This window comes from Indicator indicator, chromosome 2 (assembly GCF_027791375.1).
Source record: "Indicator indicator isolate 239-I01 chromosome 2, UM_Iind_1.1, whole genome shotgun sequence".
NCBI lineage: Eukaryota > Metazoa > Chordata > Aves > Piciformes > Indicatoridae > Indicator > Indicator indicator.
In genome coordinates, this window is record NC_072011.1 from 18,276,804 (window position 1) to 18,565,161 (window position 288,358).

The 288,358-nt window shown below is 39.6% G+C and overlaps 4 protein-coding genes across 7 annotated transcripts; 2 read left to right on the forward strand and 2 right to left on the reverse strand.

Moving 5' to 3' along the window:
* Window positions 1-52,685: 52,685 nt before the first annotated feature.
* On the forward strand, window positions 52,686-90,680 carry NOX3 (NADPH oxidase 3). Its single transcript, XM_054395142.1, has 13 exons — window positions 52,686-52,730; window positions 53,367-53,462; window positions 53,670-53,780; window positions 55,642-55,726; window positions 64,223-64,368; window positions 67,446-67,627; window positions 69,900-70,029; window positions 73,095-73,187; window positions 74,305-74,558; window positions 78,296-78,458; window positions 85,090-85,236; window positions 88,335-88,459; window positions 90,554-90,680. Exons 1-13 carry the CDS (start codon window positions 52,686-52,688, stop codon window positions 90,678-90,680), a joined length of 1,704 nt encoding a protein of 567 aa, XP_054251117.1.
* A 22,057-nt stretch (window positions 90,681-112,737) lies between these two features.
* Window positions 112,738-139,394, forward strand: TFB1M (transcription factor B1, mitochondrial). 2 transcript variants are annotated; one of them, XM_054394775.1, is made up of 8 exons: window positions 112,738-112,745; window positions 113,925-114,082; window positions 115,587-115,738; window positions 118,405-118,513; window positions 120,250-120,401; window positions 125,619-125,738; window positions 135,976-136,103; window positions 138,410-139,394. In XM_054394775.1, the coding sequence occupies exons 2-8, from the start codon at window positions 113,950-113,952 to the stop codon at window positions 138,672-138,674; spliced, it is 1,059 nt and encodes a 352-aa protein (XP_054250750.1). In that variant the 5' UTR covers window positions 112,738-112,745; window positions 113,925-113,949; the 3' UTR covers window positions 138,675-139,394. The 2 variants fall into 2 exon arrangements, with proteins under 2 accessions (XP_054250750.1, XP_054250739.1); XM_054394764.1 differs by lacking the exon at window positions 112,738-112,745 and having other exon boundaries at window positions 113,950-114,082; window positions 138,584-139,394.
* CLDN20 (claudin 20) lies at window positions 129,497-130,153 on the reverse strand. The gene has a single exon (XM_054394786.1). It carries the CDS (start codon window positions 130,151-130,153, stop codon window positions 129,497-129,499), a length of 657 nt encoding a protein of 218 aa, XP_054250761.1.
* A 568-nt stretch (window positions 139,395-139,962) lies between the features above and the next one.
* On the reverse strand, window positions 139,963-230,777 carry TIAM2 (TIAM Rac1 associated GEF 2). 3 transcript variants are annotated; one of them, XM_054396220.1, is made up of 25 exons: window positions 229,581-230,777; window positions 223,128-223,560; window positions 217,823-217,995; window positions 216,570-216,794; window positions 207,209-207,394; window positions 205,894-206,040; window positions 202,582-202,644; window positions 198,307-198,474; window positions 195,546-195,656; window positions 195,007-195,085; window positions 193,975-194,067; window positions 192,682-192,942; window positions 174,290-174,393; window positions 152,792-152,971; window positions 151,282-151,350; window positions 150,794-150,919; window positions 149,549-149,657; window positions 148,821-149,000; window positions 147,371-147,489; window positions 146,101-146,209; window positions 144,393-144,451; window positions 142,927-143,032; window positions 142,063-142,150; window positions 141,385-141,539; window positions 139,963-140,609 (listed from the first exon to the last, which is right to left on the reverse strand). In XM_054396220.1, the coding sequence occupies exons 1-25, from the start codon at window positions 230,775-230,777 to the stop codon at window positions 139,963-139,965; spliced, it is 5,187 nt and encodes a 1,728-aa protein (XP_054252195.1). The 3 variants fall into 3 exon arrangements, with proteins under 3 accessions (XP_054252195.1, XP_054252203.1, XP_054252211.1); XM_054396228.1 differs by lacking the exon at window positions 202,582-202,644 and having other exon boundaries at window positions 198,307-198,471; XM_054396236.1 differs by lacking the exon at window positions 202,582-202,644 and having other exon boundaries at window positions 198,307-198,459; window positions 205,885-206,040.
* Window positions 230,778-288,358: the final 57,581 nt, after the last annotated feature.

Genomic DNA, 288,358 nt, shown 5'->3' on the forward strand with positions numbered 1-288,358 from the left:
GTCCAGGTCACACATTTGCAGTCTAACAGCCTAGTCCATAACCTGCAATTTTTCATCTCTTTTTGAATTTGTATGTGTAGTACCTCTTAGCAATGTGTATTAGGAATGTCAGGCAAAATCCATTTAAGTTTTATATCCATAACTACAGTGTGAATTTTGGTAAACTGTCTTCTGTGTACATGTGCAAACTGCATGTGCAGTATCTGTATTCTTAGAGAAACCAATGAAAATATTTGAAATATCACAACGGGGGTGGGAAAAATTCAACAAGCTGTGGTTTTTAAAGATTTGTATATTTGTTTAGGTAGAGGTGGTCTGTAAAGGAACTAACTGATAAAGGAAGAAAAAGTTAAAGATTATTCAAACCTACAGTCAGTATCGGCATAGTGCTAGAAAATCTCAGTTCTAAGGAAGTAAGTTGCTGATGTTGATCATGCTCAGTGTATTCATAGACCAGAAGCTTTGGCCTCAGGAGAGTTCATCAGCAAGAGCTGCTGCTTACTGAAAGGTATGTCACAGATCAGACCTTAAACACGACAAGGCAGAAGAGAGGAAGCGTGGGATGAGAGATTTATGTGTATCCTTCCCTACGCTGATTTACAACATCTAGCTCTAGGAGCACATTCTGACCCCTAGCTTCTGATGCTCTATGAAGTAATCACTCTCAAGTTTTCTAATAAAGCTGTTTTACTGTATGTAGGGGACAGAAATATTTACTAAGGGAGGATATATAATTAGTATCTCCCTAAAAAGCACACAGTCTAGCAACGAAGCCATTTTTGCCTTCTCCCTAGCCAAAGGAGGAGGACTGTAATTCTTGCAGACATGTACACCTGTAGTACTCTATATCTGATATTATGCAATACAGAACTTATTTTTAAAAGCAGCACATTTCCCCTTCACTGCCATCTAAGCAGTATTTGTTTTAAAACATCTCAAGTGCAGGATTTATAGATGAGTAATTGTTGCATTTTATTTTATTTTATTTTATTTTATTTTATTTTATTTTATTTTATTTTATTTTATTTTATTTTATTTTATTTTATTATTTTATTTTGTTATTTTATTTATTTTATTTTATTTTATTTATTTTCTTTTGTTTTGCTTTATTTTGTTTTGTTTTGTTTTGTTTTGTTAAAAAAATAATAATCCAGAAGTTTTATTCTTGCAGAATGCTGTTTTATTTCAAGAGAACAAAATATGCCTGGTGCTATTTCATTCAATAATGATCTGCGTGCTTTCAGCTTCTGATGGCTGGCCACGTGGTTAGTCCTTCCAGACAAATAGGATTGTTTCTCCACTCCTGTAATTGATTCTGATGTGCAGGTCTGGACATTGTTTCTGTGTTGTGCCACTTTGATTCGCCTATTTAATTGAAAATGTGTTATGTTTACAGAACATCAGGGGGAGGATACAAACCGTTGGTAAAAGTCTGTTGAAGCAACTTTAAGCCACAAGATGGCAATGGTGTTTACAGTTTTTATTAGCCCTTAGATTATGTTCTCTTATGTAACCTACACTTTGGGGGTTTTTTGTTAAAAAGTAATTAAGATTTCACTGTGGCATCTTTAAATCTCTAGCCATATATCTAAAACTTTAGCCATGACCTTCACACCACCAGGGAACACACAGTAAGTAAGACTATGGAAGCCTTCTCACTACCATTGTAAGTCACCTTTCCCAAGCCAAAGGAAAGCACGATGACACTGTGGTGCAGAAAGGCAATACAATGCTGACTCATTGCAAGACAGCTTTTGTCCAAGGGCCACAATTCATTCACTTTGAACTACATTCAAGGTGCTACAGATCTACTGGTCTGCTTCATACTGGGCTTTGCCATGTGGATGACATTGTGTACTGTGTGCACACATAAAGCAGATCTATACCTCACTGCAGAAAGCCAAGCAAAGCCAAGAAACTTCCTTGTCCTTTACATTTGCTGGTAAACTAGCTGACTTGATTGGTTAGTTAGATTTTCTGTCTCGAGGTGCCTGCCTCATTCTTTTGAGACACGGTTAAAAGCCTATTGAAAGGAGCAGAATTACTATGTGATTTCAGCAGGATTTGAAGCTCATGACATTTAGTTTCTTCGTTGTGCCATTACTGCCAACCCATCCTTACCCCACTGCATACTAAAGCCCACAACAGGAAAATGAAATAATGTAAAAACACTAGAGCATCAAAGCAGACTTCTAACCCTGCAATTGTAACTGCGTTGCATCCCTCAGCATGGAGCTGAAGAGTTAGTTTATTTAATGGTGTACTTCAATTTAGAGTATAAGATTTAGGCCAGAGTGTATTTGCCTAAAACATGCCTACAGTACAGAAGTAGACAAAAATGAGTGATATAGTACAGAAACACTACAAAATTATAAGCAGCCTCATGATAATCAACACTGATGAACATTGTCCTGTCTATTATAATCTCAAGTGTAGTAAGTAATGATTTCTGACTGAGAACGCACCCGCAGGGTGACTTGGAAACATGTAAACACTCTTCACAAAGGAAAGCAAAGAAAACAAAATGAGGTCTTAAGGAAGAAGGCCTAGTTAAATTGTGGTTATTATAAGAGTAAATCAGTAAAGGATACTCACAAAGATGCATGAGTAATCTGTCTCTGAAATCTGCGTTGGGAAGAGGGTAGCAGAGTGGGAGCAGAGAAATTTCTTAAAGATGAAATACTGACAGATATTGTGCAGAACAATGAACTAATGATCCCAATGGCAAGAATAGTGAATAGGAACATCCAAACAGCTGCTTGGGCTCTGGGTCAGAAAAGCATCTTTATTCAATACATTATTTAAGCATATGAGCATACAATTTATTGTTGCCCCCAATAGAAATGCTTTTAGTTTGTTTTCTGAACAGAGATCTAAATAAATATTGAGACATAGGAGACAAGACAGTAGAGGACTGAACTGTGAAAACAAAGAGAAGATAGTATTTCAAGGCAGTTGCCATAATGCTGAAATCCAAGGAGAATTCAAGGACGATGAAGGTGGCATTTGACTATGATGACATCGTTAGTTACTTAAGTACAACCAGTTTTAGCACAGTGGAAAAGATCTCAAGAAGAACTTCAAAGAAGTAAGAGAACAGAGGGCAGCAACAGCTCAGGGAGAGGTAGGTGTCAAACAGGGAACTGGGAACAACGCTGTCAGGGAACACAGCCTGTTCGTTGTAAAGTGATGGGTTGCGATGGGACCAAGGCGACAAAAAAAGAGGGTAAGAGGAGACAGAAGGCATTGGAAATTGAGCTGTTGGGGAGGGGAAGAAGAAGATGTGATGGGATAATGTGCAGCTCGGCCAGTAGGAAGTAATGTCAATCTGGGCCATGATTTCATTCTGGCTCATCAGTGTTTCTCAGAGGATGAGGAGTAGGAAGATGACACCCTGTGCCTGTGCTCCTACAAAAGGCAGTACTTTCCCTCTGCCTGTTGCTGTCAAAATTGATGATGCAGAGGGACAGTGATTGCAGGTGGAGATCAGGCTTCCAGACGTCTGTTGTCCCTTCTTGCTTCCTACTGAGCTGCCTCACTCCGTATATGGAGCATCAGCTTGGTCTCCTGCTGCTTTTTGTGTTCTCCACTATGCTCCTGCAAGGAAAAAGATTCAGTGAGTTTTGGAATAAGTTGACTTATAGCTTAAGCATGATTGTGCTTTAAGACTATTCATCAGAAAGCTTCTTGTGTCACCCAAAGATAGGAAGAGATGGAAGCATTCTACAATGCCTGCCCATGTATACTCAGTCAAAGGCAGACAGCATTTTGCCTCAATACAGATTGTAGAATCTATCTACATGAAAGAAAGATTTCAGTATCTCACTGTCAGCTTGAAAAATCAAAACTGGATTTTCAATCCTATTTCTCACCCCAGCTACTTCCGTAATCAAGGGTAGTACATTTTATACCACAGTTTTCCAAAATGGCTGGTAGTTTTAGTGCCACACAGCCTGATCTTCAGACTTGCTCAGCTTCAATTTCCAGCTTAAATATTGAAGACTATATTTGAAAATGTTGGTATTGCCTCTGGACTAATATCCCTGTTTGTAATAAGGAGTTAGCTTATTTCCCCAAGAATGCTGAGAATTTAATTACATAATGTCTCTAAAGCAATTGGAGGAAAAGCACTATGTAAGTGTTAAGCATTGTAATTGTATTAAATGTGTATGCCCAGTATTGCAGGGAAGGACATGATTATCTAATAAGCAATGACCTCTTATCACCAGCAATAAAGGACTTTGTGAAGACCACAATGTTGTGCTGGCATAGGCTGAATTAAATGTCAAGAATATCAAGCAGTGTTTTTTAAGTTTTCATTGCACAGAAGGTTAAAAGAATTTTTGTTAAAACATGCACAGCCCAATCAGAATAGTCTCAGCACTAATGGCTTTTGCAGATACTGGTACAGATATTAACTGGAAGAGCTAATTTGAGGCTATCTACTGTCACCAGTGCAGCTTTAGATGAATGAATTTTAATCTGACCCTCAAGAGTCAGTCTAGCCGAATAATAACAATGAAAAATGCATGAGAATAGCAATTTCAACATGGCTATTTCACAGACAAGCTTATTTTATGCATCAATAGCAAATAAATCAAGAAATTGGATGGACTTTCTAAATGTCTTTCACTGTTCTAAGTAAATCCATCTAGCCAGTGTAACCATCAGTTCTAAAGATTGGAGAGTAAACAGAGGAGGAATATTGATTGATTGCTTTATTTGGAATGGAATTCCTAATGTCACCTTTGCCAGGAATTTAGCTTAGAGAGGTGAAACTTCCTATCTTGCTGCTATAGATACCCTAATTGTTGGATTTCACCAATTATCTAAACAGAAATGGCAGTAAAAATATACTTCTGCAAATTTACATAAATCCTATGGAATGACAACCAATGGCTAGCAACAAGTTGTCTATTGCTCTGATAGAAGTAGCTAATGAAGTGTTCTTAAAAGACTTCCACAAAAGATACTAAAAGGTGTGTGGCCTGATGAGTAACAATGGTCACAGAAAAACAGACTAGCTGGTTCCAATTTAGATGCCTATTCTGGCATAGTGTTGTGATGTATCTTTTTGCTCTAAACCAGTTTCCCAGTGAGTATATGCAGTGTACCACTATTAGACAAACAAACAAAGGTATTGATTTTGATGTGTCATTTATCTCCTAATACTAGATACTCAGGTTTAAATTTCAAGTCCAATTCCCAGGATATATTTCATTTGATTTGGAAGATGGCCCAGATATTTGTGTTAACACAAAGCAGAAAAGTTTTTATAATAGGGTTTACTGGTGGTTTCAAGTGGTTCAGTCAGCCAAAGTTTCATTAAAACCATCAAGACCTAAGGAGAAGTTTACAAAAAGTTTTTTAAGGTAAGTTGGAGTCAAGTGTTCAATTTTGCCACAAGAGAACTAATGGAGCCTCATGGAGAATAATATTTTTTAACATAAATTCTTGTATACATTTCTGGATCTGGAACTCTGTAAAATAAGACTTAAAATATGATTTTCACTGACATCCTCAAGCATGCACATATGCATTCAGCTTCGTGAAGATTCCCCTTCTGTTGAACAAGAGGTTGTAGCTGTTCTATCAAGCTCAGGCGAGTTTGATAATTGATGTATTTTTATACCTTAACAGATGCACAGGAAATTACTCTTGGCTGTTACCATTTTGCATGAATGTGTGCCTGCACACGTGTGGCCTGGAACAGCTGGGACTGAATATTATGTTTGGGAAGTCTTTTTAAAAAGCCTTGTTTCATTTACCCTGCCCTGTGTGGATCTCTGTTCATGTGGGCAGCTAAAAAATCGTATCAGAATTACAAAGGAAATAAATTACTGTCCGTGGACTTAAAATTACATTGCTGAGAACTAAGCAAATATTAATGAAATTGTTCTTTTCCAAAGCCTCAGCAGAAAAGTGATACAAAGCCCTTCTAGGCTTTCATCTCCAATATCCTTCTCTTCTGGCCTGATATCTCCAGATTGATACAGATGAGAAAGAAATCCTTGCTAGCTATTGGAGATAACTGAGTGTATTGTTTTCTAGGCAACTTCCTCTGTGAAATTCACATTGTGTGTGATAAACCATGAATCCACCTGGAGAATGAATCCACTAAAATAGGTACCCAAGGAAAGTTGACAACTAAATCTCATTTCAAAGACACCGATAACATAGATAACTAGATGACCTTTGGAGGTCCCTTGCAGCCCAGACCATTCTATGATTATATATATACAGAGAGGTTTGTACTTATCAAGCAAAACTAAAACTAAATATGTAATGTTTCAACTGCAACACAGACATTATAGAAAGCCTGACTTCACAGTTTCAGAAACAAGCCACAATAAAATTCTACGAAACTCATGTCCATACCAATGAAGCATCTCAGAGAAAATATAAAGTTCTATGTCCTATGTTTTTACAATGTCATTAACATCACATTCATGAGAGAGACTAGGAGACAATATAAGATCTCCACTCCACAGACTGGAGGAAAGAAATACTAAGCACAAAAAGTCTTCTACTAAAATTCTTGCACCAGTGTGTTAGCAAAAAATATTATCATCTATAAAAAAAATGAAGTTTGTAAAAAATCTACTGCTAGCTGTGCATTTATTACATAATTCAGAAACATACCTAGGGTTTGTCTAGGATAACATCTGTTTTCAAACACAGTACCATGGCATGTGAACCAGGATGACTGCTATCAACAGGAAGATCCACAATTTTGGAAAAGAGGAGGTCATGGAGAAAAGGAATACAGAGACACAACAAAGGATTCTGGTCTAATATAGAGAGAGACACAACACTTTTGGTGGTATTATTAAAATGATTTTCCCATTTAACAAGTATATTCAGCAAGCATATCCAGCATAGCAGATCTTTAGTCCTACATCAGCAGATCAGTTGCAATGATTACAATGAGTTAATGCACCTGGAAAAGGTGTCCTGAAAGTATGACACCTATGTAAAAAGCATCTCAATTAGAAAATGGCAAGGAAATTAAACCAGAAAGAAAAAGGTTTTTTTTAGTTGATATTTTCCTACAAGTTTTATTTGTGTATGAGATTTTCTGAAAAGTAGAGGAAGACTTTGAGAGGAAGAGTGTCACATGATACTGAAAAATATTTGTCCATACACAAACTGGGAGCATAAATGATGGAATCAGAAAGAAATAAAAAAATCAAGAAGAAAAATATATATTGAATCTTTTTGAAGAAAAAAAGAAAAGGTTTGCATAACACACTTCTCTGCCCTCAAACAGGTTCTCTCAGCATTTAAAACCTGTTTAAAACAAGCAAACAAACAGACCCAGATTTACTGTATAAAAAACACCTGCAAGATGAAACAACGATCCCAAAAATTAATGCCTTTAAATCTCTGTGCATGCTTCTAGGTAAAAGCTGGACAAGACAAACATCTTAATGACAATGTGAATGGACAGTCAGGATTGAATAGTCAGAAGAACTAACCATAAACTAATCTGTGCAAAATATCAGGGCAATGCTGCAAGGCACCTTAGTTTGTGAGTGATACAGCAGAGGCCAGCAATAACTGACCATAGATTGACCTGTATTAACTAAGGGAAGATAATATTACTGCTACTTTGTCACTGAAAATTCATCTTTTAAGTAATTCAAGCATGTTATTCAGCACGGGGATTAATCATACCATGTCAATGTGCATCAGAATTGCTCTTCATGATGAGCTTCTTTCAGCTAATGGTTCACCATCTATAATCAAGAAACTCTGTTGGATTGCAAAGAATTGGGATTTCATGCCTGTGACTTATAGTCTAGACTATAAATCTACATCCAAAGCAAATGAGAATAGTTAAAAACCTTATAGAATTTCAGGAGTTGAGAGTCTACAAAACCAAAGGCTTCACCTACACAGATACATAAGCAGAAGACGTAAATCAGCAAACCTCATCAAATAGTTTGCATAATGCTCTAGGCTATGCAAACCATGACAAAACAAACAAACAAATCCTGAATACATAGAAATGGATAGAAATGCTGCTACACCATAAATGTTCAAACACTGAAGTTCTTCAGAAGACACTCCAACACAGTAGCAAAAATGTAACTTGGTAACTGAACTAGCCCTATCCTAGAACAGCCACAGCCTATTAGACTTATAGCTTAGTGAACTTTCCTATTACTGATAGATGAAAGAAGCCTTGGCATATAGTAGGATGACCATGATCTCAGCAGCCTTTCACAGCAATTTATTACTAACAGTTAAGAATTTTCTTCTTTAATGCATGTTAATCTCGACAGGGAACAATAAAAAGTTAAAATGGGAGGCAAAGGGGGTGGGGAGGAAAGAGGAAGGAAATATAAACAGTGATAGAAATAGTACCAACACATTTCAGAACATTAGGCATGTGGAAATGTGATAGCAGAATGAATACTTTTTCAAACAGCTCTTTGGCTTCCCTTACTTGGGGAGAAGATCATCCTGCTAGCTGGGAATAGTCATGGCGTAGAATTGCTCTTGTACCTCCCTTGTTGAGAAGCCAGACCCTCTGTCTAACTTTAAATAAAGTTGTTGTAAACACTCTGCCAGTGTATTTATGAAGGATGTCTGAACTTGTGGAACAAGTGCACTGTGCGGTTCACAGAAACACTAGTTGAAAGAACATAAGGTGGTGCCTACACATATTCACCAGAACAGTAATTTCTCCCCCTCCTTTAGAGCACACAGATAAAAAAAGCTGCCTCATTTAATGCAGATGGTTTGTTATAAAGCAATATAATTTGGTGAACTGCAACAATACTAGGAAAATAATAAAAGTTGAACAGTTTCTTCCCACTTATTACTGAATCTTTACATTTAAGGCAAATGCATCTCACCAAATTGACAATTTTGAAGCATCATGAGCTAGTCACCATTTGTTCTCTTTACAGCTGATGGAGAGAAAGAAGCTTGGAAGTCTGCCCTAGAAGAGTCATATTTTAGAAGTACCTTTTAATATGTTGAATGTAAAAGGATCTAGATGGTCTGCTTCTAAGTAGACTAACATTGTTACGTGTGTAAGAATTCACTAAAGTTCTTATTTTTTTTGTAATTGTTTATACATGACTTACATCGTGTTTCTATTAAGCCATGGTTGTGAGGAGAATCTGAGTATTTTGTTCTTACTACTTTGATTTTTTGTGATAAGGATTTTTTAACTAACACTTTTCTTTTTGCTGTGCAATTTCTTCACTTTCCCTGCTGGTTAAATACATCCAACAAGTCTAGGATGCAGGTCAGGTATTTAGAAGCCAACTTTGGAAATACTTCCAAAGAACTGTTATCTTTATCTCCAAATCAGGTAGATGATCTCTTCATCAGTTAAGTATGTATCATTGTGTCGGTGTGAGCTGAAATTCCCCCCCACCAACAATAACCAGGCTAGCCCAGTCTGGAAGCAAATGAAAAGCTGTATTTACAAGCAGAGTCTAAAATCTACAATGAAATGCAATGAATATGTACAAATATACAAAATTCACAACATTCACAAATATATATACAATCAACAGAAAAAGCACAACCGATCTCCCTTTGCTTCCCCCCAAGGGGACCCTCCCAAAGGGGCCTCCCTCTCCCAGGAGCTTCCCCCCCAGACCCCCCTGGACAGAGAAGCACAGTTAGTTAAGCAGAAAGTTGTTAACTTAGCTGCCAAGGTCAGTGTGTTATCTTCAGCCAGAAGAGAAGAAGAAACAGCAGCCAGACAGCCCAGCAACTGCCCCCACTGCCGAACGCAGAATGTGCCGAATGCCTACTTTGTTTTGGGTAATAGTTCTTAAACATTTCTATCTATCCAATGGAAGTGTTTAGAACAATCGTTATTTTGCTTTCTTACACCCAATAGTGACTTATTTACATTCTTTCACTTTCTCTGTTCTGAACTTTGCAAGGAAAAATTAAAAAGACAGTTTCAAACCATCACAGTCCACCCCTTCTAAACAATTCCATTGGCTGCTACTATCATTTATCTAATCTAAAATAATATCTACAACAATAGGTGAATAAAGACCATAGTCCATTCCGGCTATCTCAGATGTAGATGATTCAAAAGAGTCAAATCACAGGAAAAACAGCAAACAGCTTGTTTCCTCGCAGATGGAGCGAAGAAAGGAACAGGGACTCTCAGGTGACTCAGGGCTCTCAGGGTTCGTGCACCGTAGATCTCATGAACTCTCCTCTTGGGCGCGATGCTGTATCTGCACAACACTCTGAATTTAACCTCTCTCAGCCAAAGTTAGATTTCTTTGTGGAATACACTGAATTTCACCATTTTCTTGCATCACCCAATAGGTGTGACCAGGACCTTCAGCAGAAACCACCCCTCGGACAGGTTTGGCCTCTCCTGAAGGAGAAAATACCCAAACAGTTTTGCCTAACAGATTCTTTTCTCTGATAACAGGAACTCTATCACCTTCTTCCTTTTGCAACAAATCTGATTGGGCAGGTCCAGCTCGATTCACTGAACCTCTACTATTCACCAACCAGGTTGCTTGTGCTAAATGTTTCTCCCAGTTTTTCAAAGATCCACCCCCCATGGCTTTGAGAGTGGTTTTCAGCAAACCGTTGTAGCGTTCGATCTTCCCTGCAGCTGGTGCATAGTAGGGAATGTGGAATATCCACTCGATGCCGTGCTCTTTGGCCCAGTTTTTTACAAGATTGTTCTTGAAGTGAGTTCCGTTGTCCGACTCAATCCTCTCTGGAGTTCCGTGTCTCCACAGGATTTGTCTTTCCAGACCAAGAATGGTGTTACGTGCAGTTGCATGAGGAACTGGATAAGTTTCCAGCCATCCAGTGCTCGCCTCTACCATAGTCAGCACATACTGCTTACCAGATCGAGAACGAGGTAGAGTGATGTAGTCAATCTGCCAGGCTTCACCATACTTGTACTTGGACCATCGGTCACCGTACCACAAGGGCTTGATCCGCTTTGCCTGCTTAATAGCAGCACAAATGTCACAGTCATGGATGACTTGTGTGATAGCATCCATGGAAATGTCAATGGATCTGTCACGAGCCCATCGGTAGGTTGCATCTCTGCCTTGATGTCCTGACGAGTCATGGGCCCACCGAGCTAAGAACAGCTCACCTCGGTGTTTCCAGTCAAGATCAGGATCAGGATCAGAGTTTGTGTCCACCTGGGAAACTCTTGCAGCTAGATCTGCCTGATGGTTGTGTTGTTGTTCCTCAGTAGCTTTGCTCTTAGGAATGTGAGCATCGATGTGTCTCACTTTCACTGGGATTCTCTCAATGCGAGCAGCAATGTCTTGCCACAGATCTGCAGCCCAGATTGGCTTTCCTTTCCTCTGCCAGCCATTCTTCTTCCAGTCTTTCAGCCAACCCCACAAGGCATTGGCTACCATCCACGAGTCGGTGTAGAGATAAAGCTTTGGCCATCTCTCACGTTCAGCTATGTTAAGAGCTAGCTGGACAGCTTTTACCTCTGCGAATTGACTGGATTCTCCTTCTCCATCTCTCGCTTCTGCAACTCTGCGCGTTGGACTCCACACTGCAGATTTCCATCTCCGCTTGTTCCCAACCAGACGACAGGAACCGTCTGTGAACAAAGCATATCTCTTTTCATCATCAGACAGATCACTGTAAGGAGGAGCTTCCTCTGCACGAGTTACTCTCTCCTCTGGAGGTTTAGCACAGCTTGTGCCTTCTGGCCAGTTTGTGATCACCTCCACCAAACCAGGCCTTTCGAGATTTCCCATTCGAGCTCGCTGTGTTATCAGAGCCATCCACTTAGACCAGGTAGCATCTGTTGCATGATGTGGTGAAGAACCTTTGCCTTTGAACATCCAATTCAGAACTGGCAATCTAGGAGCTAGAAGAAGTTGTGACTCAGTTCCAATCACTTCAGAAGCAGCTTTCACTCCTTCATAAGCAGCTAAAATCTCTTTCTCTGTTGGAGTGTAGTTTGCCTCTGAGCCTCTGTAGCCACGACCCCAGAAACCAAGAGGACGTCCTCGTGTCTCCCCTGGAGCTCTTTGCCATAAGCACCAGGTTGGACCATTGTCACTCGCGGCCGTGTACAGAATGTTCTTAATGTCTGGACCAGTTCGGACAGGTCCCAGACCCATCGCTTGGACTACCTCTCGCTTGATCTGGTCAAAGGCTGCTTGTTGCTCAGGACCCCATTGGAAACTGTTTCTCTTTCGAGTCACATCATAGAGAGGTTTCACAATCTGACTGTATCCAGGAATGTGCAGTCTCCAAAATCCCACTATGCCTAAGAAACGCAGAGTTTCTTTCTTGTTGGTGGGATTTGCCATGGTGGAGACTCTGTTTATCACATCCATTGGGATGTGACGGCGACCGTCTTGCCACCGCACTCCCAGAAACTGGATTTCTCTGGCAGGTCCTTTCACCTTGTCTCGCTTGATAGCGAAACCAGCTTGCAAGAGAATGTCAAGGATTTTATTACCTTTCTCGAAGACTTCTTCAGCAGTCTCACCCCAGACGATGATGTCATCGATGAACTGAATGTGTTCTGGAGCTCCACCTTTCTCCAAAGCATCATGGATCACTGCATGGCAGATGGTTGAACTGTGAATCCACCCCTGGGGCAAACGATTGAATGTGTACTGAATGCCTCTCCAGGTGAAAGCAAACTGAGGCCTGCATTCCTCTGCTATGGGAATAGAGAAGAAAGCATTAGCAATGTCTATGGTAGCATACCATTTGGCCTGCTTGGATTCCAGCTCATATTGGAGTTCCATCATGTCTGGTACAGCTGCACTCATGGGTGGAGTTACTTCATTCAAGGCACGGAAATCAACTGTCAGACGCCACTCTCCATTCTGCTTTCTCACAGGCCAGACTGGACTGTTGAAAGGTGAATGAGTTTTGCTGATGACCTTCTGACTCTCCAACTGACGAATCAAGTTTTGAATGGGCACCAAAGAGTCACGGTTGGTTCTGTATTGTCTGTGATGCACAGTTTGAGAAGCAACCGGCAGCTTTACATCCTCTATCTCATGTTGTCCCACAACTGCAGATTCATCTGAAAGCTCAGGTCTAATGGACAACTTCAATTTTCCTCCATCAATTTCTACAGTTGCTATTCCAAAAGCCCATTTGTAACCCTTAGGGTCTTTAAAACGCCCTTCTCTCAGAAAATCAATTCCCAAAATACAAGGTGCATTAGGACCTGTTACAATAGTATGTTTCTTCCACTGCTTTCCCAGTTAAACTTATATCAACCTCTATCTTAAACAACTCTTGAGATCCACCAGTGACTCCCTGAATAGTTATAGATTCTCCCCCTTGATAATTTGATGGTATTATGGTGCACTGAGCTCCTGTGTCAACCAAGGCCCTGTACTTCTGAAATTTTGAAGTGCCAGGCCACTGGATGTACACATCCCAATAGATTCTGTTATCTCCATTATCCCTTACCTCCCCCTGGCGGAAGGCAGGGCACCCCTAAGGGTGGGGATTACATCCACATGTACCGCTGGCACAACGTCCAGCACCAGAATTAGGATCACTGTTGGAGCTATCAGAGTTGTTCTGGGAAACTGAGGAAGCGACAGCTACCCTCCTGGTATTGCTACCTCGGGATCTGCCCCTCTGCAGCTCCCGTAACCTCCTGAAAAGATCAGAAGTTGGTTGACCATCCCATCTGTTCATGTTCTCACCAAACTGATCACGCAGAGTTATCCAGATACTGCCACGTGATTGCCTCTGCTGTCTGTTTTGGTTTGACCTATTCTGGAATGGCCTTCTTGGAGCACGTCTGTTTCTAACAGCTGAAACTTGTATCCATCTGGAGGAAGAGGAATTAGAATCATCCCCCTTCATCAAGTTGGATATGGAGGTTTTAAGTTCCTCCTTCAGCTCTTTCATGCAATTCTCCATCTTTCCAGACAGAGTTTCAATGGCTGAAACCAAAGAAGTACGTGCAAGACTATCCTCCAATTGCCTCATCTGGTCAGTGAAATGGCCAACAGTAGGAGGTGCTCCACCATAATTTCTTGCCACAATCCTGCTTGCCAGAATAGTAGCATAATTAGGAGGAGCAAGTTTAATGAGCTTTTTGGCAAGGCCTGTTCCAACAGGAATTTCATCAGGATTCAGAGTCTTATGATCTCCATACATTACTTCTCTCACAGCAAACTCTCTCAGACGCTTGATTCCCTCAGCTATTGTGGTCCAAGGCTTAGGGTTCCATGGTAAATCATCTCTGCTGGGGTACCGCAGCGAGACTGCCAGTAGGAGGCGTGCCCACAGAGAAACTTTACCAATGCACTTGCCTAGGTGCCTGTCTATGCCTGTATCCTTTGAGAGCATCCCCAACTGAGAGGCCGACTTGTCACCTACCACCAATGCTGGGGCTCCCATATCAAAACACCTGGCTAGCCAAGACAGGACTGGCTCATTATCTCCTCTGATGTAATCCTTCCTCACATGTCTAATTTCCTGTCTGGGTGCATTAGCTGACTGTATGTCATCCTCATCATCATCATCATCATCATCATCCTGAGGTCGCTGTCCCCATAATCCTATTTTAATCCTCCGTTGAATTTCTTTGAGTTCAGAGGCACTACCAGCAGTTGCTAATCTACCAGGGTCTACATCCTGACCTACATCTCCATCATCCATGTGGGGTCTCAAGAGGTCTACCAGAGTTTTAAGGCTAACCCTCTCTTCCTCATCAGAAGGATCTTTCTTAAGAGAGGGACCCTGAGTAGAAGGACCCTCATCTCCATCTGCACCATCTCCTGCAGCATCTGCATCTCCTTTACGCTTTCTGGTTACAGTGGCCACCAAATTTACTGGCTTGGTTTTCACATTCACAGCAGAGTTGGAAGAGCAAGTAGCCTTATGTCTTTCTTGACACAGTGCTATCAGTAGCCATATGATTATTCCAAGAAGCAACAAAATTAAGATTAAGGCTAGTACAAGATATCTAGGGTACCACTGGTTCCAAAGACCCTCTGTAGTTGTAAGAGGAGCAACAAACTCATATGTGTCTGCTAGCAGATCCATAGTTGAGTTACCATAGCTTCTTAGCCCAATAAGACCATAACAGAATTCACCAACATTCAGTAACTTGTTCTTAACCCAAAGAAACGACTTATATGCCACATATCTCACAATCTTGTCTATCATGCAGGAAACAGCCCATCTGTAGACAATCACACTGATAATAGATGAAATAGAATGACTCAGAATCCAAAACAGCTTCATTTTGCTTCCTAATCTGAGCAGGAATAAATCAAACAAGCAATCGAGCCCCGAGTTGGAGCGCCAAAAATAAAAAGTGTGTCGGTGTGAGCTGAAATTCCCTCCCACCAACAATAACCAGGCTAGCCCAGTCTGGAAGCAAATGAAAAGCTGTATTTACAAGCAGAGTCTAAAATCTACAATGAAATGCAATGAATATGTACAAATATACAAAATTCACAACATTCACAAATATATATACAATCAACAGAAAAAGCACAACCGATCTCCCTTTGCTTCCCCCCAAGGGGACCCTCCCAAAGGGGCCTCCCTCTCCCAGGAGCTTCCCCCCCAGACCCCCCTGGACAGAGAAGCACAGTTAGTTAAGCAGAAAGTTGTTAACTTAGCTGCCAAGGTCAGTGTGTTATCTTCAGCCAGAAGAGAAGAAGAAAACAGCAGCCAGACAGCCCAGCAACTGCCCCCACTGCCGAACGCAGAATGTGCCGAATGCCTACTTTGTTTTGGGTAATAGTTCTTAAACATTTCTATCTATCCAATGGAAGTGTTTAGAACAATCGTTATTTTGCTTTCTTACACCCAATAGTGACTTATTTACATTCTTTCACTTTCTCTGTTCTGAACTTTGCAAGGAAAAATTAAAAAGACAGTTTCAAACCATCACAATCATATGCATGACTCCATGATAAACTGAGTTACAGTATTGTATTGGCAAGGCACACCTTCGTTTTGCACTTTCAGTATGGAAACATCAAAATCATTGTGTTATCTTTCTTGTAACTATATATCAAACATATTAGATTCAAAAGAGTTTAGATCACATTTTATCACTGTCAAAACTATATTTCTCTTGACAAGCACATTCCAGTCCTAAAAAATAAACACTTCATAAGGTTTACTACTCTAAGGAACAAGAGAAGGTGGCTTTTGTGTCAAAGGTAAATCATCTGTATTGTATTTATCCCACACAGCCCTTAAAGATTTTAGTTTGACAAATAAAAAATACCCAGTCTTTGTCTTTCTGGAGGAATCTTCTCTTACTAACTTTCATAAAACAACTAAAACCAAAAACTTTATACAGAAATTAATCTCACCCAAGAAGAAAGGCACCCTTCAAAAACAATAGTGTGTGTTCATGCATATAAATAAGACAGTAGAGTTAAGACTGTGTGGAGCATCTTGACTTACAATTTCACACTCTTGAATGCTTTGATCTATTACCGTTTAATGCAGGTATTTGCTAATATAATTAGGGAAAAGCCATAAACAATTTCATCAAACAGAGAAGCTCAAAGATTTATTTTCAGGATCCTACAGCAAGCCTACCATTGTGATAACTTATGCAACAAAATGTGCAATACAGATTTAACTCAAACATAGGCATTATTTGCTTGTCTGGATCTGATTTATCTTTCTAGTCCTAGGTCATGCTTATTTAGCCTACTGTCCACCCTCCTACTGCATAGGCTGTGGTGGAAACTGAAGAAAGGTCCTTTTAATGAATTAAAGCAGGGTAAAGGTGTTCACCTTCAATTACATCAGCTGTAGCTTACCTTTTCTAACACTGTACTGACTTGAGCTATGAAAGAATGTATTTTTAGGTAGTAGAATAAACTCAGTGGAAAAGGAGCCTTGATGATCTACAATTATTATATTTTGTGGCTATTTATATAGGACAAATAAGGAATAAATCAAGTCCCATTCAGCCTGCAAACAATGCTGTAAAATATAAAAATATAACAGAACACAAAAGCCAGAAGAGAAGGGAGCTTATACTATTCAGTAATGGAGAAGTAAGGAAAGCATTTAACAGATGAGTGGACAGGCATGTTGCACGTGAACCTGCTAGTCATAGGTGCTCTATGTTAAAGGGCTTGGTTGTTGGGGTGAGAAGGGGAGAGAATGGGAAGATTACCATCTTTCATGGAAAGGTTTATACCAGCCAAAATTATTATTTCAATCTTATGAAATGAGCTAAACTTCTAAGTTCACCTATCAGAAGACAGAGAGGGAAGAAAGAGGAAACCATCATGCTTGCTATCAGAATTGCTCTATGACTGATACTGAGCAATTTTACTGTGTTTCCATATATGAATAAAGATTCTCTGTGGTCTAGGCAGTGAATATCTGATTAGCAAACCTCAAAAAGATGTTCATAGTTTAATACAAGTGACAATTATTTGCCTACAGCCATTTTTCTAGTAAGTGAAATAACTTAATGAATAATTGAAACATTGCTATTTGATACCTGCTCAATTATTCAATGGTAAAAGAGAGAATATAAATTTTTAGGTAAACATTGCTATTCTGAATTTGTTTAGGTGTGGTGCTAAGATCACAGTGGCAGCTTTACCCACAGTGACAGTGAAGAAGTCAAACTATTTTCTGACAGTTATTCTGTGTTCTACCAGACTGGAAGCATTATTTTCAGAGGTGTTAATGCTGAAGGCTTTCACAATGCTTGTGTATTTGGGTTACATACAAGAACTCAGAAGAGAGGTCAGAGATTTTTGCATTGTGTAGAAAGATTTATTTTTCTTTTCAATTTGCCTGTTATTTCTTACAGAAGATTCCTAATTCATCACAGAGCACTGGTGTTGAGCATTCTGCACACTTATTGGCAACTGGATTAAATTTCTGATGGGAAAAAAAAAGTCAGAAAGGTAAAATACAACATTTAGACTGTGGATCTGAATCAAGGATCAACATACAGCATTGAAGAAAAAAATGTTTGCAGTCTCTGAGTTACACCTACAGGAATTATTTACAGATAAAGTATACACAAGATATTTAGACAACAGGATAAAGAGATTCCAGCCAAAACTGAACAGCCCACATTTCACATCAGATATTTAAAAATCAGACTAGCAAAATATAGCCACATAAGAAATCTAATTTTCAGCAGCCAGAAGTTCAGATAATCTCAGAGAGACATCTTATTATTTGTACAGGGGCTCACAAGAACATCTGAGCACCTGCCTCCAGACAGGCAGTCTGAAAGAGGTTTGGAATAGTCATGGTTATCACCTGCTACAAGTTGACTTTCTCAGAGACACTCAGAGGAAAATGTGAAAAACCATCACTCAAAGAGATGAACACCAAACTTAGCGCTGCAACAGTTACAGTATCCCAGGGAGTGTTTCAAATCACCATGTGACATTCTTAACAAAGGAATACAACTTTTTCAAAGGCATATATTTAAAATGTTCTGTCTGCATTTTCTGGACTGATGTTTTCTAACTCCACCAAGAATCAACCAGGACTTCAGACTTGTGTACCAGGTCAATTAAATGTTCTGAACTTTGTGTATGGAAATCACACTCCAATTCTGAAGTCCCAATTGCTTTGTTTCTACAAACCTTTTCAAGGAGCTTCTATTTCTGATCACCAAGTGTTCCCCTCTGAGCAATATTTCCTGGTAATATTTGTTCTCTGATAGATGGATGTTAGGTATGCACAGTTTGAATGTCCTTAAGAGACACAAAATTTTGATATCAATAACCTCAATTACTACAGGATTATCATCCGGGTTAGCTCCAAGAACCTGAGGTCCTAGCAAAGCTTTGCTCCCTCTTGAATAGAAGATACAGTTTGAATGTCTAGATTTCTTGCAAAGGGTACTGACTAGTCCTTTCATTGCTCATTCTAAAAAGGACAATATATTGCAGGGAGAAGCATAATGGCATGATTTCCTCAAGTAATTTAATTGTCCCTGATGTTTTCCCAAGTTTGACAGCAGTATCAGAAGAAACAAGGTACTGTTTCCACAACTTAATGATAATGCCTTCATCCAGGACAGCAATAATTGAGTTTTAATGTCCTGCACTGTTGCTTGTCATAAATCCTCTCTATGTGAAACTCTAACCTCTGCTAGGCAAGATTAATGGTTAACAGTGTATATAATATTTATTAAACCTCTTTTTATACTGCTTGGCAATCTGTGCTGCCATCAAACAACTTGAAGTAATTGACATTTAGCGCATCAACCTTCTTTTGACTAAGAAGCATGACATTCATGTAGATAGTAAACATTCAGCAATTGCTGTAAATGTCTCCAAATTTAACACTATGACCTTTTCTCAGGTAAATGTTTTGGGATAAAATGTAAATAGTGATTTGCTGTATGTCAAATACCATGCAATGTCAAGTTTACTGTCTTATTATTCTTGAGAGGTTTGCAACTTGATTTTGACCTGTTGCTTTATCATTTAAACTTCTGTACAAAATACATGTGTGTATTTTCCTCAGGCTTTTTTTTATGACTCGAAGGCTGGGAGAAGTTAATTGGATTTTTTTGTTTTGGTTTGGGGTTTTTGTGGGTTTGTTTGGGTTTCTTTTATTTGTTTTATTTTGGTGGGGCTGTGGTTTGTTTGTTTGTTTGTAGCTTTACAGTTCTATTGAAAAAAAGAAAAGGAAAACCCTACTAAAATAAATTAGATGATTCAACCAGCATGGCTTTACTAGGGGCAAATTCTGCCTGAACAAAGTGACTATCTCTGTAGATAAGTGAGGACCTATGGATGTGATCTATCTGGACTTCTGCAAGGCCTTTGACATAGTCCCCCACAACATCCTACTCGCCAAGTTGAAGAGAGATGGATTTGATGAGTTGACTGTTCAGCGAATAAGGAATTGGCTGGATGGTCTCATGCAGATGGTATTGCTCAATGGCTTGAAGCCCAGATGGAGAGCAGTGACAAGGGACAGGGTTCTGCACCTGGGCCCGAACAATCCTCACAATCAATACAGACTAGGGGATGAGGTGATAGAAAGCAACCCTGTGGAAAAGGACTTGGGAGTGCTGATGGATGAGAATCTGGACATGAGCAGACAGTGTGTGCTTGCAGCCCAGAAGACCAAACACATCCTGGGCTGCATCAAAAGATGCGTTGCCAGCAGATCCAGAGAGGTGATTCTGCCACTTTGCTCTGGTGAGACCTCACCTGGAGTACTGTGTACAGGCCTAGAGCCCTCAATACAGGGAGGACATGGACCTGATGGAGAGGGTTCAGAGGAGGGCCACAAAAATGATCAGGGGATTGGAGCACCTCTGCTATGAGGACAGGCTGAGGGATCTGGGGTTGTTCAGCCTGGAGAAGAGGAGGCTCCAGGGAAACCTAATATCAGCCTTCCAGTACCTGAAAGGGACTACAGGAAGGATGGAAAGAGACTGTTTACAAAGGCCTGCATTGACAGGACGAGGGGCAATGGCTTCAAACTAGAGAAGAGCAGATTTAGATTGGATGTTAGGAACCAGTTCTTTACTACTGGAACAGGTTGCTCAGGGAGGTGATTGAGGCCTCTTCCCTGGGGATATTCAAGGTGAGGCTTGACAGGGCTCTGGGCAGTTTGGTCTAGATGAGGATGTCCCTGCTGACTGCGAGGAGGGTTGGACTAGATGACCTTTGGAGGTCCATTCCAGCCCAGACCATTCTATGTTTCTATGATTTTATGATCTGCTTTGGTCAACAGTGAGTATGTTATGAGAGTTAAGAAACATGTGTGTCTGAAGCCCATGAGTTATCTTTGTGCTATTGTACCCCATTGCTATTTGGGTCAGCTTCACATATTCCTACCAAGCCTTGATAAGCTTACAAGGCCCACGGAGGTGGAAGTAACAATTCCTGAGCCAGGAGGAGCCTCAGGTATCTGAAGGAAACTGAAATCCTCTGATACCTCTGTTAACTGTCGTTTCAGCCACAAATCTGGAAACGTTTTCTGATATGGAGGTCTTTTAAGGATATCCACAGAGCAGAGCACACACTTGTTGTGACTCCTTTGTCATTGCCTACTGCTATCATCACTGGTCTATTGTCATCACCTTTCTCTTCTGCTGCTTTCAGAATATCAGTTTACACAGGAAATTGCTAATAAGGTACATAAAGCCTTGGTAAGTACTGCTCACGTGAAACTACTGCTGCTGTGACTGTTTTAAATTCCTTACCGCCATACCTCCACAAAGAGTTATAGAATGCACAAAAATCTTGAGTTGACATTGAACAGCAAAATATTCTGCAGAAAACTCCAAGCAAGACCTGATAGAGATATTTTCTGTTCACCCCAGTCTGGGAGTGTTAAATTTGTGAGAGACCAGCAGTCTCTTTCCCTAATCCTTCACCCTACAGAACATCAAAGAAAAGACTCCTCTCCAAGCAACATATTTCTCTACCAGTAGTTACTAAAGCTTCCTTCTCTGTCTCTGTGGGCCAGCAAAATCCTCTTCATGAGTAACCAGATGTGTTTGTTGTGATAATTAAGCTTTCAGGCATCTATTCACCCTTTTATGTCAATGTGGTATTAATGGACCTTCTTACAAATGACCATACTGTATCAAGTAAAAATAAACCAAGCAGCTGAAATGAACAGAGGAAATAAAATGCAGAGAACGGACTACCAAGATTCACTCAGCTGGGAATGTATTTGGATTTGTGTTGATAAAAAGCGCATGAAAAATGCCATCAGAGTGAGGGAAGCACTCAGCAGACACCATTCAAACTAAGCATGATAACATTTCAAACAGTTGGCAAATCGGAGAACATGTGATTGAAGTTAGAGGTGGTCATTAGTGTGGTTGTGAATGACAGCATAACCTGGGAACAATAGCAGTCACCCAGAAGAAAGTCAGACACATCTGCAGAGTAACAAGGAACAAAACCCTGCATCCTAAGACATCTACAGCTACAAAGGTAGGGTGCAGGAAGCTGTATTGTTGTTTGGCTTCCGTTGTTGCAGAAGAAGTAACATGGATGAAACACATCAGACCATCAAATAATAGGTGCAGATAACATCTTTTAAACAGTAAGAAATGATCTTTTTATTTACAGTGACACATTCAGTGACCAAAGATGTCTAGCCATTAACTACATATTTGCAGAACAGGTGGTATAGAACTCATTATCTCTTGACTCATATAACAAGTAAAGATATTGATGAGCAAAAGAGTTAACTCCATCAAGTCATCAGTAGCTATAATCAATAACCAGAGCAATAGGTCTGGCCATCAAACTGTAAGTGGCAAAAGAAGTTAAAGGCAGATATTTGTTACAGTAATAATGACTCTATAGTCATAATGATGTCTCGAATATATAAAACTTGAGTTGGATTTCACCAGCCTCTAACTTCCTTAGATACTTTGTTTCCAGATCACATTTAGAAATTTTGACCTTCCCTATTGATTAAATGGCAATTTCATATAGCCAATGATTAGATAATCCGATTTTATCTGCCAAAAGTGATCAACCATATATGAAATAAAGGGCAGAAGTTGTGTAATTTACAATACAAATGAGCTGGTTTCTGTGGCTGTGATTAAATAAAACAAAAAATCAAATTAAACAGTGATCAAATTATAGGGGTGGCACTGTAACAATTTTAATTTTTCATGATTCATTTAATTTAGGACAGCACTTAGCTAAAAAATAAATAAAAAAAGAAAATCCTTTTTACTCCTTCCTTCTTTGATGTTAATTAACTTTACTTAAAATTATTTCTTGAAATACCATGGTGCAAAATATTGAGAGCTATTTTCAAAGTCATCCAAATATTATTTCTGCACAAGACATAAAAGCACTGACAACATCCTCAGTGAAAAATTTAACTTGCGAATAATGCTTCCAATTTTAAAAAGAGTTTCCCCAATCTGTTTCTGTCCATTCCAGGGAAGTTGCTTCTGCTACAATACTGAAAAGGTATATTCAAATTATCAGCTCAATTTGGGTCCTAAAATTCAGCAGGCGATTCAGCCTGGAGAACTTAGGCAACTTTTCCTGAGCATCCACCTGATCTCCATACCCCTATGCAGGAATATGTGGAGAGGCAAGTGGCTCCTCCAGGACACCCTCCTCTTGGAGAGAGGAGAATGAAAAGTGTCTATGGTCATTGACCTGCATCAGGCAATAGGGGTAGCAGACATAGATACAGGTGGGTATGTCAAGTATCAGGAGAGTTATGCTTACACTGTCAGAGCTGTTGTTGGAGATGGACAGACTACAACTGTTCCTGTCAAAGCAGGAGAGGGAAATATTATGCATGCTCTGAGAAGCATGCACCATTGCAGAGTTTTCTGTGGTATAGCTGTTTTCCAGTAATATGCGGATGAAGTTCTTTGGAGTATTTGTATTGAGCTCCTGCCCAAAATGACATGTGGAGTACACTGTCCATTTTTAATAAAGAACTTAAGGCCAATAAAGTAATAAGATTGTCACTGTGCCTCTAATATGCAGAAAAATAGGTCAAATATACATAAGAATGCACTTGGTGGTCATTTTATGGCAATACAGATTCAGAAATAAAACAAATGCTTTAAGTATGGCATCAAAAATATATCGTGGACAAAATGGAAAGCAGATTCTTTCTGGAAATAATGTAAGTGAAAGTTTGAAAGTGGATAAAATAAAATGAGAGTAATTGAAGTATATTTGGTGCTTTGTTTATTGATATTACTTAGATATTAAAAAAACGCAGAGCTACACAGCGGTTTAAAAGCAGCTGCTTTCAAAAGAAAGCTAAATGGAGGTGGTGAAAGTATGACAATCTGCTTTAATAACTGCTTTTTATTGATAAAAAACATACTGGTTAGATATAAGCAATGCAAGATTTTGAGAGATTACTTTGTATCTTTGTTATTTTACTAGCACTGTTCTGTGTTTTAATGATTAAAATAATTACTTAACACTAAAGAAGAAAGTGTAACTTTGCCTTATTTATAACTTTTCTTTGCTAGATGAGCTACAAAAATTCTGTGCGGAGCATGCCATTGAAATTCTGTAAGGAGATACTTCTCAGGTGACCGGACAGATTTTGAGGTGATATCTACAAGCTATGTAGAATTAATCAACTTCCAAACTTGTGAAGTTCCAAAGGCTCCCAAGCTCCATGAAAGTAGGTGGCCAGAGTTAATCAGGTAGTGATCTATGTGGTTTTAATACAGCATATGACAGAATTTGGTTTTATAATCACTCTAAATAACACACAACAAGAAGAAAATTGTGGTTGCAAATTCAAGCACATCAAAGGTGATCCACTCTTAAATCAGCTTCCATTTATTATATGTTGATACAGTCTTTAATGACAGGATAACATACCCTTACCTCATTAAGTGTGCAGAATGTACTGTGATTAAAGGAACAATGTCTTACAGTAGGGAAAAAAGCACCTTCTGTTACAGCACAGCATGAAAGCCCAGGAAAGCTTGATGCATCTATGGTTCTATCACAGAATGCTTATGAAATGGCTATCAGAAGACAGATAAAAAAAGATTTGGAATATGATTGCATGGCCAGACTTGTCCTTGTTAATTTCAGAAAACTACTTTTTCAGAGGTAACTTTCTCTTAAGACCATTCTCTGCATGAAATATGAGTTACATGCAAGCAAACTAGAGCAAAGGCCTGAGTCTTCTACGGGTGATAATTTTTTATTTTAATGGCATTTAAATAAATAACAGTTCTTAGGAACACTAATCTAAGAAGAATAATTTTCAGCACAGTGAAAATTAAGTTCTGTACAGGAGTCCAAACTGCTGAGGAAATTAAAACAATCTTGCCCTTTCACCTCATTTGATACAGATTTATACATTGAGTCATGTAATAATGGAAGCTTACAGTACTGAGAATACAAATGCACTTAAATACTTAATCTATTCTGTTAATGCTTTTTTTTCTACAAAGCATCTTGTCGGCAGACAGTCCTATGATACAGAATACATTCAAATTCTACACTTAAAATGATTTCAGTTCAAAGTAAGCAGTAGCTTCCATAGCTAAGACATTGTAGATATTTCCCAACCAATTTTTCATTAAAATACTTCCTTTCATATTTGTTCTCAAAGTATCACAGAACCTGTTTCTGAAATCCAAGCAGGAGAAGGCAATGTTTCAGTTGTTAAACATACTTCTTACACAGAAGAGGCAAGATAAAGAAAATGTTAAGAACAATTAATATACTGAATAATTCACAGTTGTATGTTAAAATGTACAGAAACTTACAGATTTATATTCTCTGACTCACTACTGTCTCATTTTATGCAGGAACATGTTATACATTTTTCAGAATGTTAGCTGAATTGTAATTGGCACTTGAAACAAAAGTTTAGTGATATTAAAAACCTTCAACTGTTAGTGCAGCTTAAATGAGAGTTACTATAGAAAATGCTTTTAAACAGTACAAGGCTATGAATTGAGAAATTATGAACCAGGAAAACCTGGGTTTATAAGAATTAAGTTTCTCCAAAAGTCTCTTGTTGCTTCCTGAAATGTAATGCTAGTTCTTAAAGTCACCTCTGTTTTTTCTGCAAGCCAAGGTTTACATAAGTACTCACAAACACTGTTTATGAATCTGAAAAATAGATACTTTCAAAACCACAGTACTGGGGCTTTTGAATGCTGAAGAATTCTTTTTAGTAATGCTGCCTAAAGCAAAAAAAATCATCATAGATGAAAATTAGGAAAAAACATAGGCTCTCATTTCGGACTTGTCAACTATTTTGGAGTCATGTGATACACAACCTGTGACCTGAAATTGCTAATGCCCTGATAAACTGCTCCACGAGTAAGTACTTTTTATTCCACTTAAACGTCCTGGCTTTTGTTGAGTTCAATATCAGCTTCTAAAACTCATTTTAGAACACTGTTGTATATTTATTACTGATTTATATCCCTATATACATATGATTTTCTTACTATTATAGTTCTGTGTAAGTTAACAATTTCAGCCAACAGAAAGGAGTGCCTGTGCTTGGCTTTGTACTCAGCAAGTCTATCTGTCAGTCGTTAATCTTAGTTAATGTGGACTTAACAGGGTTAGCAATTGTAACTTGAAGGTTCAGGTTTCAGCGTTACTGTGAAACGTAAGAAAGATTTAGCACATCTTGGAATATGGAGTTTAATACAGGAAGTGCAGACAAGATATTCAGGCACAATTTATGGAAGATTCTAAGGTTAAAAAAAAAAAAGAATAATTAGGTTATCATTTCCACAGAACAAGTTGTTTCCCTGCTTTAAAATGTTAGGTAGAACAGACCAGATTCTTTGCTGTCACTCTAGTAGCACACTGATTTAACTCTTTTTTCTTCCTGGTTTATAGCAAGTTCAAATTAAACTTCATCAGTTGTACTATCCTAAGCTCTTTGAATCAAGCTCTTTGATTTTATACTTCCTGTGAAATCAATATTCAAGACACATTTGGACTTGAAGATTGCCTATTAGAAGACAATGGAAGTCTTTTAATTTCTTAGGACAGCTGTAAAGAGATGAAAACAACAATAACCCACAAAAAAAAAAAAAACACATGGCAAACAAACAACAACAAAAAAACACACCAGAAAAGAAACCCACACCCAAAACAAAACCTGAGGGGACCAGTTCATGTTAAGTATTTTTAATTTATGGATCAGAAAATGGGCCCCACAGACCATTTCTAGCATGGAACCATTTCTGGCACTTGTTCTAGCTGCCTGCCCTGTTCATATAGAAAGCTGTAGCTAGCAACTATGAGAGCTCTTTCTGCAATCCCCTGCAGTGGATGTTTCTAGGAGAAAGCTCCTAGATGGATGAAGCAATGCAGTGACAGCTTGTTTCAGGGTTATGGGCACAGCAGGAAAGGGATATTTGCATCCTCCACCCTCCTCTCTTTATTGAATGCAGCTGAACCATGTATTGAATGCAGCTGAACATCAGCAATGTTGCAACACAAGGAGCAAAAGTAGTACAGATAAATATTGAGGCTTTAAATGTCACATATTAAGACTTCGGGAACTCTGTTAACATTAAAAATGCTTTCAATAAGGGGTTTGCAGCATATATTTTTTTTTTTTAGTTAGAGAGCCCAAACCACTTCTTAAAAGATGGAGAGTGGGACATCATTCTTGTCCCTACCTCTGGGGTACATTCTCTGCCTCAAGGAGCTTTTTACTTTGCTTGTAGAAAGTTAAACAGCAAAAACTACACAGTGTTAGGGAGGTGTGTGGGATGCTGATATTATTTTCTTTCTCAGGCTTACTCTGGTACTGAGCTGAATGTCTGCCAATGCTTGGATGAGCACCTGCATGACAGAATGTTTCTGAAGGCTGAAACTATTCTTAGACAGTGTTTGTTTAAATCTTCCCTTTTTAGTAGACTTGCTGATTGCTATTGATTGCTAAATATGTCTATACATTGAATTGCCACCCAGTTTATTTCCAAAACTTCTAACTCTTAAGAGTTTGGAATCACGAATTTTTACTAAATTTGTTTAATTTAAGTTCTGGAGAAAACCAAATCTAAATCTTGAAACAATCTTCAATTCATGCACCTGTCCAACTTAAAATTAAGAATTGCAGGAGTCCTGATATCCAGAAGTTAACTCATTATATTTCCTTGAAATATGTCAAAATACACAGCAATGCCCTTCACTAAATAAGCTGGAATGAAGAAATTTTCATACCACTTTTCATTTAAAGTCACAAAAGTTTTTGCTCATATCCACAGTCTCTGAAAATGCTGGAATATATATATATATAAATTTGTAGTCAAAGGCCATTCAGGTATAAACTGATCCCTAGATCTTCAAATATCTTCAGATATCAAGTTCCTGACCTTCTACTGACTCCCAAATTCTTTAGTAACCTGAATAGCTTTGGAGATATGGTTAGTGACACCACTGGGTATTACTGATCAATGCACAGAAAGGGGATTCTCGAGCATAAAATTTCATCTCTTAAGGAAAAAAAGGAAGAAGAAACCTGAACAAGGTGTCCCAAGCCCAAATTTGTCTCTGACTCCTCACAGCCACAATGGAGAGTGTTGCAGCAAAGCCAACACTTGATCTTTCCTGCACATGTGACTTTAGTGGCATTTTGCCTCTCCTTGTTCAAGTGACACTAGGAGACCTCAAGTATATGCACATTTGAAGTTACTGAGATATGAGTATTTCCTTATTAAAGTAAAAATGTCCAGAATAGAGAATGGACATGGTTGCCTAACAGAGCGCCATATGTAACCAAACAAGTCCACTTTTAACCAGTGTTCTATTCAAAAAGTAATTCCCTATGAAACAGAGAAAAGTAGAGAAATCAATCTGCTGCAGAAATAATATTCTATCATATCTAGCATGTAGTACTCAATAGAATTAAACATACATTTCATATAGACAGACTATAAAAATACTAGTTATCATCAGCTCACTAGCAGAGATAAATGAGTATTTCTCTATTTTTTCCAAGTAGATGCATGAACTTACCTTACTTTGAGGTACCAGGAACTTCCTGGGACTAAGTAGCACCAGAACACACAGAACTGAATGCTCAGACAAAATGCCATACTTCAGAAATTGCTAGGAAAAAAGATATAATGAATAAATAAAAAAGTTATGAAGCTGCAACTATAAATAGAGCTTAGAGCATTTTACTTTTAGCTCCTTTTCAGCGATCAAGCAAAGCAGTTATTAAGTGCAAAGAAATTACTAGTTTTCAAATGTGGTTATTTTGAGTACACTTACCCAGTAATAGCTGTACTATTTAAGTTAAAATGCATGCTAGCAAAATGGCTATGAATTGCTAATAATTAACAGGAAAAATATAAAATTAATCTTTTACCTTTGTTAGTGAGCTGATGATAATTATTTTTTATGGCATTCCTAATACTTGCATCTAGAAACAAACGTGAAGCCAGTGTTAGATAAACAGGATTACAGAAAAAAATGTCAAGAATCAGAAATAAGCACAAGTTGAATCCTCTACTTTTTCACTGCACCGATACAGGCATTTCTTTTCATGTTAAACATTTTACCATGTCCTGCACAGAAGAATATAGAAGATTAAATGCCAAAAGACTGTCACCAATGATTTAACTTCTATGATGTAATCTGCATTTGACAAAATTAGCAGCATCATTAGCAGCTTTAGAAGAACAAAAATCAGACTGCTAGCTACCAGAATCAGATTTCTTCCAGCTGCCAGGAAAATCAAAGTCTTAGAAACACTCATCTAAATTGGCTGAAATCTACAAAGTGCAAGTCCTAGCTACGAGGTGCCTCCTTAGACAGGTGCATAAAACTTGGTTGCAAGCATAGAATTATTTCCCAGGTCTCAAACTTCTTGTTGCAGTAGAATTAGTACTGAACAAATGTGGGAGCTCTGAAAATTTAAACTGATGAGCCCATTCTGGAGCAGAAAAGTTCAGTAGCGTATCTCAGCTTCCATGAAACAAAGTCAGTGTAAACAATGGGGAAGAAAAACTTCCTTTTCCCCAACAAAAGTAATATGCAAGGCATTTAGCAGTACTATCAGGGAAGCCTGAATACCTCCCTTCTGTAAGAAAATACATTTTATTATTTCAAAGACTTCTCAAGAATAATGCCCTCCTTAAAAACTCTAGTAGACACCCTAGTATCTTTTCTGCCAAAGGAAACACTGACACTTACTAGTCCCCCAGTAGACTGGTTTAGTAAACCAAATGATTTTACCCTTTGTGTTGCTTATATAGTTAATTACTACATTATTTAAGTACTTTAATTATTTTCCCCATTGGAGCAATAAAATAGAGTTAAATTACTACTGCTCAACTACTTCAGTGATCTGCTTCCTGGGTTTGATTCCAATATCCCTCTGCCCTCTTCACTGAGCAATCTGTTTTTAGAAGTACGAAGATTTTTGATTGAAGATATTTGTCCTTTTTTTTTTTCCACACAGAATATTTACAGAAATGTAGGATTCCAGCTTGCATTTCTTGCACCTAAATATCTTGCTGTGAATCTGTGGTCAATACATGAATTTGACCTATGACTGAAAGCATCTGAAATGATGGTATGATAATGTTGTTATGGAAATGCCTAACATGCAAAGCCATATGACACAGTAGTTTTAAACATACCTTGTCTGAGAACTAAGGATGAATTCTCAGTTACATCACCAACAGACATATGGTCTGAAATCTGCTCTGTGAATGTGAAATTTTTGCCAATGGAATTTATAATTATTTTACAGACTGAATTAGTTGTTAAGGCATTGTATATGATTTGTTCATATTGACTTTAAATCCTTATAAAGAAAACAGTACCACTTAGATTATAAAGAAGTTGTGATACTTTCACGAGTCATCCAAAAGGTGAGTTAAAGGTACACTGTAACCTCAGTTTAAGCAAATGAGTTATTATCAAGAGGCTGTAAATGCAGTTACTGATGTCAATGAAACTCTAGGACAGAGAATGATCATTACTGAGGCAGAAGCCACCAAGTGAAAGCCAAGATGAGTTATTTAAGTAGTGAAATATGCGTAGGTCATTAGCAAGATTACATATATATATTTTCTTTTTAAATAGAGAGAGATATGCTCTTTAATGAGGGTGAAGTTAGCAGGAGAGGAGGCAGAGGCTGTGACTCAATTTAAAAGTATCATGGATTAATTTTTAATGCCCACTCATCTATTGTCCAGAAGTGCTTTAAAAAAGTAAGAAGTCAGAATCTCAGTCAAAACCTGGTGACAGAGAGGACCTACTTCTGAAATGGGAGATCCAGATGAAATAATTTCTCTCCTTTGAAACCCTCTTCATAGAGCTTCTGGTCTTTACCTTTTGTTCTCAAGACACGAGAGGTAAAATGTTTATTTCTAAAGGACTGCATGTGTATATATATATATATATATATATATATATGAAACCCTAAAGACAGATTTTTCTTCAGACAGCAAGAAGTCTCAAGCTTATTCACAAAAGTGCTCTTTTCCAACCAAGTTAAACTGCATATACCACAGTCTTTTTTTTTTTTCCTTAGGTATCAGTGATACAAAAATTCAAAAAATTCACTTCTCATTATATGGTCACTGATTTTGTTCTTAATTTTAAGCACGTGGTGCAAGCCAGAGATGTCCTTCTGTGATCAATTGCCCTTTAAACCAATAGACTTAAAGCTTATAGCTGACACTGTATCAGCAAAATTAACCATTTAATTCCATTTCACACAGACTTACTTCTAGGAACAACTTATCATAGTAAATGCGAACTTTTCCAGTTAGTGAAAGTGTGCATCTTGCAGCAACGCTTGTATGCCCTCTGGATTCCTTCTCCTTTGGGCATGCTGTAACAGGTAGCTGCTACCATCACAGGCTATACATTACAACTCAGAAGAAGCACAAGCTTGGCAAAATGTTGCTAGATACTTTTATTTTCCTGATCTGCATCTTTCAAAGAATCTGTAATGGTTCTTTTTAATTTCTGAGAAACTCTGAGCAGTATTACCAGTCAATGAGGCATCTGCAAATTATTGTATATTTGTACTTTTCTCACATCATATTGAGCATGACAAATGGACTCTGGCATTGCTAATAATTTCTTAAAAGCATTGATGTCACTTAGAGTGAAGAGCTAAAGGCAGTGAGGCTGATGAAAAACAAAGATGTCTCTCAGTGTCTTGCATCTTCTTTCATCAGTGAGGCTTTCAGTGGGTTTGTTTTCATGAGGGAAAAGGTCTCAGAGGCTCCCACATAAAACATTTACTTCCAGATCTCAAATATGTTGTGGCAACTGACTTGCAACCTCAGGCTGAGTAAGCCTGGTTTCATAGAATCATAGAATAGCTTGTGTTGGAAGGCACCTATAAAGGTCATCTAGTTCAACCCCCTCACTTACTTTACAGTAAAGCCTCAGTCTGGAAATATTTTCATCTCAAACTGGTGAATACTGTTCTGCCAGCAACAGTCCTAACTTCTTTCCTTCCTTCTCTTTTCCTTCCACAAGATGGGAAACCTCTCCTAACATCATTTTAGCATCCCCAAGCCTTTCCAGACAACACAGTCTGATCATTTCTCAAGCGCCACACAATCTTGCTATTTCTGAGACAGAGTTGTGTCCCCCTGAAAATACCCAAAGTACTTTTACTGCTAGAAAACGTTTGCTCTTATCACATTTCTACACTCTGGGGAAAAAAAGTAAGCCTGCCTAGACAAATTCTATCAAGTTCCCGCTGCTTAATTCATGTGGTATCAAGACAGTGTGTGTGAACATTTAGTAAAATAGCACACAGAGAATTAATTTTAAACTAAACATTTGAATATTATCATAACTGGTTTACATCTAGTTAGATGCTTATACAGATTAACATTTCCATAATATTAATATTAAACAAAAAAAACATATAAAATACAAAAGTATTCAGGAATAAGATTAGTAGTTGTACAATAAAAGTCTCCACATTGCATTAAAGACAGTATTATAGGGGGACACATAGGGTTTATTGCTATGGGTTACTTAACTAATAGTTTTCTACTTTATCTCAGGGACACATAATTTGATCTAAAGATGTATTACCTTTTGGAGTGAAAACTCATTGATTAGACTTGTAGTTTTAAGCTATATAATTTAATTTATGTATTTGTGCCATCCTTAGCTCCAAATCTTTCCCTGACCACTTCAAAAGGAAGTTGTGAAGTAAAAGGTATCCCTCTGTGCTTCAAGAATCCACAAGTTTGAAGCTAACACAATGACATAAGTTTGGGGTAAAAGTAGTGTGACTGGAAAGCAGGGTGCTAAACTGTACAAATGGTACTAAAAAGCAGAGTGTATTTGCAGCTTGGCATTGCACCTTCTGTAATGTTAACTCATGAGAGAATTTACTGTGTGTTGTCTATCACTGTGCAAGACTAAGAGATCCTTCAATGATTACAAAATCATACTTAGTCACTGGCCAGAAGACTCTGTTACATGTATAACAGCAAAAAACTATAGGTGTGTTCTTTCCCATCTGATTTCAGCCATCAAAGCATTATGTGTTAGTTTCATGAAGAAGGAGAAACATCTTTGTATTTCTAAATTTGTGAATTTATATTAGGTACTTGAAGAGATTAAAAAAACACTCAAGTCCTGTGCCTAGTGTATGACTGATTGCAGAGCTGAAACCAAAACCAAAACCAAAACCCCGGGGCAAAAGATGTCTTGTAGACATCTTATGTCCACAGTTGTAGTCTCCTGTTTTGTGGAGTACCAAAAAGTTCCATAAATTGTCTTGCCGAATTACAGTATTCCAGGTTTTGTTTGTTTGTTTGTTTGGGTTTTGGTTTTTTTTTTTGAACTGCCATAAAGTATAAAAACTGCCTCAGGAACACCAGATAGTCTCCAATTTGAAGACTACGTAGTCGATGTGCATTTTCTAGAATCGTGGAAAATTTGATTTAATTATTTATTATACTAAATCACCAAACATACCATGTTGAGATTCTGTTCTGATAAAAATAATACATAAGTTCATATATTACCTAGATACTGTCAGCTGAGGTACAGAGATACCCATTATTACACACTTGAATAGAAAAGGTTACTTATTGTCCTTTTAGAGAAATTCACCAAATTAAGATTTTCTTATTACTATATCTAATTGCAAAATGTAATTACACTCTGTTTTAGATATAATTCATAATCACATAAAAACATTCTGGATAACTTGATAGTAAGTGGAACTCAAAGAATCAATGTTCCTACTAGAATTAATTGAAAATAACAGTTCCTGTATTGTTCTCAAGTGTTATGAGTTCTATAATTTTTCCTGTAAAATAGAAAAGTTCATTTAATAGTCTTAAATGAGCTTTTAAAAAGTTGTATCAGTATACTAATTAAAGAATTACTTTGATACCTTTCCATCTTCTACTGTACAGCTGCTTCCTTGCAAGGAAATTATTTCAACCTCTTGATGCTCTCAGCTGAATTGTACACCGAGCAGCATCCACAGGTTGATTTTTCCTTCAGAGACACATGTTTAGAGGGTAAACAAGTGGTGCAACAGTAATTTTTAGCAGTTCAAGGAGCTGATGTAGTTTGATTTCATCAGCTGCAATATAGCTGGGGGACTGAATCATCATCCCCCTTGGTCTGTGCTTCTGTACAAAGTCTGGACAAATTTTCTTTTGTCTTTCTTCGCTTAACTTTTTACTCTGCACATCACACAATTGGAAGTAGAATAACACTGTGAAGCAGAGATGAACTGAATATGAACATCACCATTCTAGAGCAAACTCAAGTTATGGTGCAGGTTCTGCTAGAAGAAACACACTCCAGAGCAACTGTCCCTTACTAGGACAACTCTCCTTGTTTCCTCACTTTGCAGGAGCCTGTTTTCAAAGACAATCAGCGAATAAGCCCCCACCTACACACCTCTACCCTATGCTCGTTGAATCTCTGGTGTCATACATGCTCAGTCTTTGCAAGAAGCTTCTTGATTTGTCTGTTAGTATCCAAATCAAATAAATAAATTGCACATTTCAAACAAATTAAGAACTTACTCTTTTAAACTTAACATAATAAATTGCCAACAGTAAATACTATTAGAGGTTTATTTTTTAAGCAAAAATTTCACACTGATATATAAACCATTCAAGATGCCACCTGGCAGTATGTAGCTCTTACTTCAGAATTCTGGAGCCTAGAAATAAACTCAAAGAGAGCTCACTTGTCATTACTATTCCTTTTGGGTTTTTTCAGTAAAAAGACATTTCTTAGGATATTTACTTTGTGGTGTGCTCTAGTCTTTAGAATTTCCTAAAGACACCTGAAATTTCTGCTAAGATCAGAACTTCACTGTGTCTGTGGTAGTTAGGGAGTGTTTTATTGATTCAGCTTTCATTTCTAATCAATGGAAGTTCACTGGAGAAGTTGTGCCAAACCAGTGTTAATTCCCCCATCAGGCAAACTGTCAGAAGGCGACATTTACACTTTGTCCTCTAATTGTGCCTACAGGCTGGCCCTGAAGCAGCCCTGAGGGTGGGCTGGCAGGGAAATCACACAGGAGACTGGGTGGAGAGAAGGAACAGCTCTTATAACTGTCATCACTGAACATACCAAGCAAGCAGAATCCTTGCCTGCAAAAAGTCAGGCAGGTTACATGAAGCAAGATGTAATCCATTGTCTAGATATCTTTTTAAAGTCTTAGGTAATATCAAGGTGGAATGTTTTAAGAATTTTTTTTCCCCCCTGTTTGTCTAGGAGCATGAATAAGAATCATGCTGTTTAGGATAGAAGAAAACCAAACAGACAAAAACCCAAAAAACTCAAACAACAAAAAACCCCACAAACAAAAAAACAAACAACCCCAAACCAACCAACCAAATGAAACCAACCAACAAACAAACTAACCCCGAAGATCTGTAACATGAAACAAGGGGAAGGTATTTGAAAATTCCTTGGCTGGTTAGGAATCTCCTATTGTGCTAGTCATCATTAGAGGAAAAAAAATAATAAAATATCTAGAAAGAACTGGGGCTTTGCATATGAACTTAATGACTTTCCTTTATGGATTACATAAACATAATAAAGATACATCATGGGAAAATATTCACAAAACATAACTCCATTTTTCCACTCAGCATGGGCAGTATTGTAAAAAAACCAAACAAAACAAAAAAACCCACCCAAAAACCAAACAACTTCCCCCCCAAAAAAAAAAGGTAAGACAAAAAATTAATTTCAAAAGCATCTTGGCAAGTAGAGCAAGATTTCCATAAGAGACCACAACAATACTAATGTGCGACAGCCTATCAATTTTTCTGCATTAAACTATACTGGTTACAACTGAATTAGAAGAGAGCTTTGAAAGCGCGTTTATTGTATTAAGAGCTTTGTGAAAGCCATTAGTAAAAACTGTTTTCCAAAAGTAGTAAGTAATATTTTCAGGGAGTCTTTTTCTCTGCTTGTTTTTATTTAAAAAGTAATACTCATGTGAAAATTCCTCTTGCTTAGGAGTACATTTGTTCCACAGGGATTTTATTTTCAAGTCAAGAAAAAGCAGCAGCAGCTAATAAATTCCTATGTGTGTATTTTTATGCAAATATCTCTAGTAATCAATAGGGAAAAGTTATAAAAAACCATATATACAGAATTACTTCCATATAAAATGTTTTCAGAATTTCCCATGAGAAGACAGTAGTTTTAAAAAGCAAGTTGTGAATGCCATCTTTTATTTGAAAAAAAAAAAAAATCAATATATGGCATGGACTAAACATGAAAATCTAGCAGATTAGTGCCTGGATGTGGGAATGGTGTCAACAGCAGGTTTTTGGATTCTTTGATCACAGGTTACTTAACAAGACTCCAGGCCTGCTGACTGTAGAAAAAACCTGCTTGTCTCTAAGAGGAAAAAGAATCCTGGGACAAGAACTGGCTGGGCTGATTGATAGGCCTTTAAACTAATTTCGAAGGGGGAAGAGGGAAAAACGAGCCTCACTGAGGACATTCCTGGGACAATTGTGAGGCAGGGTACCAGCTCCACTGCTACCCCAGGGGCTGTAGGGGACAGCGGATTATGCAACACCCACAATGGTAACAGATACTCCTCTGCTAAGTCCAGAAGTGTCTGTATACCAATGCAAGAAGCATGGGGAATAAGCAGGATGAACTGGAAATCTGGGTGCAGTCAGAGGTCTATGATCTCGTTGCAATTACAGAGACATGGTAGGACAGCTCCCATGACTGGAATGTGGTTATGGATGGCTATGTTCTTTTCAGGAAGGACAGGATGACAAGGCAAGGTGGTGGAGTTGCTCTCTATGTGAATAAGCAACTAGAATGTGTTGAGCTCAACCCAAGGGGAGATGATAAAAGTGTTGAAAGCTTATGGGAAAGAGTGAAGGGACGTACAAACATGGATGAGATGGTTGTGGGGGGTTATTACACATCACTGAACCTGGAAGAAGCTACTGAGGAGGCCTTTTACAGGCAGCTGGAAGTAGCCTCAAGATCAAGTGCCCTGGTGCTCATGGGCAACTTCAACCACTCGGATATTAGTTGGAAAGATCACACAGCCAAGCACAAACAGTCCAAAAGGTTCCTGCAGTGCATTGATGACAACTTTCTCCTGCAAGTGATGTCAAAGTTGGGGGTAATCTTGTGACCATCACATGTTAGATATCAACAGACAAAGAAGCAGGGTGATAAGTAAAATTTCAACCCTGGACTTTAAAAGTCCAAACTTTCCCCTCTTCACGACTCTACTTAGAAATACCCAGTGGACTAGGGCTCTGGAAGGAAGAGAGGCCCAAGAGAACTGGCTAATATTCAAACATTACCTCCTCCAAGCTCAAGGGAAATGTATTCCCTTGAAAAAAAAAAATCAAGTAAGGCAAGCAGAAGACCTGCATGGATAAGCAAGGAAATCTTAGTAACACTAAAAAAGGAGGTTTACAATATGTGGAAAAAAGGATTGGTCAGTTGGGAGGATTATAGAGAGATAGCCAGAGAATGCAGAGATGCAACAAGGAAAGCCAAGGCCCTTCTGGAACTGAATCTCGTCAGAGGGGTGAAAGAGAACAAGAAGAGTTTTTTCAAATACATCAATGATAAAAGGAAGAGCAGGCAAAAGGTGGGGCCACTGCTGAATGAGATGGGAGATACAGTAACTGATGATGCAGAGATGGCAGAGTTGCTGAGTGCCTTCTTTGCCTCAGTCTTTACTCCTAAAACCAGCCCTGAGGAACCTCAGCCTCTAGAAGCAAAGGAGCAGAACTGGAGAGATGTGGACATTCTGCTGGTCAGTCAGGAAAGGGTTAGAGATCTCTTATACCATCTCAAGACACACAAATCCATGGGCCCCAAAGGGATGCATCCACGAGTGTTGAGAGATCTGCTGATACAGTTTCTGAACCTCTCTCCATCATCTTTGAAAAGTCCTGGAGAACAGGAGAGGTGCCTGATGACTGGAAGAAAGGAAATGTCACTCCAGTCTTCAAAAAAGTCAAGAAGGAAGACCCAAGCAACTACAGACCAGTCAGCCTCACCTCCATCCCTGGAAAGATGATGGAGCAGCTCGTCCCGGATGTCATCTCTAACCACGTGGAAGATAAGAAGGTTACCAGGAGTAGCCAACATGGATTTACCATTAGTCAACATGTCTAACTAATCTGTTAGCCTTCTATGAAGTTATGACCAAGTGGGTAGATGAGGGAAGAGCAGTGGATGTCATATATCCTGACTTCAGTAAAGCTTTTGATACTGTCTCCCATAACATCCTCATAGAAAAGCTCAGGAGATGTGGCATAGATGGTTGGTCAGTGAGGTGGATTGACAACTGGCTCCACAGCAGAGTTCAGAGGGTCATCATCAGTGGCACAGAGTCAACTTGGAGGCCTCTGGCAAGTGGTGTCCTCCAGGGATCAGTACTGGGTCCAGTTTTGTTCAATATCTTCATCAACAACCTGGATGAGGGCACTGAGAGTACCCTCAGCAAGTTCCTGATGATACAAAAGTGGGGGGGTTGGCTGACACCTGTCAGGCTGTGCAGCCATCCAACGTGACCTGGACAGGCTGGAGAGCTGGGTGCAGGCAAACCTCATGAAGTTTAATAAGGACAAGTGCAGGGTCCTACATCTGGGGAGGAATAACAACAGGCACCAGGACAGGTTAGGGGCTGCCCTGCTGGAAAGCAGCTCCACAGAGAAAGACCTTGGAGTGCTGGTGGACAGCAAGTTCTCCGCAGAATAACAATGTGCTCTTGTGGCCAAGAGAGCCAATGGGATCCTAGGGTGCATCAAGAAAGGTGTGTCCAGCAGGTCTAGGGAAGTTCTACCTCTCTACTCTGCCCTGGTGAGACACCTGGAATACTGTGTCCAGTTTTGGGTTCCCCAGTTCAAGAGAGACAGAGACCTGCTGGAGAGAATCCAACAGAGAGCCATGAGGATGATTAGGGGACTTGAGCATCTCACCTATGAAGAGAGACTGAGATCCCTGGGGCTGTTTAGTCTTGAGAAGACTGAGAGGGGATCTCATCAATGTGTATAAATATTTGAGGGGTGGGTGTAAAACAGAGGAGGCCAGGCTCTTTTTGGTGGTTCACAGTGATAAGACAAGGAACAATGGGTTCAGACTTGAACATAAAAGATTTCAGCTCAACATGAGGAGAAACTTCTTTACAGTGAGAGTGAGGGAGAACTGGAACAGGCTGCCCAGGGTGGGTTGTGGAGTCTCCTTCTCTGGAGACTTTCAAAACCTTCAAAACCCACCTGGATGCATTCCTGTGTGGATCATGCTAAGTGATCCTGCTCTGGCAGGGCGGTTGGACCCAATGATCTCTTGAGGTCCCTTCCCACCTCTGATATACTGTGATACTGTGATGTTTTTCATAATATTTTTATGAAAGGCATAGAAGATTAACGGGTGCATGCACTGTCAACCTTGGAAATAGTTCCCATCAATTATACATATACACAATTCCAGCTGTTACATTGGAAATATCTCTCTGTGAGAGCATCTGGCTTAGCACCCCCTGACATCTAGTCACCAGGTTACTGTAAGGGATACTAGCTACTCCATCATTCAAATATTTTAAGCTTCAAGAAATTCTACAGAGCCCAAATACCATCCATGTTTTATTGATCCTGCTCACACAGAGGATGATGTGCTGATTAGGATCCTTCTGTGAGTCTCTTCTCATGAGGCACTTTACCTTCCTATCTTCTTCTAAACATTTAGTTGTTTTTATCATTCTTCCATCACACTACAAATTTGTTCTTTCCCACTATTCCTGACAGACCTGTGAGCTACCTCATTTCCACTTTAGCTCACCAAAGGCATATTATAAACATGCAGCAAACAGGGAAATGAAGCTAAAGGTAATACAGATGCACTATGGATTGCTGTAACAGATTATATTTGCTCGCATCATTACTTTTTACTCAGAAAGATAAAGTTGCCAAGTCATTTATACACAAACTTCCAGGAAACTATGTCACTTAGGCTATTTCAGCCTTCTCAATTCAATCATTCATATCCAGGAATACATGCAAGAAATTCATGGCTTGCCTGTCTTTGAAGAGACCTGGTGTTTAAGAAACACACATAAAAGAAAGGTCAAACTCTTCTTCTATATGCTGGGGAATAAGTTCTGCAACTTCCTTCACACACACACATGTCTGGCACCTGGCATTAGTTCTGTTTTTCAATCCAGTCACTTTGAATCACTTACACTGGATGCAAAACACCTTCTTCTGTTGCAGGAAGCTGATGAGATATACCCAGCTTTGCTTGAGATGTGATAGAGCACTTCCAGCTCATGCTGAATGTGCAAATAAGGGTATTGATCAGCACAATAACTTTAAGCCTATTAACTGCATACTATTCTGTGCAAATACAAGGCAATCTTGAATCTTTGTCAGACATCACGGAATCTTTATCAGGCATCATGGAATCTTTATCAAGAATGTAACTGTAGGTGCCATACAGTTTTAGGGACATGTGTCACATTTATCAAACATATCAAATGACCATTTGTTCTTTGGATATAAAGAATATTGTTATTCAGGAAAAAAAAAGCATTTCTTATTCAATGAAAAGTCCAGATTGCAAATTGCTTTCTATTCAAAACTGAGTGAGGGAACAATTTTAATGATATTTATCTCCAAAGCTGCTTAGGACAGTTAAACTACTTTGATTATATAAAATATAGGCAGCTTAGACTGACTATTTTAATATATTTTATGACAATTTTCCTTTTCAAAGAGAAAATTAAAATTTGAAAATGCCAAAAATATTAAATGTTGGTTTAACATGGGTTTGAGTATAAAACTCCAGGGTAAACAGACACTGCCCAGTTTAATATCATAATTCTGACCAATAAAAATGGGACCAAATAGTGTTTTCTGGTGGAAAAATGAATATCAACAAATTTGCTAATGGCTTTGAGGATAAGAAATTGGATGAAAGAGAATGAAAGGAGAAAAAAATGGCACATATTGTTATTCAGTGGATGTTCAGACAGTGTATTTTACATGTATAGGAGACAGAAGGAAGTCATTAAAGGAAAAGCAAATTATGAGATAGTGTAAGTCAAGATCTGTTCCTTTAGAACTTTAATTAATCACTCTCATCCTTGCTTTCCTCTTAAAGGTACTTTTTTGCCCCATCTCATTCAATTGACACCAGTCTAGCACAGCACCTAAATTCATGGATAAATCGCATGTTTTAATAAATACACCCATTCCCTGACAGGCTCAGTCTATAGCCTTTCACCCTTTATGTTAGGCCAGCTTTGATGGAAGATTTGCTCACTTACCACAGCCCTGATTTATCTGTCTTGGAAGCATGATCCGAAGCAAGCTCCTTATGTTTTGTGGAACTGCAGTGGAAATTTTATGGCGGCAAATATTTATTTTTAAGGATTATCTTATTTGATTAAATACAGAAATGTGGCTCACAAAATCATTTACATGGTCTGTCTGATATAACATTTATTTAACACTGTCCATGCCATTTCAACTTTCAATGTACCATAGGCTGTTATTTGCAAGTTTGAGTTAACAATTCATTCATATGTGTAGGAAACTTCCTGTTCCTCAGGAATCATCCTGTGATGTCTTTAAGGTTTGAAAAGAATCAGGAGATCAGTTTACACTTGGTTTATATTTTCAGGGCTGTCACCACCACAACAAGGTCTAGGATTTTGTTTATTTATTCTTCATCTGAATGCTATGATTCTTAAAGCACTGCTCCTGGGCAAGGGGTGAAAAATATTTGCAACTGACAGCATTTTCTTCAGCCCTGATCTTTGTGGCCATCTTCCCTATCATTATCAATTTTTCTACATAATTTTTGACTACCAGCTCTGGATGCATTTTCTTATACTGATTTTACAAACGCTATAAAGCATGTCATGTTCCCACTCCTACTCAGGACTCCCACAGCCATATAGCCATTGTCTCATCGAGTCAACTCACTGCAATAGGAATTCAGAACATGTCAGTTTTGTGTTCAAAACCATGAAACATTCTGAAGTTACTGCTTGCCAGCAAACAAAGATTTATCCTGTGCACACAATTTTATTCGCAAATATATACAGGCTGGTATTCAAAGTCCATTTTGATTGAAACAGCCAAGGGTGTGGGAGGAATCACTGTGCAAGTGTGGGTGGAGAGTCCTCCCCAAGGCTGGGGAGGGGATGGAGCTGCTCCTAAGCAGTAGACTCTGAACAGAGTTAGGTCCCAGTCACCAAGCCAGCATCAGCCACGTCAGGACAGAGGTGCTGGAGTAGGTCTCACAAGGTATCGCAGCAGTTTCCCATTTAGCAAGTATTAATAATACATGGGGGGGAAAGACTTGGTGGGGCAGATAATGAATTAAGCAGTAAATCTCTTTTCGTCTTTCTTTTTGCTACTTGCTGCTTTTCTCTTAGGTAATTTATCAAACCACAGTAAAAACATCTAGATCTAGTCATCACACATTATAATTTTCTCCACTATAATCACAATTAACAGTGCAATTGTAATGTTTTCAATATACAACAGAACAAATAGTCAAAGTCTTGGGAAATGCTTATGAGACAACCTGTTACCAGTTGTGTTACTGTTTGGCAAATTACTTAATCTCCCTTTCTGATTTTCTTTTTTAAAATAACTTATCTTCATCTTACAGAGTCTGATGATGTAAAGACTAAGTAGAAATGTTTGTACAGTACTTTAAGTATGGCAAGCACTACTAAAAAAAAGACTGTATTTTAAAAATATAATAAAATTATATGATTATGTAGTAAAATGCAGATAATACAAATGCCATAAACTGAGCATTGAAATAAATGAAACTAATTTTTTTAACTGAATTTCTGTTCAAACAAAATTAGAATGAATTTTAAATAGGCTTCCCTCCAGTTTTTATTTCAAAAATTGAAATTTAAAAAATATTTATCAACTTTTCAATTGATAGCTTTTTACAAATAATCCTTTAAGTGTCTTTTAGTTTCTTTATTCTTAAGCCACAGGCAGCTGTTAGAACTTTTATGAGATCTGAAATGAGCAGTATTTGAATATAAGCCAATTTTAATCTTTTAAAGCACTATACTGGGAAAATCTTTAACAAAACTGAATTCATTAGCTTAAGTTGTAACTATAATATAAACAGGCATACATTAAACACTATAATCACCACATCCTTGCAGTTATCTTTGTGTCCATACTTACAATAAGGTAAATTTAAAGCTCCGCAGAAGAGGCAGGCAGCTCAAAGCCTTGAAACACTTACAGTATTAATCTAAGTTTAGTGCAAAATGGTATATAAGTTGATTCCCTATAGCCCTGGTTAGGGGTGGTGCCTGTGGAGAACAGGTGAGGCTGGGGTGAGGTTACAGGGCCAGGGCAATGGCAATGGCAATGGCAATGGCAATGGCAATGAGGTGGTGCTTGTGGTGTTGACACATCCATAGGAACATTGCTGGTCACTGCTTGCCTTGAGAGGATGCATTCTGACTGCTCTGCTTGTGTTGCTTTCTCAAGAAAGCACCATGGCAGGAGACCAGCCTGCATACAGTGGGGAGAAGAGACAGAAGTCTTTTTGCTTTGCCCAAAGGAGAGCAGAGGTGAGAAAAGAGCATGAGCTGCTCTGCTGCTTTTTTCTCCATGATCAAGCCTCAGAATGCCATTGATTGGGAATTGCTCCACCACAGGTGAGAATGAATGAAATCAGGATCTCGTTAGAAAGGAATCACTCAGAATTTAATTTTGCCTGAGAGGACCAAATTGTGAGATGTGTTTTAACACATGTAAACACTTGGCCCTTTGAGACAGATTCAATGTCCTAAAACTTCATAGGTTTATCCACAGCATTTTAAATCATATATGCCACACACTTTAAGTAAAGGACTTTTTATCTGTGCACACAGTTGCCATGACATGTTGAAGTCTGACACAGTACTAATTATTTTTAAGTGATAAAATTTTCAGGGCTTTTAGAAAAAGTTTAAGGGAGAGGATAAAGATGTGGGGAGAAAATGTTGAAAGGAGTAGACAGAATTAGGCATCATTTGGAAACCTTGGATCACAATGGTATTATTGCTTAAACTAAGAAAATACCATTTAAGTGACTGTCCTCCCATTTTGTCTTTATTCATTGTTTCTTCACCTCTTCTTGCTGTATTTGTTCTGCCAATGCCTCTTCATAGCATCTTCTCACAACAGAGAGATACTTTATGGGCAGTGCCACTGGCTTATTTGAATTTAAGGTAATGGAAGCAAATAACATTTTAGTGCCAGAGAAATGAGTCCAGAACACTTACAGCTTATGCTTTTATATATTCCCATACTGCAGTGTTAAAAATTATGGCCTGTAATTACTTTAAAGTACAATTTCCTCTTTGAACATGTTAGAAAATACTTTCTACCAGGTGAACTCTTAGCTCTTGACCTCTCTTCTTGTTCAGAGTTGTGAACAGAAAGGGTGTACATATTGCTACTCTTCTTGCATGTGCATATGATTACTGACTCCAAGGAGTACATATAACTGAACTTTTAATGCCCCTGTGCTGGGTAAACTCTATTTCAGTTTTAATTTCATATGGAATACAATTTAATAATAACCTCAGAATGAATTCAGAAGGAATATAAAGCCCAAATGAGGAGAACTTATTCACTGAAAACCATTCAGATAACATACACTTTTATCAACTCTGGTCATTTTACTACTATGCAGATGAGAAATTTGCATGGTGATGTGTTTTTTTTGGAAAAATTATTTGTATCACATAGCCTTAAAAACATACCTATGTACAAGTCCTTATACTAATTTAATGAAAATCTTTATTCATCTCATTGTTACTCATTTTAAGGGTATATGATGTAACTGATACACTATTTTTCCTTATTCTCATTGTTTTTGGTGTATCCAGTGAAAGAATTCAAGACAGGATCAACCACAATTTCTATAAAAAATTCCACTGGAATTATTCAGTCTAACACTCCAAAACATTTCATTCTCATAAAAACAGGCTGTTAATGGGATCAAGAAGTTCTGTAGAAGAGCCAGAAATAAAATCAGACTAATCTAATAACTTCTTCATGAAAATTTTAACAAAAGACAAATTAATTTAGTTAAATTAAGTTTGCTCATGTTCTAGGGTAAGAAACTTCAGGAAGCTTCATTCACTTTTTTTCTAGTAAACTAACTGGAAATCACAGACATCACAAAATGTCTGAGATGGAAAAAGGTCACTGGAGATCACCCAGTCCAACCATCCTGCTCAGAGCTGGATCACCTCCATCAAGCTGCTTGGGGCTGTGTCCAGATGCATTTTGGCTATCTCCAAGAAGGCAGATTCCAGATTCCATACTCTCTTTAAGCAACCTGTGCCAGTTACCCTCACAGTAAGAAAATGTTTTCTCATGTTCACACAGAACCTCCTGCATTTCAGTTTGTGTCCATTGCCTCTGGACCTGTAACTGGGCATCCCTGGGAAGAGTCTAGCTCCATCCTCTTTGGATCTTCCCATTAGGTATTTATACAGATTAATATGCCCTTGACTCTCTTCTTCTCCAGGCTGAAGAGTCCATCAGTTTGTCCCCTTATGAAAGATCCTCTAGCCCCACAGTCATTTTCGTGGCCCTCACTGGACTCATTCCAGGAAGATAGTGTGTTTTATGTACAGCATAGCTCAGCAGTGGACCCAGGACTTCAGATGTGTCTCACCAGCACCGAGTGGAGGGGAAGGATCACATTCCTTGACCTGGTGGCAACATACTCCCCTAATGAAGCTTGGGATGCTGTTGGCCTTCTTTGCCTTGACGGTGCATTGCTGCCTCATGGTTAGCCTGATATCCACCATGAGTCCCAGGTTCTTCTCTGTCAAGTTGTTTTCCAGTAACCAGTACCCGGTTTGTACTGGTGTCTGGGTGTATTCCTCCCCAGTTGTAGCCCTTGGCATTTCACCTTGTTGAACTTAATGAATTCCTGTCAGCTCATTATTTCCACCTGCTCAACACCACACCTAGCATCTCACCAAAATTTCCTCTTTGTAAAGCCATGCTGGCTGCTCCCAATAACCTTCTTATCTTTCAGGTGTCAGGCTTCCAGGAAGATTAGGTTCATCACCTTCCAAGAGACTGAGCTAAAGCTGACCAGGTACCCCAGATCCTCCTTATTGCCCTTCTTGAAGACTGGAATGACACTTGTTTTCTTCTAGTCCTCAGGAAGCTTCTCCATGGCCTTTCAAAGATGATTGAGAGTGGCCTCACCATGACACCAGACAGATCAGCACTTGTGGGCATGTCCCATGGATATGTGTATGTCCAGTTTGTTTAAATGTTCCCTAATTAGATCCTCCTCCACCAAGAACACATCTTTCTTGCTCCACACTTTCCCAACTTGCCTCAGGAGCCTGGAATAACTGAAGAACAGGCTTGCTAGTAAAGATTGAGGTGAAAAAGGGATTGAATACCCCAGCTTTGCCATGTCCTTTGCCACCAGGTCCCATCCCTGCTCTAGTCAGCCCTGGAGAGCATGGAGAGGATTATGCACGTGCGGTAGTGTAGGGAAGTTGGTTGTGTACTGATGTGGGACCTGAACAACCATAAGATCCATAGTGTGAGCACACTTCTGCAACAGACTGTCGCAGATTGCAGATTGGTGGACTTAGTAGTGGCATAGAAGATACAGAGCTGGAGGGAGGCCCTCTGATGCACAATTTGTCTGTGCTGTATTAGTGTTGCAGTTCAAACTTTTCCCAGAGTCCATGAGCCCAAATGGAACAGATTTAGATTGCCTCCCCTCTCCCTTTTTTCCCAGTAGGGTAAAAGCAAATTAGGCAGGATAAAAGAGAGGTAAAAATCATGAAATGGTCTGGAATTGGTTTGGAAGTAAAAAGTTAAGTTTAATAAAATAGATATAACATTTGAGTAACAGGGAAAGTTACAAAGGTATAAGGAAAAGGGTAAATAGAAAAATATACAAAACCAGGCCCAGCTGGCATTGGATTCCCTTGATGCAAATGTGGATTCTGTTTGGATGCAGTTCTTAGAAGTGTGGAGGCAACATGGAGGCAAGCCACACGGTAACTCAGGAAGCAGGAGGGCAGCAGAGATGCCTGCCAAGCAGGCGAGGCAGGGAAAAAGAGAGAGAACCAAGGAAGTGGCTCCCCTTAAACAGGCTTGCTGGACAGGAAGGGGGAGTGGAATAGACCTTGACTGGGGACATAATCTTTCTCTGCCCACCTGGATCAGGTTTTCTTTGTCCACTGGGGGCTGGGTTCTTTTCAGCCCCCTCCAGGGATGCATGTAACCTGACACAATTAGGAACATAAGAGAGAGCCAGATGAAAAATCTCATCTACTATTGTGGGTTTTTTCAGATTTGGCAACACAGAATAAACACCATGGATGCCACAGTCATCCCTTTTTCCTCCTGCTCCTTGTTCTTCCCATTTCTCAGCTCATCTTTAATGTGATAGCTTTCTACTTATAAAACAGCTAAAAGAAAAAATCATCTGGGTAAGCTCTGGACACATCTATTTTTACAAGACTGCAATGGCTTCGAGGAGTTGTTCTATTAAGCTGGAAAACAATGGGAAAACTGGCATTACGTACATATGATTAGGAAGGTAGGATACTCTATTTCTGGAGATGCACGGTCAAGAGCTGGGAGATTTTAGCACTTAATGAAACAAATAGCTTTTGAACATCTGAAATTGCTCCCAAATATATTTTGATTACAGTGTATGCATGGTAATAAAGGAGTCCCTTGAGAGAGTAAAGATCTGGATTCAAATATTAATATTGTGTGTCTGGGAACTGATTATCTCCCAAGCTGTTCAGTTTGTTGTTAAAACTTTCCACTGGCTTTTGGAAAGAGTTGGAGCTGGGTTTGCCCTCTACAAAAAGAGCACCAAGCCCTGCTTTGGGCAGAAAAAGCAGTTATTCCCAAACTGGTAAGTGACAATCTCCCTTTTGTCCTCCAACATGACTTTTTATTTTAATCCCAGATCCTTTGCATTTTGATAATGGTATGACCTTTTCTTTTTTTTTTCTGTTGTTCAAGCCCACTTCTGGGGCCAAGATTTTCAATATTTTGTTAAAAAAAAAGTTATTTAAAGAAACTGCAGATAAGAAGCCAAATGCGCTTGAATTCTCAAAACTCAAGTCACTATTCTCCCCCAAAACTGCACACTCTGTTTTTTAAAATTTCATAAATCTTAGAATAATCTGATGATTTTTGAGTCTTTGGCACTGACAAGGCTGATATTACATTAGTCTCTTAGAGCTTTAGGGATTTTTTTAAATGTTCTCAAACTGCAAAACATTCCCTCATGCGTAATGTGAGTACAGTTCATTTAAAAACAAACAAAACTCCCCACCAAAACTTATTAACATTAATGAGGCAATGAAATAAAAAACCACACTATATCTCTAAAAAACTATATAGCTGCATTTCTGCCATTGTTTCTAGAAATTCAGTAAGTTTCTTTTACAAAGCTAGAATTAGAGCACTGAAAACCAACCAAAGTCAAACCCGGGTCTCTGTTCCTTCAGAACTGTCTTTGAAAGAAAAAAAAATGGAAGGAGAGGGGGGAAAAAAAGGAAAGAAAGATTGTCTGCCAATCATCTTCAGCAGCTTCTCTCTCCACGAAAATTGAATGATTTATCAAATATGTTGCACATCTTCTTAATTCTTTCAATAGAGATAAATATGCCCCTTACTTCTTAAATATTATTGGGAAACATTCTGTACAAATAAGACAAAAAGTAGAGAACACAGCAGTACCACCATTTTGTATGGTTTAATACAAAGTATATGCTTTGATATGGTCAGCTACTAAAAGGCTGTTAGACGGTCTTCAAAACTAAAGCACTCTGATCCTCTAGAACACTTTTTAACCTCTATCTCTATATGTAGCATTGTGAAGCTTATTGAGTTCATCCAGGTTGCTTACAGACATAAAGTCAAACATAGAGGAAAACTATGAAAGGGCTAGGGCAGCATTTATAGTCAACAGAAATGGTTTTGTCTTTGAGAAACAAGGCATGCATATCTAACCAGGGTACTGGTTGACAGTAGGCTGAACACGAACCAGCAGTGTGCTCAGGTGGCCAAGAAAGCAAATGGCATCCTGACCTGGATCAGGAATAGTGTGGCCAGCAGGAGCAGGGAAGTCATTCTGCCCTGGTCACTCAGCACTGGTGAGGCCACACCTTGAGTACTGTGTCCAGTTTTGGGCCCCTCAGTTTAAGAAAGATGTTGAGTTTCTCAAACGTGTCCAGAGAAGGGCAACAAAGATGATGAGAAGTCTGGAGCACAAGCCCTATAAGGAGTGGCTGAGGGACCTGGGGTTGCTTAGCCTGGAGAAGAGGAGGCTCAGGGGAGACCTTATTGCCATCTACAACTACATGAAGAGAGGTTGTAGCCAGGTGGGGGTTGGTCTCTTCTCCCAGGCAACCATTGACAGAAAGAGAGGACACAGTCTCAAGATGCACCAGGGGAAGTTTAGGCTGGATGTTAGGGATAAATTCTTCACAGTAAGAGTGATTGGCCATTGGAATGCGCTGCCCAGGGAAGTGGTGGAGTCACCATCCCTGGAAGTGTTTAAAATAAGACTGGATGAGGCACTTAGTGCCATGGTTTAGTTGATTTGATGGTGTTGTGTGATAGGTTGAACTTGATGGTCTCAAAGGTCTTTTCCAACCTGGTTTATTCTGTGATTCTGTTAAAGTGACATTCAGAAAGCTTAGTAAAATTAAATTTATAGAGGTATATGAATACAGTCTCATGCTAATAATTAATTAGTCTTGGAAAGGGCAAGCACCGTTGAAAGTGCTTTAAAAAAATTACTAACAGCATCAGATTGGAGATTGCTATCAAATAGAATACAACTAACTTTAACTGAGATCTGTAGCAGTAATTGATATATGCATTGACATTAATGCTGAGATACTTACACAGAAGAATTCAGCACCTCATAAACCTCTTTCCATGCAAAAACTGACCTTTTAAGCTAATGTCCCTTGCATGGGAATTCAGCATGCCCATCACTGCTTTTTCCCCAACTGCCAGAAATCCATTTTTGATCATTTTTATTTATCCTTATTATTTATCCTTATTATTTATCCTTATTAAGACAGTTGCAGTTTATTACAATGATAACTGAATGCAGTTAGTAATAATGAAACTGAACACAATTAGTTCTTTAATCAACAAAATATTCTTTCCTATGTCCTGTCTGCATAGTTTGTGCTACAAATGGAGTGAGATCACTGGAAATCAGTATAATAAAATGACAATAACCAGTTCCTTTGTAGAAAATTAAGCAATAAAGAGCTTTCGTGTTAGCTTTATGTTTTTATTGATAGATACCATACTTGAGACCACACACATTATTGTTATATATAGGAAAAAACCCTAGCTGTTTCAACAGACAAAAAATAAAGTGCAGTTGATTCATCAGCTTCTTTAAGAGGACTGGCATCTGGACCACATACACTTCAAAGTCAAATTCTGTACTGAGATGTGCTGCTTTGAAGTACAGCTGCTGATCCAGACAAATTTTGGAGCCTAAACCAGCATATGAATCTGCTGTACTCTGAAAAAAAAAAATCTATTTCAGATGCCAGTTTTGACTCATTTTAGAAAATTGCTGTCTGGATCGTCTGAACTTCAAAGCAGAACATCGCAATGCAGCATTTCCCTTTGAAGTGCAGCTAATCCAGATAGTGGGTTTTCTCTCCCCTCTTTTTTTTCTTTTTTTTTTTTTTTGATGAAGTAGTTAAAATTGGCATCTGACCTTACCAGTATTTCTCTTCACCCACTACACATTCTTCTTCCCTTCTCCCTTATTTCCTCTTCTTCTGACCTCTGTGAAAAAAGCAGCAACGCTTACTGTCGTGTTAGCTTCCAGATTATCAAAGCTATTATAAAGAGGGTGACTGTGAGAACAGCCTGTACCAAGTGTCACAAATGGACAGTGGTCAATTACTGCACGTGGTTTGTCATAAAGTTTGTTAATAAATATTGCTTAATTTTACCATCCAAAAAATATTGAAATTTTAAAATATCCCTTGTAAATGCTTGTGTTCAGAGTATTCATAATCACATTTCCATGGTTCTGCTAACTCATATTAATGGTCGTTAGCACTGGTTTAAAAAGTAGCTGAGCTTAATAACATTTCAACTGTAAGAAATTTCAAGCTATTTTGTCACAGAAAGGTCTCCATTGCAGCCAAATCAGGAAGGTCTGAAGAAAACGGTTTTACTGGGGAAGCAAAAAGAATGCCACAGGCAGAGTTTGCACATCTTCTGGAAAGGTGAGACAAGGGTAAATGCAGAGCACTCACTAGCACAAGACAAAAGAGAAGCTAGGATAACCTTATTGGAGTGGAGTGGACCAGGATTCAAACTAATCTGTTCCTTACACAAAATGCTGCCTGTTCCGTGATGCAAGCATGGCCAAGAGGGAGGGATTTCCCTCTGGAAAAGTGGAGAAAAATCTATAAATTATTCTCCTCTCTTAATAAAGGCAAATCAGAAAATGTGTTCTTCATATTGAATACAATCATGGGGCTGGCTCCTCAAATAACTACCTGCTAAAGAAAAAACTTGAACAGACGAACAGCATTCTTTATTATAGTGGCCAGTCAAAAAGTTATGATCTTCCTGAGAGGTACTGAATACTGTTAACTCATTTTTGCAGATGGCTTGTTAGATCCTTACATGAGTAAACCTCTGAGGAGAAGGGAGTAGGCTAAACAGTCCTCAGGTCAAACTGGGAGGAATATAAACATCTGGTTTTATAAATGAAAACAATTCCTGAAACAGAATGGATAATTTCCAGCCCTGGACAGTGTTTGAGAATTATATTTGGAAGAGGCTTATACTTACTGAGTACCTTAAGTCCTGCTAAAGCAGCATCATTTTGCTGACAAAACATGGGAGCAGAGTTCAGAGCACATGGAAAGCCACAGAACTTCCCAGTCTGCTCAAGACCTATGTAGAAGTAATAGACAGGGTTTTTCCTAATCCCTCTAAGCTCAGACCTCTGAAATAGGCACCTTTTCTTCATGATCTGCAGGTCATGAGTGAAAATAGCCAGCCAGTGACTTGATAGAGAAGTCCAGGAGGAAATTAATTGTTACTTCTCTCTAACTAGCAGAGAGGGAAGGAAGCAGGATTTGTGTCTCTTCGAAGAGAAGAGAAAATAACTCCTTATTTATAACTGCAACCAACTGGATGAAAAACTGCTGTGTGTTTTAACATTGCCATATTCTATATTCACATGAAATCCAGACTAGTGTTAGAGGGGCACCCTTTACTCTGACAGTTCCCAAGTTCTGACTTTGCCACTCCCAAGATCTTTTAGCAATACTTCCATCTTATAGACACAAAAAGGATGCTTCCATTTGCTAGTAAATTAAAAGATAAACCATGAAGAAATGTTGCACTCTCTTCAAAGCGCAGAGACAAAGCAAAATGCTCCACCCAAATAAGTGCAGGAGGACAATTTCATGACAGCACCTCTCATTTGCTAAGAAATAACTTTGGTGAGAGAACAGACTGGACAATGACCAGCATTTTATTTACAGAGGTCATGAGACATGTCACTAGGGTGATCTGTTCTTGTCAAGCAGTCTTTAATTAGAAAATTCCTACAGAGAGTTCCTGCTCCCACTAGGTGCCTATTAAATCTAAAACAAAAAGGAGTTAGTAGAAAAGGCTGAGGAATGGACAAAGAAGTCAGGTTACACTGGAAGGCAAGAGTCAGCTGCTGCTAGCATTGGGAGAAGCACTCAGGATGGGATGCTGGATTTTGAATGAAAAACTCTCAGTTCTATTATTAGTGAGTATTTTCAGCATTTAAAAAAAAAACAACTAATTGGAGATATATAAATATTTTAAGCTTGTTTAAAAGACATTTTATGGTTTGCTTACAGTAATACTCCCAAGCTTGATGTAAAACTTGCTATAAAATATTCAACAGCTTTTTTATAACCAGTGTTAAAACCAATTTAAAGTCTTACTGTTTTATTTTTAATTATTTTTATGTCTACATACTACACATAGGGAACACAAGTTTGAAATTGTAATTGAAATTATATTCCGAATTAGTTTTCAGAGGCTCTGGTGAATGGAGTATGGGAGGCACAGAAAGGAATTTCCTCAGCTGGAATTCTTTCATTTTAACTTTTATTGCTTTTTAGAAATCAGGCTAAGCCCTGTGTTTATGATGAAGTTTACCATCACACAGCCTATTACATCCTCTTCTGGGGAGATGGGGATAGGATTGTAATCCTGTGTTTGCCAAAAGACAACCTCATTCCAGCAGGCATTAGTAATTTCTGTCATTTGTGATGAAGAACTGTATTGCACTCTGATTTTGAAGGGTCTCACAGATACAGTTAAAACTATAACCATAGCCAGTTTTATATGCATTTAAAATACCGTGCCACTAATCCGTAGCCTGTCTGCTTTGTAGATGGTGTGGCTGGGACTAAATTTCTATTTGTTTATCGAGACCTTTCACTGGTATGAAGATGATGATGCTTACACTTATACAAGGATTATGCTAGGAGTAAGTACAAGTTTGACTGTTAAAAGACTCAATAAGAAGAATGAACGCATAGTTTGATTTTATTTACATCCTTCATAAAGCTACTTTTGATGCTTCAACAGTAGTTTTCCCATATAAGTATCTGTATAAGTACTCTAATATTTTCTTTCTTTTGCTCCTCCAATGTCAAGCTTGTAATTAAATTTCTTTATGCTGTTTTATGTACAGTCAACCCTGGCTTGGGCGAGAGCTTCTGCAATGTGCCTTAATTTTAACTGCATGCTAATCCTGTTACCAGTCAGTAGAAACTTTCTTTCATTCTTAAGAGGAGCAAGCACTGTAAGTACCATTTCTCAAACAGCCATATTAACCTCCCTTTCTTTTTTTCCCCTTATAGTTCATCAGTATCATCCATATCAAACATTTTCCAAGGAATTTAATTTTTTTATAGAGAATTCTGTACATTATTACCTAGTTATTATCATTTAAATTGTTAGTATTCATGATTGAAGAGGAACAAATGGCTTGTTTAACACAGTGCTTTAAAAGCAAAACTGATTTTTGGCAGCATGCTGTCATGAAGTGAAAAGTGAGGAGCTACAAAAAAGGGACATGAGAATGCAGCTTGCCCAAATGGAGAAAATAGATATCTCTCACGTGTATCCTGTGTCACTGTAAAGTGAAAATTGGAAAGAGAAAATGCACAGATAGATAAAAGTGTCATAAGGGCAATAAAGAATATGTCTAAACCCTTTTGCCTGAGTAGCCACCGTTCAGATCTTTCTTTTTTGTAACCGTGTGTTCTTAATGGAATGGTCATCTGCTAAGAGGGTCTTAAGTTAACCTCTGCATCCCACATAGAAAGTACTGAAGACTTTAGCTCACTAGCTGTATTTACAACTCACAGTGAATTAACATGGTCAGAGCAATCCTAATCCCACGTTTGGATAAAAAAATCACTCATCCCTTCATGCCTCCAAGAGCAATAGGGATTTAGAAACCATAACATTAATTTATTTTACAGTAAGCTGGTTCTTATTTCATTTCAGCCTTTGTTTTTCTTTTTTTTTTTTTTCTTTTTTCCCCCCTTTTTTCAGAGTTAGAGTAACATTTCAACCAATCTTTAGGCTCAAATCAGCATTGTCTTCTGACTGGTTGAGTCCATGAGCTGAGTGTTTAAGCAAGCACCAAAAAAGTCTTCATAGACTTCTGAATCAGTTTGTGAATTAACAAAATGTATGCATACCCAGTTAGATGCTGAGTAAGAACTCAGAAACATGGAACTCTTCTCACAGATGATCAGCATTTTACTTTTCAGGAAAATATCATGTTCTTAAGGAGCATGATACAGAGAAAATTTACTTGCTCCTGCACACTCAGTGCAGGGCTGGATACAGTGACTCTCTGAGGAGGTGCTGTGTCTTGGCATTGCACCCCCTGAAGCTCCAGGTTTTTGGAAGATTTATTAGCTGGGAACGACGTGGATAAATGCCAAGATCTTTGGCATGGCACTGTGCCAGGTCAAGTGAGCAATCCAGACACCCACAACACCATTCAAAGACAGAATTAGGTCCGTAAGGACTGTCTGGCTTCCAGCAGAGTGTGTTAGCTTTTGCTGATTGCCGCCCGGCCCAGCCCCAGGCTGGCTCTGCGCAGAGGCACCCAGCTGGCCATCAGCACACCACCATTGAGCATTTCCAATAATGGGAAGACAGCTCAGTAACAAATAAGCGTGCAACCACCTGAGGTCTAGACAGCCTCACCCTCCTGGGGTCTGCATTACATGAAAGCAGTGAAAATCTTTTCATTGAAAGCTGGCTTTGCCAGCAGTTCAGCTGTGTTTATGCAGCTAAACCTTAGCTTGCAAAGCAATGGTGTCCCAGCCTGGTGTCCTTATCCCAGCAAATTACTTAGTCACCAGTCCAGATAGGCCACTCACAAATCACAGCTAAATTTAGCAAAGTGTCATCAAGCCTGATTTTGAGACCCTGCATAGGCTGAATATATTAAGAAATACTGGAGCTTCCCTACACCAAAACCAGTTTTCTGAGCCCAAAAGTTAAGGCTAACCCAAAACTTCTACTGAGTTCCTCCAATACTCCATTTTTAAACATGTTGAACTCCTCTCTTTTCCTCTCCAAAATGTGCACTGTAAATAGTAATAGGATTGATATAAAACAAGGTCTGCTTTTTCATCAAGTGCTGTGGAGGAACACTGAGAAGACAGCTTGACAAAAACATCTCATTTCACAAGATGGTTGCCTGTGGAATAGCCGTAAATGCAAGTAAGCTTTAATTTATTTATTTTTCTTCTTTGCCATTGCAGTGTTTTGCATACCACAATGACTCTGTCTAATGCTTTAATCCCATCAACTCTGAGATGTCCTGTTTTCGTGCAATCATTTGGTGATTGCAGCTTTAAATAGGTGCAGGAGACCACCTGTAACCTTTCTTTTTTTTTTTTTTTTTTTTTTTTTGCTTGAGAGAAGTTTGTTACATCAATAACTTTAAATTAGTAAACTAGAGTAACTACTAATTGTCATTTAGTTAATGTGACCAACTTGTGTGCTCTTAACATTTAGTGTAAACAGCTTGTATTAACTCCCTAAGAGTAGATGTCTGGGAGATGAGTCAGCATTACAGTCTGATTTCCTAAGGAAATTAAGTTTACGAGTCACACTGCTGTTCTGTCCACCACTAAATTTTCACTTATTGATTTAATCTGAATTTGAGACAAGTAGCTCTCTCATAAAAATTAAATTCCTAAGTACTTTTTTTAAAGCAGGTGATGGGTACATGGAACCAATTGCTCTCTTTCAGGAAAAAATGTATCTTGTGATCAAAAGCTATCTGTTCTGCTGCTCCTAGTGACTTACTGAGCTATAGACGTTCGTTCGTCTGGCTAGGAAGAAGACAGCACCTTCCTGTTCCCCAAGCCATTAAAAGACCTGGAGAAAGCTGAAGTTTGTAGGAATTCAGAGGCCATGAGAGGAACAGCAGATAAAGTGGGGGAAAGGGATGTGCAAAGGAGGAGGAACGAAAAGCAACATGTAGAAGGACACAAGTATATAGAGATGGAGAGCTATCTAGGGCAGGTCGTTCTCTTAGAAAATGTGAAAGAGATGCAGGAGTGTCACTTGCAATCATAAGACATTGCAAGGTAGCAGTGCTATCCCTGGGCTGTCAGGTGGATCCTGATCCCAATATTATTTTTCTGGTCTGCATGAGGGATTTGGTTTTTCACATGTATAGACTGTGAATGTCCCCATGCAGTGAAACAATAATATGAAGTCAAGACTGCCATCAGGAATCAATAGGTAAAATCTGTCCTTTGTATTTAGTGTTAAAGAGTTCAGAGGAGAAAACTGGGGGATGAGAACATGCATTTTAGAGAGTATTATGATGATTTACTTATCTGTCATGTCCATTCATTTGTCAGAATTCAGTTTCAGCATAAAGCAGATTCTTACCAAACGCAACATTGCTTCTTTAATTAACAAATCAGCCCAGGAACAGAAATTAACCATCTTCTACTCAGAGTATAATTTGTCATGCTCCAAAAAGAAAGAGAAAATGCATAGTCAAAGCTTTTGTGTTTTTGGTTTTTACATTAATATAAAAATGTTTGCTAGTGCATTGAGGTGGACAGTTTGGGAAGTGCAAGTCTATCAGAAAAGTGATTGCTTTATTGCTTCAGTGATTCCAAGGAAAAAGACACAGGAGCTGGTGGGAAATGACAGAAAGCACCATTATTTAATTCTGTCACTCTGTGGGGAGAAAATGAAGGTTCGATGTTGGGTTGTTATTTGGGTTGGGTTTGGGGTTTTTTGTTTGTTTGGGGTTTGTAGTTTGTTTGTTGTTTGGATGGTTTGTTTGTTTGAGGGTTTGTTTGGTTGGTTTGGGTTGGGGTTTTTTGTTTGTTTGTTTTTTCCAAAATGGTTGATGAGATATCTAAGGAAGAAAACAAAATACAGGGAATTCTACTGAACAGAACATGACAACTTATTTACTCATGTTTCCCTAACAATTAAGTGAGAAACACTGGGAAAACACTGTGTAGTCTGACTTGGATAAGGAATGGCCAGAAACTTAGTTGCCTGAAATTAAATTTCAAATTCATATTAAAAATACAATCTACAGCACATATTGTGACAGAAGAGCAATGTTTCAGAGTAAAGAGATATCCAGAAGTATATTGAGTCCCTTTTAACAAAATCTAAGTGTTAAAACAATGTGTAAATAGATACCATTTTCCTCTCAATTGACACATTATTTATCCAAGTACTACCTATATTGCTTTTTGCTACACAAAAGCATAGTCAACTCCTACTAGTCTATTGCAATTTAGTAATTTTTAGTTAAATGAATGCTCTCCCTTGTATGATCAATAGCCTAAATGTAGCAGTAAGAAGTTAAACCAATTTGCAGATCTTGCAGATCAGATCAGTAAGCTCAGCCTCACAATATAAAACTGCAGACTCCTTTATTATTCAAGCAACATGTATTCATCTCAGCTTGCCAGGTGGTGTTATTCCAGCATATTTATTTAATAGCTTGCTAAAAATAGTCAGGGCAACATTAGTATTGTCTGGCTTTTAACAGGCAGGCAGCTCAGCTGAGGTGCGTGTGGCCTTGGCAAAATTATGTCTGTACCTTTAATTTTTCAGCAGCTCTAACAAAAATTCAAGAGCAGACTTTAATTGGTCAGGTCATAAAGAGATATAATTAGAGACTAGTGGAAGAGGGAAGTTGGAGGAAAGAGAGAGAGTAAACAATGCTATCTATAATCAAGAGCATCATTGAAAATTCAGTAAAAGGGAATTCTACTTAGTTTGTCTTCCTGTGCTCTGCATGCCTGTCTCTGATAAGAGTTGGGAGTTATTCACCCACTAATAAATCTTCCTTACAGACCCATAACTGCTGGAATAAAATCATAGTTTCATGCTCTCTCAGTTTGATCAGTGAAAATCATTTTATCCTTTCTAATGCAGAACAGACTTTTCAGTTACGAGGCAGTTGTCTGAAACCTAAAGTAATCTAGAAGAGAGAGTAAATAATGTTTTGTACAACTGCTCCCTCTTACTGTATTGTTTTTAGTCTTAAGTACATTCATACATTTTCTGAAGTGGGGAGTCTTGGGGAGGATATATATATATTGTGGTTTTTTACTTTGACATACAGTGCATACTTTAAAGAACAAAATGCTTCTTGTCTTGTTTTGATGTTTGCAAAAAGGTTATATAGACATATTGCTCCAACAATTTTTTAATTATGATATGAATCAAGATTAATCAATTAAGGGAAAGCAGGGGAAGGGCAGAGAGACTCTTTGTAATTAAGCTGTGTGAAATGGTGGTTCCTTCTTAAAAACACTCACAGTTGATTTTCTTTAAAAGCAAACGAAATGCAGACAGAAGTGTAGTGAAGCCAGGTGTGTTTGGCCTCTGACACACACTGGAAAATCTGTACCTACAAATACAGAACAAACATTTCATTTTCAACCACATTTTGGTAGTGGTGGCTAGGTGAAGGGCTTTGGTGATCTGAGTCACATTTTTGTGTAAGCAATGAAGTGTTCAGAGAAGCAGATGCTTATCTTCAAAAGAAATTTTGCTGGTATCTTAGTATTGTACTTCCAGAAACTGCAGAAAATCAAATTTACATTAAATTGGTTTGGGGTTTGGGTTTGGGTTTTTTTGTTGTTTTGTTTTTTTTTTTTTTCAGTCAGACTGTTTGAATTTTAACTTAGTGCAAGTACTAGGAAAGAAGCTGCATCAGATGAAAGATTATAAGCTTCCAGCTAGGATAAAAAATTGTAGGAGTCATGTTCTTCTTTGATGTTTACAACCATTAAAAAAATATAAAACTCCAATGTAAGTATGCGTGTGGTCACTATTGTAATTTTTACACAGCCTGCACTTTCTTAGGCCACAATACAGCATGAAGCTAAATCAAGGATTCTGTGGAAACAGAAGAGGCACAAGACAGTGGGTGTCAAAAGACTATGGGCTTGGCCGGGGACAGAATTCCCCATGCCTGGGTTAGCTGCTCACGAAGCCATTGCCTTCACTGTGGGCAGGAAGGCCAGGATTTGACTCTTTGATTTTCTCATGAACATTTAACTGCTAGCAGAAAGCTCCAATTTGATTATTATCCTGTACAGGCATGCAGAAAAAGAGAGCGAAATCTTGTCCTCAGAAAAACATATGCAGCTCCTGTTTATTTCAATAAGAGTTATGCATGCTTCACTGAAGGCACAATTGGCTGATTTAGACTCGCTAAATTGACCACACTTTCAAGATAATTTAATTATATCTCTTTGTATTTAAGAACATGTACAGTAAACAGCATGCTCAAACAGCAACCCTTTTCCTCCCTCCCTCCTTCCAATAAAACCTTTTATCTGATCTCAGAGGTGGACTAGACAGAACATTTTGAGGTCAAACACAAATTAATCTATGTGAAATGCTTCAGAGGTTCCAGATGTTGCTAAGAACAATCAAAATGCTTCAGTCTTCATTCACAGTTATAAAAAGAACTTTGTTTAAAAGATCACATGATTTACTCTATACTGTATATCTGGTCATGTAGAATGAAGAAAAACTTAGAACTGAAAATCCTGTGATATAGTGCTTTAAACTTTGGCCTCACTGTTAACTTATCTAAGTGGTACAGGAAAAAAAAATCAAAATTTTTGTAAGCTCAGATTTCAGAATTTGCATATTATTTTTTAAATTACTTGGTAGATGCAAAGGACCTTCACAAAATGCACTTCAGACATGTAAAATATTTTAGCTAATGACAACGTATCCAGTGCCAGACCTTTTAGTCTGCTACAACTATCATACACTGAAAATGGAATTAGATCTTTGTATTACTCTTACCATCCAACCACAATTCACTTTTAGATTACATCATTTTTTCCTAGCAGCACGCAAAGAAATCATTGGAAGTATTAATCTAATAACACTCTAAGCAATATTTAAGATCATGGGAGATTCAGGTAAACCCACATATTCAGTACATCATTAGTGTGAATGTTAATATTTTCCAATATATCATTATACTCTGTACATTAACAGCTACCACAGAACAGCTTGCAGAAAAGATCTCTCCTGCACATGCTGGGAGAATTGCTACAGTTGTAAAATCCTCTGCTTGTTAGATGAAAGTTGAAGGGAATGTCACCCAAAAGGGAAGATATGCAGTAAAGCAAACCAATATACAGGTGGACAAAACAGTGTCCTTTAATAGCCTGCAGAAAAACATTGCTAAGTTAAGCTGCAGAAAGCTAATCTCTTCCAGAGAGTGGTTGCAAGACCATAACCCTTCATTATACCTTAGGCTTGAGATCTTCTTGCTGAGCTATGCCTACTCAACTTACAGGGTTGGGCTTTTTTTCTGTGCAAGATTTCAAATACTCTGTTAGGAAACACAGACTTCTGTCTGGAAGAAACCACCACTTCATTTCATTCTCAAGACTTGGCATATAGCAGATAGCACTAGTTTTCCTGTCACTGCTGACATGACTAGAATTTGTACAAATCATGTACAATCCTGCACTTTGAGGAAAGTGCAAGATCTAATAGCATTTTAAACAACAGAAATGTCATCATTTCACATAAAGATTTCACAGCCTGTGGTATCATTTTTTAAAAAAACCTATGTGTTTTAAAGGTAAAAGAGAAACTCTGTCATGTTCTGAACACAGATCCAAACTGCCACCTTTAGTGAATGTTGCTATTTTTAAGTGAGTAAGAACAGTTCAAAACTTGCAGTTTATATGCTGCAGGGAACCCTTGGTGAAACAACTCTATGAATCACGACTGTGTGAATCTCACCCAGTCCCAAGGCAATGGTAACTATTATATCATATCAGAGTTAGACCAGGTTATCAGGTGTAGAGGACAAGGGGCCCAAGTACCATTACTGATTGCACCACTAATAACTAGCAGATGCTGAGATGCAACTGTTCAGTAGATGTCCATGCAGAAATTGCTTGTCAGGGTTTTTCATCCTTTGAAAGTTTTCTCTCCTCTTTCCCTTAGGCCAGTACTGGACTATATGCAGCATGTTACTCCACAACCTACCGCAGGCAGCGGTTCATTATCCCACGCTTCAGTCCTCCAAGTGAGCTCTTTCAGATGACAGAGAAATCAGGTCCTCATCAAGCAATGACTTGGTTCTCTTCCAGCTGGATCTGATAATAGCCTTAGCAGGCCAAAACATCTGTTTTGAAAAGAGGCCCTTGTAGGAACAGCTCCCCGACCTTCCCACTCAGCACTTAAAAGTGCTGTTACACTCAAATACATGAACAGTGTTTATAAACTGCGTATACATCAGTTGTGTGCTGGGGAACAGATTGCCACAGCCCCCACACAGCTGTCACCTAAACCCTGCATCTCAGAGCCTCTCAGACTTTTATGTTTTGACAGTGAATCCATACACCTCAGTCACTGCTTGTGGCCTTGTGCAACCTTTACTTCCAGTGTCCCATCACTGCCTAGGTGCTGGGAACACTCCCTCATGCACAGGCTTCTGGAAGCATCTCCTGCCTGATGCTGGCCAGGTTGTTTCACATGCAGCACCTAATCCATAATAATGTACACAGGACATGCTGGGTCACTGAGTCCAATACCTTCTAATGCTCACAGTCACGTCATATATGCTATTTCATAAAATGACCAACCTTCTGCTGAAAGCTGCTTAGGTTACTTGATCCCATTATCCCATTTATTGAAAGGTTACTTTAGAGTCTCGTTCCTTTGATGGCTGGAATCTGTCTTCTAATTTCCCAGCTCATTTTATCTCTGTGCAGTTCATACCCATTTGGATTCAGTCTCCATTCTGCTGAGGCTATTCCAGGTTGTATAAATAATTTATTATTCATCAGGCCAAAGATTCAGAAAAAACGGGAGCTTGATTTTGCAGTTTGGGTGCTCAGGATATTCACTTGAGATGCTTGTGTCAATAAATATTTGATTATTTTTATTAAGGGTTTCATCAGGTGATAGCTCACAAGATAATAACCAGTCAACCCAGTGACTAGAACATGTGGTTCAGTTTAAAGCCCTCCTTTAAATTTTATATAACAAGGATTTAAAATAGGTCTTTCATCTCCCAGCGAGTATCTAAGCATGGGGCAATGAGGTGAAGCAGGTGTTAAGAAGTGGCAGCAGGGAATCCCTAAACTAAACATTCTGTTTTGAATGAAGTGCAACCTGACGGTCAGCCAACCGCAGCACAACTACTGCACTAGGAGGATCATCTCAGCAGAACAGAGTGAAAATATCTCTCTTCAGCCTGGACACATGGGCTAACCTACTGCTGGTGGGAAGAGTGTGATTTACTACCTTCTTGCACTGGTTGCTTTAAGTACTCCCATGGCCAGCATGCTCTCTTAAATCTAATTCCCATGCTTGCATCTTTCTTCAGGTGATGCATAGGAGCTGCTTCAGGCGCACACAGTGAAATTAGCTCGCTACATAGACAGGTGTCTAAATACTTAGCAATACTAAAGTATTTATGTATTTGCATTTAATCCTCTGTTTTCATCTATGATTAGACAGTGACTAGCACAGTAAAACATTGTTTTTGTGCAAATAATTACAATTATGAAAACAAAAAAAAAAGGAAAGAAGAAAGAGGAAGGAAGAAAGGAAGAAGAGGAAAAAAGAAAGAATGACAAAGAAGAGAGAAGGAAGAATAGAGAAGAAAGAAGGGAGGGGAAAGAAAAAGAAAAAGCTGGGAAAGAGGGGAAAAAATATTCTTTTAAGATAATATTGTTCAGGGAAGCAGATCATATTTTGTGTATTACAAATACTAGTTTTTAGAAAGGGACAAAACCAGATAAACACTGAAGGAGAGATGATAACAGGGAGCTAATTATAAAAACTAGAAGTAGTATATCCTAATAGTTCTCCTGTAAACATATAGTTGTTTTTAATTGTCATTTTTTTAATCCTTTGGTATGTGATATAATTTGAAAACTGATACTCTGCACCTAGCATGATTATGTTTTTATCTGTGTCAGCCAACAGTAAAACAAAATTGTTCCTTTTCCCATCCTCTGAAATTATAATCTTTCCACTCAGGAAACAGAATTACAGAGGAGTTCAAACTTCACTGTAAGGCATTTTTCTAAACTGACCATTTCATACAGCTTCTAGAAGCAGGCCAGAAGTAGAGGTGATATATGATGCTCAGGACAAATCATATCTGACACTGTGATTCAGACTTCTTCATTAAAATCATAGTTTCTATGGCTTCCCCAGGCTCCAAGTGCATAAAGTAATGCTATAGCTACTTGTTAATAGGCAACAGATTTTGGATGTATTTCGGAAATTTCCCTTGTGCAAGCTGCAAATTGGTCTATGCCTAAAATGGACAAGTTATTATCGTGCATGGCAATATTAGGCCACAGCACATCCTAGTACACTAGTAAAAAAGTAGGGACATAAATCAGTTTACTTTATTTGGATCAATTTAAAATCATCTCTCAAGAGGTCCTCCTCTGATGACACTGAAGACTGCAGGGCACTTTTCTGTAAACATGGGAGATAATCCTGGAGCTGTTCTTCTCCTCTCCAATGTGAAGGACTTTCTTCAGATTAGACATGTATTTGATAAAAGATTTCTTTTATTGTCATCTTATCAGTGTAGAGGTCTCAGTTTATATCTGAACTTTTCAAATGATTTGTAGTGTGCTTAATGAAGTTTCTTCTGGCATTGAGGACACGTACAAGTGTGTCTGTAATTTCACACCACTTTCTCTTATGCAGCCGTCCATATAGTTGCCCACTTGATCAACATCGAGCGGTATCATGCCAGCCAGTCGAAGGAAGCTGGGGAGTTACGGAATAAACTTTCTGTTCTTGGCAAGAGCCCAAATGAAAGCTACTTGAATCCAATCAGGACCTATGAAACAGTAAGCTGTCACTTTTTGGTTTTCCTCATCAAAAAGTTTTCCTCTGAGGATTCTGTTGTCACTAAAACTATATTTCAAAGCCTTTTTACCAGAGTAAGAAGGATCTGTTGAAGGTTAACCTCAATTTCAGCTCAACACACTTACTAAGACATGCAATTTTCAGGTTACTAAGCTCAAAGACATGTCTACTGTATTTTAATTAGTTTATCAGGAGACAGCTTGGGGTGGGGGGTGGGCACAGTGAGAATAAAGTGTTGTGAATAGCAGACAATGAAATGGACCTGTAAAGAATTAAGCCCCCCTAGACTAAACTACCAATTCATGGAACAAATACACTTCCTTCCAGAGAGGAAAAAATCCCAACCAAACAGCAATACCACTTAACCATATTTCTTTCACAGTTGCTATTTTCCCTCTCCATGGTTGTGCAGTATCGTCCCAATCAGGGGGGTTGATTCTGCCCTTTTACTTGTTGAGTGTGGCTGCCCAGGGAAGAGGACATGCAAAACCACCTGGTGGCTTGCTGCATACAGGAAGCAGTGTATGGGGAAGCTATCATGCTCGCTGCTCTTCAGAGCCAAGGACAGCTATGGGCACCTAAGCCCAGCAAATAAATGGTTCTACTTGCTTTGGGGAAAAAAGCAACTGTCTCCCTTGCCCACTTCATCGGCTATCTCACAACAGCATTACAAGGTCTTCTGTATAACAGAATAAAAAGCAGACCTTTTCTGCAAGGCATGCATGTAAAATATGCAAAAGTTAATCAGCTTTTTTCCTTATTCCATTATACTATACACCACATTTATGTTATGTTTGCATGTGTATAGTGTGGTATGCTGTTATATATTCCAGGATTAAAATGGCCTAGGTGAGGCTCCCACACACGTCGTTTCTGCTCTTTAGAAAATTCCCCACATAGCCAGCATGCAATAAGATTGTTTGAACATAATGGAATGAAGCTCTTTTGATCAGTGAGGTGCTCCACTGTAACAAGAAACAAAGTGAGATGACAGTTGGACAACCACCAGTTGGATTCAATTGTACTTGTCAGTTGCAAGACATTTAGTCCTGCTTTTTCTCAATTCCTTTACAGTTTAGATTGTGTGAATTTTGCATCTTTCAAAACAAACAAGTAAAAAATTCTCAAGTTTGAAGAAAATCAAGCAAAGCAATACTCTCAATGGTATGAATACAAAAGTCTTCATGTTAGTCTTGACAAAGTAGTCAGGTTTATAAGAACAGGACAGTAAGCCAAGGACTCAGCTACATGGTCTTTCAGTTCAGCCAGCACTCTCACTTCATGCATGTAAGACTTTACCCAGCAGCAGAGCAAAGCCCAGAGCTCTGAACAGGAACCTACCACCTTTCAGTATGTTTTTCTTTCTCTACTAAGCCTTCTCATGGTAATGTAATTGTGAGTTAAGCCTCTAATTAGCTTTAAGATCCTAAAAACCCTTGAGGAGGAAGGCTAGCATTTTTTGAGATCCTTTCCTAGGATCTCGCAATTGTGCCCCACAGTTGCCTTCCAATGTACTGCATAGATTTAACTCTAACCTCTCATATTTGTATTTCTTTTATCACTTACTTGTGTGTCTCAGAATTAATAAATTATGAAGGAATGCAAATAAAAGATTGCTTCTAACTTCAGAGAAGAAAGCTCTGAGAGTAACAATTCAGGCTTTCTTTTCAGTTTCCTGCTACCCCTGTAGTAGTAATGTACTAAGCGTCTTTGACATTTTTCCTTGTTCAATCTCAACACTCAAACTAGCCACTGTAGTGGAAATGTTCAAAATACCACCTAGACCAATCCTGTTAATATGTAATAGCATCTGAACACACTCTTCACAGGCACCAATTTGAAAATGTATCATGTGCTGTCAGGAGTGAACATTTGAAAGAATGATTTTACTGTAGAAAGCGACTATAAAAATTGCATTGTGGAATTTTATCACTTTTAGGATTTCCATATCAAATGAGGGCACTTTACAAGTACAATATAGGGGTATTTTTCTCCTAGTGTATTAATCTGTAGAATCAGCTCAGGATCCAGAAGGCATGCTGAGCTCCTTCATTCCCATACATCAGCATCAGGGGAAAAAAAAGATATACACGCTTTGCAGGCCAAATGGGGATTTCACTTATGCTCTACTGACATATTTAGCTTGAGCCTCATCTTGCATGTGAGATTTTTACTGCTGTTCTTCATGATTTGCATTTTATAACTGAGATCACAATCTGACTACTGCATTCAAAATACATCTTCCTGCTCACTTAAATTTGTTTTGGTGAGTTTAGACAGATGCAACAGACCTGTGCTGATGTCTGTGAGTCATGAACAAGAGGGAACATGTTCTAGCCCAGCATGTTAATGTTTCACCACTAACAAGCATAAAAATGTAAATATAAATATTTCTTCTAAAAATATAAATCTAAGTATTTTCCAATGTATCTCCAAGTAAATGTAAGGAACAGATAAATGAGATATGCTGTTTAGGTAAATGACAGCATGACTTTTTTATAAACCATTTCAGGGCTGCTGAAACCCCACAAACTTGGAAGTAAAATAAGCACAGAAAAGCCCCACACCTTTACGGTTGCAGATGTCTTAGCACCTTATTTTATCACCCATACATGAATAAGCTGGTTTCTAGTGCCATTTTCCTTATTACATGTCTAGGTTTAATCTTCTTTCTCTAGTAGTTTTCCTTTATTTCTGAGATGCTTTTGCATAAGCAAAATATATAAAATTAAACTAATGAAACTGTCTGGCTTTCTCCTTTCAATTCCTAAAACAAGTAAGTGGCAGCAAACATTTACACATCTGTCTAGGATAATCCTGAGTGGAAGCAGACCAAAGGGATGTTTTTCCATTCTCTGCTGTTCTAAAATGGAGGTTTCCCTTGCTTCCTTATCTTGTATCGTGTCCTGGTTTTGTTTCTGTGCTGAAAATACATTTTTAGATTTTGTCTTCATATGAAATAGCAGCAAGAGTAACAATAGTAACAGTAACAGAAGTCATAAGAATAATAATTATAAAAACAATACCTGTTAATACTAATAATGTATTCTTATTCTAGAACACAACAGGAGAGGTACTAACCACCATAGCTGGAATAACTGGAGTTGTAATAACTGTGGCTTTAATTCTGATTATGACATCATCCACTGAGGTCATCAGAAGGTCATGCTATGAGGTGTTCTGGTATACCCATCACCTCTTTGTGATTTTCTTCATTGGTTTAATAATCCATGGTATGGGGTAAGTGTCTGCATGAAGTCTATGGGGTATATATAAACAGTTTGAGATGAGATGCAATTCAAACCTATAATCCCATTAATAATCTGCTAGGATCTTTGCTTGGAGACAGACTGCAAAATGGAAGCAGTTTGAAACACACCACTTTTCTGAGGATTAAAAGTGTGGTTTTGTTCTTTCAATTACTCTTCTACCACCTTACAACCTGCATTTTATCAATGCTTCAGTCTGAATGAACTTTCATTACTAGAAACTGGAGGCCTTACAGATCAGGACACAAATCTTTGTGGGTTCAAATGAATAAGAGATAGACCTCATGCTCACAGATCTTGCAAGGCACTTTGCAAGAGACCTTGTACAAGTCTGACAAGCTTTCAGCACATCAGCTGTCCTAGGGTGGATATTACTGTGCCCATTCTTTTCTGAATCCATGACTGTAAAGTGGTTTTGATCTCTGTGAGGAAAAGAAACACAAATCAATTGTTCTCACCATAGAGAAACACTGTGCAATAGCAGTAGGCATTATATGACAAATCAGGTTGAAGTGACTACAGTAGCAAACATTGGCATCTTCTGCTGCTTCTTCCTTCTGTGCTTTTCCCCATTTCCTTTTCTTATTTCCTTGCAGTACTGTTCATGTGAACCTACAGTGGAGCATCTATACTCAAATTTTAATTCAGATAGTGAGTGCAGCTTGAGTGATCTGTTCACAGGACCATGCCAGACCTAGTCCTAAGTCCTTGGCAGCCCTCAGTGCGAGGATCTCATCAGAGACAGTTTTGCTCCCTAGATCTTTTCCTGTGGACTATCTAGGACACATGTGGCCTCAAACTGTAGCAAAGATTTTCAGATCTAAGGACAGAGTCACTTGGAGTTATCATAATCTACTTTTTATGCCTGTTTTGTTAAACATTCAGATGATATTGACCACCATTGAGGTACCTACAAAGAAACTTCCTAGCCCAGAGCAGCATGTGTGTGTGCCTATTCTCTGGAGGTACATGGCATCATCATGGGGCAGGAAACAGGCCTAGTAAAATGTTTCCCAGTTTGTTACTTTTCTTATCTCTTTCCTTGTGATTTGAGAGCTGCCACATGCAGTTTGGCTCTGAGGCTTCCTGAAATTGGCCCAACTAATTATTGCCAAGTTTCAGAGACACAGCTGCAAACAAACGCTGTAAACTGTATCCTGGCCTGATTAAAATGAGCCCCTCCCCTCTCTCTCTGGCACATCGTAGAATTCAATTGCAAACAAGTACAGTGAACCCTTTAAACCTTCAGCTTTGTAAGCTTCCTCTGCCTAGCCAGGTGATCAACACTCCTCAGCAAGAGACTTCCCCCCAAAAGGAGACATTTAACAGCTCTATCAATAGCATTCAACGAACACACTTGCTCAAGGTGGGAGCTCACTGCAACAGAGCAGCTCCCTGATGCCCTACCACTACCCCATTTAAGAAGTCAAACCCCTGAGGTTTCTTTCACTTCCCACCTCTTTCTCCTTCCCAGGTGACTGGATAAAATTCACTTGAGCCTCTCACTTGAGCCTATCTTCTTTTCTGTCTTTCTGTCTAAAGTGGTGGCAGTCAATGACACTGCCATGTAGAAGAAAGTAGTACCCATCTCCATGCCTTTTATTAGACTAGTGGGCAGGACAAGCTAACATTGTAGAGCCAAAGTAACTATGGAAGGGAAAATTCACAGAAGCAATATGAAACAAACAGGGTCTCCCCCCCAAAAATCCTTTTCTACCCATAATCAACACCAGCTGAAATCCATTTAAAGTGAACAGTCAGGATTAATATGTCCGGGAAAATTCAAATCATTAACATCCTCTGAAGTAAAGAAGCTAGAATCTAACATTTAGAGAGTGTACTTCTAATTACAATCCTCCCATTATAGTTGCAGCTTTTTAAAATGCATTGAGAAATGATGATCATATACAGAGAACATCAAAATGTCTGCTCCAGAGAATTTGGAAATCTATCTAATTTTGCCACAAACAGCAAAATGTACATTTTCTATGCAAGGACTCTCCACACTTCAGCTGCATTGGTGTATACCAATACTTTAACACACATTTTTGCATTTGGGCAAAAAGTCATGGCAAAGATAATGGAAAGGTAAATTGAACAGATAAGAACAAGGAAGGCTTGAAATGTCCATTTCTTGAACTTCCACTTTTCTCTGAATCTCCATTCAATCACTAGTACAAAACCTACAGATTCACAGGAACCTTGCAAAGAAGCTTATCACTGATGAACATTTCTGTTTTAAGTCAGCTTGTTCGAGGTCAGACACCTCAAAGTTTGCTGCTTCACAATGTCACTTACTGTAAGGATCACTACTTGGAATGGGAGAACACCACTCAGTGCCCTTTGCCACAGTTCTCTGGCAACAAACCTGTGGTAAGAGTGATGTCTGTTTTCTGTTTTTAATTTTATGTCCTTCTTGGGAGGTCAAATGCCTTAGGTAGTACGGGGCTTGAGTGTATGCTAGTGACTAGTACTTAGTGTCATATTGAGAGTACTTGCCTTCGCGTGCATTGAGACGGTGATCCAGACCTCCTCTATAATCAATATAGACAGATACAGATGAAGAGTGATATATAAAAATTTGATGTCATTCATACTAAGTTTTATTTCTGCAAGATCCTTTAGTTAGGCAACACTCCCCATGAAAGATATGTATTTCAGAATTGTACTCTATTCAAATCTATTTTGTTTGTTTGTTTGTTTGAATTATGCACTATCACCAAAATCCTTGATGCATGAACATAGCCTCCAAGTAAAAACCTTATGAGGGTAGAGATAGAGAAAATACAATTGAACAGTAAAGCTAGGGATGCAAATTAATATTATTATTTTAACTAATAAGGTTTAATATGGATAGTCTAAACACCAAGGGAGAATAAGCTGGAAATAAAATTACATCCTTGCTTTGGGGCACATGCTTCATATCACTCAGCACTGCTGTCTCAAGTTAGGTAAAAAGGAAAGAATTTTAAACAATAAATTATGAAAGGGAAAGGCAAAAGGTAGGAAAAATATCCCACGGATGAGTGGTTTTGCTGCAACAAGATTGCAAATCCACAGGGGGTAATTAAGTAGCAGACTTGTACAGTATGTCAGATGTCTAGGATCCAAACAAAATCATTTAACATTTACAGCTCAAAATTTAGCTTGCTCATATGCAAGTTCTTGTTGTTTCTTCCAAAAAGAGAAAATATACCAAAGGAAATCCTAAAGTAAAGGAGAAAAAATAGCCTTCCGTGTCCTGTAGTTCTTGTAATGGCTGACATAGATTTTTCTGAAACTATTGTTAGCCACTACCCAACCTGCATATTAATGAGAAAATGAATGCCTCTCTAAAAATTTCAGCTACAATGTGACCACAAAAATCAATACATGGCCACACACCATGAATACAGATGCAAGCTTGCCTCCAATTGCATGTCTTGACGTTCATTATTATGGAACTGGAAAGAGCTTCCACTTTGTGTCAAACCAAATTTCTCCATACTTTCCTGCATACCCAAGGCCATACTTGCAAGTCATATTACTTTAAATGAATTGTGGTGATACCATATGTCATATAGATCATCTATAAGAACAATGATTTCCTAGATGGATAAAGTGCTATGGTGTGATACCCACTAGACACCATAGATAGATAGCAGGAAGTCATTCAGAGGCTAAAAAGCCATGGTGAAGCTTGCACAGCATGGGCAGGGGCAGATGGAACTGAACAAGGAGAGGACAGCCTTGTGCACAGTTGGATTGTATGGGGTGACACTGGAGTGCATGCATTGCTGGCCACAGCTCCCAGGAGAGGCTACCACAGCAGTGTCACTCTGTCATGCCACATCTCCTCCCCTGCCCTGTATTTCAGCAGGTACAAGTCTGCTCTGTATACCACTGAGGACAATGAAGCACTTCCATTGCACCTGGGGCATTTGTACTTTTATCCTCCCTACCTCTCATGAGCCATCACTGCCCTCTCTCAGTTCACTCTCATTACAGGAGGAAACATTACTTGGGCACGAATACCAACACCCTGATTTTCTGGCCAGAAGCTACATGACCAAGCAGCCTACCCCTTCTGGCAGATGCCCTGTTGTCCCAGCCCAGACAAAAGATATTTTAGACTGAATACTATGTTGCACTGGAGTGATGTCACATTTGAAAACTCAGATGAGCTCTTGAACAGGGTATCCTGCAATGTTAACATTCCTGTCACATCCTTTTATTTACAGGTAGCACAAATGGAAGGGAGGAAAAACAGGTCTCATCATTATTGTGGCTTCATCTATGCAAATATATTCAAGATGTGAGATTACCCACTGTGCAGAGACACCTGTAGTATTTAGGGACAACAAATGTATTGAGTTTCTGCTATAACCAAGAATTTTCTAGCTTATGCTGGTTTCTTCCCATTATTAAATCAGGCATTTTTTTAAATTTAATTTTCAAGACTCAACCTTGGGAAATTGCCACTCCATCCTCTTAGCACATTCTAAGGAAGCCACATAATTTTATGGCTTGCTTCTCATAAAAGATATTTTATAACCCCTGTTAGTCAGCTTGTGGAGCACAGTCAATGTTTCAGCAAGCGAAGTTACTCTTTGGAGATTTTAAAAGCCACATGATTGTGGAGTCTTTGGTTTGCTGGAACGAGCTGTGTAATTAACAAACACTGGAAATAAAATAGTATCTCTTCTAGGAAAAAAATGCATTTATTTTTAAATAATGATGATGAAATTACCTCTAATTGTCTTAGCTATCAGTGCAACTCAACCCAATCATCACGCAAGTATCTTTGATTGTTACAATGATTGGTACACACGATTAGCAAGTACCAGCACAGGAGTCTTCTGCAGTATTTAAAGTATGACCAGTTAGTATCCAATCAGAAAACCACATTTATCAATATAGAGTCAAATCATGGATTAAATGGAAATGTATGGAATTCCTCTAGTTGAATATTTGAGACTTAACATTTTTCCGTGTATAATCAGGAAACTCACAGCTGACAGTTAGACCTACTCCTATCTGACCCTTCTGAAATATTTTGGATTTTGAGGAGCAAAAATAAAAGTAATGCTATGGGCAATATTGTATAAATGTATGCATCTTTATGTCTTCAGGACCAGTGACATCTATATTAACACCTAAATAGATTACTCGTTTTGCCTTTTAGCAGGAAAAGATTCTAAAGGACTGTTCTTGGCCAGAATCCAGATAGATATTAGCACTGCTTTTGGAGGGCATCTGTGAAGGAGTCCCATATGTCTGCTCCACAAGAAAGCCAGGAATGCTACAGTAGCAACAGAAATACCGTCTAGAGAAAGGCAAACTGAAAAGCACAAATGAGAAATCAAAGAATTTCACTTTAGACTACCTGCTGATTTAAACCAGAAATATAAAATATTTTTGTAGACATTCAAGAACTGTTAATATGCAACTTTCTACAGGCTTGGAAGTGGGTTTCAAGTCCTATGGTGTTGTACATCTGTGAAAGAATTGTTAGATTTTGGAGATTTCACCAGGAGGTGGTCATTACTAAGGTATGTAACATATCTGGCATGTCTGCATAAAAGATACATTACGTCAATGATTTTTTAATCTTTTGTAGGTAACTTCTCTACATTATGACCTCATTTCTCACTCCTAGCTTCAGCAGCTCTTCCATCATTACCATGGTTTCAGCCAAGTATTGATTTTAGGTTTTGCACTTATTCCAACAGCAAGTCAATAAGAATATTCCATACAGGACCAAACCTGGTTAAAGACATATCAGACTTTACCATAACACAGACATCTGTGCAGAGTGTCTCTTTCTAAATAACAGAAACCAAGTTACACTGCAGTAGTTGCCAGAGATGCCCTTGGCTTCAGCAGGATGTGGTTTTTACTTTCAAATCTGGATTCTTCCAAGGAGGTTAAGGGTTATATTATCAGTTAGCATAAATAGTCAAAGCTTCATTAATACCACTGCAATGCTTTATCCCAGCTGTAAATATCTGTGTGCTAAGAGCCTATTTAAGTCACAGCAGAAGAGATGGGGAACACCACAACTGAAGCAGCCAAGCCCATACATATCAAGCCAGAGATCAAAAACAGGCTTATCTTGTGTGAAGGGAAAAGCATGTCAGGTAAGTCTTGCTGCTGATTTCACACAGTGGCTCTCATCTGTAAATCTAAGTATACTATGTGTGATATAGAAAATTGGCTGCTTAACTGAGATTTACTTTTAATAAAATTACATTAGAATTGAGCTCAGTGGGCTTTTTCTTCTGCTTGTCAAACCAACAATAATCCCATACACGTTAATTGTGTTACAAGAGAGTAAAACTGAGAAATTGTTCCAATCTATTAAGGAATACTTTTGCATGGACTCTACTCAGATAGAAAGCTGAAAAACTGTTGCCTCTTACTGCCAGGAAGCAAGATCCCCCCCAATACACACTCTATGTGTTCTCAAGCTATTGGGCAGCAACAAAACCGCAACATGAAGTTTAGGACATAATCTACAAGCAATATAACAATTACTGTGCATCCCAATTTGCATTAACTTGTGGTTGAACTCAGGTAGAAATGATCGCAAAGTCACCTGTACCCTAATGGAAATAAACAGCTATGCTTCTGAAGTAAAATAAAACTGTTCTTTTTATGATTGTTTAGGTGGTGACACATTCCTCTGGAGTCCTTGAGCTTCATATGAAGAAAGATGGCTTTAAAATGGGACCTGGTCAATACATCTTTCTACAGTGCCCATCAGTCTCACAGCTAGAGTGGCACCCTTTCACCCTCACTTCAGCACCCGAGGAGGATTTCTTCAGCGTTCACATACGGGTTGTCGGGGATTGGACTGCAGCACTCTTCAAGGCCTTTGGAGCAGAGGAAAAAGCTTTCAGGGAATTGTGGATGTTACCAAGGTTTGAATAATTCATTCTACATTGTAAAACAAATGTTAACTTTTTGCATTTAATTAATTTTGTGTGTGTTCTTTATGATACAGTATTGGATTGCAGTTCTGGATCCATAAATATGCTATTATGCTATTAAAAAAAACACAAATATTGACAATCACGAACTTAGGCCAACCACTACCAAGATGTGATGACTAATCCACGATTTTAAGTCTATGTCAATATCTACATTGCTATCATTATTATCTCCATCTCCAAAATCTATACCTACAACTAAAGATAGCAATGTTTATGAATAGGTGATTAAGAACTCAACTAAAATGAAGCTGGAAGCTATCTGCTAGTTTTGTGCCTGGATATTTATGCTCCAATGGCACTCCCCACCTGCCATGCAAAATTCCAGCTTTTCCCTTTCAGTTACTTTGGTGTTTTGTGGCCCAAGAAAATTCTGCCTGAACCTTCTTACCAGCAGTCTCCCTCAACTCTGTCTCCAGTTTCCAAACCCTGTTCCACTTTATAAGTTATTGGCATTCAAATCCTGTATCTGTGGCATCTTCATGCAAGCCAAAGGCTGATGCTCTGTTGTTTCAAGTCAGCAGGACTCCACTGAAGTTAATGGAGCCACACTGACCTACACCAGCTAATCATCTATATGTAATGAATTCAAACCATGTAGTTCCTTGCAGCCATAGTGGGGATTTCCAGCAAAGAAGATCCCACCACAGGATCATTTCCATTCTGGTGGAGTGTGTAGGGCCTGGGACCAAAGGGGCTATTTTCCACCTGGAAAATTTCTTTTGATGAGGGAGTTCTAGTAAAGATGAACACTCAAAGGCCCTTGTTTAACTACATCTATATAATTCAATGGGACTTGGATGCTAAAGAACATTCACCTAAAAATCTTATAGACAACACTGAGCTACAGAGGCATAGCTGAAGTTGGGGGCAGAGAAGAAAATCTGGTCCACCCCTTGCATTATGTAAATTAGTAAGAATTAGAAATGAAAGCTCTGCCTTTGTTAAAGGCAACTGGAATGAGAAGCATGCCATTTCAGCAGAACTGGAGAAAAAAATGTCCTAAGTGATTGACAGCCAGTGTAAAGAATGAGAAAGAGGAAAATGTTATCAAATGTTGCTTGCCACAATCCAGGGTTGAAATTAACAGCACTGTCATATACAAAGATCCTTCTTTCTAATCTTGTTAAGGTGCCTAATGCCATAATTCAATTGCTTTCTTCCAATATATTAAAAGGGCTGTCTCAGTAGTTAAGCTATCAATAAAGTAGAAAACAAGTCTTTTTCAGAGGTTTCAATATCTAAAGATAAACACTGAATTGGCCACTATATTAAAAAACTACATATAGCAGGAACTGAGCAGAAGACAGGAGTCATGGAGCAACTGAATCACAGAATCACTGAATGACAGAATGTTAGGTGCTGGAAGGGACCTCAAAAGATCATCTAGTCCAACTCCCACTGCCAGAGCAGGGTCACACTGGAATGCATCCAGGTGGGTTTTGAATATCTCCAGAGAGGGAGACTCCATAACCCCCCTGGGCAGTCTGTTTCTGATCTGGTCAGGTTCTAAAAATAAAATATGTATATTGCAATTAGTAAAAGAAGACTAAAATGAAATGTATGTTCATTCATACAGACAGCAAAGACAGTTAGTTGTGATTTCTGGCCAGTTCGAGAGGTAAGACCATAGATTAGACTATTAGACTATTTATGTGAAAACACCGAAGTTCCATGTTATGCCTCTTCGGGATTTTGGCTCAATTACTGTTTTAGTGCATTGTCTCCAAATTTAACCTCTCTTAAAGCTAGGAGTACTATGCAATCATACTGACCAGCAAATGTTTAAATTCTAAAAATAATACAAGAATTGTTAATTCTGCTTTTCCAGAATTAAATGTTTTCCTTGCTTTCCCTAAAAGTATAATGCTTCTTTCTAATGAAATTATGTAGATTAACACAAAGAACATGGACAATCCACAGCTACACAGTCTATAGCCCTGTTTTCTGCTCCTCCCCTGGCAGTTTGTCACTTTATTTACTATCTTCCTACCTTCCCTCACCATTTCTAGATCAAATGAACAGGTTGTATAGCTCATTTTCTCTGCTTTCTCCTCCCTACTTCTCTGAGTTTTTCAATTTGGCTAAGCTCTGTAGCTACAGCTGAGGAAGGCATTCAAACCACTGATGCAATCTGTCGCCTGAGGATTCAGGAGCACACTGACAAGACTAATTTCTGTAAGGAATGATTCAGAGATCATTGATCCTGTCTTGTAGCACACAGACAGGTTAAACAAACTCCTGAAATTCCTTCCAGATCAATTTTTACTCAGTCTACTAACAATAATGAGAATTGCTCCGAAGACCACACTGAACTTAGAAAGCTTACCTGCAAGTCACTTTTCACACATACTCTAAATTATCCTTATTTTACAGGAAGTTTTGAGCACTCAAAAAGTACAAGCCTGGGCAATAATCTGAATAACAATGCTTACTAAAATATATATACATATATCTCTATATATATGTCTATATAGATATATATAGATTTTTTTTTTGTTTATATCAGAGGCCAGAGTTCCAAAACTTATCCCTGTGTAGTTGTTTCATTTGCTACCACATTTGGAGAGCATTTGGAATATCGAAACAAAATTGAGAAGCACAACTGAAAGGACAAATATTTGCTAGGGCTTCAGGTACACTTTAAGAAAGCAACAACAGGGTTTCAGATACATTCTGCCCCTATATTTGTGTGTACCTTCGTTTAGTGGTCCCCCTCTCTTTTGCTGTTAAAACATTCAATTCTTTCTACATTTGAATATGTGTTTGTGGTATTTAAGCTGAATTTTAAAGATGATTAATGCAGTAAGGAGCACAAAACAAGAGAAAATATGGCAGAAGGAAAAAAAAATCATTTTTCCGAAGGACTTGGTGCTAGCTAAACCAACTTCCAGAGCACTTATGTTATTTAAAGACAGACTGGACAGAGTATTCCTAAGTATTGTATGTATTTACATATCGTGTTGCTAGAGAAATGAATCTGATTATTTAATAACATTTTTTATCTCTAATTTTGACCAGAATGAATGCCTCAGCACCAGCAACACTGATTACAGGAAATAGTAACATAAACAAGTGTTTCTCCTTATGTCAGATACTAAGTACAGTATTATTGCCAAAAATGTATTTCTGAAATATTTTTTCATGAAGAGCTGAAAAAATAGTATTTTTCCTTGCATATGATGGCCTCTTTCTTGTTTTATTATTTTACCACACATAGAGAACTTTTCAGAATTATTAATATATCTGTTCCTCTTTACTTTGAGATATATAATACAGAAACTAAAGCTCTAAAACAGGATGCTTTTCAGTAATTTGTAATCAAATATGCAAATCCCACAGCTAATTTTGGACATGCAATTATATGACTAATCACATTTCAGAAAGCCAAAAATTTGCAATTGCATGCTTAAATAGATGGCCAGGCCCCAAACCCACGTGGGTATTTTTGTTCTCTCACTTCAGAAAAAAACAGTTGCTTTGCTATAAAATGGCACCCAGTGAAAATTAAATGTGTTTGTACAGGTAGTTTGTGTGTCAGCTTACACACATCTCTTCTCTTGTATTTTAACAGCAGTTCCGTTTTGAAAATATGTAGCCCAACAAATTTTAAGCTTTCTGTCATTTTATATGTTGCTAACCTTTGACTAAATGTCCTGTTGTGGTAGACTGGCTGTAGATGGGCCATATGGATCTGCAACCACAGATGTCTTCCACTATCGAGTGAGCGTGTGCATTGCAGCAGGAATTGGAGTCACACCATTTGCCTCAGTTTTGAAATCCATTTGGTACCAATGCTGCAATTCTAACACAGTACTGGCGCTGCAAAAGGTAGGTGGGAAAGTTTGTTGCTCCATCAAAAAGTTCCACAAATGAGCTGATGTTGAAAGGTAAGAGAAGCAGTCCAAGGGTACAGACTCACTGAGTGCTTTAACTCAGTCTCAGAAGCAGTTGCTCACTTTCCAGGAGCCTCAGGAACTGTTCTGGGCTGCAGTCTCCCAAATTCACTGTCATTCCCTGATGAAGAAGGTAGACCTAGATGCAGGTTTTTGTAGTAAAATCTGAAAAATCAGATTTTCAGTAACAATGATATAAATGTGGAACGTCTTTCATAGCTAGACAGAGAATTACAGAGCTAAAAGAGAAATTTTTCCTCTTTTCTACCAAAAATAAACCCTACAAGGTCATCTGAGACAGAAGTGAAGGGCAGCGCTTGCTCCTCGTTCAACTCCATCTTTCCTGAGGGTCTTTTGGCTGCATGTCCTGGTCCAGAATGCTGCATTCAGCATTTCAGAACGCTGCATTTCAGCCTTTCTCACCTTGCAGTCAGGATATTAGGCAGCATAGAAGGAATAGAGCTGCATATATCAAGGTACATATTACTGCCTCAAACAATCTAAATTATTTTGTTAAAAAATATGTTGAGGTCTGTAAGGCACGGATGGCACCAATTAACATACTCTTGAACTGCTAACCTTCTGCTATGGATATGTCAGATTGCACTGAGGAAGACAGGTGAAGAAGAGATAATGGGTGCAGTAGGGTGAGGCATAAGAAGGTAACAGAGAAAAAAAATAGGCATTAACCATTCTCTTCCCTATCCATCACGTTAAGTGGTAGCTTGTGGACCTTACAGATTTTTTTTACCTTATTTTCCAGTGTAAAAGCAGAATCAGGAACTGTTCAACGTTTCACATTTAAGGACAAATGTTGAAATTGCATTGGAACGGACAGATCTCTGAGAAGAGCTCAGAGCTGATTGCAGGACAAAGGGACTTATCTTTTTAAATGAAAGAGTGTTAAAACTGGCATCTTAATGACAAGCTGCCACTGAAAAAGCATCTGGGATTTTAGTAACTGAGGAGTTGAGGACAGGTTCAAATTGCCAGGGGGGATCTTTGAGGCAGAAAAAGCACTGAGAGAGGAGGGAAATAAAAATGAATATATGTGCTAGATGTGAAAAGATGTGTATCTGCAAACACTATTGTACCAGATTGATCTGATTGTACCAGAATGATCTTTTCCGCTGGGAAGGAGAGCTACATATATGTATATACACATTATATAAGCATATTATGAATAATCTATATGTATACAAGTAAAATTTGCCATTGCTGTTGTTATCTTCAGGGGAAAAGAGAAGAATTTAACTATGCATAGAGAGTATGGTATACCTCATGGTGTTCATCCATAGTTTAGGGAGAATCTTGGGTAAGTGTGCCTGCAAAGATAAATATATGGTACATTCTGCCACTGTTTTCTGCTATAGAGTTTGTTTTTTTTTCTGAATTCCTGTGAAATACAAATGTATCATGACTTCTAGATGTTCTTTCTCTGTATCTTGGCTTCCTTACTGGTTAAGTGGGAATACTGATACTTATTTTTCACAGGTGTTATGAAGCTAAGCTTCTTTGATGCTTCTAAAATATGTTGAAAGCCTGGATGAAAGGTCCTGGGGAAGTTCACAGCATTACTTTTAAAATTTAGTAGCAGTGAGAACGATTAAACTCAGGGTTGCTCCACACTTTTTTTTCCAATGGTTAAATGCTTCCACTTGTGGTGTAATTACAAATAATTTAATCTTCCTCAAAGTATTCAGCACTCTCTTTCTGCTATGATGAGTACCATAGAAATGTCTATTAAGGAAATAAATAAGAGGTTTTTCTTTTTTTAACAGCTTCGTCTTGATTTGAGTACAGCTATCATTACGCTTATTGAACTGATATTTCTCAGTGTTGCCCACATATGGCTGAGATATAAATACTCATAGTATCTATAATGTCTGCAGCTGTATAATTTAAAAAATCCAGCAAATCAAAAGGACTACACATTTATCAACTGATTCTTCACAATTAGATAGCCTTAGAGCCTTCATTTCTCTATTATTTTTTTGCTGTGAGGAAGGGCACCACTACTAGTCATGTCTGGAAAGTTTGTACTGGCTTTACTTATGTGTAAAATGATCTTCACATCAGTGGTCCTCATTTTTCAGATCAATTGCTGATGAAATTGGTACAATTGTACTGATCCATCAAATGCTAGTATTTGCAAACATCCACTTTCTCTTTTACCCTATATAGGGACTTAAGAAAGGTCCTATTGAGTGTCACTAAAGATCCACCTAGCCCAATATGCTGTACCCCACACCTAGGGAAAAGTACATAGACCAGAAAATTGTAGGATGATAATTCTTTAGTGATAATTAATGATAATTCTTTCTTACCCTTGAGCATCTTGCAGTTCAATAATGTCTTGATACAAGGGCAGTATCTCTGTGTTTAATATTCTTAAGTAGATTTTTCTTCCATGAATTTGTCTAATTGCACTTTAGACCCATGCAGACCTTAGACAACCACAGGATGTTGTGGCAGTAAGTTCAGCTACATACTGTGAGAACAAAACCAACTTCCCTTTGCTTTGAGGTTGACCATTCCTACCTGAGCTAACCTTCTGCTTCAAGCTCTACATCAGCCCTCAGCCTTCTCCAGAAAACAACTTTCCTGAAAAATTTAAAGCCTAGGAACTTTTAGTTGTCAAATACAACCATCATTCTGATGTGTTTGAGAACAGTTTAGGCCTCTTGCTTCATACTTAGAGGTGAGAATTAGACCCTGTCCTGCATTTATATGAAAGGCTGCTTGCTACCACCCTAGCTCTACAACAGTGCCTCATGCTGGCTGTCAAACCCCCCATCTGCTGCATGCCACAGGCACTGTTGCACCTTGCATGTAGTGGCTAACTGGAACAATTAGCTAGGCTGAGGAAGAGCTCTAAGAGCTTTTATAGTAGGCTGCAGCCCACAGGTGGTGTGGTGTACTCAGGAGTAGGAAGGACTGAGGTTTTGCAAAGCAGTGCCCAGATGCAAATATAAGAGGATTTTGCAGGGGCTAGTTATGTCTAAGAGGGAGAAAGCAAGAGTCAGGGATGAAAGTACCTCCCTGGGCATTCCATGCTTCATCATTTTTTACATCCTTTTAGTGAAAAGCTGGCTTTACCTAGTGCTGAAGCTCCACCTATGTCTTCAGGGAGTGGGAAGAAACAGATGGATGGTGATCAGCAGATAATTGTTAATGACTTTCCATATGATGGACACTGATTTACAAAGTATATTTTCACCTTATAGGAAAGAGATATTGAAACCCTCACTCATCTGCTGTACAAAATTCAGGATGTGGGAAAATGAATGATTAACATGCAGGCATTGCAAGGGAGCAGAGTATTACAGAAATATAAGTGACTGATCAAACTCCTGCATTACAGATCTGACTAACAGCAACACTGCATCTAACTCCATTTGCAAAAACAGCACTTGGAAAATTTAAAACAGTTTACTTGGGCAAGCCATCAAGGTGATGAATGTAGTCAATGGGGGTAGGATGAGTGGAGGTTAATGAAACAAATATAAACCAGATTTTAAAGGATCCTAAATATAGGATTCGTAATAATTGTTTCACTGATGCTGGCTTTATTCTACAGCTTTGATAAGGATTACTTTTGTTATGCATTTATTGTCTTTCAATTACACTTGTAATACATGGTGTTATGCTATGGGCAGTCAGTGTAAAGAAAGACTTTTTTGTAAACATCATTTATGTTAACATATTATACTAGGAGTTGTCTTTAATGAAAATGGGGACCTTTTACTGATAGGCTATCCTTATTCACTGCTTTTTTTCTTTCTAAGATTATAATTGTGGCCAAAAAACCTTCCTATGATGATAGTCTTTCCTCATTACCAAATGCCCTCCACCTCTAACATGAAAATTAGAGGTAGTACAATGGGTACTGCTGCAGAGGAAGCAAGCCAGAGATTAATTTAAAGAATTTCTTCAGCTTCAGAAAGCTACATCCTTTCTTGGGAGGACTCTGCCAGAGGCAGCTTGACCCATTTCAGCTGGACTGGCTGTTACCATGACAGCTGGGTCTGCAACCAGCTAAAAGAACTCCTTTGAGTTCCACAGCCTGATAAACTGGATAAACTGGTCCCCCATTTTGAAGACCACATTGTCTCAGCTCATTGGCTAGCTTTCTTTCCTCCTTCCCTGAATGTGCTTGGCTCCCAGTCTTTCCCACATGCTCCCAGTTGCTACTCCATGCACAATTTATTATTCCTTTAGAAGCACGTGCCTCCTCTCCACATGTGTACTAAACACAGTTTATGCTGAAAAGAAATCAGATGATCGAGCAGAGGCTGGGGGGAGACATTCCTCCATACAAAAAACAGCCAAGGTGTGACACAGACTGACAGCACTCGGCGTCCTGATTTTTAAGGTGCTGAGGAAACAAGCAGAAACTTCAGGACTCATACACAAAAAAACTACATAAAGGTTAAGGGTATAAATCTCATCTGGTTTTAGTAATTTTAAATAATGGTGTCATTGGGCACAAAAATTAAATACTATAAAGTAAGTGGACTTGCCTTTTCCTTGTAACCTGTTCCACTGTAAACCAGCAGCAACTTTCCTTGCAGAGCAATGATGCTATACTTAGGGCAAAACATTGAAACAGCAAGGGGAAAAGCAAAGAGCCAAGATGGCTGGTACTAAAGTTCTTCAGCCGTTCCTATTCCTGGGCTGTAAAACTACCCTACTTAACCCTGAAAACTTTATCTCTGTTTCCTGGGATCATATTTCATTTCTATTTCTTGCAGAAAACCACAGATGGTCCCTTGCAGTACACTCAGATCTAGGAAACATCAGAAATTACCGTTAGTTTCCTTTACCAAATTTCCTGTGAAGCACGGCATGGCCACATTTTTTCTCCCATCACCTTACTAGAAGTCTGACAACCTAGTACATTAAATCTTCAGGAAATCTCTTTATAGCTATCTGCTTTATTCTCTGATTTTTCACTTCAGAAGTGTCTAATATGGATCTTTATCTCATTGATCCTACAGAAAAGGGCTACAATTTCCAGATCAGAGCTCCCACAATGATTGTCTTTGGGACAGACCTTCCGGATTACCTTTGATATAATGGTATAATAAAAGACAGGGGAGCAGGTGTGTGTAAAGAGGGATGAGCAGGAGGAAGTCAAGGGAAATCGAGTCACAATAAAATGAGTTCCAAATACCCACTTCTTATAAGCTTAAGCATTGTATTCTGTGCTGTTCTTTTTTCATCTGAAATTGTGTCTTTGGAGGTACTACAAAAATAATTACACTCACAATTGACCTTGCCCATAGAGGCCCAAAAGTAATGTTCAAAAGTAATGATGGATTGTGTGGCGAGAGCTACAGAATTTGAGTTATAATAATTGCAGTCTGGCCCCAGGGAGGTGCCCAGGCAGATGTCCAGGCAACTACAGACATGCATCCTTTCGGTGGTAAAGTCTAGTCATCTACAACAGCTGGACTGGCTTGAGACAAGTGACTAAGCTAAAATCAGGGAATGGACTGTACTCCTAACCCCCTTCACAGCACAGCATTGATGGAAGAGGTTTCCAGGTGGAAAATCCTGACTGTCCTGAAGACCCCCTCACATAGCTCCTTCTTGGCCTAGGACAACTGTGTGTCTCAGTGTGCTGACTAAGATCCTGAGAGGACAATTTCACCAGTCCTCAGACTCAGCAGGCAGTTCTTGCTGCAAAACTGATTCACTTGTACACAGACAAAACATTTGCAAATGGTCAGCAGACTGTGGTAGAAGAAAAACAGGCAGAAATAAGCCATAGAAATTATTAAAGGATGGTAAATGAGCTTCTGGGTGACAGATGCTTTCATTGAGAGGATTTGATCCCAGTCTCTAGTTTTTACCTGGGTAACAAAACTTTAATAAAAGGCTTTCCAATCCAATAGACAACTAAAGCAAGATGGAAGGTGAAGCTAGAGAAACCTGGATGAGAGAAGATGTAATTTTTAATTAGAGAGGAGGCTTTCAACCAATAGAAAACCAATCATGGGATAGTGATTCATTTTAGCCCTTTGGCAACTTTGAAAGAGTATATTCCAATCTAAGCAATAAATACATTATGAGAACTAGGGGCATTCTGTAGCTTGTTTTATACAAGGTATATGTCTCAAAGAACATCACTGTATCTTTGATCACATCAACTGTTGACCTATGGCACAAGGTGAAACAGAAATTCCCTGCTTCAGCAGTGAACAAAACCAAAATTCTGTTTTAAATGCTACTGAAAATAAATCTATAATTTCAAGAAATAACCCATATTTGCAAGAAATGCAGTGTTAGGTATTATAAGTCAGAGTTCAGATTCACTGGCATGGAGAGATGGGAAATGTTTACACTACTATCTTAATATACATTAATATTTTCACTCAATGTTTAAGATTAAAATGAAATTTTTAAAAGATAGAAACCACATAATCCAAATTATGTGCAATTATTCTTTAATTTACAATGGAGAAGTGTCACACACTCTGTGGTTAATGAGTTGAGCCAACCTATAGGAAGTTTTATTGAAAGCTTGATGCTTGTTAAATCTCTTTACTTTTATCTGACAGGTTTATTTTTACTGGATTTGTCGAGACCCATCAGCATTTGAGTGGTTTGCTGATCTTCTGTTCCATTTGGAAACAAAAATGGCTGAAAAAGGGAAAAATTATTTTCTGAGTTATCATATATTTCTTACTGGCTGGGATGAAAGTCAGGTAATAATGAAACTCTTACAATTTTGAGTTAATGCACCTTGCTTTTCTAGTATGGTAACATATGGAAGAGGAACAGCTGAATAAATGATGGATGAAGCAGAGAGACAAAGAACTGTAAACATGAAGACACGAAGCCATTTGTTTCCATTTCATACTTAGGAAAATAGGAGTGGAGAAATTAGACAAGTGATGCTTCCAGTACTATATTTTGGGTTGGACAGTGCTGATTACCAGGTGCCTCACAGAAAAGTGTAGAGAGCATTTTAGCACCTGTGAAGGGACATTTTGTGCATATCTTTCAAATGGTCTTTGAACAGATTCTGGCATTTTTGTACTGAAACATGGAGGTGTACATAAAAAGCGTTGTTTTAGTTTACTCTTGTTATTTACTATAATTTCTGTTGTTCATACATATGCCCAGGTCACTTTTGAAACCTGCTGTGATTGGAATATTTTTGCAACAAAAATCTATGGTCTAATTCATGTTGTTTGAAAAATGTTTTCTCTGACTGATTTTAAATATGCCATCTCATAGTCTCATTCAATGAGATTTCATAGGATGCCACCTCAAGGCACTTAATCCTTAGACTGGGTCAGTATTATTCAACCTCTTTAGTCTTTACCTAGACTCAAAGGAGATGATTTTCTTTTTTAATGGATCAGTCAGCTCACAGTGCAATCAGAGTTAGGCACCTGCCAGAAAAAATCTCACAGCAAAGTCTTTGCTGTACTGTTTTATTTCCTGCTGTCTCCTTTGAATGAAGGACTGTCTAGTAGAGATTAAAAAAAAAAAAAATATTTCCTAAGACTTTTACCTTCTTGCTTCTGCTGCCACAAACCCCATATTGTTTCTTTATTCTTTCCCTAGGCTTTCTGTCAAGTAATGAGGTATGTGCATAATGCTGTGTTCAGAAAAATATACTCCCATTGTGTACTATATGGTAGTTATAGAAACTACCAGTCTGCATTAGCACTATCACAGGGTATTCCCTAAAACCTGCTTTGAAAGAAGCTATTGAGGAATCTAACAAAACCAAGTTGCCCTCATCTCTCAACTGTCATCATCCCACTTTCTTGGGCAAACATCAGGCTAGAAATCAGACAGGAAGACAGCTATACTTGCTGGTATGTCTGACTCTCTTCATTCCTGTGCCCTCCACTTTTCCAAAGTGCCTCCTTCTTCTCTTCAAACCCTATTTTCCCGTATCCTGTCAGCACTGTCTCATTACCCTGTGCTGCTGGCTAGGTGATACAAGAACATCCCTGACACTGGCCTGCCTCCCTGCCTACACTTGCTCCTGGAGTCCTGCAGCTGTGGAGAAAGAGGAATGCTTTTCAGTGGCTGCTTCTATTCTGATCAAGTACAGGGAACTGTGCTTGGTAACAGTTTCACCTTATTTCATATATCCACAAAGTTCTCTCATCTTATAGGTGTTAATTTAGTAAATTCCAGTTCATTACTCCTCAAAATTTGAGCTTCACTATGAGTAATACTTGGATGATGCTTTACATTACCTCTCCCTTAGCAAACAACAAAAGCAACATTCTTCCCATTCTCTCCCTGTCACCATGTAGATGACCAATAGCTGGGTGAAGCTGAGCCCCAGTAGGATGGACAATTCACACCTTCTAGGGCACCTTTCACTACTGGCAGGTGTTTACTTCTCAGATATAAATGTTTGTTCAATGCTTCAAGCTCTTTGTAGATTCCATGTTGGCAACAGATGGTCAAACAGATAAGGCACATGCCTGCCTCTGCCTGGACAAGAAATCACATTTCAGACTACTGTTCCCTGCAACGCCCCTGAGATTCCTAGGCAGCTTTAATGCTGTGAGCTATAGCAAGGGCTAACACAAACAATCTTGGAAAAGTTCCACTTAATGCGAACAGAAATAGCCCATCTGCTCAGTGGCATAATTTTGCTGTAAACAATTAAAAAATCCTACATTTCCTCATCTCCAACTCCCACCAAACACTTTTAAGTTTTTTCTTAGACTATTCCAAGTCTGCCATGACATTGGCTGAAATTAACAGGAACCTTTTTGGGAACATGACCTTTTGTGTCAGCTGTGCTTGACCAGAGTAATTGAGTTCTTAAGAAATGTGGAAGACTTGTTAGCACAAGAAATATACAATACTCCCAGGAAACAGATCTAAATTTTGTCAACCACTTCTGCAACAGATGATAATGATGTTTCATTCATGCTAGGGTATGAACTATATGTAAAGCCCACTTTTTAACTTAGCTTTGCTCTGGTAGTTTCTTGACAGTGATAGTAATGATGATAGTCTGTAGTGAAAACAAGCGTATTACTCCTACACAACAGCAGCACAATTAGGAGAGATGGTGATTTTAATTTTTTTTTACTGCAGCTCAGAAGTACTCAGCATGGTATTAAGTATAGCACAAGATGTGAGAGACAGTAAACAGCCACGAAAATCAGATTTTTTTTTCTTGGCACTAGGAGCTATGCAGTTCACTTAGTTGAGTGCTTCATCTGAGCTGATCCACTTTCTGCACCTGCCTCCACCTGATGACAAGAGTAAAAACACTCAGGCTTTTATCTCTGCCAAGCTGGTGTATTCACTGTCTTTTCCATCAGTGGTAGAATGCTCTGGACCTCCTTAAGATGCATGTAATTGACAATATTTATTGTCAAATGCTGTTATAGTACACTTTGCTACCTTTCCTAAACTTCAACTTGGCCTTGGCATTGTAACTGTCACTTTAGGATCTGCAATGAAGGAAAAGCAGGGTGACACAGAAGCCAAGAGGTTCAGGAATCTAAGACCTTTCTGTAAAAGTGACTGAGGCACTTAGGCCCAGGCCAGTGAAGACAAGTATTTAATCTCAACTCATTGCAAACATTCCATCTCAAGAAGCAGCTCCTTTGAAGTTCTGAGAACATTTGGAACTGCTTTTTATGATTCTAGTAATACTGTAAACTCTTGAGTATTCCTCTCTGATAATTACACCATTTCCTTTCCCCCATTAATATTTCTGTCTTTCACAGTGAACCAGAATTATTGCTTTCTCCCCTTACTTGGAAAACATGTTGTTCACTATAAAATTATTACCTTGTAAATTTGCCTTTAGGCTACTCACATAGCCCTACATTATGATGACAAGGTGGATGTAATTACTGGTTTGAGACAGAAGACCCTCTATGGAAGGCCAAACTGGGACAAAGAATTCAAGCAACTAGCTGAAAACCACCCTAGGTAAGGCATGTTGGCTCCTAACCTTGTTAGGTAGCTCTTCTCTCAGCATAAACACTGGGAGAAGAGGAGGGCAAAACATTCTAAATGACCCTTTTAAAATAATTCAGGGTTTTTTTTGCTGCGTGGAAAGAAGATTTATGCTTAATGAAGCTTTTAATGAAGAAATCTCGGAAAGAGAATGCCAATAAAATCTAATTTTTGGACAAGAAAATCTAATATTTAGAAGTATTTCAATATCCTGGCCTTTGTCCAGATATAATTGAAACACACAATCCAATTACTGTTCTGCACAAAGGACAAAGTAGCATTAATTTCCCTTGAAGATGGTTATTAAAGAGATAAACTGTGATTTTTTTTTCTTATGATGTCAAGGATATGTTTGTTCCCTTAACATATTTGGCTACTCTTGCAAGACTATGCTCTTCTGTTATTAGTTCATCTCTGCTGGCAAAGACAGTTCATTTGAACTTGGTGGATTCGTTAGTGGTCTGAGAAAAGCTTCTTTGTTCCTGAAAGCCTTTGAAGCAAGAATTTGAAATATTTTGTGTTCAGCAGTAGAAAATTCCAGAATCTTTGTGACTCTTTATGATTTTCAAACATTTACCTACTAATGCAAAATAAAGCTTGCACTTGGGAGACAGAGATACAAAAAGATGAAAACTTTTTCTTTTTTTTAAAGATGAAAAAGACCCAAGAAAAAGTTGAAATGGAAGAGATCAAAGAGAATGTAGCAAGCTATGAGAATACCATAAAATTGCAAAAATAACAGTAATAGAGAAACCACTTGATGGAGGTCAAAATACAATCAGGAAACATTAAAATAGAAAAAGGCCAAGAGTAGAAAATATTATTTTTTGAAAGACCTTTTATAGGGATTCCACTGCATAAACAGAGCTTTTCAAGTTATAGTTGAATTACTACTTTTTTGTCACTTTCATCAAGTACAAATGAGTAAAATCTGTTTTCCTGATGCTCAGGGAAAGAGATAGGCATTAACTTTCTATGCTGGATCTTGGGGCAGTTTCTTAGAAAACCAGTGCTGAAGTGTCAGAAAAGAAATCTTTGCACAAAACAGGGATTCCTTACGAGAAAAAAAAATACCCTACCTTTTCTTGCTCTGAGTTACAGAAGGTTCAAAAGGCAAAGAAACTCAAGAGTATCTATTTTGTGATGGAACAATCAGCTTTTTACAAACTGACTAAATTTTGGGGTCCCTGTACCTAGGTTCATGTAGTTTCCTTTGGCTGCAGCAGTGTCTCTTAGTAGATTAGTAGATTAGGAAGATTATACCACTCCAGGTTAAACCTAGTGCAGTTGAGCACCTGAGCAATGTGGGCACTACTTCTGGGGACTATGGCTTGGGCACCAATATCATATCTGCAACCTCTCCTTTACAGGAGCATACTTTTTGAAACTCATGCTGTCACTTGTCACTTGCATTGCTTTTAGGTAGATTGATCTCTCTCTGTTAGCACAACACATGTTTATTTGTTTCAATGCAATATGTGATGTGTACTTAGAAGCAAATCCTGTAAGGTATTTTGCAGCAAGCAGCCAGGATTCCAGCTCCCTGTAACAGATATGTGCTTACAAAATTGTTGCATTAGTCATATTCTTATTTTATGAGAACTACCTACTTACAAATGTAGTTATTAATGCAAACATTTGACAAGTGTCTATAGGCAGAAAACAGTTAAAAAGAAAAGAAAGAAAGAAAAAAAGAAAACTCAGAACTGAGAATTTTGTGTATTTGTTAGAAAAAAAATAATTAGTTCAACTGAAGAAAGCACTGAAAAATTTCAGTGTTTTGTTCTCTGATCAAGAAATGCTATGAAGGTCAAAACCAAAGCACTGACATTTAAAATAGCTTGTGACCTCTAACATAGCCATTTAAATAAATAATGAAAAAAATTAACAAACAGTAAAGTATTAAAATAATTATATTGTATTTTGTGACAGCAATACAATTTTTTTCTAATTTATTTCTCAAAAAATAAACACATTTCAAAGGCTGCAAAGCCAAAGGCAAACAAAAGGTACAATTTATCCATTTACTCTGTTACTCTCATATTTTCATTGTTATTGTGATTACAGCAACAGTATTGGAGTATTCTTCTGTGGACCCAAGACTCTCTCCAAGATCCTTCAAAAGACATGCAACTCATATTCATCAGTTGATCCACGAGGAGTTCACTTTCACTATAACAAAGAAAGTTTCTAGGCTGCAATTCTTATTAATATAATAATTTTTTTTCCTCAGCTTCTCCTCTAATCATTTTGAAGCATTTGGGCCAAATATTGTGAATTGTAAATTGAAGTAGATGTGTTAACTTCAGTAGGAAAATGCCATTCTATGCCAGCTAAAGATTCTGACCCTATCCTTAGCCTTTCCTTCAGAGCACTGAAGGGGCAATTCTCCATTGCTTACCTGATGCTGTGACTCCATCTACATACCTGTGTGAAGACAAGCACAAACCACTAACTTTAGAAGAAAGAGACATGAGTAAAATGGACATTTAGAACTGTACCTCACTATTGTGTATGATCAAACTACTACCACAGGTGATACTCACATTCCTGCTGTTTAAATTGTACCCAAGCATTTAAAGCATTCTCCTTCCTAGTGTTCTGATTTTGCACTGATTTAGAGCTTCCCACTGCACACATCCACACCCACATAAAATTTTGTGCCGCAGAAATACTGTTTATACACAAGTTGTTCAATAAATTCTTTTTGCTTTACCTAACTATACACCTTTTAGAACTCCCATTTCCATAGCTAATATGTTCTCAGGGTTAATATGTTAACGAGGCTCCAGAAACTTTTACGCTCAGCAAATTAATCTCCTGAGATAGATAGGCAGCTGACGCAGCAGAAAAAAAGTTTCAAGCGTCTTCTAAATGTCACATGGCTTCATGGGCACTGAATAATGGACTTTAAAAGATAGAGAATCACCAATAAATGACAGGGTGACTGAGGTAGTGAGGCAGTCTGGGAGATCATCTACTCTATCACCCTTGCTCAGGGCTCATTCTGTGAAGACAAAAGCAACACTTGCATTCTTCTAGACCTCAGGAACCTCCTCCCATACCATGACCACTCAAAGACAATGAAGAATGGCCAGCACTTTTGGGTCCGTCCCATCAGTTCCCATAGAACTACTTAAAAGTTCCCTAACCTGATCCTCCTTCACTGAGGGTAAGTCTGAATTGCTCCAGATTTTCCCACTTTCCTCAATGGTCTAGTATCTCTGAAGGTCATCCCTACTTGTAAAGACTGAGGGAAAAAAGGCAGTGCTTACCTCTCCCTTCTCCATGTCCTTGGACCCCATGTCCCCTATCCCATTCAACAGCAGACCAGTATTTTCTTAATCTTCCTTTTGCTATTCATGCACGCATAGTAGTCCTGCTTGTTGCTCTTCACTTCTCTCACCAGATTCAGTTCCCATTTGGCTTTGGATTCCCTTAACCTCATCACTGCACACAGTGTCTCTGTATTTTTCCTGCATCCCCTCTTGAACTTATTGTATATTTCCTTTTCTGATTGAGTTTTGTCAGGAAGGATTTGTTCATCCATGCAGACCTCTACTGCTTTTGCTTAGCTTACTCTACAGCAAGAGGGATAAGAGGGATCGTTTTTCAGTTTAGAGGAGGTAATTCCTGAAAATCATCCAGTTCTCCTGGACCCTTCTTCTCCCTAAAACCATATATCCTCCCCATATCACGTGTGTTACTGTACAGGCACTTCAGAGAGGCATCCAGTCATGTGTTTTTTCCAGAAGAGGTGCTAGAGCTGTGCTGTAGGATTTTGCTTGTTTTTGTGTATACCCTTGGGATGGGATCCCTTCTGTTGTCTTTTGCTGATTGTGATGTCTCTGCTGTTTACATAATCCTGAATGCTTTTCTTGTTGCCTCAATTCACCACTTCCTCACTTGATTGTTGGTGATCTGCCCCCTTTCCATCATTCCTAATTAGAAGTTCTAGTCACAGGCCGGCCAGCCTTTGCCCTATTGCAGTGGACCTTATCTCTTCGTAACAGTCTTTGATCCTCAGAGCAGGTCTCATGGTTGCAAAAGCCTGTTGTAAACACTAGCTGTGCAACCAGTTGTTCACTTGCAAGATCCATGCCCACCAAGTTTTCCGATATACTAAAAAGTCTATTGTTTGGATGGTTGCTCAATAATCTCTGTTGATGTGGGAGGAACCCTGCCATTTTGCTATGTGCCATGCTGACAGCCTTCAGAATGGTTTGTGGTTGTAAAATGCACCCATACATATACTGCTGCTTTAGTCTGTTTAATGAAGTCTAATTCACATCTGCATTTCTTGGTATTAATCTGCCTTGCAACTGATCCAGCCTTTCCTCATAGGTTATAGACTATGTTACTGATATTAGTTATCTGTTCTCTGCTCTATGCTCACACAGCATTGATAGGCAATTACAAAACATTAAGTTATCTTTTCACCTCTGCAATCCTTCTCAGACAGCTGCTAATAGTCCTGAAATACAACGAATGCCAGCTGCAGAGCTGCTGGAAACACTGTTGTCAGAGAACTGTTTTGAGCGACCCATACAGGGCCCTTGAAGCATTCCGTGGAGCCACATCTTCTCACATGCTGAGACTAACATAAAGCTATGCATGCCATCTGTACAATCACTGAAGCTTTCGTCCAAGAGAGGACTGTCTCCAGCTGGCTAGGTAGCCAGCCTTGCAGCAGCTTGTATTATCAGAGCAATGAAACAATGGCCTTCATGCAACTTGACTCTTGACTCATCTTCCTGTAAGCTCTCACTGACACTAGAGCTGCCATGGCTGTTGGTCCTATCCCCTAAAGTGTTCCTTCCCTCGTAGCTTTGTATGGCTTGTCTTGACATTTGAGTATATCATTGCCACCTTCTTAGACCTGATGTTGTTTTCTACCTTTAAATATTATTTGTACTCAGCACAGCTATCCTGTGGAGCACAGGATAATTCCAGAGTGGGAGAAAAACAAAATATAAAATATGAGAATGTTGTAACATTCACATAAGCTAGAGAAGTGAGAAAAATACCTCCTTATTATTCCCCAGGATAGATAGTTCAAGTGTATTTGAGTGGAACTGAGGTGTTACAGAGCTCACCAGGATCACATAATGCATTTACCCAGCCATACCAAAAAAATGGAAGGTAGGAAACATCCTGTCTATGTCAGCCCTTGGATATCAAAAATGACATATATATATACACACACACACACACATATACACACACACACACACATATATATATACACACACACACAATTTACACACACAAAAATGCCCATTAGGGTACATAGCTGTGCAGATGAAATAGAATAATAAGAAATTATCTCATGAAGAGTCCAGTATTATTTTACACCTCTTCTATTAGGGAACACAATACATATGAAGTGAGGTTGTTATTAAGTTTAGGGCAATGCATCTTTGTTTTAAAATTCCTGAAGTTTTTTTAAATGCCTGCCTATGAGAAATGATTAATGTGGTGCATACTGTGTAGCAGTAGAGTGAGTAGAGAATTAGAGCCTCTGCCAGTTCACCTAGAGGCATTTATCTTTTTTTTTTTTTTTTTCCCCTGGTGCCCATGCTGAGCCTCAGGGTAAGCTGACACATTTTTTAATATAAATTACGCTTTTCTTTTTTTTTTTTTTTAATGTGTGTTGAAAATCTTGAAGGAAATGAGAAATGTGTGTAGGCACCAATACCAGCTGCCATTGCATGAAAGAAAGAGGTGACAATTTCCTGCAGATTCTGAATGATTGTTTTAATGGGATTGGATCGGAGGTAACAAGCACAAAGATATTGTGCTGCCAGAAAAACAGGATCTGTTCTCCCCCTAGCCTCATGCAACAAGATGTAACATTTAGCTTCTGGCTCAACATGGCATCTCTTCACGGCTTTGATTTATTCCCACGTTTGCAAATCACTGTGGTATGCTACAGGAGATGCATTTAGAGCCCTTGTTATAGTTCACTGAGTAGCACTGCTGTTATCACCACCAGAGGAGAATTTCACTTCTCTCAGGACTGAGTGACCTAGAATAAAGGAAAAATAATAATAATAAAAAAAGAAGTGGGGAGGTTTGTTGGACTAGGATGAAATTGCATTTAGGTTGAATGAAAATCCCTTTATTACAAATACAATTGAAATCAAAATGGGAACTAGGAAGATTTGGCTTCCTGCCTTGTTTTGAATAACACTGAGCACACAACAGCTATGATAATGTGAGTGCATATGTGATGACTCTATTATTATGTTTATATATGGAAACATCATTCACTGTCAGGGAAAATGAAAGATATCTTCATGGATTTGTCAATTCAGCATCTTCAGCAGGAAGTATTCAGCACCATATAGGAAAATATCATTAAATAAAATACAGTTATAACAGCACAGTCTCACCACATCCTGTGACAGAAAACTAATCATAGACAAATTAATTAGTTTGGCTCATACAATAAAAAGAGTAGCATTATAATGACTGAAGTTGTGTTATGATAATTTAGTTTATTTACTATTAAGTGTAAATTTAAATACATGGGAGTTTGTGCTCTGGGTTTCTCTCCTCTCATCCTCCTCCCAAGTTATGCATGTAGTAGAAACTATTTAAGCAGGTTTGCTTCTTAATTCACACTGAAAGTTTAAACAGAAACTGTGACTCCTAACAGAAAGTCTGTCATATGAATGCCTGTATCAAGTCTTCACTGTTATAAGGACTTTTCTGCCTTCAGATGTAATTAAATGGTTTAAGAGGAAACGCTGTTAATTACAAAAAGTGACTAACTTTTCACTGGTTTGAGTAACCCTGATGACGGGGAGATTCTATAAGAACTGCCTTAAAGGCAGATCAGCCACTCTGGAGAAGTAATAAACTAAATGACATTGTAGGTTTATAATCTCAAGTGGTCAACAATTTCAGTGGGTTTTTTGTTTGGTTGGTTGGGGGTTTTTTTTAGGAAAAATCATACATATTCTTCAGGAACAGAGAAAAGAAAAACAAAAATGTGACAGTGCTTCCATGCAGCTTTCCCTGTGAATAGCAAAAGCTCAAATGAAACATGTGTCATCAGTCAAGTAATGAGGAATGCAAACATGTCATGATCAAAGCAGCATAGCAGGTGATGGACTGGAAGGTGCAGTATTGTGTGCAGCAGAGGCAAATTGTTTCTAGGCCTTCGTCTCTTCTCCTGAGGCTTCTGAGTCAACAAATTACCAGATCCAAAGTCACCTTGGTGACCACCTCAAGAGTGGAGGGCACTTTACTAAGGACTGGTTGACATAAACCTTCCTAGTGCTAGAAACCAGCTGAGCTGAGGCTTTCTTACCTTAGTCAGGTTATCTGTTCTGCAGCAGGAACTCCAGCTCTTTGTAAGTGATCATTTGATTGTCTGTCTATGGAATAAAATCAGGTGCCCATTTCACTAAAGCTGCAGCCATAAAAAGAATATTTTTTTCAGGAATGTCTAATTATGTGTTACTGAATATGTCTAAATGAGAGTTGACTGATGATTTGCATTTAAAAACTCTAACCAGTTAAGTCTATATAACAGGAGTCTTCTTGACCTTCAATAAATTATATCTCACACTGAAAAAAATCTCAGTTACACAGTGGTCTTAATATATGTGAACACACTTTTTCTCCTTTCAAAAGTAAGAAAGGACAGAAAGGTTTAAAAGTCTTTAAAAGATATATTAATATCCTTTCAGAATACACAGAAACAAACAGAAGTTGTATAGTATAATGAGCCACTCAAACCAGCCTGTTTCAAAGGCTATCTGCTTCAAATATTTGCAACTATTATTTCTAAACAATAATGACTTCTAATGCGGTAAGACATTTGTATTCATTGAGGATAAAAGCCCTGAGCCTGCCAACACTTACACATGTGCTTTACTAACTTCAAACAATCTTTTTACTGTCCTAGAGGACTAAATATGGTTTCCTTTGAAGCTCATGCATAGAAGACTGATGTCAGGCTCAAAGCTGGGTGCTGAAGGTTGATCTGTCCTGAAGGCTGATCTGTATTATTCAGCTATTAAACTAGTGGACTGTCCTGATTCTTATCTAGAGACCATTTCTCTGGTACAGTAATTCTGAATATGAAAGACAATTTATAGTCACACTCGCCTTAAGGTACACAGATAAGATTGCACTTTAATAAAAGGGCTGGTTTCAGTGGTCTCACAGCTTCTATTATGCAAAAAAAAAAAAAAATGGTTTGGGAATTTTCAGTCTGTCTTTATTTTGGCCATATGATGAATATGCAGATCTGAAAGTTTTATTCCATGGATATACTCAAATAAGCAGGAGACAGGGCAGACACAAGCCTATCCTCTGAGACAGAAGTCCTGGTCTCCAGCCTACTGCTGACCATTCCCCAGCACTGCTGCCTTGAACGCTGAATCTCCTACCCCACACAAAGGCTTACACTCTTGCTTGAGATGGGTTTTCTGCATAAAAGCTGTCCAAGTCTGCAAAAACCCTCACAGAAATCACTACTGTAAGAAACCCAACCTAAGTGGGACTTTGTGAGCAGAGATAAGGAAGTTGTGGCATGGATGCACACAGGAAATTTGCAGAAGCTTATCCGCTTTGGATCTCACAAAAGCTGATGCCCATAATTCCCCTTTGCTGTAACAAGCACAATGTACTTATTCTCAGGTTTCCATGAACTGATCAAGGTTAAAAAAAAAAAAATTAAACTTTGAATTCAAAAGGCCATAGGAAGGTTCCTGCAACATCACACTCATCAATTACATATTATGATACACTTACATTTAGATAAAAATGTTTAGTCTAAAGAATGTCCATCATTTTCTCATTAATATCAGTAAAATATCCATGCAATTTTCCAAGTTAGTGTGGTGCCAAGGAAATTCAGAGGGCTACACAGAATGCATACCAATGCAGGGTTAGCCATTTAAGATTGCTCTTTTAGATTCCTTACCATGCTGGCAAAAGGAAGACAGTTAGAGACACAGTTGGACAACTTTGAATGTAATATCAAAGGTTTGATGATGAAACAAACAAATGTATGCTGTGATACTGGTCAACACAGAACTTCTTTCAAATAGAAATCCTGTGGAGAACAGCCAGATTTGACTGAGCTGGACTTTGTATAATACAAATATGCCAAGTACAGTTTCTGACAGGAATTGCACATCAACTGTTTTATTGTTTAATGGAAGCTGTGGCCATCATTACAAAGATGTACCAATAGTAAGAAACATCAAGAATAATTGCAAATGCTGGCCTCCCTATGTCTATTACAGCAAGTATATCATCTTTCTACAACATTGTGCCTTCATAAAGGAGCTTAAAAACACTTTAAAAATGGTCTGATGCTTGGATGTGCTGAGCTGCAAGAGCTTTCAGAAACCAAAAGAAACTGTATCTGCTTGGCATTCTGCTGAACCAGGACTTTGGAGTCCAGACAATGAAATTAACTGGAGTTTTGCCAAAATGTAGAGACAGAATCTGGCTCAGTTAGTCAATGTCAGTGCAGAATGATGTATTGCAAATATTGAACACTGAACTTTAAAGGGGGAAAAAAAAGTCACTTGAAATTGTCTGACTTGTTTATAATGAAATAATCAGTGCTTTGCTACATACTGATTGTCTTATTACTATACACGTAGATAGCCATCCACAATGAAGTCTGTAAGTGGGGAGACACCTTTTGGGGGATGGGTGCAATGATATCCATATACATAATATACACTATACTATTATCATTAAGACACCAGGCTCACAGACAACTGAGAAACTGAGTATCTTATGGCAAGGGAAGTATGCCAAACTCAGAGCACACTGCTGGACCTTGGAAATTAGCGACACCGAAGAGGAAAAAGAGGTTCTACTAGACGAACACCACACACACTCAATAAAATAATGCAGCAAAAGAGAGAGTTTTTCCTTTGTACATGGGAGGAATGAGCATAAGACTGGTATACTACAAATTGTACATTTTAGGATGTTAAGAAATTAGAGTAAAGAGCCACAAATGTATTCAAGGACTTCAGAAGATACCTTGCAATTAAAGGGCTCAATCATCCTAGCATATCAAAAATTAGATTAAAAGATGACTCTAATATCATACAAGTATCTTCGTGTGGAAAAAATCTAGGCACTAGCAGGCTTTTTAATCTAGCATATTAAAGCACAACAAGACCCATTTCAAATAAGAAATAATGCACTCAGTTTTAACAGAGGGGGTGATTAGCTAAGGGAAGGGCTTATGGACATGGCAAAATCTGTATCTTTTGCTGTTATTCAGTCAAGCCTCGGTGCTACTCTGGAAGATCCATGCTAACTATACCCAAGTCAGGCTTGGTTAAGTGAAAGTTATTGGTGCAGCTCAGTAACTGGGTTCAAATTATTGGCTGCTGCTACTTAAGCATCAAGAGTAAAAGGTGCAGTGGTGCCTTTGGGGTTCCAAATGCTTTGAATGTATGTTTTCTCATAATATCCTTGTCAGGTGGAAAATGTATTACTTCCAGTTTTAGATGGGGAACTGAGACATAGAAATGCTAAGTGGTTTGCCTCAAGCTCTCAAAGGAATGGCAGAACAAGGATTAAACCACAGCCTTTCAAGACCAAGACTATTATTTGAACTGCCACAGCAATCCTCCTCTGCCATAAACTGTATGACATATATTTAACATGGCCCTTAAAAATATCTGTGAGCTTTCGGAATGAACATAAAACTGAACTGAATTATTTTCTTTTTAGTGCCAATAGTTAATATTATTAGACAGCATAGTTTGATTCCCAGTAACAGTGTGATACATGCTTGCTCACTCTTAGAATTATATGTATATTTACATGAAAAGTAGGCCCTTTGGTATAGAATGAGTAATTTTTGTGATAAAATAGGTTTAAAATAACAATTAAAAAAAAAAAAAAGGTCTCAGAAAAGAAACAAGATTCAGGGTTTTCTACTAAGTGGCGTTATCCAAATATATGAGTACAAATTTTGATCCTGGACTCAATCATGGTCCTTCTTTAAGCAAAGAGCACAGGAAAATGCTTGTTGCCTCAAGTAGTAACAGAAATCCAGCTGAACACCACATACCACAGCAATGTGCTGTCAGGAAAGGTGAGATTTCATTTTTATGTGTGATACAAAAATTTTCAAGTGCACTAAAGCATCTCTTTAAATATTTCATGTAAAGAATATATAATAAGAAATAATAAAGCCAGATAAATAAATAACATTCTGCTTCAGTTTCCTGGGATGCACTTATCCTATTTATGACCATTTGAGGCTACACTGCACTTGTTTGCTTTCTGGTTTCTGCCACCTTTCTTGTACTTACAGAATGTTCCAAGATTGCAAAGGTGGATCCATTTTTTTCCTACATCTATCCTCTATTAAGAGCTTAAAATAAATTCTAAGAGAACCTGACATGAAGTCTTCATCTTGACTCATTATCACCTCTGTTATTGGCTCCATAGTAATCCAGACGAATGGTATTTAGTTATTGCCCTGCTTAAAGGTAAATTAAAGCTGTGTCTGCAATAATAATATTTAAAAGAATAAATTCATTCTTTCTCATTCTATTCACTAATATTTTCTATTAAATTAGTGCTAGGGGAGGAAGGATTTAGTACACTTTACCTCCTGCAGAAGTGATCAGAAAACATTTATGAACGTTTGCAGTTGTGATGGGAGGAATAGAATAGAAGGCATTTTATTATGCTCACTGGAGAAAGGAGATTTATAAATCTTCAAAATTCCCTATTTATATCCCTAAAATAAATTCGAGGAGGGAAAATGCAATTCATACCTTACCGTGTAAGTTCAACTCCACTAGTTGCCAACACCACAAAGCACTGGGACACACTGTTAAGCAGAGGAATGAAAACTGCTCTGAAAGACAATATCAATCTAGAAATTCAGTCACTGAGAGCTTGCTTCATGAACTGAAGCTAATTAATGCTCTCATGTAGGGTTGAACCCAAACCATCAGAATGATAGCAGCTCCACAGCTGAATTACTTTTTTAGTATGCTGCCACTTAAAATTCCACCCAGTCACTTCAAAAAGATGGAGCACACAATTAAATTGTGCTATGGGAAGGGAAAAGATGAACAATTAAAGTGAAAACCTCCTAGAAAAACAAAGATGACCTAAGATATTTAAATACAGAATGACTTTATATTGCAAAACCACTTTCTGCAAAAAGCATCCTTTAATTGTTTGAACAGTTACTCCTTCCACAGTTCTGTTTCAAAGCTCTAGAAAAGGTACTTTTGTCAGCTCAATCTTACAAAGCTGCTTCAGTAAAGGAATTGAATATCCTACTATCAAAGCACAATGACATTGACAGTGTGAACTATGCAATTTTAAAAATCACAATAATTTGTCTGTGCAAGTGTCTGGAGGAATATGAAAATAAAAACTGAGGATAGATTGAGCAGGTCCTTTATCTTAAGAGTGGGAAACAGCAGATTGTTCCTGCAAAGGGTATGAGTCTACAATATTTACAAGTGACTGTCACACTTTGCAAAATGATTTTAACTTGGGACATTGTCCATGACAATACTTTCAGGCCCTTCCAGTTTATTTGCATTCCTAGCTGCTCTTGTTTGGATATTTTCAGAAACAGACAAGAATGAGTTTTCAATGTGTTTTCAACATTTTTATGCTAGGAGAGGATGATCAGATGTATAGGGCTATAAAACGACATCTGCTAATGTCTCTAGATGATGCCACAGCTGCTGAAAATCATAACATTTACTTGCCTAGGTTATCAACTAAATCAAAATTATATTTACAACTGGATTTTTCATCAAATATGTGGGATTATCAAAGGTAACATTTCAAAAGAAATTCAGTTAGGAGTCTAAATCACATTGACTTTCAGCACAACGCAGGCATCTATGTGACATAAATATATGACATACATAGATTAGTATTTTCAATATTAGCCTATGTCAAAGGTATGAGGTCTTTTGCTGAGTTTAGAAACAGCACATTGTAATCGGGAAGAGGCCAAGGGAAAGGAAGCTAACAAAGGGCACAGCATTTGTTGAGAGCATTTTTCAGTGAAGCAGAGTTTTGGCCTCAACCAGGAATAGCTAGAAGGCTTCCTCATGCTGCCCTAGTGTCTTCTTCTGCCTAGTGTTTAGATTTGTTTCATTTATACAAATTAAGCCAGTTTGTCAGATTTAAACTAACATGGATTTGGCAAGCCTTTGTCATATGAAGGTAAGTCCCACAGTGGAGCAAACACGCAATATGAGACAACAGTCAGTGTCAGAATGGGTGGTAGGGCAGCAAGAGCCACAGGGAGGCTGTAAAGCATGTGAAATCCTAGCAACAATTGCTTTTCTAGCTGTTTGACTGGGCTCAGATGTGTCACAGAAGGTAGTGGATGCAAGGAGAGAGAATGCTAATAGGGCATATGGCAGCACTGCTTTACAGATGTTTAAAGTCATCTGTGAAGCCTATAAATGCCCTGGGTGTGTATGGACTGTCTTCTTGTGATTGGCACAGTGCATGGCATAGGCACCATACAAAAAAAAGCTTTGCTTCTAGCAATGTCTCCAGCTAACCCTGAGGAAAATGACATAACCTGCAGAAAACTAACAGGAATTTTGACTTGGGCTTTAGACAACAAAAAGAGCCAAAAGCCCAAGGTCTTAAGCTCTCAAGCTTACCATCTACTGAATTCCTAGGCTGCACCCATTCTGATCTGGGTCTTGTTTTGTTTGCCTACATACACTGGGAATCAAGATAGCTAACAAGAGTGATTTAGGAGAGGTGAGCACCTCAGCAGAAAGAAGAGGTCCTTCATTTATTTCACAGCGAAGAAGTTACAAACTGAACCTCTATTGTTCCATCACGTTGAGCACCTGTCACTGTATCTCAAAGGCTGCTAGAGAGTTTCCAGAGATACAATGGGAAGTACATAAGTAGCAGACAATTGAGATCTCCCAAAGATGAGTAACAGGTTCAAGGCATGTTTATGGAATACAGGTGGGGACCCCAACACATACTGGAAACAGGTAAGTTGATGATAGCAAATGACCATGACACTGCTGCATATAGACTTAGGCTTGAGACCAGGACCTAAGAGAATGATTTCTGTTATAGATCATTAATCAAGTTCTGTACATTTGTATTACTGCCTAAAAGAAACTGTCCTTTACTTGTGTCATTTGAAAACAACGAATATCATGTCAAGAACAGTGGATCACTGGTCAACAGCAGTACAGCCCAGATAAACAGTCTCTGCAGGCTGACTTGAAACTACCTGTGTTTCCAACAGAGATGACCAGGTTGTTCAGTTCACTTGCAAGTGAGATACTGGTTTATCCCACATAGGATTCCCAGTACTATAGGTAGACATCCTGATGAGGGTAGCACAGAATGGAGGGATCAGGGCTTCCCAATGCCAAGACCTGCATTCCTTGTAAGATGATTCCCTGTAAGAGCATTCCATAGCAACAGCATCCTGGGCTGCATTAGGAAGAACAGCTTGAGGAAGATGATTGGTTCCCTCTAGTTGGTGGTTCCCTCTAGTCAGTGCTGGCAAGATACACCTGGAGTGCTGGGTCCACTGCTGGGCTACTTAACATAAGAAAGATATGGACTTACAGCAGTGAGTCCATCAAAGGGCCACATAAACAATATTAGAGCACCTTTAATGAGGGGGCAGATTGACAGAGTGTGGACAAGAAAAGGCTGAGGGACCTTGTTAAGAAGTTGTCAGCTGTGTTTACAACCAGGTCAGCAGAGCACCTCCTAAATATATGGAATCACTGCCTAAGTGTAAGAAAACATTTCACAAAGAGACAACCAAGACATAGCTGCAGAAAATAATTCATTTAAGATGTAGAATGGTATTAAAAACAGAGCAGCTAAATTTGACCCAATCTGATGCTGATGAACTGATGAAATACAAGAGACATGGCTGACAGACCAAGGTTTTCTGAACTCCATATATGCCCACAAGCAGCTATCCTGAGAATTTTGTAAAAATTCTCTGTTCCTATGGTCTTGATCTGAAATGACAGATTTTACAAACACAAATTGGCCAGTCTGCAGTACCTGGCTGTTAGATATTTTCTGCTTTTGCATAATAAAGTGCTCTTATTTTAATTAGTTACTAGTTAACAGGGAACTCAAAGGAGAAGGTACACTTTCTCTTCCTCCTCCCTGCAAGAGTTAAACAGGAGATTCACTGAGATTGGCATCAGTATCCCCACATTCCACATGTGTGAAGCTGAAGTGAGTGGCCAGCAAGAAATCCTCCATCCCATTATCCTCACAGTTGTGAAGGACAGCATCCCCAAACTGCAACAAGCTGCTGTCTTGAGGCCAGTGTAGTCCTCGGTGTCAGAGGGTTGTGTGGGTGGGGTGTTCAGTGCTCTTGTTGGTTGGTACTCCAAGTCCTCCTCTTTTTCCTTGCCTTGTTCTGCAACTGAGAAGAGATAGTGATTAGGCTCAGCAAAAGTGGAAGGGAAAGGGGGGAGAAAGGAAAGGGAAAATCTATAAAATATTTCTACTTTGGAAATACTTCATTACTTGAAGCAGGGAAAGTTTAGATTGGATATTAGAAGAAACTACCTCACTGAAAGGGTTCTCAAACACTGAAATAGGCTGCCCATGAAGGTGATTGAATCACCATCCTTGGATATGATTAAAAGATGCAAAGGTGTGATGCTAAGAGATGTGGTTTAGCACCAGACTTAGATGGTGAGAGTTTGAGAATGGTTGACCTCAATGATCTGAAAGTTCTTTTCCAACCAAAACAATTCTTGATTCTATGGCTTGAGGAATAGCCACAGAAAAAAAAAGAATCTTGAGTCAATGAATGGATATTGGCAAGCTATGTTACTCCTAAAAAACAAGTCACATTAACCACCTTTCTAGTCCCTGTATCAGCTGTATCTGTTCCACATCCTGTTGCTAGGTCTAGATGGAATGGCTTGATAACTTGCAGATAAGACACTATGGATATTCAGATATATATCTTGATACACCACCTTGCAAACCAAGTCCTTGCATAGGCAGGTCAAGTCTCTAAAGACCTTTATGTGACACTCCAACAATGTCACATAATTGACTGCTCACTTTAGCAGTAACTAGTAAGTTGCTTTTATCCTGTACAGCCTAGTTACTGTGGGTTTAACCAAAGAAAGTCTCCATTTCTCTCATGTCATATAAGCCACTTTTCTTCACCCCAAAGTGCCCCAACATCCTATTTCTATTCTTTTCGTGATCTCTTGTTCACTAGTGTGACTCAACAAGTCTCTGAGCTACTGATCCAGGTGAAGCCACACTTTGGATTCCTGCTGATTCTAATTCCTGTTTTCACGTCTTTTATTTAACATAGAAATAAAGTTTCAAGGGTCCTTAGAATAACAAACCTTCAGAGTCTTGGTTAGATCTTGTTCTCCAAGGCTCAGCATTTTGGAAGTGTTTTGTGATCCTGATATTCTCACTACACTCAGCATGTGCTGAGAAGAGTGCAAGAGCTAAAGCTTCCAGCATTCTTCCTGGAGATTCCTAGCAACACTTTTTCTGTTTGCTGTCAACAATATTACCACTGTGCTCCCATCTACTCATATAATCATTGGACCGCTAACTGGGCCCCATTTCCTGCCTATTTCTTGCAAATCTTTCTGTACAGCATCTGTAAGATACTTTTTCACTCACATAGTTAAAATTCCCATCCTATTCTCAACTCTTCATACCCTGCAAATTGAAACCGTGTTCTCTCTGGTCCTTAAAAGTACTCTCTTGTCCCACTTGTCATATCTATCATTCATCAGATCCCTCCTCTCTTTACATCTTCCACTGCTTCACCATTTAGATTGCAACATATGCCACAAATTTCCATGTTCACTTCCCTCTATACAAAGATTTCTGATTTGACTTTCTGGAAACCTACTCATAGCTGAAAAGTCAGTTGGTTCATGAGAGCAGCCCACATTTCAAAGCAGCACCCTGATGTTCTTTTCCCCTCTGCCCTCCCTGTAAACATCTGCAAAGTTCCTTTATTATACCTTTCAGATCCTTTCTTTGTGATGTTATAGGAAAAATACTACCTTGCTGAGACTACAGCTTGTCATGCTGACCAGTACTAATTCAGTGTCTCCTTACTCTCCTCAACTGTCAGTATCCACTTTTCCCTATTCTTTTGGACTCACACAGAAAGGTTTTCCTGACAGGCATATCTTCCACTGTGTTAGTACAATTTCTTGTATTCTGGAGTTCTGTTGGGGGCCTCTAGGAGCAACTTAACCCCCACTCCCCCTTGTAAGTTTTGAATACAACACTGAATAGTGTTTATTTAATAAATAGGGCTAAACAGACACATTGATTAACAGTCTGAGCAGAGGTGTGGCTCCAAATCAAGTTCAACCAAGAGTGAAGAGCCAGAAACAAATCAGTGTATCCCTCACCTCCATTTTCAGATCACAGCATGAAAGAATATATTTGGAATTGAACAGATAACTGTTGTATTTTCAAAAGTGTTATAATATTTTGGTTTAAAATTGTATCAAACTAAGACTTAAAAGTATTTGCACTAAGACTTAAAAGTATTTGCATCTGTTAGAATCAACTGCAGTCACCATGACTTTAAGAGAACTGTAGCAATGTATCCCAGGTAAAGCCTCAGCACATGATATTTAGAAAAAACTCCCTGTGTTCATTAGCAATTCAGAAGCAATTTCTTGCTGATTATTTTTCTCTTCAGTTTAGCACTTCCCTTAGTTTGGACAGAGAAATCACTCCAGTTATCTTTACTCTCCCATACTCTTCACTACAGCAGTGGTGGTTGTTGCCACCTCATAAATGCCTGGTCAGAATGCTGCAGTAGCCACAGCATCCTAATGATATAAACAGGGCATGGGTTTAACAGGGGCACTACGTTTTGTTGTTCCAGCTGCATTAGATGCAAAAAGCTAATTAAAAAATTAACAGTTTGTGAAATGGTTTATTTTCAAAATAGATTTTTGAATTGGTCTTCTTACTCTTTTCTTAGCAAAGCACAAATTCTAACCTAGCCTACTTAATTGCTCCCGAGAACCAGGGCAACTATGAGCAACAGCCTATTCTTTAATGTGGCATGTTCAGCAAACCTGAACCTCCAGGTTTTGCAGCTTGGATCTTGCTTGCTAAATCTTCCTTTCTTTTTTACTGTAAGCGCCTATCATTGACCTTCTGCTTTTTATTTCTGCTAGGCGGACCATACAGCATTCGTATTCTGGCAGCCTGGCTCGACATAAGGACGTACCGCGCAGTCAGGAAACTTTTTGTTCCTTGCCAGACGGTGTCGTTCACTTGCTGTGGAACAAGAGCGGCACCCAGTGGCCAGACAGCTTCGTCTAACACTCACGCCCTGAAGTTTCTGCCTTTTGTATTTTACAAATCCCCTTCCAGCATTTTGAAGACAGAAATCCTTCCATGCTCAATCTCACAGACCCCTCTCCCACCTCTGTAACTGAGACAGAAGCTAGAGAAGAGAAGCTTAAGGGTTTCCTCTCTGTAGTACTTTTGAACATCGCTTTTCAGAGAGCGTAAACAACTGATCACAGGTGTAAGGTACTGCTGCTTTCTGAGGGCCCACAGTGACTGACTTCCCCGACAAACACAGGAGTTCAAGGACCTCATCCAACTCTAACATAATGTCTATAAAGTCCAGATGAGGTAAACAGATTTTTTAAAAACCCCTCAAAAAATGCAGCAGCAAGAAAAGAAAACCTGTTGTGGGGAACTTACAGTGCTGCTCCCAGTCTGTGGCTGGGCTTTACAAGACTGTAAATGAGACTGGTGCAAAGGAGGCATAAATGGTGACAGCGTGGTGAAAAACAGTTACCTGTGTGATAGTACACACCCCACGTGCTTCTCAGAACTTCACATTATTTTGTACTCACTCTTCATGGCACACAGTCAGAGTATAAAAGTCTCTTTCAGTTGATGCACTATGCTGCACTTTGTGGGAGATGTTGCAAGTACTGAGAATGCTTTTACTTGCCTCTTTTTTTTTTTTTTTTTTTTACCTTAAGGATACTTAAACTGTTATATTAATTCTGAAAGTATTCCAGAGAGCCTAATTAAGATACAAACAACTATTACCCTCATGGAAGATTCTCTGAGATGGAGACCTGGGTCTGGTGAACAAAACCAAGCTCACCAGAACATCAACGTTTCACAATGCTGTAAAATTGACAATGACAAACGGGTGATAATGGTGCAGCAGCTTGCTGTGCTGAGACCTAGAGTTTGTGGGTTTGAGTCCTACTTGCAGTGTGAAAATCCCCATTTCTGCAGAGGCCATTTCTATATGAGAATAGCCTGGCTTCTCCTAAGTCCTGGCATCCCTAAAATTTTACCCTAAACTTTGCATTAACTGATATTTCTTCTAAATGCCATAGCACCTAGATGGTATGATTGAGTGGAAATCAAAATTGTCAGCTGAAAATAAACTTTCTAGTGTGGCTACAGCTAGAGCTTGACAGTAGATGAAATGGCCCACAAATCAAAAAAGCACATCAGAAAAATCAAGTATTAAAAGAAATTTCAATGTTTTAAAATAAATAGAGTGATTTTTAGACATCTGCTGTGGCAATACAGAGAGCCAAGGATCTCTGTACTTCCTGAGTTATGTTAGGAAAGAATTCAGCAGTCTGGACAGAAATTTCTGCCAGATTTTTATGTTAACAGGAAGTCTTTGTTCCTTGAGTGTTTAGGGTTTGCTGCACAACATTATTGAAGTAGTAATAAGGACAACACTGTTCTTAATCACAATGTGGTCTGATGAATCCACAGTTGTAGACTGAAAAAAGTAGGAAGATTTTCCCTGTCTCCTGTCTCTTTTGCTCTAGGGAAAGAAATGTAGTACTGTTCTGGTTTATTTCACACTGAACACAACCATTGCAGAGCAGAACATTCAATTCAATAAAGTTATTGTCAAATTCATTCCCTCCACCATCAAAGAGCAAGAAACCATCTTACAGTTCCTATAGAGTCAATACTGAAGATGTTTCACAACAGTTTGTGACAATGCAAATGTACATCTCTCTGCTGTTATCTTACCTACATGCTCCCCACTAGCTAATTTATTTTCTTCAGTGTTTTAGCTGGTCACAGAACTTTTTTTGAGAGAGGGCAGCCACTGTATTGTTGGTGCCTGGTGCAATACACTCCTAAAATCTATTTAGGATCCTTATGAGGTAGTGCAATAGAAATAATACATATTTTATTTTAATAGAAAACAGTTAGTTTTGAGACCTAGTTGAAGAATAGAGGCCTTGTGGCATGAAAATACTTCCAGCAGGGTAGAAAATAAAATATTTTCTGTATGTAACCTCTTTTGGGTTTACATTTCCTTATCATCTTTCACTGCAATCTGGCCTTTTACAACTTTTCCTTCTCTTTACATCTTATTCACACCAAGGTGATGTAAAATAATCGTCAAATTCTGTCTCAGAATTTCAGTGTGGCATTTCACAAACATGGTGTTGCATGAAACACTACCTTCCATAGCACCACGGTGTAAGACAAAATTAGCAACTCTCAAGCAATACAATCAATTTTAGGCCAGTTATGTTGTACCTCCTTTTAAACGGAGTTATTTTTAAGTTGTAACAACCTGAACACAGAACAAGTGAATAATTAGTATCTATGAATGGGCTCAGCAAGTATGTAAAATTAAGAACTAAAATTGCCACTGAAATTCCATAATTACTGTGGAAAGTTTCCAAAGTTGCACATGCTTTTTCAAAATCATGGCTGTGACTTTGTGGTTTCAGCCCTTGCAATGCTTGCAGGTGAACCTGAAGCTGCAATTAAATAAAGGAACTCCAAATGATCCTTTAAGGGTGCTGCTGTACAACTATCTCAGCACCTGAATCTGAGCTCCTTCAGATGCCAAATTTTGTCTTTCCTTGGCATTTATCTTATCTGTGAAAAACGTGCTGAATGTTTCAGCAATGACCAAATGATGAAACAAGGGAGATGATGGATTCCTGCTGTTCTCAAAAATTAAGTATTTCACCAGCATTCTAAAATTCTGTATTATTTTGTTTATATTCTGTCAGCTGCTCTCACCTTGAAGAAAGGAAAGAAATTAAGACTACAATGTTCTTCAATAGATTATTCTTGGGCTCATCTCCAGCTCAAAATGTAATTGCCCGAAGTTGAACTTGAGGGGTCAGTAAAGTTTTATTATTGCTATTTACACTTATGCTCTCCAGATTCCATATCTGTATTCTACACAGTTAAGGACTGTCCTGACTGTGGTGTTCATAATCATTTGTTGTTACACAACAACCAGAAAGTCGGCCCCATCAACAAAGACCTCACGTCCAGAGCAGATCAGGCACCTCTAAGGCTCTGAACATACAGAACCATGCACAGTATCTCCAACCAATCACACAGATCACCACGACAGCTGGGAACAAAATTGCAATGTCACTTAAGTCACTGCCTTTTCTGTGGTACCACAATGACTCCTCAAGGTTCTCCTCGGGACAGTGAATCCTGGAAAACAAGCCTTTCATATTTAGTGAGCAGACCATTGGAAGGCCACCTTCTTCAAAATGGCAGAGCTTGAGATGTGACATGAAAGCTAAGAGAAATACAGAAGACAATCCAGTAGCTTCTTGTTCTTGCAGACTTTGAGGCATCTAATCAAAAACACCTTCCAGTGACAACTCCAACACATGAACGGAGAAAGCTGGAGAGTCACAGGGTGCCAGACATTTGCAGGAATGGAAAAATTCCTTCCAGAGCCCTTTTCTCACTTCTTCTGCAACCTTTGTTAGGATCATAAGAAGCAACTGCTCTTCCTGCAAGCCCTACATAACTTACAAAGGAGTGGAAGGGCTGGAATAAGCAGAATTAACAGATGGAAATTGGGAAGGCCAACTTTTCCTCTTGCAGACTATGTAAGACTTACTTGGAGACATCTAGAAATAACCAGATGATGTGATGAGTTATGGCTTAACTCATCTGCTTTTCCTTCATGAGTTTTAAGAGGCACCTTGACTCTCCAGCCCATACACTACTACCCCTATACCAAATTCAGGAATTCTGAAAACACTTCAACTATTAATTGAAATTACTTTTCTACCAAGACTTTTCCACAAGTAGACCTATTAGCACAGATGGCTATATTTGTATTACACAGACTGAGTTGTGAAATGAAAAAGCTCAGCTTTGGTGACAATTTAGGTCTGAAATGCATTATTAAAATAATGCTCTGACATAATATTTTATGTACTCAGAAAAACTGTTAATGTGGCATCTTTTTAGCTTTAGAGTTAAAATAGCCTCCATGTCTCAGGTCATCAAGTTGGTTCATTCCGTTCCACATTCACACTCACTCCTTCTAAGATCCAGTCCATATTCCATCAAATGTCTTAAAATTTTAAGTAGAAAAATCGCTATTATATTATTTTCTTGTGAAGGCCTTTTGGAACTGGGCACAGTGAAAAGTATCATTTGAAATCCTACTTTTTTTCACCAGCAGGTGTAGCTTATGAATTATATTGTACTTACAATGACTTTAAATTCATTTAATATATATTGAGACACACAATTTTGCACCTCACAAAATTGAGACTGCAGACTTTAAGATTAGGACCATGACATTTTATTCTAATATTCCAGTGTATGTAAACAATAAAGCCTAGACCAGCTCCTTTTCTTACTGACACTAATTGCAAACTTCCTTGTTTTTAATTACAGTGTAATCACAATAATTCATTTTAAATATGCCCCCTTTGCATTATATTTTTTCTGTTGACTCCACTAATGTTGACATACTTATTTCACGTAAGTTTCAACTCTGATAAGCTTGACTGATCTCAGAACATGACTGAACCCACATGTACAAAGAGATTCTGATGCAGATACTCTGTATCAACCTTCTTCCACTTAATTCTTCACAATACTAAAATTACAGCATCTGTTATTATTATTTAACTAGAACAGGCTATTGATGGCAGAAGCTGTGTACTGCATAAAGCTATTTACAATTACACTCATTATTTATCCTAAGTGAGAAATTATATTTTAAAAGTTCTTCAATGTTTTCATCTTCTTGCATCTCCTTAAGAATATTCTTTACTATGTGGGGCTTTTTAATAACTGTTTAGCTTTCTGGAAACATCTTAGCATTCACTTACACTGTCATAATAATCATCAAGCACAAATACAAAGACAAAACGGAAAAAGAAGCTTCAAAATATAACAACTGTTCAAAAGTTCAGTGGAGCAGGGAACTTCCTTAATCCACCATGGTAAAAGATACTGCAAAAATACTCTGATTCACTCTACCAGTGAATTTTAATATGAGTAAAGCAGGGTAATGTTTTAAGAATAGGCACAAAGCTATAAATACAAGTGAGCATGTTCATACATACATGTATGTATATACTGGTACAGCATATTGTAGCTAAGATTCTATTGCAAAATGCAGTTGGACAGTTTATCTAATTACTCATAAGCACAGTTATAAAATCAGTTTCTTCAATGCTAACCTCCTAGTCAGATCAAGATATCTATGTTCTATGGTTCCAACAGAAACACAGCATACGTATTTTCAAACGAAAAGAACTGAAGGTTCTAATCACACTCCAAGTCTCAGTACACAGAAATTAGTCAGATTCGTGCAGTATCCAGAGTAACTGAAATACAGCCTAGCAACTGAATCACTGAAGTTAAAAAAAAACAATCCTCCACTGTAAATACGTAACTCCAAAATTCCAGAATTATCTACAAATGTGCGTGCATTCCCATTCGACTTCCATGTCTTTTGAAAACATACCATCAAAACCCACATGCTTGTTTCTGGAGCCTGCAGAGCAGTTCCGCCTGTTTCAAAGGGTGCCAGAAAAATGCAGCTACTACATAAATTGGTGAACTGCGCTTTAACCCACAACACACACCCAGAGCCACTGCCACTTCATGCCCACCCCTGCAAACAGAGTTCCCAGGGGGTCGTGCTCCGGGGCCCTCCGCGTGGAACAGCAGCAACCGTCCCCGGCAGCCACCGGAACAGCAGGCATTCGCATTCACATTCTGCGGGTGCGGTAACGTCACCGACCGCGACCCGTAACCCACAGGAGCGCTGCAAGCCCCGCCTCCAGCAGCCGAACTGCGACCCTGGGGCATGCGCACACGGGACAGCTCCGGGGCACCACCCGCCCAATTCAGAGGCTGAGCAGGCGCCTGCGCGTGCTGGGAGACGTGCGTGCAGTGGCGGTGTAGTTCCTGTTCCGGGTTACCTCCGCTCCACAGCGTAAGGCACCGCTGCTTAGAGCGGCAGGGGGAAAAGGAGTGTGTGTGGCTGAGTGGTGGACTGGTCCCCCCGCCTGGTCCCTCAGTCTGGTCCCCGCAGCGGCCCGCTCCGCTTTTCCCCCGGACCTTGCGCTCCCCCATTGCTCGAGCCACGCTGACGGCTTTGCGGCTGCGCACTCGGCGACTGTGCTACCCTTTACAGGCGCCGTCTGTGGGAGTAGGCACTCTGCGCCGCTGATCTTCGGGCAGAGGGGGAGATGAGCGGTCTGGGTGGGACACGGGGCGAGGCCTACCCTCCTGCTGCAGGAGGGGGGACAGTCACGGGGGGAGCCCCCGGGCAGGGCAGTGGGGTTTCTGTCATGCAGTCGCCCTGGGGATGGCTGGGTCGTCTCGGCCGTCTGGGTGAGGAGTGGCTGGTGACACATCTCCCCGTTGGCAGCGGGGCGTGTACTGCCCCCGCCCCGCTGTCCGCGTTGAAGAGTCACCTCCGCCTCCTGGTCTCGCCGGGCCGCGAATTTACCCCTATCAGTCCCTGTCTGGAGGCGACTAAGATCTGGAGTGCAGATGGTGCCTCTACCCACCGAATCGGTTGCCTGTCGGGCTGTGTCTCAGAAAGCAGCAGCGCTGTGTGGCAGGCGGTGAGCACTCCGTGCTGGAAATTGTTAGCCTCGAGGTGTAATGGTGAGGCAGGGCTGGCAGATGCGAGCAAAGAGAGGCAAAATATTTTGCCGTACTGAAAGTGAAAAGTATTATTCTATTATCTAGTGCTGTTGTTTACACTTGGGATTCTTAGATTTATGCCTGCTTAAGAAAAGTGATTCAATAATGAAAAAAAAATAAAACGTCTTTTAATTATTCTTCAGGTACACTTTGAATATATATTGGCTTTATGTGATGCCATGAATTCACGCAGATTATAAAATAATGAAAGACTGATATTGAACAATCGTGAGAGGGTTTTGTTTTACCTGATGTTTTGGCAAACCTGCAAAATGAGACTTCCGCAAATACATGCTGCACATAAGCACTGACAGTAGTCAAAATACTGATGGTTAAACTTTAGCACTTGTATAATGATTGGTAAATCAAGTCTTGGCTTGTAAACGTAGTAACATTTTTAAAGTTAAGTATCTTAGAATTTATTACATGCACTAGAATTGTGTTTTCAATCTCCCTCTAGGAGGAAGGAACAAGAGTTTTGTCTTATGGCTGCTCCAGGAAAGGCAGCAGCTTTCCGTTTGCCTCCCCTGCCAACTGTTGGAGAGATTATTAAACTCTTTAAACTTAAAGCACAGAAACAACTTTCCCAGAACTTTCTACTGGATTTGCGGCTGACAGGTTAAATATTTTATTCTAATAATCTTAGCTACTATAAAATATGTATCCCAGCTTTCTTCAGAATCCAGATTCTAGCTAAGGAGATGGTATTTGCGTGATGACATCTGTCTAACAGTAACTCAGTGATAAACTTTTGAAGACTTCTTTTAAAAATAGTTTATCTGAGATTATAAGTAGATTTTATTATCTGTTCCTAGAAAGTGTGTGTCTTTTATAAATAATAGAATAATGTTTAGGTAGAAATCATATTCCTGTGTAAACTATGGGTTATTAATTGAAGGGTGAAAATCCAAGCCTTGGTAGTACTTTCATCATTCCAGTTTCTAAATTAAATTCAAAAATTAGCATTTTTTCAGATTATTATATATCACAGAAAGTGCTGTAACTCATTGTGTAGTTTAATTTACTATATACTGTGTTTAGGAAGGTAGTTTGTCTCAGTTCATCAGAAATGTGCTAGCTTTTTTGAACCAGTTACGTTCTTCTCAGTAATTCAGTTTTCTCCATATTTATGTCAACAATGGGTGACAAAGCTGGCGCTGTTCAGTCAGTGGTGAGTTTCTTTACTGTCCTAATGGTGGTGGCTGGCTTTTGCAGTAATAAATGCAGTTCAGCTTCCTGTAGCTGATGATAATGTTGAAGGTTCAGGCTGATAAAGATTTAGGATATGAACATGAAACTCGGTTCCATTTCCTGAACAACTGGACTCCTACCCTGGAATAAAAACGTCTCCATGCATTTAGTAAAACTTTAAAGTAGAGAAGTCTTCAAATATTTCTTAATCCATACTTAAGAAGTTATGTACTGAGCAGCATAATTTCTCTCAGCATCTCATCATGCTTCCTAAGGATACCTTTGATTCATTTGCGATGTTTTAAATTCTTATTTTAATCCTTATTTTACTCCTTAATCTTTTTTCTTCCCTGAATATAATCCCTTTGGGTGTTATATCTGCCCACTTAGGTATAGGTATTCTTTCCTCACCTTTCAGCTGCTCTGCTTTCTATAGCTACCGGTTGCTTGTAGTCCAGCTTTTGCTTTTCTCCAGCTACTCCCTCATGAAATCATAATCTTTGTGAAGCTTCACTGTATCTTTTTTTGCTTCTTAAATTTCCTTGAAACAGAGGTGCATAATTAAATAGGGAAATAAGGATAAGTAGTGAGACTTCAGGATATTGAACACAACTGCTTACTTGCAGAACAGTACTGCTAGCTTACAGATGAGAATATTCTCTTTATTTGGTTCTGCAATGAGCAGCAATGTGTATTACAGGAATTAAACTGAAAACTGGTTTGGTTTTTTTTCATAGTTAAGCATATCTTGTACTATGAAACAAACCTGAATTCTGTGTAGTCTAGCAGGTGTGTAATCATTTAACTAGATGTGTCACTGGGTCTGTTGAAAGATAAGCACGCTTGTGCTTTAACAATAAACAATGAGTTTATCTATGTGAGCTGGGTCTTCTGGAGAATAAAGGCTTAGTATGTGCTTTGTGTCTTGCAGACAAGATAGTGAAACAAGCTGGCGTCCTCAGAAATGCCTACGTTTGCGAAGTGGGCCCTGGTCCAGGAGGAATTACCAGATCCATTCTCAGTGCTGGTGTTGAACAACTCCTTTTAATTGAAAAAGATTCTCGATTTATTCCAGGATTGCAGGTACCAGCTGGAAAGCAATTAGTATAAATGTATGCACAACATGGCATAAGAACGTTTTAAGAACACAGAAAGTTTCCAAGTGTCATGTTGAGATCTCAGCATTGAAACAGATTTGCTTCTTTGCCTTCAACAAGCCTTATCATTTGCTTGAGGATGAAAATATGCAGTATAGCAATTAAGTGTGCCTGCTTTCTCACAGGCTCTCCAGGACATGATCTGCAACTGCATTAATGCTGAGGCATGTTTTTTTCAGGTCAAGGTGTTTCAGGTGCATTTCACCATGCAGATGAAATAATAGTTTGAAGGTTCAATGTAATGTCTTTTGGCCTCATGTTTCATTTGAATCCTAATAATTGCGCTTTAAAGTTTATAAAATTGTGAAAGCATAGCTCGAATAAGTACAGTTTAAAGTAGATTAACATCCACACAGAAGAATAATGCAAGAATTTTAGCATACATTTTTAAGAAAAACATACCTATAACAGAATGAATCTGGATTTTGTGATAATGTGTTGTAATACCAATTATTTTTTCTGTTTTCTCATTAAAAGCTCTATCAAAACAAAATTCTCATGAAAGGGTTGAGATTTGAAAACAGAAAATGCCTGAAATTAAAATAACAGCTGGGGATTATACTTAAAAATGTCTCTTAAGATAGTTCAAAAATCACTGATGCAAAGCGTATAGCATTTAAGTTTTTTCAGGCTGTGGTCTCTATCAGAAATCTGAAATTTGGGTCCTCTTTACTGCAAAACAAATACAGTGCAGAACATACATGTGCAGAGTAAAGGTTTACACAAGCTGTCAGTTCTGTCTTGCTCTTAAAAAATCGTAACCTTCCTATGCCATATGCCCTATGCTAGGCTGGAAAGATTTATGTGGAGAAAATGGATGTTTTTAGCCAGAGAGTGGATTGAATATAGTATTCTTCCAGGAATGCCATTTCATTTTTCATAGTATGCCCTTTATGTTTTCTGTGTGGCCTTTTGTTGTGTGTGACGAATGAGAGGATCTATGTGATGGTGAATCGCTTAGCTCACATGCCTCATGCACAAATACTGCTGGAACTCTATCAGCTGCACACACTGGGGACAGTTTCAATGGGTTTCTGAGCCTTTGTTTTGAATCAGAAATATACAGCTATGATTTTCTGCTCACAAGTTAAATCCGGTTCTCATTTATGTGAGTGCAATACTCAAAAACCCCACATGAAGACCATTATTAAAAAAAATGTGTTAATCCATTGTTGTGTAGGCAACTCTGCTGTTTTCTGACTTCATTGATCTTAACTTATCTTTCATCCTGTCATAGCATTTGTAACAGCTTCAAAGAAAGATTTGACAAATCATGGCAGATTAGTGAATTTCTATGCCATATAATTGCTAGTGTAATGCTTAAAAGTCCTTTAAGTGGTTTAGAGTTGAGCTTAGATTTATTCTTTTGATTTGGAAGTAATTGCACTTATGTAGGAACATTGAGTTTTTAGTTAGGCTTTTTTTTTAGTGCATTACACACAATGTAGCTATTTTGATGGTTAAAAAGAACTACTCAAATTTAAAAAATCACACAAAACATTTTGTGGACAGTGAGAGAAGGTAGCACTTTTCCTTTGGCTCAGAGACTTGTGAAAGCTGTTTATGCACCTGAGCATACAAACATGATTCAGACTGTAAGATGGAGCTAACAATGGTGAGCAATTTATTTCATCAGTTAAGCCACTATCACTTAACTCTGTATGGGTTTGGATTACTGTGCTGAAGCAAAATTTTCCTATAAGCTTTTTTTTTTGTTGTTCTGACTTGAGTGCTGTGAAGATGACGTTTGATATTTAAAAGCTGACCTTGCTTTTAAATAGCAGGGACGTTTTGTGCCTAGTTTCATACTGTAAGATAAAAGATTAGTGTTGTATTAACACTAAAAAACTAATTTTGATTGTGTAAACTGACATCAGAAATGAAAGAATTGGTTATCAAACCACAGCTGGTGCAGAGTTTGCATTTCAGCCTTTATTAATACTAGATAAGCTCCTGAAGTGGGTTAGATATGTTGACAATAGAGTGGGGTTTGTAACATCTGAAAATAGAGAAATGTGTGAGATTTTTCTCTGCTGCTAGGTACTTGTATCCTCGTATTTGGAAACTCCTTGGTTTTTAATGCTGTAAGTTCATATTACTACAGGGAATATTAAGAGGATCTTTCCCCTTCCTTTTTTATGTAGAAGAAAAATGACTGAGTATTTTTGCATCTTAAATTGGATAATAGACCCTGTAGCTGCAGGGGAGACAAAATACACAATGTGAACCTTGTTTCCATAGGTAATGGATCTGAAAGCTTTTCAAAACCTGCTGTTTGCATTATTACTTTCATCAGGTGGGGCCCTGTTAGTGGCCCATGGTTTGTTGTTCTAGTTGAAGAGGCTCTTGGCAGTCTTTTCAAGTTTCAGCTGAGAATAGTAAGAGTTTACTGAACCACACTTAAAAATTTTTCATTAGCATTTGCTTTTTGATAGTAAATACTTAGTAAGAGTGTGCTCATTGCTCTTATGCTTTTTTTGTCTGTTGAAGACCGATGTACAGCAATAATTTTTGTTCCTGCTGTGGCTGAAACTGGAAATCAGTTTGGTCAATACTCACTGAATTCTGCTTGCTTTTCTTGCTTACAAACAGATGTTGTCTGAAGCAGCTCCAGGAAAAGTGCGCATTGTTCATGGTGATATCCTGACATATAAGATGGAGAATGCTTTTCCAAAGCTCTTAAAAAAGAACTGGGAGGATGGTTAGTATTTGGATTTCATTTTTTAAGGCTTCTGAGTTAGCCCAAACTGTGATGATACAGTTGGAGTTCACTCAGTGCAGGGCTTACTCTCTTCTGGTATGTTTTGAAGGTAAGGAGAGACTATCTAACTGTATTTTTTTATAGAAGGAGACAGAAAAAATGTGGAATTTGTGTGACATTCACTTCAGTAAACAGTGAAGAACTTTTCAATTAGAGTGTGTTGACTGTACTGTAATGGCTCTTGGAAAGTGTAAAATCAAATGGTATACTTCTTTCCCATTTTTTTTCCTCATTTTGAAGAAAGCCACAGGCATGTTGTTCCACTAACATTTCTGTAATTTGCTTTGAAACCTTTAGGAAATTTGTTCCCAGATATTTAATTTTAGCATTGCCTTGGAGTCAGAGGGATACCTTTGCCAAAATTAGAATCTGCTCACGTTTTTTTTGTGTGAGTTTTTCGTTTGTTTGGCTGTTGGGTTTTTTTTTGTGAGTTTATTTGGTTGGTTGGTTTAGGGTATTTTTGTGAGGTTCTCATAGGATTCCATTTCATCTTTCTTTTTACACGTGTATTGTTAAATAAATGAGAAATGACCTCTCATTCCCATTTCCGAGATTTCTGAATTTAAGATAGGGTCACTGTCTGCAATATCCAAAGAACAGTAAACTGCTTTCTGACTTCAGACATAAAAGACCATGCCACATTATGTTCACCTTGAAAAAATCCATGCTGTGTTTGCCTCATTGCAAAACTAAGCTGAGCAAATGCATGTGTAAAGGTGTAGTGCAATTTTGATATCTCTTTCTTGAACATAGATGAAAATCATTGTCTTTGGAGCTACCTAGTTAGAGGTAAGAGATACGTTTTTCTGTATTACTGTCATAGGAAAATCTGAAAGGCCAATGGTTTTAAAATAATACTTGGCCATCTCTGATCTATGTGTACTATGGCGAATACACTGGAAATACAGCAGCCTAAAAAATGCATAATAAGTAAAGCACGCCAGAAAACTGACATGATTTTTATATTATGATCTCTTATTCATGTTATCAAATGCTGTAGTATCTAAGAAACAAAGCACTTGCTTTTGTTTTGTCCACTTCTGTTGCCCTCCTGCTTAGACATAATCATCCCCACTAATGAAACACTTTCTTGGTGTTGTACAACATACATAGGCTGATATGATCTGTAACTGAAAAATACATACCACTTCTTATGGCTAAGTCATAAGACCTTTCAATTTCAGAGGACTCTGTACAGAAGGGGAGTTCTGTCCAGTTTGAGTTAGGTAATAGTTCTGGAGATTATGAAGACTCAGGTTCCTGGAAGAATGTGTTTGACAGACGAATGTGCGTGGCTATTTACTCTGTATCCCTAGACGTAGTCTAAATCATGGAAACACTGTTGTAATTTTGCTTTTCTTATAGTTTTGCTCTTCTGGAGTAGCTCAGCTGCAATCTCCTGATTAACTGAACGCTACTGATTTATTCAAATGTAAATGAGAACCAGATTTAACCACTTTTTTTCCAACTAATTACTGAGAATAGTAACACAGTTTTGTCAGTGTAAGACAAGTGTAAATGGAAGGGCATAAATTTGGCATGGCATGATAAAAATTGGTTTTGTATTTTAAGTCTGTGTTGATATGAACACATCTTTCCTAGTTATATGTTATTTCATGGCAAAATCTCACCCAAAACTTTTTGACAGTTGCTTTTCTTCCATCAAACATTAACAGAGCCACCAGATATCCATATCATTGGGAATCTGCCCTTCAGTGTTTCAACTCCTCTAATTGTCAAATGGCTTGAAAATGTTTCCAAAAAGGACGGACCTTTTATTTATGGCAGGACACAGATGACATTGACTTTTCAGAAGGAAGTTGCAGAGGTAAGACGATAGTGTTTTCCAAAATTTTACAGATGGTAAATTAGACAAAAAGTTCTTTACATGCAACCTTCTTTTTTTATAATACAAACCCAATCTTAATTGGCTTAAAGAGGAAAGAGTCGGTTCAATTTCTAGTCTGTGTGGCTGTAAATGATGAATTTTAATGTTGACTTATTTGCTTGCATCCTTTCACAGCACATAAATATTATTTCTTTAAAAATTCCTTATGGATGGCTATATTTCCTTGAGGTGTTTAATCAGTTTTTTTCTGAAGTCTAATTTCATTGATATTAAAAGATTCTACAGCACTTTCCTGTAGAAAGTTTTACATATCTTTTCTCTCAGTCATTCATGCACAGTTTCATCAATCTGTTTTTCCTTACCTTTCAGGCATCTCAAGAAACACATTAATTAAAAACAACTTTTTTGGAAGGACACCTTCCTTGAAATAAGGAAAAATGAAAATTTAGCATTATTTCCAGTTGTGATTAAACACTTAAAAGAAAGGCAGTGTTTGTCAACACTGTGGAAACTGACTCTGCCTTTTTGGAACAAGACTTGAAATCAGAATTAATGGGTTGTTGACAGCTGTTGTTTGTGAAAGGGCATTTGAGTTCTGTTACAGCAAATCCAAGAGCAGATTAAGAATCTTAGATTCTCAAAGAAGGCCAAACTGGTCTGTTACTGTTCATTCTAGATGAGGTGATATTCTAGATCAATTGATACTAAGTTGGCTTATTCCACAATGCTTTCATACTTAATAATTTGTTTCTGTTGCCATTGCATGAAATGTATCATAACACAGAAGCTGGAAGAGTTCTTGCTTTGTACTTATGAAAGCTGTATGGCTTCCTACAAGCATCTCACTTGCTTTAAAAATAAATTTTAAAAGCTGGATTTCCATCTAATTACTTCAGTGTTTGTGCATAACTGTTTTTATTTGCATGACCTAAATATATTTGCTGTCTTAGCTTTCATCTTTCAAAGTAAAATTCTAATAGGAAAATTTTGCTGTGGGGTTTTTTTTGGGGTATGTTAAATTTGTAAGACTTCTACACGCCAGTGGCATGTCTGCTGTCATTTTTGGGAGTCACAGAAAACCATATTGAGCTGTTTTACTGTAGCCCTGAAGTCAAGATTCAAGACAATTGCTGAGGTATTTCCAGTAGGTGGCTCTAGAGAACAGCAGGGACAGTCACCTGACTAGAAATATGCTAGATTTCTTAATTTGATGCTGAGCTCATGTGTTTTCAGGCATTAAAACATCCAGATCCTTTTTTCCACAAGGACTTTGTATAATTTGAGATTAGACCCTTGTTGCAAAACAGGGGTGATGGACTATGATGTAAAATGCAAATTGGTGATGATTCAAAGTTTTGTGACAGCAGTGAAAAAACTGGCTTAGTGCTGAGTGAGAGTGTAAATGCACTCTGTTCTTTATATAGCTGTAACCAGCTGCATATGCCATTGGTGACATGCAGATTATAGTGCTTCTGCACTCAGCATAGTGCAATGAGATGCAAAATACCATGAACTCCTAAGTTTCTTCGTACTTAGAATGCTGAGAAATTAGAAACACTAGGAAATTGATTATCTTACTCAAGGCCATGCAGTGAATCAGTGTTAATTGTTGTTAAGTTCACATTTTGGGCTCTCTTGATTCCTGTTCAAATATCTATTTAAACACAGATCTGCCACTGAAGACAAAATGGCTCATAGTTTCTGATTTGTGTTTCCATAATTGATTTGACATTATGAAAAACTCATTTAAGAGAGACTTTTATGTTTTATGATTAGGAGAAAGGATGGTAATTAAAATCTACGTCTTTTTGTTCTAGCCCTCTGGAACTGCTAAAAGTTATCTATTACGGTTTGGCCCTATCCCTGGAGGTGTTTAAGGCCAGGCTGGATGAGGCTCTGGCCAGCCTGATGTAGTGTGAGGTGTCCCTGCCCATGGCAGGGGGGTTGGAACTAGATGATCCTTGTGGTCCCTTCCAACCCTGACTGATTCTATGATTCTATGATATTCAATACCAGGAAATAAGAGACCAGTGTACTTCAGATACAATAAATAAGTTGCTGGTGATGTTTTATGTCTGTGAATTTGTGTTCCTGAAAGGAAAATGTCTTGTACTCAAAAGTTTGATGTCTTTACTGTATATTTCTAAGCTAAGAGCCTCAGGGTATATGCCATAAGCTCAGCAGAATGGTAAGATGCTGCCACGGAATGGAGCCATGTGCTTTATAATCGGTTAGGATAACTTTACCTTTCTTGCTGATAGTAGTTTCCTGCTTTTCTGTTTCTTTGTAACACAGCTACATTGGCATGAGTTATGTTAGTATAGACCTGTTACTACAGACCACTCTATTTTGATATGATTTCATTAAACTGTTGATAAGAACCAGTAGTTAACCGTATATACTGAGCTCTGAGGCCTGTTAAGGAGGATGAGGTCAGATGTCCACAGCAGTAACAATGGCACTTTTAAGTGTTGGACAGATCATTTTGTCTGGCTGTGGTTTGTAACATTGCTTCACCTCAAATTTGCCACCTAGGCTGGCCCACTTCCACTAAAATGAGTCGTATTTCATTTTAAATAGATCTTTGTCAGTCTCTAATTTTGAGTAAAACTGGGCAGAGAGTAGTTTGCCTGAACTGCTCTGCCAACATGATCTGCAGGCTGGGAGGTGGGGTGCTAAACTGTTAAGAGACATATTTAAGACAGGCATGTTAGAAGAGCAGAACACTTAGAAATTTTGTATATAACACTGCTGTCTATTTAGAACACTAGGCAAAAGGTGCTAATAAAATGGAAAATAATTCAGATTTTTTAGTAGCAAACAGAAGAAAAATTACCATTATGTTTTCATAACTGGTATAGGTTAAATATAAATACTTATGTTCTAAAAAAAAAAAAAAAGTTGTATTGCAGATAGCAGCTTGTGCACTAAAATGTGTTTAAGATTCCTTTATGTGGTCAGCTTTGCCAGTTTAATTCTTCATGTGGGTTAATTTCTGTGATAGATTTTGCTGATTCGTTGATAATGGGGGATTATTATGCATTTATGAAAATCATAATTATATGGTATAGCTTACTGAAGAAAATAATAAGGAGTTGTTCCTAAGGTAGTCATTGAGAGTGGCTGATAATGAGCAGTATTAGAAGAGATGTCAAGTGCCACCTTGATTGTATTTCAGGCTAGGCTTCAGAATCTGTGTTTTGTTTTATGCCTTTCTAGAATTGTAATGCCAGGTGCAAAAACGTTAGCAGAACTCCAGCGTGGTTTACTTGGGACAGTTTCAGAAAATCTGTATTTTAAAAGTAGGAACAAAAAAGCTTTTGAGAACTGAGGGGGAAAACCCTACAACAGTAGGTCAAGTTACAGCAGTATGGGACAAACCTTTAGCAGGACCTATTGTAATAGGATAAGGGACAGTGGTTTTAAACTAAAAGCAGGCAGATTTAAACTAGATAGAAGGAAGAAAATTTTTACAGTTAGGGTGGTGAAACTTTGGAACAGGTTGCCCAGAGAGATGGTAGATGCCCCATCCCTGGAAGCATTAAAGGTCAGGCTGGATGAGGTTCTGGTCTAGTTAAACATGTTCCTGTTAACGGCAGAAGGGGGTTGGATTAGATGACCTTTAAAGGCCCCATCCAGCCCAAAACTGTTCCATCATAGCATGAGTATATTTTCAGTCTTTTTGTGTTCCTTCAGCAGTGCCATACTCAGGTAATGTTCCTACTGATGTGATTGAAGTGGTTTGAGATGTTACTGCCCAGAGGTGGATGTTGTTGGTTTGCATGCCTGCTGTGGGTGAGAAGCAGGAACTAACTGCATGGGACTTGTGAGATTGTTTTTGTGGGAAGTAGAGACTGGCTTGTTTGAATTGGCATTGGAAGGACTGAAAGTGTGGTCATTAGACCTGTTTCATTTCCACTGCAGAGGTTAAGGAAGTGCCTATCTGATTGCATTGTTAGACTTTTCAGCCTGTTTGTTTTTTTTTTTTTCTAAGAACAATAACAATAATGGTTAGTTGGTTTTATTTTGATAGGTTTCCTCTGAAACAATAATGAAAGTAGTTTTAAATTCTGATGTAGGTAAAAAGAATCACTGAGCGTTCTTTCTGAAAAGTCATTGAAAAGTATTTTATTTTCTCTGTGTTGATTCTTGAACTAACTTTCAGGAGAGTTGGTTTTGAAAAAAACCAAAAACTACCACCACCAAAATTAAAAAAAAAAAAACAAGCTGACAAAACTTCAGCACTGCATTTAATTCTATTTTTCTGGGATAGATAATAAGCATGGCAGCATTTCATGAGTAGGCTTTTCATCTGCAGTTGTGTTACAGTGATGTTACCAGATATGCAAAGTTGTTTTCATCCTTATTTTTTAATAAGGTAATGGTAAAAAAGAACAGAATCTTCAAAATTCTATTTCTTCATAGTTAATGAAACGTCTCTTTCCATTTGAGACTTCTTATATGTCTTGCAAGGTCATGGAAGTGTAGAAGACCTCCATCCAGGCTACTTTTTGGATAGTCTTTGTAAGAATTTTTTTTTTTTTTTTTTTTTTTAGGAAAATCAGAGAATTACTAAATTGAGCTTTTAAATATTAGAGGTCCTTTCCAACTGAAACCATGATATGATTCTATGAAATCCTCTTACTGTTAGGTACTTTATATTTTAAATTAGATCCTGCTACCTTCCTTGTATGTATTGTAAGTGTAGAGCACTTAAGAATGAAGAAAATTTTGGTTTCTATCTGATTCTGAGTTTATGGAACTTTGTTTCATCTTAGATGAGAAAAAACAGCAATTTGATACAGAAAGAATGGAAAGAAATGATGCGAGAATACTGTCAGCTAGTGTTATGTTTGTTATGAATCCTGCAGTCAGAACAGTTTTAGTTCTCTTGTGCCCATAAAAAATACTTCTGTCATTCATTAAGTTCTGCAGAAGTTCAAGGAGCTCCTTCTCACGCACATTTGATTGCAGGACAGAGGTTGTAAGTTAAGATGGTATCTTACTGAAATGCTGCTGCCTTGGAGAAAACAATTCTGGATGAACTGGGCATAAACTTCGGTACAAGTTCTTAATTGTCTTGTGGGTCGTTTTCTTTTGACTTTTGCATTGATTATACTGAAAAATCAAGCTTTAACATAATTGGCACTTGGTCAATTCAGTTTCACTGATGTACATGTTTTGATTCTTCAATAGAGACTTACAGCTAATGCAGGAGGTAAGCAACGTAGCAGACTGTCCATTATGGCTCAGCATCTCTGCACTGTTGAAAACTGTTTCGTAATCCCAGGCCAAGCATTTGTTCCAAAGCCAGAGGTAAGTTTTAATGTATTTTTTCCCCGTTTTTTTATATTAATTTGTCAGTCAAGCAGTAGATCTGATTTTGAATGAGGAAAACGGGTGGGCACTCCAGTTCAGCACCTCCATGCTGCAAAAGTGGAGTGATGTGATACTCCTGTAAATGAAGCATGCTTGCTTCAAGAAGGTACTTAGCTTTTTAGTTCATCAGAACTTTGGCCTTCAAACCTGCAAGAGAAGCATACTGCTTTGAATGTTTGTTGGGAGGGAGGTTAAGAGTCAATGACAGGGTAGTCTGCTAGGATTGTAGCATCTTTGGAAAGCCTGTTGATAGAGTTTGCATTTATAAACAGTTTAGTAATGTGCCTAGAAATGTTGATGGATCTGATAAATAAAAGCATTTCATTTGTTGTCTTTGTCAAAGATCTCTAATTTTACTATGTCTGTAATTTTGTGTTTCACCCTACTTGTCCTTAGCATATTTAACTCCCTCCTATTCGCTGTAGCACTTTGTCACCTACATCCCACTGCCTGTTTAAAAAAGGAACGTTTTTTCTTCTTGCTATGTTCTGTTAAGTGAGTAGAGAACAGTTGCTTTGCTGTTCTCTGCCACTGTTTTTTATTAATAGCCATTATGATTACAGCAATCAAGAATTAATAGATGAAACTGCATTTTGAAAAGACTGTATCTTTCTATTTGTAAAAATACGTGCCTGACACTAAGAGGGATTTCTTTCCCCTGAATGCATGTGTAAATCTGCTGTTTTGCTTTAGAAGTAACTCATAGCTTATGAAAATTCCTCTTATCAGTTCATCAATAAATCTTCCACCTTATCACAGTATATCTTTTAGTGTTTTTTCCTGGTCAAGTTTATCTTCTTGAGTACCTTTGGGAGGTCATTCCCTCTCCTTTATCTGGTCGTATTCTTATAATGATTTAAACTTTTGTTCGTATTTCTTGAGCAAGTAACTGTTCAAACGCATTAAAATATTAGCTGTGACAGCAGTCTGCTGTGAAGAAAAATTACCGTACTTAAGACATATTATTTGCTTTGAGCTTTTGGATTGGGTTGGTTGTTTATTTTCTTGTCTCCTAGCCGAATGAAAACTAATTTCAGAATGCCATCTTAGTTTTAAATCTGTGAAGTAGGGGAGGTTTATATAGAATATTGGAAGAAACTTTTTGACTGAAGAGGTTCTCAAACACTGGAATAGGTTCCCCAGGGAGGTGGTTGAATCCACATGTCTGGAAGTGTTTGAAAGATGCAGAGATACGGTGCTGAGTTCAGCACCAGAATTGGTGGAGTTAGATAGTGGGTGGACTCAATGACCAACTGACTCGAAAGACCAACTGGTCTTTTCCAACTGAAATGATTCTGTGATTCTAAGTAGTGTTCATAACACCAAAATTCAAATATTGTGATTGTTTCTTAATGGTGGGTACAGCAGAGATAGTGTAGTCAAAAGTCTTGTGCTGACCATCTCAGAATTGGGAAGTTGTAACTGATACTCTTTATTTTCCTGTACTGAAAAGGTCATAGTTGACTGAGAGAAATAATTGAGTCGTGACATATGTCTTAGTATAAGCAAATCCTACAGTCAGTTGGTGCTTTGTTGAATAAAGAAGGCATTACCACTAAAGACAAGCATATTTTTATTTAATTTACTTCTTAAAGTTAAAACAAATATTGCTTATATTGCAAAAGCAGAAAGTACAAATCTTTGAGACAGACCTGGCACCTGTTTTCCCTGTAGTTGGGTTCCTTCAGACCTCTGTTGTTGATTGGTCTTCTGTTTTTTCTAACTGTAGAACTGGCATGGTTTTAGATATTACTGTTTCAGATGGAATCTTTGTTTTCTTGGAAAGCTCTTTTAGTGTGTTGTGAATGGAGTGTCTCAGTGCTTGATTTTTGTTTCATAGCTATACAAAGAAGTTCAGATACCTCTGTTTTAGGGAAAAAAGATTGCTGCTTATGTAATGGATGGGTATTTAATTTTTCTCATAGTATGCAATTATTACCTTCTTATGACCTTCTGTAAAAACACCTTTTGTTCTTACTTTACAAATAATAGTTTTAATTCACGTGCATAAAACAATCACACCTTAATGTCATGTTTTTGGGAGTGAGTTGTTTACCTCATTCGGTCAATGAATGAAGTAATAGTGCAATAAAGACTCTTGGTTTATGGAGTGGTACTGCACAGCAGTGTGTCCAACCAAAGAAAATTTGGCCACTGGTACATTAGGAATAGTACAAAACAAGCTCCTTGGTGGGTACCTGTGAAACTCAAAATGGCTATGTAACAGTAGTAGTACAAGCAAGACATATTTCCATTCTCTCTATATTAAAAACTCTTTATATATTAGATTCATAAAACATTCCACTTTCACAAATGTTCTAACGGAAGATCTCTCTTTTTTCTACAAAGTGGACATACAATGTAAGGGCTCTGTCATACAGTTTTAGTGAATTTCAGGCTAATGGTACAGGAAATTAAAATTGCATATAAATGTAGAAAAAAAAAAAGAAAATACAAGCAATTGGTTATGTTGAAGGATTCATCCAGCATTATCACATTACTGAATTTAAAGGCCTATATCATGCCCCTTTTCATTCCCTTACGTATGTTGCCAAATTAACATCAATGTGAGTCTCATTTAGGGAGCAGTGGCCAATATGAAACAAAATCTATACATTTAAATAAATGGTTAAAGGATCTAAAACCAAAATAAGAGAATTAAGAAAACAAATTTAAACAAAAGAAGCTCTTTATCACCATTGTATATTACATTTTACATTAATAAAATACATGGGAATGGGCCTGAAACAGACCCTCCAGGAATAATTAAAAGGACTATATAAAGTTTGGGTGTTGTTTTTTTTTTTTTGTTTTGTTTTGGTGGTTGTTGTTGTTGTTGGTTTTGGTTTTGTTTTGTTTTGTTTTAGAAATCCAGAAATGTAAAAGAAAATAAATGGTGCCTATATTATTTGGACTGTTAAAACCTACTTTGAGCAAGTACAAGCCAGAATGCTTCCAAGTTTTTTGTGAACATAAAATTGAGTTTGTATACTTTGTGTCACAGTTTGCAGGTGTTTTCATCATAATGGGAACATTTCTGTTGTCATGTTGCTCCTCAAGCATAACAGTCATTGTGTAGTGATAGATTAGTAGCAGTCAGTGAATGTAGTGTAGACAATGCCAAGTAGGCATTTCTTTAACAATAATAAATGAAACCCACAGCAGGTGGCAGTTGTGGGTGGGAGAGAGCCATTTTTGGCAAGATCTGAATGATACTGCTGATTCTTCAGCCTGATATGCAGAATATACAATGCAGCTAAGGTGCATGCAAATGTGTCTGCTATTTAAAAACCATAGAATTGGGCTTCTTGGACAAAGAGTGGTAGGATTTTCTTACTTCCTTGAATCATAATTAAAAGTGTAAAATACACTATAAAACATGGTATTTTATCAATAACCTGATTTGCTAAGTAGAAGCCATCAGTACATCAATTGTACTGCCAGTTATAGTTCCTTTTTCTTCAAGAAATATTACTTGGAAAGTCAAAAAAGAATTGTTTGAAAAATCGACAAAAAGAAGTACTCTTGTAGCAGACAAGCATTGTTTCCTACTTATTCTTTTTGTGGATGCCTCTATAAATGAAACACTTTGCTTAAACATATGCAACCTAACTGCTATAGGGCACATTCTTTGAAATAATCAAACTACACTTAGCACACAAAAAAAAAGCTTCAGTGGATAGGAATAACTGTATTTACACATAGTCCTGCAGGTTGTAGCCTGCATTGCTCTCCTGCTCAGTGGATGGGAAGTGCTGCTTTGAAGGGTAAATCCATGCTCCTTGCTGCTTTTTAAAACAGGAAGTACAGAAGATTGCACCTGCGATAAGCAGAAACCCTGCTGAAATGAATCCGGTATAAACCGCTCCTCCTGGTTCATGTTTACTGCTTTCTGGAATGTTCTGGTCCAGAAAATTTGAAATAATTTCTCTTGTGTACCAGGATGTTGGTACTAATCCAGAGATTCCTGCGAGAATGAAGCAGACTCCTCCAGCAAAACAAGCGTGACTTTTGCTGTCAGTGTCCCCTCCTAGCTTGGTGCATTTCATTCCAACTGTAGTGATGCAGATCCCAAAGGCTGATAGGATACAAGACAGTACCATCGTGGTCCGTGCAGTTTGGATGTAGATGGGGAGAGAGAGAACGGAGTATTTCAGGGTACAGCTAAACATCCCAGTGCTGTACCATGTGCAGTCCATCCAGAGTCCTTGCATCTGTGTTATAGCTGTTATTATATTTGAACCAACATCTGCGTTAACCTTCCAGTTTGGTAGCAAAGTGGCTGTGATATCTCCAAACACACCAAACAAAGCCAGAATAAAAGCAAAGAACTGTAGACTTGCTGATGCCATGATGATTATCTGCTGTCACCTTTTGTCTGCCTGTTTCTCTCTTGTAAATGAATGCAACCGGCTGGTAGCTTCGTAGCCAAGGCTGTAGCCTTTTGTGTAATAGGGAGGAAGGGGAGGAGGGGAGGTGAAGTGCAAGGAGGAAAGAAAAAGAAATCAACAAATAAAAAAGCTTGCATGGAAAATTAGATCTATCTGAATGAATATCTGAACGTGCCCCTGCAGCAGATGAGAGCAGCTGAGCAGCTGTACACAAGGTACTTGAATGTAAATGATGGTAAATGGACAGTGTTTTCGAATTGCTCATAAGAAGGAGCTGCTGCCCTTTCATACGTGACTGCAAGCCATCAAGCAAAACTCATTTTAGTGAGGTTGTGTTTGGTAATGGTACACAGGCTGCAGGCTTGCTAGACAAATATACATTGTAAATGGAACATAAAAAACTTGTAAATGAGAAGTCATTATGAAAAAATGCTGCCATAGAAAGTGTCTGGTACTCTTCAATACCTTCTTTAAGCATGCTGACAATTGTAGTCAGCTCCTGTTGACTATTTTTTAACAATGAACACTGCAAATGGTAACTTTTATTTAAGGTATGGTTGAAGGTAACTATTTCAGTTATTTAAATATTATCTTTTTGTATAATAAATATTAGGAAATACGTTTTGAAGGAGAATAAGGTTGAACTTATTTTTTGCAGTATTTTTGCAGTCAAGTCACATGACTTTTCTAAATCAAGATTTTATTTTTAGGCAGTGATTCTCAGTCCTTGACTTAGAGCAGCAATATTGAGCAAGTCATAAAAGTGAATATGATCTGCTTTTGTCTAGAAAACAAAATACTGTTTTTTCACAGATGTGAAACAACTCAGTTATGTAAGTGCATTTTTTTAATCACTTACCTATCTATAATAATTTCCAAATTTGCCATGAAGTGGAAGTTTTAAAAGTTCAATATAAAGCCTTCCTGATGTTCTTGCATAGAGTCAAATTCAATTTGACAGATGAGAACACTGTAGGCAGTATATGATAACTGTGCAGCTGCGAAGACAGAACTGTTACATCAGCTGGGCTGTTGGGATAGCAGGCAAGGAACAATAGTTTGAAACCTCTGCTAGGAGGATGAGAAATGCTCTCCTGCCTTTTAAATGGGGCTGTGTAACTGGCAGGCTTTGCTTTGTGTCAGAGTGATAAAGGAAGGGTGGTCCTCAGTCTGGATTGTGTTTTCTAAGATATTACCTAAATATGAACAATAATGCTTAAGTTGGTGTTTAGCATTAGAAATTTTTTGAAAAGCCATAAGTAATAACCACTGACAAAGTTGAAGTAAGTGGAACACAAAATATCTGTAACATTGTACTCTGATTTCAGTTCATTTTGCATAAGACAACAAGGTTTCAGTCGATATGTATTCTAGCAGTCTTTAGTGGCATTATAGAAAAAGTAATCCTCTAATTGTACATAGTTCAGGTACTTGTCCAAGGATGTGCTAACTTTGTCCAGCATATATGTATTAAAAACGTTTATAGTTAAGGTGAGAATATTAAGGTTTTTTTTTAAATCTTATTTCAAAGACCTGCCTATTTTTCAGACTGTGAAGAGTTCCTTTGGCAAATACCTATCATTCACTGTATGGGCCCCATGGGAAAGCTGCTTAACTTCGTTTTGCAGAAGAAACTGACATGTCTGGATAGCTCAAAACTCATTCAGAAGCATACTCTGGAACAGCTATTTAGGATCTTGAGTTAGTCTTTTTCATTGCTTCCTTTTTAAAATTTCAGCATCAACAAACATGCAAACAGTAGCCATACATTACATTTAATGGGATGAATCAAACTAAAGGCATGATAAATTCAAGTATAAGCACTGCAAGTGTAATAAAAAATACAGTTAGGTTTCATTCCTGTTTGTACAGTACTTACGGCTGGATGTGAGGTCTGAGATGCTTTTTCCACTGTAGATGTCCTGGAAAAATGCAGCTTCTCTTGAATGGAACTATCCCTTTGCGTATAAAACTGCATTGGCATGTATTAACAAAATTTCTTGGAATGTTGTTTTTTTTCTGTTCTCTACAGCAAGTGCATTACTGCTGTTTGTTCGCTGTCTTAGTTCCATCTACCCGAGAATAAAGGAGTACTTTGTTTAATGAGTTTTGTTTGACAAACACTCAGTAAGAGAAAGCAGAGAGATTATGCAGAAAAACACATGAAGGCCCTTAGTCCTAAATACATAATGATATCTAGGTTCTGTGATGAAAACTCTGAACAATGATTAGGAGTGAAATCTTGAGAATCCAGAAGCTCTGTAGACTTGGGGATTTGGTGGGCAGCAGCAGGGGAGGGGGGGATTCGTTTATGTTGAGCTGAGAGCCAAAGCCAGAAGGCTTTCTTGTTTGTCTGTTATTGGAGTTTTTTCATTACAGATAATCTCATTAAGAGTTTAAATTTCCTAAGAAAGAGCTATGCCGTTTATTTTACTTTGTAATTGGAACAGTAGGACATTTCTATTCAGCTACAGGTTTTTCTTGTCAATTCTTGATACCTTTATTCTTCTGTTGGTTATTCTATACCTAGCTACCTGTCTATGTCTTGTGTAAAAGAATGAAGGAATAAAGCTAGTAATAAGGCTCATGGTAACTGCAGCACATCAGAGAAGTGGTCTTGACATGGTGGTATGTGAAATCCGGAAGAGGAGCAAGCCTTTCCGACTGCAGCAGTGATGTACCCACAGGTTCTGTGCCTGACTTTTGGGTTCCTGAAATCCTGTTTGTGAGCCTATTGTGAGTGGAGTTACTACAAAGCTGCTCTTGCAGAAAACTTAGATTATTACTGTTAGTGCAGCAGCACAGTTATTTTCTGCTGGAAGTGAACCAAAATGAAACTCTTGGATTGGAAACCCTTGCACCAGGACAAGATTGCTATGGGATACAAGTATCTGGTGTTAGACCTGACGTTTGTCTGTACGAGACAGATAAAACGCTGGTCCTGAACACTTGGTTGGTTAAAGTGCTGACTGAGATCCTACTAGAATAGTTCTAAGCCTCTTCTAATGGAGTTGTGATATGCTCTGCTTAGGTTTCACTTCCCTGTGAGTAAATTACAGCTTGAAAAATAGTGTGTGGGCTTGATTTTAATGGATGTATTGCCCACCATGAGACCTTGATTGTCAACAATTAGTAAAAATCGTCTCATTTAAGCTTATTCTGATTTAGAGTATAGATTTCATCATCAAGGCAGCACAATTCTCTGAATTAAAGTGTTCTGTCCTGTGTTCTTCCTACCCTTACAGAGCATAGATCCTCATTGCACAGATACACTAAAACAGCAAGGGATAAATAATTTTATCCCTATAATTTTTACTCATGACAGTTCAGGATATGTCAGCGGAAAAATTTTCACATGAATTATTTTGTAAGGATTAAGTATTACTTAGTAAATGGTTTTTTAACATACTTGGTGGGGTGAAAGCAAGTGTTACTAGTAAAATGTTCAGCAAATTAATTTGTGTATTTTAAGTGCTCATGTGTTCTCTTATTGGCTTTTGTAATTCTACTCAGTATTTTATGCATATTAAGAAGGTTAGTGAAAAATAGCATGTATAATTTTAAAGGAGTAGCCAATTACAAGTGAAAAGCTTTCCCCTGTATCTGTTGCTATAGTAACCAGGCAGCTTTCCTGGGGTCCAAAGAAAACGCTGTCTATAATGGAACAAATGCTGAGAAGTGCTGTGTTTTGTTTCAGAAGCAGAAATTATTGCCCACTGGCCTTGGGACTATGAATTGAGCTGTTTTTCTCTTAAACTGTACACTGCATCTAGGTTGTGTTCTATTTCTCTTTTTCTCCAGAAATACCAGTTAAGGATGCAGATCCAACTGACAAAGAGCCCTCATACCTCACTTACAAGCAGTTCTGCAAAACTGAGGAGACTAGGAGATCCCAGATGGTCTTGGGTGGTTTTCTTATCCCTAATTTTGTGGGGAAAATACCCCAATACAAAAACAGATAAATACAGACACATGTAAATAAGCCCTTACTATTGCTCTACAAGGAGCTGGTTGGTCATGTGAAGTATGTATTTGCCCCATTCCACTATGTGAACACAAGTTTCCTCTGTATTCCTGTGGTCTTCCTGGCAGGGAGTAAGCTATATGTGGCAAAGGTGGAAGCTATCAACACTTGAGAAACTCAGAAACTGCTTTGAAAAATTAATGTGTGCTCATTTCACTTCAGATTTCCTATGGTCCTTTTTCTCCTCTCTTCTTTAAATAAGTTCTTCTGTCTTTATATTTTAGTAATGTAAGTTTGTTTGGTCATTGCTTTCCTCTCTGTAGCCAGTATTTTCATTCAGCTTTGTCTACATGAAAAACTCAACTTTGCTTGAATTTCACAGTCTCTGTTGAAAGCAAATCTAGTACCTCTGCTGCTGAAGCAGTGTACTTCATAGACATACTTGACTGCTGAGCTGTTCCCACTGAAAGTACAATCTGGATGGATGGCACCTTTGTGTTAGAGTATTTTATTATTTTTATTGATATTAATTCTGTATGTCCATGTCAGAGGTTGCTGTGATTTAATTGATTTTTTAAAAAATATATAAAGGTTGAGCAGTTCTTATTTAAGCAGTATAAAAAAAAAACCTTCACTTAAAAGGTATTCTCCTACTATGGGTATTCTCAAACAATTAATACACTGAGAGTGTGCTTAGAACAGAAGCTGTTCTTTGGCCAGAGTGTATCTTCTGTTTTAGTCAGAACTGGCACATCTTCAATTTAATGTCACATAGAACCTGTTCTATGAATGCCAATATTGACTTTCAGACCTTTCACAAAGGTGCAAGATTGTCCATTCTTTTAACAAAGTCTGAATATTTTAAAATCTGACACTCAGAAATTCTGTAGCCACCCAGTACTTGTACCATGGTACTAATTCTCAGCAGGCTTTTCTGCAGAAATTTTTCATTCTTACTGTCGTTAATGTGTAGTATGGAAGATGAGCTGCTTTATCTGATGTTGTGGAGATCTTCATTTTTAGCCCAACCTCTGATTTCATGCAGAAATATATATACATATGTATACATCTATATATATGCATGTGTATACTGAAGGGAGGATATTATTCCATTCTGGTTTTCAAGCACAGGGAAAGTGACTTCTGTGAACTAAAGTGATTTTTAGAACTGTAAAGGAAGCTTGAAAAAATTATGTAGAACCACTCAGATATGGTTTATTATGAAGTGTTATACACAGTGTAAACACAGAGTTTTGTGATCATTTAAACTGAATGCTAACATTTTTCTACCTACTGTTCCTTTATAGACTAGAATTTTAAAATCTTAATATGTTGAAAATAATTCCTTGGCTCACATTTTAGAAATGCCCTAGAGCAGCAGAAAACATATAGGGAATGGGTTTGCTTTCTAATTATAATACCAATTTTCTCCAACTGCCCTTCAGCCTGTGTATCAAATATTGCCTAATTTCTGTATCATGTCAGAATTGTCTTGTGGAAGGATCTGAAGCAAGAAGAGCTAATTACTTTACAGATTACATGCAAGTTGTTCTAGATGGAGGAGGTACCATGGGGAAAAAAGTACTAAGTACTAATGGCATGCAAAATAATTGGAAATATGTAGATAAGTAAGACTAAAATTCTGCAGGGCCTTGAAAGTTAAGCCAGATGATTATATTCAAATGCTCTGACATTGGTCACTGCACAGCTCTGTGACCTGTTACAATAATGTCTTGCTGTATTCAGCCTGTTTCCTGGTGTCTCGCTGCCTAGCTTAGAGTAATGTATCAACTCACTTTGGTCTGTCTTTTCCGTACAGGTGGATGTGGCTGTGGTGCATTTCACTCCATTGGTGCAACCAAAGATACAGCAGCCATTCAAGCTCGTAGAAAAAGTGGTTCAAAGTGTTTTTCAGTTCAGAAGAAAATACTGCGTCCGTGGAATTGCGTAAGGCTCTTGAGGGAAAAGTTCTCAGTAATGCTTGTGAAAATGTGTCAGCTACTAAAAGTGAGAAACACCTGTAGCTGTGTGTTTGATTTTATTCCTCCCATTTTAAACGTGTCATCATAGTTCCATCAGATCTTTCTGTTTCAGAATGCTTTCTGAAGAGAAAACATGAGATGAATTGCTTTGGGCTGTAGTTGTATAATTACTGTGCATTATTGTCAGTACAGTTGAAGTTGTTAAAATTACTGGGATAAAATGGGGAGCTTTCCAGCAGTTTGTCTGCCTGGGAAACAAAGAAAAAACCCACCCCATCCACTAACTACAGCATTTGTTGGTCGAGTTAAAAAATGAAAGTGTCAGAATTCAGAACCAAAGATGTCAGTAGGAGGAGGGAGAATGTAATCTGTGGGAAATTTTACTTATTTGGGTATAATGTCAAAAGGTCAAATTCTTGTTTCTTTTTTTGCCCTTTTATGGAGTTCTTACTGATTCCTTTTAAATCTCCATGGCTTGCTGAGAGAACTTAGTATATTCTCTGTTGTGAACAAGCTGCAGTCTGTTCACCAAGGATCCTGTTAAAACCCCAGCATAGCCACGTGTTTGACTTGGTATGGGAAAACTCCAGCATTCAGCATTGTAGGTGTTGCCATTGCTGCTGTTAGGACTAGAGGCATGCTGCTGCGGATTGGGCTATAACTGAATTTTGTTGGGCACGGTCCTGGGCCTGGTCTAGAATTAGAGTGGATGCCACCTTAACTGAACTACAGGCCTTCTTACATCACTGTTTTAAAGGTGAATGAACACAGAAGTTTGCCTTCAGTTTTGGGTTGGTTTTGCTTGAGGCAGTGAATGGCATTGATCTCTGGGATATAGACATTCGATCTAAAATGAGTACTGGTTTGCTGGTGTTAAGGTTTGAATATGGATTTGCAGGTAGGTGGAAAAGGAGGTATCTGAAGTCTAGATTTGTATTTGATTTACAGAGTGGTGGCTTGGGTGGGGTTTTCTGTGAAAGAATGGTTTTAGTTGACAATATAAGCAGAAGGCAGTCAGCTTATCCACATTCTGTAGAATATTTTTGCCGCAGTTTAAGAGAAAGGACAACTATTGTGTAATCTCAATTTGCTAATAACTGCTCTACATTCTTTTGAGGCAAGGGAGGGGGGAATCTGAACTTTTGAACACCACCTATCCCCTAGCAGCTTATCATACTTTAGCCCCAGAATGCAGCTAAGAAACAATCCTCTTACTCTTTAGCTGACCTGAGACAAATAGCCAATGTTGGTGTATAATAAGGCTATTAAGTTCATTATAAACTATGTCTATCACATATACAGTATAAAAACAAGGTAATAGAATCAGTTTACATCTGTGTGTAAATTCTGAGCTATAAGATGTGGTATGTAAGAGTAAGCTAGTAAGTCCATGAAGAAAAATACTGTAGTTTGAATTGCTGTTCGTGGGCATTTGTAAGAGAGGTCATAGTCTATATATACTAGATGATTAAACGTTTTTGGCTCCAGCTATACCTTTTTACTACCAAATTGGAGAGTAACTTAAGGAGGGGATATTAAAATCGGGATCGATCCATTTTAACCTTGCTGACATGGATGCTGAACTAAGGAGGGGGAGATTTTGGACTCAGGCCTGAAGTAGCACATGCTTTAAACGAGGTTGTTCCCAGAAGCTGCATCCTTCTCTTGTCATTTTAAACTCTTGCTTAGCTTTGTATTCTGTCTGCCCACCAAGAGTCACCTATCACTTCCCTACACAAAGCCCTTTGACTGGCTTGTCCAGCCAACGTGCAAGGCACAATAGGTGTTACTGTATTAGGTGCACAGCATTTTTAGGTCTTACACAGGACTTAATGACAAAAGCAGATCATTTGAAAATTGAGACACACATATCTACCATGTGCAAATTTTCAGCTTCCCGCCTTTTTATGAGAAAAAAAAAAAAACTGTTACTGTTCTCTAAACAGGAGGGTAACTCTAAGGCGTCTCTGTGATTGTGTGCATAGCCAAAGTTCTTTTGATTATTAGTGAACATGAACATATGTGCATGTGTTTAACGTGCAGTGTATGTATGTGCTTCTCTTGTCATTATTTGAATTTTCAGAAAAAGGGCTCTTAGAGGTCTCCATTTGCTTATTAGTTAATGAGCTATATTAAGAGCACCAGAGCTAAAATAATGACATAGTTACAAACCTATATTGAGTAAACTCCCAGGAGGGTCCTGTTACTCTTCATGGAAACTGAATTGTTGGGCTGAGTTGTTTCAATTTGTCTTCTCCCCATACCTTCTAGGACCTTGTTTCCTGAAAGTGGACGTTTGGAAAGAACTGAACAGCTGATGATGACAGCAAATGTTGATCCAACTCTGCGTCCCTATCAGCTTTCCATGTCACAGTTTAGAAATCTCTGCAATACTTACAGGAAAATGTGTGATGAAGACCCAAGCCTTTTTGTGTACAATTACAGAGAAGAGCTAAGGCAAAGGAAGAAGATGAGGAATCCATTTGATGAAAGTACCAGTCAGCCAGAAAAGCCTGAAGAGGAAAATCAGCTGTAATAGCTGTAATTGCAGCGGACTGTTTTATTAGTTTTAACTCCTTGAGCTAGAGTTGTTGATTCAGTACTGGAAGCTTCTATAGTCCTACATATGGAAGAACTACTTTTGAGAAAGTGGTGAAGAGAGACAGGGGGCTTTCCCATTTTACTTACTCATTTCCATTCAGCTGCTGAGGAAAGTGCAAAGACAGTCCAGTTACAAGGTGCCTGAAGAGAGACAGGGGGATTTCCCATTTTCCTTACTCATTTCCATTCAGCTGCTGAGGAAAGTGCAAAGACAGTCCAGTTACAAGGTGCCTACAGGAGTTTTTTTCACTTCAGGAAGATGTCTAGAGCACATACCAAGAACAAGGTATGTTGTGAGACGTGCAATTAAGGTGGGATACTTCTGAAATAATTAAGTTCTGTATGAATGGAAATGTAAGAAATACTTTTCATAGTTTGACATGTAAGGTGGTGGTTGGGGTTTTGTGCTCTTCTTATCCTGGCACATCCTACTGTGCAGAGTAATTGAAAAAAAAACAAAAGCCAAAACTCTTGTATAAACATAATAAAGTGACTGGCTTAAGGGACAATGAAGTGCACAGATTGCCTCAAGGTCTGCTGATACTCATTTATGCCAAAGCAAAGAATTTGGGTTTTAAAGCTCCAACTGGAGAAAAGCAGCATGATAAAAAGCAGAAAACATGGCTAAGTACAATACTTATTTGTCTTTTACTGTACAGGCTGGTAGAGAAAATAAAAAATAAAGTAAAATAAAAGATTACAGGCCAAGCTTTGTTTTTTTTGTATTTACACATGTATAAACAGCATCTTGAAACTTACAAAAATGAAATTTCTGCACTATTGTGCACTGAAACATTAAAATAACTTAATTCTGCTTTAAATAAAGCAAAAATGAAAACCAAAGAAATAAAATGCCCAAGGTATTGAAAAATTCATTTTGCAACACTACTTTCCATTGTAATCCCAGCTGCCCCTCACTAGCACTTTTCCCACATTACTTAAAATACTAATGAGGGCATCTTTGCGTGCCCCTCCCCAAGAACACTTAACTGCTTGAAAGGGATGAACTATTTTACAAACCTTGGCCAATTTACTTAATCTATTTTTAATCCACAATAAATTAAAATAACTTAAGAATCCTTTACAGATGTTTTTGTGGAAAAAATGTATTAGTGCACAAGATCAGATAGTAGTTTTCCTGCAGCTCCCATGTGTCTACTAGTTTTAAAGCAAATTAAGTTTGTGGACTTCAAATGAATATTTTAAATAGAGTGCCTAGGAAGCTAGGATTTCCCATGCGTCTCCACAGCTTCATAAAAACAGTCCTCATTAACTACAGATGTTAAACTCTGGACACTAAATTCTCTCTCTAAAATAGAGTTCAGATCTAGGTTTGCAGCATCAGAGTGACTGTCAAGGGACTGGTGGTGTTCTTGCATTGCCATTAAAGTTCCTCTGTTACGCTTTGTGCTGTTTACTTTCCTCTTCACTGGGCAAAAATGGCCACGCACAAGCTTGGGCTGCCCTCCTGTTTCAAAGCCATCTCCTTTCTCATTTTCAGCAGCCTGATCCCGCTCAGAGTCAGTACTCAGTTCCTCTGAAATCTTCAGCCGCTGGAACTGTATTTCAATGTCTTTTGTAGGGCTGCCCTTCTTTAGGTTCTGATAGTCTTCGTCGTCATCATCATCATCACTGAGAATATCAGATTCTTTGACAAGAACGTTAGAGAAGTCAGAGGCAGAGCTCTGTGTGTGTTTTTCAGGAGATGAATTTTTGGGCTCCTGTATGCTCTCGGCAGTGTGGCAGCTGCTGCTCTGAGTGCTGCTGCTCAGGCTGCACTCATCAGAGTCTGGGAAGGTGCCTTTCCCTGGGTCACTGTTCCACTCGCTACTGGATGAATTCTTCAGTACCTTCAAGGACCTTGTGGATGCTGTGTAGAGGAAAACAGCAGCTTTAATTTTTCAGCAAAACATCAGCTGGTTATGCTGTCTGCATCAATAGCCCACTTATAATTAGTGTAGATACTCTCATTTTATAATCACCCCAGGTCAGATATGTCACTATTCTGCTACTGACAGTGGTATCAGAGGTTTCATTCCGCCCACCCCAGAGCTACATGCCTGCTTTCACATCCTCCCACAATCATAATAATGATTTACACAGATTCACAGGAAAACAAGCCTGATTGAGGTACTTCAAGCTACAAGGCCAGGTTGTAGGCAGGAGTTGTGCTGTCCCAGTTCCTCTGATATTAAGGAGATTTTACAGACAACTGATCAGATGGAGAATTTGAAATACTAGTAGCTACTCCATTAAGTAAAATGTCTGAAGCCTGTACTTCATTAGGGTATCTGCTGTGTTACAGATTTAGTACACAGAAAGAAGCAAGACCCCTTCCTCTTTGCCAGTTGTTTTTGCTTTAAATGTTACTAGGTTTTCCAGAGGAAAGAACACTAATACTGCATGCCAGAGGGAGTCTGTTTCTGCCCAGCAAAATTAATTTGAGCCTTGTTAAGTCTTCCCTTAAGAGAGCTAATGGCACACCACAGTGTGAGGAAGATGGCAAGCTTGCTTATTTCCTGTTGTCGTGAAGAAACTCTTACCACCTCCCTAGCCTGAAAAAAGGGATTTGTGGGTCTGGCACATGCCACACTGCAGTGCTGGGCTGCAGACTGCATCTTTCACTTTGAGAACACGTTTCTTACCCAGTTTGGCTGTTGCAGGCACGCGGTTTTTGAGCGGGACAAGGCGCTCTTTAGACACTTTCTCCAGCGGTAGCTCACATTTTATGTGACGTCTGAAATTCTCCCGCAAAATAGAACGGATCACTTTCACCATGTTGGTCTTGTTCTCACAGTCACTGCAGGTTTAAGAACAAATAGATGTCTTGATTTCTCCCTCTAAAGTAAGACACTATTGGAAGAAAATCTGCCCACCACCTTTGTGCCAATGTGGTTTAGTGCAGGGATTGTTTTTTTCAGTAGCTTACTTTAGTTGTGGTTTGGCAGCTAAGGTCTGCAATGTGCTCTTAGGCATTTCACACACTTTGTATTTTGAGATCTTGTTTACTTCCCTTCAGAAAAACAGCTTAAAAGGTAGCTTCTGTACCAAGAGATCACCCCTTAATTGGTCTATATCAGAAAGTAATTTCTGCTAACCCCGTGTCTAATAAAAGCAGTTACTTTCCCCATGTTGTACTGGAACTTACAGTCATAATTCTGTGCAGATTTCTGATGGATCTGCACCAAATTCACTCCAATTTCAGATTGTTATACTTTATTCAGATAAACACTGGTGTAGTAACTGGATTCAAAGAGTGAGAGCTGCATTTTTTTTTTTAATTTCATGTGATTTGTCAAATGCAACCTTCATGTAAAGCTTACCTGCTGCACAACTGAAAAATTGTTTCTGGCCTGCCTTCTAGTTCTGACTTGGTGTGAATCAGTTCCCAGATACAGCTGTTCTCTGTTCCTGTGCATGGAAGGAAATGTTACATTTTTATATACTTCACAAAACCTTCAGCATTACAAAGACCAGTGTAGAGCTTCTCCACTCCTGAAGGCAGTGCTAACACAGCCATGGGTGAATCCACAGAAGATCTCCCCCAAGATGGAACCCGAAGGAAAATCTCCTGAATTCTCCTGTTGAAGCAGCCTAGAGCTGCCTTTGGTAACTTCTCTCTTGGAGAGTTGCTTTCTCCCACTCTTACTGTTTTCTCACTGCTTTCCAGCCTGAAAAGGCCTTCTCCCAGGCACACAAAGCTCTATTTGCTGTAAACATCTAATGACATTTTATAGAAAATACAGAACTGGATAGGATCATAAAGCTCAATTCAGATAGAAAATAATACAGCCCCTACTACCACAGATTATAGTCAACTTTGCCACATTCAGTAAAACACAAGGGTCAGTCAGTATACACACAGCATGAAGGTGTCACCAGGCTATCAACCATTGTTAATGACCCTCCTGTTCATGGAATCTTTGCACTGGGTATTTCCATTCTGTCATTCCTTCACATCATGTTGCATCTTCCTGAATTCACGGAAGAAGCCAACATACCAAATGAAGAAAGTCTGTTAATGCATCAGGTCTGTAACCCCCTCAAGTTTGAAGACAACAGCAGATGAGAGTAATTTTTCTACACCTGCCTGCTTCCAGAGGCTCCAAGCAGTCATACAGAAGCAGCAGTATTACAGAATCCCAGAGAAGTATCCAAATCTAAAGTATTCAGAGGAAGGGAATTACCTGCTGTATTCCCCAGTCGAACCTGAAGAGCAGATAAAGGAATCAGCCAGCGAAATTTAAAAGGGTCCAGGTCACCATAATTATGTGCAGCACGAACATTAGTAGGCTGCAAAAAAAAAAAAACCAACAAAGATATTTCTAAGTAAAAACAGTGAGGGGGTTTTGTGTAACTCTTAAAAGATCTGCCTCTGAGGAGAAACTAATTAGACTTTGTCCTTCAATACTTTAATATGTGCTTGTATTTGAAATGGTGATAAGACACAATCTTTGGAATTTTAATTGGTTCAACTTTTAAAAGAACTTAGTTTTATTGGATAAGAATAATACTTTACATATAAGTACTACTAGGCAACAATTTTCCCATGAAGGAACCTGCAGAATGCTGATTATCAGAATGCTGCTGCTGCAACTTTTAGAGCCTCTCCATCTGTTAAAATAAGCATGGTTCAGTACTTCACCACTGGTACTCGGGACATACAACTTGCTACTTGACTTCAGCATTCCAGCTTTGTAAATGGGGATAGAGGAGATTATAATGGCTCTTTTTCTTTCCTTCCAGGGTGATCAAGAGTCTATAAATGGAGGTCTGGCCAGCCTGATCTAGTGTGAGGTGTCCCTGCCCATGGGAAGGGGGTTGGAACTAGATGATCCTTGTGGTCCCTTCCAACCCTGACTGATTCTATGATTCTAGGTCTTTAACCCACACATGGTGGGCCATTGTAAATGCCGTCTAAACAAATTAACAATTCCTAGATGGCAGTGTTTCTTATTCTACCTGATGGAACTAACATGGAGCTCAGAGATGCTGCTGCTGCTTACTAAATAACAAAAAAATATGTATTGCTACGCAGATACTGAGAACTTGTTTCCCACTGTGATAGCCAGAATCCCAGCCCAGCTGGTGTTCCCCTGCAGTCACTCCCCCTTTCAACACTTAGTCTTGCTGATAACATACTTGTGGAAGCATTTCTTGTTATCTTTAACAGCAGAAGCCAGATTAATTTCTAGTTGTGCTTTGGCCCTTCTAATTTTCTCCCTGTATAAGCTCACAACAACTTGCAAGCCTCCTTGCAAGTGGCCTGTTCCTTTTCCAAAGACCATAAATTCTTTCTGTCCCTGAGTTGCCACCAAATCTCTCCATTCATCCAGGCTGGCCTTCTCCACTGACTCATCCTTCAGCACAGGCCTGTTCCTGTGCCTTCAAGACTTCCTTCTTAAAGTGTGCTCAGCCCTCTTCAACTTCTTTGCCCTTCAGGACTGGCTCCCAAGGGACTCTGTCAACCAGTCTCTGAAAGAGGCCAAAATCTGCCCACTCTTAGTCCAAGGTGGCAGTTGTGCTGACCCTCCTTTTTACTTCTCCAGCAATCGAGACCTCTATCATTTTGTGATCACATCAGATCATATGGTCCATCTCACACTGCCATAGGATCATAAATGCCAACCACCTCCACTGATACCAGACTTACCATTTTCTTTTTCAGTTTGTAGTTCTCCTTATATACCAGTATTACAGCTCTCTTAAAAACTAAAAAAGAAAGGAAAACTGTTAATTACAGGTGAGAATATGATCTTGAGAAGCTGATCATTTTAGTCACAGAAATGTGAAAGATGACATAAGCAAACTGATAGAAAAGATATTAAGATGATTACTGGGTTTTTCATCCTACACTTGTTCATATAGTGACAGGATTTTTTCCTTTGCATTTTGTTCTGAACATTTAGGATGGAGCCATTCTGCACATTTATTCTGAAATTAACAGCAATTTGTCTCCTCTAAGTCCTCACATAAAGAGAGATGATGTAGGTTAGATGTAAAGTTCTGATTTTCTTTTTGTAATCAGTGGACATTTCCAAGTGGAATGAACAGCCTGCTGCAGAGAGAGTGCTGTGAAAAGGAACACTAAGTCTCTTCTTCCTGCAATTCGGTATTTGTTTAGTTTGAAACTCAAAAATCTCAATTCCTGCTTTCCCATCTGCAGGAATTCTCCAGCTTCTACAAAATGTTACTGGAGCAGCTCGCTAACTTTACCTAATCCCTCAGCTTGGAGGCAGGGACGTGTTCTCTCTCATCGACAGGGAGGAACAGAAACACAGGGACACAGAAACTGCAGGTGAACTACAGGATGGCTCTGCAGAGCAATCTTGGATCCCAGACTCGAGTGCTCTATAGCTTTATCCTGTCTTATGGATTCACGTTTCCCTCCAGTGGAAGAGGCAAAGAGGGTAATGGTATGCAGCTGAATCTCAGTCCTATGTAAAGCCAGGACCCAGCCCTAACAAGCATGACATTAAACCCAGAGCTTGTCAGTTTCTTCAGTTCCATGCATTAGGTGCATTTTCTAAGCGTCCTGCACAGGATTTGAAGTGAAAATAAAATCTGGGTTCCCAAGTGGCAAATGAGCAGCTAAGCTAAGCATCAGGCCTGAGTCCTTTCATTCATACATGTTCTGCTGGGAAGAGTATGGCGTATGCAGATCACTGAGAAGCTCATCTAAGGAACCTGGCAGGTAGCTCCTGCATTCCATTCCATAACCTGTCATGCTTCCCAAGGGAGGAGTAAATGACAGCCCTGAGAAAGAGAAACTTGTCTGTTGTTAACCTGGAAGTGTTTATCCAATGACATTTTCAAGTTGTATTTTTTAAAGAAATGGACAATTGCCTAAGATGTTTCACTGGAAGATTTAATTACTTAGGAAATTATAAATGATTAATCTAAATACATATTAAATAAAACTCTTGTTTGCATGCTCTTATTTCCAGATACATTTTTCAGGTTCAAATAAGGTGCATGGGGATTTAGATGCAGTAGCTGTAAAGCAGAAGTTAGCCTGAATTCACAAGAGTAGAATAAATTGTGATTTTCTACCAGCCTCTTTTGAAAGCTTGGTTTAGCAGATTATTCTAAAAATATTGCCTCCTGAAAATCACTGATTTCCATAGTTTACATATAGGCAAGGAATCATCTGCAGTTGGCCCACACAGCAAATAGGAACAGCAAAGAGATGAGAACCTTTTTCATATTAGGAAATACAACTACATATTTTTTCACATGTGCCTACCCTAGATGTCATATGGCTCCACAGAAAGAGGATGGTGACTTCCATCATGTGAGAAGATACAAAGTGAAAATCTTTAGACTTGAAAGTGCAGAGAGTCATTAAGAAAGACACTTACCAAACACTGTAAGTTCAAGGTCTTTTCTTGCTTTGCTCAGGGATGGGAAAGGATTCAGCCAAGAAACTGTGGAGTGCATCAGAAGTTCTCCCATTGAAAGCTCCGTCACCTGTGTTAAATTATAACAGTAGATAATATAAACAAATAGTACAAATATATACATCAGCACTGTGATCCACATATGTGAGTAAAATGTTAATGAGTGCACATCAATAGCTTTAAAGATCTGTGTTTTCTGTATGTGCAGACAGAAAGGCAGAGAGTTCTGCACTATGGTAGGAGAAGTGTGAGTAATCCACTTCTTAAAATAGGTAACAGCTATTAAAAGTAATAGCCCCCAAGTTATGGAAGCTGGATAGAGGTTCTCACTATTAATAACTTAGAAGAATATTAAGCTAATCTGATGACCTGTCACTTACATATAGCCAGATGTGAACTGGCTGATTTATTAACCATAAGTATCTTTAATTTCTGTAGAGTAATTGGTATTAATGATGCTGTTAATGGCAGAATCAATGGAGGTCTTGTATTCTGAGGCGACTTTCTTCTGTGGGACATATTGTAACACTCTGAAGAATCTCCTAGGCTGTCAAAAGTTTTGTTTCCCCACAAATGATAAGAAACCACGTAGCTAATGGGGACAACTTGGCTTTTAACCAAGAAGAAATAAAACAGCTGAGTGGGCATCTCTCATGTCTGATCTCAGCCTTTACAGATTTGATCTGCTTAGTAATCACTGCATGTAAACAGCTCAGCTGAGACATTGCTGACCCAGTTCTGGGAGATGAGTGCACACAGTCTGTTTAACTAACAGGTTTTGCTCTGATAAATACATCTGGATGCCTCCACATTGGAAGTGTAGAGAATGAGAGTAACAGACTTTCATGTGCAATCCTTTGAATTGCCATTTTCATTTATACGGGTGGAAAAAATATCTTAAGAACTCTATAGCACAAAATCCAAATGATTTGGGGCATGGTTAATCTCTGCAACACTTAACAGGAAGAGGATTTTTCCTACTGGGACCTATGTCTACTCCTGCTTGCAATTCTTGTCATCCCAGAAGGCTGCTCTGGTGACTGTCTGAAAATTTTACCGTAATATACTGACAAAAAGAAACTTGACAGACAGATATGAAACAAGTCAAAATATTAAAGGTGAATGAAGAAAGTCCAGCACAAGTTCCAAAAATTTCCTCAGGAAGAGGTACAGACCCAACAGCAAGTGGGATGATGCTTCAGGAGCGAATAAAATACATTCCTTCTCTTACCTCCTTCTCTGTTCCACTTTGATCTGCAACCAGTTGGTCAAATACAGTGCCATAATCTTCATATATCTTCTGCATCTCGTTGATGTGACTTGCTACTTTTTCCATTGCCTTCAGTGCTTCTGTAAGTTTTAAAAATTTTATAGGTAGCTGTGTCATTCAATTGTATTTTCTAAGCATGACTTTTTTTTTTTTCCTAATCCCTCTTGAGACAGGCAAAATGATGCAGTGTTCCCAAAGTTTGGTGAACAGGACTCTAGGTAGCAGTGCTTTCTCATAGCGACAGTAGAGGGAATGATTTCAGATCAGAGTGAAAAGGGCTCATCTGGTGTCTCAAGTGCCTGAAAAAACTGCAACACTCCAATGATAAGCACTGAGATGCATGAAGATTTATAGCGACATGATAGTAACTGCAATTAAGTACTGCATCTTGTATATATTTGGCCACCAGGATCTCTAGAGTAATCTATACCCATCCTAGAGTAATCTATATCCATCCTAGAGTAAGTCATCTGATGAGCTTTAGGAAGAACAAATTGCTTTTGGCTCACCACAGAATGAACAAAGACATACAGTGCTAGGTTGTACCAGTTCTTCACAGATTACATCCATGAAATTAAATGCTGGTGGCCAAGTTTTGTTTACATTTTGTTTTCCAGTCAAGACTGACACTAGATTTCTTTAGACTACTTTAGAAAGGAGAGGGAAAAGGTCACTTCATCTCTCAAGTCCTGCCAGGTCTTAATGGTGCAGCCTTTTAGCAGCTTGGCATCCATCCTGACCTGCAAGTAAGTCACCCCCAGCTTGGTTGTAAGGGCAAGGGAACAGTATTAGAAGCTGCCTTTTAAGTCAGTAACAGCCTCATGACTTTTTGCTGACAATGTAATTTGCCTGAATATCTTTTGTAAAGAGGACAACCAATCTATAAAATAAATCTCTAGGCTTTCATCCACCAGGTGCCGACAGACCTGAACTGGAATTTGCCAGGATGAAGCCTAGAAAAACAATCAGCTCTAACACATGTGAGACAGACAAGTCCGTGTGGGAAGACTGCAAAGCTTTGACACACGTCTCTTCCATGCAACCAAGTCACACCCAAGCCTCAAACAACTGAAATTTCCTTCTGTAGTACTCAAAATTTGACACATTTCATGAACTGAATAATAACCACAAGATGGAACTTTGGTCAGCATTTCCCAGGAGAAAGACCCCACTCCTATTTGCCTTGGCAAATCCTGGGCAAATCTACTTCTCAAAGGAACTTGGACATATCAAGTAGGACATTTTGCTAAAAGCACAACAAAGCTACTTATTCTTTTTAAGGAATAGGAGGAAATTCTCTCTTAGGTTTTGACAAGCTCGGTGCTATCTACCAAAATGGCTACCTGCATCTTCAGAAAGGGCTGGAAATAAAACTCAACTGATTCCTGTAGTACAAAAAGGAAGAAGTTACCTGTCAAATGATAGTGCTCCTCACTCTCGTTGTCTGTCAGAGACACCAGCTCTTTTAAAAGCAGAGGATATTTCAGCACTCTCTGAACAGGCTTTATGAGGTATGACTCCAGGGTAGAAGAGTGTTGCTTTGTGGGATTTCGAGCATCCAGGAAGGCCTTAAAGGCACTATCTGTTTTGGCTAGATGTAAATAAAGGAGTTGGTCACTGGAACGTGAAAGCAATAGAAGCTACAATAATTTGAAAGCACAGAGTGGCAAATTGTATGCAGCACCAAAATTCTCACCCTTTTCAACAGATGGTTTACAGCATAGTTGACACTATTCATTTCATAATAACCTCCTGCATTAAATAACATACATAAGAGCTAAGAGAGCAAGGTGAGATTATTCTTCAATGTATTTTTTTTTCACTGTACCACAGTGGATGACAGAAGATGTAATTCCTAACTCCTTTTGGAATATGAGCTGGATCTGCAGATAGCACAAACTTGTGGAAGAAGTTTTTGTAGCTAGCCAGGCTACTGCCTGGATGTTATAAAAGGAATTCTTCCCTTGGGTTCTACACCATGCCACAGAACTACAGATCTTAGCTATTCCTTATGGAAAGATACAAAATTAGTCCTTGTTTTGTACCTATATTCTCTGCAAGTCAGCAAGATTTGTTATGGTAGTTCAGTGCAATTTAAATTCAGGCAAAAGAATTACAGTAAAGAAGACAACAAATTACCTCTCTCAAGGACTTTCTGAACTTTGATGTGGTTTGCACAAAAGCCACTGTAGAGTTTAAAGTGATCAGCATAATACAGAAAGGACCCTCCAAGGGAAAAGAGCAGTTTCTGAAATCAACACAATCAAAATATTAATTCATTACTATAATCCTGAATACATACTCAGGCACGTAACACACAAATTCAGTGGTGTCATTATCTGCTATCTTTCTATATATATCCTACATATATTTTTTACATAAATGTACTACTGGTAGTAACTCCATGATGGTTTTGTATTTCTCTTGACTGTAGAGTCCAACCTTTTTAGGCAAAGCCTGTAATTTTCTCCTTTCTCCCTGAGCAGGTAACACCACTGTCGATATTCTGTATCTTTCAGGCAGCACAGGAACAAGAACCAACAGACAATTAACAGGGAACTTGCATGAGCAATATGAAGCAAGGCATAAAAGTGCCAAAGCCAGAAAGGACAGTGTAAAGAAACGCAGAGGACTGATTTCCAACTGTTTTCCTTCTTTCGGGCAGGTGGTAATTACAGGGATCTCTGATGTTCTTGCATGAAGCAGAGGTTGGGATGATGTGGGAGGGACTGATTCATGAGGGGTATGTTTTCAGAAAAATGCTTCCCAAAGCAAAGAAAGGGAGCAGTGAGGTGGAGGAGGAAAAGGAGGAGGGAGAGGAGGAGAGTATCCCTCTCCCATCTTTTTAATCAATATTTGCTCCACAAAAGGCAGCAAGTGTCCAGGAGACCTGCCAGAAGTCTCGCCTGGTCCTGAGCCAGTGACTCCATTGCTAGGGAACCTCCTCCTTCCAGTTGGGGCAGGTTCTGGGTGGTGCCACTGTGACACAGTACAACTGTTTATATTTCATAGGCCCTCTTCCTGGACCTAACAACATGAGAAACGCATGCAGCATTTAATAGGAAAAGCTCCCAGTCTGTAGAGGGTGAACTGGGCGCAGTGGGGAGTATGACAGCGCAGGGCAGAACAGCAACAACACCCTTTCTACAAAGGAGTTCTGCATCATAAGCACTGCTAGTTTATAGCACACTCTGCATCTTCCATGGTGCACTTTCTGCCATGGGAAAGACAAACCCAAGAAAAATAGCACTTATCTTTCTCTACTGAATAGAAGTCTGTAATCCAAAATACAACTTTCAACATAAAACCCACTATAATGAAACTTAGAGTTCTTAAAGTCAGGTTTGCAGGCACACTAGAAAGCATTAAATGACAAAATTTTACCCGGAATTGGGATGGTGTTTCCAGTGTATTAAAATCTGAGGAAGAAGATATTCCATCTTCAAGGGTCTCCAAAAACACCTTCTGGAAATCCAGCATTTCTGGCAGACTGCCGAACAAGGACTCCATCTGTGAAAAACAGACAGCACTCCATGCACCTAACAGTGGTCTTGCAAAAGCAGTTCATTATTTTGACAAATAAAGAGGTTGCAAAGGCCAATAATATCTCTGATAATACTTTTTTAAAAAGGATTTTATATTAGAAAAAAATCCTTATTAAAAAAACCCAAAGATTTCTTAGTCAGAAGAACAATTACCGTTTTGAAAAAGAAGTGATGCATGCACCAGACAGAAAGGCACTGACTGTTCTAATTCCTATTTGTTATCATGTTGCTTCCTTTTTCTGCCAAATTCTCATGAATGTAAAACCCAAGTGCGAAGTTCTTAACCCACAGAAGAATGAAAAGCACATCCTTCAGTTATTCCCTTACCTCATCCTGGGTAAGGAAGGTTTCATTTTGAAGGGGTTCCAAATATAGCTCAAAGAGGCAACTCAAGTCCTGCAAACAAAAAAAAAAAAAAAAAAAGATGATTCACTCACCTTTTTATGTAAGTTTGAAATTGGTCTTTATGTGACAACTGTGGGACAGGAGTAATGAACTAGAGATACAATTCTATACCAAAATTACCCATGTGTTGTTAGCACTAAAGTGATGTTAAATTAGACACAAATTGATTTCAATGTAACGATTTTGTTTCACCTTTAACGCTTTACAGCTTGATTATAAGAATTTGTGTTTTAGCATAGCATGAGAAGAGTTACATGTTACAGAGTTTGTGTATGTTAATGGCATCAAATGTTTTAGTCGTATATGTTATATAAACCATGTAACTAGCCACTCATTTAAACGCTAATAGCAATATTCAGAAAGACATGTAAAGTTTTAAAATCCTATTGGTTATTAAAGTGTTCAGTTGTGTTGTCAGGGGGGATGTGACCAAGGGCCTTTTCAGTCATTTTGGACATCAAAGTGTGACAGCAGGGCTGGGGCTCTCTGACCCTGAGAAGAGAAATGGCAGAAATTCTTAGGGAGAAGGAGTAATGAGTATCTCCCTGAGAACACCCTCATCACTATGTGTAACCTGCCAGGATTTTGCCTGGTGCAAAAGTTCACACCTGTCAGTGACCCCCATGGTCATTCCTTTGTTCAAGCAATTCCTCTGTAAGAAACATGAGCTGGACATACATGGGGGGCTGTGTTCTGTAGAGCTTTCTCAAGCTTTACAGTGTATGGCTACCACCATACAGCAGATTGAAAGCTACCTCTTTTCTATAGACATTACTGCAGCAAGTACCAGTATCTCTAACTACGTGTTTTGAGATCCACTAAAATGATTCCTCCTTGATGAAGGTCAATGAAATCGATGTTTTCATGTTTCTTTTGGCATCCAGTCACATGAATTTGGGGTTTATTAAAAGAAAAGACATGTATCTAACAAATTATGGGCTTACCAGTCAGAGGAGAAATAATGTCTGTGTGATGCTACAACCAACTGGAGTAGTGCATTTTAGCTGTGTTGATTCTAAAGTAAGTGTGCACTATTTTCCACAATTACACTTTTTTTTTTTCCCCCCTAACTTCTAGGAGACTATTCTGTTCTTCTACCAGTTTTATTTTGGTCTTTAAAACTAGGGAAACAACCCCTGGAGATCCCCTGGATTAACATATTTCAGGTATTTTCACTCCGCAGATTACCACTCTCCAATATAAAGACAAACTGACAAGAGCTAATGCTACTAGAACAAATCCTACAGCCTCTACTACAGGAGCAAGACTTTTGAAAACAACAGGAACAATTAGATAAGCAGAGTTTGGAGGTTACAGCCCTTGTAGAGGGCTGGTTATATAAAGATACGCATGAAATATGTTAAGATCATCCACAAATCACAGTCATCTGTAGCTAGACAGATTTTATGCTGTTGTGTTATGCTATTTTTACCTTGACATATGATTTCTCAGTGTCCATAAGTTCCTGGATGACTTTTCTCAGTCTGTCTGCATCAGAAAGGTGGCGAGCCAGTGGCCGTGGAGGTGGATCCTGGTTGTCCTTCTGACTTTCCATACTGCTAGCTTGGACTTCTTGGAAGTTTTGGCACAACACACTGATCTGTTCTGCGCTCTGTAAAATGGGCAGAAAGAGACAAGCACTCATGTTTTAGAATGTAAGCTGGACTGCACCAACTTTTATATTCCTCAAATGTTGCTCTTGTTCCAAATCTGGGGGCTAGAACATGCCACTGATTTTTGTCAAGTATGTATCCCGATAGCTTTGAACAACTTGAATTGATAGCAGGTCCAGATCACAACAATAAAAAATTTCTAGTGGTTTTCCCAGTGCAAATTATTTTCAGTCTTCAGACACAAGCTTGTGGGATGCAAAAGATAAGAGCACACTCAGATATACTTTGATACTTATGACACTAGGATCACACTGTTTTCTGTCCATCTTATTTTGCAACACTCACTGCATCAAAACAAAGAATGACTAGGCAAAGATCAAGATACTAGCTAACCATCAAGACTGCTTTATTTGTCATCTGCTACCTATATTGTGTTGTGTGTTTTTTCAAACGATGAGACCTGGTGGAGAGTTCCAGAGGAGGGCCATGAAAATGGTCAGGGGGCTGGAGCACCTCTGCAACAAGGACAGGCTGAGGGAGCTGGGGTTGTTCAGCTTGGAGAAGAGGAGGCTCCAGGGAGGCCTAATAACAGTCTTCCTGTACCTGAAAGGGACTACAAGAAGGATGAAAAGAGGATGAGGAGAGACTGTTTACAAAAGCCTGTGGTGACAGGACATGGGGCTTCAAAATGGAAAAGAGCAGATTTAGATTGGATGTTAGGAGCAGGTTCTTTTATGTGAGGGTAGTGGAACACTGGAACAGGTTGCCCAGGGAGGTGGTTGGGTCCTCATCCCTGGAGATATTCAAGGCGAGGCTCGACAGGGCTCTGGGCTGTCTGGTCTAGCTGAGGATGTCCCTGCTTACTGCAGGGGGAGTTAGACATAGATGACCTTTGGAGGTCCCTTCCAACCCAGACCACTCTATGTGACCTGGAGCTGAGAGTTCAGATTCTAATGTTCTGGTTTGTGAAAAGATGTTTAGATGCTTCCTCTTAAAGAAGAAAACTATGTATCAAAATTTTTTGCTTTCAAAAACAAGGAAACCTGAATCTTTGAGATCCTTCAGAAGAATGATAAAGAAGGGGGGGGGGGGGGGGGGGAAGAAAGAAAAAAATAACACATGCACCCAAAAAAAAAAAAGGAGGGGAGGGGAGAATTTTCAAGCAAGACAGGAACTGGAGATGGAACAGTAATAGTTAATCTTTATGGTCAAGATGGAAATGAGATTTTTCTGATACTATGAAATGGTTGCATAGTTTGCTCTTGTATGACCACCACTAATATCCAAAAGCAAAGTTTACAGGTGATAATCTTCAATGCTTAACTTGAAAATCATTCTATTGTCCTCCTTCTTACATGAAGTGTTCCTGAAAGCTAGAATATATTGCTACCATTACTTCATTCTACCTTAACAGCTGTCACTATTCACCTCTTTATACTACATGAAACTGTTCCTCAGTAATTTTGTCTTTGAGACACTCTAAGATACTGGACAGTCGCATAGGCTGTGCCAAATATCTTCTATTTAACTAATGCATTCAAATAAATGCTGCCCTATTTCCTGTGGAAGTCTTGTTTTCAGTCATCTTCTCTCAATGAAGAAACAAGGACATGAGTGCATTTCAGAACTGTCTTCATCTGTAATAATTTATTCTACATACTTTCAAGTGGGCCTTTTTGGATGCCCTGATTCACCACTGATTATCTGTATAGCTAGGTCCACCAACATATTAGGTCACCAAATGAGCAAATGCAAAAGTTAGTCTGAAACTGAAGTGAGCTACACAAAGCCTTCTGCGAGATGGAGACTAAATGCACTAGCAATATTAGAGCTTGGCCTTTCATGTGACAAAACATAAGTCATTCCCTCACGCCTACATGACAGAAATAAATGTTAAATGTTAAATATTTGCTATGTATTCCACATTAATCTAGAGCTTCCCAGCCCCCAGTTTTGAACAATAATGCCACCACTCTAAAAAAATAATGTTACTTTCCTCACTAATAGGTGCAACTATCTTCACAATCCTGTATAATGACAGTTTGCAGGACTGTGAAATCTAGATGCCTTTTGTATTTACAACATTTATTAGGACCTGACAAAACACAACAAAAATTGAATGGTGTTTGTTGGAATTACAGCTGCACACTGATGGAATACATTTAAAAAATCACAGTCACTCTGTGCCACTAAAATTAATCAGTATTTTGGAAATAAATCACAACTTGACTTAGGAAATGAAAGGGGGTGTCTTTTAAATGAACTTGTAAATAGCTGAATGACAAAGCACTTGAGTTTTGTTTTCTTTGTTTATGATGTCAGAAAGTTTTGTATTTGTATCATAATGACTCAGATTTTATGCTTTCTACAGCTCAAGGTGTGTGTAGACAGCTTAATTTGCATTAACCTGATGCCTGATCAAGGACACTGGATGGAGGATATAAGGCAGCCTATTGAAGGAGAGTCACATACATCAGCAGCAGCCACAGTTTTACAGGGAGGAGCTAAAATTCCTCTATTCCTCCTCAACCACCTTTGCATATAGGGCAGGCAGACATTGGACAACAAGCTATGTTCTTCAACCCCTTCAGTTTTGGGGCCAGAGATCTGCCACCAGGAATGACTGGACAAGAAAACATATGGAAATAGATGATGCTTCCCAATGTAAATTCTATTTGAGCACCTAAACAACATACTTTTGGTGTCAGAAATCGTTCCACATAACAGCCTAAGCCCAACATATAGGACTATCTCTCAGCCATACTACCAACAAGTAGTGATTATTTTGTAAACTTTAGTATTTTCCTAAACATGGAAGCACTTTGTGTTTGGAGGTCTGGCATTAAAAATAATTCCCTTGTCTTGTTGTGCTGCTTGTAGGCTCTGGTCTTTCCCCACACCTTTCATGCTCTCTATTGTTCCCTTCATTGGAGACTTTTAAGATTGTGTAATATCCAGACCCGATTCTCAACTCTTTGTGTCCACTGTAGCATTTACATTTTGGTCAAAGCCAGCATGAAATACTACATGATCACAGGACAGAATAATTTCACATTCATTCCTGTCTACGCATTGCACAGGCTACAGAAGAAGTAAGAACACACTTTGCCAGTGAAACCATAAAATGTACATTAGGTTCTGCACCAAGAGCCCAGTATTCCTGAGAAACTTCATAACAAATAGAGAGGAATAACAGCTATGTTTGCTTCACATTTGTTCCCCAAACTCCCTTACTACCCAGTTTGAGATCTCCATCTTTTTTCCACACTGCTCTGGATGCTACTTTCAGCTTCCAACACTAAACAATGTCCTGCTCTTTATCAATTCTGTTGTTTAAAACAACTCTAGTAACAACCCCTAAGAACATTGTTTTCCTATCTTTTATGTGTGGGTAGGATTTCAAAGCCACCTTGGGCTTCTGGATGTCAAAGCAGAGTTTGGCAGTTCAGTGCCCTTAAACCAAGAGCACTCAAGAGGACACTCATGCTGACACTACATACACTCATTGTAACCTTGAATTAAGGTAGGAATTAACCCCGAATTTGCTCTGCCAGTGACACTGCAACAGCTCACAAAGACAGAATTGACTCTCGGCTCCATCTGGTAAACTCCTTCAGCATAAGGCCAAGACTGTACTTAGTGAATGGTAAAAAAATTACTTATGCCAACCTTTATTGTGTGCAGCTCATCAGAGTGAAAAAGTGGTTAAAAGCAAAGCCCAGATGACTGACTGTATACAAGGCTGCAAGGAAGCCAGGTACAGAGAAGAGCTGAGGAGAGCACACAGTGGAAGCAACTAACTTAGACTTAAGCAACGTTACTTAGACTTATGTCTGTCAGTTTCAGGAACAGAGAGATTGCAAGAGATTGCAAGCAGTTTCATCTTACCTTAGGCACTCAACAGCAGATAGATCAGTCTAAAAACCCCCAAATTTAGACTAACAGTGCTAGATTTGAATGGCAGAGTTGGGAGAGACACCTGACACTTACATAAGTTTTCTAGAGAAAATAAATACTTGCATTCCCAGGAGAATGAAGTTGAGCAGCACAGTACTGTTTTATCAGTCATTTTCACTGATTTTCCAACAAAGCTCCATAAACCTGTCTACAGGCCTAGCAGTCAGGGGAAAAGCCTCCTGCCCCATATTCTCTTGTTCTTTAAGAAAACCTAAGGAGGTGTGGAAGCAACTTTGAGAAACCTTTTTCTTAATCCCTGCATGTTTGTGACTCGTACTTAAGTCCCACATCCCTTTGCAGGGAGTATTCTCTGTGAATGCAGATTGCTTACCATAACCTTAGAAGGGAAAGTTAGAATCCAAATAATTGTCAGTATGATCCACATCAGTCAACCACCACAGTGGTGCTCATCTTGTCAGATCACAGAAACATTCAGGTTGGAAAAGACCCTCAGAATCACCAAGTGCAACCCAGAACCCTACTCTACAAGGTTCAGCCATAAACCGTATCCCCAAGCACCACATCCAAACCACCTTCAAACACATCCAGGGTTGGTGACTCCACCACTTCCCTGGGCAGCATCCCCCAATCCCTGACCACTCTTGCTATTGTCCAGTCCAAACCTCCCCAGTCACAGCTCGAGGCTGTTACCTCCTGCTCTGTGGAGATGAAGCATGTCTCACTTTCAATAATACTCCTGATAAGAAACATTAGAGATTATTCCTCCAAAGTTAATAAAGGATACTCCTACAAGGAACCTCTTGCAGATTTTCTTTTCTCTTGCAGGAAAGTATATCATCATTTGAGGCTGTTCTATCCCCACCAGAGTTAAATATCTCCATAAAATAAATCAGTGAGAGAGCAAAAGTCATTAATCAGCAGTGGTTAAGCATTAGCACAATAATTTCATGGCTACCTTGTGACTTTTTACTAAATTACACTGAGCATAAATGATGTACAAGGTCAATTATTGTTATGGTGTCTCTGCTCATTGCAGTTATGTTATCCTGATTTGTATACCTCGTACTCCATCAGTTGGTCAGCATTTGTTTGAAAAAGTGATGGAAAGGAAGATTCTGGGTATGTTTGAAAAACTCTACAACCTAAGAAAGACTCCTTGGAGGGGTTAGAACCATGCATGTCCTTTGATGAGTTTTCAGATTTCTGTGCCCTTCTGCAGGACACTGACCACATCTATGGGGTAATCACCGATCCTTTGAATTCCTTATCTGAAGAGGAAGCATACTCAGAAAACATCCTGCAGAAACAGATTAGTCTTGTACCTTCTGAAAACAAACTGCTATCAGCTCAGCTCTGCCTTATGTATTTCAGGAAGACTGAATGCACCAGTCAGCAGAAGAAATACAATTACATGGGATTTTGAGAAATCAACAGCTGGCCAAAGCTCTCTCTACATCCCTCACTCTGTGAGAAAAGAAAGCTTTTGGAGATGTCCATCACTTTTGCTTTGTGTTAGAAGATGCTTCTCTCCAGAAAGCTGTCAGTTCTTTGTGAGTCCATCACTCTGCAGGATTCTGTCATCTTCAGACTGGGAAGTATTTTGCAACCAAACAACATAAAAGGCTTCTTAGAAAATTACAGGTCTTAGCTTCCTTAAAGACCACTGAAAAAAAGTTCCCTTAAGCTACACACCAATACACTAGGTGCACCCCTCTAAACTAGTTTTTAAGATTAGAAAGTATCAGCTGAGTGTTACTGAAAAACGCCTTGTGGGATTTTCACCAGAGGTATCGAGGCAAGACTGCCACCGAGCTTCAGGCAACAGATGATAAAACAATGTAGCAGCCTCAGTCATCACTTATTTTCTGGTCCTTCTTTTTTTCCCCCCAACTTCAAGGCCTCTCAGAACATGAAACAGTTCCTGATTGACACTGCTGAAGTTTTAGGGGTCTGTTTTGTTTAACTACATCTCTTGCACATCTTTTAATTATCATGTTTAGAACCTTGTTAAGGACATTTTTTTAAGAAGTGTTCACTCAGATCCTTCATTAGCAGTCAGCCAAGCACAGAGCTATGCTCTAAGGAAGAAGAGGCAATGCCTCTATGCCCCATTACGAAAAGCTGCCCTGCCAGACATTACTAGAGCAGACAAGAGAGGAGGAATTAAACCATCAACTTTTGAGTCAGGATTTCCCAATTTTGGGGAGCAAAAGTCAGCCTGTTCTGGCAGTTGGTGCCACCCACCTCATTTAGAAATGACAAGTACAGTAAGAAGTGTAGTTGACAATCTAGTAACTCTCTCCTGACAGCACAAGTCAAGGCCAGGAAGAAAGCTGAACATACATCTGTGCAAAACAGATAAGATGCAACCACCCTGATGTGGTGTCTGACCTATGAACATGAACTGCATGGTGATACATATTCTCTCACAAGTGCTACAAAGAGAGAGACGCCCATCTTTTCCTTTGGGTATAGAGGAAGAACTGCTGGTGACTTAGTTACTTGACTGAAAAGCTAGTTATAAACAAAGTCATGCAGCAGGGATCTGAGCACAAGAGCCTGCACTGACCAGATCACAAGGACCAGCAGCTCTCACTGACTTCATAAATGCTGTGCTCAGCTTCTCTAAAATCAGTCTCCAGAGTCATCTGACCCAATGCACACCAAAGTCAAAGACAAAACAGAAGTCACTTCCATCACAGAATGTAAAATCTCAACCATAAAAAATATAAAGATGAGATCATCAGAAAAACAGTGAGGAACCTGACAGCCCAGCTCACATAGAGGAGCCTCTTGTTAGATGCACACAATGCAAATTTTCTCAAATCCTGATCTTAGGAAAATTCTGTCATTCTTTCCTTCCCCATGTCCTTATCCTGATGGTGTCAATTTTTAATGCAGAAGGCCCATGTAGCTTTCTGTCACTTGTGTAATATATTTACAGTCTTCTTATATTCCCTGAGAAGTACCTTGATCATAGCTCTTAGTTTTTTCTCCCTGTTTCCACAATCCTAAATTATTTGTGGAAAAAACAGATAAAGAGTTAAAACATTCATGTTGCAGTCGTTTCCAAATTTCCCTGAAGAATCTTGTTAAAACTATCCCACTTCTTGTCAAAATGTGGATTGTAACTTAATCCTTTGACAGATGCAAGAAGTAACTCTTTGCTTGAGCTTGGCAGCAAACAATACAGGCAACAACCCGCCCTTCCCTCTCCCAGACTTTAGAAAGTTCAAACCTTTTCCCAGCAGTACAGTGGTACAAACTCACCCACCAGAATCCATTATTTGATTATTAATGCTATTTATCAACAGCTATTTATCAAGCACAGAGAGCCTGCCATGCTGGTGCAGCCCTGTGCTTTAGTCCAGTTAAGCAGCACCCCCCAGCTTAACCCATGCCGCTGCACAACTCACCAAAGAAAACATCCTGTGCAGGGAGCTGTATGCTGCTGCTGCCTGCTGCTGGGTTTTGCGAGCCAACGCTAAACTCTTAGCTCTGGTTTTACTCCTCCTGAAGGCAGGCATTGTGGCTTGTGAACACAAACTTTGCCAAAGGAAAAGGCCCCTCGGAAGGAAGCCACGGGCGTTGCGATCCCCCACGAACACACCTCCTCTCTGAGCTCCGCTGAACAAGTTGCTCTTGTGTGGTGATTAACAAAACTCAGAGATGCTGTCGATGCCCCAGCGTACCGAGGGTAAGCAGTACGAGAGCACAAACACACCTACCGTGTCTGCCTTTGTTACAGATGCAGGGAAAACGTGCCAGATGAGGAGGCTTTTTTTATAAATAGCTTGTAGTAGTGAATGCAGGACGAACTACGGTTATGGCAAAGGAAGAGAGGGTTTATCTCCCCATACGTGTGCCTGATTTTGTGCCTGTGATATTTACTGCATAAACAGAATATCAGGTGCTTGGAGAAAATTAGCCAAATAGCTAAAAATATCCAGAGGGTGCTGACTGCCCTGAAGGTCAGCATGAATTCTGAATGGTACTGATGCTCTGTGTCAAGGGTATAAGCAGCTAAATGGTGTGGCATACAAATGCTCTTGCAACAATAAAATGGAAAACAAGTAGGCAGCTCTCTGGATGATTTCTTTATATAATTGTCTTGTCCTTTGTTTGAACTTTTTAGATGTAATTACATCAATAAAAACTGTGCTCAGTAATAAATTCAGGCTCGGAAGTAAAAGTCCCCATGTTGATATATTTACATAAAACCAATCAGATCTACAGATAGATTGTTTTTAATACAATGTAACTTTAAATAAACCATTATAGGACATGACAACACAGAGCTGAAGAGTTACAAGACTGACAAGCAATTCATTAATAAAAAGAGGACTACACCAGTGACATAATAAAACACATTAACTCCCATCACAGCACTGTTAGAGTGCAATGAAGTTGAGCTATAAGGCTTCATTCAACACTGCCCTTGCCATTGCTTTCTAGCAAGCCATTTCTTGAATCCAAATGATACACCAAGCCTAGGTATCTATCACACACAGTCACAGAACGTTAGGTGTTGAAAGGGACCTCAGAAGATCATCTAATCCAACCCCACTGACAGAGCAGGATCACCTAGAATAGGTGACACAAGAACATATTCAGGCAGGTTTTGAATGTCGCCAGAGAAGGAGACTCCACAACCTCTCTAGGCAGCCTTTCCAGTGTTCCGTCACCCTCACAGTGAAAAATCTTTTCCTTATGTTCATGTTGAACCTCCTATGCTCCAGCTTGCACCCATTGCCCCTCCTCCTACCATTGGACATCACTGAGAAGAGCCTGGCACTGTCCTCCTGACACTTGCCCTTCATGTATTTATAAACATGAATGGGTCGCCCCTCAGTCTTCTATTCTCCAAGCTAAGGAGACTCAGCTCCTTCAGCCTTTCCCCATAAGGAAGATGTTCCACTCCCTTAATCATTTTTGTGGCTCTGTGCTGTACTCTTTCAAGCAGTTCCCTGTCTTTCTTGAACTGAGGGACCAGAACTGGACACAATATGCCAGATGAGATCTCACCAGGGCAGAGCAGAGGGGGAGTAGAACCTCTCTTAACCTACTGACCACACCCATTCTAACATCCTCCAGGATACCTTTGGCCTTCTTGGCCACAAGGGTATATTGCTAGCTCAGGGTCATTGTCCACCAGGACCCCCAGATCCCTCTCCCCTACACTGCTCTCCAACAGGTCCGTCCCCAGCCTATACTGGTACATGAGGCTGTTTTCCCAGATTCAACACTCTACAGTTGCCCTTGTTATATTCATTAAATTTCTCCCTGCCCATATTCTTCATTATGTGCTACTTCAAATGATCCAAGGATATTCACCCTCACACAAGCAAGGGAATAACACAGCCTTCTCCTTTAATTACTGCAATTAAACTTACATCCATCTCTTTCCAAATCATTAGTTCAACTTGACAGCTGAACATTTGCCAAATCATACAGCTCAGTTGCTGATTGGCCACCTATCAGAAGAGTGACCCTGGAGCCCTGAAACAACATGCTACTGATAAGGCTTTCAAGATGCATCACAGTAGTAGGAACCACTACTAGTAACTACTAGTTTAGGTGGTGGACCATGAGGTTCTTTCTTTTGAAGACATATCAGATTCAATGCTTGAGAAGACCATATAAACGGAAGACTAAGGTCTCAAAGGCACAAGAGATGTTTTGTCTGCTTGCTTACATTTCATTTTCCAAGACGTGCACAGCCTAATTTAAAAATCCAATTACATGGACTACTGAGTAGCATGTACAAGGCTACTTTTCTTAGGCACCATTAAGTGCTTGCCTTTGCAGAGTACACAGATCCTAGGGATCCACAAAGCAAGTCTGAAAAGAAAGAACAATAAATAAATAAATAAATAAATAAAGTCACTAGACTGTGGAAATTAAAGGTTTACAGTATCACACATGACAATTTAAACGTAACATAGACCAGGTCACCAGACCTGAATTTATGAAGGGTGTAACTCTACTTTCTGGAATGGTTCTGTTTCTTCACTTTCTGTCATCATGAGTCATGGCAATTTCAAGCTCTGCTTTTGTAACAGGTGTGTGTTAAAACATAGCTTGTCTGCTGGGACCAGGAAAACAAAAGGCTGTTTAATTTCAGGTCCAAGCGATATCGTCAGTCTTGGTGAAAAATGACAGGCCTTTTAAATTCCTTATTAGGAAGTTATTCTTATGCAGATTTGCTAATTAAGCCTGAGTTATTAGCTACCCATATGCTAGCTAAAAGATGTTACCAATTAACAGCTTTTTAAAAAATATGTATTCATTAGGAAAAGTTTTAGTAGTCCTTCCAACTCCTGATGAGGGCCCTGGGCAAATCAAAAAAGTGAAAAACACAAACTAAAATAAATTAATGAATTAAAGCATTTTATTTAGCCTTTCTTCTCCTCTAGATACACACAACAAACACTCAAGCTTTTTTCACAAACACAATTCCCTATGTAAAATTTCCATGTAAAATAATCAATCACCTTAAAATATGTTTAAGATGTCAGGAAAAATGACATGGGGTTGTTGTTTTTTCCTGTGTGCTTTGAGTAACACATTCCCTTTACAGACATCTGGTTTTCATCTTCCCATTTTAGTGGCACCAGACTTGATAGCTACCATAACAGTAACATCCTCTGTAATACAGGCTTCCCTCTATTGTCCCAATATGTCTAGGTGTGCTTATCTGCAGTGAGTTCGCTTCCCATCCTGCTTTTGCCTTTAATGAATAACAGTAAAAGACTAATTCTGCTCTGTCTGTAGATACTTTGAATGGAAAGTCAACAGCAGCTTGCCTCTGGGACAGTTCTGAGCACTTGTGGGCTACTTTGTAATATCCATCTGGACCACCGGGGAAGCAGAAGTACAATTTATATACACCACATGTACTTTTTTTTTTTTTTCAGATATAAGTGTGCGTGTATATGTATGTATAAACACACATAATTAAAAAAAAAAAAAAAAATATATATATATCCCCAACAGTATATACATTTGAGCCCTGGACTAGTAGGAGCTTTGTGACATTAGTGAGTTTTAAGCATTAGAAGCTCAGGCTTAATTCAATTGATCTCCAGATCTCTACAGTGGTAAGAGGGACTTTGTTCTTTACTTTTTGTAACTGTGGGTGGATGATTTTTCTGAGTAGTTTTCTATCATGCCTATTATATTAATAACATGGGTTTTAAATTACTTCAGAATGTATTTTTAAAGCATTACTGACCACAGTGAAGACTAGCTCCAATTCCACTGCCAAAACATGTAGTTAATGTTCCAATTGTTTAAAATTAATTCTTTGATTTTTAATTTCAAGCATCTTAAGTACTGTTTGTAACATTCTCAAAGTGTTTTGTGCTGAATGCAAATTTTTTCTCAAGTGCTGAATTAGAAACTATGGCAACCAGTGAAACATCATCTTTGCAGTTGTGTTCATCTTTCACAATATATTTTTGCACTGTGCCTTCTTTCAAAGCAGAGAGAACAACCCTGATTTCTTTGTGTTAGCAGCAGGCATCCTACATTTCTAATGTTAAAAGATGCAACAATTCCCCTGTAAAGGCAAATACAGACACTCTGAACTCAGTATCAACCTCTCCCCTGATTTCAGAAGCACTGCAGGATTCTGCTATCTCAGAAGGAACTAATTACCTTGAGAGTGAAGATGTATGTCTGCCCACAGCACGGTAATAAATAGAGACAGAGACACAGTGCTATGTACAACAGGTAGCAAAACATGCAAACCTAACACTTTGCATCTGACTCAACTGATTCCTTACTGTTAAAAATTCTCCTCCCTCTTCCTCTCAGGTTAACTTTTTGTTATTTTTGGTTTTTCAGAATCTGCTCCAGGTAGTAGATTTTTTTTCAGTTTTGACATTTCAGGTTTACCTTTGGCCTCACATGCTTCTGGCAGCACAAAAAGGCATCAAAGTCTCATTGAAGTGTGCGTTGTGTGGTGGTACCCAGGATGCAGTATCTGTCTGAAATCCTATACTGCAACTTCACGTGACTCTGAAGTGACTTTGTGTTCTATGGGTAGCTACTGGGCACAACACATACCTTGGCATCTGGGAAAATTGAGCTTAAATTCTTCTGCATCACAAAGAAAACAAACATATGTCGTCATTAGCACTGTAACTGAATAGTATCTCAGTCTTTAAAAACCCCAGCAAATGATCTGCAGCTGGAAGAGAGGCTACCCAGTTCCCTGGGTCTGTCGGAAGTGTGATTAGCTATCTCTGCCTTTGATTGCAAAGTGAAACGCTGCTGTGATATCCTGCACTGTAGGTGACAAGGGTTGTCTGTGGAGGCCCAGGGTGGTGGACTCCTAGGCAGTTTCCTGCCCTTCATCAGTGAAGTCACAAGTGTCTCCAGAGACTGCTAATCATATCCTGTTGCAGTGAACCAGGACTCTTGTCATGTGCTTCTCTTTTTATCTGCAGGTAAGCCTCACAGGTTTTTCCCAGAAGGCTACAAAGGGAAGCTGCACTGTAAATCATCTCTCACCAGCTCCTTTCATTTTCAAGCATTAACACAACTTCTCTTGATCAAAACCATAGGCACATTTTAGACTGACAACTGTCAGTACGTATGAGAGGACATTTCCTTCAGCCAGAGGAAAGACAACAAATGTCACCTCTCACCCAAATCCCAGCAGCTCAATGTAATAGCATAAACCAGAGCAACACAAGTTCACAACCATGCATGCGAGAACAGCAAAGTCTCTCATTGATCTTTTTTCTTGCCGTTCTTGTGCCTCCCTACCAATAACTATGCATGCAGGTCTCTTTCTACAGCTTGAGCTAATATTTGGTTACAGGTTCACTCTAGATAATAGCAACATTTCATGCTTTAAGCTTTATGGTTTCAGGGCTCATCACCAGCCAAAACAAGCAACTGCTATAGGGCTGACTCTGCTGCATTTGAAGAACTGTAGGATTCAGTGCAACAGAGTGAAATCCAGAACTGGGGTCAGTAGCAAGCACTCACTGTTAGGTTTAGAGCAAGCTTTCTGTAACTTACAGTTCATTAGTTTTGGTGCCTTTGCTGAGGGACAGAATAAAATACTGAAAGCTATATTAATTAGCAAAACTCCTACAGACTTTTAACAGGTTACAATTTTCACTCATCACTGATACCCTTCTCAAGAGGCACATGATGACAACATGGGTCTGAACACAGCTCCACACTGCCAGAACTAGCAACTCTGGTTGGGCATCCCACAGCCTCAGCTGTCTGCAAGGGAAGCACAATAATTAGCAGAGCTCCCCACAGGCTTCTGTCGTGTTTTTGATACAGAACTGTCTCCTCCAGGCACCACTGAATCAAGCAAAACCACTGCTGAGGAGCATGCTGTTTTCCCATGTTAGCTCTTAGGCTCCCTAAACGCATCTCATCTGGAAGAAAATGACTCTTGGATTGCAAAGGAGTATACACGATTTTGAGAGTACTACATTATTAATCCTCTTCCTACAAAGAACGAAAAAAAGGATGTTAATTGTAGACTACTCCCCAAGCTTTTGGAGCTCATCAACTGCTGCAGAGAATTTCTTATGACTGACATAAAGGAAAGATCCTTAATGTCCTATGGATACAGAGTAAACCTTCAGGCAGGCAGCTCTCCTGCAAGTATTGACATTCTGTGCAAACTGGGATTTCCTGGGCAATGCAAAATAGAGCTAATGAGAAGCTATCATCATGAACACCATTTCACTGGAATTGCTTCCATGTAAGAAATAGGTTTGGGGCCGTAAGGACATACACAAGCTTTTGCTTCCTCTTATTTTACTTTTACCAGAGGGACCTCTGTTGAGCTTCTGGTCATTTCTGCTTGGTTTTCTTTCAGTGTAGCTCAACAATTGGTGTTTATTTGATTAGTAATAACATTCAACTCCCAAGATTTTTTGACTTTTTCAGTCTTTGCTTAACAAAATTGTTCCACATGCTTATTTGGCTTTGGATTTGTCACAGTTTTATTTCAATGTTAATGTTTCTTTGGGGATGTTTTGTGGGGAAGGAGCCACTAACTGACTAACAAGAAAGGACGTCATTTATACCAAACAGAGAGAAATATGGCTCTGAAATCTACTGGACACGTTATCATACATACACATATGCACTGCCACACCATCCTAAATGTAATCAATACAACAGTTGAACTTATCAGTGTTTGTGTTTTATGCACAGTATCATTGAAAATCTTCCACTAAACTCAGTAGATTTTGGTAATTTTTTAGCTTTCTCACTGAAAAATCACACTAGAAAATTGTTTAACATTGGTAGGGAGGAATAAACATTTCTTGTCATTTACCTACTGAAACACAATCATCCATAAACATTGGACAATCATACTAATTTTCTGCTGGGATTGATCTATCAGACTGTATAAGCAATCATTACAAACTGCTTTTACCTCTACTATTTCATGACAACTGTAGCAGCTGCGCCCTTCCTTTCCACAAAAACTAAACCACAAGTTTTTCTTTACCAGTTGAGCTTTAAGACAGACTTACTAGCAATAGGATATATATTCTTTAACTGCATTGTTAATCTAGAACTTTAATACATATTGTACCTTAAGATTTTTACCCTCCAATTAGCTGCGTAAGTTCACAGAATCACAGAACATTAGGTGTTGAAAGAGACCTCAAAAGATCATCTAATCCAATCCCCCTGACAGAGCAGGATCACCTAGAGTAGGTGGCACAAGAACATATTCAGGCAGGTATTGAATGTCTCCAGAGAAGGAGACTCCACAACCTTTCTAGGCAGACTTTTCCAGTGTTTCATCACTCTAACAGTGAAAAAGCTTTTCCTTACGTTCATGTCGAACTTCCTATGCTCCAGCTTGCACCCATTGCCCCTCCTCCTACCATTGGACATCACTGAGAAGAGCCTGGCACTGTCCTCCTGACACTTGCCCTTCATGTATTTATAAGCATGAATGAGGTCACCCCTCAGTCTTCTATTCTCCAAGCTAAGGAGACTCAGCTCCTTCAGCCTTTCCCCATAAGGAAGATGTTCCACTCCCTTAATCATTTTTGTGGCTCTGTGCTCGACTCTTTCAAGCAGTTCCCTGTCTTTCTTGAACTGAGGGACCAGAACTGGACACAATATGCCAGATGAGATCTCACCAGGGCAGAGCAGAGGGGGAGTAGAACCTCTCTTAACCTACTAACCACAACCCTTTAATACACTCCAGGATGCCTTTGGCCTTCTTGGCCACAAGGGTACATTTCTGGCTCAGGGTCATCCTATTGTCCACCAGGATCCCCAGATCCCTCTCCCCTACACTGCTCTCCAACAGGTCAGTCCCCAACCTATACTGGTACATGAGGTTGTTCTTTCCCAGATGCAACAGTCTACACTTGCCCTTGTATGTCATTAAATTTCTCCCTGACCAACTCTCCAGCTGGTCAAGGTCCCTCTGGTGTGTCAGCCACTCCACCCAGTTTTGTGTCATCAGCAAACTTGCTGACAGTGCTCTCTGTTCCCTCATCCAGGTCTTCAATGTATACATTACACTGTGCTGCTTCTTATGAAGAGGTTTCAAAATCAGTTTTAGGCAGTTTGAAGGCAAAATAGTAATTTCTTCAGCTTATGAAAACCACCCCTCCAGATGTTGTGTATACACACACACACGTATATATCTCCCAGCTATGTTGTATGTACAAGAGGCTAAAACCAGAAATGCAGCAAACTCTTTACAATATTCTAATTCTCATTACAGAAATAGCTGTGTGAAATCAGCTAATAGGTAACACCAGTATTTCCTTTTTTATATTATGGCACATGTATTTTGTATCTGGTGAAATCAGTGCTTTGGGAAACTCGTTGTGGTAGTGGGATGACATGTAAGTAGGAAAGTGGGTTTGCTTTCTGATCCAGACTCAACCTGGGTCTCCGTCCCTCAATGAGACCAAAAACCAGATTTCTCATTATGTTTCCAAGCATGTAAAGGTCATGGAAACATCTACTTCTCACTGCACTTTCAAAATCTCCTCTCTGGCAAATGGAGGACTGTCCAGAATTGGCAAAAAATAAACAGAATACAAAGGCTTCAGAAATACTGAACGGATGGTTTGACATTATATAGGAAACTCAAACATCTAAAAGCAGACTTCTGAAATGCACAGCTACCTTTTGTTTCTGTTTTCTTTCCCCCCCTCCTATATCTATAGACATTTCAAGTAAGGACATTATACTGACCTTTACCTCATCCCTATAAAAATCTGAAAGAACTTAATGAAAATGCCCCATCCGTGGTCCAGGAGATGCAAATTTGTGCACCACGCAGGTCTGCCTGTCGCAAGTTCTTCATTTCCTCACCATATGGCGGGAAAGTGAAGGTAGTTGTCAAACAGGAGCAGTAGAGGAGTGAGTTGAGCTGATCGAGAGCAGCCCATGCTAGGGAAGGGTGTTTGGGAATTTTTCACCATAATTTATATTCAATGTATTAAAAATGGTATTCCCAAGCAAAAAAAAGCTTCCCTCCTCTGCAGTGTGTAGTATTTTTCACTAAGAAGACTTGTCCTCATATACACATGCTGATGTTTGACCAATAACCTGTTCTGTGAGTGGACTGACTATTTTAAGAGTCAACGGGAAAGCAAAGGCAATTTCTGTAAGTCATATCCCATATCATACCCATCTTATACATACAACCAATCTACATCATTGTTTGAAAGAAATACAGCACCACTTCAAAAGCATTACAAAGTCAAACTAGTTTGCCATTCTTGTTAACAAAGTTTCTCATCACATCAGCTTCTGTTTCTGCATCTGCAATGTAAATTTTTGAATACGCCAGCAGAGAACTATTCTGCATCCACTGACTATTTTTACTGTGATTACAAAATATCACACTTGCTATTTTCATTGGGTTTTTTAAACACTAAGATACAGCTGAGGATATAATGAGGTTATGTGAAATATTTACACAGCATTTACTTAAAGGTTTTTTCCTACAACCTGTGAAATATTAAAAGTGAAAATACACCTTCCCCCTCTCACATGTGCATTTAGATTAAGCTCCTTCTGTCTGTTAAAATGTAATACGGTTTTGGAAATATTTAAAGGATTGAGAGCAATGAAAACTCAGATCATAGCAGTCTTACAAGAGACCTTAGAATAGTAGCTACTTATATGGTAAAATTTCATCTCTTAGCTACATTCATCTTTCATAAAAAGGTATTTTTAATATACTGAAAACACAAAGTAAAGATAAGCTAGTAACAGACCACTAAACTTTTTCTTAAAAGAAACCATGTGCTAGAGAAAACATTATTAACTAATACAGCTGGCAACTAGAAATCCAGATTAGCTAAAGGAAAAGTTGCATTTTTACATTTATTTGTCTTCGTGCTACTTTGATGTATGGAGAGCTCGATTCTTGGCAACTGTCAACATACTAGGATTTAACTGAATACCAGGAGCACAGACAATTAGTCCTCAAAATGATTAAACAAAACTAAACCTAATTGCACTGACAGGCATACTCAATCCCCACATTTTCCAAGGTCCTCTATTCTTCTGTCAACAGTACGCCTACATACTCCAGAACCAACAACTGCAAAGACGACGTGCCACTGCCACATAAACAGTACTTTAACACAGTTTGAAACTGTACTGCAGCAGAATGTGTTAGAAGTATAACATCTACCCTTGCTAAATAAAACAGAAAAATGAAGTTAACAGTACTAAAGGTAGAAATGCAGCATCCCAGAGAATACAGAGCTGACAAAACTAATGAGTATCTGGAATGGATGGTTCTTGATGTGCACGTGTTTTTAATACTATTTTATAATGTTACTATAGTGTTCTACATAATATTTTATAACTTAAGGAACAGCTTCCATTTCTGGAATGAAACAATCTTCTATTGCCCTTCTAATGCGTTTGTTAGCTCTCAGATGAGAGCTAAATGCTGATTTCATTCACTTCTTGGACTACAAAAAATGAATGACTGAATGAATGCATGTATGAATGCAGTATGCACGCAATAAAAGACTTATTCCTTTGGGATTACAAAGGCACTTGTGAAATGTCTCATACTTTCATTTAAGATAATGCTTAACCTTAGATTGACATGAAGCAAAGAAAATAATAGTGAAAAACAAACAACAACAAAAAAATGCCTGAAACGAGAAACACAATCTAGAAATCAAACATGCAACCAGTAAATCCGAAGCTTTAAGGCTGTTTTTTATTTACTTACATGTTACAGGACAAAAATCGACCAAACTTCAAAAGCAGTCTACTCCCTCAGAGCCAAGTAATTACATCTACGATTGCTGTCAACTGGGAAGTGAGCATCTCTGGCTGTCTCTACCCTGAAATAATCCCAAGCTGACTGTTCCAGGCTGCGCTCAGAACCTCTTAGCGCCACCAACGTCTTTTCCACAGGGCTGTGCTTACAGATCTCATCTCCCCCACACTTCTGTGACATTGCCTAATGCTGAAGGGTCTCTGTTACAGTTATCCCTGCAAGTTAGCACATGCAGGAAACAGAAGGCAAAGGGGAAAAAAATACAAACCCAAATCCAGATGCTGTGCTTTTTTTGAGGCTGCACAATTTCCTCAAACTAATTTTTATTAGCAATAGCTATTGTTCATCTGGTAAGCAGTCCCAAATCATAGCTACAAAACCAGAAATAATTTTAATTCCTTTCATACCCAGTCACAAAAGCACACACAATATACACTACCTAAATTTACTGTGAGGTTTGGGGTTTTTTTAATTCTGTTGGAGAAATCAACAAGGTCAGACAAAAAGCTCTGACAGTAATAGGCACCCTCCAACCAAAGGACAGCAATCACTTACAAACCATCTGCAGAAATTGTAGAGCTGTCACAGACTCGTTTACAGCTGCAGTGGAAGTAAGACTACCTCCGATTGCCAAGCCATTTTCCCCACTTCTACCTACAGAATTAGGACAGCTTCAGACAGTGCTTTTTTAATTACACTAGCAGACTTGCACACCAACTGAAGAAGTGAAATGCAATATGGCAGTGACTTCATCAAATTATGTGTGAGCCATTAATACTGCTAGACATGACAGATTTAAGGGGAGAGGGCAGGGAGCAGACCTGTCTGCCCTTTTTTGAGCTTTAATTGCAACACATAATTTAAAGCACTGGAGGCAATTGAGTGCATTCAGCACAGTGACTAGCGTACATGAATAGTTCTCTCTGTATTTAAATCCTCCTGAACGCTCCCTAATTTTCTGTCATCTGGTGCATTTGACACAGGAGATTAGGACTGCCTTTGTTTCTCTGCTAAAGCAAAGCTGATGCCCCAGAACCCACTCCCCTCCGGCAGGACAGGAGCTTAGTGCGTTGGGGGCAGCATGTACCCCAGGTGAGCAGGGCTCCCCAAGGCACCCAGGAGAACCTGGCCAACCACCAGGCAAATGGTGAAATGGCTCCATCCACTTGACACCCACCCCTCAGATATTTATAGACATAGATGAGATCCCCTCTCAGTTTTCTCTTCTAAGACTAAACAGCCCCAGGGATCTCAGCCTCTCTTCATAGGGGAGATGCTCAAGTCCCTTGTGGCTCTCTGCGGGACTCTCTCTAGCAGGTCCCTGTCTCTCTCAAACTGGGAGCCCAAAACTGGACATGATACTCAGGTTCAAGCTTGAACATAGATTTCACCTCAACATGAGGAGAAACTTCTTTACAGTGAGGGTGACAGAGCATTGGAACAGGCTGCCCAGGGGGATCGTGGAGTCTCCTTTCTCTGGACACATTCAAAACCCTCCTGGACGCATTCCTGTGTGGACTACCTTAAGTGATCCTGCTTTGGCAGGGGGGTTGGACTCGATGACCTCTTGAGGTCCTTTCCAACCTCTAATGTACTGTGATACTGTGATACTCCAGGGTGAGGTCTCACCAGGTCAGAGTAGAGGGGGAGAAGAACCTCCCTAGACCTGCTGGACACTTTTCTTGATGCACCCCAGGATACTATTGGCTCTCTTGGTCACAAGGGTACATCGCTGTCCCATGCCAGAGGCATCCTAACCCTTGACTTCACTTTTGCTGTGCCCCTGCAAAGATCCCTGCTCCTAAAACACTGTAGAAGCATTGAAACATGACACAGAGAAATCCACATTATCCCTTTCAAAGGAACAATGTGTCCTAGAGAGAGAAAATCCAAAGTGTATTCTTGTCTGGTTGCAAAGAGCTTTTGGGAGCACAAGCAATGTGTTACACAGGATACAAAGAATTATCTCTATGGGAATCCCTTGCACAGCAGGAGATGAGCTGAAGACCCACATCACAGGGCTTATCCATGCTCTCTAGAGAAACTGCACAAAGTTACCTGCATCAGAGCGAAGTAGAGTATAAAGTAATTCCAAAAGTAAAAGAGAATTAATTCCTCTCAGCAGCTATAGCTAGAGGCCCAATATATCTTCCCTGGTCTGGTCTTCTGAGTTTTTACATTCTATCTCATCTCTACTGATTTTTAATACAGCCTAGTATAAGATAGTAACATATTCCAGAAGCATAAACACTCTAACTGAATTTCTTTTATGCAAAAGTGTAAGGCAAATGTTACCACAAAATTTGTTTGGAGATACAAATGACACATCAACAAAAGTAATAAAACCCGCTTCTGTTGTCAGAATGGCAGTGCCTAGCAAAATCACAGGCACTGAGAGGAAAACACTACACTTGCTAGCTGTTGAGGGGTTCAAAAGAATATGCAAGAGAGTTAGGTCACCCTTTGACTGACTCAGAGCAAACTGCACAACAAATTGCTCTTTGAACACCAACATATTTGAAGACAGACATTGATTCTGGGAGTCCTTGCCTCAGCCTCCAAAATCCTCACTGAGAGGGTCAGAGAAGATGTGACCATCTGTTACTCCAGCTGATGTCAAACAGTAACTGCAACCACAAACATTCTCCAAATAAGAGAGCAGGAATCACTGGTTCTCACACACTGCACCTCTCCAAGTCTGCAATCCAGTCTAAAGCTATTGATGTTCAGTGAGTGTTGCCATGGCCACTGCAATCTTAACAATAAGCCCTAGAGGTTATCAGCAAAACCAAAACATGAACTAAACTGCATCAGTCAGAAAGCTGTAGCAGCGTCAATGTTTTCTTCGGGATAGAGTTTGAGCAACACAGAAAGAAGAATCTGTCAGTTTACCTGCTTACCATTTGCCCCCATCACACTGCTTCTGGAGATGCAGCAGCTGTGCCATAAATGCTGACCTGTTAGGGTGACCTCAAGATAATAAAACACTAAGTACCACTAATATGTATAATTTTTTTAATTAGTGTCATATATTAAATTCTTTCCCATAAAATGCAGAACATTAACACTTACAACACTCTCTTTTGGTTCATAAGGATTGTCATGTCAAGCATGTTCTTACCCTGAAAGATGGATCTGTCTTCTCCCTGTGTGGCACTTGGTCCAATGTGCCATCAGTACTGCTCCTTTTCAAGGTGGATGTGACATCAGGCACATTACTAAAATCTGCATTCAAAAGAAAACAAATAAATACATTAGGGGGGTATAGAACAGGAACAGGAAAATAATTTACTTTTATCTGGAAGTAGAATTACTATAGGGGGAGAGAAGGAATACAATACTTGCAATCCTCCCTACCCCGCAGAAATGAACATAAGAAGCCAATGCAAGAAAACTCTGCTTTCAAAACAGCAGCTGGACATCTAAGACCATCTGAAGCAATGTGCATATTAGATCTACCAAACCTACCACTCTTGCAAACAAGCGTGCCTTCAAAGGTAGCATCATCTGTAAACAGCACACTCTGTGGTGAGACAACCAGTGAGGATAATTAAATGTACTCAGTAGTACTCCTTGGATGAGAACGCTATTGTTCAACATGACTTACTCCTGAGTTCCTTAAATATTTAAGAAGAAAAGAGAATTTTGCCTTGGAACACATGTCACAATTCATAAAATGGACAAAATCCTCTGCTGTTACTAATAGTTTGATTTTATTAAGTTTAGAGTCCATGTATGAAGTAGCTGGCACAACACAAACACCAGAGGAGGCCCTGTCCTTCTCCACTTATGACAGACCATAGCTTTCGATAACGCTTATGTGTAAACTCAAGATCAATCCAACAATGCTAAAGACCCATATAAAAGGGATGTTTCTTCTTTTTATGTTTCCTCAGTCAGCTGCTTAAAATCTGCAGAGATGTTTATGTGGAAATTCTAATTAAAACTCTTAGAAGTGGAGAAGTAATACTTGTTCTGCAGCATTATTAATCTAAGCAGCTGGAAATCATGAAACAGCCACCAAATAAATAATTAGCACCCTCAGACAACAAATAGGAATAAAATGAAGAGCTTTGGGATTTGTTGGGGGTTTTTGTTTGGCTTTTTTTTTTTTTTTTTTAATTTGCTGGTTTGTTTCCTAGCCTTTAAGCCTCTAGGGTATAATTCACACCACATTACCACATTTTCAAACTCTTTTTCAACACCTACACCTGAAGATTTATTTTTAACTGAAAACTAAGATTCTCAATTAACTAATGACTCCAACAACTGAGGTGGCAATTAAAACAAGTATCACTCATCTTTCAGTAAAATCAGGAGAGCTAGAAATAATGAAATGGTGAAGGATGAGAGTATCTCTCTGCAATGGTGTTGCTATTGTCCTGTTCCAGAAAGCAGGACCAGCTTCTCACAGCAAGAATGGACAGACATGTACTGAAGCAGGGAGAGAAACGGGAAACTATACCCAAAAGAACACCTTACAGCCCATTGGAGCCTTCCTAGGAAAACAAAACATGGCAGACATACCTCCAGGTCAGAGCCAGAGAGAAAGAAGCATGCAACACAGTACACTAACGTTTTGATAACTCATTTTTACATACCGCATTAAGCTGCCTATGCCAAGGTTAGCAGTGAGGCTGACACTTCCCATCCAGATGCCAAAGTCTTAACCACTTTTTGTCATTTCCATACCCTTGCAAAACCAAGGTCCCATCACTTTTCTCCCCTCAAGCTTTTTAACCTTTTTCCTCCCAGAGTCATGTGTGGCTCCTGGTATCACACAGCCTACATAACATGCAGCATCTCAAGCTACCACCTTTCACAGTGTATCAGAGGCTGGAAGAGACCTCAAGAGATCTTCGGGTCCAATCCCTCTGCCAAAGCAGGATCACTCAGGGTAATCTGCACAGGAATGCGTCCAGGTGGGTTTTGAATGTGTTCAGAGAAGGAGACTCCACAAGCCCCCTGGGCAGCCTGTTCCAGTGCTCCCTCACCCTCACTGCAAAGAAGTTTCTCCTCATGTTGAGGTGAAATCTTCTGTGTTCAAGTCTGAACCCATTGTTCCTTGTCTTATCACTGTGAACCACTGAAAAGAGCCTGGCCCCCTCCACTTGACACCCACCCCTCAGATATTTATGCACATTGATGAGATCCCCTCTCAGTCTTCTCAAGACTAAATAGCCCCAGGGATCTCAGTCTCTCTTCACAGGGGAGATGCTCAAGTCCCTCTAATCATGGTTCTCCATTGGATTCCCTCCAGCAGGTCTCTGTCTTTCTTGAACTGGGGAGCCCAAAACTGGACACAGTATTCCAGGAGTGGTCTCACCAGGGCAGCATAGAGAGGTAGGAGAACTTCCCTAGACCTGCTGGACACACCTTTCTTGATACATCCCAGGATCCCATTGGCTCTCTTGGCCACAAGAGCACATTGTTGTTCTGCGGAGAACTTGCTGTCCACCAGCACTCCAAGGTCTTTCTCTGTGGAGCTGCTTTCCAGCAGGGCAGCCCCTAACCTGTCCTGCTGCCTGTTGTTATTTCTCCCCAGATGTAGGATCCTGCACTTGTCCTTATTAAACTTCATGAGGTTTGCCTGCACCCAGCTCTCCAGCCTGTCCAGGTCATGTTGGATGGCTGCACAGCCTGACAGGTGTCAGCCAACCCCCCCAGTTTTGTATCATCAGTGAACTTGCTGAGGGTACTCTCAGTGCCCTCATCCAGGTCATTGATAAAGATATTGAACAAAACTGGACCCAGTACTGATCCCTGGGGGACACCACTTGCCACAGGCCTCCAAGTTGACTCTGTGCCACTGATGATGACCCTCTGAACTCTGTTGTGGAGCCAGTTTGCAATCCACCTCACTGATCAACCATCTATGCCACATCTCCTGAGCTTTTCTATGAGGATGTTATGGGAGACAGTATCAAAAGCTTTACTGAAGTCAAGATATATGACATCCACTGCTCTTCCCTCATCTACCCACTTGGTCATAACTTCATAGAAGACTGATATCAGAGTAGTTAGACAGGATCTCCCCTTTGTAAATCCATGTTGGCTACTCCTGATAACCTTCTTGTCTTCCATGTGGTTACCTTTGCAGAAGAAAAAGGTATTTTATACAACTAAACCAAACAGTTACTCACCTTCTTTAAGAACTTAAGAAGTTGTCTATTTTATTATGCTTTTAACCACCTTCCTCCACCAAACCTGCATAATTTTATTCTGAGCTCTGAGCTTTTAAAGTAATTTTGAGTCTCTCTTCTTTATATGGATACAAATGAATGTCTATTGACTTCCACCACTGTCAAATCCTGCATATACAAAAGCTAGGCCAACACTTAAATGTTGAACTGACTTTTAAATTACTTTTTCTTGGGGGATGATACCAAGGCTATTATTTCCCATTGTTTCCCAGTCTTTTTACTTGCCTTCTGGGTTTTAATGCACTTCTCCTCCATACTTCCAAACAACATGTACCTGAGATAGATGTTGCAGTGCCATAAAGGATCTAGAGACTGCTCTTGAGTAGCTATTTAATGAGGGAAAAAATGTTCTTGCCCTGATCTTACAAAGTAACAATCAAACATATTTGTCCCTTACAAAACAAGAAGTAAAACTAACCTAAGCAAACAATGAAGAGAAAGCAAAAATGTAGGAAGAGCAAAATAAGGCAAAACAATTGGCTGACAACATGACCTGAAGAAATCTGGATAACACTACCCAAAGCAGCAAAACAGAATATTCCATCACTTCGTCCTGATGATCTATGTTTTCCTCCCTTCACCCTCATCTTTGAGTTTCCTCTATGGTCTATAGGATTGTCAGAAGCAGATTTATATAATCTTGCCCAATTTTACAGCATTTGCTATTGGCAGAATGCCTTGCTGATGGTAGTTAGGGTAAGCAACAGTAAATGTTATTTTAAATAGTAAAACCTAAATAAAGTTACACAGAAAGGGTCCAAGATGAAAAAGGACATCCTACTGCATGTTCTATGCCAAACTAACAAGGGGACGGGAAGGAAGGAAGGAAGGAAGGATGGATGTATGGTTTGTTGATCAGTTTAGCATCCATATCCTGTCTCCCTTTCCTTCTTTTATTGTGTGAGCAGACTTCCTTTGGATCTTCTACAACCCATCAAACTGTTCCCAAAGAGCACAGAAGCATCACCATCAGCTGCACAGCTTAAAAAAAAATAAAAACAACCAACAACAACAAATCAAGGGGCAAAGAAAAAGAATATTAGCTTAGAGAATTTCAAAGGCAAAGCCTAAGGACACAAGCACAGCAGCAAGTTTAATATTAATTTTGCCTCTACTTCTAGTACTAAATGGAAGGGGAGTAACAAGCCAAACCACACAAAATGTAGTTTCTTTAAATCAAAATTCAAATTTGGATTAGTTCTAACAACAGGATTCATTTTAACAAAGATGTTCAAAAGTAATCACCACCATTTTGGGCAAAACCAGCAATAAAACTGGAGAGCATACACAGAACTAAGAGAAATGTTACAGCTGCATGAATACAAAATCATTCCAATACATGATGTTCTGAATCTTTGCTGGGAATGAGCACAGAAAAACATGCAAGGAGATGTACATTCTTTAAACTCATCCAAATGCAAGGTCAGATCAACATGTTCTGACAAATTTTTTAATTAATAGTATTTCTTTTTAAAGCATCTACCTCTAATGTTACTTACTATAATTACATATCTGGCTAATTAAAGCAAATATGGACTACTTCGTTTGAAACATTGCTTCAGAGGCTTTCCTGCATAGCAATGGTGAGCATATCATGACTCAGTCTGCCTATACAGCTCCTTTACAGTAATACATTTGATTTATTCTATTGACATACTTGTGGTAAACCCATCTGTAAGAATAAAAGGATTGGTACTACTAGCTAGGTTAAGCAAAACTTGGTTTAAAACTTCTGACATACTTTTTCTTGACTGCAGCATCTCTCTCTGTTGGCACACAAACACACCCATGCCTGGTGAGTCGAAATGTCTATTACTTCCAACTAGAAGGAACCTCTTAAACAGATAACATCTTCTGGTCTATCAAACAGGAGTGTCACCAGACACTAAAACACAGTGTCAAGTGTGGTAGGCTGATCCTGGCTGGATGCCAGGTACTCACCAAAGCTGCTCTATCACTCCCCTCCTCAGCTGGAGAGGTGACAGAAAATGGAACATCAGACTCACAGGTCAAAATAAGGATAGGGAGAGATCACTCACACATTACTGTCATGGCCAAAACAGACTCTGCTTGGGGAAGTTCGTTAATTTATTACCAATCAAATCAGAGTAGGATAACAAGAAATCTTAAAAACACCTTCCCCCCATCCCTCCCTTCTTCCTGGGCTCAACTTTACTCCTAGTTTCTCTATCTCCTCCTTGCCCAGCAGCACAGGGGACTCGGGGAACAGGGCTTGTGGTCAGCTCATCACACGCTGTCTCGGTCACTTTGTCCTCAGAGGGAGGACTCCTCACACTTTTCCCTTGCTCCAAAGTGGGATCCCTCCCACCAAAGACAATTCTCTACACACTTCTCCAACATGACTCCTTCAAGTTCTGCAGTTCTTCACAAACTGCTCCAGCATGGATCCCTTCCACAGGGTGTAATCCTTCAGGAACAGAATCCTCCAGCATAAGTCCCCCATGAGGTCACAAGTCTTGCCAGAAAACCTGCTCCATGGGCAGGCTCCTCTCTTCACATGTTCGCAAGTTCTGCCAGGAGCCTGCTTCAGTGCAGGCTTCCTATAGGGTCACAACCTCCTTTGGGCATCCACTTACTCTGGGGTGCTGTCCTCCACAGGCTGCAGAGAGATATTTTCTCTACCATTAACCTCCTTGGGCTGGGTGCCACCTCTGTAGCACCACTGCTACCAAAACCTTGCCATTAAAACCCAATATAGTCATCCTGTTGCAAACAAGAAGAGTAGCAACCTCAGATAAATGATAAGATTCTCAGAAAAAACTTATGTGAAAAGCTTAACTACATCATATAAAATAAAACTTTTTTCTTGGCTTCTAGCAATAAACTAACAAGTACTAAGAACCTGCTCAGCACCTTCAGCTACTGACAGCATTACCAAAGAATGCCATTACTCCTGCAGTGTTGTGTCTTGCTGGTAGTCACATAATTTGACTCAAGTCATTCAAGAGAAATTATAATGTAATCACTAAAAACTGGAATTATACTTCCTAAGTCAAGCTCCCTGTTACTCATCTTCAACTAGAAGTGGGCACAGAGCATACAGATGGGACAGTCAGTGAGGAAAACAAACAACCACAGCACATCTGTACGCCTGCAGCAATGTCTCTTGCCACGTTGCTGCAGTGATACACGTACAAGTGGTCAATATGGAAGTTATGTGTGAGAGGTGAGGTACAATGGAAACACATCCTCTAGCAGATGTGTGAGACAATAATAATCTGTGCTACGATCCCAGCCAAAAAAACCAAAGGAAATCAACTGGAAAACATCAACATCGACCATCCGGCAATTCATTTGCCATAAAGAAGCTATCAACAGATGCAAATGTCACTTATCTCTTTTCTTCTGCTTAATTAACAAAGAAGCCTCAATTACTTTCGAGTTAGTGCTGCTCTTGCCACTTTAACCACTCACTGCATAGGCAAACTTACCATGACAAGTCAGTAGGAAGTGAGGATTCTGCTTCTTTTACAATTCCCTTTTTCATAATACTTTAGAACTTGTTCTGGTTTAGATTTTTCTCACCAGTTTAAAAAAAATGCCAAATAATCATCACAAGCATGTCAAGTGTTATCAAATGTGAAGCACTATGTAGGTGGTGTAACCACCCCCTTTTTCAAATTACAGCAAGAGGGTGTGTTTCCACCTTCCATTCTACTGACAATAAACTGATAAACTGAACAAAAAGTTCCTTCTAGCTCTACACAAGAGGACAGCACAGCAAATTTAAATGAACTCAGTCTCTCACTCCCAAGACAAACTCAGACCACTGCAGGCCATCATTCCTAAATCTAGAAGAAGCAGCAGTTCTGAGCATCACTTGATAGCTATCCTCAGCAAGTAAAGAAGCACTCTGACAGGCATAGGAAGTCCTAACCTTAGTAAACATCCAGTGACTACATCAATACAAATAATAGGATTTCCATTCTCCAGCATTTCTGAGATTGCAAAACCAGTGTGCTTTGTATCAAAAGGAAACTACAGCCTTTTACCTCACACTATTATTTTTGCCAAAACACTGAGGAGGAGACACCACAGAGCAAAAAGCAGTAGCTTGACATGAGGATATTCATACATGACATAGCAGAGATGAAATTTCCTGCTCTTGCAAATTCAGGTGAGGAAACTAAACCTGGCTCTGTCTCAGCTAAGGTAAGATGCTTGATTAACAGCTAGTAGCTCTGAGTCTTTCCTGGCATCCCCAACATTGATAAACGTATCAATGAGGTTGTTGAAAGCCTCAACTAGCAGAGGACTGGACTCAACTAAGTTTGGAAATTCCTTCTCATCCCAGGTTCCTCTGTTACCAATGCAGCCTGGCGCAATTATCATACAGATGCCTAAATACAGCTGCACAAGCAAATAGAGAGCCAGAAGCCTGTGTCAGAAAATACATCTAAGCTTCATTACTTTTGTTGTGTAAACATCCTGGCAGAGAGTGCTTATGACTAAAAGAATGCTCACATCACAAGTGCACATTAGTGAAGAAGCCCCAACAGTTGTCCTATACGCCAGTCATTTGTCTATTCCAGCTCAGATGTCCATTATTAACTCCAGTGGTTATTCTGCTGAAGAACTATCTTTCTCTTGTTTATAGTTCTCTGGCACTTGAGAAGGAAATGGGGTGCTCATTTCCCCTCTCCAGTATTTTAGATGCTCCAGATAGGGCAACACAGAGAGCTTCAAGCAATTATGACAGGCTTGGTCTTGTTTATAAAAGACAGATACCCTGATCTCAGATCAGAACAACTGACAGTATTTTAAACATTAGCATTGTCCAGTGATGTCAGACAGATGTTGCAAGAGAAAAGTAAAGTGGGCATCCACTTCTTTTGAGAATATGAATATGAATTTTATCTTGAAAAAAATTAGGATCTATAATTACAAGGAATTATAGAAGGTCCAGACTATCTACTAGGAAAAAATGTATTAAATATTTCCACTAATTCCCAAAGGCTCTAGAAACAGCAAATAAAATACAACACAGCCAATCTTCAGCATGTGAGATATTCCCCCTCTCCCCATTACAGAGAGTTTCCAAAACACAGCTGCATGGTTTAGATGGGAATGGGTTATTGCATTTGGGTAATAAAGTTAAGCCAGGTGTATGGAAAGCTGCATTTTTCATTTTTGTGGAAATTTTCCAGACTGATTAGTTAATTGTGATAAGCTTGCAGTTCCCATATTCTTCCAGTCAATGTTACTGTCAAGAGAAAAGCAAGCTTCCATGAGAAGATAAATATTTCCAAAATTTCTGGTGCAAATGCTATGCAAGTCTGAGCCAACACTCAGAAAGTTATAAAGCCTTGGTGGTCTTAATGCCTTCAGACTTACTGAAAAAAACAGGGAGTGGTAGGTGAAGCATTCGACCATTGCCTGGAAAAGAGAAATATCAGGGTGGTGAACTCTTAAAATGTTCCCTTGGAGACTAGTACTCATAATTTGAATTAAATGGTTCAGCCTGGCAGGTAGCAAGCATGTGCTTATTTCTTTTGGTTCGATACAACTAAATATATTTCAGGTTTTCAGCATATTTACTCTTTTGTAATGAAGTTTTTTTTTTAAAATGTATGCAAGCATTTCCTTCTGAATCCTCTTCCTTTCTAAAACACTTTGAGAAGTATCTTGCCAAAGGTAACAGTTGATCCAAAGGAATTTATTGAATGGCTTTCAAGAGACAGTCTCACAATCTCTGTTAAAGAAGGCATCCAAGTTTCACCAGGGAGATATGAAAAGTTCTGGGTTCACTAGTTTAGTCATGAGTATCTTCTGTGTATTTACGCAAGGATCAGACCTTTCAGCTCTTTGACTCATGTCATCCCTTGGGATCAGTATGAAAGGGGAAAACAGCAGCTGACATCCACAACACAGTCCCTGCAACCTCTGCAGCCCTTTGTCTAGTTTGCAAAAAGCACATTAACTGTGGTCAGGAAGGCGAAAAGCAAGAGAGTTATGGGAGGAGAAAATAAAGTCCCATGGATGATTCATTAACTGTCCCACAATAGCCATCCCCACAGGAGGTGTGGGGATAAAGGTAGGTAGGTTTAGTAAAGCTGTGACAGAAGAGGACACTGGAGTTGCTCCACTGTTTCTATCATGAAGATCAGGGTCTGAAAATATCAAGAAATTTTTGGCAGCATACAGTTCTTTAAGGCCTTCATACAAATGCAGGTTTTCTTCCTCTAAACCCTCTTTGGTCAGAGAGGGTTTATAAATTTTGTGAAAAGAATTCAGAGCCCATAGCACAAGAATGGTTCAAGGATGCTCAAGGGAGATGTGGAGAACTAATCTCCACCTAGTAAAGTACACTGAAAGATCCTACTTTACCTCAAGCTGTTCATGATGATCCTGAAGGTCTTTTCCAGCCTGGTTAATTCTGTGATCTATACTTCCTCTGCATGTCACAGCAGCAAATAGATAAACAACACTAAGCTTACTTATTCATGGTAAACTTTTAGAGCCACATTTGATTTCTAGATCAAAAGCTGCCTCAGGTAGCTTCTGCACTAAAGAAATTGGTCTAAGAGAAGACAGGTAGGTTGCAGCCACAGATGAGAAATATCCATTGAAACCACATTATATCCTTCACCACTTCAAGCTGAAAGCCAAAGCAATTTGAGTCACCTCTCATCTTCACGGGGGTTCTCTATGAATCTCAGCAAATGGACCATGGACTCCAAGAGCAATTAAATTTTCTAGATTTATGAGAGTGTTCAGTTAGCTCAATTCAGTAATTTTAACTGGAATTTATGTAAGTTTTTAACTATCGCACAGTGCCAGTTCAGTTGTTTCCCCACAGCTAGTACTCACAGGCAAGTACTGCTACTTAAGCATTCACAGTCCGAAGTTGGAATAAATTCAAAACCATTTGTGGGCATTAACTGTGGTTGTTAACTGTACAGTAGTTTACAGCTTTCATGCTGCTTTAACCAACAGTCACAAAGACAGTGAAATGCTAAATTTATTGCCAATTCAAAAATTCCTTCCTCTTTTTATCTCAGAAATTTTCTAGTTCTTCTGAAAGCCTTTGACCTATTTTCAGGTATAAATTAGCTCAAATTCTCCTTGCTAAATTAACACGATTTGACTCTACTACTACAGGCAACCTTTGATTCTGGAGAACATACTATCAAGAACCACTAAATACACTGGACTTTAATAATTCAGATAATTTTTAATCTCTGTAAGATATTTTGGATTTTATTATTTCTTGTTGTCCTAAACATTTTGTAACCTATTTTAGGACTGGCTGTAAGGCACCTTCTCAGCTTAGTTTCAAGGCTGTAACAATTGACTTTTTTAGTGTAGCTTCATTCAGTAATTCATTCAACATGGTAAATCTGGAAAGAAAACTAGCATACAGCTGTCATAACATCAGTCTTCCTAGACTGAGTTCTTAAACAGAACTATTATATGTCTGTCACTGACAAAAGCAATTGTAACTAAGACACATAATTATAAATAAGACATGCAATTACAGGGCAAACCAGAAGGTTCCCTTCATGATTCCCTCCCATCCATATATTTTGATTCAGGGAGCAAACTGAACTATCAGAAGGTGTTCTAGGTGCTTCCTGAAGGACAATGCAATCAGGCTGATTCTTTTTGTATATCTGATACTGCCAAGACAAAGGGAATTCATACTTCTGGCCAGGGTATGAAATACTCAAGCAGAACAAGTCTCCCTCCTTTGTTCTCATCCTTCCATAAGGAATTTTCATGTTTAGGAAAAGCCAGTATGTTCATGCAAATATTCTTCTACTTTACACCTTGGTTAAGACATGTTGGGCCACATGCTGAAGAGTGGCTTAGCTCCAGTCAGCCACCTACTTCTGCAAGTGTGACTTTTTGTAGGCTGCTTTATACTCTCTTTTCTTTTTTTTTTTTTTTTTTGTTCTAAGTATCTGCAGAAACGTCCATTTTGAAGCTGGATCAGAGTCATTTAGATCCCTTGGGAGTTCCTTTGTGGGCTAACTGTTCATCGAGAAGGAAAGTAATTTGACTCATTTGCTAATTCAGTAATCAATGGGAAATACAAATTAACAACATAACAGGAAACAGCTAGCTGTATTTCTGTAGCAATGCCTGATTAGCCCTTGCACAGTATGTTTTTATAGGGTTGTCTAACTCTCTAAACTAGCTCTGTCCATGTATCTGCCAGTCAGACAACCGCTCAGGCTTTTAATTTTTAAGCCTACCACTTCACAGCTTCTCAAATTGTCACTTAAATACATTTGTTTCCTAAGTGTATAACAAATGCCTTCTTAGATACAGTCTCATTGGAGGCCAGTGTTAGCCACCAGTAGTGCATCACCCTTCTATTCCAGTTCAACAACTGGAGCTGTGTGGCTGTGGTTCACTGATTCACAAATTGCACTGGGTTGGAAGGGACCCTCAAAGGTCATCTTGTCCAACCTTCCTGCAGCCAGTAGGCATGCCTCCAACTAGATCAGGCTGCTCAGGGATACACCAAGTCTGATGCTGAATGTCTCCAGGGATGGGGCCTCAACCGCATCCTTGGACAACCTGTTCCAGTATTTCACAGCTCTCACTGTAAAGAACTTCTTCCTTATGTCCTAAAACCTACCCTGTTCCAGTTTAAAACCACACCCCCTATCACCACAAGCTTGTGGGAACCTAAAGGGAGCAGCTAATGGAATGTTTAGCCAGCCTTCACATCTGTGTAGGAGCTCCAGAGGTTGATAAGTGATGGGACATTTTGTTATACCTTGAATTGTGTGCGAAAGGATGGGAGTAAAGGTAACGAAAATCTGTATCTTTGAAATGGATGGGAAAAGCAATTGGGGAAAAACCACCTGTTAAAATACAGATGAAACAGTGGGCTTAAGGGGGCTAGGCTGTGGGAGAATGAATTAAATCATGTATGAACTTCTCAATAAATAGCTACTGGGCTCAGGAGATAGGGGCCGTATTACCCACGTGTGGCCATGGTCACCTCCTCGCAGACTTGTCTATCAGTTTGTATTTCAGCCCTTCTAAACAGTCCTTCCCCAGTAGTTCCTGTCAGTTCCTTTCAGATACTGAAATGTAGCCATTAGGCATCTCCCTGGAGCCTTCTCTTCCCAAGGCTGAACAAGCCAAATTCTTTCAGCCTGTCTTCATAGGAGAGGTGCTCCAACCCTTTGGTCATCTTTGTAGCCCTCCTCTGGACTTACTCCAGCAGGTCTATGTCTTTTTGTGTCGGGAGGTTCCATAGCTGGACATAGTAATCCAGGTGAGGTGTCACCAGAGCAGAGTGGCAGAATTACCTCTCTCAACCTGCTGGTCACACTTCTTTTGATGCAGCCCAGAATGTGACTGGCCTTTTAGGCTGCAAGTGTACATTGTTGGCTCATGTCCAGCTTCTCATCCACCAGTAGGCATAAGTCCTTTTCTGCAGGGCTGCTCTCAATGTCATGCTCTCAATGCCCCAGCCTGTACTGGTAACAAGGATAGCTCCAGCCTAGCTAGGACATTGCACTTTGCTTTATTGAACCTCATGAATATTGAGGAGGAAGACACAGCAGAGCCCATCTTGGGTGGCTATGATCCTCTACAAGGGTAAGCAAAGGCTGCAGACCATGGCTGTCAGTGGCTCCCCTCCTGGTTCCTGCTGCTACTGTGGGAATGTTTATATGGGACAACTTTGGTCAGTCTTAGAGGTCATTTGCACCAAGAAGAGTTAGAAAACAAACAGAGCCAGCCCTGCCCAGGTACCAAATGTACCATCCTAGTAGTACACGTTCTTCTCCATCTCACATTTATAGGTACAAAAGCAGTGAAAACAGAAAGAAAAAGAAGGGGGAAAGAAGTTACCTAATAGTTTAGCAAGAATTTGTGGCTAGCATAGTCAGTTCATTTTTATAATTACTCAACCCACCTTACCTCTGTGAAACACAAAACTTCTGCTGTTTGATGTGTTTCAAATTATGCCTGAGGCACAGGTCTATATGTGGATGTCTCTAACTTTTCCATCATTAATAAATCTCCCTGCTGTCCACATTGTCACATTCCACAGAATTCAGTAGGATGGGTAATGTCATCATTTATGCCTACATATTGTCACTGAGGAGCTGCAGCTCCACAGGGTTTACTGGAGTTTACACCAGGAAAAAACAATTTGGCTCTCTGAATTCACAAGGATTAAATCATAGCAGCATTTAGCAAAGCAGAACAGAACGCTCTTTCAGTAGAAAATCACAAGGAAGAGCATTTCAGGCTGTCCCGTTTTATAGCACAAACAATCTTTTAATTTGCAGCATACACACCTAGCAGGAAGCCAACAGGACAGTTTGTTAAGTGCCAGCAAGAGCTCGTTAAACCACCACTCTTGAGAAACACTGTGCATTGCAAAATATGCAGTAGGCAACCAGTGGTCCTTTGAATCCAGCTTCTGAAGAGGCAAATGCTTTCTTTCAATTCATCTCCATACTGCTACCTACAGTCCTAAGTATTTTCACTGGCCAGACCTAGTCTTTTCCTTGTGATTCACACAAGCACTGGATGAAGACAGTTGCTTTTACAGCAAAACAGCAAAAATGGCTTGCTTTGATGACCAGCCACTGCATGTCCTATGACATCTATGTAGCTTCCTGCTGAAGTAAACAAACAGCACCTGGTTTGGAAAGAACTAAAAGTAGGAGTGATTTTACAAGTGTTTTTCATTTAAGTTTTGGGTTTACTTTTGTCTGTGAACTGCTTTTAACATTACATTAAAAGAGGCTTATCAAACGCTTAACAACTATGGACAAAAATCAACAAGCAGAGAGGCACTGCCCATAGCTGCTGGAGTCTACAGATCACCTTAATTTCACAGAATGTATCTGGTTGGAAGAGACTCAAAGATCATCCAGTCTAGCCCTCAATCCAGTGCTGAAGGGTCAACACTAAACCATGTCTCTAAGTGTCAGGTCCACATGCCACTTGACCACCCCCAGGGATGGTGACTCCACCACTGCCCTGGGCAGACCATTCCAATTTTTGATAACCCTTTCAGTGAAGAAATATTTCCTATTATCTGTCCTAGACCTAACCTAATATCTAGCCTAAATCATCCCCATGAACTTTATCTCTCTTCTTGAGAGGGTCACACAGGCCTGATATTCAAGCTGGGTTGGGGCTGGAAGAGAATGCAAGAGAAAGGGATGGAAGTGAGTGCTACCTGGAGAGGTGTTCACAGTGGCATGCATACAGCCAGCTGACTGCAGAGCCATTCTCTGTCTCCCTTTTCCTCCCTTATCTGATGAAGTTGAATGGAGCCAAGTTTTCTGGAGAAGTTAGGAGTTGCAATTATACCTTAAAGAGGCATCACTCCACTGAAGCATAGTTGAAACAGAAAGTACCTTGGAATTGAATGCAAACCAATTGTTATCACAACCAAATTTTAAAAAATAGTTTAACAAAATCAAACTTGTGGCATAGCTGATGTGCTTTGCCTCTATGTGTGCTTATTAAGATTAAAATCAGAAGCGGATCATGTCTGAGGAAACAGAAGAGCCACTTCCCGTGTGAGGGTTCAAACCACTGATCCTCATCCTGAAGCAGTCACACTTGCAAAAATATCAGTGTTCAGAAGATCAGAAAGTGAAATATCATTGCTCTTCTCCAGCACACATCCCAGCTACTTATGAAAGAGCATGAAGCCTGACTCTCCCTCCCACTCCAGCCATGCTTTCCACAACATGAATTAGCTTCACCTGGAGCAACTCAAACTGGCATGTCCCAGACTACACTGCTGCCCGGGGATCAGTACAAGAGGTGGGAAATCAGAGGGCAAAATCATTGCTCCAAAATGGCTAGAGAAGTACTCTGCAGGTCAGCTGAAAGACAACTTACCACCTCTGACTCTAACTCTCCTTGCAACCAGCTTTCCCCAATACCTGTCTACTCCCTGTTCCTCCTGCTTACCTGGCTTTGGCCCTTGTTAGATTTCTGCACCTGCTGGTTCAACTTACTGAGTTTGCAGAGGGTTGGAAAAAAAAAAAAATTATCTTTAATTAGCTTCATCAAAGGCTCCAGCAAGTGCTGCTGCCAGCACAGGGGCAGGACAAGTGGTGTAGGGCTGGGAGGGAGGGCTAGCATGGTGCAGAGGAAGAGAAGGAGGAGGAGCAAACCTCTTCCTTGTCAGCAGCTTCACAGCTACTGGTACCACTCCTCAAGAAGGATGGGACAGACAGGAACCTAGACCCCATAGAGAAAGTAAGTGCCCTAACCCAAAAATGGGTACAATAGAGAGTGAAGGGAAAGTATGTCCTTTTTTTTCTTTCTTTCTTTTTTTTTTAATTTTTAAAAGTTTTCTTTCCCACTTAACTCTCTAATCTTCCCAGATAAGTTCTTAAAGTATATCCAAACTGCCAGCCCTCAATCTTTCTTTTTCTCCCCCTCTTTTAATCACAGAGATCTATGTACAAATTAGGGTTGATTTCAACAGTGTCAGCTAACCAGAAGTGACAGCTATTTTAGTAAAAACCCACCTGCTGGGAAAAAAACAAACTTGCCCAATTCTGACAGCAACTCACACACTGCAATGGGTTTTCACACCTACTAATGCTTCTAGCTCCTGCCTCAGCACTCTCTATAGATATAACATTAACCCACAAAGTGCCCTAAATATACAGTTTTTAATTCTCATGCCTTCTATGATGTTTATTCCTCAAATAGTGATGCCATCTTAAAATGAGGCATTTTTTCCTCCACATCTATAAGAATTCCAGTCCAATTCCCTCTTTTTTTTTTTTTTTTTACACAAACATTTGTGTAATTTTCCTAGTACTTGCTTGGAGCAAGTTTAGTTCCTCTGTTACTTGGTTTTCCACATTTATGAGTGCATTTTTTATAAGTATTTAATCTCATTTCCTTGCCAGGATAAACTCATTACTTGCCAAGCGGCTAAGCAGCAAGCACATAGCATTGCGATGTGGGAGATCAAATGATGTGACCACAGCAGGTCCAAAATACAGCCACGAAGGTACAGCAACCTCTTGGAGAAAATTAATCACTCTCTCAGAAAATTCTGTGGGAATAATTTTTAGGATTGTCAGGGTTAGCGGCTTTGGAGAAAGTCAATCACTTCCCTTCTGTACGGGAAAGGCTGCCAAAGTCTGGCATAAGGCATAACTGAGTATCCTCAACACAGCATAATACAAAGGAAAAGGCATCCATCAGAGCTAATTAAGGTTTTTTTACTCCAGGTATGTATCTTGAGCCAAACTGTGCATGATTTTTGAGAAAAGGTCTCTCCGTGCTGGCACTAACTGACTTTCAAAGGCACTGCCTTGGAAGAAAAGACTCACCATGGAAAAACGAATCCCCGAAATTATTTTTAAAAATTGTGGTCTTAAGACTGACTCATTCAATTCTACCAAAGCAGGCAGAACAGTATTAAACACTGGATGTGAATTTAAGAGTCTCTGGACTCCAAATCCCCACTTGGATCATGAAATATCCCCTCTTCTTATCTACAATCTTATTCAATCCCTGTGTGAGTAACAGGACACAGAACAGTTAAACCCTTTATGATTATCTATTAATTCAAAGTAATGCCATTTTCTTCTGTTTCCATCTGAACTCGATCAGGTGATCAGATACTAAGCACTGAATTCAATAAACGTGAAAGTCCTTCTCACAAAGCTTTCATTTAGAACTATTTGTTCCCTTCCAGAAAATAATAAATCTTTCTTAGCTGCTTTTAAGCAGAAAAGCAAACATACTATGTCCCTTTTTTCGCTGCTGCTTAGCACAGAACACGTACTCCAATAATTTCCTATTATAATGGAATATTTGCACAGGTTGAAAATTTATCCCAGAGGAATGAGGAATTTAGTGATTGGTCACATACATTTGTTACACAGAATACTCCAGGTAATGCTGGCCTATGATATCAAGCCAATAAGCTGCATGATAGCCCTGGTATAATTGTAATTAATTAGCTCTATCATAATTTTTGGTTTATGACACTAACTTTTATGTGCCAGTAGCCAATTTAATGGCATTTTAAATTGAAATAAGGCCCCTGAGAGAGATGTTACTTACTGTATCACAAACCTTGTAAAGATTTCTTTTAATTTCAAAAGATGACCTAATAAAATTACCTTATAATTAAATCTGTTCTAACAACCTCTCCTATGTGATTCTTTTTTCTTCTCCCATCTTTAATTATGAAAAAATCCAAACAGAATACACTTGCCACCATAATTAGATGCAAAAATCAGAAATCCCTTTTTGCGCCTCTTGCTTCTTTCCTTGCACAGCAGCACATCCCGCCAGCTTTCCTGCAGAATTTTACCAGCATCCCCTAGAGGTGCAGCAAGGAAACTGCATCTTTTACACTCAAGAAAGTAAGAGTTAAAATGTGCTTCTACCTTGCTCGAAAAATAGTCAAGGCGTGGGAAGGAAGTGGAGCAAATCCCCCCATACTTTCTATTTCAGACAGGCTTTTGCAAGTATTCTGGTATCAGGAGATGGGAAAGTAAGATCAGCTAGAAGAATGTAAAGATGACCATGGCTCTCCTCCATTCAGTGGGCCAGTGCTCCCTTCTATTTCCAGCTGAAAATACAAGCCACCAGTGAGCATTGCCACCATCTTTGGAGCTGGGAGGTCATTCAGGAGCAGTTCTTACCATATAGGCTTTTGGCACCTTCTCTGTCTGGTGCTCCTCATGTGGAAACCCTTCAAGATCTCACTCTGACACAGCACTATTAGTATGTGTCCTCCATCTGAAGCTTAATACAGTGGTATTACACTGAGTAAGAAGTATGAGCAGGTAGCTGTTTTCATATGCTTTCCTCAACACAGTGAGCAGCTGTATCCAATAGGAATATGGTAACATCCTTGGGGAGGAGTAGTGGTGAATTACTCCTTTCTGAGGTGATGATGATTATTGAATTTAATGTGTCCTTAATGTATGGGATAGTTAACCATAAGCAAAGCATGGAAAACACAGAACAATACTTCTGCTTCTGAAAGCCATTGATCACCACTGCCTGTGAAATGGATATATTGAAGGTACCTCAGATGCCACAGAACAATTAAGAGAATGCTTAATATTGGATGGTGCAACTAAACAGACTAAAGAATATCATTTCCCTGCAGAAATTATCATGTTCTGCCCCCTTTCTAGAGAATAATAAAATAACAGACAGACATGGAGCATAAAAAGAACTTAAACCAATTTGTACTTGGGTTTCTCACTAAGGCAAGAACATAATAAACATAAACATAATTGAGTTTTTTAAAAATAGTGTTATTGGAAGTGAAGTGGAAGTACTGGAATTTTTGTCTGCCTCTTACCATTTGCTGTGTTCTTTTTGAAGTTATCCAGAAACTCTTCCAGGAGCTGTGACTGGTTTGGAGGGGGTAACAAACTCTTTGGGTCCCTGGAAACGTCACCATCTGACCAGGATCCACATAAGGGTTGCTGGGTCCCATAATGGTTCATTCTCAGAGTGAGGATTACACTTCTCTCTGAAAACAGTAACTCCATCTGCCTGAGGTCAAGATCAGACACAGACTCTCCATTTATGCTCAAGATTTCATTGCCTAATCGGAGCCCTGGGAGCATGTGAAAGGAAAAGAAGAAGAAACAAACAACACACACAAAAAAGACAGAACGTAAAACATAAAGAATCGCAAATCAAACCTAATGTTGATTCACCTTTTTTTTAGTGGATTTAATTCAAATAGTCTGACCTTAACACATATTCATTAGAATCAATGGGAACTTTACTTATGCTATGATTATACAGACTGGTTTCCTGCTTACTTGGATAGGATACACATAGTACAGCAATTGAGTAGTTTCTTTCTAAAGGCGACAAAGTTGGTGGGTGGGAGGGCAGCACAACTTTCAAGAAGATTAGAATAAAGGCACCTCTCCTGACTTGGATACCATGTGTGTGGTATCCAACACACTTCATTACCTGGGAAGAACACTAATCACACAGGTAAAATCATTCGCACAAAACTGGAATAACAGCAGATGGAGTCTTTATCAACTAAACAGTGGCAACTGCTGCCTTTCATGGTCAGCAACAACAAAGTGGTCATCACTCTCAGATCGCAAATGAAACTCTGCCTCCATTTTTCTGGGATTGTCTCTCTTTTTCAGAGAGCAGAACTCGTGATTTTTCTGTGCTGACAAAGAGAAGCACAGTTTGTGAGCTGTGCAGTAGAGAAGGTGCTTACAAAAAACGTATGCAGAGAACTGTTTTAGGGAGGGAGGCTACTTTTCATTGTCAGCAAAAGTGGAATTGATGGGTCATCTTGGAGACTGCCTAAGAACGTGATGTTCCCCAGTGTGACATGAACTCTTTCTCCAGCCTTTTCCTCTGTGCAAAACACTTGGCTGGAAGGCTGAGTACAGACTTTGCTTCCAAAGATGAACAAGAACTGTCCCTGCTATTTGACAGGGTAATTCAGCTATTCTGTGTACATTATATTTCTTATTATCACATACTTTCCATGGTCTTCTGGAAAGTAAACTATGAATAGTAAAAGCCAAAACTGAATGGAAGCACTAAAGCTCCTTCATGTTTGGGAATTTTAAAAAGGTAATGAAATAGAGTATTAAACATGATACAATACCTTCCTTGTATGCCAGTCCATCAGGGAGAACATCACTTACAAATATACGGGTGAGATGCTGATTTTCATCAACTTGTGCTGTGACAGCAAAGCCTGAAGTAAAAGAGATTTAAATCAAATACATTTTCTCTGAAACACTTCCCTTTTATTTTATGTATTTAGTAGACTCTACACAATCAGAGGGAGGATACTTCTGAAAACACATCCATAGAGAAACACATCCATAGAGAAACAGATTCATATCATAGAGAAATTATCACATTGTTTCTCAGTCATTGTAAGGCCTGTTAAAGAGAACTTTTCAACTTGGCTGTGCTGCTAAAAAAGCAAATTACAATAAAAGAGAAAAAAAAAGTAATTTCTAGCTCAGCCCCACATGACATTTCAATAATGTAGCTCATCATTATGGTAAAAATTTTGTAGTGTGTCCATCAGGTAGAGAGGAGTCTTAAACAGACCTAAAAATTGGGAACCTGAACTATAAAGTAGCAAATCCACATAGACCAGTGAGTGAGACTGCCTAGAAAGGAGCAATTTATACCAACAGACTTGCAGCTACAGAACGTGTAGCAAAACAGCACAGAGCTGCTTTACAAAGGTATCTTTCCAAGGTTTATAATTGTCTTCAGCCATAACCACCTCCCACAGATAAAAAGCCTGTCAAAACTGGTACCAGAGAACACTGACAATGTGCCAACAGAGGATCCCACTACGAAACAAAAGGGACAGCCTTAGATTGTGGCCTAAGACCAATTGTATCCATTCTGGCAAAGGACATTTGTCTTCTAAAAATTTCATGCTTGAATTATGTGGCCAGCACAGAAGAATTAGAAAGTGAACCCATCTCAAACACAACAAAATGTGTTTGTCAGTGTAATACAACCAGCTTGGATCTTTGTTATAAAGGCTTGAGTCCTTTGCAGACTCCAACTTTGAGCTACCAAGGATGGCTCTACCTGCTTTCAGAGACAGAAAAGTCCTGAAAAAATAAAGCAAGCAATGAAAAGAACAAAACAAGTCCTGTGAGCTTACCAAAATCATTTATGTTTTCAGTCTTTGTAAGATGAATGTGATAAACACTTAATGGACAAATTTCTATTTCATCATACACCTGTTAGAGAAAGACAGTAACAGAAGTCATCAAATTGTGAAATTGCAAGCATCAAAACCAAAGGTACAGCATGAGAAACAAGTACAGCATTATTTGCATCAATAAAGAGCCAAAATCTGCTGTCTTTACAAACAGAACAATGCTACTGTGCAAGCGTCACTAGTATCAGTGGGACTAAACGCAGAACAAGCTAAAGAGAGAAAACCCACCCTGGAGTACAGACTGACACTTTACTTTAGTGCCAGAGGCCCCATTTAAATCTTCAAATGGTTCTTGAAGAGAATGTTTGCAGTGCTTAGCCAACCACGTCTGCATAGGCACCAACTGTGTGAATGAGGATGGCTGAATGCAATCCAGGAACAGCTTTAAAATCTTATTTTAGATCCAAATCACACATATTCATAGGTGATAATTCAACTGTAGCAATAAACATCACAGAGTTTTATCTAAAAGGAGTCACACTTTCCTGGTCTACTATGTATTCATATGGTTCAGGAGCACAATACTCAGTATTTTCATCAACCAGTCTTCGGAGTTGTAGGCCATAGTGTCTTGGCTCCAGCTGTTTCATCTAGGGAATAAAGAGAATGGAGTTTGGAATTTGTTACTTATTTCCAGAATCCCAGAAGAAAAAGTGACACATGCACACACCAGAAACTCTTTTAGAAATCATGCTAAAGTCATTTTTCTCCACAAGTCATTTTCTAACTATTTTTGTGGTATAAACAAAACTAGCTGCATTGTTTAGAAGATAAGGTTCAAATGCAATTTCCCTTTTCCCTTATGACCCTCCCAAATCCTTTCATAAACACTATTAGATTAACTGAGCACTGTTTCTGAAGATATCACAACTGTTTTCTGTCCTTTTGAACTTAAACTCACAACCCTCTTTTCCTGTGACTACTTTTAATGACTCAATTCTGCTCAGCAACCTTTTCTTCTGATGTAGAAACTATACATGCATGTATGGACTGCAAGGAAAGGGGATGGAAAGCAGATTCCCAAAGGTTTTGCCTTTATTGGATTTTATTTTTTATTGCTGGGTTTCATCCACAATCATGGAGTTTCACCTGTGTTTTTTTTTTCACCACATGAGGTCAAACCAAAAATCCTTTCTCAACAGGAAGTCAAAGGGAAATAGGAATATTCCCAATGGATATTAGCCTGAAAATGTCAAGCCCCTGATGGGAACCTCTCTGAAAATGAGGACGCTGGTGAGACCACTGTGAAAAACATTTCACTTTAGCATATTAATAGAGCAACATTTCTAAAACAAGGGGAAGAAACATTACTAAAAGAGGAAGAATGACTGAATCCCTGAGGGTTCTTTAACCTCTTAAACACATCTCTGCAGCTTACAAAATCAAAATCTACTGTGTAGCCAGTAATTATCTTAATATTTTATTATGTGTAACAGTTTACAAATTGCATATGTTCTGTATGCTGAACAATTATATTCAAATGCACTGTTTTTCTGTATGTGCCATCCAAAAGCCTCAGATGGAAAACAGAAATGAGAGAATTATAAATCCCATAAACCATGATTAAAGAAAATAAACAAAGAAAAAAAACAACCCTTTGAACTTTATCCTTATACACATAACATTCAAACACGCTCTGTTAAGAAGAAAGATTCCTTACACTCACCAGAGCAGAATGAAAATGTAAGAAGGAAAAGAACCAGGACAGATGAGCAGAAAGTATTCAGCATTAGAGAATGCTTATGAAAAGCTTTACACACAGAATAGAAAGGAAAAAAAATGAAACAGAAAAATGTTTAAGAAAAAATAAAACAATTTAAAACTAAATTTTCATGCAATACACACAATGACAATTAAAAGTCAGCTTTACAGTTACAAATATTTTGGAATGATGGTAGTATAAGAGGTAAGGAGCTTCCTTTTCAACTTCATTTTACATCTATGAATTTTATTTCTTCTTTAAAGGGTCTTGCATGTCACTGCTTTCAAATGTTTCAGCTCTACCATGACATCTGGTGGTCAAATCATGCCTTGGACAATCCCTTTAGTCTACCCAGGTACAGTAAATTTTTTAAGTCAGGCATGAAACTTTCTCCAAGATTCAGTCTCCACCAGCAAAAACAATGAGAAGATAATTTCATGAAGCCAAGTTGTGACTTGGCTAAATCAGTGTTCTTATTTTGATTTAAAAACTACAGTTCACCTTGGATTTTTTAAACATTCTGTAATTTAATCATTTGTTTCTTTGATTACAACATTACCAGATGCAAAAAGCCACAAAACTGGGTCCTTTCCTCCACTATAAGCCTCAAAAATCATCAACTTTTCGGCAGTTCAATGAGCCTACATTAAAGTTCACACTAACATGCCAAAAGCTACAGCTGGATTTTGTACAGAGCTGGACTCCTTTTTTCTTTTTTTTTTTTTTTCTCATTTCCCCCCCTCATTTGTGAAGTAAATAAATTACAGTTGCAAATTGTGAGTAAACAGAACTTGGGAGTAAAAAGTTAGTTCTTCCAAAAAGCTTGTTTGTGTAATTTAAATGACTTGAGTCATGAAGTTAAGAGCTAAATTCAAGCACTGGCACGTGTGGAGATAAAGGTATGTTGTGATATTCTAACAGCACTGGTCTTTTGTCTGTAGTTGAAACTGGTTAATTTTACTTTACCTTCAACCTGTGACTCAGTTTTCTGCCCCAAGATCTATAGCATCTCCTCTCAAATTGCTGGCACTGACTTTCAGAAGGGAATACACTTTTTGAAATTCAGAAATAGAGCTAGCATTTAATTAAAAGTATAAGAGGGTCCTTTAACAAGCAAACATATGTGATAGCCTTTGTCACAGCAGTCTGAAATGTCTTAATCTCTTGGTATACACTCAACAGTCCCCATTACTCCTCTGTGATTAACTTGCACTGAACTGGGTTTGTTGCAATGACAACAGGGAGCAGACACGTGCTGACATTTCTCAGGGCTGACTCCCTGGAAAACTATCACTCCTCTTTCAGTATCCCCTGTGGGTCGTCTCAAGCAACACTTCTTGAAAACCTTTCCACAATCCTGTGCCCTTGGCTACAAATACATAAATACGACTACAGGAAACAGAGCAACATGGCTTAATACAGTGATAGGGAGATGCTGGGACTTTGTTTTCACTACTTAGGCATTCTCTGATATATTATGATCCTTTTCCAAGTCCATAGGTACTAACAAGATGCAATCATTCACGAGAAATGAGTACCTTGCATGCCAAAGACAAAACATCTTCTACCCTGTGCTCAGGCTTGAGGGTCAGTGCCACTCCTTGGCCATCACAGAAGTGAACATAGGTCTGTGTTTCCCAAGCACCTTCCTTCTGGATGCTCTCTGGCACTGAGCAGTAGACATTTAAAAAGTCATCACATTGCTGCTGGAAATAAGAAAGAAAGAAACAAATATGCGGATATCACGAAAAAACCCCAAAGTACAATTATATTGGCAGTTTGCAGTGAATATGTATTTAGATGTGATGCTGTGCATTTCCCTATGGCAAGACAAGAATAAAGTTCTGTTAGCTGCTCTCATTCATATCAAAGACTTGGTTTTCTTGAGAATTGATTGTACTTCTGCATTCCCATTATGGACTCTTACGGTTTTATCTCATATTAATTGTATAGGAGTAAATTCTTAATCTCATTAATTTACAGTGGGAATAACTTCTGAAGAAGAACTGACTAATACAATTTAACCTAATTAACAAATAAAAAAAAAGAGAGAGAGAGAAAAAAGGAAAAAAAAAGGAGGAATTACTGTAATTTTGACAAAAACTTTTAATATACTTCCAGTAGAGAGCACTGTGGAGCAAGGCTTGCTGTAACATAATAAGGTATTAAAGAAAGCACCAAGTGTTTTTCTCTTTACAGTTTAAGAAAATACTGTTTCACAGGTAGCACAGGGTATTTGCCTGTTTACTATTTTGCTTCACATTCACCCTCGATCCATAGTCACTTTGCTTCACCAAATGACAAGATTCACCCTGAATAAACTCTCTGTTGCTTTCTCTCTTCATTTTCACACTTTCTCCTGTACTGCACTTCAGGCTACACCTTTCAAAAGAAGCCACACAAGGAGGTGAACACTGAGAGCTGTTCAGAATTTGTAGTTTCACCTATATATCTGTGTCTGCCTATTCAGCATATCACTTAGATATCCATATCAAGGCATTTAAGTTTATGCAGATAAGATCTCTCAAGTCCCCTTGCAGCTAATGGAAATTGATGATAAGCTCATAAAATGGTGGTACTGCCACCCAAGACATATCTTAAGATATCCTGAGCTGTTCTTAAGAGTGCCTACCTCCATAGTACTTTGTGGTTTTGGATGGTTGGTTGGTTTGTGGGATTTTGTTGCCTACATAAAGCCCCTTGATGAGGCAATTCTTCCTCCTGGCTCTGCAGGGACACAAACCCAGAGGTCCACCGCAATTAAAAAAGCTTCAGTAAAATCACTGCACAGGGACTGCTTCACTTGCTGCAGGCTGCAAGGTTACTGACAACAATCTAGCAGTAGCAACAGAGAGACCAATACTATTTTGTATTTCCAAATAACAACTGTGGCTGTGAAAGTGATGCAGTAAGCAATCCTACCCAGGTAATTACTAACCAATGCAGAAAGTCAGGTTGCACCTGAACCAGAATATGGTATAGGAACAACATGATGCCACAGCAACACTGCTTTTGGCAGAATAATATTAATGAACTAATGGCATTCATGAATCTTGTACCTCTTACTCAACTGCCCCTATTAACTAATTGAAAATGAAATTTCAGTTAACACAAATCCCTGGAAATCTTACTAAAATCCACGATTACTATACACAGCAAGCATCTTGTTGTGCTACAGCAAGTGATGTAGCACATGTAGTGATGAAATCTACACTCAGTGAAGTTTCACCCCCGTGGCTGTGATTCCAGATTGCTTCTAACACCAGTTAAGAATCCTCTCAAAGAATTCCTGTAGAAATGTGGTGATCTCAGAAAACTCTAAATCAAGTCCCTGGGAATAAATGATGATCCCCTTCCACAGTGTAAAAAACAGAAATGAGAAAGGGCAAGGTAGGCAGGCTGAGAGAGTTCAGCAGGAATAAAAATGAGACTGAATTCTCTAGTGTCTTCCTCCAGAGAAAACCAAACCTTTTTGCCTCGTCTAGGGAGATGCTCCCAGAAGCTCAGAGTTTTGTGACTAATGCAATGGTTTACTGCACTGCAACAGTAGTTCTTCAAATCTGTGCAACTGAATCCAAAAGATAGAGGATTAAAATGATGACAAACAGGTGGAAGGCCACCATATTTCCAGAAGCTTTTGAGACAGGACATAAAGTTCTGCAGCCAGTGTGAGATAACTTCCCTTTCCTTGCCACGTACACTGGTGCTCAAGCACATGCCTTGAGATAAACTTGCCTCTGTTATTAAACATGACTATATTCCTTAAATGAAGTCAAGGTACTGTTGCTTCAGCCACATTTTCCATCTCAGAAAAACATCTGACATGCAGTTTTTTTTCCCCTGTTATGCCTGCAATGACTAATTCTACAATAGTTCATTCATTCTTTGCCACATAAAATGGTAACAACCATCCAATTTTCCAGAAATAGGTGCCAAGATTTGCAGACTGCCTCACGTTGTGCCACAGGACCGCTGCAGGACCAGTAGGTTATTTCACTATTTGCCTCTGTTTTTATCATCCTCTTCGGGAAAACAATAGCCTCCCTGACAGATTTCACATTCTTCATTCACTTGCATTCCTCAGGTAGAATTTTATGAAAGTTTTGATGCTGGTTTTTTTTTGTTTTTCATTCGAATCAGCCAATGAAACCGGGCTGATGGCAAAGTAACGGTTTTCAGAGTTATGATGAATCATTCCTGAGTTGTTGTATGATTCATCAAAATGGCAGGATCTTACAAATGCCCACGCTATATTTAATTCCCATTTGAAAAAAGGTTTTAGAAATAAGTTTGAGATAACAATAATAATTATAATAACAATGTTTTTTCTAGAAATAAGGTTTATCTTCAGAACTTTGCTTCAGCACCTAAATTGCTGGGGTTTTATTGAAACACAATCATGATAATTTTTTTTAAAGTTTGACCCAAAATCTGAAGTGATATTACCCCCTGCACTGATGTCCTCTACATGCAGAGTGGGACTGCAAGCCCCTGGCTGAATTTGGATAAGGCTGCTTTTATCCAGACCTGGGTCAAGAAGCCAGAACTTGTCCCTTCCCCATACAGCACCAAAGAGAAGGTTTCATTCTGCCTGCTCCCTGGCACCTTCAAAACCTTCCTCTGTCTCCTTAGAGGAGTTCAGGTAGGGCAAATGCTCTTCTTGTTAGTCCAGAGGATTGGAGACCCCCAACAGACCCTGTTGCACAAGGCTGCGCTGTCAACCTCTCAAACCCAAGGTGGTCAGCACTAAACTAAGGGCGGCAGCCTTTTGGGAGAAACTTTCGGGAGTGCAAACAAAAAGATTCTGCAGGAACCAGACCTTCCATGTTCTAACAGATCCAAACATGAATTGTGCTTGCTGTCCCTGAGGTGGTAAATGGATGCCCTCTTGCACCACATCCAATGGTACATTCTGGAGGAACTTAGAAGTGTTCTCTACAGGAGATCATTTCACCCAGAAATCCCTCATAATTATAATTTATTTTGAAAAGAGAGGAGTGATTTGGTTTAAACAATTTCTCACCCCAGGAAATATAAGTAAGTTCCACAGAGAAAACAGAGTCCAGAAACCCTGTGCCTGATTTTTTTTTTGTTTGCTTTTGAGCCTGCAGAAGCCTACCAGGGGAGAAGGGTTCTATCTGTGAAATCTCCACAGTACACAGACAACACTCAATGCTCCTACATGGATGCAGGTAGGGATTTTGGAGTGTATCAATGTTATCTTCAGGGAGGCTGCAGAAGCTGAGAGGGAATGTGATTCACACACTGGGCAGGGACAACAGTAGCTCACCTCCTCCTGGGCACCAGAGAAATCAGCCACAGCTATTGACTGGGTAAAGCCACTGAGGGACTGCAGCTTCCTCTTCCTTTAACTGAGCAATCTCCAGTTATATATTAACTCCCACTTCTCTGATGGTGTGCTCCACAGACTTTAAGTAGACTTTATTTGCCTTCGTACTCAAAATACACAGGTTCTGCTGAAGAAGGCAAAGAGGGGAAGCACACCCTGGGTTTTCCCATACTGTGAAGGATGCTTTCAAACAAGCTTGGTTCTAAATCTCTCTCAAGAGAGTGGACACACTAGAAGGATTTGTGCTGTGAAGAAGCTTCTAGGGATTTTTTTTTTAATGGTCCCATATATGTTCTTGAACTTGTATTAGTTTCATTAGCAAAATTACAATCCTGCCAGTCCAGCACTAACTGCGTTTTATGAACCTCTGTGAGTTTCTGAACCAGCCTCATCTTACACTTAATGACATACATTTGAGAATTTAAAAACAAGGTGGTCCAGAATGGGAACAGGCATATCTTACCTCAGTAGAGTTGGCTGAATTCTGAACACCAGCAAATCCATGTCCTCCAGTTGAATCAAAAATCTATTAAAAATATTACAGACAAATAAATTGGTTAAACAAACAAACCCTTTATTTATTACCCGTGTTAGGTAAAATCTTCAGGAAAAATAATTAAAACTAAATTAATAAAAGTATATCAACCTGCTAAACACCAGGAATCTTTTTATACTTTGTAATTGCTTTATTATGACTAGAAGCAGCATTAAAAAAAATACAAAACTCCCTCCATAAAGAAAACTCAAGCAAGTTTTCTTTCAGGCTACATGCACCCTCTCATTCAAATATGTATAGAAGCATTCATGTCCTTATTTTATACTGTCTACTGTTTATCTACTAGATTTAAATTAATTTACCTTCAAACTATGTACTAAGATGGAAGTTACAGTTTTACCCTTCTGGATACTGTTAGGTACAGCTACAAATACCATGATTTAAAGGAACTCCTTCAGACCATTAATGGTTTTTAAAGCTTCTTAACCTATAGTTTTTGTCTCTTCTACCCAAGCAGTTACCCTGACCCTACTGGTAGAAACTTTTAGCATAGCTTTGAAGGCATGCTTTACCCAAACCTTCACTATTAAGAAATGAAAAGAGCTGATTACTTGTGTCTGCTTTGAAAGTGATGGAAACATAAACTGAGACATTCCCCACCTGTTTTGAAACCTTAACTAATAGTACCTTACATGGTGTTAGGCTTATTAATGATTTTTTTTTTAATTCTAATAAATCACTGTGGATAAAATCTGAAATTTTGGTGATGAGTGGTATAAATTAATGGATAGATCCATACCATTGATACATGATGTTGAGATTTGCAGGTAATAACCTGCAAATACCCTCCTGAAGTGCAAATATAAATAGCATTTTTTTAAACTCTTGCAGTCAACAAATCAGGACAATATCAAACTTACATCCAAGCTCTTTTTGTTTAGGATTTTGGGGGGTTGGGTTTTGTTCGTTTATTGTGAGGTTTTCTGTTTGTTTGGGTGTGTGGATTTTTGCTTGCTTGGTTGGTTTTGTGTTTGCTGTGGGGAGGAGTGTTTTGAGATTTGGCGGATTTTTTTTACTGTAAAAGCTTTTTGGGTAGTCCAAGACAAAAACAAACTCTCCTTTAAAATTTCACATGAAATCCAGTTTCTGTCAATGAAAACAAAGGGCACCACTTCTGAACTTCCTCTTCATCTCACTCACAGATGCAATCACAGTATTTTATTGTTTATGATTTTTCATAATAGTTTATCATTTAGACACAAGAAAGCAGATAAGCATTTAAGAAACTGAGGATGATGTGAGCCTAGACATCCCCCATGTGCTAACAGCATATTTATATCAACGGATCTGTAAAAGACTGAGCCACTTCATGAAAGCCCCCCAACACTGAACCTCTGAAACATTAAAAATGCCTCTGACACAATGCCATTCAAGAACATACCATCTAATTTTGAAACTAGGGTAAAGCAGATTAAATATACCAGCTTCAGTCAAATGAACTTTAATTATATCCAAGAAAGCAAAATGTTTTTAAACCTATTGTTCCAACACAGACATCCACAATGAGTGGAAAGCAGAGCTTCACTTCTCAGTTTAACCCAGTTTCCAAGTGAGGTGGAAGAGATGACATAAAAGGCAGCCTCAGGCCTGTTCTGATTTTGATACACAATTATGTGCATATACACAAGTTTCAGCATGGGTGCAGCTCTCTTTTCAGCCACCTTCTAGTTCATGGGTCAGTTTTCAAGGCATGCTCTTAAAACTGGCTCATTTTTAAGGCTAGTACCACTTTATGGGTATGAGTCATAGCCTACTGTTATTCATACTCAACACTCAGCATTTACATTTCCTTAATTTTACTGTAAGATATTTAATAAAATTTAAAAAATAAAAATCAAGAACTTCAGGTGGCAGATGAAAATTAACACATTTTGGGGCCAGCTGATTGCAAGGTTCAGAACAAGGAGGATGAGGACACGCTGGGGGCACCCCCACATGCATCAGGACTCCCTCCTCCACTGGGAGAGTAGCAGTAGCCTCCTCTCCTTGCCATAGAAAAAAAGATTCCCTGTCCCTGAGCCATACAGAATCCCCTTCATGGGCTATAAAGCATACAAGAGGATGTATTACCCAGTTAAGACAGTGTGAGGTATCAGCTCTGCTGAGAACAGAGCTAAGGGGCATAAAATCCCTTCCCTCAGGCCTTTTATTAGTAGAGAAATAGAGGTTCAGGACTCACAGACCAGCCTCACCTGCTGCGGAACACAGAGGAAATTATGTGAAAAGGATGATCCAGAGAAAATTTCTCCTTCAGTTCCCTGTTTTGTAAGACAGACTTGAGTTTTATCCTTATTCATTTTTACCATGTAGACACACTTGATCAATATGCTAAAATGCATAAATCATCCCAAGAAGTTTCATCCCAGTGTAACACACAGATAAATATTTACCTATTAAAAATACAAACCACTAGACCAGAAAATCCTGATGTGTTATTTTGCAATATTCAATCAATTGCATCAGCTCTGGGACTACTGCAGTATGTGTACAGAGAGGCTTGTTTAAATACTCCACAAACACATTACCAGACATGCAAGAATAGCCATGCAAGATAGCTGATCATAGATTTTTGACTAATAAAATAGGAGAGACAGGGAACAATAGGAACAAATTCACTTAATGAACAAAGCACAAAATACTGCTTTGCAGGAGAAAGCAGACATGGCAAAGGCTAGTGAAAATAGTAACGTGCTGAGTGCAAGTGCACCTCTACAACTTACACCTCACAGTCAAGGAAGTGGTATTTAGCTTTTTTTATGGGATAAGGCAGTGAACTTTTGTTTCATGTGTAGCTGCATGTTTATTGAGAAATCACAGACTCCTGAAGCATGGGGTTTACACTGAATGTGCGCTCCAGTCATTAGTTTCACAAAGAGAAAAAGACCCTTTCAAGCAGCACATGTTGCTCTGAGAGGCCATGCCAAAGATGCCTGTCTCTGCAGCAGTCTCTCCTCTTTCACCCTTGAAGACTCATCTGTGTTACTCTATATTAAATTGTGGTAGTAGTTCAGAGTCCCAGTCACAAGCCAGCCCACATTGTGTTAAGGACTGTGCATGCAGGCTATCTCCAAAGAAACTCTGCTCACAAATAGCTTGCAATGTGCTAGAAGACAAGTTTAACAGAAAGATGCCTCCCACTTTGTGCACCAACAGCATCTCACAGGATAAACCCCATCAGAAACAAGCTATTCTATAGTATCCCCAGAAAATAATATCCACCTGAGTTATGGAAGGTCGCTTTTCTTTTCCTTTTCTTGCCAACGTGTCCAGTCCTTTTAGCGAAGAAAACAAACCCTTCTTGTTTCGGACCCTTTGTGACAGGGACAGGGTACGCTTCCTGAGAGCAGCTTCATCCCTGGAGCAGATCTGTTTAAACACAGAGACAGGCCTTCCCATATCACTGTCATAACAGCAAAATATTGACAGTTATTTCAATTGAGGTATCACACGAGAGCCTCTTCAGTTCACCTCAATGTAACACACCAAGGTGCAAGGAGAAAGCTTTAAAATTTCAGCAGTGATGCTTGTTTTGGTATTCCGGTGGCATGATAGGGTAATATTTTTGTCGGGGGGGGGCGTGGGGTGTGGGGGGGTGGTTTGGAATTAGAAGATCATAGGAAAGGAAGAACTGAGAAAATATAATGAAAAGGCTCTGAAGAAGAATGATAACCTATCATTCAGATATGAAATTACTAGGGGACTCTCAAAATTGCCAGACGGGAGATAAACATGCTATGGCACCAAGTTGTTAACAAGCAATGACACAAAACATGCACATAAAAACAGTGGCAGAAAGAAACATACTCCCTGACATGGCTTTCAGGACTGCTATTCAGACCAACTTCTCATGAGCAAATGTGGCCCACCCATCTCTGCCAAAGTCAGCATCACAGTCCTGCCAGGCTTAAAAAGCAGAGACAAACTGGCTACTGCTGTAATTTCCTTGAAGCCAACAGGGTGACAACAGCTTACAGCAGCAGAGGATCTCCTTCATTCTTCTTTGAAAACACAGCCCACAGTTCTTACATAGTGACTTGAAATTTGGATTGTTTTAGCCTATTCTAAAAATACTTCCTCTTCAAACTCTTTCTGAAAAAAATGGAGCCATCTGGCATTTCCAAAAAAAGAACAGAGCAGCTCAAAGGGACCTGAATCACTTTTGGAAAGTGTTAGGCTCTTTTCACTCTAAGTGACTTAGCTCCTATAGACTTTTAACTCAGTGGAAATGAAATTGCAGTGACAACATTCAATACATGACTCATTTACATCTCGAGAATATTTTGGTTTGTTTCTTTTTTTTTTATGTATAGATCAGAAGTACTCAACTCTGGAGTCCCTGGGGACTAAGTTTGTCTCTGCAGAAGAAAATGTATTTGCAGTCCAAGAAAAGGCAGAAAGGATGAGAAGGGAACAGGGCTGTCAGAGCAATGCATGTGGGTACAGCCATGTATTATCCCAGCACAATTCCACATCTAAGCAAAGTATTAACAAAGGCTTTGTGTAACACACCCATGAAAAGTGCATGTGGACTTACCAGTGCATGGAAGGATGAGACGGAGAAAATGCCGAGCCGCCCCAGTGACAATTTTGAAGGACGACTGGCAGCAGCCAAAAGGCTCTTGGGGTTTGGGAGCTCCCCACCTTGTAAACTGGCTAGGTAACATCGCATTCGGAAAAGGTCCATGTTAAATTTTTCCAGGTTCTGTTCCCACTGCTGGATCTGTTTAGATATTAAAAGGGACAATTAAAAGGGGTAAAAGTCTTTGTGAGCTGCACTGAAAATTAGAGCTCTTCCCCAAGCCCGTAGTAAATCACTTGCATCTGGTAGTATATGGATTAGATTAGTTATTCCCTGCCAAAACACAGACAATTATATTGTGTTGCATCAACCCAAATAATGGCTTGAAATAAAACAAAGCTGGTGGTCTTAAATGTATAGAGACAAGATGGTGCACAATAATAAGACAAGGAACAATGGGTTCAAACTTGAACATAGAAGATTTCACCTCAACATGAGGAGAAACAACTTCATCATGAGGGTGACGGAGCACTGGAACAGGCTGCCCAGGGTGGTTGTGGAGTCCCCTTCTCTGGAGACTTTCAAAACCCACCTGGATGCATTCCTGTGTGGACTACCCTAAGTGATCTTGCTCTGGCAGGAGGGTTGGACTTGATGATCTCTTGAGGTCCCTTCCAACCTCTAATGTACTGTGATGCTCTGAAGAGGAGCACATCATGAACTTCAGGTAGTTTGATGGCCACAAAAGCAGTTACATAAAAACACAGCCCTGTGATTCATGAAGGCTCTTCACCCCTCACCCTTCTCCTCCTCCCATTTTTGGATATTAGTTTGTTTCCTTCACTTTTATGATTGTAGACTGTATAAGTAGGTGGCTGGCTGAAATCAAAGCAGTATAGCTATGCTAACAAACTGCACCAAGCAAAGTAGCTACACTGATAGGTCCTCTGCCTTCTTTATCGTCCTATCGCTTGTCCATCTGTAAACAGGAAACAAAACTGGCAACACAAGCATGTGTTGTTCTTTGTCTGACTAATAGGTTAAGACATCCTTATGCCTAGACAAACTGCAAAAATGAGCTACATATGCCCAACACAAACCACTCGACTAAAATCAGAAATACATACATAACCTTCATGTAATTTTTAAACCTAACACAGGTACATGCAGATATAATATACAGCTTAATCTGGTTTTGATGTAAAATTAATAAAGAGACTAAAATAATTATTGGACAAAGTTCTGAATCAAGGCTCAGAGGATGGGTTTTAAGCATTTATGTAGATAAAAATAATCTACACAAACACTTATGCACTTCACAACAGTAAAATTTTGTTTTTCATTTTCCCCAACTTACAGATTGGTAGTTGCAGATAAAAACTGACCCGTAGTGTACAGCATACATGAAAAGGCAGCTGTGTTTAACAGAGTGGGCATATTCACACATGGGAAGGCAGAAAGGCATGTCCACTAGGTTAATGTACACTGAGTTCATGCACTGAAGATTGTTAAAATCCCCTAACAATGCTGATCTTCCAATGTCAGCTCCAATCACTGAATGTTTGTTCAACAGGTGGTTTAGGGCTGTGGAGAAAGTTCATCACGTTTTCTCTAATGTGAATTGACTTCATACCTTTCTTTGGCACTCCCTGGCTGTCCCTGTGCACACAGGACATTATCACCTTACATTTTCATTAGCCAAGGTTGGGACAAGCACCTTTGTGACTCAGAAAACAAGCTGCAATAAAATCTCAGGTAAACTATGACCTTCAGTCTTATCTAGAAGCAAAATCAGTTCAGTTTCCTTACAATGCAAGAACTAAACAACTCTCTTGTCTCTTGGTTTTGACAATGAAGTGAGCAATGAAAGAGCAAAAAAGGCCCTATTAACAAAATGGCACTAAGGCTTGTACTACAACTCAGAGAGACCTTACCCAGTCTGGTTTCTTTACACATGTGCTCACAAACTGTGGTTATCAGTTATGGCTATACTTCTGGAAGTAAGAGGTATCTTATTTGACAGGTACAGTGAAGAAAGGAAAGACAATATACTATTATGTACATTTACGAGTGCAAGATTATAATTTACAGAAAACAAAACAAAACAAACAAAAAAAGGATCTTTCAAGAAATGACTATTAAAATCAAAGGACAGAATCTACAAAAGTTTATGATGAGACTAAGTTCCAAAAGTCCAGAGAAAAATGACAAGGGTTGTACACATAATGAAGATGATTCATCTAATGCATCACCACAGGACTTTCAAAAACATGCATCCTTTGCAATTCAGAAAGAATAATAGCTTTTTCTTGGGTTTATTTGATCACTGCCCTTTCTTTTGTTTTCTTTGTGCTCTCAAACACCCCCCACACAGCATTTTTCTGCTTGCCAGTACTTTACGCATGGGACCACTCAAATAGGAGGTTTTGTGATGAGCTCTTTCTCTGCTTTGACACTTAACTAGAATAAAAACATGGTTGTCAGCTTTTCACAAAACCAAAAGCTAAAAGCTCAGGTGAAGTATTTCCCTTTGGGATGACACCACCATGGGTACAGAGCCAAGCCAACTTGAAATAGTTCAGGAACAGAGCAAGGGCTTGTACTGGACACTGCTGGAGTAGAGCATCCTGTCCCCATTGAACACAAGCTGAACACAGGCATCCTTGTGTTTCTGAGACCTTCTTCAAAATCTCCATTAAATATTTGTACTAATTTGTGTTTTAAAATAAAGATGGTCTAAGAAGAGGGAGTGGAGTACAACATGAGGAGATTCTGAAGAAATAATTAAATTACAGTGTTTATCGGTCATGCAGGATGCTAGCTAATCAGCTCCAAAAGCATCAGTAATCACCATGTTACTTTTAATGGCATTAGCAAAAGCTGTAGGCAGGGAATTTCTGGGATTGTCTTGTAGTCTTATCAAAACCAGGGATGTCTGGAACCAATTGGAGGCCACGAACCAATACCAGCTGCTATTTGTCTAAGCCCTTTAAACTATGATAATTCTTCCTAAAGATTTATATTCTTGAAGACTAAACAGGGGAAGCACACAAATAAAAAAACAACAACTTCAAAGTGCAGTATGACCTGGTCCATGAGGTTAATTTACAGCCTGCAGACTAGCTGCTGAGATCCTTATTCTGCTATTGTGTGAGGCAAATCTCTACCCCACGTGGGAGGACTGCCCGAAAGATGGCTCAAGGACTTAACTTCATCCTGCACAGACAAAACGGCTCTTTTGAAACCTGCTCAAAAGCAAAAGGGAAAAAGCAGATGCAGCAGACAGTGTGAGAGCAGGAATGGGTGGCAAAGGCTAACAGCAGCACAAAGCAAGTCTGCAAAGATATGAGAGAGAAGGCCCAACGTGAAGCACACCAAAACAAGCAAGTACACATGAAGTGCTCCCCACAGTGACCTGCTCAATTGCTGTGCTTGCAGGCACTGGCAGCTACAGCACCCAAAGGAACCTAAACCATCCTCTCTCAGTCATTGTTTCAAAATCTCCATGCAAATTTCTAGGAAAAGCATTAAAGGCTTTTCCTAGAGGAGAAGGAGGATATTCTCAGTATAGGCAAAAGTTAGGCAACAATTTCTGGGTTTAGTGGCACTATGAGAGAGCCTAGGATAAAGGCAGGGACAGGGTACTTGAGTAAATGTATTCAGCCTAAGATCCCAATAAGGTAAAGAGTAGCAGGAGGCTCTGACAGAGACAGAAAGGAAAATATGGGAAGCCTTATGAATTAGGACCATGAATTAATTAGCCTGGGCCATCAGGAGAACTCATACCAGGAAGCCTAGTGCAGGGATAAGACAGTAATTACGGGGGATGTGCTCAGTGAAGGTGCCAGACACTTAGATCAGGAACGAGTTTTTAAGAGTTAACACACAAAGGAACATCTGCATGGTACCTTCAGCAGTACTTTAGCAGCAATGATCATTATTCAGAACAGAAATAGCCAATTCTTCTCCAGGTTAGTGAAAACTCTATTCAGACACTAAGAAATTATTGCAAATTACTTACATTTTAAAGCACTCAAACCGATGAGCTAAAGGAATATGCTTGAAAGCAGATCTCTGTTAATTCAATATCCCTGGTAGGTTTTCTATAGGTAAACGCTTTGGAAAGACAAGGGGTAAATACACTGACAAGATGATACAGACCAGTGGTTTCCAGCAAGTGACATGGAGATCCAGAGTTCCTGCATGCTATACAGTTCTCTCTGCAGGTGACACTTCTAGCAGTACCTCCAGTGAAAAGCCCCAACAGTCCCAGCAAGGGCAGTGCCAACAGTGTGGCTCACGGAAGGTCCCTAGCTGCCAGCCCTTCTTACACCATAATACAAAAAGCATCTTTGGGTGGCTGGGAAAAGACTGTCTCATTTTCAAATACCTGTTCTACACCAAGTAAGAAGAGCTCAGTGTAATAAAACCCAAACCAGTATATGTGGAGGAAATCAGTATCAGAAATGACACAGCATCAACTTGAGGTAACATTACTTCAAGGACCTAAAGAAGTATGAGCAAAACCTCTTGGACAGCTTGCATGATAACAAAATGTCAGTTTTTCACTTGGCTCATACTGAAAGCAGCACAAAGGAAAAGATGCACAGGGAGAAAGGCTTTCTCTTAATCCTTAAACTTTAAAATCTATTGGATTTAGTATGAGTTCTTACAACACATTGAAAAATGAGCTCCTCGCTGACACAGTTCACTATCTATAGCAGTATTTTAAATAAATAAATAAATAAATAAATAGATAAAAATCAGAATTTTCCCATATCCAACATCTTCTTCCCAGATGAGAAGTGTCTCTGTAAGCTGATGTAGGGAACACTACGGATTTAAATGAAACTTCTGCTGCTGTTTTATATGAACAGCTTTTCAACCACATTACAAACACTACCAAACCCTTTGCATTCCAGTCCCTGTTTCTCACACACAATTCATATTGTACCCATCTGGATAAATGAGTCATTTGGTTTCTGGGGACAAGGAAAAGATTTTCATTGTCATTATTTCCTCAAGAGAAACATCACTCCCCCAGAAATTCCATTACTTTAAAGAACAGTGTATAGAAACTGTCTTAGCTTTTAGCTCAATGGAATAAAAAAGGCAACCTTGAGTACAACAACGATGCACAATTAGCAATATCCTTTATTCTTTATTGTGTCTAGTGGCCTAAGAAAACTTCCTGAAGTAACAAGACAAAAGCTTTTTTTTTACCATCTTAGCGTTCATTTTGGAAGGACAGAATTGTCATCATTTCTAACCAGAGCAGACAGAAGAAATCTTATTCCAAATACCACTGATAACACAAAAGTGCATCCAAAAAGCCAGACCACCCCTTTCTGCAGACACTTCCCTACAAGTTTCACCATATGAGATAATGCTATGCAACTCCTCATTCAGGTATAGTTTATTAATTTTTCATTATTTTATATTAAATCTTTGTGAAAGAGACAGAAATTCACCCATGTGCAAACCAGTAATTACAGCTATGAGAATAGAGATGACCTTCCCTAACTTTTTAGCAGCCTACTTCATTCTTTAGTGGCAGTCTACTACTACTACTAAGAGAAGGATTTTCCTAATGATGTGGAAGGGGCCATGCTACACTGACTGAAGAGTCATGGAATTAAATAGTACTGAACCAGACCTAAGCAGAGCTCTGTTCTAGCAATTTCAAAGGCAACCCAAACAGCAGATTTGTTCTAAAAGTTTTAATTTTTTTTCTTTTTTTTTTTTTTTTAAGAAGGGTATGGAAGAAAGAAAAGTAACTGTGTATTGTAATTTGTATTTATCATTGAACAGGCTGCCCAAAAGTGGTTAAGTCACAGTCTCTGAAGGTGAACTTGGAAGTGTTAGGTTAACAGCTGGTCTCTGTGATAGTAAAGGTTCTTCCAATCCAAATGTTTCTATGATTCTATGACTCTGTATCAAGTTAAATGTGTACTCAGCAAAGCTGGTAGGGGCTAGTAAAATTCCCTGAAAATCTTCGCTCTGAGGGCTGAATTTTGATGTGAATGTCAGACAGTATTTCATTAGATGCTTTATAGAAAATTAAACCACAAAATTTGGTCTTTAGGGAGCCTGAAGAATAACATTCCCAAAAGTATCCAATCAACTCCTTATAAAACTGAGAGAAAAAAAAAAAAAAGCTAGGTACATTTTGATTTCATTAACTTTTTTTTTTTCTTTTTAATGTTCTGTGTAAAAAGCCAAAGATCACTACAGGGAAAGGAAGATGGGTACTAATGGGTTTAGCGACTATTCAGAGTCACTTATTTTTCTATGGCAACAGATAAACTACTTTTAGTTGGAGGACACATATGAAAATTTCCGTAAAAAAATATCTGCAAGCATGTGCCTGTTCTTCTCGTTAATGCCTCATCATTTCACAGCCTGCAAGTAAATAGCTGTGTTCATAACCCATCTGATAAGTAAATTAAGTACAACGTGCACAGAAAAGATGAATCACATCATGGAAAACATGATTATACCAACATATTAAAATTTGAAGAGAAAAATCCAGAATGTTTTCAAGCAACTATTATTCAAACTATTATTCCAAAGTGAGACAAGAGAATAGATTTATGTGTCAAGTACATAAAGAAGTACACCCAGAGCTGTGGTGCCCTCACTGTGAGGTAGATTTTCCATGTCTTTAAAACCAGTTCTTTAGGAACAGACAGGCCCACTTTTGATTTTATGTGTAATATTTTGTCAAGAGCTCCAAATAAATGCTAATAGGCCCTTCCACTAACTTCACCAGCACTTATACAGGACTCCACAGCTAACACTCTGATTTCTTTAGCAGGTTTAAACAGCTAGGAAAACTGAAGGTTTTTTTACAGGTGGTCTTCGAGATTCATCTTGGCACCAGGGGATTTTCAAATTTGCTACCTTTCATCCTAATTCTCTTCAGTTTAGAAGAGAAGTCATACCCTGGGGGAATACTACCACCCACAACATACGTATTTCATATAGTAATGTAAATGCATATGGCATACTACACATATGGCAGTTTGTATGTGCAGACTTGGAATTTTCCAGCCATGCCACCAGTGGCCAGCTGGGCCTGGCTGCTGTAAGTACACTGCTTTTGCAGATGTTTCATTGAGCTCTTCTAAAACACACAGTGGTACCAATAACTACATGAAGGGCTGCCATTTCCTCTTAAACAGTCTGATACTACTATTGAACCCAGATAGAGAGAATTCTGACGTAGACCACAAGATTGAAGACCTTACCTCTGCTTGTTTGTTTGTTTCCTTTTTTTTTTTTCCTTGTTTTTGGTTGGGTTTTTTGCTGTTTTGGTTTTGATTTGGGGTTTTTGTTTGTTTGTTTATTTGGTTTGGGGGGTTTTTTTGCACTAGCCTGCAAATCCAAATTTAAAGGATAATATCAGATGAGCTCCTCCAGTTCAGTTGCTGAACACCAAAAAGACTTATGTAATTACAACATTAAAATAGATATAGTAATGTATATAGCTATAGCTTAGTGATGGATTTCAGTTCTAGAATGCAGCCAACTTCTTCCAGGGGCAGTGCTGGAAAACAACAGCAGTTGTTCAAGGACAGAAGATCTAATAAGCAGATACTGAAAGAGAGTAACTGATACTCTTTGGTTCACTCTAAATAAGCCAGTAGCATCAGTATCTAATGGGAGGAGGCATAAATTAAGTTAAAATGCAACAGAATTTTTTCTCAATGCATCACATGTTACAAGCACTAGACATCTCTAGAAATCTATATATTCTTTCATGTCTTGAAACATACTACGAAAGAGATGCTTAATATTTGTCCTTCTTCATTCACCTCACTAGGCTCTGGACCATGAAATAAAGTGATCTGGAAATAAATTATGAACATCTGAGGACTCAAAGGGCTTATGAACATCTGCACCACAAATCCCTATACAAACCCACATACTTTTTGATCTCTTCTCATATAGCTTCAGACTGAAGTGTGTTACAAGAGCTTGACAGTGAAGCCAGTACCAGCCAGGCTTCCCTTCATCAGGTTCAAACCAGTATAGTAAGAATTTTAAATATATAAATATTTAAATAAAATTTACGAAACTGGAAGTGCTCCACTGACAAATACATATAATTATGCTGAACTGGATCAAAGGAAATCAGCTTCAGTTGCTACTGAAGAGGATAGCAACTCTTCATATAATGTGCAGCTTAAAGTAATGAGAAAGCAATAGCTACTCTGACTGGAAAGGCAGGTAGGCATGGGCTTTCAAATACCAGTCAATGAATTCAAATTATCAGATGTATTCTGTTAATGGTATAATAAAATAAAAGATACATCAACCTCAGTCCATAGACCTATTAGGCTAAGCTGCTAGACAAGTTTAGTACATGAGAGGCCCTGGGTAGTGAGGTTCTTTCCCTGAACACTAAGCATGTCTAATTTAAAGCGTCCTTTGCCAGTTGCTGCCTGCAGAACTGAGAACATGGGCAAGATGTCAACACTTCAAGATATACTTCCATAAGGTATCACTGGAGTGAATCCCCAGTTCATGTGCTAGAAGTGAGAGCAGAATAAGGCTTGATGTTCATGCACCACTGTACAGACAATAAGGTGACCATTTCCACTAAGTATCCATTCTAGCCGCTTATCTATCTGCCCTGACCTTTTATCTGAGGCATGTCTTGGCTAAAATTCCAAAGCACATACATACCATGAACGCTAAAGATTTTGGTATGTTTGTTCCAATATTTGTTTTAAAAACAAATATTCATGGTGAGTATTCCTCAGCACTAGGCTGCAGCTTTAGCCAAAATTCAGGTATTCGCACCACTATAACATGGAAAGTTCAGACACCAGTCTTGACTTCTTCCCATTTAAACTCCTGTGAGACTTTTTAAGAAGACTAGGGAATTTTAACCTGGTAATGGGTAAATTTCAGCTGAAGCACATGATTTTGTCTGCCTGAGTCCTCCCTCCAGTTGTATTTACATAAAGTCCTCTTCACATCCTGTCTTAGGTACAGAATAGTATCACTAAGCACCTATTCTTAAATTTTATCCTGCAATTCAGTTACAAATTAAATTATTCACAGAACATACTGTACATTCAGTGTTATGCCATGCAACAATTAGAGACTGTGAACAGCTAGGCATACCATAAAACAGTGAAAATTCATTACATCTTGCCAGAAGAAAAAATAAATAGCTTTGTGCTCATAAAATAGATCGTTCTGATCCTGAGCCTTGAGGAGCCTACCTCCTGCACTGTTCCGGATTGCTGTAGAAACCTGGCAATAATTTCAACTGCCGTGCCAGCTATCAGAAAGCACAGACAGAGCACAAAGCAAGAAATAATGAGAAAAATACTCCTGTAAAAACACTGTAAAAATCCAGTACCTGATTCTCTATGGCTTTCCTGTTTTTGGGATCACTAACAATAGAGAGCTGCAACTCTGCCATCTTTTTCATCTTGCCATCCATATCAATCTTCTGGAAGAGGCTCTTGGTTTGATTTTTTAGCAGCCTAACAGTGTCCTCTTTCCCAAGCTTCTTCGCAAAGAGTGAAGCACAGGCTGAATGTATGGCAGTAACCCAGTTTTCCAGATCTGTCTGGCTTGTTGCCTGTGAAACAAATCAACAGCACAACATTATGGGAAGATGAGAGGAAAAATTAAAAAAATATAAATCCACAGCTCTAGGACATGAAGCGCTTGATGGGTTCACTTTGTCTTAAAACAAGTGGAATACGGCTTTATCTTTAAAAAACTGTGCAAATAAAGGAAGTGTGAGTTTTTCCTTCACTCTGTCATGACTTGCTTCTGATCTTCAGCTTCTGCTTCTTAGATCTGCAAGGTTGGATAGCCTCAGGTACACATCAAAGCCCCATGAGCTGTGGGAAAGACTTGCATCATTCACCATTCCAACTAACAGTGGGTAAACCACACTAGATTTCAAAGACAGACCTCCTCTTCTGCAGGTAACATGGAAACAGAGAAGGTTTTACATGTAGGGTCTGCTTCCTTAAAAATACCAGGTTAATGAAGAAAGAGGACAGCAAGATGAAGAGAATACATCTGCACAAAGTGACTCTGGAGATATTTACAAGTGTGACCATGAATCAACATGTTTCTATGGAGGTAGTTCCACATAATACTGTTCCTTATTAACACTTCCTGTGGTGCAGTTAAGCAGCCAAGATCTTTAGATTATTTTTAGCCTTCTTTTTTGAGCATCTTGCTCAAGCAAGTTCTCTTTGAGGACAGCAGATCCTGAGTTGAGCATATCATTCTGTATTCATATAATTTTGCTAATAGATATGAAAAAAATTGGTAATAAATCTGATCATCATGAAGCTTGTAACAATCAAGTACTAAAAGTGTATCGCAGATTTGTGGTCTTTGCTCTTTTTACTTCTGAACCATAACTGACTGAGGTAAATGATGCAATATCACATGCCTGAAGTTCCATTATACACCTACATCAATACGGTAATAGTATAGACTAATAGTGTAATTATGCTATTATTTTAAAGTCAAAAGCACAAGCACAATGTATACACGTGCATATATATAATTGTATACATGCCTGTGCATACTCACAACACATCCTAAAACTGAAATAACTACAGAGTTGAATATGAATACTGTTACCTGAAATAGGTATACATCTCCAAAAGAATTGCTGAGACAGAAGACATTTTCTTTCTTGGGATGTTCTGGAACAGACTGAACAATGCTGTCTTCTGCAAACAAAGCATATCGAGGCAAACTGCTCTGCTCCATTGAGGTCTTTCCATAGGTCTCATAAAACAGCAGAGTGCAACCTTTACAGTTCAGAGGGACAAAAAAAAAAAAAAAGACAAGGAGAAAGTAAGTTTGAGTTCTCATATTAATGCTTTAATGAATTAAGATACCCTTCAGTGACAGGGAACATTGGTTCTGCCCCTCTGTTGAAATAATAAAAAAAAGGAAGATCCTCTATGCTGGGAAACAGGCAAAGCTAATGACGAATTTGCCAATGGATATCTAATAGGGACACAACATCTATGAATTTAAAAAATAAAGCAGGATACCTCATATATGGAAGAGTTCAAGTTAACACTGGATGGGGGGTTTGAGTAACCTGATTTAGTCAAAGATGTTGGACTACTTATCTTTAAAGGCCCCTTCCAACTCAAACCATTCTATGAATAAGCTCAGCTTATTAACACGTTATAGCATGTAGAAACGATTAATTCCTTCTTAGTTAAATCGCCTTTTGTGTTTCTTTATTAAACCGAACCGATTCTCTCATAACAGCCACCTAAGAAATCTCTGTGTTCATTGAAAAGATTTGCAGAAACTTTTGTCTTCAAACAACACACTTAGTGAATAAGCTTCTCAAATTTAAACCAGATTTCCTTGAACCTACCTGTAAATTGAAGACTAAGACAATTCTTAATAATTTTAAAAAGTTTAAACAGACTGAGTTAGAACATGTTCAGTCTTGTAAGATAGTTTAACATCTAAGGTATGAAACTTGCATCCAGAAAACAAACTTCACCCTTGATGATAACAGTCCTGATTGCAAGAGAAATTAATTCTAGAGGACAGCAGAGACCTGATCCCAGTCCCCAGTCCCCAGCAATATGAATATGTTGCTGTGCTGAAGGGTCAAACCCCCAAACATGCCCTAGCCCAGACAACAGGCTAAGCACCTGTGAATGCACCAACATGGACAGTTCCTGGGGTCCAGATGGCCAAGGCAAATGTATAGCACGTGTGATTAACACTGTAAGCACTTGTGAATGTGCAAACCTGGACACTTCCTGGGGTCCAGGTAAACATGTACCACACATAATTAACTTTGTGACATAGCTGTGAACTGTGTGTGCCCCTGGTCATGTTTGGATATGCCCCATCTTATAGGTCCAGTTATCAGGGTTCTGTGTTACCAAAGGGCATTAATTGTCTTGGGACAGTATTTAATCCAGCCAAGAAGTCAGGCAACTTGCCTTGTCCTCACCCAGACAGCAACAAGAGCCAAATGCTGCCCAAGTAGCAGCTGAAGAACCTGTTCTAGCAGATCAACAACATCACCCAGGCCTTGCACCTGGACCAAGGCAGAAAGGGGAAGAACTCCAAGGGAACTGAACGCCAGAAGAGGCTGCAGCCCAGCGACAGGGCTCACAAGTGTGAGGCCCCCTAGCCCTCTCCGAGCCAAGGACTGCTCCAATCATAGCCACAGCATCTGGGAAGATACCAGACAGAGGAGCAAGTTGTGAGTACCCAGCCAATCTGCCACAGAATCCCATTTGTGGGCAAACCACAGATCACAGCACCTGTATTTCCAATTCGAATTGCTGTATTGGAAATGTTAGATCTGTGTTTAAATCATTTAACTGTCTTTATATGTGCAGTGTAAAACCCACAACTGAACAATTGAACCTGTGAATACATTTTGTAAATAAGTCGTGGTAGTGCTTGAAGATACCACTGCCCAGGATATTAAGTAGTAAAATATATAAAATTACACATTTTTATTACAGTTGCCTTTGGCAATGAAGCTGGCTCAAGAAGGGTCTATCCCCTTCATATCCACTATTCTTTGGTTCCTGCTCATTACAGTCCACTGTCCTCTGAGATGCACCAACGGGTCACAGACTGAACTGCATTACTAAAATAAACTAGTCATAGATTTCCACAATAATTTCTTAGGCTAGTTGTCTCTGCAGAAAAAATAAAGTCAATAGATATTGCTTTCACCCCTGAGAAAAAGCAGTTTAGTAACAGGCAGTTTGATGGATGTTTAACCTGGAAGACCAGATAACTTCCTCAAAGATTGAATCAAAAATCAGAACCAAAATTATGGTTTTTCTATTCTCCTATCTGATGAAGAAGAAAGATGGACCTACTAGAGTTTATGGAATACCTTCACTATGAGTAGTTACAAGGTGGAATACAGTGGTCCTCATACAGCCCAAATCTGAAGTGTATGAAAAGTGAGAGTCATCAGATGGATTTCATCACATACTCCAGTGCCAATGAATGTACAACAGTTACAATAAAAAAGGAAATATACATCAGAGGCTACTGACCAAATCATTTGATGACCAATACATTTTGAAAGGAAGGAATCAAAAAATGCTTCTATATTGCTTAAGGGCACCTTTTTCTAATACTGTCCATCAGGTCTGGCAAAATATTTAAGGTAAGAGCAAACCCTAATGAGTTGGTCCTATCGTTTCCCCTTAGCAGCCCTCACTTGATCTTCTTTATGAGACATAAACATGGAGATCTCTGCAGCTGGAAAAAGAAGGATATGGTTTGTCACACTCTGCTTATCAGACATGCCTCTTCTATCATCATTTCAACGTAACAGGGCAAACTAAAACAGCAAACCAAATCCCCTCTTGCATTCAGCAGCAGCAGCAAGACTGTACAACCACCTCTGCATTTTAGGAAAGTGCAAATTAAGTTCTGTTTTAAACTCTTGTATTTCCCCTATGTGTTATCAAAAACATAGCTGAAGATAGACTGGGTTTTATCCTGACAGTTTATGGGTACATAAGTAAAAACTTTTGAAGAGCATGCATGTGTGTTCAGGTGTGCGGTGCCCCAGGTATATCTTCAGGTCAAGCCAAGTGATCCACGAAGGCAGCTAGTTTCATAAACTCTGACAGACCCACTGGGACCGATTACAATCCAAGTACTTTAATCAAAACTTGAACTGAAGGGAGAGGGCAACAGGAAAGAAATTTCCCTCATTAAAACAAACTAAGTAGACAGGACAGACGGAAAACGTAATTCCTCTTGTTAAAGGGTTACTATTCAAGCTCAGGTCTTGCTGGACATGCAAGTAGACCAGATGCCTTAGGACATGTATACTTTGAAGTCTGGCAGGTAACCAGATGGTTATAAGCCTTCTGCATATTTATAATTAAACACATCTCAACAGAGTGCAAAGAAACATGCTGTTCCCCATTTGCATATGTGGCTACTGCAAGTCCTATTTTTAAAATCTTGGCTATTTAAACTTCAAGAACAAATTAAGTACAGATTTATTTAAAAACCTGTATAAGGATAACCAAAGCAATCACCTTGATCTTGATATAGCATATTATGAAAACAGCACTACGCCTTGATATCCAGACAGGCAAGTTTATTTTAGCACCAGAAGTCTCCTCAGAACAATAAAGGTACAAGATCAAGGAAATGAGGAACACGTATTTAAAATGGCTAACAAAGAGGAAAAGATTCTGCACCATGAATACAGCTGTATTACCCAGCCAAAGTAAAAAGCATTGTATCTAATACTTCTTACAATGCTAGAAGTTAATAAAGCTTTTTACAAAGAATTGCATTATTCCTTTTTTTACAGTTGGGGCAATTTTGGTAGCAAGAAGGGACATGACTTGTTCAAACTCACCGACACACCAATTTTAGAGCAAAGAACCAAACACGAAGCACTTAAAGTCCTTCCCAGAGCTTCATTATCCCAGAAATGCATGAACTACTATAAAACAAATTTCACTTTAGGGATTTGATAGGACTGTTTACAAACTGCTTGTATTTTAAATGAGGTAGATCTAACTTACATTCATACTTCATAATGGGAACACATACAATAGGAGGGTGGAATTCAGATACTGTTTTTCCCTTTGTATACACTGCTTGTAAGCATGAATCATGCTATCTGATGATCAGGATAAGTGATTTAAACTGTTAAGACTGCCTACAGTTTGATCCCTTGATAACAGGTCCCTGAATTGTTAAGCAGAATTGCTATATTCTTGTGAGTTTGCTGCTTTTAAATCAGAACTACTAAAGACAACATTCTCAGCACTTGCTGCTAGCTGTTCGTTTTTCTTCAGTTCTGCACTCATACAGAATTTTGAAAAGGGCAACCTGTGGGAAAGTTGTTATTTTTCTCTCCTTCAATTCCAGATATGCTAGGAAATTATTAAGTTTGATCCTTTCCTTACTCATTAATTTAGTATTACATTTACTGAAAGGCAAATCCTTTGGATGCAATTAAAAAAAAAAAGCCTATGAACTCACCCATTAAATTCCTCTTCCTCTTCACAATAGATATTATTTTGCCTCTCACACTTTGTGACACCCATACACTTCTTGCAGCACACCTACTTGCTCGATTACTCTGAGCCCTCAATGTGTGCTATAAGCGCAGCATTGAGCACAGGAATCACACTAGCAGCAACCTCTTTGAAGTGGATTGCCTTCCCACAGGGCTCTTTCACAGCAGGAACAGGCAGGGAAGATGGGAGTGGACATGCCAAAAGTAAGAAGGAGCTGGCATCATGTGGACTGAAAGTGAAAGACTACCCAAAATAAAAGAGGGAGACTGGTAAGCCTTTGGGCTTGCCCTGCTGCTGTTGCTTCTTCAGCCTCCTCTGCCCTGAATTGCACACTTTTCCTTAAAAATGCTCCAGCATGGGACATTCACCCCTTCCTCTAAGCTGCCTCCTAAAGCACTGTTGTTTAAAGTTGGGGTAAGTTAATTTAAAAATGTCCAATTCATTTCCAGTACAAGGAACTGCATGCTTGTGACAGGGAACTGAGTGCCAGGGATTTCTGATCCTTAAATTTTTATTTCCCCCTGAGAAAGAGGTGTAATTCCTCTATTTTCTCAGTTTTAGTTCACTTTGGTCTTTGACTTCCAAACACCCATCAGCACCTTCTATGCCCCGAATTCTGCATGAGTACAGAAACTGAGAAGGCAGACAAAACAGTTCCTGCTATGGAATGAAACACAAGGCCGCACATGAGCACCACCTCAATTCCATGCTGCTTAGGCACATGATCCACTTTAGGTGTGTAGGTGGACCACATAAATTTAGGCAGGAATTTCTCATCCCCTAAACATGCTAACAGAAAGTAGCATGCATGAAAAGTTGCTGAGATGCAATGGAAACAACTGTTGTTGCCAAGCTGAAGGAGCAATGCAGTGATTTACCTTTGAGTGTGACCCAGTACTGCTTCCACTTCCGCCGTGTAACCAGTTCCAGCTTCTTCTCCTTCTGCAGGGTCACCAGAGGTTTGAAGAACAGCCACCCTGCCTTGCGTACCACTCCTTGCTCTTTCTCATACAACAAATCCAGCTGTTCCAAGGAGCTTAGAGACTCGCCGCTGGAGTCCTCTGTTTCTGATGACGTCTCAGTGTTCTCCAGGTTCGTCCTGCTCATCTCCAGCTCTCTCATGAAATTTTCGTAAATGTTCTGCCTCAGGGCATCACTGTTGACTGCATTGGTGGACTCACTTCTCTGGGACAGGATGTGGCTGGAGCCAGGTGACCACAAAGCAGAGAGCTGCGACGGTGCCAGCGTGTCTGTGGTGAAGTTGTCCATTCTGCTGTCGAAGTATTCACTCCCATCTTTACCCTTTGGCTCCTGCAAAAAAAAAGGAATTTGTCAGTGATCAGTCATCAAACCTACAATGAACAGACACATTTCATTTGGCATTTACATTTGTTTTATGTTTAGCCACGGCCGGTTCCTTCATCAAGGGCCACCTCTTTTTGCCATTATATCACAGTCTTTGCCTCAGCAGACACTGACACAGTCAATGCCACCACTCACGGTTTTCTCAGCAGAACCACATTAAACAACCATTAAGTCCACCAGCTTTGGCAACTCAGACGCCTGTGACTAATCTCCAAATTCCCTAGTAAGTACTGAAGCTTCTACTGGCTGAAATGTGAGAGACCCAAGGAGACAATCACATCCTCTGCTTGAAACTCAGGCACCACTGCTTACACGTCTGTTTGAGTAAGAGAAGGAACGGTGACACAAATTTCTTTACTATTATAGAATTTTCAATACTTTGGTGACACTCCATTTGTGTGAGGCAGCAACTTTTCCCTTTAGCACAGCAAGGCTAATTTTACCTCTGCATTCTCTTCAACATATAAACTGTGCTTAGTCACTACAAAATCAGGTCAGAAGTTGAGAGTTTTCTAAGCTCATTAGTATTGACCAATGGAAAAAAATCTAATCTAACAGAAGATGTGATTTAAAGAAAGAAAGCTGTGCTTGCTGACTGGCATGAATCCAGTCTCTGGACTGCAGAGGTGTGTATTTTCTGACTTTCTGGAAATCTCCCAGGAGTTTGACTATCTCATCAAGCACTGATGGGCCTTTCTCCTAATTGCATTGTGCAACTTCATTGAAAGGGCTGGCCAATTTCATTTGAAATACTTATGCCTGATGGTATGACTTCAATTTTGCCTTGTGATACAGATGCTAATGTAGGTCCATTTCTTTCCACTGTTTATTGATGTGGGACCTTGTTGGCAGATTGCCCCTTTTCTTTCTCGAGCCTTTCCCAGTAACACATTGGCTGCTCCCAGCTCTCCCAGTGAGAGACAGGGATTTTTGTACTACCCAAAACAGAGCTCCTTCGACCAACATCACTGTCAAGAACCACACTAGCTGTCATAAGAAACTATTGTCTTCCCAACTCACATTTTGATGATGCTATTTAAGAGAACCAAGATTTGAAAACATACAACACAAAAGATCCTGCTACTTTTTGCAGTAAAAATGTGAAGGAAGAGAAAAATGGCTACAAATAATTCAAGAAGTGAAGCTATGCTTTCAAGTTTAGACTGCCTCCCTGAGAGCTTTTATTTTGCTCATAGACTTCTGTACACAAATAAAGTAAATGAACCTTAGTCTCTTGTTAGCTGCTCTCATCAGCAGCTTTGAAAGCAACTATGTTGCTTCCCACTTGATGCCTTTCAAAACTGCAGTGGAAAAGCTGCGTCATGTTTTGACAGCGTCAGGACCTCCACTGCACAGCCAAGAGCAACAGTGGGATTGCACACCCTCCCAAGAGCTGCCAGATGAGCCACTTCTCAAGCTGCAGGACACTGCTGGTCATGGCATTACAAAAACCAACTTGAACTAAACCCCTTGTTCTCTTATGGCACGTTGAAGTCTGAGTCTGGCCTTTCAGACCCTTGTGTCTGGCAACACAGTTCCAATTCTCCTGGTGATAGAACACCTTCTCCAAGACTTACTGTACAGTGTTAATCAGCATTAGCCCACAGTATCTCCCTACACATCAGTAGTTTTGCTTTTTATATGGCAACGGGAGGGAAACTGGGGGTGGAGGGTACAGGAAAATAATCAGGTGTAATGTGTTTATGCATACAAAGTGACCACCCAATATGGATCATGCAACTGTGCTGGCCATCTGCAGTTCAGTGGGAAACTGTAAGCTTTCTCCATCCTCTTTTTAATTACTGTCACTGTATGTGTGTGCCAAAATCATGTATTTAGTTGTTCGACTATTCTCCAGAAATTGTCAGTGTCCTTCCTGAAAACATTAACATACAATTTATTAAGAATATGTATTTTTTCATTCCCAAAACACTAGTAATATAAACAACAAAAGACAGATACATTAAGATATTAAGGTAAGAAGGTCTGCTCTGAAGAGTCACTACTGGAATCACAAGAATTAACAAAAAGGGTGGGATACAACCTGTCCATGAACATCCACTAACCACATCCTATGTTTTCTCCTTGTACAAACAAAGAGTAGTAACGAGGAGATCACAGTATCACAGTATATCAGAGGCTGGAAGGAACCTCAAAAGATCATCAAGACCAACCCCCCTGCCAGAGCAGGATCACTTAGGGTAGTCTGCACAGGAATGCATCCAGGTGGGTTTTGAAAGTCTCCAGAGAAGGAGACTCCACAACCTCCCTGGGCAGCCTGTTCCAGTGCTCCCTCACCCTCACTATAAAGTTGCTCCTCATGTTGAGGTGAAATCTCCTATGTTCAAATCTGAACCCACTGTTCCTTGTCTTATCATTGTGAACCACCAAAAAGAGCCTGGCCCCCTCCACTTGACACCCACCCCTCAGATATTTATGCACATTGATCAGACCCCCTCTCAGTATTCTCAAGACTAAATAGCCCCAGGCCTCTCAGTCTCTTTTCACAGGGGAGATGCTCAAGTCCCCTAATCATCCTCATGGTTCTCCATTGGATTCTCTCCAGCAGGTCTCTGTCTTTCTTGAACTGGGGAGCCCAAAACTGGACACTGTATTCCAGGTGTGCTCAGCTGCATTCAAGCAGATCCCTCAGTGTCTGAGATACATCCTGGAATAGTTACAGATAATGCAAAAGATAAAGTGGCTAACTAAGATACCAGTCAAAGCGATGCACATAATAACTAGCTGTTGGGAACGGTGCAGGAAACAATGCAGCCTGCTCAACTGATCAGGATCCAAGCTGAAAGTAGAATAAAATACCAGTTTTCAAGCCAATGTACTTTTAATTTTATTTTACACTATATTTCAGGGATATTGCTTATAAAGTCAGGAAATTTCAGAAAGTATTCCCATAAAGATGCTATCTACTTAATTGAAACACCTACCTGCAGCACCTGTTTCTGGTGGCTGGATTCTTATTTTACACAGCACTTGCTTAATTCCTCCATGTTATACAGTTGTACACTGAGTTTACACAAGCACCTTCAGCAGTGCCACAAGACTACCTAAATTCTGTCCACATCTCACATGCATCATATATACCTTGCTGTTCACACATAGCATATTGTGATAGAGCATCTCCCCAGCACCACTTCAGCAAGCACAAGCCATGCAGTATGGTACCAGTGATGTATCAAGGGAATGCATTAAGAAACCTTCATGCAACAAAAGCTGGGTCATGGCACAGAATGACTGCAAGTTTTGAGATGAGATCATTATTAGAAAACCAACCAAATTCCAGGATATATCAGATCAAGTCAGACAATAAGGAAACATCCAAGTCACTGGACAGGGCACAGCCAAGGGCTTCTCTGGCACATCCCCTATTAAAAACTGTTTATGGGTCATTTAAAACAGGTGCAGAGGAAGGGTGCCAGAATGAAAAGGAAACAGACTTCCTGTCTTAAGACAGGAGACCAAAGAGAGTCTGCATAGCTCCACAAATGCAGGCTGAGAAAATATATCATTTCTCCCTTTAAATAAATCTTAACAGACTGTATAACATGGAAGAATAACTAATGCATAAGACAATACTGGCATTAGAACAAACTAGCCAAGACTGTATTTACTCTGAAAATTAGCAAGAATCAGATTAAGAGGGTTTGGAAATAGCCTTCAGGATGGGGAAAAGCCCATCTGATTTCAAGCCATAATTTGTTCATGAAGGGAATTAAAATACCTTTCTACTGGCAAGGGCTTGGCCTCAATATCCCAAGACTATGCCTCTTGGTCCTGTGCCCCCACTAAGCAGAAGGCTTGGCTGATTTGTTTCCACTGGGGCAGCTGGAAGGACCTATCCACCCAGTCAGCATCAGTACTTAGGCCCACTTACAGGGAAATATTCCAGCTTTCACCTACGTTCAGACCAAGTGACTCACAGTTATCAGTAATGTACTGAGAAAGGGACAAATTGTTCAGAGCAAAGCACGGAAGCTACAATTGCTGTGATGAACAACTCTACAGACAGGGATTAACCCATCTGACAGATAATAACCACGCACAGTACTTCTGCATTTTGAAGGCAAAGAACCTGAACAAGAGTATAGTGTTTACCAAGCTACACCACAGCAACCCTTAGAAACAGACATTAGATTACTCAAAGTGTGCAAGGTGGAAAGGAGCTGACCAAGTCCCACAAGGAAAGCACAATCATGATGCATTTGCTACCCCTCTTATTCTTTCTGCTCCTGGATACTTGTCTGATAAAAATCAATGACTAATGGTTTTCTATGCCTTTTTCTATGAAAACACCATCTTTGGAGCTAGGGCTGATTTCCTTCTACCAGAATCAGATCCAACAATCTCGCCTTGCTGTGTCTGAAGTCAGTTCACTGCAGAGTGAACTGAAAACAGCTATGAATTGTACACCACAAATACCATTCTGAAAATGTCATAACTAAGTAATACATGGCAAAGGTCTGGGATGGAGAGATCATATGCAAAGCCTGGCTGTAAAATCCAGAACAGTTGGATGTTGAAATCAGTGAAGAATCCCGGCACAAGGTGCTGAGACTCCTTGCTGGCTCAGATTTTTCTGTCTTCTCTTTCACAGCTGAGCAAGAAGGTAACAAGATATCATCAGATAAAATACAGAAGCACCAACTCACAGAAGCAGCGATCCAAATAAAAGGCTTTCGTTTTCATTTTCCCAGTTCTGTAGCCCCTACCTAGGATTTAAGCTGGCAAACTTTAAGCTGACCTCATTTCAGAGCCTAAGGGTCTGTCATGGATTCGTATTGCAATGACAGGTGCTTGTTTAGCATGATACCTGTCTGAGTTTCTAACATGGGAGACAGCATTTGTTCTACATGGCACACAAAGCATGTGTTATGGTCTACTGCTCAGCCACTAATAAGTTGCAGAAGCAGGTGTTGCCTTCACTCTCTGCTCAATTCTAAAGTGGCCAGCACCCCAGCGTTGCTGAAAGGGAGCAGATCCTTTATTTAGGGAAGCATGTTCCTGTATGAAAAACACTGGAGATACTTTTTAAATTAAATAAATAAAAATCCAAACCAAATTGAAAACCAGTCTCTGTCCTCCATCATAGTCTGCAAACTCATGCAGAAGTCCAGATACAGCCAGGCAGTTAAAAAAACAATTCTAGGGCCTATACCTAGGGACAAGAATTTAACTCCTGACCACAAGCATCCTAAATTCCTATTAACGGGATTAGCCTTAAATACTTCTAAAGAAACATCCTTTCCCTCCTTCTTGCCCTCCCTCCCATCTCCTTCTTCACATCACCGTCTCCTGGAGGGCCAGATGGTAACTCAAGCTTTTCCATCTGGTGCACTAAGCTGACCTTCAGAAAGGAGGAAGGTTCTCCATATAATGCCTGTAGAAGAGATGGAGGCAGAACGTGCAGCTCTGGTCAATACTCCATAGGTGCCCACCTGGCTAAAGACAGACCAACAGTGAAACCAAAGTAAGTAGTGAAGCCAGTAACAGAAATAGGAAATATCTAAAAAGATATTCATAACACCCTTCTTCTACTGCTCCTTACACACTTGCTCCTTTAGATAATGTATGCCAATCCATACCATATGTATTATATCTAGATTCAATTTTCACAGCTGAAATAAACGGAAAGCTTAACAACTCCAAGTCACTTTCTAAGTAATTCAATGATTTCAAAAATTAATTTACTGAGATTATGCTGCAGAGATTGAAGCTGTCCAAGATGACAAAATAGGAAGGGAAAATCTGCACATATAAATGTGTATTTTTTTCATTGTTGACACTTCAAGCAGGTCCAGGGATGCAGTAATTCTCAGAATTTTGCAAATTATTAAATGAGATGAGCAAATAATTATCCTGTGAGAAAGACAAACATGATGCAATCACTGCATTTATAAGAAGAATCTACAAACCAACTCTCAAGCACTTAGGCTGGGGTTTGCACATACCTGCAGCTTCCTTTTCTTCCTTGAGAGACTTCCTGTCCAGTCACTGATGCGTCGCATTCGGTTTTTTAGTGTATCCTTCTTGGATGAATCCTCACTGAGGGGCTTGGACTTTCTACATGGAAGTGTGTAGGAGGAGTAATGTGCAGGACTTCCCTGCTCTACCCTAGAGGGAACATCAATGTCTGAGGCAAATGAGACACGGTTGCTTAGGCTACCATGAGTATCAATATACTCATCAGACAGCCTGATTCCAGGTGAAGGAGTGATTTCCAAATTTGTATCCTTATAAAGATCTCGGAGTGAGGAAAGAGATGAACTTTGGTTGAAGGACTTCTTATTGTCACTTGCTGGGAAACTGGCATGAATGCTTGTATCTGGAGTGCTCCTGGTCAAGTATGGACCATCCATCTCATCAATATCCCCAGTGTTTCCCCACAGAGAGTCATACCATGAAGACTCAGAGCTGAGGGAGCTTCCTTTACTAGATCGAAGCTTTGAATCAGTAGGTGACAGACGATGGCTTGAAGAACAGTCTGCGCTGGAGTTCCTCCTGACATCCAGCAGGTTATTTGGCTTAGATTCCAAGGCAGGTGAATACCTCAGCAACTGAACTGGTCCACTGGACTCCTCAGTCGGTACCTTGCTGTTGCTGCTGTTGTGGAACTCAACCCTCAAGCAACCGTCCAGCTTCCCCAGAGTTTTAATGAGAACTTTTGGACTCCTCCTGTCCTCTGATGGGGAGGTTGATGCAAGACCCTCATTCTTTCCATAGCAATTTAAAATGTGTCCATTGCACTGTCGAGAGGCAGCATGATTACTTCCAGCTTGAAGGCCAATATAGTGGAAACCATTCTCAGGCAAAAAACCTGCATTATTTCCTTGGCAGTAGTCCCCTGAGGTGTTTGTCCTGTGTTTGGCATGGACATTGCTTTTAGAGACCTTCACCACTGTGTCACTTAGTCTAGACGAATAAGGCTGACTACTCTTGAAGTGAGAGAGGCAGCTTCTGGCAAGGGACCTCGATTTGTAATTTGAGCCACTACTGGTGTGTCCCCATCCATGCACAGAGCAAGACTTTTCATCTTTAGCATGAATGCTGCGAATTTTCAGAGAGCAAGGCTTCTGCTTGGCAGTAGCTGTAGAAGCAGCATGATTTTTTGATCCCTGAAGACTGTATTGGCTTTCTGAATTCCCCATTTTCCACTAAATTAAGAAAAAAGTTTCATGAGAATCAATGAGAAGACAAAGCAAAAATTAACAGACTGGTTTTACCCTCTACACAGGAAAGTGCCTTTCTAAAAAAATTATATGAAGCAATTGTTTCCAAAAAGCCATTAAATAGCCATTTACAACATTAAATTCATAACTGAACTTATTTTAGGGGCAGGCTAGAAAAGCCTATTCTCTGTATGGTTCATTACCCCTCTGTTATAAAGCTGGAATCTGGCTCCATTGAAAACATGTCAACACCTTTCTCCACCCACACCCCTGGCAACATCCTTTTCTTAAAGCTTACAAAATATCTGGCTCACATGAACAATGGCATAATGAAAGGGAGACAGCAAGATAATCATAACTTAGATGTAAAGTGAACTGTACTTTCTGAGAAATCTCTTCTGCCAGGAGACAAGCCCACTACAGTTTCAGCTTGACTGGTTTCTGTGCAACCAAGTGTTGCCTTAATAAACTGTTAAGCAAACCTCAATTTTGTGTTTAAATGGAGTCAGTCCAGGAGAAAAGAGAAAAAAGAGAAAACCCAAGCCAAAAAAACCCAAAAAACAAACTTGGGTAGTGCATAGCCTCATGTTCCATTACAGCACAAAGCTGCATTCTGTTCATTCAGCATGGCAAAGTTTGATAGTTCACTTAGTAAAACTCACTTCAGCTTTTTACTCAACTCACACTGAACAGCACACACTGGAGCAGTCAAATTGCCCCAGTGAGATGACTGAAGATTTTGGACATAATATAAAGTGTACCCCAAAGTAAAAAAGATTGATCTGTTCTTTTTGTTACTTGGAGTGACTCTTTACTGTTTGTAATTTACAGAAACAACATCAAAATACTTTTTCCATTGGCAATATGCTCCTTTGCATGTTGGATTTCAGACTATCACTCTTAGGAGAATACATTGCAGCCTCATTAAAATTTTATCAATATATAAGCTGTTGTGAAAGCACAATCTTATCTTCTAGAGTTTGTATATATTTCAGCATCTCTACTTCTAGCCCTTTTCTAGACCTTCCAGATTAAAAGCATAGTATAAGACAAAGAACAAACCTGTAGAATCACTCTTAAACAAGGGCACAGTTAGCAGTCAGCATGCTCTGCATTATCTTCGTGGCCAGCCGCTACACTTGATAAAACCAGAATAGAGTTGCACCCAGCCTTCCTAGAAAACACCAAAAAGACAGAAAAGGGCTGTCAGTCAAAGAGAACTTAGCTTTTACTCCAGGCAATATGCAAAATGAGTTAAAAATGGAGGCAGAATTTACAAATGGAGAAGACAGGTTTGGTTAAGGTCATTCCTTGACTTCAGATCTACAATTTTATCAATGTATTTTAACAACTGACATTGAATTATTACAATTAAGTCACTGTTTGGTTAAGTGTCTTATTTTCTAATTCTGTCTTTATCCGCTTCCACTGACAAGTTAGGGCAACCTTTGAGCCTCCTCCAGCTTTCTTTTTGGAAGACCAGTTACAGATGGCAGGACTGTGCAGTGATCCATTACAATGTGGGCCAAATTGATCAATGTCCCACAGCATCTGTTTATCCTTCCCCATGCCTGGATTCCAACTATGACCCTTTCAGTGAAAGACCACTGCGCAATTCACTTCACCAGCCATCCAGCAACTTCATTTAAGTTTGGTCTGTTTTCAAGTCAATCTGCCAGTAAAACAGGAAAAAAACAGCAGCAAGCACTGCATACACCCAAAGGCAAGAAGATCCAGGCTATTCTTGACCATCTGAGCGTATCAGCTCTTCAGCTACACAAAAAGGCTGCAACTCGAAACAAAAGGACAGAAGCTGAATCTCACAGAACACACCAACAGTTTAGGCATTGAAACACTCAGCAGAAAAGAAGCTGTACAAGATCATAGGCTCAGTTCTGGAACATGCATTTTAGCTAGAAACCATTCTTTCTGCATAAATTCATTGGTTACTGTAAATAATTTTCAACTGAAGAACTACTTGATTTGGACAGGCAGAGTTTTGCTCTTTTTTTACTTGTTTTGTGGCTACTTACTATGTAAGAACCTTGAAGATATGTAATGTAGGTATTTTGCTAACCTTAGAAAAACAAAGTTAAACACTACAAAATAGAATTGCAAAGAGTCTCAACATCAAGCCTAGAACAAAAAGCTCAGCAAATAAATGACTTAGAAGAAACATATCCTTTTGGATCCTATTAGAGATGCTACTGACTTATAAACACAAATTCATGACTTTTATCACAGAGATATTTGTTAAGACAGAGAAGGCACACAAATTTCATCTTAAACTCCAATTAAAAAAAAAAGATAAAAATAACATCTATTTAACTTGCTTATTCCCTAAAACGATTTGGAAAATTGCTATTTAGAACACTCTTGCCTTGCAGGTTTGATTTGCCTATGCTGCTAAGTGTAAACAGTTTTTTAAATGTCACATGCAACACAGATTGAACAAAAGACTTTTGATTTAAGGTAAACAAAAGACAACACACAGAATTCCTAAGCTCCAAGCTGCTGAACAAATTGTGAGCCCTCAGCAAAAACTGCCTTGCTTGATCCAGGAGGCACAGACCACAAACAAGCAACAAGTTTACATTCAGAACTCTTCATCTGGGAGTAGAAAATACATTCAACAAGGGGGCTTTGAAGGGCTTATACCTATGCATAAGGGAATACAATTTGTCTAAAGAAACAGGCAAAAAGACCATCTGGTCTCCATAGTGATTGTGCAATGGTTAGGTAATCCTTTTAACAGAGTGGGTAGTAAGCAAGCTGCTGTCATGAACTTCAGAAGATAGACATTCAATTCATCAAGGCTTGAGCTGCTGCTACAGGGTCCATTGTACATGTCTGATCCCATACACAGGTCACATAATGGGTGAACGAATAAATTTATCTCAGGGTATAATATCTACAAAACAGTGTCTCGGTTTGTCCAGGAATCACTTAGCAGTACAACAGAACAGTCAATAAATCCCATAGAAATGGCCCTGAGGGATTTTTCTCAGCATCCTGGATGCCCAGAAAAGCTACAAGTAGGCTAAACATTTATGTGCACCTCGACAACCAACTGGTGCATCTGCGAGCCTGCACAAAGACTGGCGCCCTGAAAATCGGCTGTGATGCATTCCTCTTGCATCGCACACGTGTGGAGTGATTTTCCTTCTGCTGATTACAGCGGGGGTGGGAACACAGCAAGTCAGCTTGTGCCCAAAGACAGCATGACACTAGGGCAGGGGGGCAATCGTGGATGAGCTCTGGCTGCACTCACTCCAAACACACATTTTATACTATTTGAACTGTGGAAGCATTGAAAATCTTCAATTCAGATTGGATGTTAGGAAGAAATTCTTCACCATGAGGGTGGTGAGACACTGGAACAGGTTACCCAGTGAGGTGGTGGAAGCCCCGTCCCTGGAGGATTTTACGGCCAGGCTGGATGTGGCTCGGAGCAACCTGATCCAGTGTGAGGTGTCCCTGCCCATGGCAGGGAGGTTGGAACTAGATGATCCCTTCCAACCCTAACAATTCTATGATTCTTTGATTCTCACAGCAGCCTACCACCACAGAAGACAATGTGCTTTTTCTCTCTTCCTATGCACAGGGATGAATACTTCTTGTGAGGAAACCCAGTTTCTATTAATATTTTCTGCAATTATAATCAGCACATTTAGAAAGCAGTTTGCTGTGCCTGAAGAATAAGAGTTTATTTTTTTACAATTATACCCACATTCCCTAAAAAAAGAACATTTTAGTCTTCACCCTGGTTCCCCTTGACACATTCAAAAAACACAGCTATGCAAACATACTAATCCGGGAGCCTCACCAACCCCACCACACCCAATAATTAACACAAATCATAACCCCAGAGCTAAAATCATGTTTCTCCACCTTGGGATTTCTCTACATAAAGTTGCTCTAGACTTTGTTGACTCTGAAAAGCAAACACACGAGCTCAGGAGCTGTTCCAGAGAATAATCTGCCACCTCTATTCAGCAGCTACATTGCTTTATATGTACGCCTTTCTAAAGATTATGGTGAGCACAGGTACAAGTAGTGCTCTGCCACTGCACAAGTGCTTTCTACTTCAGTCTTCATCTCTCAAGGTAAAGGTTTATAAAGTTTGACTCACTAACCATATTACAAGAAAACCAAAAATGTAACAATAACATCCCACTAGTAGGTTTGCTTTTAAGATGCCACAAGAAATTACTGCATTACAAATTAGTGAGACATCTGACTCAAGGCAGACAAGTTCTTGCGCTGGCCTCAGCTATAGCAGGAACACACACCAAACATGGTTTTGCTACTGCCCACCCTCTTCTTACAGTACCATCATACTAACCAAGCTGAGACTCTTTAAAACTACAGGTCAGAGAATGGCAAGCTCTAAACTGACATGAGGTGAGCAGAGATCTGTAAGTAGAATGAATGTTCCACAACTACAGTCAGCATTGGACAATGGCCATATATCAGTTATAAAAAGGCAAAAGATTGTGGCAACAATCTCTTGTGTAAGAGATCAGCTAATGTCAATATTCTAGAAATGTTAAGTTTTAGCTTGATTCGATAAGTTGCCTTCATGTGACACAAACACATGTGCCAAGCTTTCTCTCTGAAATATTTTGATGCATTTGTTCCTCTGGATGGCTAGTGACAATGAACCTTTCCTAGTATATGTATAGTAAGTGACCTCTGAATCATTTAATCCCTGCTGAAGCTTCCATGACAATCTTATGACAAGGTACAGGGAAATTAATTTTCACTTCACTAAAAATGGCATCAGTGCAGAAGTGGGGGAAATATTAAAAAAAGATAAAAGGAAGGACTTAGTAAGAAATGCAGAGACTTACTGGGAGTTTTCAGGTTATCAGGAACAGTAATTCTCTATGCATTTTAACAAGAAAAAGGCTTTAAAAAGAAGAACTAGATTGTGAGCTACAAAAGAGGTAAGAGCTACATCTAGCTGCCTCAACCCTAAGAGCCTATGCCTTTTTATTCTTTACGATGATACATCAGGACACAGTTTAAAGCTTTTAAGAAGGCCTCTCCTTGAGGGAAGGTCAGAAAATTACTCAAGAAAGAAATAAGATAACCAAGTATTTTATTCCTACTTGCAGATTAAACAGACACCATGTGTCATGACCTCTTCCAACTTTATTCAACAGGAGGAACATTACTTGCATCAGTGTGTTACCTTTCAGGAGGTCATAGGACCAACTCAAGAGTGCCTGCCATTAGACACGGTCCCTCACAGCTATCCACGTGGGTATAGATGTCTGCCAAAGAAAGACAGAGCTTCAACTCAGTTTGTGGTGCTATAAATTCAAGGGCAGAATATAGGCCATCAGCTACCTACTAGCAATGAAGCAAGAGGAGAGAGTCATATATGCTTTCTGCTGTCTGAAAACCGTGTTTTCACAAAGGCAGGTAAGGACTCCTAGCTGAAAAGTGGGACAGCATTAGCCACCTCCAGACTGCACAGTGCAGTGAGGAGGCATGGGGAGGAGAAAAAAGCAGTGTCAGGGTCTTTACACAGGCGGCTGCTCTGAGTGCATGGTTCATAAGTGCACCACAGGAGACTGTCATCAAGATTAGTCGAGATGGGATAATGGAGAATCTTGAAGTATTTCAGAGCAATAAAAAAGGAAACAGAAACCCCCCTCATTTATGTTAAATAACCGACAGGTTTTATTTTTATGGCAGATCTAGTTAGAAAAGTTGCAGGCTTTGATGCACAGCAACTATGTTAGTGGGTGGTGTTGGGTTTTTTTAATTGACCACGCAGTTCCTATGGTTAAAACACTGTCCATTTTAAATGGCTTATGAAAACTTAGAAATTGCATAGAACTGTCTTTCAGATACTAACATGTTCCTAAGTTTTGCAAAAAAAAATCAATGTGCTTTGGGAATTCTTATAGGGGCACAGAACTACAGGTTTGAAATTTTAATTAACTTTTAATCTACTTTGGGTTTTTAACATGAAAGTAGTACAGAATGCTAGAATGTGATCCTAGCCTCCCCTTCCTGCACAGCTGTGTATGGATGGATATGGGAAATTAACGAGGGAGGCAGGAGAGCACAACACTGTAGCTGGATTAAACATGAAGTTTCTTACTGGAAACAATTTACTGGATTTTTTAGAACTACGCATTTTGGTCACATGTTTCCACAAATCAGAAGCAGGTTTCTTATTTCTGCAATCTCAATCACATTCCTATTACAAAAATATACCATAATAATTATACCATGGTATTCTTGGCAGGATATTTTGCATTATATACCACTGTATTTAAGGAATGAATAACCAAAACACCACAAGTATGTTTTTCTTTTTTAAAAAAATAAGACTATATTGCCTTAAAAATCCAATTTGAAGCCTGAATTCTTCACTTGCTCACGAATCTCTTTAGAGTTATAGCATCTTGTATAAGAAACTGTTTGGTAGCTCACAGATCAAATTAAAACCAATAGTTTTTCTCATTAAACATGTGTAGTCATTATGATCCCAGACATGTCTTTTCATGCTACATTGCACATAGATTTCTAATTTCACAGTTAAAGCACGAAGGCCACAATCTCCTTTTCTGGTTCCCTCTCTTAATCTCAACAGGTCTACGCTGCATCACAGATATCCCACATCAGAATTACACATCTGATTCCTTCTTTTACTCAACCCATTCTTCTGAGTCCGACATTGGCAGATTAAAACCTTTTGAGTTTGTGCAGTATGGAAGGTAGAGTCAAGCCTGAAGATCCTTATCATATTACACCAGTGCTGTTACAATCAAATCTCTGGGGACTTATTTTTCTTTGGCAAGAAAAACAAATTTAACCATTTGTAAATGTTATTGAATTTATACACAATGGCTAAAGTGCACATCCATTTAAATAAAAGCCATTAAGCTTGTTAAAGAAAAAACAGGAATGCCAGCTCACATCTTGGCTTAATGCAGCAGTTGCAGTAGTTAGAGTTGATATGTCAAAGGGTCTGTTTCCTGCCCTTGAAGGGGAAATTAACTCAGTGATCTGAAAGGTCTTTTCTTCTCCACCTACTCTTGTTGTAAGCACACTGGTAGGTCCTGATGCAGATTAAGATGGTGCTTTCAAGGGATTTCAAGGCCTGGGGCCTCAAACAGGGAGTATGGTCCACATGAAAGGAAGCAAAATGCTCTAAACAGGGAACCTCAGCTCCAGACTCGATGCCTGTACTGGGCTGTGAAGTAACACACTTCAGAGGCTGAGCTCAAGTCTGTAAATTTCCTGCCTGAGCTTAGACAAACTCCTGAGGAGGTCTCTGCCTCAGTCATTTGTGGTAACTACACAAGGTGACGCTGGGGCTTTCTGGTCAAACTGGGATTCCCAAATCCCCACCAGGAACATCTGTCCTTCTCCTCTCTTGTATGCTTCAGCAGCAGCCAGCTCATGCTATCATAGAATCACAGAACTGTTTGGGTTGGAAGAGACCTTTAAGCTCATCTAGTCCAACCGTTAACCCAGCACTGTTAGGTCACCACTAAACCACGTCCCTAAGCATCACACCTATGTCTATCAAACACAATTGCAGTCAGCACATAGCTAGGGGAATATTCTCCCACACATATCCCACCAAACACTAGGTGTCAAAACATCAGCTGTGGAGAGGATAGGAGAAAGGTTATTTTTAGACTAAGACACCGCTTACAGCACCATATCCCAAACAGCCCTGTAGACCCTAAAACGATGAGAAGCAAATGGCAGCAATCTCAGGCAGGAGCATTAATCTATTCTGTCCTCAAAGACCCTTTTTGGTATAATGCCTTTAAGTCTATTGGACCAACAACCCTTGGCACCGGTGAAAACCTTCAATAACAACTAGTAGGACATCATGCTTCAGGCTGAGCTACAGGGGCTGGGACAGCTGCAGGACTCCTTGCCTGCCACCTATGACATAGCCCACTCCGCAAGCAGGAGGAGGAAACCACGCCACACTTGGCATAGTCTTTTCTACTTCTCAGTTTACACATTCATAAACACCTGAATGTGTTGATGCCAAAGTAAATGCTTTTCCACCTTTGGCCCAGGGACTTCCTGACAGGGAGAGAGGATCTGGGAGTTAGACACCAGAAGTACATTTGACAGACAGTCCCTTGGAAAATTAAAAGCAGATCTTGACTTTTGCATGCCAAGAGCTCTACAGCAGTAACACAGCTTAGGGATTCCTTTCCTCTACCTCTGTAGCACCAGCATGTTACTCACACATTAAAAGAATAGAAAAGTACACTAAGAATAAGGCTTCCCCAATAAAACACTTGCTTTGTAGCTTCATAGCACCCTATTCAGAGATTTCTCTCTTCCATGGTATGTGGATACCCTCTCCTGTTAAAGGGGATCAGATGAAGAAAACTTCCATGCCTTGCCCCTAAAAAGTGATTTGCTATACATTGTATAACGTTACAAAATCATCCACCCCAAAGGGGAAGAAACACACAATTTCCAGAATGAAGTATGAAGTCACCAGTGCACAAATTTAACTTGCTGACCGCATCAGGAACAAGTATAAACAAAGTAGCAAACTTTGGTTGCATTGCACAAGCAATTAATCACCCCCCTCTTAAAAACTGTGGAGAAGGAAAAGTCACTTCTCCATTTCTTGGGCATTTCTGTATTTTGTTATTTTTTCTGTGCAACGGAATATAGATATTTCATAATTAGTCTACAGTTATGAATTAAAAAAATCAAAACTACATAGAATTAAAAAAACTGTATAAAGATCAAAACTTGTGCAGGACCTACCCCTGCCAGGTGCAGAAGCTCTGATTTTTCAAATCATCCAAGTTCAGTGGTTGTACTAGTGCTGACTGAAACTTTAACTTCTAACAGTTTATCCTTGCTTATAACCCTTGCTTAATGGGTACACTATTTACTGCAAGTCACTTTAATTATTAGTGAGAATAGACAGAAGAATAAAAAAGATTCAGGGGGATTATTAATCATATTGTATTAGAAGAGTCACTTTAATGCTGTGGCATTAAATGTTGTAAGCACCCTCAAACACACCTTCTCATCCTTCGCCTAAAAAAAAGCCCAAAACCTCCAGCTCCATCTTAGCAGAGCTGTAAAGCGATCCCAGTGGTGGTTTATTTAACAATTCATGCAATTAAGTTTGACAGATGACCACGGAGAACTGTTTTCTGGAGGAAACCCATTCATCTCGGGCGCAGCTGGCGATAGCAGCGCGGGGGCTGCAAGTCCAGGCACTGCAGCTGCCCGCTCTGCCCTCCGCTTTCAGAGGCTTTCCAAGTCTTTCCCTACTTTTCTTTCAGTTCTCCACGTCTGGCCGGCAGTCAGCAAGCAGAGGACTAACTGCTCTCTCCCAGCATCCCCCTCCCTTACTAAAGTCCCCGTTTCCCATTCCCACTTACCTTCCCCGGGGCACTGGCTTCAGCCTCCCAGCCACCCCATCTCTGCCGCAGAGACAGGGACACGGAGACACGGGCACTCTCCCTGCCCTGGGCACGCCAGGAAACTGTGCCTAACACTTCAAAACGCCCAGCCGTTAGGAACTAAAAACAGATCCTGCTCGAGTCGGCTGGATGTATTTTTGTCTGCAGGCTACACACCCTCCTCCCGTTCAGTTTTTTCCATTGGTGGAACAGCATGATGCAGACTTAACCAGAGGGTGGTTTTCCACGGGCTGCCTGAAACGATTAGGCGGGCCGGCCTGCCATGATGCCGGGCAGCCGCCAGGGAATATGCCGTGACTGGGCTCTTGTCTGACCCTGCATTCCTCAGTCGCCACGCTGCTTCCACAGGAAAGCTGCTCGGAAGGCTGCTGAACCAGAGGGGTTTACTTGCCTGAAGGTAGCTCCAGGGTCTCCCCCACCCTTGTTTTTTTTTTTTTTTTTTGTTGTGGTTGGTTTTTTTTGTTAAACTTGCTAGGATTCCTAACATCCTTGTTCAAGGCACTGTGGCAAAACAAGTAACTCCCCAAACCACAGCAGAAATCTGTAGTCATGAAAGCCTGCTCTTAAGAGTGGCTCTCAGTGGAGTTTAACAGCTCTGTACAACAGCATCACGTATACAACTATAAACTCTGCGGCTCTCATCCCTACTCTTTTTTTTTTTTTCCCCAGATTTTTTATACTATCCTATGGAGAGAATTAGTTGGTTTTTAGTAACTGACCTCAGATAAAGCAAGTCTCTTCAGATACAAATGATATCCCAAAATTTCAATACACAGATCTGGGCTGTTTTCACTGTAGTTAGATGCCTGAACAATTGCTTTTTTATGAGAAAGGCTCAACACCATTGACTGCAGCAACAGTTGGTGAACAAACTCAGCCAAAAAGCAGGGCATTTATTCAAACATTCTAATAAAATTTCAGGGTCACATTCAAGTGCCAAGCATGAAAATACAGCCAAGTTGCACTGCAGATGACATATTCAAGTGAAAAGAAACACATGAACATTATAATAGAAATCACTAGTAACCCACAAAAGCCCCAAATCAATATTTATGTCCATGAAAATGAAACAACAATTTGCAAAGTAACACAGGAATTGCCACCTAAAAATGGACTTCCATTTCACTGTGTTCACTATCCTGTATCATCACAGATGAAACTTCAGAACCTAGCAGCTTTGGAATGATTTGGAACAAAATTCTATTTCATCTCCAAAGCCCAGTTATAGTTAACTCCTTTACTTCAAAACAACAACTTGGATCTCTTCTCAAACTTTACAGGTTGACAATATTAGCACTGCATATGCTCTCCTCATCATGCCACAGGTCAAAGCCTTCTTTGAATTCTACTGAGTTCAATTAAGTTTTCCATAAGCAAGTTCCACAGGTCATTTTCTTGTAAAACATAAAAGAGCAGTACATGACTTATGCCTGTACTTCCTAATTCGACACCTAGATATACATCTGAGGGCTTCATATCTGCTTGATCTGGTAACAACTTCGCTCTCTACAAAAAGCAAACTATTTTGTTTTTTGTGTTCCCAGTAGAGTTGTATTCTCTTTACTTAGTGTTGCTGCCATCCAACTATTTCAGTAAAAGGCCAGTTACTGGGACTATGGTGGAGGCAATGACAGCTCACAAGTCAAAACATAAGGTCTCTGGTTGGCCCCTGGTCCCACCCCCCTTCTCACCTAGAGTACTGAATTTCTCCCACAAGTCTACCTCTTATTTGATTAAATAAACTGTGTTCAAATTATTGCTTGGATAAGGCTACCAGTCTAGAAGTCTTTCATTATCAACTATTTTGTTGAATTTACCTTTCTTAAAGATGAATGTTCAGAAATAGAAATACTATTCCCAAAGATGCCTCTCCAGCACCCTGTTCAATAACAGCAATTCTCCCCTAACTCAACAAAAAATACCTGGACTGACATAACCTAGGGTCCAGCTGAATCACATTAGTGCCTCACAATCTTCCAGCAACGGGTAATAAAGCTGTCCATTTCCTTCCTCTTTCATTTTCAGAGGGTGACTCCCGAATGTCAACAGGCATTCTTGCTATTAGTGCAAAGCACTCAACCTTGTACTTTCTCCTTCTTCAAGTTCACTGCATTTTATCATTCCAGTCCTAGAGGTCATTCAGCTATTTATTACATTATTTCTAATCCACCCTGTATTTACTATGTCTTCCTCTTTCTACCAGCCAGTTTCATCAATGCATTCCCACTTTCTGTGACAAGCCAACCTCTACTCATTAATTTGGTCTCAAGACTACAGTTGATACCCTCAAGGTTCTTTTATGTTTGCTTTCACCTCAAACATACTTAACTGACTACTTTTAGCACACTGACATTACATGTTGAAGGCATACTCATCTGACTTCTACTTGAAGGCATACTCATCTGACTTCTACTTGAAGGCATACTCATCTGACTTCTACTTGAGCATCCTCAGTGTTGTTGCAAGTGTCTCCCTCTGACCATGGGGCTTCCTCCTACCTTGCCCCTTGAGGAGCTCCTTGAGCATCATGGTGGAAGTCCAGGCTGACAGGGCTTTAATGTAGTCTAGCTGATAGGTTACGGCATGAGGGTCCTTCTTTATTACACCCCCAAAACTGAGTCTCCATATCCACTTCATTCTTCTTTTCTCACCTGTTGTCTTGCCATTATCAACTTGGAACAACCTGATAACAAGCATTAATTTCTTATTACAATGGGGAGTATTTATACACCTCACAATCTTCAAAAAATGTATTATCAGGCCACTGCTGGGAAGAGAGGTTACCATTACCCTCTTCTAGAGAACTGCTAGGTAGGTCAAACATGAAATTAAAGAAAATTTCAATATAGTAACAGGAAGCTCCACAGTTTGTGCTAGTGCATGTCTCTGCTAGCTTAATGGCTCTTAACATCTCTGTTTTGCAGTAAAAACAAACTAATTTGTGCAGAGAAAGTCTTAATGGAATTAAAAAGAAAAGTTGTGCCTTGGATAGTAGTTTGGCTATATAAACACTCTAGATTAAAAATATCTTGTGAGGGTTGTATACGTTTCTGCAGAATGTTTTAAAGTCAAGAACTTATTTTTATAGAAGAAGATAAATGAGTGATGAAAATTAAAGACAGCTTTTTATCCCATGTTTTACATTACCAAAAAAAAAGTTCAGATTTTATTTTGAAAGTGCTAGGACATCTCATTGTCACCATTGTTTTGTTTTCTAAGCAATGGAAATCCACTAAAAAAACACAGAATATGCACATATGTCCAGCATTCATCCTAAGAAGGTGACACACTTCCTTCCCTAAACTCAGCCCACTTTTATAAACATATGCCATCCCTATAAAACATCTTTTCTTAGACACAGAATCACAGACTGCTAAGAGCTGGAAGAGACCTCTGAAAACCATCTAGTCTAACACCCCTGTTAGTGCAGTAGCGCCTAGGTTGTACAAGAACGAGTCCAAATGGGTTTTGGAAGTCTCCAGAGACTGAAGCCTGTTCCATTTTCTCCTTAAATTCAAGATAAACCTCCTGTGTTCTTGTTTGTACCCATTGACCTTTGTCCTATCACAGGCCATCACTGAAAAGAGCATTGCCCTATCCTTATGACCTCCAACCTTTAGATATTTATACGCATTTATAAGATCCCCTCTCAATCTTCTCTTTTCCAAGCTAAAGAGCATCAGTCTCAGCCTCTCCTTGTAAGAGAGATGCTCCAGTCGCCTAACCATCCTTCTGGCCCTCCATTGGATTCTCTCCAGTAGTTCCCTGTCCCTCTTGAGCTGAGGATCCCAGAACTGAACACAGTCCAGTCTGTTTCTGAAAGGTTAGTTTTCTGGTTTGTCTCCTACCCTCTCCTGCCTGAGTCACCTGACAGGGATATAGCTGAACTGTGTGAGAATGCATGGTCCATAAGATCCCTTGGCCAATACTCAACAGACAGGCACTGGATGGATATGTGCAGAGAGATTTTGATATCTTGATACCAGATCACACAGGAACTCATCCAGGTGGATCTTGAATATCTTCAGAGAGGGAGACTCCACAACATCCCTGTGCTGCCTGTTCCAGTGCTCTGTCACCCTCACAGTGAAAACATTTTTCCTCATATTCACATGGAACTTCCTGTTCCTCAACTTCCACCCATTGCCCCTTGTTCTTTCATTGGGCATGGGCTCCATCCTCTTGGCACTTACCCTTTACATATTTATAAACATGAATGAGGTCAACCCTTAGTCTCCTCTTCTCCAAGCTAAAGAGACCCAGCTCTCTCAGTCTCTCCTCATGGATGTCAGAAGTAGGGCATTGGGTTTCTCAAATCAGAAAACCTCTAATGGAGCTCTCAAGAAATTTGGGAAGTTGTCCTATAGCACATGCAACTAAGCTGCTCAAAATTAATTACATGTTTTAGTCAACAAAATAGTACCCAGAAACGACTTTCAAAGCCTTGCTGATTTCATGATTAAAACATCTGAATCATGCAACATATGCTAGAGAGATATTCTCATTAAACTGTACTCAAGACCCATCCTTGGTATCTTTGGCCTTGAAACTGAACTGTACAAGAAATGAATCAGTCTCCCATTCAGCTAGTGGTAAAGGGAAATGATAAAGCACATGAAATTCCTCTAGAAGGTGTCAATTCACTTTCTGAGACATTTTCACCTTTCTGCAAACTACTGCTCACACATTCTGCTTCCTGGTCTCATCTCCAAATGTTTGTCAGATGGAAAAGGACAAAAATAATTGAGGCCATTAATGACTTAATTCTGATTCAGAGGAATTTGGGGAAAAAAGTAAAGAGGAGCCTATACGTTAAAACATGTTAACACCTTCCTTCTCGCCAGTGCTCACAGATCCCAGCAGGTCATTTCACTCACTGAATGACAGCATCAACACAAGTCTATAGGTCAGAACAGAGGTTAAGCAATAAAAAATTATGCAAATTAGCACAATCTTATACCATCAGCTACTGAAGAGACTTACGATGCTCCTAGTGGCTATTACCTTTCTGTCAGAGGCTCCTATTCTCTCTATGAAATGATATAATACAAGAGATTAAAGGGATTCTCCCCATCCCCACCTCCTGGTGGAGCCAACATACCCTTGCACAGCTCAGTAGAAGAGAGGGGCTGCTGTCCAGGCAATCTCCACATGCATGCCATACTCCTTGCAAATGGATTTTCCAAGTGTCCAAAACAGAACCCACTGGCATTTAAGTCATGCAATAAATTGTACCTGATATTTAAAGCAAGAAGGAATTTTTCCTTATTTTTTGTGTTGTGTGGTTCTTTAGCACTGCTGTAGACATGGCCTTTGTGGTTACGATCTATTTTCAAGTGAGTTTAAGAGAACAGTTGGGGAATCAAAGTGCCTCTGGTGTTTTTTTTTTTTTATTAATTTCAATGTAATTGAATGAAGAAAGATAAAGCATGATCATGTGATGGCAGCACATGTGGTAGAAGCATTAGTGAAAAACAGGAAATTAATTAGGAGAGAAAGAGAGATTAATTTGGATGACTAAACTCACTGGATGTGAGAAACCTGGCCTGCAATGATTGATCAGTACTCCTGCCCTGGGTCTGGATGGTATGGAGTTAATTTTCTTCATAGCAGCCCCTGTGGTGCTGTTGTTTGGGTATGTGACCAAAACAGTGCTGATAACACACCACTGTTTTCACTACTGATGAACAAGGCTGGCACCACCTCAAGGCTTTCTCTGGTTCTCACTCTGCCCTGCCAGCACATAGGCTGGGAGGCAACACAGCTGACCCCACTCAAGCAAAGGGATATCCCACCCCATATATTGTAGTGCTCAGCAATAAAAATGTTGGGGTTTTTTTTGCCAGGGTTGTTGTTGCAATATTGGAGACCAATGAGGCCCTCACAAGACAGATCAAAATGGTCATCACAAGCAGTGGTAGCTATCGCTATAAAAACGCTTGCCCTGCACAGCCTCAGAGGCTCACATTTCTTAATAGGCTTTTTTTTTCTTCAGAACTAATGTTAAAAGCTGACACACAAGATCAAGACAGGAGCCCCTTCTGAGCAGTATTCAATACCTTCTATGTCACTAGAGTAGAACTGATACATCTTTTTTGACAAGCACCCTACTACGGTGATAGACTTTTTCAATACACAATGGACAGCAACAAATTTTAACTAGTAGTTAACTAGGCTACTCAATTGACTAGGTAACTGCATCTTCTGAGCTATAATTAAAAGTTATTTAACTCCAACAGATAGGTGTAAAAAATGCTCTAAATTTAGGACTTACGTTGCAGGAAAAGAAAATCTGTAACTTGAACAAATTTCACGAAAATAGGAGTGGAAAAGTTTTTTGAATGCATCAGGTTAAAAAATGAGAAATGAAACCACACCATTTCTAAAAAAGCATGCCTATTAAACAAGTAAAAATATTTTAAGGTCGAGCCATTTGTTTCAAGAATGTACCAGGAGATCTTACAGCACAAATATTTATAAAGCACAGACGTTATTCCATGTTGCATTACTACTATAGCTTGTTCCATTAACTCATCCAACAGAGCAGCTAATTGCTTGTGCAAGACTATTTGCTATCACCCATTCAAGACAGAAGCACAGACAGTTGCCAGGGTGTGAAAAACTTTAAGGGGCTGCTTGCTAACCAAATATATTAAATAATTTTTCATTACAATACTGATCATCAGTTCATCAATTAAGTTGGAAAAATCTGCACAGATAAAGAAACATTACAGAGGGATAAGTATGGGAAACTTTCTGAGCAAATCGTGTTAAATCAACGTTCTCTTCAATAGCATGCAGCAAAAAATACATAAAATATATGTTGCTGCATAATGAATTTTTACTAAAGTTGTCCTGAGTATGATTTTATAGGAAATTTCAAGATATGGATGTTTCCCCTGAACTTTTTGATCCTAGATTATAAGAGCATGCAGCAAATTCTGCTTGACAATACCTCTAATCCTTCTGTTTGTAGAGAGGCACTTCAAAATGCAAAATAAGGAACTAACACAATAGAAGGCATATAAAACAAGTCAAATTTGGGGGCGGTTGTTTGTTCGCCTTTTTAAGCTTTGATTGTGGTTTCTCATTATAGCTGATTGACAAACCTACTAAAAGTGGTAAATGGCAATATTAGCAGCTTATTAAAATATCATTAAAGTAGCTAGAAGTAATACGGAGGTATAAAAGCTGGAATAAGTCTAGCTAACATGTGTTGACTACACCAACACGCCTGCCTGAACAAAGCGAAGTACAAATCCTCTAAGTGGCTGCAAAGCTATTTGCCTGAAGCAGCGCGAACAATGAGAACAAGTTCAACATCTGCCAGTGTGTCCAACTGCTCTGGTCAGAGGGGGCATTGTTAAGCTGACAGGTTCCTAATGGTCTGAATTATTTAGCAATTCTCAAAAGATTCTTTCTACTCATTAGAGAGGAAAATGCAAACCACCGGAGCCAGAGTTTCCTTGCTCCCCAGGAGGCGATCATGCTAATTGAGGAGAACATCACAATGTGTCCCATTTTAATCGCATGAGTTAAGTAGGCAAGAAGCTTCTATTATCCTTACCATACAATGCAAGACAGAGGGTGCTGGCACCCACAAGGATACACACACAGGGTATATCAACTCAACGTTTTTCAAAAAGCTCACTCTAAACAAAGAGAACATATGGTGCTGATAAGCACTGCACCTACCAAATGAAGTAAACAAACTATATTAAAGAGAAATTTGAAACATGCTTGCTCAAGCCTGAACGCTAAGTGAGCAGTAGTTATCATCTCAACATATGGGAAGTTATGGGGAGGCAAAACAGCCATGGATTTTTTTTCTTCTTATCTGCCATATGATAGATGACAGGTATAAACAAACTAATGCAGCAGCATGAGAGGTTAGAAACAAATTACACTCATGCTTAAAGAGCCAGATCATTCAAAGATATTCCCACTTCCAATATCCATAGAAATGAAGAGGAATGTTATTTGAAAGGAAGCAGAATAACAGCAGCTTTACTTGTGATGGATTCTCAGTCGTTTTCCTTAACAGTAACCAACACACTTTGCAACAGTATTTATTTCATGTAATCCTAGCCTTTCTGAACATGTGGGGGAAAACACAACACTCTTACCATCAACAAGACTGCCTCATTTCTTCATAATGTCAGAAAACCTCTAAAATTTGGAATCCCTTCAAAATTGTGACACCTGAACAGAGTTCCTCAAATGAGCTTTCTAAGGAATGCTAGCACAGTTAATCAGAAATGCCTGCAATAGACCTCTGTTACCAAAACATGTGTGAGAAGAAAAAGGATTTGTAAACACATTCAAAGGCTGTAAGACACGTAAAAATTTAGTAGATTACCACATGGAACACAACAGCTATAGGGAATTGCTAATTTGATGGAAGAACAAATGGAAGAAGAGGAGTTAAAAATTAATATTATTTCTGTTCCTAAGCAACAACAATGTGGATAAAAATTAATAAAAATAAATTACCTTACTGCATTTTGTAGGGGCTTGGGAAATTCCCTTTGCATTCTTTAAAAGATGCTACAGAAATAAGCGTTTCAATTAACACAAACAAAAGTAAGCCACCATTTTACGTAGAAAATCTGTATTTTGTCATCTGCATATAAATATTTCCAGAAACAGAAGATTAAGTCAGCGAGTTAAATGGAAAGACATAAAATATTTTGCCAGCATGACATGAATAAATAACTAAAAGCCCAAAAAAGCAAAGAGACAACATGATGCTGGCCTATTCAGCCATAAAATTCATTTCCAATAACCACATTTCAGCATGAAGCTTAGATCATATGCAGCATTTTCCTGTTTCAGAGCATGCAAGATTGATTATTACAGGCTCAATTGTCCCATACGCAGGCAAACAACATGTAAGAAATAATTAAGTCTGCAAGATTCCCCCACAGAGCCTCCCACACATGCTTACACTCAGGCAAAGGAGAGGTGGGGTCCCTCACAAGAAACAAAAGCATTGGATTATTTGAGAAGTCTGAGACCATCTGCTCAAGGTCACATGGCCCTGGATTTCCTCTTCCCCTTGCTGTGTACAGGGCATCCTTTACTACTTCCAGTCTGAGCTGCATGGAAGGCAGCAGAGTTGGGCTTAATTCCCAGTTCAGGGACAAAAGAGAATCAGGGACCAGGGGTTTCCAAGGTCCTCTTTGCCCATACTTACTGTCTTCAAAGCTAAGCCACTTAAGGATGTAATCCTTAATACCTCAGAAGTTCATAATGTCTGGGTCACTGCAAAATTCTGCATACCAGGGTCGCAGCCAAGCCCCACTTGCACCCTCACCAACATGCAGCACTCCCCCTAGAGCAGAGCTGGCCAGGTATAGTCACCCTGCTTCCATTCACCTCCCAGACAGAAAGGCAAGGGGCTCTTCCCTGCAACCATGAACAGTGCAGGAAAGAGACAAGCTTTTCCCCACCTGTGCTGCTGTTTCATGTGAATTAACAAGTAGAGCATTAGTATTTTTTGTTTCTTATTTTCTCTCAATTAATTTGAGTTCCTTTCTCCTTGACTGAAGTAGAAAACTCAGATCAAGAAAAGAGAAAAAAAACCCAAGTTCTTGACCTGAACAGGATATCTTGTTAGGGTATGGCATCCTCTAGGACTTTCCTGGCATCTGAGAAGGGGGTTACAATTAATGTTCCTGTTGGTTCATTTTTTCCATGAGGCCCAGAGTGAAATTCTATACTGCTTTTCCACATATAATGAAATGTTAACTCTATTTGCAGTAAAGGCAACTCACAAAGCAGTACTTGGATGCTTTTTGACTTCAGTATCCCTAAGTAATTTGCAGAAGCAGATTTGTTTCTCCAAAGTGCTCTAAGCTTCCTAAACAACACTCAAGTTTGTGTGAAGGGGCTACTTGAGGAAGGGATGTCTGAGTCCTGCCTGCTCTCTCCCACCTTGTCAAGCTGCCTTTCAGCTTCCTCAGGTATTAATGCCGATACAATGACATTACCAAGATAGAGCCTGATCCAAGCCAACCACAGGTAACAGAAAGGCTCCCACTGACTTCTGTGGGCTTTGGATCATGCCAAAAGCAGTGAAAGTACCCAGAGGATGAAGTCACACAGATCTGCTTTTCATTTCAGTATGGTCCGTAAAAATACATCTAACATTAAGTATTATATTATATTCTTGACTTTATGTTGTGCTGGCAAGGTACACTGAGCCAAGATATTAAAACATATCCCTTGTCTCAGCTTAAATTCAGATTATTACACCTTGATTTTCCTGCAAACTTAAGGAAACAAAGTTAAAAAAAAAATAATCAACTATAATCTTGTTTAACTGTGTTAAGTACAGAAAAGGAACACTCTGCTCACCTAACATCTACACTGCATACCGAGTTTATCCACACTGGCATTAGTTTTGCAATGTATGAGACAGCTTGCAACCTATTCTTGCAGGCTGCACTTGTGAAACGCAAAATGACCTCAGGGCTATCCCCAGGAAATCCTTAACTCCTCTCTATTCATCAAAAATATTAGGCAGTCATTACCTTCCAGGTCAAATCAAACCTTGTTAAATATTCCCCAGTGAAATATAAATTGGTCAACCTTCCAATGAAAGATTCATGTCTGGACCTAGAATTTTAAAAATAGTCCAAAACGAGGACTGTCTGGTTCTCGAGGCTTCATTAAATTGGGTCTGGAATAAATCAAATCCACAGTCTAGTCTGGATCTCAGGTCTACGTTTTCAAAGTGGTTCCACTGTAATATTTTAATTTGGACAAACTGCTGATTTTAGTAATTAGAGGTGCTGGAAACTTTTTAAAAAATCATGTGTTTAATAAAATTCTTATCTTGAAATGTGACATTTTGGAAAACAAAAAAGTCCATGTAAGAACCTGCAACATGTTCTGGTGACTTATCATTCAACAACAAACTGCCATGACTGGTAACTGTGAAACTGATAAATTAACACCCACACACAAAAACCACATGCAGAGCACCTCATTTTCAGTGCAGTGCTCTGTATTTGCAGGGTTAAGAAAAAGTGTCAATGCTCAATTTCCCTAATGGGCAGCAAATTCTCTCTAGTGGGGGGGCACCTATTAGGCTCATCAGCATCTGAAGAACTGAGTGAAATTACACCAATAGTGTGGCACAACAGTATATTGCTTTTAATAAACCAGATGAATCTTAGTTTGTAGCTGTTACAGCAACCAAGCTAATACTTCAACATGAACCAGACTGTATACTCAGCAGTTATTCTTCCAGAGGTTGTAAACGTTTTTCAATTTGTTCCTTGTTACTCAGTCAAGGCACACAGAATACAATTTAACACTATGAGCATTTCAACTACTAATAAATGAGAATGGTCATGGCTCACAGTATGATGAATGTCACATGATGGTCAAAGGGAACCTCCTGTATTAGAAATGCTGTGTCCAGCAGGAGTAGAAGGAGGTGATTGTCCCTTTGTACTCAGCTCTGGTGAGGCAACACCTCAAGCATTGTGTTCAATTTTGGTCACCTCAATACAAGAGAGATGTTGAGGTGCTGAAGCAAGTGCAGAGGAGGGCAAAAAAGCTGGTGAAGAGCCTGGAGAATAAATCTTATGAAGAGTGACCGAAGGAGCTGGGGCCATTTAATTTGAAAAAGAGGACTGAAAGGACTCTTCTCACAGGTAAGAAGAGATAGAACAAGAGGTAACAGCCTCAAGCTGTGACTGGGGAGGTTTAGACTGCACATTAGGAAAAAAAATTTCATGGAAAGAGTGGTCAGGCATTGGAATGGGCTGCCCAGGGAGGTGGCTGAGTCACCAACCCTGGATACGTTTAAGGGTTGTTCGGATGTGGTGCTTGGGGATATAGTTTGGGTGAACTTTGTAGAGTAGGGTTATCGGTTGGACTTGGTGATCCTGAGGGTCTTTTCCAACCTGAACGTTTCTGTGATTCTGTATTTCAGCTTGTGCCCATCACCACTGGTCCTGTCACTGGGCACCACTGAAAAGATCCTCGCTCCACCCTTTTTGCACCTTCTCTTCAGGTATTTATATAAACACAATCATGTGATCCCTTGCGCACCTCTGTTCTTCAGGGCTGATCAGTCCCAGCTCTCAGCCATTCCTCATAGAAGAGGTACTCCAGTCCCTTCATCATCCTTGTGACCCACCATCAGATTCTCTCCAGGACATCTATGTCTCTTTTGTACTTTGTGCACCAAAAGCGGACACAGTACTCCAGATGTGACCTCACCAGAGCTTAGGGAACAAAGAGCAGGAGGACTGCTTCTTTGGTGTTTCAGAGCTTTTTGCTACTACTGCTTAAGAAAACTGTTACTGCAGCACAGGAAGGGTTCCTAAGTACTGACAGAAACATACAAGAGGAGGAATAGGACTAAGAATTTTCCAAAGCTCCTATGGCTGCCAGAATTTCAGGGATGTTTAGTCAAGAGCAGGAACATAAACTCAACTTCACACTTTTTTGCAGCAGAAGCTGAGAACTCCTTAAATCAAATGCCTATCACTGTTTGCTACCCACAGGCTGATAGGAAAATGGAGATGTCAACCACTCCTTAGTGGGAGCCTGACTAGAACTTTCTGGTCAACAGCTAAGCTCCCCTGAAGGCCAAAGCTCCTCTGCCTTGGCATGGAGAGAAACCCAACGTCATTACGAACTAAAGATATAAAAGCAGCTCACTGGCTCACCAATATTTGGTGCCTTTTTTCATGTCTGCTTTCTCCAGGTTTCTGTGGTGGACACCTGGTCATTTTAGATACTGAATAAAAGTTCTATTGCCTGTTATTTGATAGTAACAGGCAAAAGGTCTCTCTCTTTCACTCTCAGAAGTTAGAAACAAACACATGCTTGTGCATTTCCTTAGAACAGAATTATAAATCAAACTTCATTTCTGTGAAAAACATTTAGCTCCCTTCAAAGTAGTCTCTGCAAAAGACTGTTTCTTATTCTGCAGGTACAGGTCGGGCATCAAATGTGACCCATCACAGTACATAGTACTTTCCTCCTGCTTCGTACCATCATAAACTACTGTACAAGACAGAAGGTTCTTGGGAGATGTTCCTTGTTTAAATCACATTTTGCTCAAGAACAGAGTGGAAACAACAGATCTGGTCTTGCATTCTGTCACTTACCCTTACTGGTTGAGAAAATAAGAAATAGTTACAATCAAGTTTGTCTCAAGCAGGGAGAACAGTCCTTTCAAAATACTGGAAGCTGGGTTAAATAAATACCCAAGTTCAGAGCACATACTCAGAGGATGGTATTTCTGGCAAGAGTACAACATGGAAAATGATATTGTGGTGTTAATCTGGGAAACGGGATTTCTGGTGAACCCAAAAGTACCATTTACTAACAAAGAAATAAAATTTCCCTGTGGAAAAGCATTGTGTGGCTCTTCTGCTATGCATGAATTCACATTTAGAACTACAGAGTTCTTTCTTTCTGTATTATTGCATTTCTCATACCCCACCAAGCTTTATGTAGATACTCCTAGGAAGCTCATAAACAGCAACCTTCTTCCTGTGCTTGGCTTGTACTGCTCAGCCATTGTGCTGCTTTTTCCTCTCTCCTCCCTGCAGACTGGAAACACAGGTTCCTTTCACTTTCCCTTATAATATAGGTCTTAGTCACTGTTATTTTTTCTGCTTTCTATTGTTATTTTGTACTTTATGAGGTGATGTAGCCATTTAAGATCCAGATGGGGTGGCAGATGAAATAGTAACTTTATCCTGAAGGCTCCAGATTGATAACAGCGCTGAGAGCTAAGATAGCAAAAAAAAGATTAACTTTTCAGTAAAACTAACTGCAAAATCTCATGCAATCATGTTTGGCTGATGCTGAACCATGAGGCACTATGCAAGATTTGTCTTTTAAATGGATATTAAGTGTTTCTTTACAGTTAAACATTAATAAATAAATAATTATTTGGTAGTATTTTAAAGCTATTTGGTTGGTAACATCTACAACTCCACCTGCATGACAGACAAAGACCACTATAATTATGACTGACCAGCATTTTTAACTCCAATGAAATCACTGCAATTATCCAGAAGAAAAGAAAAAAAAACAAAAAAAAAATGCTGAAGAAAAGGTCAGGCTATATCACTGTGTTTAATTCATCCATTTCATTCATTCCATTTCTTTTTGCTAAAATATTCCATTCACTTTATATAGCTTCACCTGTTTCTTTGCTTCCTCTGTATAATTCATAGACTCATAGAATGTTCTGGGTTGGAAGGGACCTCCAAAGGTCATCTAGTCCAACCCCCTCTGCAGTACCAGGGGCATTCTCAACAAGATTAGGCTGCCCAGATTATCACCAGGGATGGGACCCCAACCACCTCCCTGGGCAACCTGTTCCAATGTTCCACCACCCTCCCAGTAAAGAACCTCTTGTTCCTAACATGCAACATAATTAGCTGAAGGCTGAACCTGTGGGGACCCTGAAACATAGGGGAACTTACATAAGTCATTTAGGGAACAGTAGGGAGTAAAACATCATGTCTTTCCTTCTGAAAAAATGGTCATGCCAGATTTTTTGGAAGACAACAAAGACTATGTAAAATGGTAGACTTTAAAGTGTCTTTGTTTTTTTCTTTTTTTTTCTTCTTTCTTTTTTTTTCTCTAAAGCATTCCATTTTCAAGCTGTTCCTCCAGAAAACACAGTGGAAAGCTGACAAATGGGAAAACTAAAACATTTTGCTTACAGAATACTAATCCAGCAAGAATTTCATGAACTGAGCAAATTGAAACTGCGACAACTCCTCCCTTGCCCCAAAAGCCCCATAACAGATGACAGAATCATCAAAACTGTCTCATTTGCCCACTAAAAATGCCTGAAACCAGATGGGGTTCCCCAAAGACATATGGTCTGGGCTTCTACTTATATTAAAGCAAAATTCAGATCTGATCATTTTAATCCACCATAGCTAATCCTATTTGCCTAACCAAGAGTTAAAATGACTAGAACAGATCTCCTTCCACTGCTGGTTCAATAGGTGACATCTACTCTGCTTTTCCCTGCTTTAAGCATTCAAGATAAGTAGTTCTTAAGAACTGCAAGTCAGTACTCAGTAGAGTTACATATATTTTCTTCTTCAGCTTTTAGGAGGGAAGCTCTCCATTTCGCTTTCTCATCTGAAGCTGTACCTTAAGAGAGCATGTCCCTAGGTTTTGGGGTGTGGGTTGGGTTGTTTTTTTTTTTTTTTTTGCAGAAACCACATCTGTGAAAGTTTTAGTTACACCACCAGCAGACAGGAGAGGAAATCTGCACCTACAGTAACACAGGTCATTAATCAGTCCATAAAACTCTTGTCAAGACCTAGAATAAGTTCATGGACTGTTCACTGTTCATAAAGCTTTCACCTAACATTGGGGGGCAGTGGGGAGAGAGAGGAGGGAGGGAGAGTCTCAAGCACTTAAGACAATTGATTTTGCCAAGATTAGGTTAAAAAGCAAACAAAACAAATACAAGCAAATAAATGAAATCCAAAAGCACTGGTATTCAAGACCATGTATCTTAGTATGCCTCCTTTTAACTTTAAAAAATGTCTTTCACCTGGCAAAATTTATGTTATTTTTTCCCCCAACTCTGTTCTCTTCTTTTCTTCCACAATAAATTCCAGTTTAGTTAACAACACACGGCTTCCAGGTATCATTTAGGTGTCTCCGTATTTATCATCATTTGCCTGGAGGCCAAGACATCTCCAGTGCCCTTGGACAAAGGTGCAGGAATGTTAGCAGGTCTGCTGATTTCTAGCTTCTCTCACTACTGCCATATATTATGCATGGTAGCACAAGTCATTCCAAACATTTCCATGCTGATGAATCCCAGTTTCCACACACATACAGGGTTTTAACATAACAAAAGCCTTCAGTCAGAGACACCAGACACTGGCTTAGCTTCCTCCAATCCCAAATCAGTTCACATATAAAACTCTGGTTTACCACCAGAGACGTTAAGTGGGTTGGTTTGCTCTGCCCTTCCCTCCCCAGGCCACACATGAAAGTAACGAGCTTGCATGGTAAGAATCAGATGAAATGCTTCTTGCTCATACCACAGCTGCCCTCAGTCAGGGGCTGCTTCTCAACAGGCACTGCACAAGGAGGCAACTCCAAAACCCACCTTTTCCAAGGCTGTCACCCTCAGACAGAATTTAGATGTGATAGCACTTTACTTTTGAGGCATCTTATATCCTTCTGAAAACAGACTAACACTTACTGTTGTCATTTTTCTAGAACAGGATAGACCAAATTTGAAAAACAGGAGGAAAAGTCACATACAGCATCTCCCCCCACCCCCACCCCCCCGGGCAGGATACAGTCTCTTTACACCCATTCATACAGCCAGGGATGTGATGAAGTCATGGTACTGCTACTTGAAATTTAACTGGGCATGAGTCACTTTCTAGATGCAAACAAACATTTTCAGTATGCAGTTAACTACTGAACTACAGCTGAGATACCTCAGTAGCAGAAAACATTAAAAAGGTCTATCTTGATACTCTAGCCACCATTTTCCCTTACAGTGAAGCATGTACACCAGTGTTTACATTACAGTGATCCCATCAGAGTCTAAGGAATAAAAATATTGTTATTCCAAGTTAAAATTAACCAAAACTGCTAAATATAATAGCTGCCCTTCATCCATTTACAGCTTTTGCAGCAAAACATTTCAGCCACAAGGACTGCAAACAGAGACTGTAAGCAAGGCTAGTCAGAATCCAGACTCTACATTTGGTGAAAAGACAAGCATATCTAGACCAAAACATCAAACCAGCAGATGGAGGAGACTGAAGAAATTCAAGGTCATCGAGAGAAACTCTTTTGTCTTTGCCCTGAGATAAATCAAGACAGCACTGCTTCAGTAAAGCAATAGCTGAAAAGGCTGCTGAGACATAAAGGAAAAGCAGACAAATCCTACTGTCTCCCATTGCTGGAGTCCATCTGCTTGCTGAAGGGTGACTTCATATATTCACCATAAAAGAACAATGCTTCCTTAAAGAAATTCTTTAGGTCACTTTGGTTCCTAATGTAAACAACCTGAAGAGCAAACCAGCACCAAAAGACAAGCGAGTATTTTACACAGGACATGTTGGTGAGATCAGCTTGCTGACTTTCTCTTTTCAAAAACAAAACAAAAAAATAGCTTAAGCACTAATATCTGTTTGTGGGTCTGGCCTCTTGGGTACTTGAATCCACTCGATTATGTCAGAGAAAAGTCCTTTAAGGACACTTTAAAATGTACTGGCACATACTTCATGGCAGAAAGTTATTCTTTTGCTCTTCGTTTCTTTGACAGACAATCACAGGAAGCTCTGTTCTTGAGATCTCTTGATCCCTTCTTCTGCAATCACAGTGAAGGATCAAGATCAAAAAGGAAACAGTAGCTATAAAACAGTTTTTAACACTACTTTTATTAATTTTGTTGTTCTTGTCCTTAAGAGTTACATTGCATGGAAGACTAGAGAATATGTGCACCCTTTCTTTCAAAAGAGAAGCAATTATCCACTTAGATTTCAAAGGCTGTTCTTTCTTTTTTCCTTTAGCATTTTATTTTTCCCTCCAGAGAGCACAGGGAAGAGACTACAAAAAAAAAAAAAAAAAAAAAAGGGGGGGGGGGGGGAGAGAGAGAGAGAAAAGAAATATATATCGTGATCCCAGCCAGCTTCCTGTCCTGTTTTGAATCAACACTGTCATGAAATGAGGAATGACATGATATGAAATAGTTCCCCCAGCTCTGAAAAACATATGTTAGGGTGGTGCACATAGTCCAGAATGCTGCAGCCAGAGTACACAATTGGAGCACTCAGGTTTCCATTTGAGAAAAACCTCAGGAAAGCATTTAAAGAATAAGTTTAACTTTTAACACATCTTTATCCTACTGAAGTCCTGCATCCTGAACTAGTGTGTAAGACTTAACTGATGCTTGCTCTTAAGAGCATTAGATGTATGGCACAAAACTTGTGCTCTCATGACACAAGAGGATTGGGCTGTATGGGAAGGGCAAAGGCAACAAAGAAGTCTAAGGGATGTCAGCTAAAGCCTGGGACCATACAAATGAATGATAAGCAGGTTTTTGTCCACTTGCTCCCTTTTCTTTCCCCTCATAATCAAAAACCACGAGGGAAGTTACATCCAAGTCATTGAAGAAAAGAGTGCAGATACCCCTGGTATGAGCTGTCCTCATTCTCCTGAAACAATGTTCCAAGAAACTGGGGGACCCCAACTTTGCAGAAGCCAGTATAAATTAACAAATTTCACTTTTGTCAAACTTATTTATTTATTTATTTATTTATTCTTTTTTACTACTCAACTAGCTGGTGCTGCAGCAGCCAGCACACACGGTTTTTCTTCTCTTGTCTTCATCAGTGGCAATCAATGCATTTTTCCTTACTGACATCTGAGGACACATAGTAGACTGCAAAGGTAGTAGGCTTTCCACTTAGCAGTCTTAAACTGCAGAATTACTTATTTTGATATGAATAAAATTATTTTACATGTTATTTCCTGTATTATGCAGCCACTAACTCTAACTTGGAGGAGCTTGAAACTAAGCAGGAACCAGGGAGAAAGGAGATGATAAGGGTGCTCCAGATGATGACTTCTGCATGGTGCAAAAGCATTATGAAACTCAGAGCACGTGCACTAAATCGGGAGGGGGTGATTGAGAAGAGGTGATAGCTTTAAGTTCCTCTCCATTCTGCCTAATAAATCTGTCTCTGACAGATCCCCACAGGCCTGTATATCATTTTGTCTTTCTGTAATTAGGAGACCAGCTGCAATTCCTTGGCCAGGTCCCAGCCAAGCTTCCTGCTTCCCATTCTCTTTCTATAAGCTTCCCCAACAAATGGCACTAAGAAGCAAAGAAACTGAACATAAAATTTAACATGTGACAACCTCTTATCCACGTTTGACCTATGTACCAGGCAACCAGTGAATCTACATCAGGCTGACTTTCTGCCTAAAGTCATGACAAAAAGGAAAAGAAGGGATCTGGACAGTCTATGAACTTTGTCTCCCACCCAGCCTTTCCTTTTTCCTGTCTCTCTATACATCATCTACTATTTCTGCTCAATTTGAAGGAGTAAGAAGCACAGATCCCAAGACAAGTATGTGTCATCTACAGCAGGGTAGTTCCCTTGCTTAATTCTGATGAAGATGCAGCTATTTACTTATTTACTGGAGAGAAGCATATTGCCCCAGAAAATACTTTTATAGAGCTTGAGAATTTAATTCCAGAAGCACGGAGAGGCCAGTGTCAGAACTCACTTCCATTCTGTATATCCAAAATAATGAAATATAGCTTCCCACAATGCTTTCTCTTCCTCTTTCCTCCAAGAAAAAGAACTTACTCTTTCAGAAATTTGCTAGTATTTTTGGGACTTGCCACTGGAAGCAGCAATTGCTTGCAAGAAGATGGAAAACTGAATAGTGCATGCCACCAGTGAACAGAGAAACTTCAACTGCTGTCCTTTGTTTCATCTATCTGCTACTTCCCTTACTTCCCCTCACAACACTCCATTTGTAAGAAAATAAAATTAAAAAATCCAAGATCAAAATGATTTCCTAGCAGACACCAAATTTCTGTGCTGTGCATACTAGCACCTGAGATGCAGATCTGACCAAAGCCTGTGAGCTCAAGTTACCCTCAAAGCTTGGCACCCTTTGAATTTTCCTCTTTCAGAGAAAGGTAAGGAACAAGTGCCTACAAGCTGCTACAGTACTGCCTGGACACATTCCCAGTCTGACCACTATCCCTTCCAGTGCTACTCTGCTGTAGTAGCATAGGAACCAAGATTTTGCCATCCAAGTTCATGCTCTTTGGGGTGCTCCTATATTAATTTCAAAGCTTATTTCACAGTCTGTATAGTTTTAACAAGAAGCAACAGATTTCATCATCACCCTAACTGAAAGTTTCAGATGGTGCTGAAGTAGCTTCTTATCAGCACAGTGAGCTGGCAGTGGAAGCATGAACAGCTGAAATCATCACTCCCTCCTGTTCTCATCTCTAGTCTCACATCTCATTTCCTTGCTCTATCTTCAATCATGTTTCAAACACCTTCACCAGTAACCAGTACTCAATATTAAAAAACAGGAATTCTTCAAACCTAACCAGATGGGTAACAATGGGACATATTTTTAATGAATCTTGAGAAGAACATTCAAAAGAGATGAAAGGATGGTGGAAGAAAAAAAAAAGCACGTAATAAACAAATGTTGATTCACTTTAGCCTTTCAGATAGTCAGCAGAATAAGCTTTGTACAGGGTACATTCAGGAGGATCATGCTCACACTCCAATGCTCTGCTGTTACAGTGATAGCCTCAGTAGACAGAATTAGTTAAGGAAAAAAAAATAAAAGAAAGGATTGCTGGGTGTGACAAGTCTCTTAAGACAGTAGGGAGCACATTAGGCTGCTACCAACTTCAGTGCACTTAGAGCCAGGTCATGTCATGATGCTTTATTCTCTCATACAACAATATGGCAGATAACAGGTTTGCTGTGGACAGAAAGACCTTTTACTAATATTTTCTAGACTTCTTGATAGATGCCTTAACCTCTCCCCAAAGCAGGGCAGGATGGTGAAGTCGCACTGCCATGTTCCACTGGTAGGTTCACGCTGCTCTAAGGTGTGGGAGTAAGTGAGAGCATGAGTAGGCTGGACCCACCAGCTCCTGGCAAGGGAATTGCCATGTGGCAAAGCCCATGCCTGCTGAAGCAGCTCAGACCATGGTGAACCAGCAGCAGGCTTGGTTGCATGACAGGAGCATGCTCACAGAGGAGCAGAGTGTGTGGCCCTGTTGAGGCCACAGCTTGAGTATTGGGTTCAGTTCTGGATGTCATGGTATAAGAAACACATTGAGGTCCTGAAGGGTGTCCATAGAAGATCAACAAGGCTGGTGAGGGGTCCATAGGGCATGTCATAGGATCGGTATCTTCATCAATGATATAGACAGAGAGATTGAGTGCACCCTCAGCAAATCTGCAGATGATACCAAGATAAGTGGTATGCGTGGTAAGCCAAGGGATGCCAGCCAGAGGGACCTGGACAGGCTGGAGAGGTGGGCTGAAGAGAATCTCATGAGGTTCAATAAGTCAAAGTGCAAGGTCCTGAACCTAGGTTGGGGCAATCCTTGATACCAGTATAGGCTGGGCAATTGAAAGCAGCCTTGCAGAAAAGGACTTGGGGGTACTGGTGGACAAGAAGCTGGACATGAGCCAACAATGTACACTTGCAGCCCAGAAGGACAATCACAAACTGAGCTGCATCAAAAGAAGTGTGGCCAGCAGATCAAGAGAGGTGATTTTGCCACTCTGCTCTGGTGAGACCTCACCTGGAGCACTCTGTCCAATTTTGGAGCCCCCAATGCAAGAGAGATGTGAACCTGCTGGAGCAGGTCCACAAGGACAACAAAGATGATCAGAGGGCTGAAGCACCTCTCCTGCGAAGACAGGCTGAAAGAATTGGGGCTGTTCAGCCAGAGAAGAGAAGGCTCCAGGAAGACTTTATTAACTACATCTCAATATCTACAGGAAGGCTGGGGAAGGGCTTGTAGCGATAGGACAAGGAGCAGTGGTTTTAAATTGGAGCAGGGTAGGTTTAGATTGGACATAAGGAAGAAATTCTTTACAATGAGAGTGGTAAAATACTGGAGCAGGTTGCCCAGGGATGTGGTTGAGGCTCTGTCCCTGGAGAAATTCAAGATCAGGCTTGAAGTGACTCTGGGCAGCCTGATCTAGTTGGAGATATCCCTGTTCACTGAAGGGGGGTTGGACAAGATGACCTTTGGTCCCTTCAGACTCAATGGCAATCTGTGAATCTGCAAGCATCTGAGGGAACTGGATAAGAGGAGGCTAAGGGGAGATCTTATTGCTCTCTACACCTACCAGAAAGGAGGTTGTAGTGAGGCTGGTGTTGGTCTCTTCTCCCAAGTAACTAGCAATAAGACAAGAGGAAACAGACTTAAGTTGTGCCAATGAAGGTTTAGATTGGATATTAGGAAAGATTTCTTTACTGGAAGAGGCTGCCCAAGGAAGCAGTGGAGTCACTATCCCTGGAGGTGTTAAAGAAGTGTGTAGATGTGGTGCTTCAAGATACAGTTTAGTGGTCATGGTACTTGGGTTATGGTTGGACTTAATGATCTTAAAGGTCTTTTCCAACCTTTACGATTCTATAAGAGGCAGATTGTCAGCAACACACAGCTTCACAGTGCACCACAGTAATGTCCTGTCACCATCACCCCACACACACCAGGGGTCCATGAGCACGACTGTGCAAAGATGTCACCTCCTGCTCTTTCTTGCAAACCTGTAATTAAGTACATAGCATTTTGCCCTCTAAAGCTGTATGCAGGCATAGAGAATAACATGGCAGAAAATACTACTAAGAGCAGGCCCCTGGGGTGAGATTAGCCTCCACCTATGCCTTAGAGGATACTGGCCCATCCAAAATTGCCCTCAAGAAGTTAGCTGAGGACTTAGGTAATCAATTTGCTTTGCTGTTCAGAATGTCCTTTGCCCCCATTATTCATCACTGCCCTGCCTAATTCACCATAAAGGAATTCCTGAGGCACTGCCCTGCTGTCAGGAAGACTCTGTTTATTCAAAGGAAAGACCAAAAAGTACCAATAATTGAATGATTTCACTTGGCACAGACTGCTTAATTTAAGCAGAAAATAAGAAAAAGAAAAAGACCATAGTACAATTAAGACCAAGAATAACAAAGTTTTTTGTTAATTAGCCATGAGAAAACAGGCTCTGAAGCTAGAACAGGCCATATGCTGTAAGTTTTGTGTTTTGCTGTGGACCTGTCAGCGCTCTTGCAGAACACACACACTGCAGCAAGAGGAACCACCCTGAATTTGATACTGCTGGTCCACTTCAGCTTTGAACTTCATTCCACATTTCTGCAGTGCTGAGGGTGACCAGTGGAGAAACTTAAGCTATTTGATTTTATTCTCAAATTCTAAGACTCTCTTGCCACAAATACATGTTGGAAATATTGGCAGAAAAATGTATTAAAACAGCAACTGCGTTGGCAGTCATAGTGTCCTTTTCATGTATTACAGCATTATGATATTTCCCTTCCCCCACATTTTCTACCCCATTTTACCTCCTCTGCAAGCAGCTACTCTACACATCAAAAATACATGTACTACAAGGCAACCAGGGCTTGCAAACAGCCTCAAGACTCAACATCTGCAGGGCTGTGATACATTTTACAGAGCTTTCATCATGCTGTTTGGATGTGTGGCCAGCAGGACTAGGGAAGTCATTCTGCCCCTGTACTCAGCACTGATTAGCCACACCTTGACTACTATGTCCAGTTCTGGACCCCTCAATTCAAGAAAGAGGCTGAGATGCTCGAACATGTCCAGAGAAGGGCAGCATGCTGGTGAGGGGTCTGGAGCACAAGCCCCATGAGGAGTGGCTGAGGGAGCTGGGGTTGTTTAGCCTGGAGAAGAAGAGGCTCAGGGGTGACCTTATTGCCATCTACAACTACATGAAGGGAGGTTGTAGCCAGGTGGGGGTTGGACTCTTCTCCAGGGCAACCAGTGACAGAACAAGAGGACACAGACTCAAGCTGCACCAGGGGAGGTTTAGGCTGGTGTTAGAAAGAAATTCTTCACAGAAAGAGTGATTTGCCATTGGAATGGGCTGCCCAGGGAGGTGGTGGAGTCACCATCCCTGGGAGTGTTTAAAATAAGACTAGATGAGGAAGTCAGTGCTATGGTTTAATTGATTAGGTGGTGTTGGGTGATAGGTTGGACTTGATGATCTCAAAGGTCTTTTGCAACCTGGTTGATTCTGTGAAACTTTTTTCCCCCCTCAGAAATTCAGAAAAGGAAAGTCACGGGCCAAAGCCAGAGCAGAGTCTTAGACAACATGCACATTTCAAGTATTTCAGCCCTAACCTGGTGATTACAGTATAAACCCAGCATTTTACTTCCCAAAGCATAATTCAAGACAACATGAGACTAAAACTAAGTAAGAGGGCTTTTGGTAGAAAGACAGGGGAAAAAGTGGAAGTGTAGCCCACATATTTTGTAGCATAATAATCTCTCTCTGATAACATCTTCCTCTTTCTTGTGAAGTCACATTAAAACATAGCTTGCATAGACAGAAATAGATACTCCTCTACCACAACCACTTGGCTTTATTATATCACTGAATTTAATGTCTGTCACTAGTCACATCTCTAAAAAAGCATCACTGTAGGAGGCCTCGTTAATAAATCCTTCTGCAACATGTTGTTCTGGCCCATACCATGTACTTAATGCCAGAGATGCAAAATAATCTTTTCCAAATTATTTGTGTGAAAGCTTCATGATCTATCAATTAAAGCAGGAAATGGGATGTTAAAAAAAAAAAACAAAAACACCCAACTAAAACCTCACTCTGATTTTCATAAAACTTTTGCTATTAATACATTCAAATACACTCCAGGCTGTGTTTATGATTAGAAGCCTTTGTGGAAACATCAGCCGGTTAATAATCATCTACATCTGTCACAATATCCCATTTATGCCTCAGCCTGCACCCTTGCATTGCTTTATTAGCTACCTTTGACAAATGATTGTCAGAATTATTTGCAGCAATAATCTGAGGATGAAAGAAAATCAAACCCCAAAAAGGCGTTGCTGACTTGTAGGTGCAATTGGAATGGCAAATAAAGACTTTTAAAGGTTTCACACATTGTTCTGTCAGTAAAGCAGATTGTTGATTAACTAGATTTTATGGCCCAGCCCGCCCCCAAGTTTTTAAGAGTCTGACCTGACCAGCCCCAGGTGGTTTGCCCTTTCTCAGGGTTCATGCTGGGAGCAAAGTCCCACAACCCCATCATGGGAGGGCATGCATGCTCCATCTGGGGATCCACTAGTGCTGCCAGCCACAGCACCAGCCACAGCTGGCAGGGGCCCAAGGCAGCAGGCCTCTGCAGGACCCCTAATCATACCTCCATGCTGAAGTTATTTGTATTTAATTCACAATGGCACAACTAGCCTGGGTCAGGGATCAAGCCCAGAAACCTCTGCAGATGTTTGTTGGATGCAGAACTGTGGAACTGGCACCATCAAAACCTGTGTTCTGCTGAATTCTTCAGTGGGAAAAAAAAAAAGCTACAGAACTCAATTTTTCCACAGTCTTAAATAAATTGGTGGGACAAAAATGCACTCTGTGACTTTGACAAGAAAAAAGGGAGAGAAAAGGAAAACACATTTTGTAAGCAACAGTGACCTAGGACCGGATTTATAGCTGGGACAGTTACCAGATTTATTTATCCCCCTGCAATCCTTGTTCTGTTATTTTAAAGGATGTACACTACCAATTTCCTACCAGAGGTAACATGTCCTCCTCCGATCACTCAGGAGCCCAGGGGCTGTTCTGAGGAAAGCCCAAGAAGCATTGTGGGGAGCACACAGGCAAAAGGCTACACAGTCTTCACTTTGAAGCCCTGTCACAGTCTTTGCAAGGACAAAAACACCTCATGCCTACCCTGCAGGGATCCCTGGTCCCTGCCCTGGGGAGGGGTTTGGCTCTCCTCCTGCTCTTGGGAGGGAAGAATCAGGGGCACACTGCTCTAAGGTGCTTTTGGCTGATGGGTAATGTTACCCCTCACAACATGCTATGAGAGAACAACTAGAACTACTGAAAGTTAATGAATAGCAAAGATACCAGAGGTTAATGTTACCAGAGTCAGACGTCCTCATTTAAACAGCCAAATTGCAGAGGCAGCCAGAGGGAAAACAACTTTCTAGTCACCAGGTGAAAAGCAGAGGAAAGTAAGTCCTTAAATACATATCGACAGGTGTCTAAGGGTGATCTGAAATCCACTGGAAACTTCCTGCTGGAATTACTCAACTGATCCACTACAAAAGTCATTAAGAATGAGCAAACATTGCTGAAAGCAGCATTTTGGGCTGCTTGTCAGGCTAGCTTTTGATGATTCCTGCTGCATATTTTGAAAAAGCCTTAACATGCAGCAAGAAAAGTACTAAAACCAAAAAAAAATAATAACAACATGCAAAGTATTATCTGAGCCTTCATTTGTGAGAAAAATAATCACTAGTTCCACTTGAACAGCCTCACATTGAAAAAGGCAGGCTCTACTTTAGTTCATTTTCCTGAGTGCTTTATCTAATCAAATCTAAGACAAACATTTGACCAAGAAAGAAGAAAGCATGAAAACAAAGCAGCATGGTTTTGCATGGTGTGGAGCAAGAGAAATATTTATGAAGTGCAAATAATACATGCAAGAAACCAGCACTGTCTGTGCTGGGGGAGGGAAATTGCCATTTTCCCAGCTAGCCTGGAACACAGCCTGCCCAGCCTAGCCTCATGCTGAGCAATGAAGGTGTTTTCTAATCAAAGCACATGAAGAATATATAGTTCAAATTAACTCAGAGTTTTGCCCACAAGTGGGGATAGAAGAACATGCTGCCTGAAGCTGACTTTAGGGTAGCTACACTGATAGGACAAGAGTATCTCACTCCCTGCCTACAAACAAAAGCACTCACTGAAACAAAAACCTTTGAAAACATACTTCAGAAAGAAAGGACTGAGGAGTAGCCAGAGGAGAGTTAGACAATACAGAAAAATGGACTTCAGCAAAACCTTTGACACCTTCCCCCACAGCAAACTCCTGGCTAAGCTGGCAGCCCACAGCTTGGACAGGTTTACTATTTGCTGGGTTAAGAACTGGCTGCAGGACCAGGCCCAGAGAGTGGTGGTGAATGGTGCCACTGCCAGCTGGCAGCCAGTCACTAGTGGTGTCCTCCAGGAACCAGTGTTGGGCCCAGTCCTGTTTAATATCTACTGATGATCTGGAGGAGGAGACAGAGTTCACCATTAGTAAGTCTTCAGATGACACCAAGTTGGGAGCAAGTGTTGACCTGTTAGATGGTAGGAGGGCTCTGCAGAGGGACGTTGCCAGGCTGGACAAATGGACAGAGTCCAGTGGAATGAGATTTAACACATCCAAGTGCTGCGTTCTACACACTGGCCATAACAACCCCAGCAGTGGTACAGGCTGGGGACAGAGCGGCTGGAGAGCAGTCAGACAGAAAGGGACCTGGGGGTACTGGTTGACAGCAGCTGAACATGAGCCAGCAGTGTGCCCAGGTGGCCAAGAAGGCCAATGGCATCCTGGCCTGTATCAGGAATAGTGTGGCCAGCAGGAGCAGGGAAGTCATTCTGCCCCTGTACTCAGCCACACATCAACTACTGTGTCCAGTTCTGGGCTCCTCAATTTAAGAAAGATGTTGAGTTGCTCGAGCATGTCCAGAGAAGGGCAACAAAGCTGATGAAGGTCTGGAGCACAAGCCCTATGAGGAGCAGCTGAGGGAGCTGGGGGTGTTTAGTCTGGAGAAGAGGAGGCTCAGGGGAGACCTTATTGCCGTCTATAACTACATGAAGGGAGGCTGTAGCCAGGTGGGGGTTGGTCTCTTCTCCAAGGCTACCAGTGACAGAACAAGAGGACACAGACTCAAGCTGCACCAGGGGAGATTCAGGCTGGATGTTAGGAAGAAATTCTTCACAGAAGGAGTGATTTGCCATTGCAATGGGCTGCCCAGGGAGGTGGTGGAGTCACCATCCCTGGAAGTGTTTAAAATAAGACTGGATGAGGAACTTAGTGCCATGGTTTAGTTGATTGGATGGTGTTAGGTAATAGGTTGGACTCGATCTCAGAGGTCTTTTCCAACCTGTGAACATGGACAGTAATCCTGGGACCCAGCAGTGAACAGCACAAGCATATAGTTGGCTACACCCTGAGACCTTGGTGGCACCAAGCTCTGCAACTTGCAAAGTGCTCACCTGTCACATGTTCACTTGATGCTTTTAAAGGTCTTTTCCAGCCACGGTGATTCTGGCAACATGTGAGTCCATTGCAGCAGCATCACAAGCCAGTAAAAATAAAACTGTAATTTCTCCTCCAGCTCCTCTTTAATTAAGTACAACAAATATTCATTTCTAACTTTCATCAAAATTTTGATGTCTCTAAAACAAATAGGCTTCATGTCATTCCCCATCCCTTCTCTTCTCTGTTCCTCCACAGTTTAACTCTGAGCACCCTGGCAGCAGGCAGAATGCAGTTCCCAATGTACAGGCACTGGTCTAGGCCAATCCCAGACACAGGTAACTACAAAAGCAACCCATGTGCAGGCAGTAGGAAACAACCTCAGAGCCAAGGCTAGCCACCAATTGAACACCAGGTACGGCCACATCCTTTTATATAAATACTTACACCCAAAAGCTAGCTCTCAAAAAGGAAAGCAGAAGCTGTTGCTGTGGTACAGGTCTCCCTAGGATATGCCTAAATGCAACATAGGCACAGCAGATGTCTGATTCTTGACTGTGGCAAAACACAAGGGGGATGTCTGTAAGACTGCCCTGCAGCCAGGACTGCTCCTCTGCACCCCACTATCCCCCAACACTTCTGCACCCTAGGAGCAATGCAGCAGCCCACCCCAATCTCCTTCCAAGAAGCACAAAAATACCCTGGGAGCTGCCCTGGGAAGAAGCTAGTCCATAAAAAACAAGAGCTGGAGACTCACTGTCCATACCAAACAAATATTGTGCCTTAGAGCACCATAACCACATCACTTAGTCCTCAAAAATCTTATGAGGTAAGGAGAGAGAGGCAGGTACATACTACAACAGTTAAAGCTACTTCTTTGACCAGTATTTCACAGAAGAAAATTATGAAGTAAAATCATCATTCAAACTTATAAAGTTTTTGTCAGGTTCAGAATAATTCAACAGTTCCTGCATGCTCACTCAAGTACACAGCCACAACAGAACCCTCTTCTGTACAAGCAAATGAGAAAATTATCAGGTCTTGCAGTGTCCTGAAACAGCTCTTAAATTTTGCTTTTAGAATAAATCACTGTAAAGAACCATGGTTTGAGAAACCAGTTACACAAATGGAAAACACATATGAAACAAAGATTTGCTCAAAAGTCTGCCCACATAAGAAGCAGCTCCCAGCTTCAAATACCAGATTCAATACCACTGGTTAGCACCTTTGATTACATTTAGCTTCTCAAACGGCAAATTGAAAAGAAGATTACTGAAATTGTCTAGGAGGAGTTAAAACTGGTTGATTAACAACCAAGTCTAACAAGGCTAGCTGCATAATTTGGACAAGTCCATTTCTTTGTAAGCACAACAGGTAATCTCATCTATATGAGTAGCATTAACTCAAATCAGAATCGCAGAACACATCTGGTTGGAAAAGACCTGAAAGATCATCCAGTCCAACCCGTGACCCAGCACTGAATGATCAACACTAAAACACATCCTCAAGCGTCAGGTCAACAGGCTGCTTAAATACCTCCAGGGATAGTGACTCCACCACTGCCCTGGGCAGACCATTCCAATGTTTGATAACCCTTGCAGTGAAGAAGTATTTCCTAATATTCAGCCTAAACCTCCCCTGGCGCAACTTGAAACCGTTTCCTCAAATCCTGTTACTTGTCACTTAGATGTAACATATTCTGCAAATCAAAGATAATTCATATTATAATAAACACTGGGTTCACATTCATATTATAATTCATTATAAATATTTCTAACTACCTCTGTTCAGGCAGTCTTTCAACAGGCATCTCAACAGAAGTGTGATTCACAACTTTGCAGGAATGCTGGTAGAAGGCTTTTGCTATCACTCTGAATCCTGACAATTGTATTGATACTGAGAACAACTTGCAGGAAGGTACTCTGTACTAATACTAGATGAGTTTTGTGCACCTGAAAAAGGCAGAGATTTCCTCTTCTGAATCCACTGCAAATGTATGAACTTCCTGGACCAGTTTCTAATCATCAGGTTCTCACCACTTTGTGCAGGCTTAGGTTTGCTGTTAACATGTCAACAAGCTGCTGTGGTCTATAAAAACAACTCCCTGGAAAACACCACATTGGAAATTTTCAAACTTTTCTTAAATAAATAAAAAAAAAAAAAATTAATCTGTGTTAACAAGAGGTTTCAATTAAACCCTACTGGTTAAGCCCTGTAAGAAGTACAGTGATAGATCACAAAGCAAAAATGTCATCAGAAAATTAAAGCCTTATTGGAAAAAAAAAAAAAAAAAAGCAGCAGCAGTATATCTTAGCTCAAACATTTGTGTTGTCCCTCTGTCAGACAAACGCTCTGCAACCCTTCAGACGCCAGAACAATGGCTCCCAACACGACGGAAATGGCACCAGCCAAGAATCCCAACAACATCAACACTGAAGTGTTTCTTTAAACCACTACATGTCATGAACAACCCTGGAGAAAGCAGCCTGAAATGCCATTTTGATTCCATCTGTGCAGCCACTGAACAGTGCACAGGAGCCAACATTTGCTCCTACTCAGTGACAGCACACGGCTCTGCCACACAGCCCAAACTGTGCCAAAGCACCGCCCGGACACCCACTGGATGGCTCTTCTGCACCAGGCACCTCCAGCAGTGAGGAAAGAGAGCGGCTGGATCCATCTCCTCTAATCTTAGCTAACTTAGTAAATTAAGCAGCAAGCCAAGTTTCTGCTAGTTTACTGGAACGACCCAGACACTTTGGAGACTAATTCACCCCTTTTAAATAAGTGCCAGAGATAGCTGGGTGCTCAAACTAGCTATCCTCTTCTGAGTAACCCTGCAGCCAGGACACATGCATGTATCCTCTCTTGCTATGAAAACACAAGATACAAGCTATTCTATCAGGTTGTCTCAGGGTTGTTTTTTTGCCCCCAACAACATCCTTATGGACACTTTCAACTGCTACTTTTCCTGGAAATAAGTCTTTCCTCTTTTGTGACAAGTTGCACATCTTGGAGTAATTGAAAAAAGGTGAGCACCAGATAAGGGTATCCTGTCTGCCTTGAAATAATTCTCCTACTTCCTTTTCCAAGATAAGAAACATCTGCACGTACAAGGATAGTAATTTACACAAAAGCTACCTCTCTCTAAGGAAAAGCCTAATTGAAAATTCAAATAATGTCTACAGCTGGAAGAATCCTCATGCATGTAGTCTGCTGTAGCAATTCAGGTATGTTACAACCTGAGCAAGGAGAGGGTGCCATTGAGCTGTTCAAATTATCTGAAAGTTTTGTCTCTCATCCAGAGACCAATCTCACAGTTGCCTTTTTGCTCACCAAATAATTATAAAATACGAATTATATCATGTATTTATATTCTTTTTTGCGCTTCCCAGATTCTTTTTCTAGCTATTCTTCTGCACCACCTCTTCTCCTCATCTTCCCTTTCTCTCACATCAGTGCTGCAAATTTCATCTACTGAATAACTATTCTCCATCCCCACTTTCCCTCCTACAGAAGTTCCCATCCTTTGACACAGAGCTACTCCCTCCAGCCCCTGATAGCCACCCTCCTCACTCCTCCACTCCCTACTTGCCTCTCTGACCGCAGCCCAAGAAAGACTCCCCAAAAATCCATCCAGCTATTCTTGCAAGGTAATGCAGCAGGTCGAGTCATGACTGTTTAGTTCACCTCAAGCAGTTTTCTTCTTTGGGTGCTGGTTTGAAGCCAGCTGCCCAGGAACACAAGTAGTAAGTGAAGATGAGCTCCTAGCAGACAAGAGCTCCTCTGCTGCATGGCCTCATCTATTGCAACTGCACAGCCCCCCCCACATCCTTATCTCACTGCATCACTTGGCTTTTGTAACCTGGCCTTTTAGGATATGGGCAATGTTTTCTGCTACCATTGCATGCTACGAATCTCTTGTACATGGAGAACTGAGGACATCTGAGCCAATGCCTGTGAGATGGCCAGATGGCTGCGTCGTCATTCTGCAGGTTTATGTGGGCTTCACCCACTCACATCCTTGGACTTCAAGTTTCTCTGCCCAACCCAACGAGCAGGAGCATCAACTTCTGCTGTATTTCTTTATTCTGTCTGTGTCATGGCATCAAAACTAGCTTTGAGTAGCGTTTGAACAGCTAACTTTTTCCTGCACTGTAACAGTTTATTAAAGCAAACAAAATGAAACTGTGAATATGAACTATTTTTTATGTAGAGAGCATACTGACACTCTAAAAATTTTCCCCTGCAACATGAATTTATTTGTAGTTAGCTGCCTCACTTCCCTCTTGAAAGTCTCCTAGGGTAAATGCACCATGACAACCAAGCTGTTGGGGTTTTATTGCCCCTAAAGCAGACACAAGAGGTGCAAATGTGTCCTAACCACCAGCCGAGAGGAGCAGAGGGGCTCCATATCTGACAGCCAATCTACAGGCCAGTCAGTCTCACCTCAGTGCCTGGCAAGACAATGGAGTAGGTCCTCCTGAAGACTCTGCCAGGGCATGTGGAAGACAAGGAGGTTGTAACCAACATGGTTTCAACAAGGTCAAATCCTGCCTGACAAATTTGGTGGGTTTTTATGAAGGGTGAGTCATTTTTTTGCACAAGTCCAGGAAGAGCATCCTGGACTTGAATAAAGCATTCACAGTTCTGCACAACATTCTGGTCTCTAAATTGGAAGGACACGGATTTGATGGATGGTACACTTCAAACGTGAATCTCAGATAAGGCAACAACCAGACCCTTTTCTAAGAGCATAAAAAAATTACTCACCCAAAAGACAACTTTTCATGTACTTTTGCACCCTGCCATCCAGTGAGTGCTATCTTCTCACCAACTCAGCCTCTCCAAGAGGCTCTCCAGCAGGTGCCAGGAGGGACTCCGTTTCCTGCAGCTGCTCTAACGGCTCCTGGCTGCTATCTGGTGACCCAGGCAGACCCCAGCACTGTCTGCCAACAGGAACCCCACCCCAGACCACTGCTGCTCCCTGACACACCCAATACTGCACAGCCAACCCCCAAATGCTCTAGTATCTTACTGTAAACATCTGAATGTATTTGCATGTAGGAACTCTGCAACAGCACAAGGTCCAAGAACCCAGCTCTTCTCAAAAGTGCAAGAAGGGAGATTTGATTTGTAGAAGTTAGGTACAGAAATAGAAGGCCCACCTTCCAAGTAAACAGATAAATGTATCATAACATTTTGTAATTATATCCATCTACAATTTTCCTTTCTTTAGTTAGCAATATCCCAGCTGTGTATTTGCACATTACATTGCTGAATTTAGGCAATAAACTCTCCTTTGAACACACGACACATTCTTGATCTTTACCAGCTATACTGCAGCTCCATTCTTTATCTTTCACAGTGAGATCCAAAATGAAATTTGCATTTTTCTATTTGGCTGAAAAAGAACACCCTACAAAAAAGTCACAGAAAAAAAAAAAACATCACAGCAACAACAGGTGGCAAAAAAGTGAAGAGCTTTGAGAGTAGCTCAAATAATATCTTTAAACAGAAATTAATTTACATCTCTTCTCCTCATGTAAGCCATCATTTTTATTATCTTGGTTGTGATTTTTTTTCTTTAGTACATGTTTTTCAGGTGTGCATGAAGGAAGCAAGAATGACGCTACAACTAAGGTACAAGTACAAAACAATATGAGTCAGCAATTTTTAAAACAAAAATATTTGTTGCATTAAAATGATAAAAGATACTAATTGCTGGAACTTCTAGATAACTACTTGGTTCAGTTATTTAAAAGAAAGACATAGGTAATTTGAAGAGATTAAAAAGAAAGAACAGACCTCTCCATAAAACATGGAAAGCAGAACATTCTTTCAGTACGTAAAAGGTTGTTATAAAGAGATTTGGGATCAGCTTTTGGCCAGCCTCACCAAGAATAAACGAGAAATAAATCATCTTGATTTTCAGTAAGGAAACCTTTGTAGAGATGTCAGAGAAAGCTTTCTAAGTATAAAGACATCTAAGACCAAGTTGTTTTATAGGAAGGTTACATTTACAGACAAATTAGCAGAAAAGAGGCAGTGTGGGAGGGGAATGACGTATTATCCCTTACAATAGTGCTAAAAGCCCCCAGTAACTGACTGTGCCAAAATGAAACAAAAAATTGTTGTTACAAGTGTCAGCAGGTTGGATCCATTTTTACAGGAAATGGGCAAAGGCAATTATTTCCAAAGAAATCATACACAGATTACAAGTAATAGCTTTGAAACTTTTTAATACTGCATTTGCTTTTAAAAAGCCTTTTCAGATTTAGACCACATTTTGTGGAAAGAAAAAAAAAAAAACCAACTTTTCCATACACTCCCTGCAGAAGTGTTTGGAAAGAAACATCCGCTAGCTGACAGCACAGATCCGCATTTATAATTCTTTTTCTAAAGAAAACTGATCTTCATGACAAAGTCAGTTTTCTGCATGAAATACAGAACATTTTGTTACCTCTTAGCCAAAAGCTAAGCTACTACTTCACAGAGTAACACATACACTTTTCTTTCCATAGCCTAGACAGAAGAAGCCATTCCATAACTGAGGTTTCCAAATCCTTTCAGCTACAAAACTTCAGTTTTAAAATTTCACATTTTAACCAGTGACATTGCTCTGACCAGGGCTGTTAATAACCCAAACCATTTATTGCAGGATGCTCAGAAATACCATCAGATTGCAATCTCTGTCCCAGTAAGGCAAATCTTCCTCAAGAAAGGCAAGGGGAAAAGAAAAAAAAAAATCCCCAACAAACCATAAGTGAATGATCTCATTGGCCCAGATCTCAAAGGTAGTAAAATCTCCACAGTGTTCAGTGATTCCAAGACCTTGCTTAGCGAAATTATTTCAGTTTTCTGCTATCATAACTGTTTCAAAATTCAGGCTGTTTACTGATGAATGCCACCTGCTAGTGCCTGGCAAAGCCTGTTCAAACAATGACATAGGGCATACTATGGTAACACACAGGGCCTTTCATTTACAACTCCAGAAGTGGTGTGCTGAAGCAGGATTGTTATCCCCAGCAGAGGGCAAGAGAAAGGGGAGAAGCGGAAAGTCAGGAAGAAGTGAAATGGGTGCAGTAGCAGTAAGATTGCAAGCTCTAGGTGAACAGCTGGACTCGATAATCTCAACAGTTCTATGGTTCTGTGATTCTATGGACAAAAGGGCTTCTCTGGGCAACATGGAGGGCAAGAAATAGATGGGGCCACAAAGCTCATCAAGAGGCTGAAGCACTTTCTCTATGAGGACAGACAGAGAGTTGGTGTTGTTCAGCCTGGAGAAGACTCCAGTGAGAGGTTATACTACCCTTCCAGCACTTAAAGAGGGGCAAAAGAAAGATGGGGAGGGATACTTTATCAGGGAGTGTAGTGACAGGACAAAGGGTAATGGCTTTAGACTGAAAGGTAGATTTAGATTAGATATGACCATGAGCCAGCAAAGTGCTCTTGTGGCCAAGAAGGCCAAAGGTATCCTGGGTTGTATTAGAAGGGGTGTGGGTCAGTAGGTCGAGAGAGGTTCTCCTCCCTCTCTAATCTGCCCTGGTGAGGCCACATCTGGAATATTGTGTCCAGTTCTGGGTCCCCCACTTCAGGAAGGACAGGGAACTACTTGAGTGAGTACAGTGCAGAGCCACAAAATGATTAAGGGAGTGGAACATCTTCCTTATGAGGAGAGACTGAGGGAGCTGGAGCTCTTCAGCTTGGAGAAGAGGAGACTGAGGGGTGACCTCATTCATGTTTATAAATACGTAAAGGGTGAATGCCAAGAGGATGGAGCCAGGCTCTTCTCGGTGATACTCAATGACAGGACAAGGGGCAATGGGTAGAAGCTGAGGCATAGGAAGTTCCATGGAAACAGGAGGAAGAATTATTTTACTGTGAGGGTGACATAACACTGGAACAGGCTGCCCAGGCAGGCTGTGGAGTCTCCTTCTCTGGAGATATTCAAGACCCACCTGGATGAGTTCCTGTGTGACCTGGTATAGGTGATCCTGCTCTGGTAGGGGGATTGGACTAGATGATTTCTCAAGGTCCCTTGTAGCCCCTGACATTCTGTGATTCTGTGAGGAAGAAGTTCTTCACTGTGAGGGCGGTGAGATACTGAAACAGATTGCCCAGAGAGTTGGTGGATACTCCCTCCCTGGAAATGTTCAAGGACAGGTTGGATGGGATTTTGAGGAACCTGGTCTAATGAAAGATGTCTCTAACTATGGCAAGGAGTTTGGAATCAGATGATCTTTAGGGTCTCTTCCAACTCAAACCCTTTCATGATTATATATCCCAAGTTCTTCTGCTACATCTTTCCTATATGCTGCACACTTAATGAAGCATAGAAGGATGCAGAAAAGTAGCAGCTGATAAAGCACTGCATGTTGCTTATTTCATGACATCCTACAAGAATGTCAAAGGGGAAGAGGGGGGTCAGACTCACAGGTCCACTTAGGAGAACCAGTGTCCAGCAGTGATCATCATCAGCAGAGGCCAGACAAGATTTGGGGGGAACTACAGAGAAACAGCATATCAGGAAGCAGTCTATCAAGGACTGGAGGCTATTTTCCTTTTAAAACCAAAATATGAGACCTAATGTTTCTTCCAAACAAACAAAAAAAAATGAGTTGGGCAATCTGTTATCCAGGAAATAACTAGATGATCACAGTGATCACTTCTGGCCTTGCAATATATACACTTTTTTTTTTCTTTTTTTTTTTTTCCCCTGTGGTTTTCCCTATGAAGTCCAAAGAACTTAGGAAACTTACCTTTCACCTCTTGGATTTTACTATAAATCTTCCTTTACTGATTCTACAAAAGCCTGTAAATCAAATACCTTTTCATTTCAACTTCTGCAAATAATCAAAACTTCGTTGAACACTATGGCTTTTGTTCTAACACACATAAATAGCTTCTTGACTTGCACAAAATCTGAACCCACTTGAATCAATCTGCTATATATAGTCTGGATAAACACCAATTTTGAGATTCTGGGTATACAGCCAATCTTGTGCTGTTTGCTAATACTTTGATCTAAATTCACGTTATTTTAAGAAGAAATTAAAAAATATTCTGGGAAGAACAAGGACAACAGTAAAGAAATTACAGCCTGTAAGTTAGCTACAAATTCAACTTGTTCCAAAAGTCTTTCAGAAGACAGAAATACATTTAGACCTATCACAAAATGAGACACAAATATTCATACATTTTATTTTGTTCCTCCCACAGAAATTCACTCTTGATTTTCCAGAAATCTACCACTATATTAATTATATTTAATAGCATTAGGAGACAGCACTACTGTCTCACTGTGTAACATACTGCTCCATTTTCTATAGCAGCATTATAGAGCAGCTGATTTATGTCTGTCTAACAGAAAGGGTTATTCTATAGAAATATCATAGGAAATGACACACAGGAAATAAACCAACACAGACATCTTACAATCATTTCCTAAGCTCTAGTGCAGCAATCTGCAGAGCTCCTGAAACAACCCAGATGCTGCTGATGCAAAGAATGAAAGAAGTTTCCCTCTCCCAGTATGGTTCTGGGTCCTGAGAGAAGAAAAGGATGAGCAAGGCACCAAGCTATGGAATACTTATTTATTTGCCAGCTGGAAATATGCTTTACTGGTTACTAACTGTTCAGTAACGTCACTGTCCATTTACAGTGGCTATGGACAGATTAGGTGGGGGGGACAGATCTGCAATGACTGTAAAAACAAGAAAGCCAAAGCTTAATGTTTGTGAATGTTCACGTAATGGCTGGGAAAAAGGAGGCCAAATGTAAAAAAGTTGCGGTAAGCCTCATTTCATGGAGAAAGGCAGAGCTTTCTTGTCCTCTCTTCACCTGCCTCCCTCATGAAAGGGGGGCTTATAAGAAAGATGGGAACAGACTTGTTAGCAGGGCCAGTAGAGACAGGACAAAGGGTGATGGTCTTAAAGGACAGTAGATTCAGACTAGATGGAAGGAAGAAATTTCTTGCAATGATGGTGGTGAAATGCTGGAACAAGTTGTTCAGAGAGGTGGTAGATGCTCCATTCCTGGAAACATTCAAGGTGAAGTTGGAAAGTCTCTGAAGCACCTGATCTTGCTGAACATGTCCCTGCTCATTGCAGGAAGATTGGACTAGATAATCTTCAAAAGGTCTCTTACAATTCAAACCATCCTACGATTCTATGAATCACACAACCACTTCCCAGTTCCATTCAGATGCCTTCCCATTAGCACATGCTGTTCTGCTCTAATGCTCAAAAGCATCCATTTCCCTTTCACAAGCTCCTACTTGCACCAGGTGAAAACTCACTCCCTGGCCTCAAGAGTACTTAGTTCAGGTTACAGCAAGGTATCAACACATGCAAACAAACAATCTCATTTCAGTCAGCTTTGTCAACGTGCAACAGAACACCATGTCCCAAAAGCCAGATGAACTCAGTAATATTTTAACAATGATTTTAGTAAGAAATGCTAGGACATCACTCATAAAGGTTTAACAGAATGCACAGTATAGAGAATTGGCTTCCCATCTAAGTAAATATTACCAGTTAAAAATAGCCAGAAAAATCATGAAATATCTCATCCTACTATCTCGTTATTGCTCAATATTCTACTATTCCCACTTACCTTTCAGGCAGCCTTTCAATGGAAATTAAAATATATGTATTATGCATACAATATATTTTTTAAAACTGCATCTGACATCATTGTCTGAGGCTAAGAAACACTATGAGACATCTTTATACTATTATTTTCTAGTAAAAAAGAGCAGAATTTGTCTATATGAATTTGGATAGACAGAGGTCTACACAAGTATATTACACTGACAGAAACTTTAAATGTAATTTTTTCTTGCAATTTGTTTCCTTGTCCACTAAAGGAAATAGCAGGGCTGTTTCAAGACTGCAATCAGGAGAATATCCATGCCATTCCACAACATTTTGTTAAGACAGAAGTCCTTTCACTTTTCCTCACAAGATTTCATGTGCCATTTTACCATTAAGTACACTGAGGTCACGTAGCTGGTGAAACATCTAAAGCATGTCAACTAAGCAGCAAAGAAATGTAAGACTAGTATTACTACTGTGTAAGTTAAAAGTCAAAAGATACTGTTAATTTTTGTCTTAAGAGAAAATTAGTCTGCCAGTAAAAACACTTTCCTGTAGCCAAAATAAAAAAATAAAGAAAGTTTTGAGAAAATTTGTACAAAATTTGCTATAATTAGGTGAAACTTCCCACTGTAAAAATAAGTATCATTTTCCTCAGGTTACTGAAAAAGATACCTAACACTTTCACTATTACCTGCAAACCAAGGAATCATAAAATATACACATGCTGTATAAACACCCAAACCATCTTAAAACACTGTAGCTGAAATCTTGGTCCCACTAAAGCTGATGGCAAACTTCCCACTAACTTCAATAGCAGCAGATTTCATTCATTTTGCCAACTCGTAAAACAGAAAAGGGTAAAAAAAAAAAAAAAAGCTTTGAAATATAAGTAAGATTCCTTTAATTGCCATTTCTGATGCCTTCAATCTTCCATGCAGTTTCTGCCCCTCCCTCTGATATGCCAACAAGCTGAAGGTTCAAACCTTCAGTAGTTGATTTACTGGTCCCTGTGATACAGATTTGGACCATGTCCTTCCCTTCCCACTTTTTCATGCCCACAAAACACAACATAGCAGCTCTTACACCAGTCATATTTTAATAGTGCAGAGAAAGATCTGCAACATTAAAACTCAGTTTTACAGTGACTCAATCCAGAGCCCTGCACTTCCTGAAGCTTGGCTATTTTTCAGATTTATTTTTTTTAAGGTTAGAGGAAAAGTTCCTCAACAATCAGTGTGCAAGATCCCTTATCAGCAATGCTGGAAAGTGGGTGGCAGCATTTGGTTTCCCTTTAAATTCCACTTCAGCCCTAAATGAAAAGGAGTTTTGCAATTACTCTACTGTGCACTGATGAGAAAACATTTGGTATATTGTGCCCAGTTATGGGCCCCTCAAGTCAAGGACAGAGAACTACTTGAAAGAGTCCAGCACAGAGCCGCAAAGACGATTAAGGGAGTGGAACATCTCCCTTATGGGGCAAGGCTGAGGGAGATGGGACTTGAGCATTAAATTTGCTTGCAACAGCAAATAGGATGAGGCAACATTTTCTTAAATGTTGTCTTCTAGAGAGAAAAAAATGCCCTACAAATTTCTTTTTAATATTGTTTACAATGTTTTTCTAAGACATCAAAGGCTGTGCAAGGCATAAGCATGTGAAAAAACATTAACTCTGTTTTGAAGTGAGTATACTTGATATCCACTACCCACCATTTTCTTTTCTGGATCTTCTATTTCCAAGATCATAGAATGGTTTGGGTTGGAAGGGACCTCCAAAGGTCATCTAGTCCAACCCCTCTGTATTACTCAGTCAATTAAATATGTCATTCTCCAATATGATAGTGTAACATTTTTTGAAGAGATTAGCTCCATAAGAAATAAGATTTTGTTTCCTGAATACAGAGCTTGAGTGGCAGCCCACAAAGCTTCCTTCAGCAGATTGTTTCCTTCCACTTCCTCAGCCTTTTTTGCACTTTTTCTTTTGTACACTATGCCTGAACATCAGTCACAGGAGCTTGCTTAAATAGCCACAAAGCCTCCTTCTGCAACATTCCTACCTTGTTTCACATGAAGTTTGAATGTACACTGCTGAACACCAACACTACGTTATCAAATGAGTTTTTTAGATTGCTCTGTTCCATCATTTACATGAAGGCACCAATGCATATTCTCACATTTGATTAGCTTCCTGATCATTCTGTCACAAATCTGGGGTTTTCCCCCACTGGGTCTACAAATTTTTGTTTGCTATTTTCTCCTCCAATCAACCAGTCGTACTGCCTAAGCCAGCAACACTGGGTCATAACTAAACAGCTATTAAAGTGACCTCACAGTGACCTACTTACCTCAATTACACAACAGCTTTGCTTCAGAAGAGGCTCTTCTGAAATATCAGGTGTCCATCTTCCTCAGGCTGTGCCACCACTGAAGATCCAACATGAGCACATACCAACAGGTACTTCACACTTGCCATCTTCAGCGAGTATCGTGCTAACCAGCTCTCTTCTTAATTCAGGATTCCTACACCTCAGCCATGCACAACACATCATTCTCCAGAGCAACCTGAGAGTTTGTGTGCACTATGGGTATCTGTGCTTTTGTCTTCTGAGTGGTCTGAGCCCAAAGGCAGAGCGACACTTAAAGTCACACTTGGAAGCCTATATACAATACACAGCAAGAAGGTTCTTCACTTGCATGAACCAGGAGCCTTTGGATCTGAGGAACTTGAGTCCATCACTCTTCACAAGGGAATGCCATGTGCCTGCATCCACCAGGAACTTCAGCCAGCCAGGAAGAGCTTGCTCTTGCAAGAAAACATGTGTTGCCAGGCACTTTTTTAGTGCCCAGCCTTTGCTGCCCTTTCCAAGGATGTGGTCTGCCAGGTATCAATGCCTCCCTCAGGAGATTAAGATTTAAACCACTTCTATCTCCAGAACACACTTTGTTGGAATGCTTAATGAAGTCCAAGTGGTTATTTACACTAACAGAATCTGCATAACTCTGCCTGTACAGACGGGCTGCTGTACGAAAGGTCAGCTACAACATAAATGGCAGGAACAATCAAACTTGTTACTGCAATTCACCAAGTAATTTCAAGTTGTGAAACTGAACAGATGGCACTTGTGAGTTTTATTCACCGTCTTTAACTTTTTAATTAGATTTTATGTTCTGGTTAGTCCACTGGTCTGTAGCAGGAGATTCCAGGTTTCAAAGGAACCTTAGGAATCCCATCAGTCTGACAGAAACCACTACGTCAGGGAACTGCTGCAAGCCCAGCTCCTGTTGCTTCCACCCCAGAAACTGATCAGCAGGTAATTAAAAGAGTAGAATTAAAGGGATAGTCTAAAAATGCAGCGACGCCTTAGCCAAAATGCAAATTAATGCTTTAATACACCACACTGCTTCATAATTCTAGGATGCTCTTGCTATGTTTATCATGAGGAATCTGTATGTCATAATTTTCCATTTCCTCACACGGCTCTCAAATTCACACTCTGCTGCTGACAACTTTGCTCTGGGTTTTAATTGCTTTTTGAAAAGCTACAGGTGATCACAGTTAAAATGAAACAAAACATACAGACTGCTAAAAAGCTGAAGAATTTGCAAGGTAATAAATAGTACATCTACCTCACCTTACTGAAACATGGCAAAAAACCACCAGCAGGCTCTGATGGTTCTGGGACCCAATGCCCCAACAGATGTTAGTCTTGTTTAATTTTAGAACCAGGTCCAAAACTTCATTTTACTGATAGAGATCAAACAAACACACACACACACACAAAAAGCAAGCTCCCAACACATTGACTAACCTGACAAATTAAGGCTTTTTATGAGTCCTGCAGTGACACTCTTAACATGGGCAATAGAGCATGGCACAATATACTGACTTACTGACAACAACAACACAGCATCAGCATCACAGCTGTCCTTCAGTAAGAAGTTGATTATTTGAGGTTTGTATTACTTTACCTTTTCGAGGAGAAAAAACATCAAAATTCAGAAGAGCTTCTACACTGCTGTAATTATGTTAAACGTAACACTGATCACTCCGGAAAACTCATTTTCATTTTATAGTATATCCTGAAGCTAGTATTAAAAATAACCTGTCTGTTTTGGGAGAGAACAGGCCAAATATTCTGCTAACCAAACAACAGCCAATGCAGAGCTCATGCATATTCACCTCTGTGTCACTGGTGCCCTAAGTTCCCTTCAAGAGACAGAACTCATTACGAAATGTAGTAGCACTCCATTACAAGTACTGATTTTAAAAGAGACAAGTGAGTTACAAAAAAAAAAAAAAATTTCCTTTTATTTTAAAAGCTGTTTGAATATTATATAACAATCAACTCTGAGAGTCACCTGCCTGGTGTGTGTCAGCTGGAAAAAACCCTACAACTGTGAGAGTTCCCTTCTTTATTGAGTGCAATTTTGCCCCAAAGTATTTTGTCTGGCAAGAAGAGCAATTGTGTCCTAGCACAGCATGAAATCAAATCCCTCTGAAACTGCAGCCCTCACTAGTGGACGTATTTAAGATCATGTCAGACAAACTCGCAGGGAATGAGGATGGACTGGATGTGCTGAGATCCAACCTTGCTCCCTATGACTTTGTGGTGTGCAGACCTGCCCATAGGCTTAAACTTCCTAGAGGGTAGCTTTGTCAGGATTGCACAATGGATTCCTGCTACAACATCCAACCACATATGGATTTTGTGTTAACTAATAGCACACATGGTGTAGTAGATAGCACAGCTCTGACAACAATGCAGGGTTTCTTCAGTTAATAATGGAAAACAATGCTGCAGCAACTGAAAATAGTGAAAAGTTGAATAAACACTCTCATCGTCTCACCCTTTCATCATGATGAAGTCTTTGAAAATCTCTGAAACAAACTCTTCATAGGACAAAACTAAAAGAGGTGGAAGAAACCTGCCCTCCCATAAGTTCAGTTTCATCAGGTCTTTCAAACTCTCAACCAAAGCACCTCTCTCTCTCATATGCCATACATAAGATTTGTGACTACAGCAAAAAGACATCTGACAACCACCAGAATTAAATGTGTAATATCGCTCTGTCCTTTGGGGATAGTGAGATATCAAGAGTAGGGCATCTCTTTGCTGGTAACTTTCTGTCTGATTTTGAAATCGATGCAGCCTGCACCAGAAACTGCTTATCCATTCCCTCTCCTCTGATAGACAGGTATCTACCACATCATAACACTCTTAATAGCTGAGTACAAAAAAGCCTAATGTCCTCCCTTTCCACCCTTGAGATAAGTATAGAAAATTGCATCTACACTATTTACAGATCTGGATGCTTATGTGGACTGAAGATCTGTAAATACAAACTATTTCGAAGTCAAAAGCATAAAGAGCTGGATGAGTGCCCCAAGATAGCCTACATTTCCCCTTGTGTTGGTGTTGCTACTGGTTGATTCTAAATCCTTGAAGGCACTCAGCCAATTCAAAACATTAAGACGTTGAGACGAAGGCAAACTTGAAGCTGGTGGTATCTGGACCTTGGCCTATTACTGCTTCATAATACAGTTTATACATTCAGAAACAAACCGACAATATAGAAAACAAACAAACCTTGCATGATTTATTTGCTCTCTGCATGCCTCTCTGCATGCCTCTCTGCATCCTGGGGTGAAAGCAATGAGGGAGGATGGGGTGTATTCTTAACATTGTCCTTACCACTTCATGAGCTGAAGAATTTTCTGCTGGAAGTCTCTGTTTTCATAGCACTGACAATCTGAAAAACAAACAAAACAATTTTTTTTAACTTGTGTATCTCTAGATACATTAGAAATAAGTTTTGTTCTGAACCACTGCCAACTAAATTATTAACATCTCCCATGCAAAGCCAACAACTCCTGTGCAAAAAAAAAAAAAAAAAAAAAAAAAAAAAAAAAAAACCAAACCAAAAAACCACCAGCTAGAAACATCTCTGCTCAGCTCATACCTCACTTAGATGTTCTGTGTGGACCACTCATGAACGGCCACTAAAAACTTCTTTGTACATACAAAGGGAAGTTAGAAACCAGCAATGCAACACATTACAAACACGTGGTTCGAACTTTTGTTAAGCTGTCCAGGCTCACATCTGGGAAACACACAACCTGGAGAGGGGGCTTGAAATCAGCCAGCATCACCACAGTCCTTTCTTCTACAGTGATGGCACCAACTGTGAACACTGTCTGCACCACAAGACTGCAGTCCACATGAGCACCTTCTTATTTAAAGATTCTTAAGTCCCAGGCCTGGACAGGCTATCAAATCCTAGCAAGGACCTCAGTAAAACAGCAAGCTCTGCATCAGCTACAAAGATTTCCCATGGATTATTTTTGCACCAGCCAAACCAGGCCACTGCTTTTGAGCAGACCCACACAGAATAACTAGCTGCTACTTTGCCTACACCACCTGAAAACAGCAAGACATAAAACATAGCCACACTTCTTGTTCAATGCAAATATACTGAAGATGATGTCTAACTGAGCTTCCAAAACCTGGCAAGGAGAACTTTGTGCTCTACAAAGTCTGTCATTTTCTTGCTGCAAAGTGTCAGACTGTATTGCAATATTTTTGTAGTGTTTAAATTGGCACGGCTGATTTTCAACAGCTTCTTCATAGCACACAGCACCTTGTCATAAAAATATCCTTATTTTTACGATACTTAAACTGACACACCACAGAATTAAAACTAACACAAGAATTTTGTTGTACTCTTGCTTCAGAAGGCAGATCTTACTGAAAAGCCTGGTGATGTATACAGCAGAACAGATTCTCAAATAAATTGTTCCACATAAACATGTACAATGGAAACCAGGGTTTACCCCTCCTACTAAAGCTGTCAGGCATACTAGCGTGGCAACATAGTAGTAGAAGTTTTCTAAGATTACTTAGTGGAACTGGAGCAAAGTCCCAAACCAAGTTCACTGAAAACAGTGTCCCATTGAAGAAGAGATGATTGGTGGAATTGAGTGCACCCTCAGCAAGTTTGCCAGTGACACCAAGCTGTGTGCTTTGGTTGACACACTGGAGGGAAAGAATGCCATTCACAGAGACTTGGACAGGCTTGAGAGGTGGGCTCAAGCCAACTTCATGAAGTTCAACAGGCCAAGTGCAAGGTGCTACACCTGGTCGGGGCAATCCCAAGCATAGATATAGGCTGGATGAGGAACAACTCAAGAGCTCAAGAATTGGGGGTGTCAGATGACAAAAAACTCAACATGAGCCAGCAATGTGCACTTACAGCCAAGAAGGCCAACCACATCCTGGGCTACATCAAAGGAAGTGTCACCAGCAGGACAAGAGAGGTGATTCTCCACCTCTACTCTACTCTCGTGAGACCCCACCTGGAGTGCTGCATCAAGTTCTGGTGCCCCCAGCGTAAGAAGGACATCAAACTGCTGGTCCAGAGGAGGGCCACAAAGCTGATGAGAGGGATGGAACACCTCCCTTGTGGGAACAGGCTACCAGAGTTGGGGCTGTTCAGCCTGCAGAAGAGAAGGCTCTGGGAAGACCTTATAGCAGCCTTCCAGTGCCTGAAGGGGGCCTACAAGAAAGCCAAGAAGGGCCTTTTTACAAGGGCTTGTAATAGGATGAGAGAGAATGGATTTAACCTTGGGGGGGGGGGGGGTGTGTGTCTAGATTTATACTAGATATTAGAAAGAAATTCCTTACAGTAAGGGTGGTTAGACACTGGAACAGGTTGCCCAGGGAGGTCATGGATGCCCCCTTCCCAGGAGGCGTTGAAGGCCAGGTTGGATGAGGCTGTGAGTGATCTATTCTAGTAGAAGCTGTCATTGCCTACGGCCAGGGGTGGGAACTAGATGATCTTTGAGGTCCCTTCCAACCCAAACCATTCTATGATTAAAATGCAGACAACATAACAAACAATAGAAACTGCAAAACTATCATACAAGAGGGGCAAAATAACAATGGGCTAGTGAAGTAAAGAGCAGTATGAGGCTGCAAGTTACACCCAAGAGGAAATGCATAAGTGATATATTTCTTAGTTGTAGCCATAAAACCATTTTTTAAGTTCCAAATACAAAATGGAGACTTGCTTTGCTGGTTGTGAAAGGTATCTATCTACACAGAGCATTTAGAGCACAGACCACCAAAACCCTCTTTATTGTCACTCTAAGAGACACAGAGCCAAGCATTACAGGGCAGGGCTGCAAGGGACACAATGACGGCATTCAGATAACACCACCATGACCCATGTATCACATGTCCCTTCTATTATAAAGCTCACTGCTACTTCTATTGCAAAGGCACTGCTACTGTGCCTGATGTACTTTTTGTCATTCTTACTTTTCCTGCACAACAGCACAGCATGGATCCACTCCTCAAAGAGACATAGCCCTTCCCTCACCACGGTAGCCAGCTCCCGAACACCAGGAACTAAGACTCAAAAGAGTCTAACAGTAGCTTGCTCTCACCCACAAATGCCTGAACTTAGAAGTGTACATTTTCTTCTAATATTCCAGGTCACTGCAGAGAGCTGCTCAAGCATTTTCTCTTTCCTGCTAGAACCACATTTCTAGCTCTTCACAGATGGAGTTTTACTGATGAGTTGATAGACATGGAGTGACACCTAGTATGTTGCTAAATGCAAGACTCATGTCAGTATATACATGTAATTTCAACAATGTAGAGTTAAACTCTACCCTCATGGGCAAGCCTGACTTCACTGGATTTCACTGGCCCACAACTATAGGGGAAACGCAGCTGGCTGTTGGCTAATTATAGCTGTGGTGACCTCACAGTACTAACACTCAGTCACTAAGATTTACAAACGTACAGCTCAGTCTGGGGAAGAATGAGCAGAAATAAGAGTTCAATGTTTATAGCAGGCAGATGGAGTACTAGTTTTGATATAAAAAGAACCAATTTAAGGCAAAGTAATGCAAGAACTCCCTAGCAGTCAGGTCATACTCAGAGACTTACAAAGGACAATATTCCTGCTCTGTTTGAAGAAAACCTCCTGGCCAGGGAAACCAGTCAGATTTCCTGAAGCGCTTCCAGCGCTCCTAGCAAGTTACCACTCAGGAAGGTCATGATGATCCCCCCACAAGCAGTTCATCAAACGTTGAAGGAAGTTTGCCATGGTAAATACAAATTTCTCAGCACTGTCCTGCCAGCTCTGTGACACCTGCTTCCTCATAGCTGCACAAAATAAACACCAGTAAATGGCTAGCCAGGATGGCAGTGAAGATAGTAGTGCAAAGGGATGTCCTTCCAGCTCTACTGTAAAGGAAGAATGTATTACATTATACAATGAATAGCAACATTCAGGTCACAGAAGTAGTTCCTCAATTGCTATCTGGGTAGGGCTGTAAAAACTCAGGGTATGTGCCACCTGCACGAGCAGGGAGCAAACACCAACTGTTGTTTAAGGGTTTTTGCTGGGTAGCCAGACATCTTCAGTACAAACTATAGCCCATGGTCAAAGCCAGTGTACAATGACCAGGTGCTGAGCAATTCATGAATACAACACTACAAACACCTCCATTAGTTTCAGTTGTCATACATCTCCTATGTCATAAGGAAGGTATGAGGTACTTCCAAACCTTAACAGGTCTGGTGAGGAGGAAGCAGAGAGGTGACAGTTGTTCATGTGATTCCCCTGGAGGGTTAGCCACTTATAGACAAACTAGTGACAGCATAGTGCCCTCCTATAAAGTGCACTGCAAACAGCCCTCTACTATATA

Coding starts and splice junctions, on each gene's coding strand:
- NOX3 (XM_054395142.1), top strand. CDS start 52,686: ATGGGATGCTGGATTTTGAATGAAAAACTCTCAGTTCTATTATTA. Junction 52,731..53,366: donor AACTCTCAGTTCTATTATTA/GTGAGTATTTTC, acceptor TCTGCTTTGTAG/ATGGTGTGGCTGGGACTAAA. Junction 78,459..85,089: donor CAGTACTGGCGCTGCAAAAG/GTAGGTGGGAAA, acceptor TTTATCTGACAG/GTTTATTTTTACTGGATTTG.
- TFB1M (XM_054394775.1), top strand. CDS start 113,950: ATGGCTGCTCCAGGAAAGGCAGCAGCTTTCCGTTTGCCTCCCCTGCCA. Junction 115,739..118,404: donor GATTTATTCCAGGATTGCAG/GTACCAGCTGGA, acceptor GCTTACAAACAG/ATGTTGTCTGAAGCAGCTCC. Junction 120,402..125,618: donor TTCAGAAGGAAGTTGCAGAG/GTAAGACGATAG, acceptor ATTCTTCAATAG/AGACTTACAGCTAATGCAGG.
- CLDN20 (XM_054394786.1), bottom strand. CDS start 130,153: ATGGCATCAGCAAGTCTACAGTTCTTTGCTTTTATTCTGGCTTTGTTT.
- TIAM2 (XM_054396220.1), bottom strand. CDS start 230,777: ATGGGGAATTCAGAAAGCCAATACAGTCTTCAGGGATCAAAAAATCAT. Junction 151,351..152,791: donor CTGAGAAATCATATGTCAAG/GTAAAAATAGCA, acceptor TTTTGTTTGCAG/GACTTGAGTTGCCTCTTTGA. Junction 149,001..149,548: donor TCAGAAAGTCCTTGAGAGAG/GTAATTTGTTGT, acceptor ATTTACATCTAG/CCAAAACAGATAGTGCCTTT.